The sequence below is a fragment of the Apostichopus japonicus genome, chromosome 23 (assembly GCF_037975245.1).
Source record: "Apostichopus japonicus isolate 1M-3 chromosome 23, ASM3797524v1, whole genome shotgun sequence".
NCBI lineage: Eukaryota > Metazoa > Echinodermata > Holothuroidea > Aspidochirotida > Stichopodidae > Apostichopus > Apostichopus japonicus.
In genome coordinates, this window is record NC_092583.1 from 2,078,671 (window position 1) to 2,316,552 (window position 237,882).

At 38.6% G+C, this 237,882-nt stretch overlaps 11 protein-coding genes across 19 annotated transcripts in view; 7 read left to right on the plus strand and 4 right to left on the minus strand.

Annotated features, from left to right (window-relative positions):
• Nucleotides 1–39,888, plus strand: part of LOC139964561 (metabotropic glycine receptor-like) — a 65,138-nt gene extending 25,250 nt beyond the window's left edge. The window contains exons 2-9 of the mRNA XM_071966238.1: nt 24,718–24,823; nt 25,414–25,758; nt 26,795–26,973; nt 29,357–29,604; nt 30,504–30,642; nt 31,884–31,989; nt 35,486–35,668; nt 37,263–39,888. Coding sequence (XP_071822339.1) covers nt 24,718–24,823; nt 25,414–25,758; nt 26,795–26,973; nt 29,357–29,604; nt 30,504–30,642; nt 31,884–31,989; nt 35,486–35,668; nt 37,263–37,592 — 1,636 coding nt within the window. The 3' untranslated portion in view covers nt 37,593–39,888. The remainder of the gene's footprint in view (nt 1–24,717; nt 24,824–25,413; nt 25,759–26,794; nt 26,974–29,356; nt 29,605–30,503; nt 30,643–31,883; nt 31,990–35,485; nt 35,669–37,262) is intronic.
• A 787-nt stretch (nt 39,889–40,675) lies between these two features.
• LOC139964569 (uncharacterized) lies at nt 40,676–44,413 on the plus strand. Its single transcript, XM_071966256.1, has 3 exons — nt 40,676–40,855; nt 42,402–42,484; nt 43,207–44,413. The coding sequence occupies exons 1-3, from the start codon at nt 40,733–40,735 to the stop codon at nt 43,364–43,366; spliced, it is 366 nt and encodes a 121-aa protein (XP_071822357.1). The 5' UTR covers nt 40,676–40,732; the 3' UTR covers nt 43,367–44,413.
• Nucleotides 44,414–44,910: 497 nt separating this feature from the next.
• LOC139964563 (kinesin-like protein KIF9) lies at nt 44,911–64,258 on the minus strand. 3 transcript variants are annotated; one of them, XM_071966243.1, is made up of 16 exons: nt 64,099–64,258; nt 62,067–62,201; nt 61,612–61,777; nt 60,684–60,790; nt 57,965–58,189; nt 57,320–57,496; nt 56,221–56,368; nt 54,690–54,901; nt 53,864–54,115; nt 52,809–52,969; nt 51,868–52,115; nt 51,335–51,457; nt 50,561–50,740; nt 48,659–48,762; nt 47,726–47,830; nt 44,911–46,560 (listed from the first exon to the last, which is right to left on the minus strand). In XM_071966243.1, exons 2-16 carry the CDS (start codon nt 62,163–62,165, stop codon nt 46,444–46,446), a joined length of 2,424 nt encoding a protein of 807 aa, XP_071822344.1. In that variant the 5' UTR covers nt 62,166–62,201; nt 64,099–64,258; the 3' UTR covers nt 44,911–46,443. The 3 variants fall into 3 exon arrangements, with proteins under 3 accessions (XP_071822344.1, XP_071822345.1, XP_071822343.1); XM_071966244.1 differs by lacking the exon at nt 64,099–64,258 and adding an exon at nt 63,844–63,994; XM_071966242.1 differs by lacking the exon at nt 64,099–64,258 and adding an exon at nt 62,952–63,383.
• A 4,058-nt stretch (nt 64,259–68,316) lies between these two features.
• On the plus strand, nt 68,317–82,322 carry LOC139964565 (uncharacterized). The gene is made up of 2 exons (XM_071966247.1): nt 68,317–68,532; nt 76,790–82,322. The coding sequence occupies exons 1-2, from the start codon at nt 68,414–68,416 to the stop codon at nt 78,900–78,902; spliced, it is 2,232 nt and encodes a 743-aa protein (XP_071822348.1). The 5' UTR covers nt 68,317–68,413; the 3' UTR covers nt 78,903–82,322.
• An 8,278-nt stretch (nt 82,323–90,600) lies between these two features.
• Nucleotides 90,601–100,347, plus strand: LOC139964562 (uncharacterized). 3 transcript variants are annotated; one of them, XR_011792014.1, is made up of 4 exons: nt 90,601–90,811; nt 91,841–94,172; nt 94,951–98,005; nt 98,100–100,347. XR_011792014.1 is itself a non-coding variant. In XM_071966239.1 (3 exons), exons 2-3 carry the CDS (start codon nt 91,865–91,867, stop codon nt 95,244–95,246), a joined length of 2,604 nt encoding a protein of 867 aa, XP_071822340.1. In that variant the 5' UTR covers nt 90,601–90,811; nt 91,841–91,864; the 3' UTR covers nt 95,247–100,347. The 3 variants fall into 3 exon arrangements, 2 of the variants coding, with proteins under 2 accessions (XP_071822340.1, XP_071822341.1); XM_071966239.1 differs by having other exon boundaries at nt 94,951–100,347; XM_071966240.1 differs by lacking the exon at nt 90,601–90,811 and adding an exon at nt 90,827–90,982 and having other exon boundaries at nt 94,951–100,347.
• Nucleotides 100,348–104,345: 3,998 nt separating this feature from the next.
• On the minus strand, nt 104,346–119,567 carry LOC139964564 (uncharacterized). Of its 2 annotated transcripts, none has more exons than XM_071966245.1 (3): nt 119,370–119,567; nt 111,569–113,867; nt 104,346–104,909 (listed from the first exon to the last, which is right to left on the minus strand). In XM_071966245.1, exon 2 carries the CDS (start codon nt 113,814–113,816, stop codon nt 111,570–111,572), a length of 2,247 nt encoding a protein of 748 aa, XP_071822346.1. In that variant the 5' UTR covers nt 113,817–113,867; nt 119,370–119,567; the 3' UTR covers nt 104,346–104,909; nt 111,569. The 2 variants fall into 2 exon arrangements, with proteins under 2 accessions (XP_071822346.1, XP_071822347.1); XM_071966246.1 differs by lacking the exon at nt 119,370–119,567 and adding an exon at nt 119,041–119,313.
• A 5,671-nt stretch (nt 119,568–125,238) lies between these two features.
• Nucleotides 125,239–137,705, plus strand: LOC139964559 (uncharacterized). 4 transcript variants are annotated; one of them, XR_011792013.1, is made up of 6 exons: nt 125,239–125,393; nt 127,934–128,053; nt 129,742–129,924; nt 130,789–131,497; nt 132,688–137,400; nt 137,630–137,705. XR_011792013.1 is itself a non-coding variant. In XM_071966235.1 (5 exons), exons 3-5 carry the CDS (start codon nt 129,752–129,754, stop codon nt 135,454–135,456), a joined length of 3,651 nt encoding a protein of 1,216 aa, XP_071822336.1. In that variant the 5' UTR covers nt 125,239–125,393; nt 127,934–128,053; nt 129,742–129,751; the 3' UTR covers nt 135,457–137,705. The 4 variants fall into 4 exon arrangements, 3 of the variants coding, with proteins under 3 accessions (XP_071822336.1, XP_071822338.1, XP_071822337.1); XM_071966235.1 differs by having other exon boundaries at nt 132,688–137,705; XM_071966237.1 differs by having other exon boundaries at nt 125,300–125,406; nt 132,688–137,705.
• A 7,876-nt stretch (nt 137,706–145,581) lies between these two features.
• LOC139964938 (activin receptor type-1-like) lies at nt 145,582–200,674 on the minus strand. Its single transcript, XM_071967032.1, has 8 exons — nt 200,514–200,674; nt 177,976–178,166; nt 176,899–177,025; nt 174,225–174,439; nt 167,290–167,389; nt 156,588–157,208; nt 150,176–150,306; nt 145,582–148,791 (listed from the first exon to the last, which is right to left on the minus strand). Exons 1-8 carry the CDS (start codon nt 200,572–200,574, stop codon nt 148,633–148,635), a joined length of 1,605 nt encoding a protein of 534 aa, XP_071823133.1. The 5' UTR covers nt 200,575–200,674; the 3' UTR covers nt 145,582–148,632.
• On the plus strand, nt 150,313–156,571 carry LOC139964939 (uncharacterized). Its single transcript, XM_071967033.1, has one exon. It carries the CDS (start codon nt 155,921–155,923, stop codon nt 156,371–156,373), a length of 453 nt encoding a protein of 150 aa, XP_071823134.1. The 5' UTR covers nt 150,313–155,920; the 3' UTR covers nt 156,374–156,571.
• Nucleotides 200,675–201,631: 957 nt separating the features above from the next.
• LOC139964507 (prohibitin 1-like) lies at nt 201,632–213,660 on the minus strand. Its single transcript, XM_071966113.1, has 7 exons — nt 213,502–213,660; nt 212,535–212,668; nt 211,971–212,132; nt 210,059–210,201; nt 209,735–209,851; nt 208,128–208,223; nt 201,632–204,519 (listed from the first exon to the last, which is right to left on the minus strand). Exons 2-7 carry the CDS (start codon nt 212,629–212,631, stop codon nt 204,304–204,306), a joined length of 831 nt encoding a protein of 276 aa, XP_071822214.1. The 5' UTR covers nt 212,632–212,668; nt 213,502–213,660; the 3' UTR covers nt 201,632–204,303.
• Nucleotides 213,661–213,955: 295 nt separating this feature from the next.
• On the plus strand, nt 213,956–230,929 carry LOC139964505 (lupus La protein homolog B-like). The gene is made up of 13 exons (XM_071966112.1): nt 213,956–214,115; nt 215,325–215,451; nt 215,942–216,011; nt 216,582–216,688; nt 217,328–217,429; nt 218,066–218,173; nt 218,713–218,813; nt 219,545–219,616; nt 220,447–220,486; nt 221,865–222,005; nt 223,075–223,264; nt 226,500–226,640; nt 228,229–230,929. The coding sequence occupies exons 2-13, from the start codon at nt 215,386–215,388 to the stop codon at nt 228,297–228,299; spliced, it is 1,209 nt and encodes a 402-aa protein (XP_071822213.1). The 5' UTR covers nt 213,956–214,115; nt 215,325–215,385; the 3' UTR covers nt 228,300–230,929.
• Nucleotides 230,930–237,882: the final 6,953 nt, after the last annotated feature.

Consider the following 237,882-nt stretch of genomic DNA (forward strand, 5'->3'; position numbering starts at 1 on the left):
TATATAATATATTTATATATACACACATACACATACATATACATACATATATATATATATATATATATATATATATATACATATATATATATATACGACTTATCAACCCCCCCCCCCCCGCCCGCCCCGGTTGAAGCACGTAATGGAAGATAAAAACGTCTCTATTACCTGTGTCAAGTTGTGCAGTAATGGGGAAAAATTAATTGAGTATAGTGTAACGGAAGAGAGGGGGTGGTGAGTTAATTGAATTTGTTTGTGCAATATATTTGGGTATATGTAGCACCACTTCTTAAAGTTGTCCATGCGGTAGCAGTCACGTACACTATATCTATGTATGTGTAAGACGTGACCTTGTGAAGATACATGGGATCAGCTTTGCCCAACAATCAGAATATGTGGGAAGACATCTATCTGTAGCGTGTGAAGCTCACAAGAGATGTTCCATATAGTGTGCTGATTTCGGGAGGTAACAGCTCCATAGTGTTTATGTTAACGGGACGAAATGGTTATTTCAACCAACCGCAGTATATTAATTGATAGCATATATACAGAATGAGACTTTCCTTAAATACTTTGGTGAACAAGACCATGTGTGTACATATCGCGTACCCTCACACACACTGCTTAACATCCGGAGACAGTGTCTAGTCGATTAATTAAAGAATAGCTTAAAGGCAGCAATTTTTGTCTTTATATGTTATAATCCAAGTAAAAAAAGGAATATTGTTTAGTGTTATTTGCAGTGGCGTCGCCAAGGGGGGGCCAGGGGGGCACGTGCCCCCCCCCTGGAAAACCTAGTGCCCCCCCGGGTAACCCCCCATCTGAGATTTGGGTTGGTAAAAAAATATATATATATTTTGTTATATTCAACTCCCATCATCTGAGTTGGTTTTTCATAAGGACAAAGAAGCACAGTAATTCGTATTTTCTTCAAATGAGCTGCGAAAAAATTAACAAGTTTATCCTTGAACGTCGGGTATCGAAGTCGTAACCCGCGCCATCACAACAGGTGTCGATATTTACATTGAATGTGTCAGTGCTCACGCCATACCAGCGGATATACAAGTCCGCTTCGCGAGCTACATGACTGTGAGAAGGGAGGGTACTGCAATATGTTGACTTGGTCTGAGGTTGACAGGTTAGGAGCTGACGAAATGTGAGAATGTGAGGGTCCGCAGGCACCATACTTGCCTATATTTGTGGACCCATATATTAACCCTGTTGTGTAAGGGGTGCAGAGGTCATTTGAGGTCAGATGCTTGTAGGAACAAATGGCGAATGTTCACACCTGCATACTGAGCCATACTCGATGTGGGATCGAACTTCGGATTGCATGGTGAGATCCCTGATAGGAGCCAATAACGATGCTGGAACCTGTTACATCTTAATAGATAATGGGCGAAAACGGAAAGGACAAGAAAGGAGTCGGGGTCATGCACACATTAATTCAACAAATGTAGCTTCTATTGATAGTGTTAGGCAAAATATCGACAGCATGTGGTTCATATCCTCCGCAAAATTCTGCGCCTTGTTAAAATCATTACCTCAAAAATAGCAATTTCTGGAGATATCTTCAGATCGAATTTAGCATCAAATGTAGCAGCATTTTGCATCTAGCCCATGCGAAAATTTTCCAAAGGGGAGGGGGAGGGGCAGTGGCGGCGGAACCGGGGGGGCTTGGGGCTTGCAATCTGAGAAATTGCAGGCTTGAGACCCATATTTTAGGGCTAGGTATTCGCAGCATAAAACACTCGGGAAGTGCCGTTTCCGGCCATCTGGGGGTTTGAAAAACCCCAAATTTTCTTGTACGCTCCGCGCCAACCGATGGTGGCGCTCCGCTTAGATAGTCTCTACACATTAGTCCCCCCCCCAATAATTTTCCCGTTCCGCCGCGCCTGGAGGGGCACCCCCTCCCCTTAGACCCCTCCCCAGGACATTGATCCGTATCCACCTAAGTGCCCCCCCATCAAATGCTGGTGCCCCCCCTGTGCCCCCAGACTGAAAAGTCTGGTGACGCCACTGGTTATTTGTGCTTCTGTAGCTATTCTCGTTTTCAAGATATTCATCTTTCAAAAATATTCAAAAATAATTCCGGAATGCTCTTTTAAGGTTACATTAATGATGACGTCAGCTCCTCAGTTTCATACCTAAATGTTGAGCCTGGTTGCTTTATATATTCTAACATTAATGAGGCTTTCTTTTAACCCAATGACGACATTCGGCCTCCATTTTACCCTTGATTAATTTTGTAATACAATGTCAACGTATTACTTGCAAGCCCATGCATGAAAGTCGCATTGTATGTTTTCCCATTGGGTTAAGTGTTGCATCTGAGGAACTTGACCTAATGGTCTCTGTGTTAGACTAAGCTGTCCAGCCACTTTGATTGACGAACCTCAGCTGTGTAAGAGGTCATTTCTCAAAACTCAAAAGTGGTATATATATATATATATATATATATATATATATATATATATATATATATATATAAATACAACCCTGGGCTGATATATAGCAGTGGTCTTGACTGGCCTAGAGCAAACGAGAGTTATATACGTTTGTGCCTATAATGTCAACTCTTTAAGAATTCTGTTTTGCATAAACATCGACACAGTATATGCTAAGACCTTTACGTTACTTCTTCTCTTGATATAGCTAGACTGTATATTCAGCTATATGATAATTTACATATAAGATTTGGTTAGCACGTAGGTCGATCGCGTATAACTACTGTTGGAAAACTAACTGAATGACAAGATTTGTGATTAACATTATATATGAAAGCGAGATTCTCGTTGGTGTCACATATGATTCAGTTTTGACTCATTAAACTGCTCTTTGGATCGGCACACTTTTCACAACAAAGCACCATACACCCTGAAGCTATTGAATGGAGAAAAAACCCAACTATTTTAAGGTAAAGAGCACGATTTTTCGATTCGAACATAAATTTAAATCCAATTAAAAACCAAAAAGCCTCCATAGTTCTGCCAGACACAAAAGACCTTGCCTAGTTTTAAAAAAAGTTGGTGGAATATCTCAAGGTTTTTCTCCTGATCAGAAAATAGAATTTTGATTGTCACGCAATTTCCGGATATTCTAAATCATAAATCTGAATAACGGTCTCGACTAAACCTCAATCTTGATCATTGCCAAATAAAATGGCGTAGAATTGACAGGTTTAGGGAAAGTAGACTTGAAGGGTGTAGTTATTTCCTATGGTAGATCGATTATATATATGTATTATATATATATATATATATATATATACACACACATATATATATATATATATATATATATATATATATATATATATATATATACCAATATCATTTTAACCGCGGTCGAAATAGCAATTTCATTAATTAGTCGCCGTTTAACTTTTCATTGGAGTGTAAAATATATACGCATTCATGAACTTGCTTGTAAAAACGTGGGAGTTGGAATTCAGGAATCTATACTGTCGATGAATGTTCAAGCAATTGTCTGTCAGGATCGTGTGTTAATTTTTATTTAATATATATGTATAGCGTTATGTTTATCACGCCTATGTATATAAATATCAACCTCTTTTACATTAATTTCAAATTCATGAAACATAATATAACCATATAAACTAATAACGATACTGTCTATCAGTATAGCACAGCTAACAAATAGAAATTAACCATTGAAAGTCAATAAATATAGAATCGATAAATGGAAGTCTGTAAGAATCCGTGAAAATTGAAATAAACTTGTTATCACTGGCGGCATATACCTGTAAAATTCCCAAGCAAACGATAAATTATAAATCTCCCGTTAAGCTTTGATTCGTGGAGTAATCATCTTAAGATGAATCTTTGACAGTCAACAAGGGACATATCTAACACTGTTTACATATGTTTAGCAAGTTAAGTTGACACCCGCGTTTGGTAACAATATACAAAACTAGTACGTTCATAATGTGACAACCGCCATGTGTATATAGTTGTTAGTGTAAACACGTGCATGTATTGCCCGTGCAAAAGGTTAGCTATTAAAGTTGCTTCGTGCATCCAGAAATTGTGTCTATCGGTAGATTATGGCAGAAATCAAATATTTCTAATTCTTTGCTAATAATCTTTTATTCTGTGAAAACTATAAAGATATGAATATAAACAAACTACAAGTTGGCGTTCCAGAGATATTCCCAATCCAAGATATTGATTATAAAGTGATACAATATATAAGCGCATATACATCATGTATATATATATATATATGAATGGCTATATAGCCTAGGGCATCCCACGATGATATATATTGCAATATTATGAACGGGCCGTGTGTAGTCCATTACATAACATTAGAAGTTACAAAAGAATGGCATTTCTTAAAACTGACCATACACAAACATGAAATGCCGCATAACCTTCAGCATTTCAATAAGGGCGGCATTCACCGTACGAATTTACCATATTAACGAGTCGACGGTGTATCAAATGGAACTTCAGAATGGAATCACATCATAGTAATTGCCGCATATCCTGTACGTATAATTATATCATGTAACAGCCTAAAGCAATATATATATATATATACATATATAGAGTTGTCTGATGATCGCTCAACGCGTGAAACTCTGAGTAACAGCTTCTAGTGTTCCACCAGTCTCAACTAGTCTCAACATATATATACATATATATAGATATATATATATATATATATATATATATATATATATATATATACATATATATATTATTTTATATTATATTATATATATGTATATATGTATATATATATACATATATATTATTTTATATTATATTATATATATATATTTATATATATATATATTATTTTATATTATATACATATAAACTAGAAATTGAGAAATATACTTCTATAAGCTGCACATGAAATGGGACTATACGTATATAGCCTGCAGCATACATGTACAACAGTTATCTTGAAGTTAATACCAATATTCATAGATAACGTCATCGTGACTTCATATCGCCATAATGAAATCCTATCTTCTTTAATAGACAGATATTGTAGTTTATACGTCCATTCTCTCTCCGGTTAATTCAATTTTCTAGAAAGCCCTACGGTGATAGGCAAGCAAGATGTCAAAGTAGAAGGATTCCTCGGTATAATGCACAGTATACGAGCAGTCTATTTTCAGGTGTAAATGGATGGGATACCATATTGGTTCGAATTTCATATAAAAAAGGTAAAACTGAGGGTGCAAATTAGGGTACATGGGAGGGAGGGGGTGGGAACTTTTCTAGTCAATTCCATTGAAATAGTTGTGAAAAAGCTGTGCCTATCACCGGGAGATATAGACACAGTAACAATCCGTTAGACAGGGCCATCTTCGAAATGGACAGACGTATATGGACAGACAGATGGAATTGATGTATAGATAGCTAGACAGATCGCCGAAGAACGCGTGACGTCACTGCCATTTTCTTAGCTCCTTCATCTCATATTTTTAAAAGGAAAAAAAGATTCCATGTTTTTTTTTCATTAAAACAAGTTTTTATTATGTTGGTACTAAGTAGTTGTGACGTCCATCTCCTGGATTTCGACTTTTATTTTTAATATAAATTCAATCGGTTTATCTGTATACCAGTAATAACAATGTACCAAATAAAAAGCCTGAAATAAACTGCTAAGACTCTATGTTTTGTCCGTTATCTGAGGACAAAAGGGCCCTTTGTTTTCCTGTGCAAGCATCGATGTAGCCTATACCGTTCTATATATTAAGCTGATGTCATATAGCAGCTTTTAAAATTGACTAAAAAGCAGCTTTTAAAATTGACTAAAAAGTCATATAATTATTCAGTATTAAAATAGGAAAGTCCGTTATCTTGACCCAACACGTTTGAAGGTGATGTACTGGTATATACGCTTACGCTTGAAAGATCCGTAATAAGGGAAGAAAATAAAATGGAGAAATTTTGAGTACGTTATTTAACTATCCAAGTTGAACACAACAACCTGTAATCCTGGCAAAAAGAAATTTGTCAGTCACTTATGAAATCTTTTTTCTTACTATAGTTAATTGACACTAATTCCTTGAAAGTGATGCAGTATTTCATTTTGCCAAATAAATCCCTTTCGTCATTCCATGAAACGTAAAATCGGCAGTGGATGGTCTTCGTGATGTCTGCATTATACGATCAGGAAATATACCTTTCACCAATATCGTCTTTTTTTTTGGGGGGGGGGGGTTCCTTTGAAATCCGTTTGGTCAGCTTGAAGTATGATGAATTTGCCAAAAGCCTTAATCACCCACAGAAGTGCAAGGCTTCTTCAAGTAGGGCAAATCGTGTAGGAATACTTCATCTGAATTTGCAAGTGACTTTTGAAGCAAACGGTGTGTACACTTTATGACTTTTGACTTTTATGAAAGAAAAAAAGAGGAGTGCATACAATTTTCATAACCATTTGCCAGAATGATGATTCGGTGTAACTATCGTGTTTGTTGCCAGGTGCATTCAGAAAAAAAATTCAGCGAATTTGTAATATTCCATATTTTGCTTATTTTGCAGAATAATGGTAATATCTCCCATGGCCCCTCACCCCCCCCCCCCCCCATTTTGTTCTTAATACACTAAAGAGACGCTTAGCGAATATATAGACCACTAGTACTAAAAGAAAGAACACTGCTGTTAACGACAACTAAAATAGTATAGACAACGCTTTTTCTGTGTTTCACGTTATGTTTTAAAATTAGTAAACGGCCCTTCTCCTTCCCAATCGTCAGGTTTTTATCAATTTTATATTACTTTACTTACTAATTCGTCTCATTGAGATATTGCTTCTGCAGCCATACAGATTGGGTACACGCCCGCTTTCTATACCCTCCCATGCCCCGCCACTCCCCCACCCAACCCCACCCCAGCCCACCCCAAACCTTCCCATCTCCGACTCTTCTCTAACAAGGTTACTCATTTCTTAGATATTGTCTATTTTCAAAGCTTTATACACCCAGAATTCATTTAGTAATTTATTTTGTGGATAATAATAAAAGTTAATATAAATAATCATAATTTTAACCATTTTGCGCACGCAATATAGACTTTTACAAAATATAATATATCCATAGATCAATCAAACCCTGAATAAAGAAAGAAAAAATGTTTTATTCCCATTTTACGTCAAAGTATGTCATTACTATATTCAGAAATCATTATCAAGCTGTCATCCTGATGGTATAATTGAATTGGGTATCGTTCGTAATTGGGTTATGGTATATAAAGGCTGCATGGAAAATTGCCAGTGCCAGTTAAACGATTTGTACCGATATACGGGCAGAGTTTATTACGTATTAATGAACCGAGCGCTGAGAGTAATGAAATTATACCCGTTCTTAATTTTTATGGTCTCTCAAAAATTGGTATATATGATGAAAAGTTGGACAATATAACTGAAACATTTACTTTTAGTTAAAACATGTAGGGCTTGTTTGCAAAGAGGAAGTTGACAAGAGCCGAAAATGATCTCGCTGCTATCTATATAGTATAGTATAGTATAGTATAGTATAGTATAGTATAGTATAGTATAGTATAGTATAGTATAGTATAGTATAGTATAGTATAGTATAGTATAGTATAGTATAGTATAGTATAGTATAGTATAGTATAGTATAGTATAGTATAGTACAGTACAGTACAGTACAGTACAGTACAGTACAGTACAGTACAGTACAGTACAGTACAGTACAGTACAGTACAGTGTAGTGTAGTGTAGTGTAGTGTAGTGTAGTGTAGTGTAGTATAGTATAGTATAGTATAGTATAGTATAGTATAGTATAGTATAGTATAGTATAGTATAGTATAGTATAGTATAGTATAGTATAGTATAGTATAGTATAGTATAGTATAGTATAGTATAGTATAGTATAGTATAGTATAGTGTATACTGCTTCCCTTGAAAAAAAAACGTTTTAAATGAAAGTTTATACGACCAAAAATGTGAATTAAAGATTCCTTTGTGTGATTTTATAAGTTCTATATGTTCTATATACGTGTATACTGCTTCCCTTGAATAAAAAGTTTTAAATGAAAGTTTTATACGACCAAAAATGTGAATTAAAGATTCCTTTGTGTGATTTTATAAGTTCTATATTTGGGGTGTATAAACATATGGAAGGGCACGGGTTATGGTGTTTTTGGAGCAAAGAATTTACTTATTATATATAAGGTCAGACATTGAAGAGGGCGGTGGAGGGGGTAATTATAAGGGACAAACATCTTGACACCCGGGAGTCAAACTATATAATCAACTTGTATTAAGTTAAATAATCAGTAAGGTATAAGATGAATGTGATATGGTATAAGTATGACCTACATTTTGGTGGCTAAAAAACCGCTTAGTATAATACATGTGGAAAACTTCAAGGCTCATATGCTATAAGCTGACTTGTATCTAGCGCTTTAGACCTTCCTTCTTTTTTTTTCTTTTAGAAAAGGGTATGCCCGATAAAAATTTTTAAAAAACCTGTACACGAAAGAAAACACGTTACTTCATCGAAATGATTTGATTTTCCATGTCAGTACACTTCGTCGAGTTCTGTGGGTATGTGATCATGTGATCATGCCGATGTTTCTGTTCGTGTATATAGTTTTCATTTGTATAGACAGAGGGTAACACACAGACATAGTTTCAAGTTTAAACCAGGGAGTTGTTATGGAAAACTCTCTGTTTAAACCAGGTAACACAGGTTTTCCAACACCTTACCATTGTGTTTACTGCTTAAGTTCATAAAAAAAAAATTAAGAATTAAAAAAAGAAGAAGCATGTATACCATACATATAAACATTATCACGCATTATATATATATATATATATATATATATATATATATATACATATATATATATGTATGTATGTATATATATATATATATATATATATATATATATATATATATATATATATATATATATATATATATATATATATATATATATATATATATATATATATATATAACTGACTTTTAGCCTTCACTGTAACGTCAGAAACAACCGAAGCATATAAGTCGAACGTTAAAACTGAAATTATCATTTACTATAGATTTTACGTGGCATAATTTGGTATCCGATTATACCACGCGACTTCATGAATATTCATTTCCAAAACACGATTCAAGCGCAACATGCCCCGTTACGTCGACAAGTCTCCATAATAATTCTTGACATTCTGTCACCATGGTAACCAAATGAACCTTTCTTCTCTAGCCATGGCTAGCCCCTCCAGTCGCTTCATGGGCGTAAATATAGAACAGAGATGATCAAAGATCACTTCTTACATGCACGTTCCCGCATGAAGGTTCAAGCAAGGAGTTGTTCTATAACAACTCCCTGGTTCAAGATAAGATTATAACGGGGGGAAAAAGAAGATCAAATACGCATGGGCGATCGACTTAGGGTAAACCCTGGCTATCATTCTCTTCTTAATTTCTCTTCGATGGCTGATGTTGGAGTTTCCGTCTCAGCCGCCTGTGAATGAGATCATCTGTAAAGCCGAAGAGTAAAATGACCGTGAAGAATTTTCAACTATTATTAAATGAAGAAGCAAAAGAAGAAAGGGGAAAAGAGTTTCATCAAAAGTTTCAAGAAAAAATAATCCTCAAGCGAATTTGCATTATTTAGTGGCCGTTAGATTAAAAGAGGCAAGTGACAGTGTGGGTTAAGTAACAAAGTCAACGGTCTAAGGATGTTATAGAGATGATTAGTGGCCATATGCGAGTACAACGTAAAACAGCATTCAATTCTCATATGCTGTACGTAAATGCACACTAAATTGAACTAGACGGACGAGAAGCACTTAAAATGTCACTTGTCATAATAACAACAAAAATGACAGGCTTGTTGGAATTTGACGGTGTCTATGAAAGTTGTACTTTATGTATATATGTGTGTATAAATGTGTGTATATATGTGTATATATATATATATGTGTGTGCATATGTGTGTATAAATATATATATATATATATATTTATATATATATATATATATATATATATATATATATAGATAGATATATATAGATATATCTGTTTTATATAATGTCAGAAACCGATCGAACTAACTAAACCCAACAAGTCTCAGTTCCCTAAACCTGTGAATTCTACGTCATTTCGTTTGGTTTTACAGGCTTTATTCGGATATTCCACTAATTTATAAAACTAGGCAAGGTCTTTGTTTCCTGACAGAGCGGAGAACCGCTCTTATACTGTCGGTCAAAATGAGAGATCTAGATATATAACGTAAAGTGTACCTTACTATTGAACACGAAGAATCCTTCATAATGGCTGGTGTTCTTTATTCTTTTTATAAAAGCTTTCATCTATCGATCTGCTTACTCTAGGGAATGGACACAACTGCAAATTATTTTCACCTTATCGATTCTCTTCTTTCTTTCTTTCTTTTTATTCAGAATTTTTTTTCTTTCAGTTGAGGCTGAGGCGGAACTCAGTTACTCCTGATATTAGTGCAATGCCTTCACCTTTTTCACGTCCTCTTTTACATGCAATTGATATATAACTTCGTGTACAATTTTTTTTTTGGTTTTGTCCCTAGTTACGTAGTTATGACGTTTCGAGCATAAAATAGGGGCCAAGGTATTTTGGGTTCCGTCGATCGTTACAGAAATTTGACTGTAGAGTTATAGGTTTCAGCCTTCGGCATGCCCATTTCATCATTTCATCAGAGCAGATTATGTGGATTTTGTGTTAGTGTTGTTTGTATATATATATATATATATATATATATATATATATATATATATATATATATATATATATATATATATATATATATATATATGTGTGTGTGTGTGTGTGTGTGTCTGGGTGCGTGTGTGTGTTTGTGTATATCTATATATATATATTTATGTATGTGTGTGTATGATATATATATATATATATATATATATATATATATATATATATATATATAATCATAAACAACACCAACACCTTTTTGTATAGCTCTATTTTTTTCTTCTTTATTTTGGCTGAATGTCAAACATATTTTATATTTAGGCCCTACTACAAGTATCGAGTAAATGACAACTTACGTAAATTTGCTTTTGCTACTACAAATAACCCGGTATAATGTACAACGCAACAACAAGGCGGTCAAATTTCAAGTATGACTATTTTTAGATTCCCCAGTCGACGAGAAATTATTAAGCTGCGTGTTTATATATTTTTTTCTATCTGTAGTGTTCATTTGTACGATAACAAATTAGTCATTTTCTTTTTTTCTATATTTAACTGTTGTGTTTTTTATTCTGTCTGTCTGTCAAGGTATTAACATACACATGTTCCAATGTATACCTATCAGAGCGAGAAAGTCATTGCTTTTAGGATACTAATTGACTTGTATGAAATGTGATAACGTTAGGTGTCGAGACTCGTCTAAAGATGATGGATTCCTCTATGTTTATAATTAACACCGAACTATAAATATCATACCATCTTGATCGGCTCATGAAATAAAATAAAAAATTCTGCCGTTTTGTATATTTTCATTTCGCGAATGATAAAGTGACGTGTCACATACTAGCTACTCGAGGATGCGAGATCTTTGAAAACATAAACATGGCACATCGTATAGAGATTATGCTATTTTGACACAAACTGCTAGGCCTATTATAAATCAAGCGTCCGCTTTAATAAACGACTACTCTACTGATGTCTAATGGAAAAGTGAATAAATCATTTTGTCATGGTTCGCGAAGGATAAATGAACGGGGTATATACATAGGATAAACAGATGGGGACAGATATCGAAAACAAATACAAAAAAAATACAAAAAAAAAGAGAATTTGCATATAGTTTGCATATCATTAATATGAGTTATGCAAGGTAGGAATGTTTTTTTTAAACTCATGGAACACGTTCAATAGGGCTTTGGGTAATCACATATGGATGACGGGAAGTGAAGGAGCAATGTGGGCTAAGTGGGAATGTTTGCAAGGGCGTAGGAACCGGGGGGCTGGGGGGCGCCAGCCCCCCCCCCCCAGTGAAAAATATGGGGGGGCGGAAGTATCGTTCCGCCCCCCGCTCCGCAAGTCAGAAAACCCCTTTTTCATTTCCAAATGAGAAAAAAATCTCATTTGAAGCACCAAATTGCATCTAAGGCCAGGTGAAAATGCAAAATTATTTACAAAATGGAGTGGGTGTTGAAGTGTGCTATATTGCACCAAATTGCATCTGAGGCCACCTGGAAATGCAAAAAAAATCCAAAGGGGAGGGGGACACCCCTTCCCCTTAGACCCCTCCCCCAGGCCGGCCATCAGTCTTCAGCCCCCCACTCAAAAGTACCTTCCTACGCCACTGAATGTTTGTGTATATGAAAGAATGATTTGTTTTCTGGTCATTATATATGTTTACTATACGGAAGCGTAGAAGTGACATCATATTGACAAACGTATATGCACATTGCGATACGGTATAAAAGTCTTTGGAAAATTACCGATTTGGCACACGTACAAAAATTTCTCGTCAAAGCAGTATGGAACCCATTTGATTCCTTACTCCAACAAGAAGGTTCTCCACCAAGAAGCCATTTTGTTTTTTAATCGTTTTTGTTGCTATGCGAGGAGGCTATGCCACTGCATCTTGTTTTGATCTTGCAACAATCTCCAAAAAAAGTCCATCATAAGCTTAAATTTGGTTTTTAATTTCCATTTTACAAATAAAATGAAAGACAGAAAAAGAAAGGGAAACCATCCCCTCGTAGAGATTTCCACAAAGAAAGGGAGGGAGGGGGGTGTGGGGGATGGGGTGGGACTCCAAGCAATTCTACTTGATGACAATTTTTAACGATAAAGTCATCATTTGTTACTTTACATATATTCGATTCCCACGTGACGCGTGTGTATAGGAACACATCCATGCAGTATTTATCAGTGCAAAAAAGGACAAATGGATTTTTCTTCTTCTATTCTTGCAAATTTCCCGAGATAGTTTTAGAAGTCAACTTGAAGCCTCGTGATCAAGTCAATTAACTTTATAGATGGTTGACACGAAGCAAAGGCCTACGTTGGGATAATTGTCTCGCCTTCAAATATAATTATAAGAGGCAATTTTTGCCATATTTAGTGCAACACTTCACAGTCGTTTTTTTCTTCTTTCTTATTTATTTATTAATTTATTATTTTAATGTTCTTTGATAATGTTTTGTGACGGATGACCTTATAGGTACAAAGTTTTTTGTTGATATGTTGTAGACTATTCAAGCATACCATACTATCAGTCAACGTTTGGATTCAATAACACATATATGAAGTTTTTGAGGAAGGACCCTTTAAATATCTGTGGTTCATTGACTGAAGTGACTGGACTTTAAAGTCTAATATACAGACTACATCAGGTCAGTTCCTCGGATGTTGTTGAATATATTTTGGTGAAGTTATCAGAATTAATGAAACAAAGAATTAAACGTTAACATTTAGGCTTGTATACTGATGAATCGACGTCGCATCACCATTTTTAGCCTTAAAGGAGCATTCTGGACATTTTAACATCCTTTTAAACGCGAATATCTTTAAATCCGGAATAACTATAGAAATGTTAAAAACACTCAATATATTTTTCTACTAAAACTATGACATATCAAGACTAAAAATTCTGCCCAAATAATACTTTGATTGGTTTCTATTTATTTTTATTTTATTTTTTGTCATCGATTTATTTTCGTTCGAAGAAAATATCAAAATTTCTCCGTATTTTGTCTTCTATAATTTATTGTACCTTTATAGAATTCATTTCACTATTTTGGCAGACGTTCTATAACGTTTAGCTACTTGTAAACGGCGTGGTCGGTCCCAGTGGGATTGAACGGACCCGTTTCCTGGACAACTCAACATATTCGTCGTCTAAAGAAAATAGCTGAAAATAATGTTTCGTATACCAATAAGTCCACAGAGATCGTGATTGCCACAAAGTGACTTCCAGCCAACCCCCCTCCTCCCCACACCGTTTCTCCCTCCCTCCCACACCCGACCCCACCCCACCCACACCTCGTGTTTTCTTTTACAGACTACCCTTTTGGGTCATACCTCTTGATCCGAGAGAAAGAATGTTCTCATAAATAGTTGTATGCGTTTTAAATTTAGCCACTGGGGGAATTTGCGAACGAAAGTTGACTGATTCTTGGCAGTTTTTCATTCAGTACATAAGCGGTTCGATCTCTTCCAGCTTTCTGTTTTAAATCATATTTTGGGCTCAGATTTGGCCGTTTTTGTTCGCCCCCATTTTACTCTCTCAACCATCTTCTCAAGATACGTACTCCCCTACCGTGCTACAATATTGGTAAATCGCATAGCCTATATACTTATATATAACTGTGTCGGGTTAAGTTATAATCACCATTTTGTCATCATTGTACATATACACGTCGCAGATTACAGCCTTATAGTCAAAGGAGAATGCCGATGACATTTGTCATCAATTCATAAAGTTAGAAGGATATCATTTTTCAGTAATTTGTTGAGTAGCAAACTGCTTTTAAGCTGTTACGCTACCTATTCCATTTCGTGACGTCACTGCCATATCTAGTATGGCCTAATATTACGTTTCTCATACCAAGGATAACGTGTTTTCGCGTAATGCACTTACATGTTGATTTGCAGCAACAAACTGCTATATTCTTTATATAGAAGTGTTAAGTGCGTGGGTTTCCTTATACTGACATCCGGTTATCCCTTTATCAACTAATGATTGGAATGGTGTCATGGTTTCAATTTTTTTGAAAAAAAGTTCACTGCCTCTAATTTATCTCATAGCTTTTTTTTACAATAACATGATTTTTTTGATTAATTTTTTTAATGTTAATTTGTCACCAGAGAATATGTCCAGCTTTACGGCAATTTCAAACATGTTAAAGAAATCGGCCTGATATAGAGAGTAAATATAAGGTCGACATAGGGATTGTGGCGTTGAGAAACAAAACAACACCTTCTCCCTCCTTCTCACATGCATTTGCAGCTTGTTACTCATATAGGGGTTAGATTTGACAAGAAAATGCTGCAGTTAAAAATTTAAAAAAATTACACGAAAAGTGAATTTTTCATTCAAGTAGATTTGATTATCCTATATGGATATTGACCAAAGATGTTTTGTAGTCTTTTCATTGTCTGATGCACCAAATTTTGTAGTAAAAAATGAAACAATATTTGAAAATTTAATTGAATATTAAAAGAATGCCGTAATATCCCCTATACGTTAGGAAGATTTCCTTTCACTGCGAATGGCAGAAATAATTTCAGCTCGAACAGGTTCTTGACGGTAAATCAAAGAATCGAAAGATTCTCTTATTACAAGAAAAATGAATCGCAAAGATATACTTATCTTCTGTAGATGATTATAACTCGCAAGTATATGTTGGCTATGACCTAACTAGACATCTATACTTGAGCTATAGCATTGACACATGATATGAAACCCTTAAAAGAATGGTATATTTGCTATATATGACTCTGGACCCGCTTCAAGGGTGTTGGCCCTTGAAGCAAATAAGCATCTGACGTATCCGACATTTGCTATCACGCAGCTGTTCACTATGTCCCATTCTACGTAACTGCATGCACCCCATGTGTGTAACCTCTAACCAAGGGCGGCGGAAGCACTTTTAATCTGGGGGGGCACCAACGTCGAAGGGCACTTTGCAGAAATTCGATTGGACTGATGCAGCCTGATATTTAGTACCCTTTATAACTGTTATTGTATTATCTTATTTGCGTATACACATCATTCCATCAACGCCACCCCCCCCCCCCCCTCAAGGAAACAATGCATACTAGCACTGCAATATCTAATGTGCAAATTGGGAAACAAGGAAAAAGACAAAATGAGGTGAAATCATTATAAAGTCCAAGTCCCTGCACACTCCATCGATACGTGCATGAAAGAAAGCAAATGAAATATGTCAAAATACTTAAAGAAATATAATTTTCTATGTGTTTTTCAATGGTTAAACTGATATTATTATGATCATTATTATTGTAACGACTTTGCCAATAATTCTAACCAATTTGGAAGGGTTATAACACGGCAAATGATTGTATGTTATCGGTATGCAATGTAATAACCAACGCATGCCTATATAATATGCACATTAACATGTTTAACGCGCGCGTAGCGCGCGAAAAATTTTGGTGATACTTTTCGGGCAAGTCGTTACAGCCCCCCCCCCCCCCCAAATCAAATTGGGCTCCTACGCCTGTGGTAGTAAACATTTAAAACTTCCCGAAATATTTCATTCGACGTGGGTTTCGCTTTGTAAACTCTTTTTTTATTTAGAAATTTTTATGTAGAAAAAGGGCACATTTTTAACCTGAGGAAAAGTGGGGGGGCACGTGCCCCCTGTGCCCCCCCGGTTCCGCCGCCCTTGCCTCTAACCCTCATACATAACCCCCTAACTTGCTACCTACCCCATGATGATATCAATTAATAAAAAGTTCCAAGTTCTTTATAATTATAAAACATGTTAAGAAATGTCTGAAATATGTAACCAAAAACTTCAAACATTATAAACAAAACACAACAGGCATCGAGACATTTGTTTGAATTTTGGTTAAATTAACGTTTATTTTGATGTTCATACTGATTCGACCTCTGTGTTACATGACGCACACCCCTCCCCTCCCCTCCCCCTCTTTTCTTGGAACCACATGAAACTGCACGCGTGGTAATATAAAACAAATTTATTTATAACTAAAATTCATGAAATTCAAATATTTAACATTGATCAACTGACGTCACTATAGCATGCCTTATAACAGTTAAGACCGCTGATGTTGCATCGCCTGTTAATAAAAAAAACCCCGTATAAACGACAAGACCAAACCCGCGTTTCATAAAAGGGATATATACATATATATATATATATAGAATACATGTCCGTTGAAGAAATCCTACTTACTGCAGTATATACTATATGTATGTACACATAACTACTCCAGTGTTTCGGTTTGTACAGCTGTAGTGCAGACGAGCACACATAATGAGCTCTTGAAACCAAGCAGCTTATAGAACAGCTCTAGATATCGGTTATACGACAGATTTCAAGCATTCTTCAAAAAAAAAAAAAAATATCGTCAAGAGAGTGACGTCACGAATGATGCGTAGCGAAATGGGATTGGGGGGAGGAACAGCAATTGTGACGACGGTTTTATACAGGTTCCAGATTTTGGGTTACTTTTTAAACTCTGCAATCGACATTTTCACAATCTTTCGTGGCTGTCATGGCCTCAACTTGCATGTCAAAGAATCAAATTGTGGCCATGCACTCGGGGTGTATAGAATGGGTTTAAATTACTATGTAGAGTATCGTGAGATAAGTCAATGTTAAAGGTGTACATTACTCTTGACATGTAAAACTAATAATTGTATGACGTCATCAGAAGGGTGCTTATTCTTAGTATTACTCTCCTTACTCGTATACACCAATGTCTCTAGACGTTATAAGCCTTTGTATAGCTTTTGAGAGTGAAAACTTTGTTTGGAGGATTTTCAAGTGGGTATACTTAGAATTGGAGATATATAAAAAATAACTCCCCCCCCCCCAACAGAATCCCCTCTATGTTGACAGCCTGTTAGAGAGAACAACTATATAGCCAAGGTTCCTTATGGCTACAGAGGAAGTTACTGTATTATCAAGCTTCTGGTTGCAGATAGCGATCAAGGCTGTTATGCATTGAGGCGCTATATGGCGACGGCTATACAGGTACGGTGACGAATTTTAGCTAGGGATATTAACCCCACGAATATATTTCAAGAGGTGTTAGCCTAAGCCAACGCCACTCACTGGAAATCTCGCAAGGACCTATAACCGTGTTTGTTGAATTTCAATGCTTCTAATCTGCGGTACGTGGTTATATGGAGGCACTGGTTAAAGCTGTAGCAATCGTATGCACCGGTTAAACGATGTGAAGAGTACTAGTTAAAAGCTGTACTAAATGCTAGTACTGCTTAAAGCTATAGTACTAAATGCAGGCACTGATTACTCTATGGGAGTACTGGTTAAAGATACTAACTGGAGGTAATGGTTAATTTATGGGAGTGCTACTTTAAGCTGTACTTAGTGCAGGCACTAGTTGAAGATACTAACTGAATGTACTGGTTAATTTATGGGAGTACTGGTTAAAGAAATAGCAACTGGATGCACTGTTAATGCTGTACAGAATACTGGTACTGGTTAATTTATGGGAGTACTACTACTGGTTAAAGAAATACTAAGCGGTTGTACTGGTAAATGCTGTACAGAATACAGGTACTGGTTAATTTATGGGAGTACTGGTTAAAGAAATACCAACCGGATGTACTGGTTAATGCTGCACAGAATACAGGTACTGGTTAATTTATGGGAGTACTACTACTGGTTAAAGAAATGCTAACCGGTTGTACTGGTAAATGCTGTACCGAAAACAGGTACTGGTTATGGGAGTACTACTACTGGTTAAAAGAAATACTAACCGGATGTACTGGTAAATGCTGTACAGAATACAGGTACTGGTTAATTTATGGGAGTACTACTACTGGTTAAAGAAATACTAATCGGATGTACTGATTAATGCTGTACAGAATACAGGTACTGGTTAATTTATGGGAGTACTACTACTGGTTAAATAAATACTAACCGGATGTACTGATTAATGCTGTACAGAAGAAAGGCACTGGTTAATTTATAGGAGTACTTCTACCGGTTAAAGAAATACTAACCGGATGTACTGGTTAATGCTGTACAGAATACAGGTACTGGTTAATTTATGGTAGTACTACTACTGGTTAAAGAAATACTAAGCGGATGTACTGGTTAATGCTGTACAGAATACAGGTACTAGTTAATTTATGGGAGTACTACTACCGGTTAAAGAAATACTAACCGGATGTACTGGTTAATGCTGTACAGAATACAGGTACTAGTTAATTTATGGGAGTACTACTACCGGTTAAAGAAATACTAACCGGATGTACTGGTTAATGCTGTACAGAGTACAGGTACTGGTTAATTTATGGGAGTAATACTACTGGTTAAAGAAATACTAACCGGGTGTACTGGTAAATGCTGTACTAAATGCAGGTACTGGTTAATTTATGGGAGTACTACTACTGGTTAAAGAAATACTAGCCGGTTGTACTGGTTAATGCTGTACTAAATGCAGGTACTGGTTAATTTATGGGAGTACTACTACTGGTTAAAGAAATACTTACCGGATGTACTGGTTAATGCTGTACTAAATGCAGGTACTGGTTAATTTATGGGAGTACTACTACTGGTTAAAGAAATACTTACCGGATGTACTGGTTAATGCTGTACAGAATACAGGTACTGGTTAATTTATGGGAGTACTACTACTGGTTAAAGAAATACTAACCGGTTGTACTGGTAAATGCTGTACAGAATACAGGTACTGGTTAATTTATGGGAGTACTACTACTAGTTAAAGAAATACTAACCGGATGTACTGGTTAATGCTGTACAGAATACAGGTACTGGTTAATTTATGGGAGTACTACTACTGGTTAAAAGAAATACTAACCGGTTGTACTGGTTAATGCTGTACAGAATACAGGTACTGGTTAATTTATGGGAGTACTACTACTGGTTAAAGAAATACTAACCGGATGTACTGGTTAATGCTGTACAGAATACAGGTACTGGTTAATTTATGGGAGTACTACTACTGGTTAAAGAAATACTAACCGGATCTACTGGTTAATGCTGTACAGAATACAGGTACTGGTTAATTTATGGTAGTACTACTACTGGTTAAAGAAATACTAACCGGTTGTACTGGTAAATGCTGTTCTAAATGCAGGTACTGGTTAATTTATGGGAGTACTACTACTGGTTAAAGAAATACTAACCGATTGTACTGGTTAATGCTGTACAGAATACAGGTACTGGTTAATTTATGGGAGTACTACTACTGGTTAAAGAAATACTAACCGGGTGTACTGGTTAATGCTGTAGAGAATACAGGTACTGGTTAATTTATGGGAGTACTACTACTGGTTTTAAAAAAATACTAACCGGTTGTACTGGTTAATGCTGTACGGAATACAGATACTGGTTAATTTATGGGAGTACTACTACTGGTTAAAGAAATACTAAGCGATTGTACTGGTTAATGCTGTACGGAATACAGGTACTGGTTAATTTATGGGAGTACTACTACTGGTTAAAGAAATACTAAGCGATTGTACTGGTTAATGCTGTACGGAATACAGGTACTGGTTAATTTATGGGAGTACTACTACTGGTTAAAGAAATACTAACCGGTTGTACTGGTAAATGCTGTACAGAATACAGGTACTGGTTAATTTATGGGAGTACTACTACTGGTTAAAGAAATACTAACCGGGTGTACTGGTTAATGCTGTAGAGAATACAGGTACTGGTTAATTTATGGGAGTACTACTACTGGTTTTAAAAAAATACTAACCGGTTGTACTGGTTAATGCTGTACGGAATACAGATACTGGTTAATTTATGGGAGTACTACTACTGGTTAAAGAAATACTAGCCGGTTTTACTGGTTAATGCTGTACTAAATGCAGGTACTGGTTAAAGATACTAACTGGAGGTAATGGTTAATTTATGGGAGTGCTGCTTTAAGCTGTCCTAAGTGCAGGCACTGGTTAAAGCGCTACTGATTAGGGTATACTGATAAAGGATCATACTGACTGGATGTGCTGGTAAGAGCTATACTAATTGGAAGTAGTGTTTAACGCAACACTAACCGGATGTATAGCCCACTAGTCAAGCATACTGGCTATTTAGCATCCCTCAAAGCTAGCGAAAATACGTTGGCTATAAGCTCAAGTTCTGGCTAGAAGGTCAAAGGTCATAATTGAAGTTTTTAATGTTTAGGTTAAACGACCAAATATTACATGGTTAAAGCCAGAATAACGGAACACGGTAGTAGCTAGAGGATTTATAGATAGACAAATATCCTATAGTCGACATACTACTCATGGTTACTGACCAGAATGAAATCATCGGTGGAACAAAAAAATACCTCCACTCCATTCTCCCCTTCTCACCACCTCCCGCTTTTTGAAGGAAATTCATTTCATTTGAGAGATATCCTGGGCTTAAAGTCATGGCAGGAATTTTTTATTTGTGATGCAGCAGTCTATATGCATAATACTCAAAGCTAAAACTTGGGTGATTGAAACAACGATTTCCAAGTTATATTCTTCAAGGGAGACATATTTACACCAGTATTTCTTGTTAATCGTAGTTTACATATTTGTAGATTAGTTTGCAAGATATGATGACATAATGACGAAGGTATATAGTCACTTCACATGAAGATGACTTGAAAACAGACGGAAACAAACGGACTGTAGTTATTGTGTACAGTATAAATGATCTGTGCATGGGTGTATAGTGTTACGTACGGATTGCCCACCGAAGCGTGAAATGAACAGACACTCGAAATGAGATGCCAGATTTAATGAACTTAATTAAAGATCATTTCGATTTAAGCTCACACACACACACACACAGAGATTCACACATGAGACGAAAGGGATAGTCAGTCATTATGTCGTTTGCTTGTACCTAAGTGAAAGGTAATTTCCACCTCGAAATTTACTGACGTCAATTTTATTTTGAGTGTTAAGTAAAGACTGTGCATAACCATGGTCTGTTTTTTACCTCCATGGATATAACATCGCCAACCCGCGAGTGAGCTGTGGCAATCTGTAAAGTCCTATCGTAGCCCGGGGCTTATTAACCAACCAACACTACTATGCAGATGTTCTTACTGGTGTTTTGATAATTATTTATGCACTCAAGTGGTTTATTTACCTCAGAAAACTTTATCGTATGCATAAAAAGCGGCTTGCCTATGAACAGTGTAGGGTACGTAAAAAATGGCTGGTTTTCTTTTCAAAACGTGTTGTTGTTTTTATTGTCGCATACAAGATTGCAGACTAAAACTCCCTTTACACAAGTGGTCTATATTTCTCGCTTTGTACTTCATGTATATGGGGAGGGGGTGGGCAGGGGGATTGGGAGGGGGAGGGGGCTTGTCTGTCGTGTGTTTAAAGGTATCATTAATGTAAGTTTACCGAGGAGAACAATTTTGTTAAGAGGCGGCGGGAACATCGTTTATAGTACGTTGTTGAATTTGCAGTTTATTGATGTTATGACCATGAATAAAAGTATCTACTATCCTTCTTGTAGAATGCTAGCCATTTTGTTGCAAATTTGTCGCCATTGAGACGTCACAGAATTTCGCAGAATTCTCTTGGGAATCATTATCGCCTGCCCCCTCAGAAGAAGGCGTAGTGAGCCAATTCGGAACAGTGGGCACATTTTGCAGTTGCAGTATAGTACGCTAGCGTTCAGTATTATCTTCAGAATTAGGCATCTACAAAAGGCACTAGGCAGTTTTGTAGAGAAAAATTATGGATGACTCGGTGTGGCGGCAGGGGGAGGGGGAGGGGAGGTAAGGAATAAGGGAAGGGAACTGGGAGAGGTACCTAATAAATCACGCCCATGAAGAGAAGTTGGAGTGGTTTCGCGACACGGGGTACATAAATATCAAAATTTCATTAAAATGCAACTATTTCGTTAAAAGATACGATGTTACGATACATAGTCATATATAGGTAGCTGAATGCATCGACAAAACCATGTTTCATGCACCGTTGTTAATTAAGATATACCGTAAACATAGTGATAACTTGCATCTCTGACATCGTTGTATATATGGTACCGTTTATATCACGGTATCGTATACCGTACATCGTTGTAAGATACCGTACAAGTACGATAAGCGATATCGTAACATCTATGATCGGGTGGCGTAGGCCTATGTATATAAAGCACAGTAAACACCGTTGGGTAATAACATTATACAAACATTCGATAGCAAGAAACACACAATCGATAAACTGCGAAAACGAGCAAACTACAGATAAACAATATGGCTACCATTGTATGAGACTCGAACAGTTCATCGTTGGGTGCTATAAGTTCCCGCTACAACAATAATATAAGGCTTTTCCAAACTTCACTATTCAAGTTTAAAGTTTTTATATATACATATTTATAAACATAAACATATGTAACCCATCAGCCACTGTTAACCGTAGTCCTCGACTTTAAAACATACGCACCTTTGATATTCTAGTCCATGCATACAGTAAGCTTTCTACGGTACGGAGTAGTCATGGTTTACCCTAAGTTTACGTACATGCGCCATTGATTTCTAGCTTCATGTACGTTCGTCATAGCGTTATTCGTTCAGTTCCTCTTCAAGGAAGTGAACGATCCACGAACCAGGAATGCAAAGCTCAAAACGACCTTTTTTATACATCCCTCTACCTGCGGCCATTTATCAACACGTGTTGGCCTCCTGATTTTCTTGGAACGGAGAACTGGGATTTGAAACGGTCAAGTCCCTGACGTATAGAGAGGTGCATGAAAAGCAAAAAAAAAAAGGAAATGCGCATGTTTGAAAGCTTCGGGGAAACTCTGACTAGGTAACCATAACAACGCTCTACATTGGGATACATTATGTTATTATGGCGACACAGAGGCAAGGGCAGAATTCTGCAACCAACTGGAATTTTGGGATTATCGAGCAGGCGATGTTGTTTCTCATTCCTTTTGTTTTATGGGTCGTCATCTGTAAAGCATTGCGGCCATTTTTAGTCAATTGAACAAATTTTGAGTCATTAATACAATAGGAGCAAACAAAGTTCAAACTGCGGTATTTTTCGGCTTGTGTGTGTAATTGGACTTATTTAGCAAGGTGTTAAAAAAAAGTTGATCACTTTGATTGTTAAAACGAGTACCAACTAATGTCTCAAAGTATGAAGTTCAACCCTGTCGCTAAAAGTGTTGAATTGTGAACTCTTGGATGTTCGAGTGAAATGCATAGCAGCTATCAACGTTCATCCCATATATATAAGAACGGAATTTGGATGTTTACAACCCGAAAAGTTGAACCGATGTAAAGTCGGCAAATCACACCCTAAAATCACTGAGCGTCTTCATCACTTCGGTCTTTCTGCATTGAAATAGCAGCCTATCGTATTTGGTAGCGAGGGTCATACAAACCCGGTTAAACATTTACAGATTGGATCAAACTTGAGACAGTATGTATGTATGTATGTATGTATGTATTTTAGAACCCCCCTGCAATCAGGAACTCGCGAAGAAGCCTCACTGGCTTATCAAAGCCGCAAGCTGACCGAAGTCAGTCTCTTAGATTCATATTTAACGTCCATGATTATGAATTGTCAACAATTCTGTAACTGGACGACATACATTAATCTGGGAGTGACTCGAACCAGGGACCTTATGATTGAAAGGCACCGGCGTTAACCACTGAGCTAACACTCCTTAAAGGAGAGGTGGATGTAACAGAGGGTTGTATTACAGGTGGCTGGAACAGGGGGTTGGGTGGATCAGGGGGAGGGGTGGAGGGAGAGGAAGGCTAATGGGAAGCAAAATGAGAGGATAGCCGGTTGGGATGTCCTTAGAGATTTCCTCCAACAATCTACTATCCAGCACACAAAGATAGCAAGGAAATTAACGTTTGTCCTGATTAATAATCAGGATTAATGAAGTTTTCACATACAACACCTTACATATGTGTCACGTGATTGATTACGATCTTACAATCAATTAAGTACGTATACTTTTCGATGCTGTTAAAAAATTCTTTCAATTCTTTTCGTTTGTTTTTCAGGGGTGTGGTAACCATCGACGTTGCTTTGCGGTCCATTGACGTCAACCAATGTGATGGCGGTACAGGCATCTTTGCCGGCAGTAACAAATGTAACAATTCGACATTTGTAAGTTTGACCTTATCGGACTTTCTTCATTCTCTGATTGTATTTAGATATCCCCTTTTTTTAAATATCAGCAAGTGATGTATCAAGTTAATATATTATATGAAGTTGAATTGAACTTTAAGCAAGGGATCATCAATACTAACAGAAACAGCCCACTATTCTATTATCATACAGTCCCATTTCGACTTTAATAGACGCAGACGATAAGTATGTATACAATAGAATCGGCTACCAGCCGTTTCTCTAAGATGTTTCTGAATATATTTCTCATTATCTCCCGTCACCTTTTCTCTTATTTCGTATAAGTAATCAAGTATTTAAAGTAGTTCCCCCCCCCCCCCCCGAAGACAAATAAATTCACCTCATCTGGATTATTTTGCCGTAAATATATGCCAATGAGGCTGTAATAACAAAAGGTAACTCATCGATACAGACTGTAAGAAAACACACACACAAAAATAATAAAACACCGCCTGGCGATGATCAAAACTGATCACGTGAGCTCGACCTAGAAACTGACAATTCTTAACGATCGAATTTTCGTATCTTGTGACAAAGTTAATGTAATTTCGGGGGTTTTACTCCTGCAGTGTGATTTCACCCCTGGGAAGGGCTTCGTTGTCGGCGCATATTCTTGTAAATGCCGTGAGGGGTATTACCTGTCCAACGAAACAGACGACAGAGTGAAAAAGGCGGGATTTGATGGCGAAGAAGTAGAACGACAGTATCGGAAGCACATCAGCGGTGTAGCAAACGATTACCATGATTTGTCCTGTCTACCGTGTGCAGAAGGATGCGAGAACTGTATCGATAACTCACCTTGCCTGATAGAGGGCGACATGCTTCTACGTACAGTAATCTTGGGTATTCAGTCGTTTTGTATGGTGTTGACAATATTGCTAATTGGAATGGTCTTAAAATACCGAACGCTGAAGGTAAATAGTTCATTTAATTGTCTCCCTTGTGTTTGTTAGTATTGTCTTTATTGTTATTGTTGCTGTTGTTGTTTTCTTGTGTTATTGTTTTTCTAATTATATCATAGAACAAATTGTGATTAAATTGTTGATATATTTCCATTAATTAACACTGCTTCACTGGGTTTCTTTGAAAATAGGTGGGGTTTAAAAATGTTGGTTATCAAAATGGTCAGGTTTGTTATATATCATTTGGTTTGAAAGCCGATTGGTTTTCTTTCACAATGATAAAACAAAAGAAAAATGTAAAAATCAAATGCCTAAGAAAAAATTGAACGATTTTACCTTTTGCTTATTCTATGACATAATATGCAACAGTCAAAGTGGCAGCCCACCGACATAGCCTTTAATAGCAAATCGAATATAAGACCTTTGATGAGGTATATGAAGCGAAAAATTTATCATTTTGATTGCAAGTCACTCCTATATAAATACAAAGGAATCCAATTCAATGGTGAAGCACTGCCGTGGATTGCATCCCTCAGTTGAGAACATGAGGAGCAGCAACACCCCCATCCCCCACCCACCTCAACCCGTCTATGAAGCGGCACGGAATCCGTTTCGCGAAATACGACCCGCAAATCAAAAACGTGGTATACGGATTCTCGATGCCTTAAAGGTAGTCAGTATAGGTCCCAAATTATAGCAAGTTATAAATTGATAGAAGTTTTCAAAAAGTACTTTTCCTCGAGGTCTTTACTCTCCAAATTGTTCTCAGACATTTTTTAGGAAACACACAATATGAATGAATGTCCCAGTGATGAAAGTTTCCTCAAAGTTGGTAATAACTTAACAGTTTAGGAATGTTGACCAAAGGTGACCATATTTGAATATCTAGCATATTTGGGGGCAATACAGCATACATTTAAGCACGATCACCGTAACTACCTACACTGCACATTTCTCAATCATTGTATCACCTTGGCCCTTTTACACACAAAAAAAAAATGTTTTTGTATTTTTCTCCACTGTTTAATAATATTCTTCCCCTTTTCAGGTAATAGCATGCGATAGCCCATGGATGTTAATCGTAATACTTCTCGGAGCATTTTTACTCTATGCAGTCATCATTGCCGCATTTGTGACGCCATCAGTGACGTCATGCTTTATGAGACGGTGGCTTCGTGGGTGGGGCTTTGCGATCGCGTATGGAATGCTGGTTTTAAAAATTTACAGGTAATGACATACGGAAAAAAAAGTGGATTAATATTTGTCTTGAACCATTTTAAGAATGGCGTAATAAGCCACAAGTTATGTTGTCGAGAGGGACCGGATGGGGGGGGGGGGGGGCTGGGAGTGGTGTGGATGGGGGTGCGGCAATTTTTCGTCCATCGATGGGTTATAACTACAATGTAAAAGCAACTTTGCTTCAATTTGGTGGCCAAAATTGACCAATCCTTCTGAGTATTATAGTCAAATTAATTAAATAGGTTCGCAATATATAGAGAAAACTACCGGTAAGTCAAGAGTAGAGGGAGGGGGGGGGTCTACAGGTCTTGTGACGTTCAAACATTTCAATATTAAGAAAAATACAAACGTTGTTTCCTCCATTATACACGAGACCATTTCGGAAGTCTGATGTAATCATTTTCAACGCAAAAAGTTATTGAAGGCCCCATATAAGCTCCAAATGAGCTGCAAATCCAAAATCTTCTTCAAACAGGGATAGAGGGTGGGACACGGTGTCCCACTTTCAACCAAAGAAATATAGTAACCCTATATTCTAACCCTGAAGGTATTTGGGAGTTTCTTGTCTCTGAGCCTGCGTACTTTGATTTACATATTAGCGTATCTTTAGCTCCATGCTTTAAGCAAACAGACTTGTTGTAGCAGCCATCCATTTCTCCTATTTTCTATAAAGGCAGATAATCAAAGATTACTCCAGCATTATCTAAAGAAATTAAACCATTTCTCGATCATAAACAAACAGGAGTTGCTAAGAAACTCCATCTTCACATTTCTATTAATATTTGAACATTCCTTGCCAAATATGAAGTGCGTCTTACTTGAATAATTATTTTGACAACATTACCAAGCCTCAAGCGAAGAGAAGATTTAATACTACCCTTCGATTCTTCTTCCCCGTTGCTACAATTGTTTTCTAACAAAGAGAAAATCTGTTTTGGAGAACTTTAGCAATAGCCATTAGCTTTCCCCCTTTCCTTCATCTATCCATTTCCCTTACGACATTAAGACGAGCTGGTATTAAACTCAATCAAAGGAACAAATATAAGTGCTGCTCTGTCGACAAGGTTGTTTTAGCCTAGAGCGATATAAACATTTATATGGAAGACATTTTTTGTGAGTTGTTTCTATCCATGAATGTTTCAATATATGAACCTTATGGTGCATGGGCAAATATGAGTCAAGGTACTCTCATTGACACGAATGCGATATGTATATAGATGTTCGTGTGATAATTAATATGCAGCGAACTTATCAACAGGAGTTAATGGCCTAACATATTTCTGAAATAAACTGAAAAGAAACTTCGAGTTTGGGGGTTATAGCTAATGGAAGTGATACATTAGAATGAGAGTTAAGTCTCGCTTTATATAGTTCCAACTCAACAAACAGAAGCAACATTTACTGTTCAGTCCACAAGCAAGGAATTTACCGAAACGCCTGGATATGATTTGATGGGTTTTTTCTTTGTCTCCAGATTTGATGTCTAGGATAAACAAATTAAAGTTTGACCAAACACATAAATGTCTGTAAAGGATTAATCTGAGCAGATTGAGGGTTCGCTCTTACAACTTATAATATATAAGGTTAAGTGTTACATATATATATTAATATACGCACTGCAGTCTATGGTGAGTCTAGTGTAGGTGTAATATCGATTTCGTCCAATCAGAGCACAAGAAAACGACATGTAACACTGGTCGTCCAATGAGAGCACGAGAAACCCACATAAGTCAATTTAATTCGACATATATCTCTTTTTCATGACTTATGGCACACTAGGTGTCTATTTTCATCCAATCAGAGCACAAGAAACTAACATATGTCAAGTTAATTCGACATATGTAGATTTCAGGACTTATGGCACACTTGGCGTACCATAACAGCCATTGCTGCAGTCAGCTGGGAATATAACAAAATCAGTTGAAAATTCAACAAATGGATTTTTACCTCCCTCGTTCGTAGCATTATTTTGCTACGGTGCGATATTATAATGAACGTAAGAATTTGCCAGCTCTGAAGGGGAAAAAAATCCTATTTGTCTAAAAAGGAGGTCGATGCTTAGATACAAAATGGTGGTATATTTTACAAAATTTTGAAAACAATGTTGAATAATTTTCAACTGTTTAAATTGTACAGCACAAATATATGGTATACTCATATATTGTAAACTAGGATTTTGTTGTTGTAATATTGTCGACTTGGGGGAGGGGAGCTTATCTTCTTTTCGATTTTACTCTGAGATACAGTGCCCCCCCCCCTCCCTCAAGTTCCTCAACCATCATATGTCTTTAGTGACACTAAAACATAGCTAAGGAATATTAATCTACAACAATATAACTCTCTCTCTCATCTTTTTTTTCGGTTTCTCCAGAAAACTTGCGATATTTCAAACACGCTCGGCTACAAGGGTCCTCGTCCGAGACCGCGATGTTCTTAAATGGTTATTGTTAATTCTGACGGTGTTGTCTGGTTACTTGGTGGCTTGGACGGTCTTTTCTGTTCAAGCGATGCACAAGTGTGGGGAGAGTATCGTCGAATTGAAGAGTGCAGACGAGAGTGTAGATAATATGAGATTCTTCGTGTGCGGCTTTAAGTGGTGGGATTACGTGATCGATGCTAGTAAGTAAAATACTGAATTTATAATTCAAAATCCTCCAAAATATCTTTTTTAATTCTTCAATTATCATACTGTACTGATTGATACTGACGTGAGCCCCAAATATTGGGAGATGGGAAAAGTTCGTTCGCTTATATAGTTAAATTACAGCGAAAATGATACATTGTCCTTACATGGAACGCCATCGTGTGTGTATTTGATTCCTGCGGGTATGGAAATAATCCCACATTGCTCTCATATCAAATGATTACATGTTTCCCCCCATCCCATCCGCTGCATGTATACCGACAATTTTGTTACCGGTTCCAAACCGAAAACGATAAAATTTTAAGCCCTTGACTTTTTTCTAAGTCAGAGATCTTTTGATGGTAAAACACGAGTTTAGATTTGCACTCGGGCTGAGGACATGCCCCTTCTTCTTTACTGGGTAACACTTATGGAAATCGTCCACCTTTATCCCCCCCTCTCTTATCCCCTTTGAGGAAAGTCACTAATAAATATCATTTTCTTCAGAAACCTGCGTCCCCACACAAATAATTGATACGTGCCCACCCAGCGGGCTTAAAACTGCTTTTCAATATGCATTAAATCAGCTTTGAAAAGCCTTTTGGCGGGGCGTAGAAAGCTTTCCTGTTGACAACGTCTCCCCCACCATATGATAAAGATGCATGACCCTCAGTTAAACTGCATATTAATTACCATGTTCTCCTCCCCTTACCTCCCCCCCCCCCCAAGGCAAACACACTTTAAGAAGAAAAACCGCCCATCATAAGCAAGTGTGGTAAAATACGATGTTTCATAATCTGCTCCGAACTTTCTTTATTTCTCTGTAACGTCCCATTCATTTCTTCATTAAATTAACCTTTCTTTCTTCTCTCTTTTGTTTTCCCTTTTGTTTCAGTCGAGTTCCTATTTCTTTTATTTGCAATTTATCTGTGCTACTCAGTCCGGGCCGCTCCATCGGAGTTCCACGAAACCAGGTTTATAACAATAGCAGTTTACAATGAGATCATAATGACCTCAATATTTCATGTATTAAGGTAAGTCATTTACATATTCAGGTGTGAGAGAAGGTCGGAGTATAGGGGGAGGGGGGTTGAGGAAGGAGGAGGGGTTGAGGAAGGGGGTAGGTGGGTTGAGTAAGGGAGTATGGGGGTTGAGGAAGGGGAGGAGGGGAGAGAGGAGCGGGAGGAAGGGCATGTTCCCCTACAGTTCCTCGATCCGATGGTTCAGCGTCCTGTCGCATTATGGATGTCGACTAAATAACGAATATTTCGAGAAGGATATTCGAGATGAAACGTTACCTTAGACTGACGAAAGATGATCATATCCTATAAGCAACTTGGTGGAATTTGCATTCAGCTCCTACCGTGCTTAACCATTAGTACGAGATGACAACATCTGAAGTTGTTACATTTTGTAGTAACAGTGAACTTGAAGCAAACAGATATGATGTCATAGCCGAACAATGGTCATATTTGGTTTATGGTTTATATACTTCAAAATTTACATCCAATGTTCTACTGGCATGATGGGAATGCAGTAAACAATATTAACATATACAACAGTCATTTTTCGAAAATTGTTAATGTATATCTCTTTAGATGTATATCATTGCATAACTATATATTCAGTACAGATATCTATCCGATCCAAGGTCAATAAAATAAAAGGAAAACACTGAAGCAAAACAACAACTAATTTTATGACATCATATGTTTGCTTCAAGTTCACCTCTATGATATAAATAATACAAAGCTTTTAATAGTATATAAATATCTCGAAAACGCTATATAAAGATTTGTATGCAAATTTCACCTGGTTGCTGGGCAACACCTGCTCCTATTTTATCAGTCGAAAATACAGTTTTCCCTGGACCATCGTATATAGGTATAGTGTTGCTTGACTCCAGCATTTCAATATTTTGTAAAACCACATTCTATGAGAACTATATTCACACGTAGTTTGAATGCGGGATAATATATGTCAAGTATTTACATTAACTTATATACATGTTGTCAAATGACTGTGTACTATTTTAGAATTATATGACATTTCTGTGTTTCATATTTCTTCACTTACAAATGGTACAACATGTTAACCTTCAGAAACACAGAAAACATCACTAACTTTACACCCCACCCACTCCCCCCCCTCCCCCTCGGAGATCAATACGTCATCCGTTGGCCTTTTTATCATATACAACTGTAAGCGCTTTGTTCAATATATATATATTTTCAATTTTTTTCTCTATCTTTTTTTTTTGCCCCCCCCCCCCCAGTCACTTACTTTGGCAGACCACGCCTCCAGACTTGATGTTTATTATTTCATTTGTCCATTCACAACTAACAACCACGATCATGGTCGCTCTCATTTTTATTCCAAAGGTAAGTGAAAAAACTTTCTCCATCCCTTCTACTATACGACTCTGTAGTTTGCCCCTATTAATTGAAGAGACATCGTTTCGAACTTTTCGCGTGCCCTTCAAATATAAGCATAAGTAATTTACCCTTTCCATACATCTGTGAGGAACTTTTTCAGTTTTTTTTTTGTTGCTTAATCAATTATAGACAATGTATCATGGCTTCTTGACCATAAAAACAAAACATGGTGTTCTGGTGTTATCGCAAAGTATCGAGAATGTTGTAAGGCCTTCGTTACTCTGTATACACACTCGAAGTTCCCGTTTTAAGTAAGAATTCACTTTTTGAGAGTGCTCATGGAATAATCACTCTTTAGTAAAGCGAATTCCATTCTCTTCCAAGAGTGTAAAACAATTCAAATTTAGCTGAAATGTACGGTAAACTTATAGTCACACATATTAGAGTTCGCTTTGCGTGAAGCCATTCGTTACAGTATATATATGAGTAAAATGTACTTCTTATATATATATAGAGTTAATTTTAATCACTCTCAAAAACAGAATTCTCCCAGTTTGGAATCAAGGTGTATAGCGCATAATTAATATACTCTACCATATAATATAATATAATATATATTTTCAGATTTATCGAGACGTCTAAATCATTTTCACCCATTTTTGTAGTCCCTAGTTACACATTATTTTGGTCACTATTTCGAAGTATAGTTCTCGCCAATAATTTCTCAGCTTTTCAAAACTGAATGGATTTAATTTGCCAAATAAGTTTAATAACTGAAAACAACATATTTGGCATTTTGAACGCACAATATCAGTCATACGAGTTTTGACAAAATGTATAAAACCTTAAATTATTTTCCAAATTTGATATACCCTTGTACTTAACTAATTATTGCTACTTTTTTATTCTTTGGGAATGCATAGAGTAGGCGGACCATTTTGTATGTCTATACTACAGAGGAGTAAAGGTGACAATTGGATTCGGTTACGTTCCAAAAAATACAGTCGCCTTCCATGCATGATAAAAAATGTTATGATCAAATCAAATGTTAATAAGTCAAAAATTATATTAAAAAATATCATTCCTCGTAAGGTAGCAGTTCAAGTTATGGAATAATACAAAACCACTGACAAAGATGACAGAATAATGTAAACAAAAATCACAACACCTAGGAAACTATAGTACAAAAGACCGTTTGTGGCCATAATAGTGAAATATGAACGAAAAAAAGAGTAATATAATTCGATATTCTATAACATCAAACCTTAATAGTTTTGTTTTATATATTTACCATTCCTCCATTTATTAAACATAAAAACGAACAGCCCATAAAAAAAAAACTTAATTTGATTTTCAGTCGCGTAAACTACACCTATAGCAATAATGCAGACAAAATTAATATGTCTTTTGTGGACGATAAAAAGAAATTATGTTAATAAAAAAAAGCAAATTAAATTGAAACCTATTAGCATGTTTCGAACGTTGCCATACAAACATAATTTTTACTTCAACCAGCAAAAAATAAGAGCCTTTTATATTAAACGTTGTGCGAAAATTGGTAACAGCTTTCTGAATACTATACTGAAGGACAAACATACTGAAATAAACCTAATTTGTAAATACCGGAGAAAACTCACAATAAGGCAAATATAAAGCAATTTTACTTAATATATTATTCTTTTTCTTTTTTCCTTTTATTGTCGATCTCTATCTATCTATCTATCTATATTTGTTCCATAATATGGAATATTGCTGTGTTTGGTGAAACATTTCCACGAGCACTTTAATTCACCTTTTATCAGTTATTAGATTTAGTATTTTTTTTTTCCTGTGCGTCCTTGGAAAACATTTTAAGGGCTGGTCTTTTGACGCTATGGTTATTATCAGAAAAGCATTAAAACGAGCCATTTACAGTCCTAATCGATTTCCTTGTATAAATATATATATATATATAAATATATATATATATATATATATATATATATATATATATCAGGGTTCGCAGGTTTCTTCCGGGGGTGGAAAAAAACCGCGGACTAAACCGCGGTTTATTCCACTCGGAAGAAATAGGTTTCTTCCAGTTTCTTCCGGACAAAATGGAAGAAACTCATTTTTTGGGGAAAAACTGTTGATAAAGTTTCATAACAACCTGCAATGATTTCTAACTATGTAATAAATGGACAAGAAGCACTATAGTGTCATCTAGGTAGTCTATATCTAGGTTTGAAGCACATGACCTGCTTCCAGCATATACTGTACACAATATAGTACTAGGCCACTAGCATCGGACAATTCAGGGAACAACTATGGGCAAGCAATATTTTGCAGACCAAGATGGTCCTGATTATAGCCCAGTTCTTAGTTAAAAACTAGTTTCTGAGTGGAGGGGCAAGTGCTCTCTGGAAATTAGTGTAGGCCTACTACAATGCACACTCATTACTACGATTACATTGACCACTATGACCATATTTTGTGGAGATTGAACTCAAGACATGAGGGTTACAGATTTGACTGGAAGTTGTAGTGTGAAATGAGGGCTGGCTCGTGGCCAGCTGTGTTTAATTGTGGATGTTTGTTCTTTTTGCTGTTGGGATTACAAGTCCTCCTGTTAACTACAAGTTGTAATTTAGGGAGTTGCAGAAATTAAACTGTTGCCTAAATCTAACAGATATTGTTCGGCTATTTTCTTGGTGTTAATTGTATTAAATCCTCAGTGCATGGGCCAATCCAGGTTAATCATTCATACAGTATGGCCAGTTATGCAATTCTGGTTGATGGGGGGGGGGGGGGGGGGGATCGTGAGATGATAAGTAGTCCTTCAATGTTGTGATATAAAGCAAACATCTTTTGGTGTAGAAAACAACCCAAAATTATAATCAAAACAAATATATCATATTTTGATGGTTTCAATGGTATGCATTTCAGTCAGATGGTGGTAAACTATTTGTCTCTTTATCATGTATGTGGGTTGTGCTGCCTATATGCCAATTTTCACAGTTTCTTCCAGTTTCTTCCGGTTTCTTCCAGTTTCTTCCGGAAGAGAAGAAACAGGTTTCTTCCAGTTTCTTCCACGTCCCCGGAAGAAATAGGTTTCTTCCGGAAGAAACCGAACCCTGATATATATATATATATATATATATATATATATATATATATATATATATATATATATATATATATATATATATATATATATATATATATATATAACTGTATAGCTGTTACTTTGTTTCGTTGATTCTCGTAATGTAATTAGGACATGGTAAACGGGAGGGAGGGAAGGGAAGGGGGAGGGAAAGATAGTGGGAAATGGATGAATTTATTCCGATAGTTTCAGACAGCATCAGTCAAAATCAGAAATATACTGCTTTGTATGTCAGCCTATCGACAAAAAGTACATGAAAGATTTTATAGGCCTACAAGGCCGACAAGGGGGGATACAATTTCTTTTCTTTTCTTTTGTTATTTCAAATGAACTTTTATTTTTCTGTTTCTTTGTTAGCTGGTGATCATCCATAGAATTATGCACGATGCGGAATTCCGGGAGCGAGTCAACTCAAAAGTAACTTACGATAGTAGTGACAGTGGTGGTCCGGGGAAATGGAAAAATTCTACGTTTTTGAACAAAAACAGTAGCGCTCTGGTTACCACCGACACACAAAACCTAAGCCCGGATGAGATTAGGGTACGTAAAGGCAAATCTGATTTCTTTTCCTCATTTTCTCTCCCTCCCTTGTTTCTTTCTTCTTCCTTCTTTTTTTTCCCTTTCCTTTAATATCATCATAGGAAAGTGAAGCTTTTGAAGATACAGTGTCGTGATAACATTACAGAGCACCTATATACTGTGGTACAGTACATGTACTGCAGTATAATGTTAGATTTTTGTCCAGTCATAATAGGGTACATTCAATCAACCATATATCGAGTTATGTCCAAGACTATTGAGATGGGCTTCTCAACTAACAGCGTGTGATCATTTTCCTATCCATATAAGTGTTTCACTGTCTGCCATCGGGATATCCCTTTAATGGAATCCGATTATGTTATTTAACGACCATCTTATTATTTCCCCAAATTGAAGAGAGCCTAACCAACTGCCTTCTATGAGAATAATATTCTACTGGCATCTGTGAAATAACTAGTCAGTGTCCCTGAGTTTCCAATTATTTATATCGATGTGCGCACTATGTAAGCGTCCATATTGTTATTTTACATAAAGAGGGCGCTTCAAAAGTGACGTAGCCGACCCACATTCACAACAAACTGCTAAATTTTACAAAACAAAGGCTTACCTGTTCGTCTTGTTCGTCGCAGCAGTTTGATCTTCTTCCTTAAACCTCAAAAACTCCACGAACCTCTAAACAATCGTCGTGGTCGAATTCTGCTTGCTGGAAAGTCAGCCGTCAAAGTCGTCCGAACAATCCATAACAGCAAAATCTTGTCGCTGTCATCGTTGCAAATATGTGGCTTCATCAGTCGCGGAACTGATACTACTGGTGTAAGCAGTATATACCATGATAGGCACTGAAAGAAACGGGGTTCGTTCGGTGAACGTTACCTTTTGTTCCGTCTATTATTTTCTTTTGATAATTCTGGCTCCAAATGATACGATTCTGAGTCCATCGGCATCAATTTCTTTATTTCCAAAATAATCCGTAGAAATGAGAGGGTTTCGAACCTTAAAATTTGTGTTCGACCAACGCGGTGAGTAACTGAGATCACTGCTACGGTAACATGCAGTGGTAATAATAGGTCTTAACAGCAAAAGAACAATATATTCGTCGTCCAATCATTTAAATTGCAATATTTTGTCACATTCCTCTAATCTCCATGGACGATTATTTTTCGAAGTATTCAACCTTTTTAACACATTTTCAACTTACAATAAACATTTGATATTATTGTGTTGAGCATTTCCTATTTTCACAAGTGCAATATAATTTTGTTTCGGATTGGCAACATCTTTTTCTTGAAACAAATGTGGCTCGGTACGTCACTTTTCAAGCGCCCTCGTTATTGACACACTACACTGCGGATGCTTACATAGAACACTTACAATTTAAAAAAAAGAAGGCCCGGACAATACAGGGAAACGAGTTGGCACCGACAATTCAAGTAGGTGTCACAGAGGAGGGGGATGGGCGCAGTATCCGGGGAAGGAGAGGAGGAGAGAGGAGCATGTCGACTGTGACCCCGGTTTGGCTACCGACCTGTATACCGGGTATAGCAGTATAAAGTGATTTTAAAGTGACTTTCTTTCTTTCTTTCCTTCCTTCTAGGAGGAACTACGACGTCTTTACACTCAACTCGAGATTTACAAAACCAAATCACTACGAATCGACAATCCACATCTGCCTTCGAAGAAAAAAGGCGGCGTCTCAAAATGGCGGGCACCGAGGCGGTTTTCCCGGGGTCACAGTTTACGAACGCACAGTGGACATTCCGAGAGCGAAAGATCGTCTGAAGTAGCTAGAAGTAACGAAAGCTTAACAAAGGCGGTGGAAATGAACGATTATCGCAGTAACCACCGAGTCGACGGTTTCGATCACGCGATAACCGGTAATACGGTAACAGAGGGCGTTGTTACACCGAGCCAGAAATGGCCTTGAGATTATTTTATATGGGGAAAATTTCAAACTCGAAAAATGATGCTAAAAGTAAAAGAAAACTAATAACGCTAGAATTAAAACGTAGAAACAAGTAATGAAGGATTTCATTGAAAATTTGACAGACACTGGGATTCAGATCTCTACTGTATTATCAACCTTTTCTAAAGGAAAAAGTGGTAAATTTTGGAGAAAGAAGAAGTTGTTTCATCTTAAAGCCAACATATTTTAGCATATAACAACATCGCTAATACAAACGATCTACACCGCTGAATATACACGGCAAGGTTGTTTGTATCTACGTAGAATGCAACGCTGTGACGTCATATTGGAATTATTTTATTTTATTTTATTTTGTTTTATTTTGTAGCCTATTTCCATGATTATCATTTTCCAACAATATTTTGATGGTTGTCTTAATTATTAAATGATACTTTATTTTAAGAAATATCCCAGTTTATGTTTAAGCTTATATTAGTACATTTTAATATGGTCGCTAACTAGTCTGTATTTAAAGCAGGCAATAGAATTCATTACAATGGCATATCTAGTCACATTTCAAACAGTGGCGAAACCATCTTAACTTGCAAGGCTGTGCCCCGAATAAAATCAGCCCCTTCCCTACCCCTCTCTCCACTGACAGAGAGAATATTTCAAATACAAGTCTATAGTGTACAATACATACATGCGTGAAAGTACTGAATAACCTAAATAGTCGGAAATTCTTCAACACTGCTTCAAAAGTTGCTTAAAATGTTGCACCATTCTACATCTAAGCAACCTCCATGTGTCGAAGGGGAGGAGCCTACCCTTCCCCCATATACCCCTCCCCTCGGGGTCATAAGAACTTAGCAATCATTTACCTGCCACTCTCATAGTATTTTCTTTTTTTTCTCATTGGTACAGTTTGATTGTCGAATTTAGTACACCTGAATGTTTGATCTTAGTGTATTTATTTTATAAATATAACATATATGTGATATAGCGAACCTCTTCTCCTAAGACAAATTTAAGATTAGCATTTGGACAGATTTACCCTATTTTCATAATTGTATTCTATAAGTATAGTAGAATTTGTTGGAATGTTGTTTGCCAAATTTGAGTAGCAACAGTTTTAGTATGTATAGGGCTAATCGTTCATTAAATTTGCACATCTGCCGAAAGTCAGCATGCATGAGAAATGTACTGCAAGTGTCAATTTCTGTGTCAAGATGATGTCGAAATAGATATAATGAAAGAACCCGATAATAAATGATGAAGGGGAGCAAAAAGAAGAAAAAGAAAGTGACCTCATGACTATGGGGAGGAAGACCATCCAATACAAGTACTTTTGTCTATGTGCACCCTCTCTTAGCAACACTCGTCGAATGTATACGTCGATGTCAACACACAAAGTACAACGACCTTAACATAGAGATTAAGCCCTCAAAGGAGTGATCTAAATGACCTTAAGGGAAAAACCATCAAATGGAAGTATTTAATTCTACGTGCACCCTCTCTTAGCAACGACCTTTAAAAGTTCGGAATTGGAGTTGGCCTAAAGCGGAAATTTAAAAACATAACTATTCTAGGAAACTAGAGAGCTGAGTTTATAAGAATACCTTCTAGTGCTGTTAAATAACATACTTGCTTGACATTCGTGGAAACCATCCATCCATGTATCGGAACCGTCTGATCACCAGAGTGTATAAAGCTATATATCCAATCATGCCCGATATGTAATGACAATTTGTTCATATTCAGGTCTATTTTTCTTTTCCTTTTCTTTTTGCCTTTTATTCTTTGTATTCAAATATCATCAAGTTATGATGATAAAATATGAAATATCACCTTGTCCATTTCTTCTCATTATTTTCATGTAAGGGAGACAACGGGAGAAAGCAAAAAAAAAGAAACTTTTGCAGTTGTTGGTATTTAGCATCAAGCAATAATTCTATGCAACATGAATCCTTTCAACCGTGTACATGTTTCTAATTTTGTCTAAAGTTTCCCATGATTTCCTTATGTACATGCATAGTGTGTTGACTTGTGTATATACTGATTGGGATGTTTTCGTGGTGTACTTTCTATAACGTTGCACATTGGTATGACTCATCAACGTTTTTTTTTTTCGTTTTTTTTTTCTTGCTGATGAGAACCGACTGAAATCAGTATTATTTCATTCTTGTAGTAATCATCACCCATATTAGGCATTGAATAAAGAATGTGACGTCATCATCATCACTATCATTGTCATCTTCATCGGCATCATCATCATCACATGTTCACAGTAAAGAAAATAAAGCACTACAAACATTTACACTGGACTATATAGATTTCTTTCCTTGCAATGTGTTGTCAGCAGCGGGTCCGGAATGGGAAGGGTGTGTATACCCCAGCCCCTCCCGCACCCCCCCCCCCCTACATTTTGACCTCACAAAAAAAATGAAAAACCGAATGATTATCACTACCTTGCGTTAGACATAATAACAGTCATAATTTATAATTTAGTCTAAATATGACTCGAAATGCACCATTCACTTCTAAAAATTGAAGTTTGACCTGCAGGAGGATGTTACCTACATCCCCTGCATAGGAGTCGGCTAAAAATGATTCTGGCCACACCTGCTCCTTTATAAGAAAAATCCTGGGCCATCCACTGATTGTTTCAAAAATGTTTGATAAAATAGTCACGTAAGCTGTTGCCATGTTCGCAAAACTAAAAATTAACACAAGTTATAACGTGTCATTTAAAAATTGTAATTTATATAGCCGTGACATGTATATATACTGAGACCAGTATCAGGTGACATAAATTATACATTTTAGTTTGTTATATCGTCGAAATATAGTATTTTGAAACATATCTTCAGGTGAACAGCGATATAAGCTTGTTCGTGAGAAAAAAGCCTTATGGCAATGTACTTATGACTCATGATAAAAATACTGATGTAATCTTTAGGTGGCGTAACTGAAAAAATGTTGACTAATAACCTGTTAGTTCTTTATTTCACCATAGGAACCAGTGTGTCATGCCACATTAGTTTATACCAAATTAAAGTCCGTTATTGCGTTCCAAAGAAGACTAGTTCTGCCATGATCGATCAGGTTTAATTCTATGCTGAAATATGAAAGTTTCAGACACTGACAGGTAAACATAGAACATGGCGGGCGATCGACGCGTAACCAATGGAAACGGGGTGAATGAGCGTTTTGAAAACAACGATGGTGAACAGAGTGACTCCAATCTAAGAAATTTTATCTCACAAGAATTTCAAAATCAGAGGGTAATACATATAGGGCTGTTCTATTTCAAAGAAGTGTTCTTAAAGTTAGACCTATGACTAGCCTAACGTTAGGAAGCACAACGGCCACTATTAGTAGTAGCATGGTGGGCTCATAATTGACGCACTTGAGGATTTGATCAACGATGTCTATCAAGGAAAACTCCAAATCACTCAACTGTATGTGTTTTTCATATGTGTAGTTCTTCAGAAATGTTATGATCTCAAAAGATTTAATTTTCTGTGCTTATGCACCGTACAATTGAGCAGAATTTGGCCACAAAATGTCTGCTGTGTCAAGGTCTTTCATACCCCTAAATTGACACATTCGTCGATTAACTAACTGTAGTGTAGGCCTAAGTATACATCCATTGACTTTGGATGCTGTTTGCTATGCTCTGAACCTCTAAGCTCAGACAGGTCAGGTCCCAGATAATCCCAGGTAATTTTGGTTATTTTTAGGGAGTAAGATTTCCAAATGTCCAAAAAACGTGCAAAACTGGGGGGAGGGTGTTTAAAGCTTAAAAAATACAACAATTTGTTCAGCAAATAGCTGAAGTTGAATCCAACTCATAAAATATGTAATTCTGCTTGACTGCAAAAAGTTTAGGTGGCCTGCTGTATATTTGCTAGTAATAATTGAAGGTGCGTCAATTACGGGGGTGCGTCAGTTATGAAGCCTTTACTATACTGTAGGCTAGTCTGCTATTACATTAGTATTGGAATGTATTGGAATGTTCTTTAAAAGATAGCGGTGATGACGATTTCGTTTATTTTGCTCAGTGGGTTAGTTCTATCCTTCAGCTGTTCGATTTTATCGATGGTTTGACCGGATTCCGCCAGAATTAATAGAAGAAGTTAATAAACTCAGTTAATTTTGTGTTCCCTAAATTCGTGTACTGTTGTTTTTTCCTGCCAAATCTCAGCAACTTGGGAGTCGAAAGAAACCAGAGATGGGGGAAGGGAGAAGGCCTAAGGGTTATGCAATCCCCACCCCCAACACACACCCAAATTGGCTAAATTAATAAGTCACAAAGAAGGAGAAAGCCAAGGCCTAGTAATGTTACATGTCAATAGGCTGAGGCCTACATGTGATCAGGGCCATAGCTAAGCTTCTGTTTAAAGGGGGCCCAATGCTCTCCTGGGGGGGGGGGGACAGGCATTACCTTTTTTGGAAAAAAAACAACTCCATTTTGGGGCTCACTGACAGATATTTGGGCCTCCTCTAAAAAAAAAAGTATACCTAATATTGCCATTTGACAGGATAAGGTACATCTAAATAAGCATCATGGCCCATGAATTGGGTGAACAATCTCACTTTGGCCCACAAGATGCATTGTGTGCCCACCCAAGATGTAGAGGATGCAAACTTTATATAAGCTTAAATAATCGGTAACTCATGTGCCAATGTCTATATTTATAATTATTTCAACGTATGGTATTCCTACCCACCATATATACCAGAAAGCAATACAATTGTTTTAATATTAGTACAAACTTAAACATGATCTCATTTCTTTCTTTCATGTTAAATTTCTCTCCACTGAAGGTAAGCAGTCAAACTGACAGCAATAATGTCAGTGATGACAGAGCGACCCAGTTTTTACAGAGAGCAATCAATGAAAGCCAGAGGTATGTTAATATGTCATAATATATATATATCTTTGCGGAACAAATCAGGTCATTAAATTTGTCAAAGGGAAAAAGTAGGTCGTGGTTGGACCACCAAGTGTTACATAAATCCCAATGAAAATAAATAAATTCTGACACAGGTTGGAGATTGAGTGGGGCTATGAATGGGATCGTAGCCGTTGAAATTCCCACCTGTGGCGGAACAATGCCTACAAGGAAATCAAATAGCTGTGATAATTTGTTGGAGGGTGCATGATCACTGTCCCATCCCCTTCCTGAGCATTGAGCATTGGTTGAAAATCGCCAGATGAAACATCTTTCCTTCAATTCTGGAAATAACTCCTGCATTTGCTGAGAATAACTCAGTGGGTCAGAATGTCCAATAAAAAGCTTTAGAATAAACTTGAGCATTTTTTTAATATCCTACGAGTGGGGGCCTTTACTAGCCACGTCAAATGCATCCTAACAGACTAGTAGACTTGATATTGGATGAGGGCATTTATATATTTTTGTACGCTTTAATATTTTGTAGGTACATTTTATATTTTGCTCATCTTTATATTTTATAGGAACGTTTTCATATCTATGTATATTATTATACGTCTTATATGTTGTTTACAATTTTTATGTATTGAGCTCTTGTTATCAACCAATTTCCATTGTATTTTTATATGATTGGCTGAATAAATATCTATCTAATTATCTAACATTGTTCTTTTAAGGATGGCCGCGGAGACGTCACGATCGCAGAGGAGGCGACAACAGCTTTACGAAGAGCTCGGGAAAGAACGATTCGAACAATGGACAAGAGAACATTTGGAGGAAACTATTAGAGATGCGGTACGGAAGGCTGACGAAGACGCCATGTCAGTGGAGAGATGAAACCAAATGACAGAATGAATATAAAATATATAGAAGCGTATTGTTTTTATATAAACAAAATATGGGAAATACATTGGTAGTTTCTTATATGAGAAGCAATCATTGAACATTGTTGAGAATTGAAAGAAAAGGTTGTTATTTATGAAGCTGAATGTTATAGGTTTTCAGTATTATCAGAAAGAACAGTCAATTCATATACCATTACAGGTACTCTAAAACAGGAGATAGGTAGGACAGAGGCATAGCAATGGGAGTTTCATTGAACCTAGGCCCCAATGTCCAGGGGGCCTGCAAGGGTTGAAATTTGGAACAACAGAGTCACAACTACCAGTTTATGTTTTTGCATTGAATAAATTGAATGTGTACTCATATGCCAATTACACTATTTTCTTTAATTCGCTTACAACTGGTCTTTCCGGTTGAAAGATTAACAGCAAAGGTTTTAATACCAGATCTATCAGGGTGCCATTTCTCTAATGTTACATAAGTTATGACTTTGACTCAAGTGCAATTTACATGAAGTAAGAGGGTGGATGGTGGCAGCTCTCACTTTTGAACAGGGACCCCTGAAAACCCTACCTGTGGTTACTGGTAGGACCATTGTATGCATTTTAGATCCTCCTGCAAGCAGGAACTTGCGAAGAAGCCATCATTGGCTTATCAAAGCCGCAAGCTGACCGAAGTCAGTCTCTTAGATTCATATTTAAAGTCCATGATTTTGGAATGTCAATTGTCAACAACTCTGTAACATCATTGGCTTATCAAAGCTGCAAGCTAACCGAAGTCGGTCTCTTAGATTCATATTTAAGGTCCATGATTATGGATTGTCAATTGTCAACAGCTCTGTAACTGGACGACATACATTAATCTTGGAGTGACTCGAACTCGGGACCTTATGATTGAAAGGCACCGGTGTTTAACCACTGAGCTGACACTCCGTATATTGTGCATCTAGAGCACTTACACCTTAGCATCTCTTTGTTCTGACAGGGTGTAATTATGGCTCCACTCTGTACATCACTGATTTGCAGTAAGCAATTAAGTAAGTCTGTATCACAATTGTAAAATCTGTGTAAGAGTAAATTTGTTGCCTTGTCCGGGATGAACATGCTAGGATAAACAGAAAATTGAGTGACCTACTCAAACAGTTTCGAGTCATTTTGGAATAGGTTCCACAGATTATAAGGTTTGAGGTGGTGTAGTTTAATTCAAAACCAATGCAACTTTAATAATTTAGTTTCTCTGTTGATGCACTACCCAACCATGTGCTCTCCACTTTTGTATTCACCCAAGGGACATTGAAAGTCTACCCTTGAACCCAGCCCTACAAACAGTTAATACCGGGAGCTGTAACAGTAGCAGTATATGATAATGGGTCATCCAAATGTTATTACTTTTTCTACTTGCTAGTTGTTATATTGTGGAAAATGTTACCTGTTATAATGGTGTACATCAGTGTTCACCATAGTACAGGTTACAGTTTGTAAGAGAATTTTGCATATAATTTATAACATATAAATAAATAAAAAGATAAAAACAACTGCTCTTATTGTATTACTGACTTTTATTTTTATACAAAAAAAATTCTCCAAATTTTACAAGATGTTGAATAACATGACATATTAATTTAACATTTTAGTTTTTAATCAATTTGAGGACCTAAAATATTATCAAAAATAACAATACATTTTAATATGAATACCACGGGAGAAGCACCCAATTTACTCCCTATTCAACTCATTCCCCATATAAAGAAATAGCTGTAAACTGTGTTTGACTTTAGCCACAAGTAAATACGCAATGATTTCTAAACTCTATATTAAGAATGGAAAAAAAAATAGTTTCATAAAAACAAACTTTGCACGCACTTTTAAGGAAATAACATCTTTAGAGATGCTCGGATGGACGGAATCAAAACGAAGATCTTGGAGATGGAAGAATGATGGAAGATTTTCAAGACAGGTTCTTTAACTCTCCACTCTAACCTCACTGAAGTTAGCAGGTCATGTTTACATGGTAATTCATTATGCCATTCAACTTTGCATAAGAACAACACATGTTTAATATTTGTAGAAATATTGTTTGTTCAAAACTAAATGTCAGCATTAAATTTTGGCCTGCAACACATTCATAGCAGATGCAGAGAGAGACCTAGCCTCCTTCACATACACAATTCTGGGCAGAAGAATGTAGAGATAGGGAATAAAGCATGTAGGCCAACAGTTTGTGCATACTTTCTTCCCAAATCTGCCCGCAACTCTCGACTGGAGTTAAAAGGAAGGCAAGTGGAAATCGTCTGAACAGTGTTTTAACGAGTTCGTACAATAGAAAGGGGGGGGGGGGGAATGCCCATGCAACAGATTTTGTACTTTAAATAGCACACTCTTGCTAACTGTGAAAAAATAATTTTTGGGAAAAATATAAATTTTGATATCTCCAAAATCCAATTTGGAAAAGATTTTTTATTCAAGCTTTTGAAAAAGATCTGCCATTATGACATCACAGATACACCTGTTTTGATCAGCTTCCTGAACTAAGAAGTTTAGCTAGTCAAAAACAGGTTACAATCTCAACTTGGGGTGCAAGATATTATTGAGATGCGGTTTTTCACATATAAATGTGAAATACCTTTCTCTTCGAAGGTGAAGAGCAGCATTGTTTGCCACTGGACTGGATTTAACAATGCGATATGCAGCTTAACTCCAAATCTTCCCGAGCCATGGAAAGAATCTAGAAGTTTGTACAAAAAACAAAATTGAATGTTTGGAAGCCTTAAGGTGAAAATACGACCAGAATACTGAAAAGTATTTAAGTCTTGTCAAAAGCACAGGAAAAATAGACTTAAAAAAAAAAATCAAAAAGTACTTTTTTTCAGATTGGGACGGAATTTTTTGTTGTTGCAATTTGCACCATGAAATATATATTTTACATTAATTATTACATTAGTCCATAATACTTTTGTAGAAATCAAAACTTTTCAATCCAAAATTACAGATTTGACTTCAAACCATGCAGTCACAAATATTGTCTCAAAATATTATTTACTATCAAATTCCAGACGGTTTTTTTAACATATCTTATGTTTGGACGGTCATCAGGGATGGTGGTTTGTTACGAATTGTAATCGTTGGTGTCGAGGCGTCCCTCTTGGGAGGATCGGGCTGCGCTTGTTCTAACGCAGACTCCAGTGTTTGCTGGAAACAAAATCGAGAGAAATAAAACATCGGCTTTGTTAGTTTGAAGAGTTATAGTCCCTGATGGGATATTCTTAAGAATAAAATTTGTTGTTGTAACCAATTTTTAATGCCATCACTTAATAACAGGTTGATAGTAATTGATAAAGAACAATAGTCTATTGTAGAAAATGATTCTGGTCTTTTGTGAATTGTGAATGATATGGAGAATCTCATTTTGGGTGGTGTGGTGTGCGGAGTTCTTTCTAAACAGCATTTTTGCATTAAATCTGGTAAATTTTCTATACTTTCGAATACTAACATTCCATTGTAATACATATCGTTTAGCCAGATAAGTCAAATTTCAAATGATAAGAAGTGAGTCTAAAATGTTTAAAAAAATTGAGTTAATATGCTCTTTGCTTGTGAAGAATAAATACTGTGAGAAAGTATCTGGTTGAACACTCCTATAAGATTCAATGAAATCCCCAATAACCATCCCTCATCTGTAGAAAATATGCTTTATTGATCATTTTATCCTGCTAAGTTCAGTAATGGTTGGTAGGTTTGGTCAACCTTGTGATGGATATCGGATTACATCTGGTCACCTTACATTAAAGGGTGTGAAGACTCGCTCAAAAAGAGACGTCTAATTCCGGTAATTTGACCTAGTTTCGAATGAGGTGTAACAGAAGTGTTAAACACCACCATCAATCCCAGAAAATACACACACAGCTTGCTACCATTGGTAATTAGACACTAGTGTACAGTCACTCCATACAGCTGCGGTTAATACCCACAGCACAGTAAACAATCGATACAGCGATGGACATCTCAGGTCCAGCTAAAGATAACAAGGTATCACATTTCATTACTGTCTGCATTTTGTAGCGACAGGTACCAAACGGCACTTGCAAGCAACAGAAAGTTAACTTTTTCAGATGGCCGCACACGGTTTTGGGCGAGTCTTCAATGCCTTTAAACTACACTCACCCACCTATAGTCTGGTTACTGTGATATATCGACACAGGACTCAAAGAAACACACAGGACAAGATGGTGGCCAGTTTCCATGTTGGCCACGAGAACGTAGTATGTTTTGTGAGGTCGCGCACTCGAGGGTGCACTACATTATGATAGCTACTGTATTACAATATAACAGTTTACCTTAGCTTAACAACACTCACCCGTCTGTCGGTTCTTATCCTAGCTTTGTAAAATGCTGCCGAGTCGGGGTTTTCCAATAATAATTCCGACTGTAGCCTCTCAAATTTTTCTCCTTCATCCTCCGGCTAAAAACGCAGACGAGAAGAAAAGAAATGGAAAAACCTAGAAAACATGTATCATTATTGGCTTATATGTCAAGGGTACAAATAAAGAAAATTTTCCATGCGATATGTCAAACAAAGTAAAAATTGCTAAAAATCCTGGGTTGCTAACGATGCTTGTTCTGTCCTGAATTGACTAAGGATAGAAGAGATTGCGGAGAGAGAAGTTTTTGAGTTGATGTGCATACTCTATTAGGCCAACTTTACTATCTCATTTTTCCAGCACTCACATGCACACATCTGGATATTCATTACATATCACATGGACTGTACCATTACAGTATAGGTAATAATTATGCATATTAAGGATACAACAATGGTGGCATCATGTAAAAGGAGGTAAGATAAAACACCATACTACTGCTTTGACTCACACAAATGCAGAACTAGCCAGTTTTACAAGGGATTCCATGGGGAAATGCGGGAGGGGGGGGGGAGGAAGGGAGGGAGGATGTAAGGAAATGGAGAATGGAAAGTTTTAAGCATGGTAAGCTTGGTATTAGGCTCAATTTCCCATTGCTGACAAAACTAGTGTCATGAGGCATAGTATGGTTTCTTCAGGCAAGTATGCTTAAGTGCTTACTTAGTTTTCAAAAATTAATTTTCCCAGGCGCTCAGACCCTTAAAAATTATTTCCAAACAATGAAGAGTGTTCACTGTTTAACAATTGCATTTTTCAATGTAAGAAACTAAATTTGTACAGTGGCAGTACGATATTTGTAAGAAAGTGGGGGATCGTATACCCTCACGGCCCCTCTCCCCCTCCTGCCTTGCTTACTACTGTTTACTTACCACGTTATCATACAGGGTACCTGGTCTGGCTCCCACCCCATCTTGAGCACTGGTGGTATCCTCACCAGACTGCAAGAAACATTCTGAATACCAGTTATCAAACTCTGTTTAGGAATAAAAGTGAAAGAAAGATGAAATATGAAACCCTATCAATCACAATATATAATGTATCATATGCTCTTTTTAATCTACTTAAAGACTCTTGTGATCCCATACATACCAACTCTCAGGGTCTTGGTATTATGTATTGTCTCACAATGGGATCTCTGAATATCTTAAACCGGTAATGTAAACAGGTAATGCAAACCGGTAATGTAAACCGGGGATGTAAACTGGTAATGTAAACCGGTAATGCAAACAGATCATGCAAACCAGTAATGCAAACTGGTAATGCAAACCGGTCATGAAAACCGGTAATGCAAATCGGTGTCAGAAATTTTGAAAAAGGTTAAAGAAAGCTGATAAGGAACACATTGCTGAACACAACTAACTTAAGGTGTTAAAGAGAGGTTTATTACATTTTCTTTCCCTTTGAGGAAGGGGGGGGAGGAGGATCTATCCAGGTTTACTAGTTTCTGACAGTACTTGATCTAACAATAGCCCTGTTACTATGGATACCATTACTTGATAAGAACAGCTGTCTTAGCTGGTTTACTAGTTTCTGAGAGAGCCATACCATGTAGCAATAACCAAGTAACCATGGATACCCTTAGCTGATGTGAGTCACCATCTGCAAAGATTTACTAGTTTCTAAAAGTGTCGATATAAAGATAACCCTGTTACCGTGGATACCCTTACCTGATATGAGTCGCTGACTTCATTGGTCTACTAGTTTCTGACAGCACTGATATTACAATAACCTTGTTACCATGGATACCCTTACCTGATATGAGTTGTTGTCTGTATTGGTCTACTAGTTTCTGACAGCACTGATATTACAATAACCTTGTTACCGTGGATACCCTTACCTAATATGAGCCGCTGTCTGTATTGGTCTACTAGTTTCTGACAGCACTGATATTACAATAACCAAGTAACCATGGATACCCTTAGCTGATGTGAGCCACCATCTGCAAAGATTTACTAGTTTCTAAAAGTGTCGATATAAAGATAACCCTGTTACCGTGGATACCCTTACCTGATATGAGTCGCTCACTTCATTGGTCTACTAGTTTCTGACAGCACTGATATTACAATAACCTTGTTACCGTGGATACCCTTACCTGATATGAGCCGCTGTCTGTATTGGTCTACTAGTTTCTGACAGCACTGATATTACAATAACCAAGTAACCATGGATACCCTTAGCTGATGTGAGCCACCATCTGCAAAGATTTACTAGTTTTAAAAGTGTCGATATAAAGATAACCCTGTTACCGTGGATACCCTTACCTGATATGAGTCGCTGACTTCATTGGTCTACTAGTTTCTGACAGCACTGATATTACAATAACCTTGTTACCGTGGATACCCTTACCTGATATGAGCTGCTGTCTGCATTGGTCTACTAGTTTCTGACAGTACTGATATTACAATAACCCTGTTACCGTGGATCCCCCTACCTGATATGAGTCGCTCACTTCATTGGTCTACTAGTTTCTGACAGCACTGATATTACAATAACCTTGTTACCGTGGATACCCTTACCTGATATGAGCCGCTGTCTGTATTGGTCTACTAGTTTCTGACAGCACTGATATTACAATAACCTTGTTACCGTGGATACCCTTACCTGATATGAGTCGCTGTCTGCATTGGTCTACTAGTTTCTGACAGTACTGATATTACACTAACCTTGTTACCGTGGATACCCTTACCTGATATGAGCCGCTGTCTGCATTGGTCTACTAGTTTCTGACAGCACTGATGTTACACTAACCTTGTTACCGTGGATACCCTTACCTGATATGAGTCGCTGTCTGCATTGGTCTACTAGTTTCTGACAGTACTGTATCTCAGAGTTCACCTGCCTCATCTCCTGGTAGTCTGTCCGATAAGATGCTTTTAACTCTTTCAGATTCTTGATCATCTGAAACTCCTCTTCAGAAATCACCATCTCACCATTCTCTTCTGAATATTCTCCTACAGAAATAAAAGACCAAAATTCTTGAAATGGAAAATTTTTGTTAATACTTAAATACAGGCATAGGCATATTTCTCGATACCATTGTCATCTATTCACAAATTTCAAGGAATTGCAGATATAAAATATCGTTGAAAATACCTCAACATGACATCCAAGATAGATATCTCTCCGATAAAGCAAACTGGTCAAAAGCTATCAACCCATCAAAACTTGGATTGATTATTAAAGGATGCATGAAGTGCCCACAATTTTTCAAGGGTACAAATAGCACGTTAAGGTGAAAAGTCCCAAAAGCTATAACTCAGCTAAAAGTAGGCTTCATACAAAGGAGTGCTGTGCACTAGTGGTTGTCTTCTGTTAGTCATTAGTTTAAAATTCACTGTCGTTTTAGGAGCAACGTAAAAAGTACTAATTAGTACATACTAATTGGAAATTGACAACGGTGTGGTTCATCCTGTCAAAACTCATAGCTTTGGCTTAGAAACTTTGGTGGTGGGGTAACACTTTTGTGTGGAAGGGTCAAAGGTCGGTAATAGTCCCGGAGGGGGTCACTGACGATATTTCTGCTGCATGTGAATCGATATTCGTACCTTGTTCCTGTCTGTCTTGCCTCTTCTGTTCGATGCTGAGTCTCTTTTCGTCGATTTCTTGTTTTGTCAGGTTTATGGTCTTCGTCAGATCTCTTCTTTGTGTTTTCTTCGAGGCCAGTATTTCTGCGTAAGAAGGAAAGAGAAGCATATTTATTATAATTTAAAACAATACTGACAACTAGCACACTTGTGTGTGAATTTACTTAACAATGTCACCACCTAGTGCCACTATGACATCACACATTGACAAAATGGCCGCCAACTGTATTGAAACACTGATATATGCCAAAAAGAACAAGATTTTTCTGATTATTTATTTTAAGTTATTTGGGGCAGTTGTCATGGCAATGATGAACCCTGTCATATGCACCTAGAGATGGTTAACTTTGCTTCAGTAGACACTGTCATACCCAAACATTACAACATCACCCTCACAGAAGATTCTCCCACCCCCCCCAGCACCAACCCCATAATAACCAGTACTACCCTGACTCCTCACCCAGTAAAAGACTTCAAAGGCAGCTATAACCTACCTTTATTTTCCATTAATATTCGATTGATTTCACTTCCCCTTTCCTTCTTAAACTCTTCAAATGCTACCGTTCTCAAGGGAGGTGTGTCTGCTCTCTGAGAGTCTTTGCCCAGAGAACCTGTGGTGGAGCCAGCCTCCATCCTTGCGTTCGAATCCACAGCTTGGGCTCCTACCCGCATCGGAGAGGACTGTTCGGTAGGTTGAGAACTGGGGACAGGACTAGCAGCGTTACCACCCTTGGGTTGCGGACTGTAGACAAAATAAACCAAACCGTTTCGTAAAATGATATTCATTTTAACGTCAAAGTACTTTGGCGGTTTTCATGTCAAGAGAACTTTCTTCTACCATCATACAACAAATTTGAGTAGAATCCAAACAATGACAGATTAAAATCAGGCCATCATTGGAGTTTGTGCTAGTGATTTTGAAGACAGAAGTTTTCTCCCATATTTAATGAGATTGTTAAAGCCCAAAATGACCTTTTCTCTTAACGTTTTGGGTCAAATTAAAGGCCATATTCTGGGGGCATTACAGTCATATGACAAGATTTCAAATCTGCCTAGATGATCATCGACAAAGATTCTCCTTAAATTATGTTTATAACTTAAGAAAGAGTTCTCTATGTTAATATCATGATAAATTGATGATAATTAAATCGATCAATCAATCGATACAATTTAAGCTGCTTCTAGCTTTTTTCACTTAACAATTGTTGAAGAAGAAGAAGAAGAAGAAGAAGAAGAAGAAGAAGCCCCCAACAATACTTAAAGAAGAAACATCAGTAGCTCCATTCATATATTTTCGAACAAATTTGCAAACGACTGGTTTTCTCATGTTGCTGAAACGTTTTCCTTAAAGTGCTTCAATTCTGTAAATATAATTCTGTGCAGATTCAACAATAAATATTGGAATTTAATATCTCTTGATAAGTCGCGGCCAAACCTGTTTCTCTCTTTCCCTTTCCTGCTCTTGGCTTTCTTTGCAGAGACTACGGCAGAATGAACCGGTTTGGCGCTGGTGGGAGCAGAACCAAGTCCGAAGCCTTGACCGTCTACCTCTCCCACATACTGAGCACCACCGTCTTCGTCGAAAATAACTCCAGCCTGGCGAGAGGATGATCGGGAAGAATCAATTAAAATTGATCGCCAAATTCCGATAAGTTTACCAAAGTTAAAAAGCGTCACTCAAAACCAGAGATGAAATAAAAATTTACACCTAATTGTTTGCCTCAAATGAACAATATATGTCACTTAAATATCAACTTTCCCAATCCTTCTTACCTGGGTAGTTTTGTCAGATGCTTAAAGTAAATTCGGAAGTTCAAGACGCATTCAGTTCTCACTTCATCTTTACGACTAGTCAGGCTAATAAACTATGATGTCATGATATTTTTAGGACATGAAGAGTTTCAAGAACATTACTTCTCGAAAGCATTTGTTTTAATTTCATCACTAAACTAACATAACTGTATCTTATTGTATTATAAGTTTCATAATTTAGGTAAATAGTGTAAGCTTACGTTCCATCTTTTCTTTCACAACCCCATTCCTCATCCTCCCAACCCCCCCCCCCCCCCCGAACATGCACACTGTTATAAATATTCAAAAACTACCCACTGGATCAAAGGATGATTGTAAACACAAAATAACTTTTGATTCTGTCATTTATATGAAATTACAAAAACATCGTTCTGTCGTGTTATCAGAAATTGTCAAATTGTGGGTTAACATTAATATTTCAGCCTGCAGTGAGAAGCCCACACTTTCATCAATTTAGCCTTAAAGGAGCTTTCCAGACTCTTACTACAGCTGAATATCTTAAAAACATTTTGCTGAAGAATATCTTTAAAAACATAGTTAAAGAAACCTCATTAGCACCCAGTTTTGTTCCTTTCTGCTTAAATCATGACAAATACAAAAAATATAAAAAAAAGCCTACCGAAAGTCTCATCTTTGAATATATTTGTAAATTGATGGACATTTTACTTAAGGTCTTACCTTTTGTGCTGTCGCCACGGCACCCGGGTCGCTATGGTCAATCAGGGTATATTTCGTGCGGAGCCTGTTCTCTACATCGTTCTCCATTTGTACGACGATGTTTTTGAACGTGTCGAATACAGCCTGGACTTGTCTAACATTGACCACATCGATATCTTCTAAAGACCCTTCCATGTAACGCCGGACTTGATTTTCGATCTCCATCAGCTGGGTATCGGATAAGGCCTCGTAGCTCACCTGACTTCTATTAGCCTAAAGAGAGACGCACAAATCATGGGGAAAATTTCAGAATAAAAACATAAGGAGGATTACAACAATAGTGAATTGATAATTGAAGTTTGACAATTAGCGATCATTATTTGGTCTTTCTAGAATATTTAGGGGAAACAAACAGATCGATGTCTTTTTTGTCTGAAATTTTCACTACAAGCTCTTGAGAGCGTGGTGGTCAATTGGATAAGCCGTTTGGACTCGCCATTCAAGGATTGCTGGTTCGATTCCTGCCTAGTTCATTACGTTGTGTCCTTGGGCAAGATGCTTTATCTCACTTGCCTCTCTCCACCCAGGGGTTAAATGGGTAACTGTGAGGTAACTTGTCATTGGGTGCAGTATATAACTGCTGCCGACTGGAGGGATTGTCTCTGGGACGTGTTATCATTGACCAGGGTTAATATATAACGTCTGTAAAACGCTTTGAGACCTATCGCTGGTGTAAAGCGCTATATAAATATCAAATATTAAATATTATTATTTACGTGGACCTGCATACCTAATTACGAATAAAATGTTTTTCTTGTAAATACAAACTGTAAGGAAACAGTCTCACCAATGTATCATGCATGCCAAGTTCATGTTTCAAGTGTTTGATTTCTTTCTCCAGTTTCTTGACCAGCAGTGCAGGGTCGTAGTACTCATTAACGCCAGGATTAATCGAGATACACATCATGCGCGTCGCAAACCGTAGAGTCGATATCGTCTCCTCTATCTGGCCTGCCTCTCCCCATATATTAGCGATCATGATCGTCTCGCAGTTACCACCTTGTTGAGGAAAATCATTACAGAACAGAAACAAAAAAATAAACTTATTAAGAATATAACATAGAAATGAATGTAATGATTTAATTAATCTAATAAGATGGGACCCCAACTTCGGGAAGGGGGGGGAGGGGTGGGACATCCTGACATGACATTCCTCAAACTATTGGATAACACATGAGAAACCAATTTACAAGTTATTCACAATATATATGCACTTGCAATATTTATAGTCATCTACAACTTTTCAGACTTTTTTTTCCCCTTAAAATGCAGAATTTATGTTGTAAAACCAACAACTTCAGCCTATTCCTATATTGCAAAAAATCAGTGACCGATCAACGATTTCTCGGTTGAATGTAGGATGAATGTATTGGTAGAGACCAATTTCCCTACCAAAATAGAATTAAGTAATAAGAAAGTATACTGTAAAGAATGCCCATGTACTATATATCTTACATTGTTCAAAATCACGTTTACTGCCAAGTTTTAAACTTTCAGGCAATTTCAGACCTCAGGCCCTATCCCTGAAAATATGTATATATTTGCTACCACTGTTGAGTTGGTACTCTCTAGTACATATCAAAGCAAAGCACAATACTTTGATGTTAACATCAAACTTTGACCAGCAAATTAAATTTGAATGAATGTACCTGTTACAGTATTCCTGACATGTATGAATGCAGGAACGAAATCTATCACATCATGTCCCCAGTATTGTAATTATCCCTTGTGTGCCCCCCCCACCCTTTCCCCTCTATAAAACATAAACGGTCAAGAAATACATATTCATAAGAAATGGGCAAATAATCATGATACATTTCCATTCTCTTCAGATCCTAATTTCAGACAAATATATATGATAATTTCAAATCTGGCATTGCAATGAAGTTTAGACCAAATCAGTTTGTGTTGATTACTCTTAAGTGGTGTGAAGTCTAGTGCAAAAAGAAACGTCTAATGCCGGTAATCTGACCTAGTTTCGAATGAGGTGTAACAGAAGTGTTAAACACCACCATCAATCCCAGAAAATACACACATAGCTTGCTACCGTCGGTAATTAGACACTAGTGTACAGTCAGTACATACAGCTGCGGTCAATACCCACAGCACAGTATACAAACGATACAGCGATGGACATCTCAGGTCCAGATAAAGATAACAAGGTATCACGTTTCATTACTGTACTGTCTGCATTTTGTAGCGACACAAACAAACGGAAAGTTAACTTTTTCAGATGGCTACACACAGTTTGGGGCGAGTCTTCAATGCCTTTAAGAATTCTTCTGATTACTTTTAGACACAACATATCATATACCTACCTAGGGAGTCCTTAAGAGCGTGTGTCAGTTTGGTCTGCCTATAAGGGATGTGTTCCCGTCTCCTGTCAGCGAGTGCGACGATGGTCTGCTCTAGAAAGGTTAACGATTTATTGATATACATAGCCTCTTGCTGAGTCTTGCCCTCGGACTGGTAAAACAGAAAAGAGAGGAAGATTAGAGATGAATGGGCGTTGTGGTCAAGTGGTTAAGGCAGTGGACTTGTGATCTAAGGATTACAGGTTGGAGTTCTGGCCAGATCATTGCGTTGTGTCCTTGGGCAAGGCGCTTTATCTCCATTGCCTCTCTCCACCCAGGTGTATAAATGGGGACTTGCGAGGTAACTTATAAATGTAGTTGCGTGTGCCGGTTTGTGGCTGCAGGGGACAAGTGGTGGCCCGAGGGGACACATGGTTGTGGTGCACTGTGGTGCCCTAGGAGAGATTGATTGAATTGCGTACACTTTGGTGTGTAGGTGTGACAAGTTACCAATGACCAGGGTTAAGTAGTAAAGTTGTGTGAGAGGGCCTTGGCCCTGAACAAGACTGTAAACCTAAATATAAATAAAATGATTGAAATAAACAGATGAATCTATACAACAGTTGTAAGGTTTCACATGCTGTTGGTAGCTGAAATATCCCCTTGGGGTTGGGTGAGGGGTTAGGTGAGGGGTTGGGAGGGTGAGGGGAGGGGTTAAAGCAATTTCACAGTACCAATTTGAAATAACATGGCAACACTTTTTCTACAATATTTTGTACCATAGAATGTAAGAAACAAAGTGAGTTTTAATTTTAATTTTGTATTTCTTTATTCATTTTACTTTTTGAAAAAGCAAATCTTCCACACAGCACGACTTCACAGATGAAATGTGAAATAATATATTATCCAGCGAGTGCCTTTGCCACTTGAGGATTTATATTACCCCACATTTGAACATTTCTGATTTTTTACTTCTCATATAATCTAATATTTTCCATTTCATCACCGGTGTAAGTACAAATTTAGTCATTGTGGCCGCAGATTGAGCTCAAAATTTCGCTGCGGCCAGCAAGACCTGCCTACCCCTCATATATATCCACTTTAGAACATCAGTTATATTTACCCCAGTTTTACTGAGCCTCTCAGATCCAGCCAGATCAACCAGGTTGAGCTTACTCCTGATGTACTTGGCGTTCGAGTCGGTCCGAGAACGAGATTCAATGTGAATGGTGAAGATACAGTGGGACCGGGACGACACTTTGTTCAGAGAATGGGTCGCGATGGCTCTGTTGGTCTCACCCTGAAAGAAAATCGCATAGCATGCAATAGATTAAATTGAAATTTGTTGTTTTTAGTCAAAAATGACCTTCAAAAGTTCTGAAGAGGAGGGCATAACTTATCCAGTATCACATCGCAAATATGCTATGCGAAATGGTCAAATTGCTACACAAGTTACAAGATATTATAGCAGCTATTTACGCAGCAGGAATTCATAGTATATGATGAGAGATTAACTGTTATGCAAAATTTGAACATTAAACTACTCCCTGTGAGAGACATCTGATGTAAATTTTCCGGGACATGGTCAGACCAATTGGAAGAGAGTGATTATCTTGATAATTTAAAAACGATAGTAAGCTGAACATATTACCTTCGAAGAAAACCCATAACTGCAGTGAAGCACAAGAAAGGATAGGAGAGGGGAAAGTTACAGGAGTGGGTGAAAGGGGCTGGAGGGGGGAGGGGGGCAAAAAGGGATGTTTCTTACCTCAAAAAGAATGTTAAGTGCTTCCTCTTCGTTGTTACTCATGTGCAACGCGAGACCCTTAATGCTGACACCATATTCATCTTCTATGATCGTCATCTGCTGGGTACCCACGAACGCTTCGGGTAACGTCGAAAGAAGGTCAAACATGTTCTCGTTGTAAATCTCCAAGTACGATATCCTGATGGAGACGGATTGCTCGACACGTTTCTCAATCTGTTGATAAACCTGTTACGAAAGAGAGGAAGAATGTCACGTAATGTATTTATGACGATAACGTAACATGTATTTGCAAATATTTCGGATAGAGGAGGAGAATGCTGCATAAGAAATTGTCGGATTGCTGGCTAAATATTCTTCAAGACAACCAATCTGCCATATGTGACAAACTTATATCATGAATGTGTAAAATATAAATTCAATACAGGTAGGTTATAGAATAATTATAGGTTATAAAATAACTTATTGTTAATGTGCGCGGTTATTCAGTAAATAAATACGATTATAGTATCACTAGAAACAGCTGAAAAATTTATCATATTTATTTTCATATATATATATATATACACTGGCGGATCCAAGGGGGGGCCAAGGGGGGCCATGGCCCCCCCAAAGGTGAGCCCAAAAGTGTTTCCGAACATCTGCTAAATCATATGATTGGAAATTAAAAAATCGAGAGGAATAGCAGTGGTAGACTAGTCTAAACCTTTTCCTTTTCTGGTTTAAAATTAAATGCAGAGCTCCCAACTGACCCGCAATTCGCGGGAATTAGACCCGCATTCTAACACCCAAACCCGCTGACCCGCACAAGCGTCCAAAAAAACCGCATTGTAATTGTCAAGTCTACATAAAAAAAATGGCATCAAATTTTGACTTAGCAGCCCTCAATTCTTTAGCATTGAGCATAATAGAGTATAAAACCTCCTTTACAGCATCATTTGAACCTCAAATTAGCCTATATTTCTTTTCATTGGGGCGAGCAGCGAACATTTTCATGCCACGGGAAAGAATGAATTATCACCTACTATTCAATTTATTGATGTTACACACAAAAAAATGCATATTTCTCAGAAAATGTTGGGTGACAAAAGCCTTTCTTAGTGCCACCATTTTACATGTACAGTAGGCATCACCAGGATTCCAAAAAAATTCAAAAGGGGAGGGGGACACCCCTCCCCTTATACCCCTCCCACAGGACGGCAATTTGTGGCATGGACCAGCATTTGCCTTCTCAAGAGTTGGGAGCTATGTAAATGTATGAGCATGAGGATTTACAGTTTAACACCATTTTGCAGTTACAGGCTGGTTGTAAGAAATTCATAACCTATGAGAAATCAAATTTCTTGAGAAAGATGATCCCAACTTTGTTTTATAAATATTTTAGAAAATTACACCTGGGAAACATTTTTTTAGATGTAAATTAACATCACCAGTGCTGCCAAGTCACCCGCTTTGGGCGGGTGTCACCCGCAATTTCGGGTCGTCTCCCGCTAACCCGCCCACCTGTCCGAATCTCCCGCATTTTCCAAAAAACTCCCGCATTTTTTAAGAATCTCCCGCATTGTAGGCCCACAGAGTTTTTCCTGTGAAAGTGTATCATTGCTAGCGTGAAATTCATTTCATCACACCAAAATGCGAATTATCTCAGAACCGCCAGGATCGGAAATTACTCAAAGCCGATCGTGCTAAATATGCCCCGCTGAAGGCAACGTTATATATACGATTCGTGAAAAATAATACTGTTACGGCACACGTGAACGCTACAGCGTCCGCAAAATTTCAGAGATTTTTTTTATTTCAGGATACTTTTTCCTCTGGAATGAAAAAAAAATAGACACAATACAAATATGGAGACAGTATAGATTCAGCTTAGATGACCCGGGAAGTGATGTTTCCGGCCATCTGAGGGGCCGTAAGATCCCAAAATTTTCTTGTACGCTTCGCGCCAACTCATGGTGGCGCTCCGCTTAGATGGTGTACGTAACCAACAGCACCAGACAATTTTCACCCGCCTAAAAAACATCTGACCTTGGCATCTCTGCATCACCATTGTACACTTTTGTCGCACCAAATTGCATCTGAGGGCATTCAGCAATAGAAAATTTTCAAAAGGGGAGGGAGCACCCCCTCCCCTTAGACCCCTCCACCATATCACTCTAATGCCACTTTGGCCCCTCCCAAACAAAGGCCCTGGATCCGCCAGTGTATATATATATATATATATATATATATATGTATATATATATATATATATACTGTATATATATATATATAGAGAGAGAGAGATATATATAATTTATATTATAACCCAATATGGTATACCATCAAATATAATATAAATTCATATAGAAGCAGTCATATGACACAAAAAAAAAATATAAAGATTGCAGGGAAACTTTAAATGCTATTATACCTTAGCCCCCTCTGTTAGTTTATAAGTGAAATAACCTTTTAAAGCCCATTTCCATTCAGCAAATTAAGACTAAGATAAAAACAACTTTGATTAAAGAGAAGAAAGCAAAATGGAATCAAGAATGGATTTTGGGCAACCGATCTCTCAAATTACCAACAAATTTGTGAAAAAACTATCAACAAACACTTAACTAAATGTACCATCATGAAGGTATCTGTAATTAAACATCACATTACATTTATAAATGTTATTTATGCCTCAGAAGGATTTTAAATTGTTTACACTGGACAATCCAGTCTTGGTACTTACTGCCGATATTACTCTGGGAATCAATCCACGCTGTTGGTAATTCTCGGTAGCACCTGTCATTGTGAAGGTTTTACCAGCTCCGGTTTGACCATAGCACATAATGGTAGCTAAAAGACAATAGAATTTATAGAAATATGTATTTGCCAATAATAACATTAATAAACAGAAAACTGACTGTCAATTAATACAATAATCAAGTGTGCTCATGGTTTGTTTAGCAATTTTGAGGTTTAAAAATTATGCTTATTATGTAAGAGACCTTAAAAAAAACTTAGGCTCTGTAGTACAAGAGCTGCTGGGTTTTTATCACAATTGTGTAGTAATCTGACCAATTTGCAGAGCATCTTGCTATGCAACACCAGATATTTATTGAAGATATTAATTCATCTACAAAGAGAAATTCATTACAAAAAAAAACGATAAAAAAAAATGATATGATAGACACTAACAGTGATTTTTCTTAACGATTTACAAAACGATGTTAAGTTTTTTCCACTAAGGTCATCCTACATAAAAATTTCAGACAGAAACTCTTCGAAAATTACCATTGTACCCAAATGTCACATACATACGCACCCACACTCACACACACGTACACACACAGTTGTGTTTTACATTCAGACAGAGGACCCCATTGTTTTTTTTCCATTGTTCAAATCCACGTACCCTAACCTTAACAATACCCCATAACAATAGAATTCTTTCGAGGACGTGGTGAATCTTTAGAAATCGCATCCGAGGACCTGAAATTCTTTTGTCCAAGTCCTCGGTCAGAATACAAAACACACACACCATCACCATTGGTCAATAACCATTGCATAAATTCCTTCTGCCTCCAGCAAGGAATCAATAACTATATAAAAATATTATTCAAAAAGTATTCCCCCATCCTGAATAATTTTCACACAGACACACTTTGGAAACTTACCATTGTACCCATCTAGTGCACGGTTGACAACATCAGCACCGACTGTTTCAAAGACCTGTTCCTGACTGGCATTGTGAAGTATCCCATCCATCTTAAACGTCCAATCCAGAAGCTGGTTATTGACCACGCCCCTCTTCTCATTTTTCTTTGCATGGATGTTGATATTCTACGTACAAAGGAAATTGTATACAAAGAAGTTGCAAGTTTTAATGTTGACATAAATAGTATATTTCTATAAAGTTTAAAGATAGAGGGAAATATGACCTTCATACTCTGTAATTTCACAAGTGTTTATACACTCAGATCATATATAAAACGTCTGTGAAAGAAACCAGATAATATATAGATTCTATATAATGATGTCAATATGATCAATTCCCATCAGCAAAAAGAAATCAATGACACTGAAATGCTATCAGAGTTGCAAAAGTTCTACAAATGATAATAAAACTCACGTTTGAGTCTGGTATAAATTCTATCATATCTTGCGCAAAGTTGGAGGTCGGTCTCGTCCGCAGAAAGACCCGGATTTTGCTGCTCTGTTTGGCAGACATGTCAAATGACGTTGTTCTTCCTAGTCTTGTGTCAGGCTGAACGGGGGGGAAAAAGAAGAATTTTAAATTAATGAAAGACTTGAAATATGTATAACATGACTGGGATAAATCTTCACCTTAAGTTGTTAATTCACCAGGGTGCCCAAATGAAGAATTCTGATGTGGGTAGGGACGGTGGGGGGAAAGGGAAAATGGGTGTCAAACCAAGTTTCAGAAGTGTTGAAATGGATAATTAAGCAGAACATAACACAAACTGAAATCATATGACTCGTATGCTCCTAATAATAACATAGCATGCTTGACCATATAATTAAGCAAAAACATATTCCATATTTTCAATAATGGAAGTTTGCAAATTAAGTAAACCTCGAAAGAAACATTTAGGTGAAGTATAATTATACAATACACTATTGTTATGTTAATTCCTACTTGTCTGGATAACAAGAGATATATAAATATCATATCTGCATTTTTTCACAAATACTGTAGTACTACTCAGATAAGACTAAAGACACCTAGGCCTAATGGTGTTGTTTAACTATCTGCTAGCTGATTACAGAAAAATTTAGGAAAAAAAAAAAGAATATTTCTTCTAACTGATCATTCAAATTTGGATTAGTCACATCCTGAATTCTGCCTTGACAGAATTTACTGGGTTTTTTTTCCACTGTTACATAACTACAGTTGAAATGAAACCTTAAGTCAACAGTAAAATTTGTTAGACTTATTTAGCCTAGGTCTAACATTAGTTTACAATTATTTAATCCTGATTGGGTCAAATTCCACCTTTTCAAACTGTGGTGTTGGTGTCTCCACTAAGTAGCTGTAATCTTCTTCCACTTGAAATTCATCTCCATTCGCTCCTTCACCTGAGCTAGACTTTGCGTCAACTCGTTTGGGCGGAATCTTTTTCATTTTTAAGTCCGAATTCTTTCCCTTTCAGAAATTTACAATCCTCCTCAAAAGATGTAGGTCTGGTTCGATCCAATCCAAGTTTAAGTGGATACACAAAATGACTAGTCTATACACTTCATTATTTGGCTATGGTACCCAGATAAGTTACTGTTTTCAGCCTAGCAAATGTGGTATGTTTGTGAGCAGAAGGCTTGCCAGATCAACTCTGTTTACATAATAATGTACTGAGGTGATTGTCATGTTTACAGAATCAGGGAATGGAACTGGCGACATGCCTACTGTGAAGTAACAATGGAAACACCCGACACTAACGTAAATGAACTCCAAACTGATTGGTTACATTTCGATTGGAACTTTTACAGATCACATTCCTATTACTATTATGAGGTCACAATATGTTCAAATTAACATACAAACTGCATCACATGAGAAGTATATTGTTAGTGTAACTGTAACTGGGCTACTGTAATTGAAGCGTCAAAGATTTCACATAGTTTGTCACTTAGAGTTGATCGTACGCGCAAATCGAAGTCAAATGACGCCAAGTGTTTCTGTAATGAAACCCCATCGATGGACTCTCACAATACATACGCGCTATAGAACAAGCTTAGGCCTAACGTTTGGCTTATGTTTCTAACACGCGTCACAATGCGACAAAGCCAACAAAAAATGTTAACACATAACTTACGCTACGAGGCCTGACAAGTGTATTGAAACGACAACTTGTGTTTTGTAACCATACAGATATAAAATTAAGTCTTACTAGTTATATTACACAGCAACTTCAAAATATCGAAATTCTGGAACACATTGGTGCAATGGATACACCCACACCAGTCTACGCGGAAAGGGTAACATAAACAAACGTGAAGAAGTTACAAAAAGCCTTCCCCACAAATTCTTGAAAAGCTTCAATCCCAGTCTTACTACTGTAGGCCTAGGCCGACTCTGGGGTTAGTATGGCATGGGGAGTAAATTAACTTAGTATTTCACAATAAATTCGTGATATATACCTTACCTTGACAAAATTCAAACAAGCTCAAAGGCACAATCCGTTGAGTAAAGCTGTATCAATTAAACGTGTTTTTCCTACTATGTAAAGGTCCAAATTTCCAGTGCAATGAACCGTAAAATCAAAGCTTCTTGTTACCAAGGCATGATTGTGTTCGTCACTACGACCAAAGCGCAGGCGCCATTACCGTATTACGTAATGATATCATAGCGGTACTTTCCCTCCATCTTGTTAACGCTCTTTTGTTAGTGATTTTAATCGAAAAAAAAACGTGCTACGTATCATACGAGGATCTACCAAGTGAGGGGGGTAGGTGCCCCCCCCCCTGTAATATATTTTGGCTTAGATATGGAAGCTGTTTAGATGAAATAATGACCCCTACGTTAAGCAGCTTTTGAAAACAAGTATAGGATTTCCTACCTTTTAGCTAGGTTATATCACATGTACATGTTATCTATTTATGTACAATACACCATAGGGGTTTTGTCTGGCGGGGCTGATCCCTCCCCTAAACCATGATGGGGGGGGGGTATCTCCTTCCCCATAAGTATAAATTGGACTGACAATACGGACATTTTCATTGTCTTTATTAAGTAATCCCTTTAATTAATTAGCCGTATGCTCCCTTAGACCTCCTTGCCTCAACCAGTTTACAGCAGATATAAGCACTGACGGTGATTTTACCGAGAACCTCGCAGGGGGGGGGGGGGGAGTGGTATTGTCTATTTATTGTCTATCTTGTCACCATATTATTACTATAAATATAGTAGTTTAGAACCGTTGCCGTAAGGGCAAATGTCCTACCCCACACTTTTAAAACTGGATGAAGGAGTAGGCTGTTTCCGCATACATCCCCCATCAAATTCCGAAAACATTTATTTGTTTTGTGGATATTTTGACATAACTTGAACATTTTCGATAAAAGCCGATTAAGAAAAAGTCGAGCATTTGAGAAAAATATCATCATATAATAGTCGAATAAACTTTCCAGATGGAAAACGAAATGTCGACTTTTTCGCGAAAATTTTGCTCAAGAGTTCGATTAAAACAAAAGATCAAAATAAAACACTTGAAAACTGTAAGCAAACTGCTCAATATCCACTAAAAAGCCTGTGTTAGAGAAATTGTAAAAGAAGGTGGTCCTGACGTTTCGATCCTAGGAGGATCTTCTTCAGCCTCCGAAGAAGATCCTGCTAGGATCGAAACTCCAGGCCCACTTACGTTTACGCAACAAAAGATGAAATTTTGAAATGATTTGGTACAAATTGTTTAGCCGGTATCTTGATTAAAACGTGCACAATAAGAAATTTCGAGATTTGTCCCATCTGGGCCACCTTCTAGAGATAAATCCAACACCGACGGTATCAGTACCTCCCCCACCACCCCACCCCTCCATCATTTTCTCCCTATACTCCAGTGAGAATAAAAGGTAAGATTGTTTAGTGATCGGGATATCGTATTGTAAATGGCAGGTTCCTGGCAACATTTTGTATAAATTTAGCATAGAAAATTTAGACACTGAACGACACATTTGCGTTCAAAAAGCCTGCAGGTAAAGTTCAGGTATGTGTCGCGTACACTTGTGAAAGCGAAGCAAAACAGATCGACTTTCTCTTCTGGTTGCTTTATACTACATCTGGAATCCATTTCATCCAGCTATAATTGATGATACAGTAGTTCGTGGTCTCCGTCGGTCCTTGACATAAAACACGAAAAAAAAAGAAAAAAAAAATCAAAAGACATTAAAGACCCTGCAAAATCGTTAACCTTTTTTTCTTAACACAAGCTGATTTTATTTGAACTCCAGTTTGGGCCTATATTTCTTTCCTGTATGCGTTTTATTTTTCATTTTTTGAACGGAAGTAATATTAATACTGGTGCGTGTTTGTGTCTGTATTCTGTACTATAGGAATATGCCAGTGATTGTCAGCCTTCCACTAGCCATAAAGCCAATATACCTTCTCTACGCAATTCCTCGCATTGCAATAAATAACAATATTTCGGTAAAATTCTTACTTATCAGCTGGAAGAGTCTGGGAGAGTACACGCATGACGTACTCAGCGGCTGATTTGCCACTAACTCCTGTCTCCTAGAAGATTGCGCAGCATTCTGCATCGTTAGAATTATGGTCATTCAGATTCGCTTCCGTAGCTGTCTGGAGTTAAGGTCACTGGGTCAGGTCACCAATATGGTGGCCTTGCTCGCCACCCTGACCTTTACTGAACACAGCACAATAAAGGTCAACGTTTACTGTACTAGGAACACAGCAGAATAACAACGATAAGAACAGGTTGGGGTTGTAGAGAATGAGTAATGACGTAGAGATTTGACATGCGACGATAGGTCTCAGTCTAAAGATTTTATTACAAACGTTGCCTAAAACGCAGAGTTAGTCTTACCGATGATCTTCGTGAATGTTTAACCTCTCGCAAACGGTAAGTCATATGCTAACTCAAAGGCTTTGGTTAACGTTGTTCGTTAACTTGTGTGTTAGAACGAGATCGACAAAGTAGAGTTGCTGTAACTTAGGCTAGGCTAACAACCGGCCTATGTGAACAAATCAAGAATGAAGGCATAGACTGTTAATGTTATTTTTTGTAGTTAGGGTAGACCCTATACTTGCCAAACTTGGTATTTTTTTGCTATAAGGAATGCTTTACTCAGTTTAAACTATTCATTAACTAAGGCTAGTTACTATTGCTTTATGTTAAGTATGACTGTGAGTCCGACTATAGCCCTAAGCATTAACTTAGTTAACTAGCTTAGGCCTATGCCTAACGTTGCAACTTGTCCCCTTGAAAGGCCTTATATTGTATGTACTATCATATTCATAGGGTACAGTACAACTAAGTTGTTCAAGTTGGCCATGCTCGCCTATGTTACCAAATGTAAACAAGTAAGAAATTGAGCTTTACCTGCATGCCTGGTAATTGTTGTTAATGTACATACAAAGTGAGAATAAAAAGCCTTAGCCTAGTTAGAGTAGACTACACTATACTGCCAGTTAAACTGCATCATATATGTTTCTGCCAAAACTTTGTTTTTAGGCCTACATTCTGACATCAACCTATACTCTAAAAGGCCTAGGCAACACACATATCCTCGACTAAGGGAGGGGCCGGCTTTCTGCTTCCCTAATGTGTGGAAGTAAAATCAAATAATTCAGTAGCCTATGATTATGAACTCTTTTACTGCACATAAACAAGAAAACTTAACAAACTTAAATAAATTAACACACTAGCTAATTAGAATCCTAGGCCTTAATAAATAAATATATACTGTACAAATAATAAAGCACCCACTTCACAGTAAAACTTTCTGATTCAATCAGATTATATCTTAATGCAATATGATTAAAACAGCAGTATGAAGAAGAAGAAGAAAAAGGACCCTGCCTTTCTTGCTTAATAACTCCACTTGCCCATTGAGCTACATAGCCTAGGAATGACAGAGCTTTACTATGATGAACTGAATGTGATCTGTCCTTTCTTAATATTCCTATTCAGTTTGTGTGCTTTTTCCAAGAAATGTACAAATATATTCCATATCTCACAAAACTGGTAGTTACACCAGAAAAAAAGGTGCTTTGCACTTTGCTGGAAATGCACATTTTCTTTGTCAGAAATGACCTCATTTCTGTGGCTAAATCCTAACTGAATAAATGGACCACACTAAGTGCTGCCATCGTATGGTACAGTAGGCTACAGTATGCATACAAGCTAGCCGTATTAAGTTAGAGACCAAAAGTTACTCATCTTGAAGAGCATCTTCATTTGTCTGTACCTAGATGTGATTGTATACATTGTTGTACAGTATTGTCAGAACTCTTAAATTTCAAATGAAAAAAATAAAGTAAATAAAAAAAAATGTCTGTTTGTTGCTGACACGAGTCAGAGTCAGCTTGCATGGAGGTTTTGCTCAGGGGTCTACTGTAGCCAAGATGCAAAAACTTGAATTCTAATGGATTTTCTAAGGGATATTGCATATAAAAGTGCTATACAAAATTGGCGACTTGCTATACAAGTGTAAAAGCCGTCTTATGTATGTTACCAGGAACCATGTATCATATAAGAGAAAAGAGCCATCCAAATTGCTACACAAAATTTTAACACTAACTTATATGCCGTTGGGAATATGGGAATATATGGGATGGGGGATCCAGTTAAGAAAATGTACAGTACTGTTTGTCACGCCAGGGATTGTATCACCTCAGTGAAGTAACTTTAATTTCTCTCTTTTAGCCCCGATACATACCTGTTGCTGCGTACCATCCTCCGTCTTTCCGACAATGGCGTGATGACACTGTATATCTAAAGGACCATGGAAGATCATCCCATACTCCTCAAAGAGCCGGTCTTTGAAACGTGGACGAGTCTCAAAGAATTCTTACGATTCTCAAATTCATCTGACTTTGCTGCGCATCTCCTTCAGAGTTACAAGTAAGTACAGTTTTTTTGTAAAGTTGTTTTAAATGTTTTTGTTTTGAGTCAAGTTCAAGTGTCCTCTGGACTGTTTGCCACATATCCAGTAATACAGAACTTTTGCTAATTTAACAATGCCCCTATAACCCCTACCCCCCCCCACACCACCCCCAGCCCTGCCACACACGCACACTCATTGTCATACTGTAAAAAGGATTAATACTAGTAATGAGGTGTAGAAGGGAAGGTCAACTTTCAACATTTTCCATTCTGTAAAGAAAAAAATTGGGTAGCCTCATTTAAAGATTTGTCAGAAAGATGGTCGTTCATTGTGTGTTTTTCAAGTGTTTTGCAGAAAATGCTTATTTTAAAGGCATTGAAGACTCGCCCCAAACCGTATGCGGCCATCTGAAAAAGTTAACTTTCCGTTGCTTGCAAGTGACGTTTTGTTTGTGTCTCTACAAAATGCAGACAGTAATGAAACGTGGTACCTCGTTATATTTAGCTGGACCTGATATCAGGGAAATGTTATGGAAACTCCCTCTGAGATGGTCCTTTGCTGCATCGTTTGTACACTGTGTGCTATGGGTATTGACCGCAGCTGTATGTACTGACTGTACACTAGTGTCTAATTACCGAAGGTAGCAAGCTGTGTGTGTGTATTTTCTGGGATCGATGGTGGTGTCTAACACTTCTGTTACACCTCATTGGAAACTAGGTCAGATTACCGGCATTAGACCTTTCTTTTTGGGCGAGCCTTCACACCCTTTAAGGTATAAACCACATCTTCAATATCTGGGGAAATGTTCTTCTTCTCAGTCTCCTTTCTCTACTCACTTGTCATAATTATAATATATAAACATAGTATTTACATGCATATTTACATATTTATTTGCATATTTACATGCATATTTACATGCATATTTACATGATAATAACACCTATACCTTAAATAAATGATTCCTTACCTGACCCACCACCACCATCACCTCTTTTACATTACCCCACCCTGGCACTTAATTGTTAATCCTGATCCCTCTTCCTGGAAACCCCCACAAGCACAGGTTCAAACAGTTTCGTGACACCATGTTCAGCAAGCACACACTACACATTGGGTCTGGAATTCTAAAGAATTGTTCATTGTGGTTTTGTGGGATTTCCAATTCACTAAAAAAGAGCATTGAAATGATTTAGTGTTTAAATTTGTATTTAGCAGTTTTATACGCCCTTAAAAATGTGTCCCTTTATATAATATCCTATGATTCCTGTGTACATAGCATGTCACACATGTTTGCACATGTATGTATCCCGATTTGCCCTTTTGGCAAAGCGTTTTGCTATGCGACACTGTATAAGTTGACCCCTAAAAGTAGAGTACCGATAAGTACAGAAACATAGTAAATAAGACCATTGGTTGGCTTCTAAGCAGATTCATTACACGGATCGTATTTTGTGATACTCCTGGAAGTTGATGATTTACAAGCACTGTATAGACTTGAATGAGTTTTCTGACCAGCATGAAGCAACAGTTTTGGAGACTACAAAACCTTTAAGTTTATTCTAGTTTGTTACTGAAATGACAGTTTTTTAATTAATTAGATGGTGACTAGAAGAATCAACAACTAGTGACTAATATTACAAACTCTCATAAAGTTCAGAAATTTCTAGAACTGTGCTTCCCTATCCTTTTGATTCCGATATTTAGCCAAGGCAATGATCACACGACCAACCATTGATTCAAACAATGTAAATCTATCTAGGTTGAAATGCTAAGGTGCCCTTCAAAATGATAAGATATCTTCTTGCAAATTTACTGCAAAAAGGTTGAAACGATGACTTTCCGATGCAAACCTAATTATCCATTTTGTTGTGTTATGTTGCATTGATGAAAAGGGATCAGTTTATCATTTTGCTACAAATTGTTGAAAGATGATTTTCTGAGTGAAGTGCACCATCTTCTCATAAAGCATTGAATTGCTGATACATAGTAAAAAAGAATTTATTAGTTTTGCTGCAAATTGTTAAATTAATGACAGTTGACATAAATATTAAAAAAAAAACATTTTGCAGCATTCTATTGAATTCCTCACTTATTAGATCATAAGGAATTTGTCATTTTGTTGCAAATTTTGTTATAACATATTAATTAACTGAAACAGTTAATCACTTGAACATCGAAAAAGTGCTACTACTGTATCTGTACAGAAATACTATTTAACATTTCGAGAAGGACGACACCTTGACGTTTCCCTCATACAGTACTAGGAATCATATGCTGGTTCTTCTCTTTGCTATCTTCAACAAGTAACAATTTGATTGACAGTTTGCGTATTGTAGTACTGTCTATAGGACTCACACTGCAGTTCTTCGCTACACAAAATACCATACAGTACACCTCTGAAGGGGTGTTTACATGAACGGCACTGTAACTCTGCCTGTGGTGCATTCTTGTTACCAAGTAAAGTCAGATGACCTTAAGGTCAAGCACTCACAGGAGGGTCAAAAGGTCAACCTTGTGAAGGTTACTGGTGTCAACCATTCTCTTTAGCAAGGTTTACATTCTTTTCTCTAGTTTGTGAGTAAGAATCTATCAAAATGATGTTTATGAACAGAGACTCGAAACCTTTTGATGACCTCAGACGGTATTCAAAACTGGCCCTGAAGACGAAATCCAAATACTCCAGGGGTTTTAACATATATAGACTAGGAACCTCTTCTTCTGTGTGTTTACATCTAGAGCATTTTCACACTTAGGAAGGGCTATGCAACAGATTAATACAGAGCTATATATGTTTTGTGATCACTTCAATTATTGATCTGGTAGTTTTTCATTATCCACCATTAATGGGAAAGATGACAATTTAACCTGAAAATATGTATTCTACTTCTGCTTGAGGGAGACACAAAGCCAATCTTCATCTTTAGCTCATTGACAGAAGTGATTGCGACGAATAGCTGCCCAAAAATAAGCTGTCGAGAGAGATTTTTCGCCGCCCGGCTTGGGAGATATCTTAGAACTTTAACAATGTTTGTGTCTGGGGAACTGTCATTTTTGTAAATCATCTCTGATGTCTTTGTGTCACTAGGAAGGAATGGAAATTTATCTTGCAACTCTCTTCCTCCTTTTGCTGTTTAACACTTTCAAGTTAAAACTTGTTGAATAGTGTTAACACTGAATCCAATTGATGCGAACATTAGGTCATGTGAAGAGAGCTTCATACAGTTCACAATTCAGCATGCATGTACGCAAAACCCATTCCCACTGCAGAAAATAAACATTGTTATTATAAGTTAAGAAAACAAAAAACAAAAAAATGAAAGTAAAATGACATTCAAGGATGTTATATATTTAGACTCAGGTGACTCAGGTCTTGATTGAAAGTTTTCAGCCTTGTGTGTGAAGGAAGTTAGGAACATTAAAAATCTGAGATATATCTGCTAAATGGAACAAAATTTCTCTTTATAGCAGTTTGAGGCAGTTGCTCGTGGCAGTTATCTCTCGTATCACACATAGACCAATGGCTCGTGTCTCCTGTGTGGGGTGAGGTGGGAAGGGATATGGGGGGTGGGGGGTTGTTTGTGACATTTCTCTGTATCACATAGACCAATGATGATGGTTGGATTTGTGTCTCCTTCTTGAGGTGGGGTGAAAAGAGGATGAGGGGGGGGGAAGGAAATTGTTTGTGACAGTTCTCTCTAACACTCTGTAAGTTGGCTTTAATTATAGGGGTGGTCAATTATACATACAGTACATACGTATACGTACATGACATACACGCACACCCTTACACACATACATACACACATACATACATATACACGCAGACATACGTATATTATGTGCTGTAGATATACAATAAATAGCTTGACTGGAATAATGTCAATTTAACAAGCGTGTAGAGCTGCATGACATTTACAGTACCTGCCTCTGACGAAAAATTATTAGAGCTCTGTAAATTATAACCTTGGGTCCCTAAATTTTTCAAAGTTGCTCTTAAAGCAAGATTTTGCATTCTGTCACATTTCCATAAAAACTCATTGATTCTGTAATGATTGTTGAAAGTACTTAAATATTGTAACTTATACTTTTAGATTTCACTTAAAATTTTGTCCAAATTGGCCACAGTAATTAGCATGTCATTGACAATTCTGTATGATCATTCTGTTCAACTTTTCATATTTAAACACCTTTTCTTTTATTTTTTGGCATTAAGGGTTTATACAAAAATATTTGCAATAGTTGAACCGTTAACAATTGGATAATTTTGGCAAAAGTACCAACATTGTTACAAAATTTTGGCTTTCAAAGTATAATTATATACAGCTTTAGTATTCATTCAAATTGGATGCAAGTTTGCTTGCTTCATAAATACTCTCTTATTGATAACCCAGTGATAAAGTAAAGGTTGTGAACTGTCAGCAGAACTTACAGAAGGATTTTTACAGTCTCTATGTTTAAGATGTAAGGCAAGGGTGTTTGGGGGGGGGGGGGGAGTTGGACTTGTTTAAATCTTTGCCTACATTGAACATTTTTAGGAAGCAGTTTTTCCTCTCTTTTTTTTTGACAACCAAAATTTATTGTTTGGACAGCCCAAACGTAAGACCTGGTTGTCAGATGGACAACCCAAAGGAAACAAAATTGCCCTGAGTTGTCTTTGATTATTGGTTGTTGTTTTTTGTTGCTACTGTAGCTGTCTGTAAAAGGTTGAACTTGTTTAAAAAAGGCTGGCTTTAATTTTACAGTGTGTCTCTCAGACCTGACCTTTTGATCTCTCAGCAAGCAGGTTGTCTGGATTCTAGAACTACCTTATACAGCACAAGAAACCAAAAATAATTCTTTACACTTAAAAAAAGGATAAAGACTTTTAGCTGGGTTCACAACACTTCCGAGACCATAGATGTTTCAAAGGTACAAAGGACATGAAAACCTTGACTCTTTTTGTTACCGGTTAAACTGTTCTGTTCAGTTTGAAGAGTAACGCAGTTTCACTATAGCTGCTGTAGTGGTTCTGTTTGGTTGAACTTTGTGTCGAATCATTAGCTCTTTGTTAAAATCAAAGGTCAAAATTCGTACAGCTTTTTTCAGACAGGTTCCAACTGATCACAAAGGTTGCAGACTGTGGATTGTGTGGTAGGCTATAGCATGTATTTGTGGTGTGTATATGGTATATTTGTGGTATACATATATACTACTGTACATCCTGTGACCTTTGTCCTTTGGAAAGCCATTCAGCCTTAAGTGGTATAATAGTGTTTCAGCTTGGCTTGAAAGATCACAAAATGATAGATATAAAGGGGCACACACAAGTTACACAACATTGACTAATACCATAACAAACAGGATCAGACCATACCATAAATACAAGGAGTACATGTATGCTAAGACATACTATTTATATATATATATATATATATATGTATTTGTATATGATATATGTTTATATATTCACACACATATACTCGATTGTACCAAAGTGAAGAGGAAGTCTTTGTATGCTAAGACATACTATTAATTTTTATATATACAAATGCCTACAGTGGAATTACGACCTTCCTTACGGGTTCTGGACATACAATCAGCGTCCATAGCCTAGTGGTTGGGGTGTCCGCATATAAAGCGGTGGGCCCAGGTTCGAATCCCAGTGGAGGCTGGAAATTTTTTCACTGTTCTGGATTTTACAACTCACTACGATTTCAATACATATCTATATATATATATATTTTATATGTTTATATATTAATATATACATATATACACACATATACTCGATTGTACCATTCTATTTATATTCTCTTAACTATCAGAGTGAAGAGGAATTCGTAACACAGAGCTGGACAGGTTTTCTTGGAAAGTCTCCAAATTCAATTGTACTAAACATGAGCAAGGTTATTTTATCTTGTAACATTATACAGTCATATAAAAACAATAAAAATTGGAGAGAAATATAATATACACAGATGATTGTGTTGCATGCGCAGCTTTCGTGTGTAAGACAATCTCTTGATATCTAAACTGCTAGCTGTTTGTTGGTGGTGGTGGACATAGGAGAAGGAGTGGGATTCAGCTAAATAAGAATATTCAAACTTTGATAAATTGTTATTGGATCTGTTTCATGCCCCACCAATATCAAACTTACCAAATGACCTGTCCATAATGAGTTCCCCTCCTCCCCCCCCCCTCCCGCTCCCTATCTTAAGATTCACAGCTTGGAGAAGGCTATAGCTTATAGCTTGGCATTATGACATGTTGAAATTACAATGTTCATCTTAAATGTGGAGGTGAAAGGTCATTTGAGGTCAAAAAGGAGTCGACACCTTGAAAACTTTGATATCTCAAGAAGGGACATGTTGAGAAGTGTCATTCATGGCATATATATAGCTTTTAAAGCAGCATTTTGCGTTGGGTCGCTTTTTTCCACCTTTTTAACATGTGCAACGATTTTTTTACATGTATCAATCATAAAACAGCAAACTAAGATACCATCCAAGTTTCACCCTGCCAAGAGCGTTAATTAGCGAATAATTAACGATTTATATCGATAATGAGTAAAAGTGTCCTCGACAAAGTTTTCATATCTCCAAATCCACTAGTTTGAATTCCACCAATCAGTGAATAGTATGTTTATTCATGAGCATTTTGCGTTTGGTCGCCGTTTTCTACTTTTTGGACATGTCCATCGAGTTTTTTACATACATCAAATCACAAAACAGCAAATTAAGATATTAGCCAAGTTTTTCCCTGCCAAAAACGTTAATTGGCGAGTATTCCACATACAAAATTAAATCTCATTCAGTTCCCAAACCCACTAGTTTGAATTCAACCAATCAGAGATGCAGGTTTAGTTATGAGCCGTTGCTAAAAATAGATTCAAGACTTTGCGTTGGGAGTTGTTATGCAACTCCCTGGTACAACTGCCATATAGACTGTACACAAATCAAGCGTGGTGTTATATTACGTATCTGTCAATGACGTTCGTAGTGTTTAAATATTCATATTATGGGCGAGGTTTATTGGGTTCCCAACGGAAAATATCTTGGAGAACAACAAAGTTGAAAGTTGCAATTTTTTCGACTTTTATGCCACCATTTTAAGTAAAATATAAATAGATAAGCTAGTTATGTATGTCGTTATGGCATAGTGGAGTCAGTGAGGTTGAGAAATATCATAGTCGAGGACGCAAAATGCTGCTTTAACTGGCATATTATATACTCATGGCATTATTGTCAATGTTGTTTTATTGGGGTCAAACTTCAAAGGTCAGCCAGGTCAAAATTGTAAAACTCTTGAAAGCGTTATGACTCAAGAATCATCAATCTGGTGTAAAAGTGTGTACTTCCATGAGGGCATTGGTATTGATGTGGAGCTAATGACAAGTCCTGATAAACTGCATTGTAATGGAATTTTAGAAACCAAGTCCTGTTAACACTTTTGCCACGATCAATGCATTCAGAAATTAGAAGCTTCTGCAGAGATATCATCTGTGCATGCAACGTTCCTGTTTGTGACTTTCCTGTAATAGGTCAATCGGATTCGGTAACCACTCAGTTGTAAATGTTATATCACAGCACAATATTTCCAACATCGTAAGACAACAAGGATATCTACAGTATTTTCAGCCAAACGGTTTCTATTTATTCTGAAAACGAAAACACCTCCACACAGGTATTGGCAAATATACGATCCTTCTGCCCCAAGTATTACCTATTTACTACCTAACAACTGCAAGTCTTGAAAGAAATTTATGCTGCCAATTGCAAGTGGTACATGTAATGTGTACAACTACTGTTGTGTCGTGGAACATATATGTAGTCTGTCAAATAGGCTGTGAAATTTTACTGTAGATTTTGCAAAATAGTAATTTGACTGACACATTCTGATTATTAGTTTTCTATTGATAGTTCTTCGGTTCTTCTTCTTCTTCGGTGAATTTCCAATTTTTGAGTGATCAGAATTTAAGTATGATGTATGTATCAGGTTGTGATAGATTTACTTAGTATGTGTTCCCTAACAAGTCAGTGTGCATACAGTACATCACAATATAGGGTTTATGATCAGGTATTAACTGTGTATGAATGAAATTTGTGTACTGTAACCGATTGACCTTTAGACCTGTTGTGCAATGTTCTCCATGATGTAACTCCAAAGTACAGTAGCTTATAATATACTCAGCTCTGAGAGGATTATGTCTCTGTGTTCATTGTCTTTAACGGTCGTACACACGGACTAATTATAACTTTTACTTAATTTTGTCTCCTCTGTATTTTTTTCTTCCAGGGATCTCCATAACATCACACATCACGACATCCTCTCCAAGAGATCTGGCGGCAGAGGTGAAGACGACTCGTTCCTCATCGGCGTCAAAATCAAGAAAGAATTCATCGATGGAGAGTACGACTCGACGGAGACGGCTTCGTGTACAGGTTCCCCGGATCCAGGGCACCACCACGGCAGAAGAGAATCCGTCAGTCGACCCAGGAAGAAGCAGAACCGGTCGTCGTGGGGTCTGGAGTCGGTGGTTCAGAGGTTGCACCAGGCGAAGGTGGAGAGCAGAGACGACGACGGATGGATCCAGGAGGGGGGCGGAGAGCCCTCCTCCCTCTCGTATCAAGATGGCGGCGGTAGGAGACTGCCGTTCCTGGACCGAGTGAAACAGGAGCAGCTCTCGGAGGGCGAGGAGGACGGTTACAGCTCGCCCAAGATAATACCGGACTCCGCCAGGTCCATAGCCAGCCAGAACATGGTCGACGTCGGTCGATACAACCCAGAGGTGGACTCGACCTACACCTTACGGAAACTGCTGGAGAAGCCCCCTGTGAACGCCTCGGCCGAGTTGAGGTTGAACGCAGCTGAACTGAAAGAGAGGGGTGTGGTGATCAACCCGGCCATCTCGTTTGAAGTTGAGAGAAATCTGCACGTGCATCTGCCATCCAGGGATTCCCCGGCGGCTAAAGCCAAAGAACAGCGAAGGAAGACGGATCAGCCGCCGTCATCTTTTGCGTTGGAGTCTCTGATACGGATGGCTCTCTTAGCCAAGGAAGACGAGGAGGTCTCCAGGGAGACGATCGGCGGTCAGAGCAGATCGGAGAAAGAACTTTTAGAGAATCAAGGAATTAGTATGGGGTCTTTCCAGAGATCTCTCTTTCAAATACCTCAAGCTTTCAGGAACGGCAATACCTCCTCTGTAGAACGGAGTGGAAGCACCGCGAGTAGCATGACTGATGCTCCGTCTCTCAAGAGCATCTTAAGAGGAAGGGACGCAGTGAATCAGAGGTCAGAACAGGAAGAGAAGGATGTTTCGGTGTCGATAAAAATGGAAGATGAGCCTCACGAGAACTCGTTCGGTATGGCCAGTGCGGCCTACGCTCTCCAACATTTAGCCCAGATGCAAGATCCACAACAGACATACAGTGGACTGAAAGCGGGTGGAGCTCAAAGAATGCCAAAGGCGGTGTATCAAAAACGGCACAAGCACGACAAGCAGAGACGGCGCCACAGGTCGGGCTCGAGGAAGAAATGTGACAACAACCCCCTCCCTACGGTGAAGTACCTCCTGGAGAAGAAGCGAGAAGGCTTGCCCCTATCGAAGTACCGGGTCAGGTTAAAAAGCCGGAAAGACGCCGATCTGAGAGGCAAGTCGCATCACTATGGAGGCGGAGATCATCACGGGCACAAAGGGAGACGGAACAGAGGACTCCAGGACTCCCCGATCAAACGGAACAGTCGGAAGAGAAGCAAGGTCACCAGGAAACAGCCGTCCAAACAGATTGCCAAACCGACTGTCCCTTCGAGTCCTCCCCCTTCCGCGATAGATATCAGCACTTCCGCCTCACAGATGATGAAGTTGATCGCGGAGCAAGAGAACACCCCCTCCATGTACTCGTCCGCTCCCGTCGTGAGGTCTCACTCCAAGAGCGGCGACGGCGCCTCCCCGGCGTCGGGTTTCAAGAACAACGGCACCTCCCCGTCTCCTCGCCCGAAGAGCGGCGGCGGCTCCCCGTCTCTCAACAACTCCGCATCGGAGGTGATGAAACTTCTGGCCAGCAAGAACCAAGAGAGGAACAACCTGATACTGGACTCTCTGCCGACTGTACCTCTCAAGCCGGTATCGCCCCCTCCTCCTCCTCCATCGAGCCGGTTGTCAGACATGTCCCCGCCCGCTCCCGCCTCACAACACCCCCCTCAACGTCCCCCTCCGACCTCCGATGAGTTTGGTAAATCGATGATAGGTGCGGCGGATATCATGAAACAGTTGGCATCTAGTTATTCTCAGAACTCTCCTCATAGATTGCAATATCCTCTCAGTCTCATGTTCGTCAATCCTCCCGCAGCGGATAGTTCGTCCGCATTTTCTCTCATGAAAGAACTGATCACCAAAGGTTCCTCGTAAACGAGATCTTATCTCCGTCTAATGAATATAGTACGAGCGATCGAAACTTGGCAAAATAGCGGCGATTGCCCGAATGCTCGGCACCTTTCACTTCCGGATGATGGCACTGCAACATTCCAAGGTTTTCATGTTGTAGGTGTAATGAAAAGTAATATAATCCTTTGGTACCATTATTGACTACATGGAATGTTTATAGTATTTAACTAAAATGTCGAAAAGTTGGGAGAATTTTCCATCTAATTCTGTAATGCGACCCTTCAAAGGTACTTTCATTTGCCAGGTTTCAGAACACTTTGAGTGATAGTCCAAACGGTACCAAACCTAAATCTAATAAAATCGGGATATTCGTTCATACGAAAGTACCGTAAATATTAAAATAAAGTTTCCCATATCAGTGACTGCAAAAACGGCTGATTGGATGAAGTGTTCAAATCCTTAAACTTGTACAAAGGTCAAAATGAAATTAAACCCGAATGATAAATCTTCTCGACTCTACCCCCGGATTTGAACAAATCGTGTGTCTTTTTTGTGTCGAGGTGCACTACTAATGATTAGGCCTACTGTTTACCATATAGGACTGCTGGATAACTTGGCCCAGTGAGTTGCATTCCAAGAATCGTCAATAGAACATGCATAGCTATTAAAAGTTAGCAAAAGGTTTGTTTCATTTTTGGATAAATTGTTCCCCCGGTCTTCCTTCTGGTGGAACAATTCCAGCTCAAAATATAGACTTTGGTATTTGGTTTGAATATTGAAAAGGATTGCAGAGTCATCTGTGTAAACATTAAATCTGCAATTTTAAGAGAATATCTTTTGACAGGCTTGTAAGGTTCTTCTGGGACGTAGCACAAAGATCAATATTTATGTCACAATTGGTTAAATCAGTCCGTGTATGTACGTTCATGAAACAGAAGGTAATTTTCTATAGTTTTAAGTTATTCCTATGGACTCCAAGGGTTAGGAAGCTAACTATGCACGTAATTTGAAGCCCTCTAACTTAGGATGACATTTGATGAACACTAGCTACTGTTAAACTTTCACTTTTTAAGAGTACTATATACAATGAATAATGAAAGCAGGTGTGTTTGTGTTTGCACTTCTGCTCTTTAAACCACTGATAATTCCTTGCCGATCACAATCATCTCTGTCAACTGGGCTAAATGTGATGGTGATGGCCGTGATGATGATTGTGAGGATGATGATGATCGTAATGATGATCATGATGATGATGATCTTCATTATCATGATCATGATAGTCGTTAATCTCCTTTAACATAATATCTAACTTTTCTTAAACAATTAATTTGTTAAATCAAGCATTCGAGGACAGTTTTCCTGTTTTTACACCCACTTTTTTTTCTTTTCTTTTTCTATTAATTTCATTTTTGGGTTTTTTTAAATTTGGAACATTTTTTAAGACAATAATGCCAAAAAATGTTAATCTGAAATGGTGGTCGTCTTTTAAGTGGTTTTAGTATAGGCTTTACCATGCAAATTGATATAGCAGTTTTAGAATCACAGAAATGGTCTCACTAAATATGGGAAATGTATGATCTTTATACACAGCAGTTCAAGAGTATCCATAGTCAAGAATCAAAAGGTGGGATGGATAAACAAGGATTTGGGGCTCGACAATTTTTTTTTTTTTTTTTTTTTTTTTTTTTAAACCGCAATTTTTTCAAAGGAAACATTTGATGGCTATATCTGTGGGCGCTTCATAGAATTGGGGAACCAGAAGGGACATCATCCTATGTAAGCACTGCTACTAAGATGACTGAATGGCAGGAAAATTATTTGTGATGTTATTGGGTATTTGTCATGTACTGAAAAGAGAATATTGCGGTTGAATTTATTGTTGGTTTTCCATCATGGACCGAGACAAACGTATGTATACAGCCCGACAGATGTGGTATTCCTCCAACCAACCCCATCCCCCTACCACAAACAAACAAAATCCTCACTAGCAAAATAACTCTGACCTAACAAAACAGGTCATGACTCTGGTCACAAATTAAGTTAAACAATACAAATTAAACGTCTAAATGTATCTTCCTCCACATCAATAAAGTTCCCCTAGAAAATTCCATTATTCAACAGCTTGGATTGTTTACCAAAACGGTAGTGCATGATAGGTCCATTCAACTCCCCCCTCCCCCACTCTTCTTTGCCTTCTGCTATGAAAACTCAAATGTTGACTCGTTGTAGTTGTGTATATGGGGATCCATTGTTCTCTAATTTTATGAGGTCTAGAGGGGAACATGGACAGTTACCCTCCACCCGCCCCCACCCCTTCCCCTGCCCACTTCTGTCTTCCATGGAACTCTTTGTCATTTGTACTTCTGCCAATTACTTGCTTTCAACGTTTACATTGCAATGTGTTTGCTATGAAGATATTCTTCGCATATCGCACTAGTTTCGGAGATCTGTATCACTTACCTGTCAACAGAGAAAGGTTGTAAAACTGATAAAAGTCTGTATCTTACAATTCAAAGTGAATGTTAGAAAATACTTGGCTTTATACTTTCGGATTTAATTTTTTGATGTCAAACGCTACCCAAGCATTATTAAACAGCAATGAAAGTCTCCTCGGACAGTTCATTAAACGTCACAAGAAAATTTTCACATCACGTTCGAGATTTGACAGTCCATTCAGTTAAATGGGGCAGAAAGAGTTTTGCAATAACTTTGCCAAAAAGAGACTAACGCTTTGGGTTGTCTTCAGTTCTGGCACCAAAATTCTTTTGGGGGGTGGGATGGGGGGTTGTGGGGCAGGTGGTGGGTTTGGTGAGGAAGACAGATATATCATTGGAAGATTTTTGCTGTTGGTTCAACTCATCATCATCATCATCATAATTGCACTAAAATAGACTAAATTTTCCTGTTTTACATTAGTACAGCTAGTAAAGGTGCCAATCATCTGATCTCTCGTTTGAGACTTAGTTAAATCATCATTTTAAATAGATATGCCCTTTGGTTAAGTTAATTTATTAACACTTGATTTATTTCAAATTGCAAGATTTTCAATAATCTTTTTTTATTTTGTCTGTATGTATGTATGTATGTATGTATGTATGTATGTATGTATGTATGTATGTATGTATGTATGTATGTATGTAGTTTTATGATATCTTCCCCTCTTGAGTCCTATTTTCGTTCAACTTTGTCACTGTTAGTATCATTAGATACTCGAGTAAAGGTATCAAGTTACATACCGGCCATTGTTGCCAACAGTTACACATTGTTTACGTTTAGATGTAACTCGGTCTATTAGCTTATTCAACTTTATATGTGGAGGAAACAAGTGATTGATTGATTGAGAAAAAAAATTGATATGTGTAAAATTTATTAATTTATTACTCAGCTGTAGATATGTTTGTCTATAGAACAATAGATGTTTATAACACAACTAACAACAATTTTTGAAGTGCTATTATTGTCTTATTTAATGATATCAATTATGTTATTAATGCTGTCAGTACCTCTCCAGTTGAGATCAGCGGCCAATCTATTTCCCTGATTCCAAGCTTTTCATTTAAGAGATTCAGAACAGATTGAGCAAAATCAGGGCCTATCAGAATGACTGATGTCCCCCCTCCCCCAAATAATATTCACAGCAATGTTAGTCATTAAACATTGGTTGGATGCCTATATCCTCCTGCTTCCCCCCCCCCATCTTCCTCCACCACCCTCCTGCCCCATGTCAAACCTGTGTACCTGGAAAATGCTTAATGATATTCAGTTCAAGACCCACCCATTTTATGCAATATTACAAACTGTTCTTGAGAGACAAAAAACAAGTCAAATAACTCCCTGTCAAGGGCGTAGGAACCAGGGGCGCTGGGGGGCGCCAGCCCCCCAGTGAAAAATATGGGGGGCGGAAGTATCGTTCCGCCCCCCCCCCCCGCTCCGCGGAAAACCCCTTTTTCATTTCCAAATGAGAAAAAAATCTCATTTGAAGCACCAAATTGCATCTAAGGCCAGGTGAAAATGCAAAATTCTTTACAAAATGGAGTGGGTGTTGAAGTGTGCTATATTGCACCAAATTGCATCTGAGGCCACCTGGAAATGCAAAAAAATTCCAAAGGGGAGGGGGACACCCCCTCCCCCAGGTCGGCCATCAGTCTTCAGCCCCCCCACTCAAAAGTACCTTCCTACGCCACTGCTCCCTGTTGATAGCTTTAATGGATGACAATGGTTTACAAGAAAGCAAATGAAACCAGCCATATCTCACAGTTGGAAAACAAGACTAACAATTGTCTTTTAGGGAGGCACCCTTACAGTAGTAGAAACAGGCAACCACCTAGCCTCTATTGGGTTAATGGGGGGGGGGGAGGGAGCCAAAATTTTGTTCCCATTTTTGGAGAGGTCTGAGAAATTTAAGTTGAATTATTTCTTACACTGATATGACTTTTCATGAATCCAATTGGGCTTTACCCTCTGCTAAGATGCAAATTTTGAGGAGGGGTAACAAAAGTTGACTGAAGTTCATTTTGCCATGAAGAGGGGTTTCAAGGGGGAGGGGAGATCCCACCTTGAACTAATTATGCATTTTGGTTAGATGGATTTAGAGCGGATTGAACTTGACTTTAGCCTGTCTGTTTTAGTCATGGTCTCTGGGCCCACTTTTGGATGTCATTTCAGGATTCTTTGGGGCTAGTTATTTAGGCGCAGTAAATATTGAACCTGGATGGATGGATGGATGGATGGATGGATGGATGCATGGATGCATGGATGGATGCATGGATGGATGGATACATGGATGGATGGATGCATGGATGGATGGATGCATGGATGGATGCATGGATGGATGCATGGATGGATGCATGGATGCATGGGCCTGGTGGGTTGGGGAAGGATAAGGGTAAAGGGTGTATATGTTTCTACATGCACAAGAATTAAAGGGTATTTTCATATAGTAATCGATCGAATGGTCAAGCCTTGGCATTTCCACTAAATGATATCGGACACAGCCTACAAGTATAACAACTACACTAGTCCTGACCCGTTGGGGGAGGGAGGAGGGAGGGGAGGGGGATCTGATTGACAATATTAACAATTTTAGTTGCCTGCATCTTTCATGGGCGTCAACAGGTGGGGGACGGGGGGGACATGTCCCCCCACTTTCAAAAGTGGAGGGGATATCATATCATTTGTCCCCCCCACTTTTCAGAGCAGTTATTAAAAAAATCACATGCATATGCGCGATTTTCTATCACAATTGCTGAGCTGATTCAAGTAGAATCTAACTTAAGAATCATTATCAATAAATTGCACTGGAAATTAGAACAGTGCTTGGCCCTTTATCCCCCTTCCTCCGATATTCACCCTCCCCGCTTCGTCCGAGACCTCTGATAAAAGTTTGTGCGATGTTTGAACGATGTTTTAGAGTGTTTTGTGGAAGCACCCCTTCTCGCCAGAAATGGAATTCCCCTTGCCCTACACTGTGAATCAGAGAAAACGACGCATTTCAACTTGAAAACAAGTCGAAGACCCCACCAGGAAGGTAATATCATATATTTTAGGCCCTACAGACAGTATTCTGCCTGTATGCAGGGTATTATATGATACCAAACTACCGAAAATATTTCGTTTGAGATGGACGCTGTGTAATTCGTCTCCCTTGGTGTCAGAACGGCATCTTTCTACCAGTACTTTCTGTCGGAATTTAGTTTTGTGAGACAAAATTTCTCCTCACAGATCTGGTTCTGATGTAACTAAAAACGACTCAGGAAGGCCGTCTCCTGCGATCTAGGGGGTCTTATGTACCCAAAATTTTCTGGTACGCTACGCGCCAACCAATGGTGGCGCTCCGCTTAGATAGTATAGTGTCCCCCTCACTTTCTGAAACCTGCTGACGCCCATGGCATCTTTTAGAACTACAGTATTCCAAATTAGTCATTTAATGCTATTAACAAGTGCCAAGCAAAATGTTTTCATGAAAACTGTAACTGTATATAAATTGTCATTCAGAAATGAGATAACATGTATATGAAGAGATGCTTCAACAGCTTGACGATACCATGTTGCAACTGAGAGGATTTAACAACAGCCTGGCCTATATTCCCCCTTTCCCTCACACCGCAACCTTACACCTTGCCTTTACACCCCTTCCCCTTACACCTCCCCCTCAGTCTTCCTTTCAATTTCCCTCACAACCCCCACCACCCTCCCTAAGGATTACCTGCAGTCTGGTCTATTTCCCCCTCCCCTCACAACCACCCCTTACATCTTCCCTCACACCTTCCGCCGTCACACTACCCCTCATCCCCCCCCCCCCTCATCCCTTCCTTTCTAAAAACGTGCCGCTCACACCACCCCCACATATCGAAACTCCAAGAACTGATCTTTCGCCTATTCTAAGAGTTAAACACGGCTGCGCGTTTTATCGCCGCCTGGATATATTATCTAATGCATACACATGTACAGAGACGTCTTTCGCCTATGCGTGGCCATGATTCAAGGGCGGTTAAATATACTCTGAGAAAACAGACGGCTGGTACTAAGTTACGTTACCTTTCTATGATATGACCTACTCAACCTGATCATAATGCGGGGTCACCAGCCTATAATTGGCTCGGCATGGGAGGGGAAGGAAGGTCATTGGGGGTCAAAAGCTGTAAGGTCACCATTATCATATCCGCAGTGCTGTTATTATAGTAAACAACTAAAGGACTGACTGTGATTGCGTTCAGGCATAGAAGTGTCAGGGTATAAATAATACTCACATAGTTCAGTATGGTCATATGTGGTATCTCGTACAAATATTGAAACACCATACAAACGTACAAAGAAAGTAACCACGTCAAAACGATTGGCCACATTGGACAACATTTCGGAATTGAGGGGGAGGGGTGTGTGAGGCGTTTTAGTATGATTGATTCGATTAACGTTAGGGATACATTCCACTTAATGTACTAAAATCTCAGTCTATGACATATGTAGGCACATGGATGTCTAAATTGGAATATTTGTAATATATTATGCAAATAGATTGGCCTATATACTACTATCACTTCGGATAGATTAGGGCAGTCATAGAATTCGAATACAATTATTTCGATATGAAATGTTGTCCTCTGTGGCCGATTAATACGGCCAGACGCGAAAATCCGGGAGTCTGGGCACATATTACATTCATATTCTTGTGTGTCGGAAGTGTGATATTGAGTCGAATACTTTCCTTTTGAATGATAACCATATTTTTTTTTACTCGATAACTTCATGCGTGTCACTTTTCGTTCCAATTTATGTATTGTTTTGACTCCTGCTGCTAGCGTTTTTTTTTTTCCCAGGACGAACGTGGGTTTCAGGTTTTTCAGGAATTTACAAATTCGTTTGAAATCAGAGTTAGGGTTTAGAAAGTGGGTAAAGTAGACATTTTCTAAGAAATTGCAGGATTGTCGTTCATAATCTGGGGTCAAAACTAGGAAAAAAGATTCAGAACATGTTTTTTGAAAAAGCGTCACATGTTTGGAATCCAGGGATTTGATTGGCCCATGCCCACGTTCGTCCTGGGAAAAAAATACGCCGCCTGCTATAGTCCTGGTGCCACCATACTTTTATCGTTCCCAATCGGTCGGCAGATCGAGCGCATGCTGGATTATAATGTCTAACGTATACGTTACTCCTCGCGCCGCTCCACAGTTTAGGCTAACATCATCACCATGCAGGGGCAAACTCGAGTCTAACTGATGAAGCAAGACCTAAACGAATCTACCTGACCAATAAGTGACCCTTATCTATGAAATGTAAGAGTATAATGATGCGGGAATAAACAAGAAACAAAGGGGTATCACAATAGGACCTCGTTCATACATTATCCTTCCATCACTCTTACGCGGTTCATTGGTGTAAAATCATGCTGATTTCCTGATGTTTTCGCTTCCGTTCAATGAAAAGCAGAATGAATACTTTTAGAAAGAATACAAAGGAACTAGCGAGCGAAATTACCCGTAAAGAACAATTGAGGTCAATATCATTATGACCCCGTCCAACACAAATAATGATGTAATCACAATGACAATAACTAATGTAACCAAAAACAAGCCATGTGTTAGATTCTTTTACGTTTTATTCTTTCTTTCTTTTTCTGACAGATGTTAACCTTTAGAGAGGATGTATAGGCGTAGATTACTGTAATGGTGGTATATTAACGCCTTGTTGCCATCAAAACCGCGCCCAAATACTATAGTTGTACGTGATCGATGCCAGGACTGAACGTGTGGGTTGGCGTATTTAAATTATTGTTCACTTTCGTCAAGACACATATAAATAGTGGCGTATAGTCGGAGCGATATTATTTTTTATCGAAGTGGTCAGGCTATCCGTGGGATACAGTTCTTAGTACATGCGTAGGAGCCCAATTTGATTTTTTTTTTATTGGGGGGGGGGGGGCTGTAACGACTTGCCCGAAAAATATAACCAAAACTAGTCGGGCAAGCTTAGAACTTTATTTTGATTTTTAAAGGAATTTTTTACTTTTAAACTATTGATTTCCTTTAGCTACATCATTACAATTTCTTTTCTTTCTGTAGGTGCCCGAATAATTCTCAGCATATTGGCCGAATTTTCACAAAAATATTTGGTTGGGGGCTGTTGCCCCCCCCCCCGCCTCCTACGCCTATGGTTCTTAGAGCGGTGTCGAAAATGCTTTAGATTGCCAACATCTTCTCGAGAATATTTACGCTGAGGAACGAGGGGGGAGGGGTGGGGGAGCCTGCGAGCGTGCCTGCTAATATGTGGTTTGTATATCATTTGGACGTGTGGATGGTTCGGATGAACGGGAGAAGCGGGGTTGCTTGTTGCCTAGGTTTTCTTTTACTGTGGGAAATCTGTTTTGAATTTGTCGGTTTGGCATTGACATTTTGGTTCCAAGCCTGGCTGGTCGGGTCACCTTCGGTCATGATTATAATTTGGCCATATTAGTCCTTCAAGCCTTTAGAATTACGCTACATGTATCACTAGAAAATAACTATTTATTACATACGTTCCTATAATTATTGTTTAATCTCTTCTCAATAAACTTTCTAATCATTCGCACATATTAAAAAGTGCGTCAAAACAAACCGTGATTTTCGTTTCATCATACAGTGATGCTGTCCGGCTCATTTTTTTCGTATTATATTTACATACATGCGTGAATAGGGTACAACGTATCTTCTTGCGATCGGCTTAATAAGCGGTAGACTTAACTTCATTTCTATATGCTATGTGTTTTGTATTTGTGATTGAACAACAACCACTATACAGTTTGAGAGATATCGGAACCGTATCCTATTATCACAGTGACGTCGTATTTGCGAAACTTAAACAAAAGAGGGCGCGCTCTTAGTTCAATTCGCCAAATACGAACAGCTTTGTTCAGATCGCTGCGGTAGCAAAGTTTTCATGTACGCGATGAAAATGTTGGAATTAAATGTTTTCAATATTTGGGCGCAACCCTCTGCCACTCACACGCGCCCAAACAATCATAATACTAGGCAAGCTGGTCGTAATTATACGTGCTTCTTTTTGTCGTAATTCAAAGAGCATGCAAAGCCTCCGATGTCGTTCTATTTCTTTGTGGAACAATCTTCCGATCAACTTGAAATATTTTCCTTCCGTGGCTTCGTTCAGGCGACAACTGAAAAATCACTATGAAAGCCTTTATTGATTGTATCCGTTGTAAGGGGTGGGAGTTGGTGGTGGTGGGGAGGGGGGTAGTGTTATAGGTCTTATATGTTAAGGTTATCTATTTTTTGTGGGGGGGGGGGGGTAGTTCTTTATAGGTGTTAGTGTTATCTATTTTTTTGATGGGAGAACTCTATTCGATTAAGCCCAAAGGGTTTCTTAGTTTACTTCCTTTCACATTTTTTACTTATTTGCAGTTATATTGTCTAGTTTACCTTGTTATACTATGTGATAAAACAAATAATGATAATAATGCTGGAAGGCTCAAACACTGGTCAGTGACGATCACGGTACGTTCCAGCCACCCTCATCCGCCATCCTACACGGGTCAGGTCCCTAGGGCGTGTTAGATCTGGATGACTTTGAGCAGAACGTTCACATTGATGTTGAAATTACATAAACAGATAAAGTGCTAGTATTACGTTTCTATAGCTATTTCGGTTTTCAAGACTATTGGATTTAAAAATATGCCAAATTTCTCGAATACTGCTTCAAAGGTCTCGCACCACAATTAATTGTTCCATTGACTTACACACTAAACTCGTCACGTTCAAGACCTTGCAAAGCATAGATAAAGGTTTTCAACTGGTATATCCTACCCACCACATGATAGCTGAGATCTTGGCCTATCATGCATGGCACTAGCAAACTTCCATATCATGACCGTTTAGATTTTGAGCTAGAAGAGGAGAAAAATTAGCATACTGAACCCCCACCCTTCCATCTGCTCGCTCGGAGTACTAATATCAACATTTAACCAAAGATTTTCTATCACCTTTGATCCTCCCTAATTTCATCTGTACTTAAAATTATGCTTTTTCATATAAAGGCAGAACAAACGATGACAGTAACTGATAACATGCTTAAACAAGCTCTACCTTAGGTACTTCAACATCTTTTCTCCGACAATGGTTAACCTTTTGAGCGGTTGAACACTACTCTACCTTCAAGGCTTACTTGATGATGATGTCAGCCCCCCCCCCCCACACTCCCAGTGAAGACTTAACTGTTGATGCATTATCCATTGTTTATATAATTTTATCACTCAGCCAGATATGCCTTTGGTATCAGTGGCGTAGGAAGGTACTTTTGAGTGGGGGGGGGCTGAAGACTGATGGCCGGCCTGGGGGAGGGGTCTAAGGGGAGGGGGTGTCTCCCTCCCCTTTGGATTTTTTTGCATTTCCAGGTAGCCTCAGATGCAATTTGGTGCAATATAGCACACTTCAACACCCACTCCATTTTGAAAACTTAATTTTGTATTTTCACCAGGCCTTAGATGCAATTTGGTACTCCAAATGAGATTTTTTTCTCATTTGGAAATGAAAAAGGGGTTTTCTGACTTGCGAAGCGGGGGGGGCGGAATGATACTTCCGCCCCTCCACATTTTTCACTGGGGGCTGGCGCCCCCCAGCCCCCCTCGGTTCCTACGCCCTTGTTTGGTATGTTATTTTCATGTACGGACGTCAGAGCACACTTCATGGCATTCACCACCCGTTTTCCTTAAAATTGCAATATGTACATTGATGATGGTAGACATTATTTGTGGCCTTATATTTTCTTATATTTTCCCTATTGAGTTTTGTGTTGTATCTGAGAAACTGAGTTAATGGTCTGCGTTTGAGATCTAAGTAGTCCACCCACTTTAATTGACGAGCCAAAGATGTTTCGAGGGTCATTTCTGACAAAAAGTCGGTCAGTATGAATAGCAATGACATCAAATGTTCCTCAAACTTTATACGTTGTATCATTATTCAATAGACCAAGTAAACTTAAAACGGTACTTTTTATGGTCTGAATTGGTGGTAGTATGGCAAGCCGTTTTTACTGTTTAATCTTGAATTTAAGACATCTATGAATGTTTAAAAGATTTCTGTAATCCTCTGATATATTTTTTATATCGATAATATCCCCATATTTCTTTAAATTATTTTAAATAAGCAGGTACAGATACCTTAAAACATTTACAGACATCTCTATTGTGTTCAACAACAATAAAACGGCTTGCCATAAGGCAGCGCCTGAACATTATGTAATGGTCTGCCAATGGAACCCGTTGCTGTGCAACAACCCAAGCTATAGGATGTGGAAAGTTCTCCTGTCATGCGCCTAGATAGTGTAGACTGTTATTAACGTTACATGACCGCGGCGGTGCTCATGTACAAAGCAAAGCTATAGTTTCTTGAACTCATTGCATGATGTGATGTTGGTGGAGCTACAAACTGACAACTTCAACTTGTGTCGTAAGTCAGAACATCTAGGCTAAGTTAGGCCCTAGGCTAGCCTATGTTAACTTAGTTAGAAGTACGTAACTGAGGAAGTTAGGGCCTGACGGCTGTCTTATAAATATAAGACACCGAGCCCTATGTACCGATGGTCACGTAGAATAAACTACAGGCGTTTTGAATGAGGTGGTAAGTTTTGTTTAAAAATAAACTTTCCACTTCCAGCTACTGTGCGCTCTCCCAACTAAGCTCTTGTTTTTGTGTTGAATGTGATAATGCAAAGCTCTAATGCTGTGCTAAAGCCAACACTAATAAGATTAAGAATGCTCACTATTTTAATTTGTCCCGGCCTAGGCTAGGCCTAAGTTCACTTAGGGCCTTACAAATAATGTGTCACTTTGACTGTAGGTCGTTAATATAGGCTAGGCCTATATCCATGAAGTCAGTTTAAATTTCAACGACTTAATCAGACAAAACATGGAAACCACATAACACTACAGGCCGCATGCCAACACATGCTGCAATGATCAAGGATTCATATGACATATAAATAAAAGGACATATCCCACGCTTTCACCTGAAAACTAGATCAGTGACCTTGTTTTAGAATTTACACTTTACGCAGTAAGTTGTTAAACAGTGTTTGTGTTGTTTCTTGGCTTCAATAAAAGAAAAAGTTGAGCTAAAAACATTTTAAAATGTCATTAGCATTTTTTTCTAGCTAAGCATCTTTAAGTCAGTCAAATCTTTCACAAAGGTCACCACTTTGATCGAATAATACTTTAATGATAGCTTTTAAAACTCTTTTGATCTTCTAAAACCTTTTGCTCAAAGTAGATCTATGCTCTTGTAATTATTATCCACTCTACAGTACTTAACATTCAAAGACACATATAGAGTAAAGTGAGAGTGCCTGTTAAACCAGGTTCAGATTTCCACACAAAAAAAAACTGAGATGGATTAATCTAAATAAATTCTGTAGAGAGCTGATAATTGTTGTACTCTTACGTAGAGTCTTTATGTTTGACATTTTTTTTTCTTCACTAGGGATTGTAGTCTAAATATCTCGTAATGGATCGTGTAGGAGACGATGGAGAAACAGATGCTCCCTCCAGCGCGATTAAAGGGATTACTAACCAAATAGATCCCCTCGTTGGAACTCGAGAGAGAGATTTGAATTACAATAGCGATGTTGACGACGTCCTACCTGTGATTAAAATAGAAGAAGAAGAAGAAACAGCTGAGGACAGTAGAGTTACATCTGCTGATTCAACGACGATGAGAAATGAAGAGATGTTACAGGAAGAAGATAAAGTAGTTCAAGTGGAAACGAAGCAAGGCGTAAGTGTTCCAGATAATGGCAAATCCATGCATGGGGACAATTCAGTAATTAGCTCTGCCAATGACCTCCTCATCAGAGGTGGCGCAGAAACCCCCGGAGAGGAGAATAATGAAGCGAGAGGCAGGTCAGAGTTGGCAAGAGTTACGAATCCTCATTTAGAAAGAATGGTCGATACAGATCCATTTGGGAAACTGTCCCTCAGTTTGCGAGGAGATGATTTCGTTAACGTAACTGACTACGTCTACGATTACGATAAATTGAATGGTCTAATGATAGTCGGGGGCGACATTGATCAATTACCGTTGGGGATATCTAAACTTTCTAATTTAGAAACCTTATCCCTTCAGTGGTGTAACTTAGCTACATTTCCACGTGAAATGTTGTACCTGCGAGAGCTAAGATACCTGGACCTTAGTGGTAACAACATCACAAGATGGCCCAAAACCATCAGCCAACTGGCGAAACTTCAGCATTTGATTTTCACGGACAATATGTTGACGGAAATCCCAGAAAAGTTTTGCGACATGCTTAGTATCAGAGAAATTATTCTGTCGCAGAATAGGCTGACAACAGTGCCTTCAAATTTTTCAAAGCTCAAGTATGTCACAGTCTTAGAACTAGCAAACAATTGTTTTGAGTGGATACCGAAGTCGGTCTTTGCACTCGACCAACTGGTGAAGCTCGATCTCGGGGGAAACAAATTGACGTCTCTTCCTGCGGACTTGGAATATCTTTTCAATCTCAGAGAGCTGTACTTATACCGAAACAATTTCAGATATCTTCCCGTACAGGTCTTCTGGCTCCCGGAACTCGAGGAGTTAAACGCCTCAGGGAATTGTCTTCGAGAACTGTCTCCAGAAGTAGGGAAGCTGATTAACCTTCAGATTCTGAATCTAAATTTCAACCGACTGACCCGTCTTCCCGTGGAAGTATGTTCCCTCGTAGATTTGAGGTTTCTAGGTCTGAGCGGCAACCGGCTGACCGCATTACCCAACCGCCTGAGTTATCTGCACAAGTTAGAAGAGTTGTACGTGGCTGAGAACGAATTAACTGAACTGGCCGACGATGTCTGCATGATACCGGAACTCTGTGTACTAGAACTCCATGGGAACAGACTGAAGACGTTACCCGTAGAAGTGGCTAATCTCCGCCTGGTTTCATACCTCAAGCTTGACAAGAATGACTTTACCGATTTCTACACGGGAATCTGTTGCCTTCAAGATTGCGAAGAACTTTCGATGGACGGCAACCGGCTCTGTAACCTCCCTGTAGAAATGGACCACATGATCAGTCTCGTCAACCTCACATTGAGCGGAAACGCTTTCACGGAATTCCCCGATCAGTTGTGCGACCTCAAGACGCTACAGTTCCTGGATCTCAGCCGAAACGGTATTTCGTCTCTGCCTTTCGAGATCCACCGACTCACAAAATTGCGAAGACTTCAGCTAGACGAGAATAAGTTTGAAACATTTCCGGACGCTCTGACCTATCTACCGAAATTGGAGCTACTCTCCTTGTCTAATAACCGGCTGATCGATTTACCAGAGGAAATGAACAAAATGGAATCACTGCGAGAACTGAATCTGTCAAACAATAACTATGCCATGTTTCCAGATGCTGTCTGCAGTCTAGGGTCACTTGTTACCTTCCAATTTTCTCAAGAAAGTGGTTCCAGAGTAAAATTCCTCCCTTTTCTGATTGGCAATCTGAGAAGTGTTCAGGAACTCTATTTAGAACACAACGATATCGAGGAACTCCCCGGCAGTATCGCAGAACTCCAGCAGCTGAGAATTCTATCGTTATTCGATAACAAATTGAGTGCGCTCCCTGCAAGTTTTTGCGACTTGCCAAATTTGGAAGGCCTCTGGTTGCATGGTAACAGGCTGACCAAACTTCCCATTGACTTTGAGAAACTGAGGAAGATATCGGACCTGAGGCTGGAAGATAACCCCCTATCTCACCCACCTCCGGAAGTTTGCTGCGGTGGAGCAGTGGAACCCATCACAAGGTTTCTCATAAGTGCAGAAGAAAGGCTAGGTAAGGAACATTGTACAATCTATGGTAACTCGAAATTTATATTTTATTTCTTCTGATCTTTTAAGCTGATTTTGCAAATATTCGTGAATCAGAACTGTCTAAAAAAAATTTTTCTAAATGTTAGCATCTGACAGTGTTTGGGGAAATGATATTAAATATTGCCTCCGTGTTTGCAGAATTCCAACAAGGCTATACAGTAACTTGCATTTTAAAACAGGGTTTATTATCATGCATGACTGGTGTAAGTTTTTTTTTTTTTTTTACAGTGTTTCACTGTAGCTTACAATTCTTAAAGAATGTCTTGTGTCAGCTACAACTCAAAGAAGGAAAGAATACAGTACAGTCTCAAAGTTTTGTGAACATGATTAGAGTCATTCAAATGAAATCAAAGTGACCTCACAACCCTTTATTTTTATTTTTTCCCATTCTTTTTATATTGTTTAGTTTAGGAAACTATGGAAAGAATAATGGGGTACTTAGTCTGAATGCAAAACACACCTATGTATGTGTTTATATGCAAGCTTGTATGTTTGTTTGTTCTTTCATGGCCACCTGGGTCAGAAAGGATGATTAACGCTGGTCTAGGCCTAACTTTTTGATGCGTGTTTGAAGCTTACCAAAAATTTCTGTTTCAGGTTATCTGGCAGCGAGTGAATTTTAACAACATACATGTGCATGCACTCGGCTGGATCGAGCGTCTTGCAGTCGTAAGACCACTCGCGAAATTCCGTAATTTTTTTGCACTTAAAAATGAACTGTTTCTCTCTCTTGATTAAAGATGTGCTGATGAGAAAGATGTGCGAATGCGTAGCGGCTAACGTCCGTGAACGGGAAGCCCACGATTTGATGAGAGTGTTCCACTTCAGCAAGGAAGAGATGTTGAACCTGGAGAAGGAACACAGGGCCGCCCCACCTGAAGCCCTGACCCAGAAGGTCCTGTCTATCTGGAGGGAGAGACGGACCCACTCGGCGACCCCGACCGAGCTGATCCGGTACTTGAAACTGATAGACATGGAAGCGGTCGCCAGAAAGCTAATAGCTATCAAAGTGTACTCTGAGGTACATCAGATGTGATGAACGAAACGTGAGGCATGAGAGCGGAATTTGTCATCAAAAATCCATTCTAGTCATTCCCACTGTATCATTTAAGCAAGTTTTAGCCCAACTTCTTCATAAGAGAACACAGAAGTGGATGCATTATTTTTGCAATTTTTTTTTTAAATTTTTAATTTAAAAAAAAAATTTAATCAATTTTCTGGCCATGACACATGGTCTAGGATTGAGGTCATATATATTTGCTTTAGACAATTTTGGGACAATATCTCTCACAAGTGTTGCCACTGGCAAACAGGGAGTTGTGTATGTGTACATACATGAGTATACATAGACATGTTACAACATAGGAAGGCACTAACCGTGTCATAGATAATTATTTATATTTAGTTCCGAGAAATGTTTGATACAATGTTATCTGACTTCATATCTTTAGATATATTTTCTGCCTCGTATTTGTGAGCAAAATAAATGGGCTATAAAAGTGGAAATGTGTGCTCTATGAAATCTCTTGCCTTATTTGGAAGTGGGGATTTTCAGTCTATTCATTTCATAACTTGCATAAATTAACATCACTCTGTAAAAAAAAAAATTCCAACTGCTTTCGATGATGATTCAACTACATAGCAAAACCGGTATTGAAAGAAAGGCCCAAAGTCTTAAATGACTAGAAAACAACACAGCTGTTTTTGAGCATGTTCGTGTAATTTTAACAAAATGTCTTCTATTCTGATGTACAAAGCATTTACGCAGAATCAAAAAAAGAAGAGAGAATAAAGAAAACACACAATGATGCAGCACAGCGATATCTTACAAAAACAGAACCCCCACCACCATGGACGGCTGATGACTCGTTCACAAACATCCAATTGGTGATGTATAATATAAAATATTTCATTTGAAGGTGACGTGAAATAAAATGTGACACACTGCTCAGTCGTAAAATAGGTTTGGCTGCAAAGTGACAAATTTGTTTGCTAACAAGCCATTGAGTTGATAAAATAAAATGTTTCTTTTTAAGATCCTTAAAGCATTCTGTTAAACATTTATATTAACTTTCTTCTTTTTTCGCCCCCCTCTCTCCTTCAAATAACTCTTCTGTACAGTTTTTTCTTTTGAAACAAATTTTGAACAAGGAGGAAAAGGAAGAACATACAAATGAAAATATTATAAACAATTTTTTTTCTCAATCTTCCAGACTTCTGAAACGACTAACAAGACAACGACGTTGCTTGCTTGAAGGCGACACCAACCCAATCATCATCGTTGACATATATGATAGAGATTTTTTTGTGAAGGACGACGACAACTCCTCCCCCTCCCCTCCCCTCCCCCCCGTTTCATTTGGGATACATCCCTGTCAGGGAGATACAATTTTGTGGACAATGTGATGTCATGGTGCCAATAGGGTCTTAAACCTGTTTAATTTGCTTTCTGCTTCTTGTCATAGTATCTTCACGGTAGAATGTCAACTGTTGACAATGAAACCAATGTCATCACTAGAAGGTTTCAATGTTTTAGATTCAGCATGGGCAAAACCAATCTCCATGACAAAATATAGAGGTAATTCATAAAGGGGGGGGGGGGGTGGGGGAGATTAAGCACATGTGGCTTGGTGATGCCATATTTAGACTTGACCAAGTCTTCATTCTCATGTGACCACTAAACATGTGACCACTAAGCCTGTGATATCTCCAAAACCCAATAAGATTTTTCTCAGCTGCTTGGGGAAGCTGTTCATAATAGCAAAAAATCTCTATCAGGCATAGACCGACAATGATGATGGAAGGGTTTTGCGTCGCATTCAAAAAGCCTACAAATTCATGACTGTAGCCAAAAGCCAAAGAGGACAATTTACCAACAGTGACTACTTTATCATGACGAGATGAACCCCATGACTCGTCCATAAGCTGTTGGAAACACGATCGAATGTTCAAAGCTCATATAAGATGATATTAAAAAAAATTATCAAAGCACTGGCGCAATTTGTCATCCATTTTATGTTTTCAAATTTTCCCTTCTGAAGATTTCCCTTTTTTTAACTTCTTTTTTGAAAAAGACCTATTGTTAACAGAGACAATAAAGTATTTGACAGGAAGAAACCATCTGCCAAACAAACCATCTGCTAGGGATAAAAAGATATGTCGCGTGAGAGATCTAATTTGCTTACGGCCTCATTTTCTACCCCTACATTTTTATCAGGGTTTGCCCCATTAATTTATAAGCTATTCGTCATATACTCAATACCGTGACAGAAGACACTTAGTCTGTAGCTAAACCTGTAACGACCTATTAAAGGAACGGGTATGTCGAAAACTAAATTCTTTTAGTCGGAAAAAAAAAACTTTATCCTTTCGTACAACATCAAACATTTGCATCTGTATTAAATGAAACCTCTTAATTATTTTACCTGTTTAGAATAACTTCTATTAATCCAGGCTTGAATAATATATAATCACATTGACCCATTTTTAAGGACCATCCAAATCATTTGAAAATGTTGGAAAATTATCACAACACATTTAAAGCTTGGGTCACACTATTTTTTTTTTTTTGTAATTCATGGAATAGAAAATTATTGACCTCTTTTGTTTAATTAAAACTGCCTTTCATTTTATTCATTTGCGTTTCCTTATTTGGGAAAACGATTTTTAATTCTGTTTCTTGTTGATGTTGCTTTTGTTTTACTACTTTCCATTGATACAGTAGTAACACAGAGCTAGTGAATGACCTCCAGAGCATTTATACTAATCAATTTATAAAAGTACTGATAATACAAGGCAGTAATCTTTCTGATGTTTTGGGGGCATAAAATACATTCTCAAGCCCTGTCAACTAAATTTCAGGATGTTACTGCCTTGCCTCACATACAAGTTATCCAAACACATGAATTGACGCAGAGATCCACAGGCGATAACAAGTGGCCTTACTAGGTTTTTTTTATAGGCATCCTATGCCTCAATCCCCCCCCCCCCTCCAACCCCCATTTCTCCCGTTCAAAATTAAACTTTTACCCAAAAGTGTATGCTCTGTTAATAATAAACCTATTCCAAAAGGTAACCAAGTTTTGTCAATACATCCTGTCAATAACAGCCAAATCACAACATATTTGTGTATTACCTGTCATGTCACGCTGTGCCAGGAGACTGTCACAATGAATACGTTGTGGATATCAGCCAATCAGAGTTGAGTATTTGTGTACTTTTCATCACATAAAAATCACATTTATTGTACATAACATTCTAAATGGTCAATGTCATTACTACGTGCTTGTTCTTCTCACAGATAACCCCTTCTCCCCCATCCGACCCCCCCCCCCCCCTTTCCAGCTGATTGGTGGTCATCTTACTCGGTCCTCGACACCCGGCCTTCCTGCCACCGGTGCTTTAAGAGGTCACACCGGCCTAACTTACACCACTTACGTTCAGATACTCAAAAATGTCATTAAAACCTTTAAAACAAACTGTTTTATTAGACTGCAGTAGCACCAATCAATTAACCTGCTTATGTAACTGACTTAAGAAAAATGTGTTATATTTAATACGTGACATTAATTCTACTGAATTAGCAATGTCCAATGATGGCTAAAGGTTGTGAAAGGAAAAATTAATCCATGTCAAGGTAAAAACTACAGAGATAGAGAGAGAGAGCACAAAAAGAGAGGCGAATATTTACAGTTTAGCTGCAGAAAACTATTAAAAACTTCGAAGATGCACAGGAGGTTCATCTAAATTCTAAAAATATTATAATAATAAACGACAATATGATGATGATGATGTCTAATAACACTAATAATAGTAATAATAATACTAATATGATAAGGTGCATAAGAGAAGGTATCTGTTTAATAAGTCCATCTATATATGCAGTTCGCACACATAATCATTCAATGCCCTCGCGGCGGACATACTCTTTGGTTAATTCACACAACATAAATATTTTTTTAAATCAAAAAAGTATGTAAAGCCATAAAAAGTTAGTTATTTCGTCTTTTTTTTTTATCTTTTCCTTTTTAAAGACAAAAAAAAAAAGGTTGATTGTTTTTAAAGCACAAGATTAGACACAAACTCAAGTTGTCAAGTTCTCCAAGAAATAAATGATGTAAGTACTTAATGAGAAAAGGAACTATCGACTATTTAGCACAAAGAACTTTAAAGTGGGTTCTAATAAATACTATAAAAATTTAAGAAACCCTGCCCCCACCCCTCCAAAAAAGAAATACATTTATTATTCAACATCACCACCTGTGCACAAGGTGAAAATTTAACTCATCAAAGGGTCATTTGATATTTTCCCACTTTTCAACAGAAAAGCCAAACACTCTTCCTTTAACAAAGGACATCTTAAATTTTCATTTACACATAGAGCACACTCAATTTGTCAACAATTTGCTTAAACAACTAATCATGCACTGTGTCTGTAAGGTATCAATACAACATGATCACTTGACCACCCCCGGTCCTCTCCCCAACCCCCATCCCTCCCCTCCCCTGGCTCCCTCCCCCACCCCCTGGCTTTCTCCACACCCCTCCCCTCCCTCCCCGACCATTATAATTAATATCTTTGATCTTTCTATACAAACACTTTTAAATTCATCACACGTCAACGTTTCAACAATAATTACGTATTGCTGGTCTTGCCAGATGACAAACGAAAAATATTTTTCTTGAAACCTTAATCTAAGAAATATTCTAAAGGCACGTTCTCAATAGAAATTTCAATCGAAACCCCTCTCCCCCCCCCCCCAGGTGTTTTGTTATCTATCACAATGTTCTGAAAAAAGGTGGGAATTTTTGCCCTTCTCTTCTTTTTCGTCTTATTCATTCTTTTCTTTTTAAGTTGCCTAAATTTTAAAACTAAATTAGTGCTTGTTTTTTTCATTTCTTGTAGGTTTGGTGGGGAAGGACCTCTCATGAAAATAAATCCATACAATCGGTCAACTTCTTTGATGTGTTTTTTTTAGTCCCTTTTTCTTTCCTTTAGATCTGCGATAATGTTAAATTTGTTCTTTAGTGCATCCCTCATTGCTTTGCTTCCTGATCTTGCTCACATAACTTCTACATTGTTACAGATGCTACATATCATCTTACAAACCTTTACTTTTTTATTTTATTTTTTTTTTAATTTTTTTGACCAAACCACAATTACAAAATTAACTCCTTCAAGTCTTTGACAAAAATTAATCAACCTTAAAAAATGACATTCTCCATAATTAATTCAAATGCTAATATCTCAGAAATTAACAAATTGCTTTCAAAAGTCTACAACTTTTCTAAAAAAAGGAAGAAAAAACAAGGTAAGCTAATGATGCATCATGCATTTAGATAGCAATTTACAATTCTACTATTTTGCAGCATAAGCCAATATTTCATGTTTTGAATAGAAGAAAAAAAAAGTAAATATTTGTTTATATCATGATAATCAAGCCAAAATTAAAAGGAACAAAAGAGGGATATTCATGCCCTTGTAATACTTAAAAGACACAAAAGTTTTTCTATTTACAATTTTTTTTTCCTCTTCTAAGAACAACACACATGCAGAGAGTCAAAACTTAATAACGAATAAATGCAACGACTAACTGCATTTATAAATCCAAAAATTTCACCTTCGTTAAATAGTAGCCCGCCGTCTTCTCATCAGCTTTTCGGCACCATTTGAGAAAGATAAATGAATCTATTGTTTTGTGTTAACAATAGTATTATGTACACTTTTCTTGTAATGATATCTAGAATTTACAATGGGTCTGAAAAAATACAGACAAATAGATTAATAATACCAGTAAACTTTCTCTTTTGGACAAAAGTAGCCTAAGGAGGAAACACAACCAAAAAATACAGATGAGAAAGAAATGTCCTGTCAACATTTTTCATTTTTTTTGTTTTTTTTGTGACCATGTTACATCAAGGTTTTGCTATCTATGATCATTTCAGTCTATTAAATAAAGAGTAGGTAACCAAGCTTTCCAAACGTGAAGCAGCTAGGACATAATTACTGCTGAATTTTTGGGGATGATTTGGTCTTGGACAAAACTTCCACAAAGTTTAATTGAAGGACTTTGCCTTCAAACAGCTTTAATAAAAGCATATACATGGCAGAAGATGTCAAGAGAGGGCAATCATGGCTTTCTACATTTCAATAAGTTTGTTTGAAGATGAACAGATTCAATTGGTAATTTGGAATTGTTAAAGTAAACAACTTTTTGCACTTTTTGTCTTGAGAGGGGGGGGGGGGGCAATTGAAACAAATCTTATAGTTATTGATTATAACTTAAAAATATGATCAGTATTGATCAATCACTCTAAGATGCCGTTTTACATTTTTTTGTCCAATAATGACTGATTTGCAACAATGATGAAATTATTTCATACGTTAATATTTCATCAACCTGACGCTATTCTTAGAAATTTTTGTAATAACATGTCAAAGCAAATTGGAAAGTTAGAAAATTATGAATTTCGAACACTGTTTTTTGAAATGAACCTGGAATTGTCAAAGCTAGTGTGTCTTCTGTTTTTTTATGGGATTTTAAGCATAAAAAAAAAAAACCCGAAACGACTCACAGAGTGATTTTGATGTCGCCATCGTAGCGACCGCAATCCACGTTCACTTCAGTAACTTTAAGACGACGAAGATCAGGAGAAATTTTTAAGGATTTTTTTTCTCTTTTTACAAGCATTAAGCATCTCCTTCCTCTCCCATCCAAATTTAGTGAAAACATACTCAACAACATCTGCCCCAATTCTTATACACACATTATGCTACGTTGTAGGTTATGTGTATACACTATGTACTTATGCTATCGACAAGTGTTGAAAGGCCTAAGCCAAGTCTTAACCATAGTACCAGACTCTAAGAGGTTGTTAGCATGTACAGAGCGGTTGCAAGACCATGAGTAAGTTTGTTCTGACCGGATCTGGTTGGTGTTTAATGATTCATTGAGAAACACAACCTTGAATTACTTTGGCATATTAGTTGAATTACTTTGGCATTTTAGTTGATAAAAATGCATATATCTGATAAGTTGTGCAAAAAGCTTTTTTTTATATGCACACAGCAGTATGCTTTGCAATATGAAAGAAAGTGTCACCGACTTCAGTCAATGACAGGCTTCTCTGTAGCAAAACTTTTGAAAGGATGTCGAGCATTCAAAGGAACCTACACATACTATTAAAACTGTTTGGACTGGAGTCTGTTTTTGTGGAGAGATATTTAATGCTAATGAGGTAATTATCTCTCAGGCCTGCCCCGCAACCAATCACCAACCCTCATTTCCCAATCCCTGTACACTAAACAATGTCTTCACCTGGGCCAGATGCTAATGAGGTAATTATCTCTCAGGCCTGCCCCGCAACCGATCACCAACCCCCTCATTTCCCGATCCCTGTGCACTCAACAGTGTCTTCACCTGGGCCAGATGCGATTAGCCAGCTGGTAGTATGAGGCGGATATTTCAATGCAGATTGTGACCTAAATTGTCCACGAATTAGCACATTAATTAGCTTTTTTCCATTCGCAGATCGCCCATTGTTTTTTTCTCAGAGTGTTCGAAATGCCAATGGAATTTTCATTAATTCCTTATACAGGAATCACTATGCATATTAGTTGCATACATTGTTACATGGTGACTACTACCTGCATTTAGTATTAAACAGTCCTATAGAATTAGCACACACAAAAAAAAAAAAAAATATTAAGAGGTATTTTGTGAAGGACAGATAATACCTCTTAGCTACTCTGTCAATTTTCAATGAATACTCAAGTTACAACCATATTCAGAAATATGGCAGGTAAGGAAGAGATTTAATGTCTATAATAAAAACATGTTTTGAATTAATAAATTTGAAAAATTTCACACTTTCCCAAAACATTTTGCTCAATCACAACTTGACATAGTCCACCTCAAAATTTGTTTGAATTTTTTTGATCAGAATTTTAAAATACCCTGTAAGCACAAATGAAATTGAATTTGATATATTAAATGTTGAGGCAAGTTTAAAATTTTCCAGCACATAAAAATGATTTGAACAACGACAATCTCCTCCTCCTCCTCAACGACCTCCTCCTCCTCCAGACTCGCTAGTTTAGTCAATCTCGGGAAATTAAAGAATCAGAGAGGAAACTTCCTAAAGTAACAAATCTAGATTGCTTCGTTTATCTATACTTGATGGAGATCGGCTTAAGTGTTTAAAATTATGGACAATTCAAACACATTTTCATCTACACCGGCCATTTCTCCCACCCCCCCCCAGTTTTCAACGAAATTGATCGAGTTAAAGAAACATTGCAGTACTTAACAAATTTCTCAAAAATTACGATCATCTTGAACGACAAAGTGAAGATGACGTCAGCACGATAATTTACGACACAAAACATTATGTGTATTATTTCTATCATACAAAATTTCTCACAAATAATACTCAACTTCCTTTATGGCATTAACCCCCCCTCCTCCCCCCCCCCTAAAAAAGGCAAGGAAGAGAGAAAATTTTATCTCGCAACTTAGTGATCTCAATGTCGTCTATCAACAGTGAGACGGTTGGGATAATGTGGGATAAAGTGACCTTGGCTGAAACAGAGAACCGGTGGGTCTAAAAGAACCAGGTTATGATTTATAACACAGAAAATGTACACACACACACACATAGAGGTGTGTTTTACATTAAGACCGAGGACCCCATTGTATTTTCCATTGTTCAAATCCACGTACCCTAACCTTAACAATACCCCATAACAATAAAATTCTTTTGAGGACGTGGTGGTTCTTTAGAAATCACATCAAGATTAAAAAACAAGTGCAGATGTACACACACAATTTCTTACAGAACAACAAGACTCAAACCTTGCAAACCATTAATCCGAGGATGGTAATTTATACGAGATGCAAAGGACCGTGACCATCAAACACCATCACAGCATATCATGCTTCAATACTTTTGAATCATTTCTGTATTCTACCCCTTGCTGAAAGATGCAAGAAAACACAACCAAAAAAGGATGTTAGATCCAGTTAAAATACCACGGTTGAAACTGCAATACAAAAAAAAAACACTCAACTGCTCGGATTACAGGTTACTCAGAACACACTGTTTTCACAGGATGAAAGCTTTGAAGTCTTGACGGTAAAATTGAAACGACTCTACCTTTTTTTTGCTCCATCCAACAATCCTCCACTTGAGAGGGAAGCAATGAAAACAACAAGGGATTTACTGCTAAGAGTCCTTCATTTACATAGTCTGTAGATATACGTTATAACCTTCTCCATTAGAATTTCTGATAAAACCAAAAAAAAAACCCTGGATTTCCGTAGGGATTAAAATACTGTTAACAGAACAAAGGGGGAGGAGGAGCAGTGAAAAGAACTTAAAACAAAAAAACAACACAAGATCATAGAAAGGTAGAAGCACCATTGACCATATACTTGGCCTTATGATAAGTCGCTGCGTGCTGTCACCGAGAGATCTCCATCTTGATTCATCATCGCTGGTGAACAGGAGGAGGTATGCCTTGAGTCCAGGAAGCGCGGGCTGTATCTTGGTATCGTCTCTGCTAGAAGGTAAAACGATTCCAGAGCTGGTCTCCGATGTCGATGACCGACCTTTCTCCGTTTGGTTTTTCTTTCTTGGGCGTAGAGTACACGTATAAAATCTTGTTCTCAGGAGGGGGGTGTCTTCTTGTACGACGGTGCTGTTAAAACGGGAAACACATCACTTATAATACGTTTATTCAAGTGTAACTGTTCAACGACAACATGAAGGTCATTCTTTAAGGAAAATACTTTGAGGATTAAAGATGGTAGAATTTTGTATTATACACCAAATAGAAAGAAAAGACCAAACAGATGAATTAAAATCTTAAGTTTAGAAAGCATTTGAGATGTCATTTAACAACTGGTAAGAATTTATACAGTACATTGCAATCCACAATGTTTGCCTTACCCCTTTATTTACAATGCAAGATGCACTGGGATGTACCTGTACTGTATATATTTTTCAAGTCAAAGACATTGTTTTAAATTGGCCTGATAAGTCTGCAAGCTCTTTCTACATGTCTGCAGGCTCTCTCCAGAACTTTGTTTTTTGCACATTTTTACGGAGATCGTTTGTAACCACGCAAGAATTCGGATCTGCACACGTACAGCACTACAGACAGTATATATGTACAGCACTTGAGCCACCTGTAGTTTACATCTAGAGGGTTTTTAAATTGTGGAGACCTACTGTAAGTCCTAAGACTGAGTGCCAAATTTGAAGTACAAATTGTACACACATATGATAATAAAGTGAACTTGAGAGATCTCCAAAGCTATTAAACCATCAAGAAATGTGTGAAATTCTTTCTTCTTTAAAAAAGGTCAAAAGGTCACTCCGACGTATATAGTGGGATGTACAGTAACACGGTATATAGCAGAGCACAACTAACACTTGGTATGTGCAAACAAACAAACAACTGAAGGCTATGAGTTTACAAACAATAACACGACAATAGAATGTACTGTACGGAAAACACATAGAGTATATACAGTATATAACATACTGTATGGTAATCATGGATTCAGCTCTAAAAACACAGTCAATTCTGGACATGAAAATCCAATACTTATTTTAAACGATTCCTAGAAATTTATTTTAAAACGGGGAATGGAATCGAACACATTTTAAGCCATTAGGAGATGCCTGACATGAGGAGCTGCCTGTATCATCATCCACTGTAAGGCTGTTAGGGAGCAGAATTTCAAAAATTTATAGCAATTTATAGAGAAATCACAGTCATGGTACTTGAATATCGTACAGGGACCCCCCCCCCCCCATATGATGCCATTTTTGACACAACCAGGTCACATTTGACACAACAGTGCGTTTAAATAAACACTCATCAGGGGTTGTTAACGATGATTAAACAGAATGCAGCCTGCTAAAGGCATTGTATAAAACTAAAGCACCAATGGTGTAGTAGCTCATACCAGATGGATCATTTGGACGTAAGTTTTTCTTAATAAATGAGCCTATTAGATTTAAACCTTTTAGCATCCATAGCTGAAGTACAGTAGGTTGCTACAGTATTTTGACATAAAATGACCCCTAGTGATTTTTGTTATCATAAATACTTCAAAAGAAACAAAAGGCCTACTAAGACAAAGATTAATCAATATCCACCAGTGGGAGTTAAGAATTGCAAAGTTGCAGCAATTTGAAGTTTTTGACACTTTGACCCCATAACATAATTAATTAACACATCACTACAATGTACCAACTATATATACCAATAACAACATGCCAGGTTTGAACATAATCCTTACTATGGTTGCAGAGTTACAGCAATTTCAAGAATTTAACCTATGTTGATCTATTTGCTTGACACATGTACATCAATTAGTACTATCAACTAACAACTGTATATACCATGTTTCATTAACAATGTGACTTATAATTGCAGTTACATTTGAAGCAATTTGAAGATTTTGCCCTTTGACATCTTAACCTGATTATAGACATCAATATGTACCAACCATTTAAAACATATTTTTGAAAGATTGGCCCTTAAAGGCCAATACTGACCCCTTGATGGCCTTTGATCTAAAAATCGCACACACCCAAAAGGTACCACCAGTCATAGATGATTATGACTAACTTTCATTAATATCCATGGCTATCTGTAGGAGAAGAAGCATTTTGCAGATTTTCACAAATTGACCCCTATTGACCCCTAGATGACATTTGACCTGAAACTCCCGAACATCAATAATGTCCCCTTACCCAATGATGATTGTGTCCAAGTTTCATATAAATCCAGCGACAGCTGTATGAGAAGAAGCAGTTTAACAAACTGTGTGAACAGACGGATGGACGGACAGATAGACACATAAATAGATAGCTAGCTAGATAGATAGATAGATGGTTAGTTAGATAGTTAGATACATGATAGAAAGCATTATTACAATAGCTCAACCAGCACTACATCATACATGCTGGTATGAGCTAAAACCTCAAATGGTAGCACACTGAATTTGACAGCATACAGGTAGTTCAGACTTTAGACTTGTACATCATTGTATGCTTAAGCCTTATAAGCCTTATACTGTATATATCTGTATTTGCCCATATAAGCTGTACTGAGCGAGCATGTAATCTTAGGGCATTGTTGTGAATTATGGGGGTAAAAACTGTTATCAGATAACATTTATTTACTACGCTGTCATTTTTATCGTTTTGCCATTTTTGTGATCCATCATGCAGTGCAGTACATACGTACACAGAGTTTGAACATGAAAGCAGTCGCAATGCGTTGAGAGTGTGAGACAGAGAGAGGTGGAGAGAGGGAGAGAGAATCATCTGTCATAACGCACAGACTATAAATCACAATGTACAATAGTACTTCAGTAGTTTATTTACTATTCACATGAGTATTCCCACTGCTGCGAAATCTCTACGACAACAAAAACAAAGTCTGATCGTGTAGAGATGTTTAACTACAGATAGCGTAGAATCAAAGAGAAATTTCACACAGTTCAACTTCTGATAAGAATGGTAGATACCGAAGGAGGGGGAGAAAGCGAGCATTGCCCCGGAAGGGATATACAGCTCGGGGTAAGAGGTGCTAGAAACAAACGTTTTCCAGTCACAGAATTTAGGATCTATAGAGATATGTAACTGTAGGCTGGAGACACATATAGTACATTTAATGTTTGACATGTTCACCTGGCGTCACTTGCAGGAACAACATTAGAAATTTTGTGGTTTCAAGATTTCAAGAGGGTAATTACCCACACCCTGCACAATTTTCGAAAGACTGCTGGAAAAGTACGCAAAGAGTTGTGCAATTGATGGAATTAGGGAAGTGAAAAAGTTTCTGCATCTGATTAAATTAAGCATTAAAATTGAGCACTGAGCAGATGGCTAATGTGTAGTCAAAGCCAAATTTTCTGTGCAAAATGAAGGGTCATGATAAAGTGTAAGAAATCAGCCACTGTACAAAAATATTTCAGCAGACAACTACACATCAATTTCAAGATTTATAACCACACATGCATATATGATACCCTATGTGTAACATTACTGTACATTCTTCAATGTTATACACACTATACAAATTTGCTGGGGAAAGAGAAGAGTGGGATGAGGGGGGGGGGTGGAATGATAGGAGGTAGGCGAAGGGAACAGAAGGGGAAGATAGAAGAAGGGGAGGACGATACAGAGGAGAAAGACAAAGCTGGAGAGACAGGCAACAGGATTTTGTCCATACAAGAAAAAAAAAACAATCTGCTTGATTTTTACACAATCCTTGCCCCAAAATCATCCCTCCACTTTCATTTTCTTGTCAACTAACTTCAATTAACCCACTTCTCCTCTCTGTCAATGACAACATTACTGTTTTTACATCTATGTAGGGGTCAATAAATGCTTACTAAGTTTTTTTTTGTCAATATCATGCACTTTATGATGTGCTGTATGGGCTTTGCAAGTAGCCATGGACTACCCCCATTGACCCAACACCTGTTTCTACAATAACAATCACCAGATAGCATCCAATCTTCTCAGTAGCCAACCCTCTCCCCCCCCTCCCCCTTCTCCCAACAACCCTCACTACAAACCTATTAGCAAACTACTGTACACTTTGGCTACATCATGGTTTCTCACTGTATAGCCAGTGGCACCATAGCTACAGTACTGTACCATTCCAAAGCAACAACTGTACTAGTTACTGTACAGTTCATATCCGTTGACCCTCGGAGTAAATATCACACAGTATGACACACATAGATCTAATGACAAGGCAAATGTTGTTACTGTAGTACTTTTTGAAGAAAACACATTCTGAATTCGTAGGTGTTGAAACCAAACTCCACTGCTTCCTTGTACGGTCATTTGAAGTACAGTACAGTATAAAGGAACCGTTGATACCAGCCTTCATAAAGCAGGGTGTAACCAGCACTAGTCATAAAATGCTGAATAATGAAAAGCATTTTCACATATAAAAGTAGTCAGTACCAGCGCCTGACTTAAATGTTTGAGAGAGGGAGGGGGGGCAAGGCAACGTTTGTACACTGGCTTGGCAAGTTATAAAATTTGCTTGGATTTTCATTGAAATGGCAGGGCACCACAGTAACTATCAGCTCTTTGCAAAAGGGCACAAAGGCAATATTTAAAGAAAAACGACAGGACAGGAATACGTGAGACTGGCTAACATGTAAACAAAACGACTGAAAACAGGAACGAATCACAAGATCGTTCGTAATACCATAAATATATATCCAGCAGCTGCTTGATAGCTGTTTGCTGGTACTGGACAAGACTAAAGCACTGTTTTAGCTTGAAAACAATGGGAGTACCTACTGTATGGCAACTCATATAAAGGGGCATGGCAGACGTTGCCACCGGAAATGGATGGTTTTAAGGGCAAATATAGCATCGGTGCCATCAGTTTATTTGAACCCTGGTTACCGCTGTGCATAGACTGTCCACTAGGGTTTTTACCCTGTTCAATTCAAAAATCCCATTTGCATTTATTTGTTAAATATAATATGTTTCAGTTACTTCCAAACAGTGATTCCTGACAGTTTTTACTTTCCCAACTTTTACATGTTAGATTAAAGTTTGATTTGAGGCTTCATGTTAACATGTTAGGTTAATGTTAAATTGAGGCTACTGTTACATGTTTACATGTTAGGTTCATGTTGAATTGAGGCTACATGTTAACATGTTAGGTTCATGTTAAATTGAGGCTACTGTTACATGTTTACATGTTAGGTTCATGTTGAATTGAGGCTACATGTTAACATGTTAGGTTAATGTTAAATTGAGGCTACTGTTACATGTTTACATGTTAGGTTCATGTTGAATTGAGGCTACATGTTAACATGTTAGGTTAATGTTAAATTGAGGCTACTGTTACATGTTTACATGTTAGGTTCATGTTGAATTGAGGCTACATGTTAACATGTTAGGTTAATGTTAAATTGAGGCTACTGTTACATGTTTACATGTTAGGTTAATGTTGAATTGAGGCTACATGTTAACATGTTAGGTTCATGTTAAATTGAGGCTACTGTTACATGTTTACATGTTAGGTTCATGTTGAATTGAGGCTACATGTTAACATGTTAGGTTAATGTTAAATTGAGGCTACTGTTACATGTTTACATGTTAGGTTCATGTTGAATTGAGGCTACATGTTAACATGTTAGGTTAATGTTAAATTGAGGCTACTGTTACATGTTTACATGTTAGGTTCATGTTGAATTGAGGCTACATGTTAACATGTTAGGTTAATGTTGAATTGAGGCTACATGTTACATATAGTTTACATATTAGGTTAATGTTGAATTGAGGCTACATGTTAACATGTCAGGTTAATGTTGAATTGAGGCTAACAGTACATGTCTGTATTTAACACCCAATATTTATAGTTGAGTGCAGCTGTTGAACATTCAGGAGTTAGATAGTTGTATGATCCCGCTGATGGGATCAGCATAAGAAACAGTACTTAGATGTCCTATCTCCATTGTACTCAGCTATTGTACTTGCATCGAGCTGTTTGTACATGGTAGCTGTGTTACTGTTCCTTACAGTAGCATGTAAAATTTCAAAATGTATTTTGTATTTTTTTTTTTTTGATTTTTCTGTCATAAATTGCTGGTTAAACATTCAGTGTACACAGACTTATCACTAAACCTAACGTACTGCACTGTGAATACAGTACAAAAAACCATCGATACTTGAGAAACAATAGACAACTAATGTCGGCTTATATGGTAGATTCTTCTCCGTTTAAATTTCTACATAGATTATATTTTATATCTTGAAATACTTTTTTGTTCCAGGTTAAGCCACTTTTATTCCAGAAACTTCGGCAACCCTCCAAAACAATGCAATCTGAGTTTGATGCAAACATTAAGTCAGCCGCTGTAAGACCTCTTCAGCTGATTTTTGGTCGTCCTAACAGAAATTTGGTCATCTCAGACAACCATTAAAAACTGACTATGACATACTGAGCACTATGAGATTCAGTACAGATCTAATTTAGAGCTAATGTAGAGTAGACAACATTTTAGTCCTCTACTATAAACAACTGATTTTTTAATTCAAAACTAAAGATTCCCTTGTTCATCAAGAGGGATGTATTGAAAATCATATGTAATGGGTTTGTAGATATCCAAGACAGGGTTCTCCTACTTACCTAGTGGTGACCAGCAAACATAGTACAACGTTAAGGCAATCTTGCACTATTTAAAATATATGTCTACAACCCAAGGCATCATCACATACACAGACAGACCATGATGATAACACATTCACGTTCTTAGTATTCAGGGTTTAAACGGCAAAGTATCATAGTATTTCACATACCTCATGAGATAACGCAAACCCCTTGTCCATCTGGGTCTCTCTTCAAAGGTATGTCTCCTTCATTCCGGTACATGACCCGGGGCCTTTTGACCCTCTCCTCCGAGTCTGAGTCCTGATGGTCCTCACTGTTGGATGGCTCAACTCTGCCTCTCTTCTTCTCCATCCTCTCTTCATCCAGTAATGAGCGGATGGATGATTTGGTGCTCTCTTCCCCCGGTGAGCCCTCCGGATGCCCAACCTTTCTGGAATGACTTTTACAACTACAGCTCCTCTCGACATTTTGGAGGAGGCGTGACTTTTTCGAGTATACATGTCCAGCAGACCGACTGCTGCAGTCCGAGCTACAAGATGTGGAGCGGTGTGATGCAGTCTGGGATGAGGGACTATCCCTCTGAGCAGGAGGCGGGCTGGCAGTCGTTAAAGAGGATTTAACTAAACCTGACGCCATACCAGGGATTGACCCACTGTGACCCCCCAGCTCACCGGACAGGGGACTGGGAGGGGTGATGCCACGGTTCTTTAACTTCCACTCGCTGTAGACATTCATGAGGAGAGCCACGCTAGGCCAATCAGCATCTGTGCTTCCGCTCGCATTAGCTAGACTCCTCTGGTATTCATCCTCTGTGATGGCGAGGTACCCAATGGGTGCTTGGGGGTTAATATGTCCGCTACCTTTTGACGACATGCTGCCCTCGTACACAGTACTACCCATTCCATTTTCACTTTCGCTACCACCTTCAGCGCCGCCACCACTATGCTTGCTAAACTGTCCATGGTGGATGCCGCGCCTACGTCGATAAGGCCTACGCTTCACCTTAAATGGTTCTTTGTTCTTTATTTCCCTAGGAGGGAGATCTAATAAGTCTGAAAATGTCTGCATGAAAGGGTTATGTTTCTGTTTTGGCTTCGGATCGGGTCTCGCAAGGATCCTCTCCAGGGAAAAGTCGGATGTCGAAGGTCGTTTCCTTCTCTCTGCCTCTGGCTCTTTCCCCTTCTGTGAACTGCAAGAGAGGTCCAACACCCCTTCACCGACCTCTCCCCCCTCCTGATACGCCCCACCCTCCGACTTGGAGGACGACGGTGGGAAACTAGACTGCGTGGAGGAAGGCCGATCGCTGCACGATTCGTCGGTGCTATTGCTTCCGCTGTCCCCGTCGCAGTACCCGTACGGCGGTTCCTCTATGCCGAAGACGTCATCCGAACTCGAGGGCATCGCGGACTGGCTATCTGGGGTGGTGCTCTCGACCGCAGGGGAGAAGAACAGTGTGTCGATGCTCCTGGTCACACTCTGGGAGTCCTGCTTGATCTGTTGGTCGTAGTTTAGCAATGTCCTTCTCAATTTCTCCCTCAGCACGTCCAACAGAGATATCTTACCATTTTTGGCGACGCTGCTGCTCTCCGCCATCGTATGAGGAGAGATACTCTGGTGTTCACCATCCAGCGCAGGGTACGGACCCTGCGGGAAATTAGATCTCACGCTGCTCTCACTTAAGACTTTCTTGTCTGCCTGTTTCTCTCCGCCGCCTCTGGACTCATCCAAGAGTCTCTCCTGGAAAGCTTCGCTGCTCATCTTGAGCTGCCACTCTTTCACTACGTCTGCGTCGTTGGACTTGAGGCTCCGGTAGATGGAGTCCTCCACGAAGCTGGCCAACCTGCGGCCCTGTTCGGTCCACTGCTGGCTGTTCGGTTGGTTCTTCAACAGTCTGGACGGGATCGGTTCAAACAGTTCCAGAGTGGACCGCTTGAAGCTCTCCGCTCCCTGTTCTTCGCTCGTACCACTCTCCTCCAACAGAGAATTCACAGAGGATACAAACTGGGAACTCCTGCTAAAGGAGCTTGGTTTACTACTGTCTGACGAGGACATTTTCGAATCTTTCTGACTCGAGTTGCCTTTCTCGTTAGGTATCTCTTTCAAGTATTTCTCCTGACCATCACACACAAGCTGGCAGGTGACAGTCCTTCCATCATTCATCTTCAAGACAAGTGTTTCCTCGCCTTTCTTCTTAAACGGTTTACCACCCCTGTTGATTCTTTCTTGATTCAGAGCAGCAGATGATGATGATGACGACGACAATAACTCATTGTCTTTCTCGCTACTATTGTTGTCTGTTGTGTTGGCCTCGGTGACCTTTGACGAGGAGCAAAGCGGATTGCAAGTTCTCACTGCTGAGCCTACAGGATGGTGGGGGGAAGGAGAATCGTTCCCAGTTAGTTTTGTCTCCCTCTGTACTTCAGGTTCCATTCTCATCCATCAATCGTAGGTTTGGTTCTCAGTGCTCCAAGGCAAGAGTCCTGACAGCTGTGAAAATAATGGAAAATCCAACTTAACGGTAAGAAGCTACGCAGTCTTTCAACCCTGACCTTAAATACTGTCATGTCAATTGTGCATCAAAGAATGAGAGTACAGTGCCTACGAACGTATTACTTGGTACAATCAATTAGTGTTCAACCGATTATGCATAACAGAAGATACCGATTACCGATTATTTTTTTCATAATCGTACCGGTTCCGATTCCGATTATTTGAAAATGAGAAAATATCCCGTAGACCTATATACGAAATCGGCAATAAACTTTGACAGAAACAATTATTGTTGTGATTTTCCTGTTTCCTTTTGCTTCGTTGTTATACAAGGCTCTAAGGTATCATTTTGTATGTACCAAATTACCTCTGGAGTTTCTCGGAAAGAAATTTTTTTTTTTTTTAATTTAATTTAATTTTTAATTTAATTTATTTATATATAATACGGAAATATGACATCCTACCTAGTCAGCACTGTGCTAAGCGAATGGCCTAACCACCTCGACGTAAATGTCACCTGTTAATGGCTTGAAATGGGCTAAGAATAGTTACTCAAAATATCCATCTCAAAAAGTATCTCAGACAAACCATCCATCTTCAATCTTTACCAAAGTGTAAATTTTAATGACATATTGCCTTCATTCCGACATTATTTTGTACTTATTTTCAGTATTATACCGTTTATGAACGAATAGAAATGTTACGAACTTGAAGTTTAACATACCTATTCCTTACCTATTTAACTCCATTCAGGTTCAATCAGAAAATATAAGCTTAGGCCAATCAAACTGAAAAGCAAATTGTACCATCGTAACTTGTTTAAAATTACTCTAAAATGTAATACCAGATTGATGTAAAGAAATAATAACAACTAGAAACTACTCCAATATAAAATATAACATTCCCTCTACAAGACATATCACTTACAGTACCTTCCAAACAAATGCCTATTTCCAGCAAACTGAAAGTTGTAAAGTAAGCTATGCATTTTTTTTTTTGCAAACCGATGGTTAGGCTACATTTCCCATTGACTTAGTGTGGTTGTTAGACTAACATGTGGTCGAAGATTGCAGTTTCCGTGGATATTTTTATTTTTTATTTGCGACACAACTAGAGCGAATAAACAGATGGCAAGGTTAGATTTCCATGCAGTTGACTTAGTGTGAAGTAAGGCTACCATGTGGTCGGAGATTTGTGATGATTTTAGGTTATTTTCGCTGGTACTGAAATTGCTTCGTGCAGGCCGTAATTTGCCACGGGGAATTCCCGGTGATTGTGCGCCACCCTCTCGCACTGCTTGAAATGTGATGCGGGATGTGAAAACTGTTTGCGCGATTCGCGCTGCAACTGCAATTCCTAGCTAAAGCAAACGCATGTCACAATTAATTTTACACAGACACCTGATATAACGAGGGCGATTTTCTTATATTTCTTTTTCGCACTCGTAATTGTGCTTTAGGAGGGCTTTTTAGCACTTGCGAGGGCGAATCGCCCATCACCCCCGCTTATTTTCGACCCTGTCAAGTTCATTCGTTAATTCGCGAAATTGGTATTGCTGCTATGCTTACTGTGCCAAGAAATTTGAAGTCACTAACCACGAGGGAAGCAAAATCGGCGACACTGGCAGCGTCTTATTTTAATATTTCGTATTAAAAGAACAAACCTAATACATCAGTTGATATTTTCAACTTCCATATTTTTTTGAATAATGATATTTTCACCTTCCATATGTTTTTGAATAATCGGTATGACATAACTGGTATTCCACGTAATTTTTACCGATTCCGATTATGTTACGATTATACAATATTCGTACCGATTCCGATTAGGTTAATCGTTTGAACACTACAATACATTATGATTCACTACAAGGGTAAAACCATTCCAGCATCTTGGTTGGAAAACAATTAAATTTAAGGGACAATTTTGAAGGACCATTTTCCTGGTGGACAACTGCATCTTGAGTTTTGGTTTTCAGAACAGTAACTTAAATATCAAATTCTAAAAGTATGTAACCAAAACATAGAAAGAGCCAAATTTTTACCCTGTGGAAGAGATGTGTAGGTTTGGTGCATGGAACAGCCACTGTTAACGAACTGGTATAACTCCCCTTCAGTTGGATTTAATAAACCCTACCACGATTGTTATGTCATATAATTCAGTGCCTGGAAAGTGATGGAGGAGGGGGGCAATTAACCCTGTTACTGTACCTATTTTGCGGGTATTTAGTTACAAGATAATCTGAATTTGATGTTAACAGTTAGCTATCTGCCAGAAAATCTTTTAAAGGCATTGAAGACTCCCCCCAAACCGTGTGCGGCAATCTGAAAAAGTTAACTTTCCGTTGCTTGCAAGTGACGTTTTGTTTGTGTCGCTACAAAATGCAGACAGTAATGAAACGTGATACCTTGATATCTTTAGCTGGACCTGAGATGTCCATCACCGTATTGTTTGTACACTGTGCTGTGGGTATTGACTGCAGCTGTATGTACTGACTATACACTAGTGTCTAATTACCAATGTATGCAAGCTGTGTGTGTGTGTGTTTTCTGCGATCGATGGTGGTGTGTAACACTTCTGTTACACCTCATTCGAAACTAGGTCAGATTACCAGCATTAGACGTTTCTTTTTGCGGGAGTCTTCACACCCTTTAACGGTGATTTTGGTGTTCCGAACAGAAATTTGGTCATCTCAGACAATCGGACGACCATTAAAAGTTTGCCCTGAATTGTGTCGTTACAGTAGCGGGGAGAGATTAGAAAAGTTAGATACACATCATCATTTTACATTGTCTGCCTAGCACAATTGAGTGTGTTAAGAGATTAGCATATATTCAGAGAGTGTCTCTGTTTCTCTTTAAGTTGTATGTATTCAAAGTTCTTCTTTTAAAATTGGGATACATATATGAATACACCACAGTCCCTGGGTTATTGTTAACTTCACATCACCTGAGGCAATTTTGAAACCTCCCCCTGTTCGATCCAAAATCGAAACAATAAAAGTGAAAAGAATAAAGAACAAAACATTTTGCTGTCAGTGTCAATGACATCACACCTGTTTGCTTCAAGTTCACTGAATGGGACAGCATGAGACAAACTGAACTATCAATCTCGAAACTGCAATGACGAACTGCATGCAAATTTCAATGATGCATGTACAATCCACAAACTTAGTTTAAGACTATAAACCACAACTACCAGATCTTACTCTAAACCTTCAATGTATATCTCCTATGCCACACTAAAATTTTAAAATGCCTTGATAAAAGGTATATTTTTTCAGCAGCAAAGAAACTACTTGCACTCATACATACTCATCTTACAAAGTGAATTACTAGAACCCATTATGAAATTACCCTCATTGGAAAACGGGGTGGGGGGGGGGTGGAGGGTGCACATACAGATGGCCTTGGGAATTAAGAGGAAATGATATCAAGATGCAATATTGAAAAATTAATCGCCATCTTGCCATTAGAAGTAAAATTTGGCTTTGGCGACTCAAAAATACAAATTTTGGCAAGAGACCCAAGGTCTGGCAATAAGTTGTTTAAATAGTCACTTACACAGTAATATGATATCTATAGTTGGAAACCTAACTCTGTGAATTAGATTCTGTTCACCTTTACAGATGTGATGTTAAAACGAAAGCAATCCATTTCTCTAAATTAGTGACATGGTAACTAAACACTAAGGTTTTGACAAAGTGCATAGATCTACACAATGATCCTCCCGCTTTTGAGCAAATGAAATTGCAGAATCTTTCAATCTGACCAAAACAAGTCTTCCATTAACTATGGAGCCTACACATTAATGGTCACCAAATGCTAGGCTACTGTCATTTACTTTATCTAGCCTAACAATTGTAACTCTTGTCATTTATGTATGTTCAGTTTGGCAAGGGGACATTCAAAATAGCTACGAACCCAAACATGACATGTGCTTTGGCCATAACTTTTCACCACAGTTCAATTTTTGCTATTTAGTCTTTCTATCTTCTCCACAACTTGTTCGCTGAAGTCATATCATAAAGCCCAAAGAGTTCAAAATGAGAATGTTACTTCACTTTTCAAAACTAAACTTCATAATTTAAGGACATGTTTGCATGTCTGAATGTACATGGTACTAGAGGTGGTCAAATATTTCATAAACGGTTATGCTGGGGCACATTTTACATGAATTAAAATTAATTATACATCTCTCAATGTGTCTACTTCAAGGAGTCTTGCAATCCGACAATTAGCCTACTATTTTAAATATTGTAATTGAATATTGTATATGGGCAACAGTTGCTTTGGCAAATTGAAATGAATTCTTGAAAGATCAGTTTGATCTCAAAATAGCTGTAGCAGCAATAGTAATGGATGTTTTGTTAGAAAATCCAGAGTCGCAAATCCCAAATTAGTCACTACACAAGCCTGGATTCCTAAGCAGTGTCACAACTCCGACATGCTGTACATAGACTTAACTTACTTGTGTTAACTTTCTTCATTTTCTTGATAGCTATTTGAGGAAAATGTTAATGTTGGGAGAGAGAAACTGTCACTCAGTAGTCAGGCTTGTGATACAACTAACGTAAGTTAGGGAAAGTAGCATTCATATAAGACTGCAAAGCAACATTGCCTACTGATGGCATAACACTCCAGAATATGGCTTGCAACAAGTTACGCCTAACTAGCCTAGGCTGAAAGTTAGGCTTATATAAATTTGGCAAGGACATACAACTATTTTAGCACTTGAGTCTCAGTACTCCTACTCCAAGGCTATGTTAAGTTAGATCTATGCTACTTTTCTACCAATAATCCTATTACTGTCAATAAAAAAGCCTGAAGATATGTAGACTTATTACGTTTACTATGGTATAACAAATAAAAACCGTTTTACTCAGTACAATCTATGAGTCTAGCCGTGTTATGCTTACCTAATACGTTGGTTTGGTAATACATAGCATTGACCTTGTTCAGGATCAAGAAGCTGTAGTACATTCATGTTAACATTGTGTTGCAGCTAGGCTAAATAGGCCTATAGTACTACTCTAGGCCTATTATAAATGTTAGTCCTTAAATCCTGTATTCTAAATCAGTTTTTACATATCAATCAACGAAGAAAACATTTTGCAAACAACTCTGAAATGTTATCATATTTCTTAAGCTTTAACCTTCGGTACACTCACCATTATGGTACTACGACCTGACGGTATTAATGGTAGAAATAAACCATAGCCTCATAGAGACGATATCAACACTCGTATCGCCATGATTGCAGAGTACTGCACAGTTAGGTGCCTACAGTCTGCTCCTACACATTGCATAGTACACACAAGACTCCTATTGTCTGACACATTTAACATACGGTCACTGACCGCAAAAAGATCATGACTTTCACAACTCTTTCGGTCCGATATTCTACCCTAAATATAGAGTTCTTACGCCAAAGAAGTATTTCGCTGCAATTATGAACTACCAAAGGATTGGGTGCTATATTCATTGGATGATTACATACCGTAGTAATGACAAATCTTCCAGTTTCCTAGGCCATGATTTTGGGCAGTCAAGGCCGTGCTTTCTTCCGAAATGACCTTTCTTGAACTTGCAAGCGAGTACGGTGTATTCTGGGTAATTTATTCACCACATCCATCAGATAACTGTGTCCTACTCATCGTCTGAGACTGACCACCAAACCCTTACTAAATTTCCTCAAACTATCTTCTGCCCTTTATGAGTGGTTAAAAAAATACCCGGAATTTACGTGTCTTGATATTGTGCTCTTTGGTTCTTGAGAGTTGACCACGTTGAATGTATAGTTGCGGGTAGTATAATTTGTGTGGCTCGATTGTTAGAAGACGTGTCGGATGCTATGCACGGAAGATCTCCAGAAGGTCAAGACTTCAAGTGGTCGATCATCCGGTCCAAAACTCCCCGTAATGACTGGGGCTGAACATCAGTGGCGGAGCGTCCATATAGTCAGGGGGGCGGATCCCCCCTGACGGACTCAAATGGACTGCTGGCGCCCTTTTCAGCTTTTACCAGTTGTTACTTATTCGCGATTATTGACTTTTTTATTGCGCTCTCATCTACCTATTGACATTTGTCACATTTTGTTGGCGATGACACTTTATTTATACTTCGTTTATCTGCAAATGAGCATGGCCAGGAAAGGGTCATTTCCGGCGATCTAGGGTGTATCTTTACTCAAAAAATTTCTGTACGCTCCGCGCCAACCTGTGGTGGCGCTGCGCTTAGATAGTGTCGAAAGCGCCCCTACAGACCATTCTCGCCCCCCTTGACCAATACCCCTAGCTCCGCCACTGCTGAACATATCACTATTATTTCTCCCTCTCTTCACGAACTTTTTTGAGAAATTCTATGTCAGCGTTTCTATGTTGCCCCGTAGTACATGCTGACATTTCTTAGGCTAGATAGTATGGGCAGATGAGTAGGGAATGGAAAGTTCAAGTGACTACGTGCGTATACCGATAAGGGGGAGGGGGCTGGGGTAATGTTTGATGTCATGTTTTTCTATACCGGTAAGGGGGGGGGGGGGGTAATGTTTGATGTCATGTTTTTCTTTATGTTTCAATGTACCACCAGTGTTGTTCATGGATGAAATATAAAAGTGATAGCTGTTAAACTAACGGAAACGGCCAACAAACGGTAACATATTGACAGCATTTTTTTTTGAAGAAAAAAACACTCATTCTCATTATAAGAGCTAGTCCACGCCTAGATGTGAGTTGAGTAGGCCTAATCAAGGGCGTAGGAACCGGGGGGCTGGGGGAGCCAGCCCCCCAGTGAAAAATATGGGGGGCGGAAGTATCATTCCGCCCCCCCCCCCGCTCCGCAAGTCAGAAAACCCCTTTTTCATTTCCAAATGAGAAAAAAATCTCATTTGGAGCACCAAATTGCATCTAAGGCCAGGTGAAAATACAAAATTAAGTTTACAAAATGGAGTGGGAGTTGAAGTGTGCTATATTGCACCAAATTGCATCTGAGGCCACCTGGAAATGCAAAAAAAAGACCCCTCCCCCAGGCCGGCCATCAGTCTTCAGCCCCCCCCCCCACTCAAAAGTACCTTCCTACGCCACTGGGCCTAATGAATATGCTTACTTGTCGTCGGACCTAACAGGCGAGATTACTGCTGAATTGAATATACAATAAAGATGGTCACTCAGTGTTCCTTCGATCAGCTTCGTCGAACGTCAGTTAGAACTTGAGCTAACTGTTACTGTTAGTAGGCGTACCAGCACTATATGAGCTAAGGTATTTGAGAGCAGCTCCTTAGATGTCAAAACTCATTGTGAAACATAAGATCTGAATTTATGGCATCGAATGCCATGTTTACAATGTATTGAAGGACAAACGTATACGGTGTTGAATGCCGTTCAAATGTGCTCTGTTGTTTACATGAAGTTAAGAGAACGTGTTTTGGTTGTGTAATGAGTAATTATACAACATTAACATTCAGACTTGCATTGAAGAACCGTTGTCATCACCAATAATGTAGCCTTAAAGGAGCATTCTAGGAATCCCTCTTAGTATACGTTTATCGTTCAATATATTGTTATATGGAATTGTTGACGTGAAGAGCCAAAATTTGCACAGTTAGACAAAAAAAGAAAAATATCGCAGAGGGGGAAAGGAACTTCTGGTGAGCGTCACACCCCCCCCCCCCCCAACAGCCCACAGCCTACAGCCCATTCAAGGAGGCCTTGGATAGACGGATATAACAGAAAGCGGCTGGGGTGTAACTCTAAAGACATTGACAATGTGCATCGACATTGCGCAATATAATTCAATCCAGTGCCACAATAAAACTATACACTGTGCGGTAACTGCCAAGTTAAATGCCTGGCTATAACATGCAGAATCGAATTAGATAATATTAAGTCAACTAGTACTCTGCCAATGATTTCGATCATTTTGTTATAGTCCACAGTGGTTATCGTGAAATTCATAACATGCGTGACGAAGTTATATTACAACATCCTAACTATCGTGGATCATCATTACCGACATCCACCTTAGTTATCGTGAGGTGACCACAACGAGGATCGCTAACTCCAAATTTAGGGCGCACTTACGAAATACTGCACAGAGCCGTATATACGGCTCTGATACTGCACCGGTCCGTTTGTAAAGATACAAAGCTCTGATACGATTCACACCGACAAGACGACATTTATCATTTAAAACGGTCAAACAAATTGACACCATCACGTTGGTTTTATACCTTGAAATAAATTGACACCACAATATGTAAAATGTCCGCCAAATAAATTTCACAGGCACGGAATAAATAGCACTTAAGTTTGCTTGATTAGATGATGTAAATATCACCGCCCCATAATTCCACACAGCAATAAATTGGTGCAAAATGCCTGCCATATGAAAACTGCACTGTGCGGATGTGTATCAGTGTTAGAGGTCAGTGATGTGTATGTTGGAGATCAGGCGCGTAGCCAAGGGGGGGGGGGCGAAGGGGGCAGCCGCCCCCCCCTTGAGCATTTTTTAAAAAAAAAATATTTTTTTTATGATATCGCTAGTAATTTCAAAAGAGAAAATGCTTAGATGCAACTCACAAGGCCTGGGAAGTGCCATTTCCAGCGATCTGGGAGGCATTTTCAGCCAAAATTTTCTTGTACGCTTCGCGCCATCTCATGGTGGCGCTACGCTTAGATAATTTGCAATGCCGAATCTACGGCTCTGATAATTTGCCAACAGTTTCGCCCCTCCCTTGGCAAATTGCTGGCTACGCGCCTGTTGGAGATCCAGTTCGAGCAAGTTTGGGTATACTAAAGCGTGCTTTGATACACTTGGTGCTATATATTGAGAACTGTGACGTAAAAAATGTTTGAAGAATTTACGGTGTCACCGTGTTCAGATTAAAGTCTGCTGTATATACCCCAACTATATCAAGCTATCATAGAAAAGTTTCTTGAGATTACGTAATCGACCTGCCTTGGTCGTAAAATGACCTCTTTTTACCAATTACTCTGCAACGCCTGCCACATAATATTATTCATAGTCATTAGTATGAGGGTCTTTGTGTGAACGCTGTTTGAGCAACTACACTGAAGACATGAACATATTTCCATACAGTGTTTACACAAAGTGCCTATAATGGTGTTAAGGAGCTATGCGGGCTAATTGTAGAGCCTGAGGTCGATATTCGACCGTGGCAGGTCGATTACGTAATCACAAAAGTGTCCTAGCTATAGCGGGCTACAATATTGGTTTGGCATCATGAAAGACGTAGCCAGAAATTTGAATGGGGGAGGGGGTGGCAGAATTTTAAAAGGTGAACAGGGGAGCATTTTTACACTTAGCGGAGCGCCATAATGTACAAAGGAAAGTTTGCCAATAATGACCCCCATGTTTGTAGGAAATAAACAATTATAAGAGTATTGTATTACTCCTATAGCAGACGAACGTTTTAGGGGAAAGGTTGAGAAGGGTCGCTAAGCTTCCTTCAACCTGAAAAGAGGGATATTTCCTGCTTTTATTTTCGGGGTACTGAAAGCCTGGGAGGATGGGGGGGGGGGGGAGCGATCGCTTCCATTGCTCCCCGGCTACGTCCAGCTGGGCATCATTGTGCACTACCGTGTGCCCCACCCATGGGCGGGATTACGAGGGGGGCAAGAGGGGGCATTTCCCCCCCACTTTTTCCCAGACCTTAGCTCACTTTTTTTGTCTCTTTTGCAGACAAATGTGCACAACCCTAATCGAAATTATTCCCCCACAACAGCTCTATCAAATAGGCCTATTTGTTTCGAATCTAAGTCGAATTTGTGTTTAACATCGTAACATGTAGCATGCAGAATAACAGGAGCTGGAGCTAGCACATGGTTCGCAGCACAGGCTACAAATCCTGGAGCTCACACACTAGCGATTCAATTCTGCATGTGATGGATGAATCCGCGGCATGTGCTACAGTGCTAGCTTCAGGAATTGATTTTCAACGTTGCTGTAAGTAACATTCAAGTATTTATTATGCATTTCTATTTTGCCTGGTAATCTGGCAATAGTTCAAACATAATGCTGGTACTGCCAGGTAATAATTTCATTTTCAAAATCTCAGCCAGTACTATGAAATGACCCGCAAATATTGCTCCATGTTGCACCTAGTCGCATTGTAAAATCCAAAAAGTCACCCGCCTCGACTTCAGTGGCGACGGAACCGGTGGACTTAAGGGGCTTATCCCCCATGAAAAAATGTGGAGGGAAAATGTATGTTCAGCTCCCAATATTTGCCAAGTAACATATTCTTGATCGGTCCAATGCACAATATACTAATAATTTTAGGGGGAAAGAACTGTCTAGATGCGATTTATTGTTACCAGAGGTGTCATTTTTGCTGATCTAAGGATTAACTTTTTGCTTAAATTTCGACGCGCCGCGCCAACTGATGGTGGTGCACCGCCTAAATAGTGATGTATAAGCTTCAGTTGTACATCACCATATAAGTTCTTCTATCCGTCCTCCCTAAATTAACAGACGTTCATTAATTGTTTAGATGCAATTTAAAGCCTATACGGGTGTTAATTTTACCGATCTAAGGCAACCTTTCATCGAAAATTTCGACGCTCCTTGCCAACCGATGATGGCGCTTCGCTTAGATAGTGACGTATAACAAAAGTTGTACATCACCATCTGACCATATGTTCTACTATCAGTCCTCTTCAAATTATTAAACGATAATTAACTATCTAGATAAAATTGCAGACATGAGATCCATATTTCAAGGATGGGTACATGCAGCTTAGAGCACTCGGGAAGTGCCGTTTCCGGCCATCTGGAGGGTTTGTAAAGCCAAAAAATTTCTTGTACGCTCCGCTCCAACCGATGGTGGTGCTCCGCTTAGATAGCCTTGCTGGCAGGTTCCCCCCCCCCACTTTAACAACTCGAATCCCGCCCTGGCCCCACCCTTAGTTCCGTATTTGCTAAGATAAGAATGTCCGACCGGACTAAATATACATGAAAATTTGAATTTAAAAATCTTTAATTTTAGACTTGAAACAGTTTTGCAACCTGTGGCATATTTAGGCTTTTAATTTAAAGGTCTATAATTATAGGTATTCATGCAACTTTGGTTATATTTTACCCGGGGAGGTTAAAGGGGCAGGCGGGCGGGCTGGTGTACTCCCCACACCACCTGGAATTGAAAATTGCTTGGAGCAGTGTGGGGTGAAACCAAAAGCGAGGGGACAAACTCTTTGCTTCCATAAAGGGCACATGGCAAGTGTTTCTCGTTATCTGGGTGGGATTTTCCTTCATAAATGACTGATTTGGAATTTTGGTTCTAACGTGGAGGTCTGTTTTACCTCCATGGTTCTAATGCCTTCAACTATTGCGCAATTGTCCCACGGATGCTGCCTACGCCGGTGCTATAAATCCCGTGACGTACAAAATTAAAGCCGTTCAACGAAATCAACTCACAGGCTGTCGCCAACACCCAACAAGAAAAGACAGGAAAGCCATTTTTGTTTGCTGTATTTTCTCCTTGAGTGCTGCTGGAGATGATTAATAGGTTGGTGTTCCACGTTAGTTGTGTTATTTTTGTTTTTTCATCCTCTTATGATAGAAGTGAATCATTTAAATGTCGCTTCTGATTCCCCGTTCTTTTTATTTGGCCATAGTGGAAGTCCGTGTACAGTAGTCCTAACGTTAGTCTTGCCGTTACAATACACACATTTGTTATTGTAGACTTTGGGGTTGCGTTACTTAGGCTTAGATAGCTTAGGTCTAGCAGTACTCAGTAATTCATTGTAGATGGTCGCGGTTCGCCTACGCCTAAATGTGTGACAGTTTTCGTACGCCTAGGCATTTATACTTGATGATTTACTCGCCTTTATTTGACAACGTACGTATCGCTGTGCAATTTAACTGTTGATGAACAATTAATGTGTCTTGACTTCTTGAACTTTGAAGATGTTACTACTAGGGCCTACATTATCAACACCAACCCTATTTTACTGTAGGTCAGTAAAGTTGCACCAGGCGTATAGTATAGCCAAGCCAATGTAAGGATTCTAACGTCGTGCTGTTGCGGATCAAGCCCCACTTGTAACATCAAAATATTTTAAATACACAGAAATTGATTAATGGTGATTAAACCTGGTTACACTGAATGTGGTGCAAATTTTTGGTCTAGGGTGTTTGCAAATTAGCCAGGTCAGTGCCAGAACTTGGGAAAGGAACTTGGTGTTGATATTACATGCAACACTTAATTGAATATTAATTTCTCAATGCTTTGTCCATGGAGTGGTTTAACTGCATGTTGTGTTGTGTGGGAAATATTTGTCCAACTAGCCTTATAAGTGTTGCAATGTTCTTAGCTTTCTTACAAGTATTTACTTTTATTTGAATCTTTTTGATGCATTGAGGATCTACTTGATTTTTGCATGATGATCTCCAAGAAAGAAAAGTCCTCTTTAAACCCTCCCAACTTCAGCACAAAACAGATACAACAGTTCACAAACAACAGTAATAAACTAATAGCACTGCACACAACCCTTTTTAATTCCCCAGTGAATGAGGTCACCAGGAGGAAAATCCTGTGGCGACTAGATCTTTATTTTTCCCTTATTCTGGTCGCCCAGAATGAAAATGTGATCGCCACTTTGATATGCTAAATATTAGTACAAAAAACACTAGGCCAAGGCTCAACATCGAGTAGCACTACTGTCAGTACTGATTACACTAACGTTGAACTATAGTATAATTAAGTTCTAATTCCTGCGCATTGATAGTCGTGGACACATAAGGCCTGTGTGTACACACATGTACGGGACAATACCGTAACGTAAACGATAGCTACAGTACCGCTCACTTGTAGCTGGACATGTATACGCACACAGAATCGTATAAACACGTACAAAAATTTAAGAAATGCTTACCGTTAAATACTGTCGTTAAACAATACATTTTGTATTTATTCCAATAAAGATCCACAAAGGATAAAATGCTAAGTAGAGCCTACTTAAAGAGAAATAGAAACTGCATGTACATGGTCATTTTAAGTATCCAAATACTATACAAAGAGATTCAGTTCACCAAAACACCCCTCTTCCTTACCACCTGAAGAAAACCGTCATTTATAAATTATAGTTCCTTACAGTACTTTACATTTGATACAAAAGTTACTTCTACAACAGCTTCCCAAAATTTTTGTGTGTCGCAATAGGTTAAGTTTTAACCGCACAGTACAATAATTTGCATATTACACCAAAATTTACACTCGGTGTCCAGATGGCGGGAAAATGTTCAATGTGTTGTTGTGTCGTTCGGTCGTTCCCATGGTGTGATGAACTTGGGCAAGTTCGAATGTCGATGACCTACTTATGTTCCGTGACCAATGTCAATGGGAATTAGATGCATGTTACAACGGTATGGTATGTAGACCACTACGACATGTGTGAACAGCGGTCTTAGGAAATTATTGCTGCTTTGAACTTTTTTGAAAATTTGGAACAGGAAATCCATTCAATATTAATTGATAGCAACGTGCGTTTAGTCAGTAAGTACATATCAGTTTTTTGTAAAGCATTGGTGAAATTTTCAGTTGCAAAAACTGATCGCCACAGTATTATAGGGTTGGCGACTAGCATTAATTTTTCCAGAAATTCTCATCGCCAGCCGAGAATTGTGGTCGCCAATTCGACCATGGCGACCGTAATTAAAAAGGGTGGACTGCAAACTAATGACTGTACTTCGTAAGATGGAAGGCATTTCCCCTACCTCCTTCCCCAACTGCATAAATTTTATGTTATTCGACCTTTGCTTTAGATAATTAGGTTAATCAAAGCATCAGATAAGCTTATCATTACCATTAGTTCGGAATGTGACTCCATGTGGCATTTGAAAAAAAGGAGATTGAAAAAAGAAAGAAAAAGAAACTCTGGAATGAAGACAGCTCTTAATGCAAAGTAGATGCACTTTCTTGAGGTGTTAAACATCTTTTATGATATTAATGTTTCAAAATAACATATTTACTGTTAATATGTTTGCCATGTGTATGCATACACAAGCTACTCTAAGTTATTTTTTTTCATTAATTTTTGCACACAGATTTTGGGTTATTCACAGAGAGGAAACTTGAGACAACTTTTGTCTGATCTTCGTCCAGATGAGAAACACATGCCGACTGCTGTGGCTGTCTTTCCTTTCAGCCGACGAACAAAGTTGATGGTAAACAACATATTTATGCAGAGGAAAAAAATTCTTAGTGTTCAGGCCTACATGTATATGGTGGTTATATCCAAAGAATAAAGTTTGAAGAAATAAATCAAGTGTGTTTCTACTGGAGAGAGACCTTCTTCTTTTAAGCAGTTTCAAGGAACATCTTGAAATGCAGCAAAAATATGCTGTTAAATTTGATACCCATGTTAGAAAATGTCATATTTGCCACAGTTTTGGAAAAGAGGAAAAACTTGTATACACGGACAGCATCTTGAGATGACAGAATAGGTTGAGAGCGCCCTCATGTAATACCCTTCTCTTACTACATCACAGACGAAAAGCTCTCTGCATAAATGTTGCATCATTTGAGGATGCTGCAACACACTGGTTTAAATGTGTGGCAGGATTAATGGTAAAATTGGTTGTAAGAGATCTGCACATGAATAGAAAAGGTGATTTTTCATAAATGTGAGTAAAATTAAATCAATCTTGCAGTAACACATGCATGTTTATGATATCTTGGCTGCACATTCCTAAACATGCGACATTCTGGTCGTTAGTTCCGACAATTTTGGCTCAATGTGCGTTATATAGCTTTCTAGTGAAATATTATTAGTATTATCGAGAGGTATTATGGTGATCTCTTCCTGGAAATTGTGACTTTAACTACCTGTATGTATTCATGCAGCCTCCCTGCCGTGACATATGGCCATAGATGAGTGCAAACAGCTGGTAGGGAAGAACTAGTGTAATGTACTTAGCAATTTATGTACAAATTTTTGCATGTTTAGCTTGTATTATAAACCTGTGTTCTGCCTGTACAATGTCCTTCACCAAAAGGTGATAAATTTGTATCTTGTGCCATGTGGTTTGCCATACATAGATGTAATAATATTTGAAATATATAGCCATTTTAGAAAGTCTGTTGTGGTGACTGTAGGTGTTTCTTCAAAGAAAGGAATTTTACGCGTTAATATGAGTCACATCCAGCATTGTGTAAACAATATTTACAACTATAGCGCAAACAAGATGGTTAACAGAAGGTGGAATTTATTTCTCTGGTGTAGTAAAAGTAAAGACTTAATACATAAAGATATTACCTGTGTAGATAGTCGGTTAACTTAAAGGTAGTCTGTACAGGCCCCAAAATTATAGCATGCTCTAAATTGCTAGAAGTTTTCAAAAAGTACTTTCCTCAAGGTCTTTACTCTCCAAATAGTTCTCAGATATTCTACGTGAACACACAAGATGTTTGAATGTCCCAGTGAGGTAACATTCCTCCAGGGTGATAGCAAAAAAAATAGTTTAAAAATTAGTTTTAAAACCAAACTTGCCCATATTTGTAAAATCTGGCATATTTTGAGGCCAATATGGCGTCTCTTTAATGTTATGGTGAAACAATTCTAAGCAATTTTCTACAAATTTATTTCAGAGAAGGCTTTCACTGTGAATGATGTAAACGTGAAGTACACACTGACTTTTAGAATCAAGTGACAAGTAGGAAGCAAATTCACCCTTTGAGAAATCCTTGATCCGCCAATGTAATGCGTATATTGCTAGAGTATTAACTGCATAATGTAATTTACATATCCACTATTGTTTCTGTTAAAGCTTCAATGTTAAAGTATCTTACAACAAGTCACCCATGTTTATGATAGTCTAAGAATCATACGTTTTTCCTCTCTGTTGCCATGCAGTTATGACGCCATGTGGCCCGAGTACAAATCCATGAGCGATCATGTGACCAAGGCCAACCAGATCAGGGTCCGGGTCCGTACCAACGATATCCCAAGATGGAATCGTGTCCTCTTGAAATCTCAGAAGAAGAGTAATAGCGCCCTCTTGGAATGGATGCTTCAACTGGCGGAAGCAAAATTAGAGTAAGCTTGAGAAAAAGCCGATTCATCTGTTTCACAAAATGTCATGCGTGCCCCCTTGTTTGGTCCTGTAGGATTACGAGACAGACTCTAACAGCGAGAGCTTGAATTTTTGGGGGAGTCACAAACGATGTCCTTTCTTACTACATTTGTGTAGAACAAGTTCCCATGTTTAGCCTTCTGTTATTTAAATTGAGCCATTTTGGAAGACAGTCTGAACAGTTTTGTGGTTGTATAATTACGTAAGAGTAGTTTTATTACGTTAGTATGAGGTTTGTCAATGAACATGCCATTCTTTGTGTCATTAGACTCATTATGTTAGGGGCTGATGTCATTATCTGATTGATAATGTCATTATCTCATATGGTTGTGTCGTTACATGTGTCACTATGCGAGAATATTGTTATTACATGGTGGGATGTGTCATTCAACATATCATTGTTTTGTGTCATTTTGTTAAAGGCCTTGCTATGATGTTATTGGTTTTGTCATAATCAGGCATAATAAAAAATAAAAAATAAAAATAATCAGGCATGAGCTTTTTCTGCGAATTCGCGGAATATCCGTGGCTTCTTTTCTACCTTGGGACAAAAACTATTATCCTAACACACTGTAGCATTATCAAACTGCAGCCTATACCGCAATTTTTTGCAAAGTTCTGTGATTTTTTTCTTACCCCAGGCTCATCCCTGCATAATCTTATGGTTGTGTCGTTACATTACTGTTTGTGCTATTATGTAAGAGTAGTGTTATTACATGGTTGGGTGTGTCATTGACAAGTCATTGTTTATGGCATTCTGTTAGGAAGCTAGGCCATTTTTTAGTTAGATGTGTCCCTTCTCATTTAGTTCTCTTTTTTTCTTGCAGTCTCGATCCAGAAGAGAGTAGACAGGAGTGGGAGGAAGCTCTGCAAAAGAAGACGGATTGCTTTGAAGCCGAAGAAGATAAGGATGAGGAGAGTGATAACGACGAGAGCAAGCGGTCAAAGAGGAGGAGTAGTGGCGGTGACAGAGATGCAGGAAATGGGAATATTCCCGACTCTACGGAAAGCAACAACTCTGAGAATGAGAGGTTGAGCAACGGTCCTGATAATCATATACACGAGACTCTGAACACTAGTAAGAATCTTTGGATCTTTGAAACATCCACCGAGCAGCAGGATGATCCCTGCGGTCCTGTCCAAGAGACGGGAGCAGCTAATTCTTCATGCCGAGATTCCGAGAGAGGAAAAAACAGGGCCGCAGAGGAGCAGATTTCTACTGAGAGGTTGTCTTCGATTCCTAGAATGGTAGAGGAGCAGATAACGGTAGAGAAGAAGGGTTCGAATGCACCGATCAGGAAACGTTTCAGACTGCGTGTGTCATCATCGACCACCAGTCCCAGCGAAGTCGTCAGTGAGGGCACTCCACTGGTGTTCCGAGAACCACCGAAGTTTAGGAGGAAGCTGGAAAAGACGGTGAGCAGAGTGTCATCTCCATCGCAACCGATGAATCTCAGGTCTCGTGAGAGAAACACCACCAGCACCACCACGACAACCCCTGTACCAGGAAGCCAGAAACCGAGGAGGAATAACAAGGTGTGAATAAAACCAGTCGCTTATGGTCTCTCTATATAAAGTCAAGCAGTATTTAAGATTTGGTGGAATTTTTATGAATGCTCTAGGATATTGTCATAGTATTTGACCTGAAAATGGGTTCGTACTTTCTTTTTACGATATCATTATCCGTAGAAGAAGAATAATCTTTCTACCAAAAAAAGTATATAATTTTTGATATATATAATTCCATCAAATATGAATATTTGATGGAATTGTAACTATGTACAGAGCAGCAAGAATATATCATTAAAGTCAAACTTTTGGAAGAGCATTTGCCAAGACGATATCACAGACCACCGACTGTGATATATTTCCTTCAAGTCAGAGTCAAAGAGGGTTTAGGCAATCAAAATAGGTTTGATTCTATCAACCATATCATAAGTTAGGGAAGAGATGTTGAGATGGAGCTTTCAAATTGCCGATTTGAAATATTGTTTCTATCTTACTAAAATATCATTTATCCTACTCCACCTTCGGCCATTTTTGACTTAAGTGAGTAGTACAAATTGCTGATTCTCGTGCCTGGTGAGAGGTCTTTCTACAACATAAAATGTATCTAGCTGCAGTAATTCTGAAGTCCACTCAGGAAACTGTGGAACCAGATGTGTTTAACTCCCACTAGCCATGACCTTGATTATTTGGATACAAACAAAGTCGCATTTTGGCCACTTTTTCCAGACGATGGGTCTCGGCCAGGCCCAAAAATGGCTCCCCAGGCTTTCATAGTGGGTTGCAAAACAGGTAGCAGGGAGGAAAATATGATCTGTAAACAATCTTTCCAATGGAGACTCCCTGTCACACAGTGAACTCTGCATGTGCTGTTTCTTCCAAACTTTTAAGTCACTGTGCAATCAATCAGTCGATATGTAGCTTTATCATTGACAACCAGGGAGTCAGTAACCAGTGATTTTAAGGCCCTAGAAATTTACCGGCCACGGCTAGGTGAGGGAGGTGTTGTTCTAAAGATGACTTTTAGGCCTCAAATTAATTGTGGTATGTGGTAGACCATTAAGTTTATACCAACAGCATTGACTCAAATGAAATTGGTTTCTATTCCATATTCTACACTTTATACATGTATGTTCCCAGAGCAAGCCTGGCCCTGGGACCCCTGTGTCCATTTGTAATTGGCCCTTTCCTCATTCCCCTTTCATTTTGGTCTTTTACAGAGCAAAGTCAGTACAATCACTCCAGTTGAGAACAGACCAAAAGAGAAAACTGTCGAAGCGCAACAAAATAGGGATGAAAACCCAACAGGTCCCGCTACGGACGAACCTGCGAGGCTGACCAAGAGAACGGCGAGGAAGAGAGAGGTCAAGGGTCAGAAGAGTGGTCCGTTCGTGTGCTCTCACTGCCCCCGCGTGTTCAACAATGCCACCTCGCACGGCAGGCACGAGAAAGCCCACACCAAGCAGACGGAATATATCTGCAGCTACTGCGACAAGAAATTCAGCACGGGGGGTTCGCTGTGGCACCACAAGAAATCCCAGCACGAAGAGAAACACTTGAAATGTTCCCACTGCGACGAGAGATTTGCAGTGGAGAGATTCCTGAAGCTGCACATGAGGCGGCATACCGGGGAGAAGCCGTACAAATGCAAGACGTGCGACGCCCAGTTTGCCCTGGCCTCCACCCTGCGAAACCACCAGGCTACCCACTCAGCTCTCAAGCCGTTCCTCTGCGACACGTGTGGAGTGTCCTTCAGGAGAAAGGACAACTTAGAGCATCATATCGAGAGACGTCACAAACGCTCCAGAGACTATTCATGCAATCTATGTCATAAATCGTTTTCAGTACAGTCTACTCTGGATAACCATAAAATCCATCACGAGAATAAGGAACACGGCTTGAAACCGTACAAGTGCGATCTATGCGCAAAACACTTCACAACGCCGAACGGGCTTAAAAGTCACATGAGTCTGCACAAAATGAAGAAAGATCACGTCTGCGAGACTTGCGGGAAAGTGTTCAAAATGAGGTATTATCTCACGAAGCATCAGGCGATACATTTAAAAGTCAAGCCGTTCCTGTGCAACGTATGCGATCGCCGTTTTGCGCAGAAATCAAACTTGGATATTCACATGAGGACCCACACCGGCGTTAAGCCATACGCCTGTAACCTCTGCGGCAAAAGTTTTTCACATAACGTCAGCCTCAAGGGACACACTTCAACCTGTCATGCTGAACCCGGCTCGAGTGCAGCTACGACGAAGACAAAGTCCACAAAGACTGGCAATGAGAGCAACCCCTCATATTTTGGGAAAGAACCGTCCAGAAAGAAACCCAAGAAGAATAAAGCGATAACCCAGGAACCAGGGAATCAAGTCCCTCTGGTCGAGGTGACTAACCAGAACTTTAATAACGAGCAACTCAATCTTCACGCAAACACCGAGATTGCAAATCAGCCAGCTAATCGGGAGGGGGAAGAAGACATGATTGAGACTGATCCATTAGCGGGTAGAGGACCTCTCGGAGAGACCCCGGGGGAAGTAGCCAAAGAAGCTATCCATGATGCACTGAAGGATAACTTGGTGATCGATGAGCAGCCAGCACCGCATTACAGCCACGCGGAGAATCAGTCCTTACCGCCGGGGTTCCATAACGTGATGTCGGGGAGCTGCCCCGTCTCCAACCTCCGTAGCTCTGTCATAGGCATCGAGCAGGAAGTCCCTTATAACATCCAGGCCATGATGACCGGTAGTCACATCTCAGAGAAGGGCCAATACGTGGTTTTGCCGTCTCCTTCGATGGGCAGAGATACTCCTCAACCACTTGCCAGACCTGAACACTCCATGAGTCATATGAATAACGTGGAAACGCCATCTTCGCCTCCCATTCATCTGGGACATCCAATGCAATCCGATTTGCGCCCGGGTTATCCTGGCGTGCCACACCAAGTACTTCACCCGGGTAACATCGGAGCCTACACCCGCCACGTACATCCGTTAGTCCCCCCATCACCGCTGACCCAACAGACCGGCAACGTCTCGCCGATAATACACCAGGATGATAATCTCACGCAGAGGACGGTGGAGGTCCATCCTTCGGTCGACCAGCCGAGGCTCAGCCAATCCTTGGCTAATCCATCGCCCAGTGGGAACCTTTCACCCCAGTCGATAGTCCCACAGCCGGATCCGGTGTCTCCACTCCCGTCTAACCTGCAAGTTGAAAACGTCTTTCATCAAACACAACCCAGCTATTCGCAGAACATTAACTTCATTCCTACTTTCCACCCTCAGCCCCAACCTCTGACGATATCTGCTCAGACGGCCTCCCTGCTTCCGAACGTGATTCGCAAGGAGCAGCCCCTCTTGGTCGAGAACTTGGCCATGATACCGTTTCGTGCCATAGCCCCAGAGACGGCGGCCCAGATGGTCCAGGACTCTCGTTTCAATCCACAGAACAGCAACCTGACCAGTAATCAGCCCGTCCACTTGCCGCTCCGCTACATCGAATACTCACAGACCCCGGTGCAGACCTCTCAGTCGGCTCGTCCCGAGAGCCAACCGCCATCGGCCGCGACGGCTCATTTCAGTAAAGCGCAGTCCAACCTCCCTAGTCGTATGACCTCGGCCCTCCAGCAGAGCTTTGCCTACACCACGAGCTTCGCATCCGTGGGGAACCTAGAGCAAGTTCGCAGCGCCTCGTCGTACAGCAGTGCACAAGGTCAGAGGTCGCCGGGCTTTGTCAACGTTACCCAGATAGACAACGTCAAGGACGTGAGCGACGAGGTCTTGGGGGTGGAGGGAGGATGGAAGCAGCCGGAGACAAGATGGGATTCGTCTCATCTACATCAGATACCCGGAACAGCGCAGGGGAACATCTCTCAACAAATCCACCGGCAACTCATGTCGGAGTTTTCCCGAAAGATGATCCCGCTTCATTCGACTGCGTCCTCCGGATCAGAGCAACCGGTTTGGAATTCACCAAACAGCTGAATTATTTTACCACCATCGAGAGATAGTGACAGACCCTTTTTTACGTTAAGCGATCCTCATTTTGGATATCGACATGGTGAATTGGGTTGGTACTCCACTCCAAACAAGCATCCTAAAAGATTGCTGCTAAATTATTGAAGGTGCAGTCATCTTTTTATAGTTGCAAATGGAAAACATCGAAGTACATTCAAGTGTTTTGACTAAAAGTAGAAGTAGAACCAATTCAATGAATGTGAATTTGAATTTGGAAATTGAATTGAATTTGTGATATTGATCTTTAAGTGAAATAACTCTTTTTTATAGAAACTTTTGTCTATTATTTGTAATATACAGCTTTGCCTGCATCCCAATTGTAGTTTTCTTAACATTGATATCTAAGAATACAATTTTCAAGATGATACTTATATATACTTTTTTGTCTAAAGTAGCAGAATAATATGTATCATCTATGAATGCATTGAGAGTTTATACACATAACATAAGTTTGCTGGTCACAGTATCTTATCATTAATGTGTATTTAATGTTAATAAAAATAAAATAATAATACCATATATTAAAGTGCTGTTATCATGAAATAAAACATGCTCGATAGCACTGTACAAAAGAACCAATACCTGGAATATAAAATTACCAAACTTAAGTAAACCTAAAAGTAATAACAATGTTACAAGCAATAATAACAAAATGCTGGAGGGAGGGTGCCAGAGTGGGGCGGGGGAGGAGTCAGACCAGTGTTCCGGGCAAATTTTTAAGGATTTTCTTCTGCTTGTTCCTCAGACAAAGTTGAGACCATTTCAATCCTTTCTCTGTTCAATAGTGTAATACTGCCCTCTGTTTAATCATTGTTCCACCCCAGCTTTGAGCTACGGTTCTGCTGTGAAGGCCAAGAACTGTGATATCATTGTGTCAAAAATATGAAATATATTAAACTTAACTGGTATTATTTTACATATTTTATTATATCAGCTGTGTTTGTATGTATGTATGTATGTATGTATGTATGTATGTATGTATGTATGTATGTATGTATGTATGTATGTATGTGTGTGTGTATGTATGTATGTATGTATGTATGTATGTATGTATGTATGTATGTATGTATGTATGTATATTAGATCCTCCTGCAAGCAGGAACTCGCGAAGAAGCCACATTGGCCTATCAAAGCGGCAAGCTGACCGAAGTCAGTCTGTTACATTCATATTTAACGTCCATGATTATGAATTGTCAATTGTCAATAACTCTGAAACTGGACGACATACATTAATCTGGGAGTGACTCGAACCGGGGACCTTATGATTGAAAGGCACCGGCGTTAACCACTGAGCTAACACTCCTATGGTTCCCCTTGAAAATTATTCCAGGTTGAACGTCAACCTTTACTTTGCTGCAATAATGTTACCAACCAAGTGAGAGGAGAAGATATAGTTGGAGTGGGGGAGGGGAGGGGGAGGGGTCAGATGGGCTACTTCAAGTTTGAACTTAAAAATACACCGTTATCCTTAGATGTAGGAGTTTGACTAGTACACTCAGAATATAACTATTATTAAGACTTTCATTTCCTTCAGTAAACTTGTGGTAACACCACTGCAATATTACCTTATTATGTATATATAATGATAGCTGCCCTGTCTTTTGGAAGCTTACAATAAAGGAGAGAATTGCTCAATTATATAATATGTGTCTTATGTAATGTATAAATATGAATAACAAACCCTTGCCAACCAACCCAGCTGTGGAGAACACATTGTTTCAGTTGCAAAGTGTGAAGTGACGAAATAGCTTAAAGGATTGGTTCAGTTGTCATACATGTTTATGTAATATGAAAGAGGACAATAAAAGAAACACAATGGTGAAGAAAACTGTTCAAATATCATTTTCGATTAAAGAGATATTCAAGTGTAAAGTTTTATCAGATTGTGTAGAAACTGCTGAAATCTGACTAGCTGTGATGTCACATCCTCACATTCCTGAAAAGTCTTAATTTTTTTCTCTAAATATGTTATGAGATATCATGACTTTCAAACAAAAGATATGTCAGGAGATCTCATATTTGTCAAAGGAAGTATTTGAGATAAAGCATCTGAAGAATTTTTGATTACATTATTTTCAAATGTGTTAAAGCATGTAAATAATTTTTAAAGAAATATATTCACAAATGTTAAGGAAGTGAGGATGTGATGTCACACCCTCACAGTAAGTCTTTCTACACCAGTCGTTTTCAAAGAAATTTTGGTATCTTCAAAGTGTCATATCTCCTTAACAGAGCATGCTATCATGGTAGTTTCTTCACTGTTCTTTTTGTCTTTTTGTGCTCTTTCATACAAAATAGACATGTCAAACAGGTCATGACACCTGAACCAATCCTTTAGTTATGCAGTGTTTTCAGCCAGATATGCTAGATGTTCACTGATAATGGTCGTCCATGCTCAAATTTCTACATGCATTTTACTGAAATTCTAAAGGTAATTAATACTCACACAGAAATGTGATTTGTTTATTTTAATAATCCCTCGTTGGTTAGGAGTACTTTGGAGGATCAGTGCAGCCTCTAAGAGGGTTCAGGTTGAAGTAAAAACTGTTGTTAATTTAGCTGAAAAAGCCCAAACAGTATTTGCTACATTAAATAATTGTGAACTTAGTCGAGTCCATATTTCGGCTTATACAACATTTGCAAGCACTAGTATAGTGTAACAGCACGGTAGGCTGTAAGCCTAAACCCATACCAAATAAAGAGTAGTAGTGGTATAGATCACCATAATGTCTCTGTCTTCTCAATCATGTCATAATATTTATTCATTGGGAATCATGTTGCATTGCAGGTAGATTGGAACTGATCCTTAATCATGCATATCTTGTCAATCACAATATGACTGACAACTAGGCTTCGCTGAACAAAGAAACCAAACGCTGCAAAATCCTTCATAATGTTTATAGATCTGAAGATTTTGTCTCCTTTAAAACAAAGGGGGAGAATACAAATTTGTGTCTGTGCAATTTTTACTGTAGCCAGTAGGCGTACAGTTGAAGATAATAATATAATTATAATAATAATATAATAAGTATATAAGTATATTTTTATGGGACTGGTTGGCGCGGGCACAGACACTAGCCGAGAGCGTTAAACACTTAAAACTTTACACATAGTTGGTTTTACGATTTGTTGTTGTGTCTCTATACACGCCCAACCATACAAAATTAGGAAGTCATTTCAAAGTGTTAATGTCAGTGGTTATGCAAGATTCATAGCTACGGATTAGACTTTTAGGTTTCTTCTTGTCTGCAAACAACTGTCTATGTTATACATGTCTCTTAGTAGTTCAAACCTGAAAGCGGGCAGGCCGCTGTAGGGGCCTGCATATTTTTAGGCCCACGACCCAGAACCTTCTATTAGGTGACCGAGTCATGGTCCACCAGACCCTACCCGGCCCCACTGAATCCACGCTGGGAATATATGAAAGCTAGCTTGAACTAAGAACATGATGTTCAAATATATTAGGGTGTCCGCATATACAGCGGGAGGCCCCGGGTTCGAACCCCAGTGAAGGCTGGAAGTTATATATATATATATATATATATATATATATATATATATATATATATATATATATATATATGTATATGTATATATATATATATATATGTATATATATATATATATATGTATATGTATATATATATATATATATATATGTATATATATATATATATATATGTATATATATATGTATATATATGTATATTTATGTATATATATACATATATACATATGCATGCATATATATATATACAAATATATACATACATATATATATATATATATATATACATATATATACATGTATATATATATATATATAGTAGAAAAATAGTAAAGTTTGCTAGTGCTAATGATAAAGAAGCACTGATATCGATCGTCTTAAATCCGAAAATAGACTAATTTTCCGGCTTTAGGAATCACAAATGATTTTCGAGTTGGATAGCATCATGTTTGATCTCTAGAGTAGGGCAAAATATGTCACCAAAAACAGAACTAGTATTGTTCGATATAGGTGACAAACGCCTACAGTGGAATTACGATCTTCCTTACCGGTTTCGAACCTCTGGACATACAATCAGCGTCCATAGCCTAGTGGTTAGGGTGTCCGCGTACAGAGCGGGAGGCCCGTGGTTCGAATCCCGGTGGAGGCTGAAAGTTTTTCACTGTTCTTGATTTTCCAACTCATTACGATTTTCATTTATATATATTCATTTGCCTTTGTCGTTTACCTCCATTGCATTAACATAAAGTCTGTTCAAAGTATCTCTTTCGAGATCCGGCTTTAGGAATCACAAATGATTTTCGAGTTGGATAGCATCATGTTTGATCTCTAGAGTAGGGCAAAATATGTCACCAAAAACAGAACTAGTATTGTTCGATATAGGTGACAAACGCCTACAGTGGAATTACGATCTTCCTTACCGGTTTCGAACCTCTGGACATACAATCAGCGTCCATAGCCTAGTGGTTAGGGTGTCCGCGTACAGAGCGGGAGGCCCGTGGTTCGAATCCCGGTGGAGGCTGAAAGTTTTTTCACTGTTCTTGATTTTCCAACTCATTACGATTTTCATTTATATATATTCATTTGCCTTTGTCGCTTACCTCCATTGCATTAACATAAAGTCTGTTCAAAGTATCTCTTTCGAGATCCGGCTTTAGGAATCACAAATGATTTTCGAGTTGGATAGCATCATGTTTGATCTCTAGAGTAGTGCAAAATATGTCACCAAAAACAGAACTAGTATTGTTCGATATAGGTGACAAACGCCTACAGTGGAATTACGATCTTCCTTACCGGTTTCGAACCTCTGGACATACAATCAGCGTCCATAGCCTAGTGGTTAGGGTGTCCGCGTACAGAGCGGGAGGCCCGTGGTTCGAATCCCGGTGGAGGCTGAAAGTTTTTTCACTGTTCTTGATTTTCCAACTCATTACGATTTTCATTTATATATATTCATTTGCCTTTGTCGTTTACCTCCATTGCATTAACATAAAGTCTGTTCAAAGTATCTCTTTCGAGATCCGGCTTTAGGAATCACAAATGATTTTCGAGTTGGATAGCATCATGTTTGATCTCTAGAGTAGGGCAAAATATGTCACCAAAAACAGAACTAGTATTGTTCGATATAGGTGACAAACGCCTACAGTGGAATTACGATCTTCCTTACCGGTTTCGAACCTCTGGACATACAATCAGCGTCCATAGCCTAGTGGTTAGGGTGTCCGCGTACAGAGCGGGAGGCCCGTGGTTCGAATCCCGGTGGAGGCTGAAAGTTTTTTCACTGTTCTTGATTTTCCAACTCATTACGATTTTCATTTATATATATTCATTTGCCTTTGTCGTTTACCTCCATTGCATTAACATAAAGTCTGTTCAAAGTATCTCTTTCGAGATCCGGCTTTAGGAATCACAAATGATTTTCGAGTTGGATAGCATCATGTTTGATCTCTAGAGTAGGGCAAAATATGTCACCAAAAACAGAACTAGTATTGTTCGATATAGGTGACAAACGCCTACAGTGGAATTACGATCTTCCTTACCGGTTTCGAACCTCTGGACATACAATCAGCGTCCATAGCCTAGTGGTTAGGGTGTCCGCGTACAGAGCGGGAGGCCCGTGGTTCGAATCCCGGTGGAGGCTGAAAGTTTTTTCACTGTTCTTGATTTTCCAACTCATTACGATTTTCATTTATATATATTCATTTGCCTTTGTCGCTTACCTCCATTGCATTAACATAAAGTCTGTTCAAAGTATCTCTTTCGAGATCCGGCTTTAGGAATCACAAATGATTTTCGAGTTGGATAGCATCATGTTTGATCTCTAGAGTAGGGCAAAATATGTCACCAAAAACAGAACTAGTATTGTTCGATATAGGTGACAAACGCCTACAGTGGAATTACGATCTTCCTTACCGGTTTCGAACCTCTGGACATACAATCAGCGTCCATAGCCTAGTGGTTAGGGTGTCCGCGTACAGAGCGGGAGGCCCGTGGTTCGAATCCCGGTGGAGGCTGAAAGTTTTTCACTGTTCTTGATTTTCCAACTCATTACGATTTTCATTTATATATATTCATTTGCCTTTGTCGTTTACCTCCATTGCATTAACATAAAGTCTGTTCAAAGTATCTCTTTCGAGATCCGGCTTTAGGAATCACAAATGATTTTCGAGTTGGATAGCATCATGTTTGATCTCTAGAGTAGGGCAAAATATGTCACCAAAAACAGAACTAGTATTGTTCGATATAGGTGACAAACGCCTACAGTGGAATTACGATCTTCCTTACCGGTTTCGAACCTCTGGACATACAATCAGCGTCCATAGCCTAGTGGTTAGGGTGTCCGCGTACAGAGCGGGAGGCCCGTGGTTCGAATCCCGGTGGAGGCTGAAGGTTTTTTCACTGTTCTTGATTTTCCAACTCATAACGATTTTCATATATATATATATATATATATATATATATATATATATATATATATATAACTACTAAGATATATATATATATATATATAACTACTAATATATATATTTATATATATATATACAATTTCACATACCATCTGTTGATCTCAGTCATCCACCTAGTAGGAGCAAAGTTATGTCAACAAATCCCGCATGCCTGCTTGATATTGGTGTGTTTGCCTGTACCAGCCAACCAGATAGTTATAGCTGCTAACATCCGGACAAACCTGGTTACTGTCATTCTTATGGGGCTTGTTGCTTGGTTACAAAAGCAACCTTATCTACTGATAGACAAGAAATTCACAACAACAATGAAACTTTCTTTCTTAATTGTTTATTTGATTACAAATGTTTTACTGGTAGCTGCCTGGCTAGTCAGGTACAGTGTACATACCCAAACAAATGATATACCCACATATTTACAACAAAGGGTTTAAGATACAATTTTGACGTTTATAAACAAAGGTGGTCTAATTAACTCATTATTAAACATTTGCTATTTTGTTTTGTAGCATCAAGAAGATTATCTTTCTTTGGAACAGTAACATAATATTTAAGCACTCTGCAAGGGAGGGGCGAACATGCAGGCAAAATATCAGAGCCGTAGATACGGCATTGCAAACTATCTAAGCGTAGCGCCACCATAATGGGCGCGAAGCGTACAAGTGAATTTTGGCTGAAAATGCCTCCCAGATCGCTGGAAATGGCACTTCCCAGGCTTTGTAAGTTACATCTTAGCATTTTCTCGTTTGAAATTACTAGCGATATCATAAATTTTTTTTAAAATAAATAAAAATATGCTCAAGGGGGGGGGGGCTGCCCCTTCGCCCCCTTGGCTACGAGCCTGGCACTCTGCAAAGGAAGCCAACTCTGAAGTCGTTCAAGCGTAATAAACAGTGGTCTTGGAGTGATATACTCTACATCTGGAGGTGTGAACTCCATTATTTAAGCTTTCTGCTGAAAACCCGACCTGTGGCCCATATATCGGAAATTCAAGAAGGGTACGTTCAGTTCTGTAAGGGGCACTTTCACATCATATAGATTTTGTAAAAATGACGGAATTGCAGATGGTTGGGGGGGGGGGGAGGGCACAGTAGTCTGTACATGGGGAAGGGGTGGAGGGGAACACGTCCCCTGTGCTCCGACCAAGCCACGGTCCTGCATCAGTTTGTGACAACCTCGACACAATGTCAGCTTTGAAATTTTGCATTCGCTGTGCATACACCAGAGCTAGGACTGGTTCGGAACCCGATAAAACTCTAAGACAAAGGGAATTTTCTCTGTTAGATGTTGCGCATTACTTCAATTGAGATCACAATGCCTTGCTTCCTCCCATTAACAGTTTGACCTAGATTAACGTTCTTCTATAGTTCCCAGTTGGAAAACTTAACGCCTAAATAAGTACTTCCTCAAAAACATATCATCCAGTCCTATCGACATCAAAGCCAAGCTTGGTAGCTTGAACTGACCACCGGATATCGCCGAGCAGAAACTAACGAAGGAGCCCTGGCAAATTAATGGAATTCATTAATTGTTAATGAAGTGATTGCTTATATTAGTCACGTAAAGCCGTTAGCGTGCTCGGGTTAGATGGTTATACACGTTTTCACTTTGTCAATGAAGATTAACAAAGTGAAAAACTGTTTCTAGCAAACATTAATAATGATATAACAAACACAAAAATACTGACGAGAAAATTTCTTAAATGTTCACATCTCTTTCAGAGATACAGTAAAGGAGTGATGCGTTTTTTAATGTTTTTTCACAGGTGTTGCTTTTGGAAGAAGTGAACGAGCAAATGGTCAGAGAATGTCTTGCAGATGGTATAAATACAAGTTGCTTGCACCCTTGTTCTGACCGTGACCTATTGGGAGTGAGGTCATGTTTATAACCTTTTTTTTTCATTTTTACAAGTTCCTTCCTGCAACGGTTAACATCTGACCGATACACGAAAAAAAACGGGTGACCGTTTAAGGCCGTTGTCTGGGTACGTGGTAGATGCGGCATAGACTATACAATGAACAAAATAGAAAACGCCGTGCTGAATCAACTAGAAAATGTTCACTATATGGCCTCCGTAGGCTAACATCACAATGTCCTACTCGCAAGTGAAATTACTTGGAAACAAATTCTTTTTCATCATGGCAGTGGAAGTAATCTGCTTACATAATAAAAGAAAAGAAATATAATGTTGATTGGCAGGATCCAGTCTGCGTCAAATTCAAACCATTTGCAATAACAAAGGACTGGATATCCTATTTAGACACATTCCACATGAGTGGCTAGCACTTGATCAAGAAAACGTTGGTTGATTTCATTCCTAGATCTTTGTAAAAAAAAGTCTTTAATTCCATTAATAACAACGAAAATTCAGTCATAAATAAAAATAAAAAAATCCACGTAGTCATTATTCTTGTACAAAAAGAGAGGCAACTATAGTTGTACATTAACTGCCTTAGTACGGAAGAACCTACCCACTGAATGCCTAACGAAGCCTACCCACACATTTTTACAGAAAAAAACGCGCAAGAAACCAAACACTTAGTGAACAAGAAACCAAACACTTGAAACAAGTACAGTATCTTCCTGATAAGAGATGTTCTTCTGTGCCAGAAGGAAATCTTAAAGGGGCAAATCATACAATAACGTTTCACATGATGAATGTATTTGCCACTTGAGTTGCCAGCGTAGTGAATTTAATGGTGGGGTCTTGGATCAGCATTTAATATACATCAACAAAAGTAATGAGTAATGAGATGTAATGAATGAGAAAAGGGGGGCAGGGGGAGGGTGTGCCCCTGATGCTGTTGAAGCTGCCTCCAATATATTGGAGGGTGTGGGGGTACGGGGGATGGCCCTCCAGACAAAGTTGAACATTAATATATGAAGTGGTGCACATTCTGAGATATATTTAGGCTATTAATAATGTCGTGCTAATAACAGTTATTTTTTTTCCGTGTGAGATTGAAAAGAGGGGGAGGGGGTATCCTTCCCCCACACTACCCCCCTGGATCCACCCATTGCTATCAAACGAATTTCCTTCTATGTTGTAACGACTATTTCTCAGGATTTATAGATTTGTGATTTGATGATCATTTCCAGTCGTGCAAATATAGACCATTGTGGAGAGGACTGGTTGTTGTCAACTGATCAGTCAATAATTGCCAGGTAGGGAGAGATAACGACAAATTAAAAAGGTACCAGCTTTATTTATCTTGGCTTGGCAACTATCTGGAAAATCCAAAGCTGTACCAGAATATCTAAACAATGAGGGAAACGAAAGGGAAACGAAGCGAACGTAATACAAAATACGATATTATGATCATCATCAGGTAGCCGTGTGTTAGAGCATTAACAATGGCACACAGTAAGATGTTATATCTATTCCATGACTTGATATGGATACGATAAAAGTGAATATTAGAAGGCAGATACGATGAAGGGCATGGAGGGGGTTGAGGAAAAGGGGTGTTGACCACGGGGGGGGGGGGGGGGGAGGGTGGAGGGGACGTAACTTCAGATACAGAGTAATATCCAGGTAGCAGCACCACCACAAGAAGTCACATGTGTGGGGCTATTACAGTAAGTGAAAGAAACTGAAAATGGTGCGCAACTTTAAAGTAGTTCAATCTTTTCTTCTGACAGGTCTTTGTTTGATACTTTTAGACTATTATCGAAGCAACTTTAATTTTTGATTCTTTATAATCAGTCTTTATCAGCCGAGCTTAACTTGTAGTCCTCGACTCCTCGTTTTATATATCTGGCAAAATTTGACAATTTTACCTGTTGGTAAAGGGTCTCCATTATTTGACAAATGTTACTTCCAACAGCGACCATGTTGGGAACGATATTTTGACAGACACACTAGGTTATGTAGATAGAGTTCCCAATGAGGATTTAAATTCACAGGGTATTCGTTGAATCCTCAAGGATGGGGGTTACAAACGTTAAAATGCAATAGATTGCAAGCCAACAATTTTTCACCAAATATGCAACCAAGAATACGCATTGCTGATACAACTGCAATCAATACAAGGGTTGTATATATAGGTACTTGTTGGTGTTGTGACATGACACCACACTTGTTGGTGTCATGAAATGTCAGTTTAGATTATTTCAGGTACGGTGGGCGAGACATTACTTAGATCGCTCCTTAAAGTTGAACACCCACAAACACTTTCGGAAACTTATAAAAATAACAGTGAATAACAACTCGTAAGTAATATTATCAAATGAAAAAATCTGACTTTTTTTCTTTTTGCATTAAAAGAACAAAAAATAATACAGTTTGTCTAATAATAGCACCTTACAAGAATTGAAAATAATATTGACAACAGTAGTAGTAATATTTTTGTAATGATAACAACAATAATAATAATTATTATGATATAATAACATTATTAACAATAAAACTAATAATAATTATAATAATGATAACAACAATAACAATAATACTAAAGCAATGGCAGCGAAACTCTACAGTTTATCTGTCACTGTTATTATTTATATGGATTTTTTTCATTTTATTTTTATGAATTATGAAGTGACTAAATATCCTCTATTACAAAAATTAAGGTCAGCACATGTATATACAGTCAATCTCATCGAGAGAAAAAAAAAAAAAAAAAAAAAAAAAAAAAAAATTGTCCAAAGATAATGAATATTTCACACTGTGTACTACTGAATATTCACAGTGTGAAGGAGCAGAAAGATATTCACAACAGATTTTCTTTAAAAAATTAATAATAATAATAATAATAATAAAAACAAAAAAATGTAAAGTTTGGGAGTTGTGAAGATAAGTTTATGGAGGTAGATATTGCTAGATCTATGTGTGTTCTTAGCGTGTTCTGTCATCTTTTTCACATACATGTTAGAAATAACCCTTTTGACAGTTCCTTCCCTGAACTATCATCCCTTTTGCCCTTTCCAACCAATTCTGAGTCCCCCTCGGGGAATAATGCCAAATAGAATGGTTTTCAAGAAATGACAATTATGTCCACAAAGATGTAGTGTCTCTCACAAATTGGTTCCTTTTTACCAACACAGTATTGGAAACACAATCTTTCTTAGTACTGAACTGGTTTGACCAACAACTAAATATTCAAAAAACCACTTCTTGAATTCCTCCTCACTTGTTTTTCAAAAAAGATTTGTTTCAAAACACTCCTTAAAAAGCAACTACCCCACATTTATGAATTAAGTTTAATGACCGGTATATCGAAGGTGTCTTGTTCCCTCTTTTGCTATCATAAAAATCTACTCCTGAGACGATTCAAAAAGGGCTTAATACTTTCCAAAATGATTCCATGACGAATAATATTTCTGGGTATCTGAGAATTTAAAGAAAAACAATTGTTTTTACTTCTTGCCTGTCTTTTCATTGTTTCGTTTCATTGTTTCTTTTCATTGTTTCTTTTCATTGTTTCGTTTCATTGTTTCGTTTCATTGTTTCTTTTCATGGTTTCTTTTCATTGTTTGGGAGATGGATGATGTATCAAACTTAATTCACCATTCTCCGATGACGGACGGTTTATATGTATGTCCGGTAGAAAACCCAGAAATACCTCTTCTTCGGTCAGCCAAAAGATCTTTTTCAGTAAATAATAGGTAGCATAGTGTACTGTATTATTATAAACACAAATTAAATTCTACCTATCCAGCAGGCTTTTAAACATCTCTTTCAGTAAATGATAGGGTAACCATTATGTATTGTATGATAAGGACAAATTGATATTTTTCCAAAACAGATTAAGACATCTGTTTTTCAGTAAATAATAGGTAACATTATGCACTCTATTATAAAGCATAAAATAGATACTTCTAGCTTGAATTCTTCTGTTTTCTTTTTCCGCTTCTCAGAGAATGAGCACAGTGAAAAAACACGGACCGAAACCAGTCTGTTGCTATCTTTTGCTTATAAAGAAGCAAACTGTACCCCTCTGCCCCCCCCCCCCAAAAAAACCAAGCTTAAATATGACTAAATAGAGAGATTCAGGAGAAAACCAGTTCTTCATTGTAATGTTCTGATGACAGTGGAGTATGTAACTACCAGTACTGAGATAACAATGGCTTTACCAAAACTGAGATTGGGGGGTATCCATTTGACCTGGTTTTGAAAAGGGAAGTGTTTTATCCAAATTGAAATGGCCAGGGCTTTTCAAGGCCCAGTTAAATGTAATTGCCTAGGCACTCAATCCCAGCAAGGGACGTGACCAGACTGTGGTTATCCTATTTTGCCAAAAATCTCTGCTGCATTGGGAACCATTGTCTCAATGTGTGTTGACGATTAAAGCTAGTTTACAGTGGCAGTGACTCCTTCCCCCCACTGGCAGCTTTTAGAGGGACGTGCACAGTTCCACAGAGGGGACTGTCCACAGAGGGAACGTCCACAGAGGGCCTTGTAGAGTCCACACCCTGTTCCTAAGGCGATCACAAATGAGTATCATTGGGCCACACAAAAACAACTGCAGGCTTAGAATCTGTCATGGTCGTCGTCTCGGTGACAGCATCCAAGGAAAAGTCTGTGTCCCACGGAACTCCGCCCGGAAGGTCCCGAGTATTTGGCAACTATGTGCGTCGAAGGCCTCTGGTCGGACGACCTTGGAACGAACCACCCGACGGATATATATCACTTTCTACGCGAGAGTTTTGTTTCTCTAAGACATTTCTTCCTCAGACGATGATGCGATCGTTCTCCATGTCCATCTTGGAAAACGTCTGGCAGCACTGTGAAATCTTGATGAGTGTCTTCTTGACCCGTAAGGAGGTGTGTCTGGAGGAGGCGGCCTGGCACCAACACTCCCTCATGAGTTTAGCTAGAGTAGTCAACGTCTGCAAAAAAAACAGATAAGCGAGCGGCTCTGGTTTAGTGATGGCAACGACAGATCGCAACAATGTTCGTACCTTACAATTAAGTCTTAAAGGAGACGTATATAATAAAATTATAAATAAGTTCTTAATATAGTGCCAAACACCAAAAGGCCTCTAGACGCTTTACAAAACCTTAAAAAAAAATAAAAAAATAAAAAAATGATTCATGATTAACAGAGGTGGACCTCGTAGGCACAGAATTCGACTTTGATACATTTGCGGACAGTTGGAGACATAAAAAAAAAAAAATGGTTTTCTAACCAGGTTGCATTTCAATGAAGCTATTACTTCTTGAGAAAATGACCGTGAGGCTCGACAATGAAAGGGGCTGGACTGCTAAGTCTATTCTATTAAAAAAACCTCTAAGCTTAGTTAGAGTTCCACGGATGCAACATACCAAAACAGACTACTTTTTGTTAAGGCCTCATCTATAACCCAATTTTATTGACAAATTTGCCAAGAACAAAATGGTGATGAATGTAATCCAAGCTTGTTCGGTGTTGTTGATATGAAGTTTAATAAAGAACATGTTTCAATTGAGTTATCAGAATTTCTAGAACAATAGATTTACATTCACATTTAGTACTGCACCGAGGAGACCGGATTCTTCGTCAATATAGTGCAATCCAGAGATTCAGCATAGTTTTGAAACAGAAATATCTTCAGAACCTGAACTGGCATTGAAAGATTTCTTAAACTTTGGCAAATCAGGCATACAAACATTTCTGACTATCTAAAAGTTATCTTTCCATTGTCACATCATAGACTGCAATGCTTCACTTTATCAAGAATCCTGTGCAAACCCAGAAGCAGTTTGTTGAACCCCCCTGACAACTGTGAACAGGAGCGCCCCCCCAAACTTGGCTGCACTTTTATGCCAGACTCATTTGTTTCTCGCTGAAGCTAAAGTCCGTGTTTTCACCATTCTCCAATTTTGTAATGGCAGCTGCGATGTTAAATTCAGCAAAGAGAGATGTACATTGAAAGATTAGATGAGTTACGCTACATTGAAGCAAACTCTTGCAAGCTTGGTCGCTTCATTTTTTTACATTTTTTGTATCCAAACTACCTTGGATCACTCATGTTTAGTTAGCAATTAATCATACTGAGATAGATCGCCTCGAGTAGCTTTCACCAAATGAAGGTTAATTAGTCTGGATGCCTGGATGCCCTTAATATCTAGTATAATATAAAGCAAATCTAAAGAGCAAAATTTCAACAACAACAAAACAATCACTCTTTACTCCTTTTGGCAAATGCTTATAATGCTATAAAAATTCACCTTTCCTATCCGAGCAATCGGTGGGGCGGGTGGGGGGGGGAGTTGGGGGGGTCTTGAACTTACTTGGTCAGTTGACCATCTGTTAGGTAGAGTGGGCCTGCACTGGTCCACACACACTACCTTCCGCATATCTTCAAAACTAGGATCGCTTGGCACTTTGTCATGGAACGGTGGATTGTAATCTTCGACCATACCTGACGGGAAAAAAAAAAAAAAATAACAATGAAACGAGCAGCCGCGTTAGGAATGAAATCCAAAAGCATACTTTCATAAATTTTTTACAAAATTTCATGCCTCCTTAGGATTACATTTAATAGTATGTATCAAAGTCACATGACATGGTCGAGGTACGTGTCTTTCATGTCAAAAAGTCTTCTTCCTTTTTTTAATTTTCTTTCTCCGAGAATAAAACTACAAATGTTTTATATATTGAAATGTCTCGCATTTTCACCTTTCCCAAAATTCATCTGCAAAACACACTGTGTTTTACTTTTTTGATTGCTGTTCTTTGAGCATCACCCCGCTCATTGTCACCGAACCATTCTAAGCACAAAAACATAACAAATAACATAATAAAATATATAGATGAATCCCGAAAGAAGATGTAAACTTGTAAGTTATCTTTGAGAACATGTAAAACATGCCACTGAGGTCTCATTGCGTTTTAAATACATGAAAATGACAACTAAGACATACAGTATTCTAAAGTGTAAAATCCAACCAGAAACTGATTTCGTCCCCAAACCCCCCCCCCCCCCCAAAAAATCAAAACCAAAACAAAAAACAGGGTATGTGCAATGCTCTTAGGGACATCTTGGGAGTGATAACACACATCTTGGGAGTGACTACACACATCTTGGGAGTGATTACACACATCTTGAGCCTGATTACACACATCTTGAGCCTGATTACACACATCTTGAGCCTGAATATACACATCTTGGGAGGGATTACACCCATCTTGGGAGGGATTACACCCATCTTGGGAGTGATTACACAAATCTCGGGAGTGACTACACACATCTTGGGAGTGATGACACACATCTTGGGAGTGATTACACCCATCTTGGGAGGGATTACACCCATCTCGGGAGTGATTACACACATCTCGGGAGTGATTACACACATCTTGGGAGTGACTACACAAATCTTGGGAGTGATTACACCCATCTTGGGAGTGATTACACCCATTTTGGGAGGGATTACACCCATCTTGGGAGGGATTACACCCATCTTGGGAGGGATTATTCACATCTTGGGAGGGATTATAAACTCGCCAAGACAGTTTACCGTATGGAACACTTTCAAAGAGCTGGTTAAGCTGAATTTGTCAACAGACTCACTTAACCCAACAAGTGTGCAGTTAAATGCAGCAAGAGTACACAACAATTAAGATGTTTGAAACTCATTAACAACTCACTTCAATGGCCAACTGTTGTGTAGACATGGCCATATGTACACCATAGCGTACTGGCTGACTCATGCAACTAATGAATATACATAAGATAAATAGCTAACCTACTAAATGAAGCTCACCGTAGATGCTGCACTACCAGTCTATCCTTAATCAAGGTCAGTCGGCTCGTTTAGATAAAAAGTACACGACTGGCTTGAACTTACGCAATTCATGATTCATGAATATTCATTTCCACAACTAGCTATAAACCCATTTCTCGAATGCGTACCGTAGGTACCGAGCACTGTTAATACATGGCTGGTGAACTGAATTGCAATTCATGTCATATCCAATACATAACTGCAACAGTATTATCTGACCCATTTCTCCAAGCTACCATAGAAACTGAGCTAGATGATTGGCCTACTGATGCAGGTCATGAATATGCATAATTACATTCTAATAAAGTAGCTAACCTGTTTGATGAAGCCGACATACTGATTTGAAAAGTACAAACACTACCTGCATTCTGGGTTGCTTTGCTTTTCACGTAGCGGACAGTTACTTAGAGATACCTGCTTATCTAGTTTGAATGAGCAAAACTTGCAGGAGGGTTCAAGAAAGACATAAAAAAAAGTTACTAATAATAATAATAAAACCTGAAATTCACTGGGTAGTTCTTTCGTCAATGTAACAACTTTGGTAAGTTCCCTCTCGTTTTACAGAACAGAGGACTAAAGTTGGTGGCTGTGAGAGCTGTATTCCCTAAATTACAATCAGGGACACCCCCCCCCCCCCATCTCATTACTAACAAGAAAGACTCATCTGTTACTCTTGCCTTATGATTCTTTCCGACAAAACGATCTGATGAAAACACTCATGTTGTCCAACTTTGCAGTGCAACAAAGAAGTACATTTTACTGGAAACTTTGGGACTGCCCTTTGTCCTCAAATTGAATTTTCTCGGTTTCTAAAGTTCACCGTTTCTATTCTGACAAAATTTAATTTTGTCTTCTCTGTTTCGTAATTCATCTCCTATAAAAGCCCACTAACTATACGGTACCATGAGCAAACTGTAAGCGTTTCATAAAATGTATAAAAAAAATGATAAAAATTGGGGAAACTTTCTAAAGTCAAATTAAGACATTTGGTTCACAAATGACATCTGGAGACTAACACAGACCACATCTTTTTACCATGAATTTCCAATCACCCGACGAAACGCCGTACGTGTGTATCCATCCTAGGGAAGTTTATAACAGACCAAACCTGCTTCGAACGGCATCGGTTTGATGACACCTTTACACACGGAGGCGTTGAAGTCACGGACTTTAATAACTTGAAGCAGTATTATTTATGAGCACGGAAGGGCGTCCGGTACACGAGAATCACAAGTGTTAGAATTTTCACAATCGATGGTGTTACCGGCAATAAACGGTTTCGGAGCGGTCCAATCCAATTGGGTGGATGAATAAATTCATGAGACTCCTTTTTCACAAACACCCAGGAGGTCAAGTACTGAAAGGTTATTATTTATTTTATTTTTTGCCAAGGTAGTACAGTATATATATTAAAATGTGAAACTAATTTTCATCTCCCAAATTCCGTTGCTCAACGGATCGACGGTTTTACCTTTTGGTGATTAGCCAACCCTAGATTTACAGAAGTACCATCCTGATAAAATATGCAAAATCATTTCAAATCCCCAGAAAAAAAAATTTGGGCTGGTTTAGAAATAAAATTATCGACAAAAGATGAACTTGAGTCCGCCCCTTCTCTAATCTAACCAAGTTTAATAAATAAAAAAAAAATAATGAAAAAAAGTGGTGGGATTTTTAAACATTATTAGATAATAAACTGAGCTTGTAAATGGTTGAAATAGTGATTTTAATCTATTTTAACCAAGATACCGAGTAGAGAGTTTGAGAAAACACTTCTTCAGTACTCAAGAGATAGAAAGAGATATTGATATTTTATACACAAACTCAGTATTTTCAATATGTCTTGATATGTTTTGTTAACATTCAACCTTCAACGATCACCAGCAAAAAGGTCTATGTAAATTTAATCCCAATGACATAAATATCTTTTGTGATAACACAAACATTCGGATGTTTCACTTACTCTTAAAGGAAGATCGGTCAGTAATGATGCATTGACATGTTTTCAGTCAATATTTTATGATACGTTACTAACTTAACCTTGAACAAGATGTACAGACCCCCCGACAAGCAACCCTCCTGCTTACAAGGAGAGACACATTCAGTGATCCCATGCCAACAGCCATCAAAAAATGTGAAAAAAGGTTTGATCTGCCTTCAACCCCTCCACAAAATCAGTCACAGGGAAATTTGGCCCCCTTCCCCCCAGTCTGCCCCCCTTCCCTGAAATCCTGTGCATGTCACTGACCCAATCACTCCCCCTGCCAAAGCATTTCATATCTCTGAGACACTGACTTAAATGGCATTTAACTCTCCTCCATTTTGAGAATAATTCCATTGATCTAGAATTTCAACAAAAAAAACTTTGACAGTTTTCCTAAAATTTTGGGCAATTTCCAATGATCTTCCTCCCAATATAACTAACGATCGGCCGGACTATGTCGGATCTGGAATTCCACGGACCCCAGCTTCAAGGAAAATTCAGCTGGTTCATTTCTGTCAAGTTATTTTCACCATGTCCACGAGGAAACAGTTGTTCATATTTTCCTCCACAATTCATGGACAAAGACAAATTGCAGGAATTCTTTGTATACATATTTAATGTATCAGATATAAATAATATAGTAGGATATGAATTATTTGTCACACCTTTCAGCGAACAGGGACGGACGAAAAAATTTGTCACTCCGAACGAATTTGGAAACGGAGAAACTGGCGGAGAGGCTCCAGGTGATTTGTGATAAATTATGGAAGTCTTGTCGAATGTCTTAAGTAAGACATAAGAGGCCTCTATAACAAAAGTTCACATAAATCTTTAGAACAGACCTCATAATGGTTAACAATTCAGATTTGAAAATAAGAACTAAAGGATAGATTTATCGTATCTCTTGGGGTTTCATGTTTTGTGGGTGGAGGGGGAGGGGAGGGAGGTCCCGAGGGTTGGGGAAGCAGCTGCTAAACCATCCATTTCTCAATAACAAATGTTCATTTGTTTTATGGAAAATATGTTGCAGGATAACAATGTGGAGTCATCAAATCTATTTTTTTTTGTTTGTTAAATCCTTGAGGTATTAAAATATGAACTACTGAGGTTCTGTTTTTAATAAAAAAAATTCTCATAAAACTGCTTGTTATTCATGTACTGTAGGTATGCTTTACATTCTAACACTGTAATATCATAATGTCAGGATTCGTGCATCCTTCACTTTCCCCAAGAAATTCTAACTTCATTTTAATATTAATGGCAATGGGATGGGGATTAAGGGAAGAGGGAGAAGAAAGGAGGGGGGAGGGGGAGGAGGGAGGTATACCAGAGGTGAAATCCTTACAAACTTAATCTTTAATTTTTATCATCACACGCTCCTATTGATCTTTTTATGTTTTATTTTGGGGAAAAAGAATGCACTTAGAAATCTTACACAAAAGTGAACCAGGCTCTGGTGGTACAGTACAGCATGCATGGGTCGCTATTCCAATACATGTATCATGCATTGATAAACTTACTGTAGCCTATTAAAGAAAACAAAGAGGGGGGAGGGGAGGGGGGCAAGAAAAGTTATGAAAAACTTTGTCGTAACACCAAAAATCCAAAAATCCAAAATTTCATATTTCACTGTGCATTTTGCATACCACACCATACCGTACACGTCGTACCATCGGGTTCACTGGTACTTTTCTGTTGTCGGGCATGCACAAAGTCCTTTTTTTCTTCCATCGCTACGTGACCCTGTGGGAGTAGGTGCTTGACCTCGCATGCGACACTCACGATTAGCCGAGAAATATATATAGAGGTACTAGGCTAATGTACTATCGCTGCAACAAGTACAGGTGGTATTAATCGCTCTGATACATGCGTCGACAACCTCGCCACAAATTTTTTTTAATAAAGGCTGTCAACGGACCACAACGTGTTTTTTTATTATTATTTTTTAAACTTCATCTCTAGCGTCGTACAATTCGTAGTTTTGTTAATTCAGATGTGAGGAAATGTTGGTCTGCATCTTGAGTAAAGAGCAAATGTACCAAAATGTTTTTTTTTTGGCCTTCTTTTTAAAAAAAAAATTTAGTCCTTTTTATTGTTTGTTTGTTTGTTGTTGAAAGTACCAAATTCCGCCAGTAAAGCAATCAGAGATGTTACAAATTTGTCAAAGTTGTATTTTATAGTTATATGAGTGATGGTGATGATCCGTAAGTTTCAAATAATGCACATTTTTAGGAGAAACTATTGTCAGATGTGTACAAGATGGTACGATGAGAAAGAGAGGAGATAGGAAGAGAGAGGATGGGGAGAAGAGAAGGGATGGGGTGAAGAGAGGGGATGGGGAGAAGAGAGGGGATGGGGTGAAGAGAGGGGATGGGGAGAAGAGAGGGGATGGAGTGAAGAGAGGGGATGGGGAGAAGAGAGGGGATGGGGTGAAGAGAGGGGATGGGGAGAAGAGAAGGGATGGGGTGAAGAGAGGGGATGGGGAGAAGAGAGGGGATGGGGTGAAGAGAGGGGATGGGGAGAAGAGAGGGGATGGGGTGAAGAGAAGGGATGGGGTGAAGAGAGGGGATGGGGAGAAGAGAGGGGATGGGGAGAAGAAAGGGGATGGGGTGAAGAGAGGGGATGGGGAGAAGAGAGGGTATGGGGTGAAGAGAGGGGATGGGGTGAAGAGAGGAGATGGGGAGAAGAGGTCACTAGAGAAGAAAGGTGGTACTTGCTAGAGAGTTTACTCAGACCTGGAAAAAACAATTCTTCTTATCATGTTTACTTACGTATTTCATTTACCATTTACCCAAATGCCTATGGTTATTTTGAACAGCTTTAAAATGAGTAAATTTGATCGCCCCCCACTCACCCCCTGCCCTCCCCATCTTTCCCATACCCATAGGAAAGAGAAGAAAAAAAAAAGAACGTTTGAAATCGTCATAAACTTACCACCGACTTGACACCTAGTTGCAATCTCCCAGAGAACTAAACCAAAGGCATAGATGTCCACCCTCTTGAAGGACTCAAAGCACATAGTGTTCATACTCTCGTCCAAGAGTTCGGGCGCCATGTACCGTTTGGTACCCACTCTATTGTTCACCCCCATATTGATGCAGCCGTCCTCCTGCGTGTGGAGCACGGCCAGACCCAAGTCCGCGATGCAGCACCTCAGGTCCCGCTTCACTAAAATGTTCTTGCTCTTGATGTCCCGGTGGGCGATGGCCGGCTTGCTGTTGTTGCAGCTGATCTCCGTGTGCAGGTGGACCAGCCCGCTCGCGGCCGAGAACGCCAGCCGGCACGCCAGAGGGGCGTCGATGACGTTCCGGTTCAGGTAGTCGTACAGGGAGCCGAGCTCATGGTAGTGCGTGATCAACCACAGTTGCGTACAAGAGTTCCGGGACGTCATGTCCGACGCGATGAAACCGAGGATGTTGTCGTGTCGTAGCATGACCGTGTTGTAGATCTCCGACTCCCGGAACCAGGATTTTTCGTCTATCGAGCTAAAGATTTTCACCGCAACGTTTTCGCCGAGCCAGTGCCCTCTCCAGACTTCGCCGTAACGTCCTTTCCCTGAAAGCGACAATACAAGACATAGGATATATACGTGATACTGAACGAGAATTCAAAAATGCATTGTCGTTTCGATGACGTAACATGAGCAGTTTTCTTCATGAATCTGACGTAATGTATAGTGAGGGTGTACATGTTAACAAGGTTTAATATTTGACCTCTGATGACCCAAATGACCTCCACCAAAAACCATAGGCTTCTTTAACTCATTGTGGTACTTCTACACACTGAATTAGATGTCCGCCCAAAATGTCACTAAATTACTCTCTGTTAATATCAGTTATATATTGGTGTGTTCTATGCTGGGGAAGGTTAAGAATGTTCACAAACTTTTTAAACCATTTTCAAATTTGTAACACCATTTCTGACACAAAGTGGAGGATGGGAGTGGGCGAGGAGGGGGGGGGGATGGAGGGAGGGGGAGCTGGTATTGAATAATTGTAGATACTGAATACAAGATTAACCTTCTTTGCTATCTAAGAGAGCTCTAAGTTTAGCTATGTACAGTAACCCACAAGGTTATTCCAAAACTTACTGGTTTGGATATTTACGAGTGACGAGCTTACCTGTCTCCTCACAACCTTAGCACCTCATTCTACCGTGCCTATAAAGTCCTGGTAAAATAATAACACTGTGCGCCCTCTATGACCGAACCCCCCCCTCGGTCACTCCTCACTACTCATGAGACCACTCCTTAAAAGTGGCCTCACGGTCACCGAAATAGGGGTGGCCAGAATCCTCTGGCCACCCCCAAGGACTCCCGTCGACTAAACTTCTCAAAGGTGAGCCCTTAACAAAAGGCACTGATGCCTTCCTAGCAGGGAGAGTGTAATCCTCCCCGCCGCAGCGGGTAAGGGGGGGGGACACTCTCCTGAGCCCTGCAGGCAAAACTACCCCTTTTTCCTAACAAGGAGCCTCATCCTGTAAAGGCCCAACACTTGCTAACCCTAAGACAACTTAGGTGAGTACGCATATGAAAAACACAGGGTGCAAAGTTACCCTCACCGATAGACCTGGCCGGTGACTCTTAGTAGTTGTTGGCTCTGTCTATCTGGTGTTGTGCTTGGAGTCGTGAGCCTAGTCGAACGACTGCTCCCCCGTCCGGCTGTGTCCCACCCCCTCGGGGGAGGGAGGCGGGAATGGAGACAGGTAAGCTTGTCACTCGTAAATATCCAAACCAGTAAGTTTTGGAATATTTACTTCGCTCCTCGCTTACCTGTCTCCTCACAACCTTAGCACCGAGTGGCACTGCCTGATGGTGGGAGGCCCGAGGGGTGGGACCAAGTACCAACCGGACCTCGCATCGCCGAGCTACCAAAAGCTGCCTCGGCGTGTAGAGTGTCAGGTAAGTAACAGGCGACGAACGTAGTTGGTGTTTTCCACGCTGCCACCTTGAGGATGTCCTGTATCGGGATACCGGCAGAGAGAGCTGTGGAAGCTGAGGCCCCACTGATGTTGTGATCTCTTGGCCGGGTATCCCCCCATCGTGAACGGGTGGATCATCTCTACTAGCCATCGGGATAGGGTATCCTTGGCGGCTGCTGTTTAAGGTGGTCGTGGCAGGATGAAAAGGGAGGTTGTTTGTCTCAACTTCTCTGTCCTGTTTAAGTACCACTTCTGTGCCCTGACTGGGCACCATCGCTTGTCCTCAGCCACTGATGAAAGGGTTTTGATTTCCGGAAAGAAAATGTCCCCGGGCAAGAAAGTCAAGGCCCGGTTCTTGGCAATAAGGGACGGGTCTGGAACCGTCCTCGCCCCATGGCCCTCGAATCTGATGTGGTTCTGTTTGGTTGTTAGGGCTTGGAGGTAACTCCTTCACGCTGACGCTACCGCAATGACGAAGGGTGTTTTCTTTGTAAGAGCAGCCAGGGAAGCGTTCCCCGTTGATTCGTACAGCGGCCCTGCCAGGGCATGCAGCACTGCTGAGAGCCCCGCAGAGGGGGCTAACTGTCTGACTCGTGGACGGCGATTAGCCATGCCTTTGGTGAGCTGGTCAATGTCTGGGCTAATGCCCAGCGTGGAGCCGTCTGGAAAACCAGACGTCCCCGTCTGGGGCCTGCGTGTGGGACCTGCGGCCTGGGACCCGGGGTCCGGAGGGAGCCACTAGGATGAATTTACCCTTGGAGCTGCGAATCTTCCTCAGTATCTGGCTGATCATGCCAAAGGGGGGGAAGAATTTAAACCTCTGGTCCGTCTCAAGGCAGGGACCTGGCGCTATGTGGAAGGCTGCAGGTGGGACCGCCTGTTACAAAAGATGGGCGGCCCATTGTTGCCCTTTGTCGTAAGCAGGTCTATCAGAGGTATGCCGAACATGTGGAAAAACCTACCGCATATTCCTTGCGAAGGGTTCACTCGTCGGGGTCGAGTTGTCCCCTGGGCAGAGCATCGGCCCTCACACTCTCCTTTCTGGCTATATGGGAGACCCATAGGGCCGTGCCAGATTCTGCAGCTGTGGTGAGGGTCTCCCATGCCAGACGGCACAGTCCCTCTGCCCTGGTGCCACCCTGTCTATTGATGTAGCTACTGTACAGTATGCCACCACCATCGTGTTGTCTGAGAGGATGGTGATCAAAGTGCCCTGTACTTGGGCTTGGGAGGACTCCAGAGAGCCCCAACCCCACAGTCCTGAGAGCGAGGCGGAAGTACATGAAACCTGGTTATCTTTGCAAATAGGGTGTTGGGGCCGATCCTTTGCCCTGCTGACGCCACTGTGGTGCAGGAAAGTGGTTTCTCTGTATATGCTGCTAAAGAAGTCAAGGACAGTGGCCTGTATGATGACCTTGTTAGCACCTGCAATACAGCAGCACTCGCAGTACTGCTTGCAGTACCACAGTACCGCTGATGACCCCTTTAGTTATCAACCAGTTGCAATCAGAAAACCTCTGAAGAAAAGTACTGCCTTGATGATGTAGACCTAAGCTGTACCCTGTAGGGAGGTTTCATGGAGGTTCTTTCCATGAAAAATAATATTAATAATAATATTGAGGGTTGAACTGCGCCGGCCTATCTATCGATAACGAAGTCAGAGGCGCTAGCAATATTACCCTTCTCAAAAATAACCTGTTAAACAGAGAGAAATCCCTCCTGGATGGAAAGACGCAATGGAGATAAAGTGCCTTGCCCAAGGAAACAACAGAATGATCTGGCCAGGACTAAAACCTGCAAGCCTTAGATCACCAGTACACTGCCTACACCGCTTGACCACAGTTCTCTCCAAAAATTGAGTACTGAATGGATAGTTTGCTTCATGAGAGTCTTAATCAATGCTACAGCTGCTATGTGGCTTTTACAACTACAGTATATGTATGTATTTGTGTATGTAATTTAGATCATCCTGCAAGTAGGAACTTGTGAAGAAGCCTCATTGGCTTATCAAAGCCGCAAGCTGACCAAAGTCAGTCTCGTACATTCATATTTAATGTCCATGACTATGAATTGTCAACAGCTCTGTAACTGGACAACATACATTAATCTTGGGGTGACATGAACCGGGGACCTTTTGATTGGAAGGCACCGGGTTTAACCACTGAGCTAACTAAGCTACAGCCCTACTCACCAGGAACAAACTCCCAACAGGGGATGTGTAGGGTGGGTTTGTAGAAATTCCACCTCATAAATCCTGGCTGTTTAACGGAGTCCAGGGAGTTACTCAGCAACACAAAGGCGTTACTAAATGTTTAGTCTTTTGCTATGATAGCGTTATTAGAGGTGTAAGAAATATGTTACCGAAACCCTTTAGGGGCTATTATTTCAAAACAATTTCCGTTAAGACATTAATATAACATTAATATAACGTAATATCTCATAGACATCTTATGTCAACGTTTTATCAACACCACATTTAACGTAATAAACACGTATTGAATGTTATGATAACGTACCCGTTACTTCTCAAATCTCTTCCTGTCGAGATGTGTCCATTTCGTAGTGCAGTAAAGGTTTCCAGCTTCCTATTGAAACCACCTAGCGCCTAGGCTAGTCAAGACTAGGCCATCAGGTGCTACGAAATGCAACTCTGCTTAAGATGTCGGAACATCGAACATTGCTCATGAAGCGCATGCTGTATGTTCGGAGCGTGTTAGCGCTTGTAACTTGCTGGGGTTGTATCCTACCCCTTTTTCAACTTACTAACGCGTTTGTCTTGGTAATTCACCAAAGAAATAGGAAGAAAGGCTTATTCCATATGATCGCTCACGTAGTCGATAGCGCGTTGCGGTAAAAGTTGAGCTTACACGTGTCACGCCAGGTGGCTGCTTGGCCCCCCCCTCCTCTCTTAACAAATGTGCCACGTTGTACCTTTTTTTTCTTTTCTTTTTTTCTGGCAGTTTGCCAAGGATCTATGAGCGATATGTTTCCTGGCACTTTGCCAAGTCTCGAGAAAGTTCTCTTCCTAGCAGTTACGGAATACTGTACGTCATGAGAACCGATTTGAAACCCCTCAGTCTTACGCATTTTAACATGTTCTGGAAGTGGGTTCACCAGTGTTTTAAACGACAGTGTTTTTAAACACCAGTAAGATTTTAACCTAGGCAAATGGCGATGAATTATGATTAGAGAGGAGTATAATTAGCGAGGAGAATATGACCCCTGAGTGTCTGCAGGTACTCGATAAATAAACACACATTTGGGATGTGTAGTGGTAGCGGTGTTTTCCCGCAAATGATTCGAACCTGTCGTCGCCGCTCAAGCTGCTAGTTCCGGGGGGGGGGGGACACTCCCCCTATTCTGGGAAGCGGGAGTAACCGTCCTCTGTAACCCCGAAATCTAGGGGTCGACCTCGTCGTCTAGGCCGGACAGGTTGCCCGACGCTCTGCAAACCAGGTCGTGGGAACCTGGCTCGGGGCTGGTTCTCTTTTCGGATTGGGCGCTTGCCCCTGCTACCCCGTTCTGGGGGCCCGGCATTGGTAATCTCATCGGTTCCCGGCCTCAGGACCGGCCGCGGCTCCGGTTAGGGGGTCTGCGGGCCGGGCTTCTGCACCTGCTACCCCGTTCTGGGGGCCTAGCAGTTGTTAATCTCGTTGTAAATGTTGTTGTAGTTGTAAATGTTATTGTAAATGTCGCAGTTGTAAATGTTGTTACTCTCGTAGGCTCCCGACTTCGGGACCAGTTTTGGATCCCGTTTGGAGATCTGTGGACCGGGCTTCTGCCCCTGCGCCCCCGTTCTCGTCGGGCCCGGGCCCTCCGGAGCCAATCTCTGAGGACCCAGCAGTCGATTGTATAGCTCTGGTTCCCGGCTCCGGGGGCGGTCTCGGATCTGGAGTGAAACCTCGGTTCTGCCTTCCCTTCGAGTCTCGCCGTACTCGGGGTCTCGCCGGACCCGGGGCCTCGCCGGACCCAGGCTCCCGTCTCTGTGTGCGTACCACGCCGGGTACCACCACGCCAGTACTCCCCGACCCGGACATTCTGTCCTTTCCGGTGGGATTTTTTTTTTTTTTTTTTTTTTTTTTAATATTTTTTTCTCGCCGGACCCGGGCTCCCGGAGCCTGCTATGGGACCGGCTCCGTTTCAGCGACCCCTCGGTCGTACTCTCTCTCTCGGACCCGAGCTCTCCGTGGCCTGTAGCCCGCGCTCTATGGGTCTCTCTTGCTGCGACCCGGACTGAGACGTTGCCTCTAGCCCGGCCGAGCCGTGCCTCTTCTCAAGAGGTCTTTTCTTGGCGGGAGCCTTGCTCCTGCCCTTCCCTCTGGCCGTAATCAACCGGACGTCGCCGGGACCATTAGGGGTACTCTTTGCTGCGACCCGGACTGAGACGTTGCCTCTAGCCCGGCCGAGCCGTGCCTCTTCTCAAGAGGTCTTTTCTTGGCAGGAGCCTTGCTCCTGCCCTTCCCTCTGGCCGTAATCAACCGGACGTCGCCGGGACCGTTAGGGGTACTCTTTCTCTCTCTCTCCACCTCTCCTTCGGCCCTCTCCTGGCCACTTTCCTCCACCTCTCTCACCACTTCTCCCTCCTCCTCTCTCTCTCTCTCTCCTGTCTCTCCTATATCTTTTTCTGGGCACCGATGGCCTAAGGAATCAAGTCCAGCCTGCCCTAAAGCTTGCTTCTTAGACTCGTAAGCCACTGGTCTATCTAGTGCCACTGGGCTGGCGAAAAATTTATGCAGACCAGGCGTGGGTCCCGTCTGGTGTAGGTTCTACACTTAGGACACAAATCGTGTTCGAACCAGGTTCTGCTTGGCCGAAACATCGAGTAGTTAAAAAGCTTTAGCTGGTTACGAGACAAACTAAAACGCTCGAATTAAGGAAAGACTAACTCTTAAGCTTACGGAAAAATGCAAACTAACAAGAGAACGGGAGAGAACGGGAGGTACATAACGGTGAGTAGAGGTACGTAGCGTAACCTAGCAACGGCAAAATACGAAAAACGCTACGAAGTGGCCTAACAAAATCAACACAAGCTGAAAAGGAACATGAGAGAGCGAAATATAGAAGAAGAAATCGTGAATAGAAATACAATGTAGACATGCTATGAACATGAAAATACAACGACACGCCTATAGCGTGGGGAAGGGAAAATGGCGGGAAACCTAGGCAGTTCGCGGAACTGCTACCCCCGCAAAAAACCTAAGGGCGGAAACGCACTAGGAATAAAAACAGTCCCCAAAACCCTCCCTTTCAACAAAAAAGGATACTTATCGGGCTGGAAAGGACTGCAATACTCCTAAGAATCCGAGGAAAGAAACTTCCAAAGATCGCTAAAGAAAACCAAGACGAAATCCAAGGGAAATATATCCACAAGAAATTCACGTGAAGACACTTTTAATGGTAGAATGAGTAGTGAGGAGTGACCGAGGGGGGGGTTCGGTCATAGAGGGCGCACAGTGTTATTATTTTACCAGGACTTTATAGGCACGGTAGAATGAGGTGCTAAGGTTGTGAGGAGACAGGTAAGCGAGGAGCGAAGTAAATACCTAAATTTAGTATCGGCAACATTTCTGTTTTGAAAAAATTAGTTTATGAGATGAGATGACATAATACAAAACACATCCACAGTTTCCAAATACTAAGCTTGTCTTTGTTACTTACACATTGTACACATACAGACCCCTGACTTCATAATAAAAGTCAAACCATCCATGTTTTCTTTTCCCAATTTACTGTTGTTGTTGTTGCACAACGATAAAAGACGGAGCGACATTCTTTCGGTCCAACAAACCAGTTTCCCCTTTTAAGGGAGAGTGAGAGGTCGGCTGTACTTTTACAAACTTTACATAACGACTTACTACAAGGTTATCACGCAAAGGAAGTCCGTGATGCATATTACTTACACGTCAATAGGCACCGATGGAAACTAACTAAATCTATTGTTCCTGCCGATCTGAAGGATGTCCTTAACGGAGACGATATCTGTAACTAACATTTATTGTTCCCCCCTTAACATGAATTCTCTTTTTTCTCTCCGCTTCAGTATGTCGTGCACATGGTAAGAAGATCATGATATTTCCGATGTTAACATTAGGGGCTGTCATTCTTAGGAAGCGGCTATTTTTTTTCAACCACCGCAATTTACTACCAAAGACAAACAGATTGATTACCTCGTTAAGTTTCACGGATCCTAATGATAATTGTTTTAGAGGCATTTAGACTGTAGGCAATCGGGTGCACTACAGACAAAGCTTAGAGGAATAACTAAGCAGTAAGGGGTTCTGCAGTAGGACAGTAAGTTTAGTTACTGTGAAATTTATGAATTTCTTTTGATATTACTGTATCACTTATTGACAATAATAAGGGTACTGTGTACAAATTGGACAAAATTGGATATGCTAATAGTAAACTTTACAGGGTTAATGAAGCAGTAAGGGACTCTAGGACAGTAACTATGAAATTTATGAATTTATTTTGATATTATCACTTAAATCATGATTGACAATAATAAGGCACTGTGTACAAATTGGATATTGACAGACCCCCCCCCCCCAAGAAAAAAATTATTGTTGAGATTTGAAAATATAAGTGTAGCATATTAATATGCTTTACAAGAAGAACTACACCGCAGGGGGGGGGGGGATAATTTGTCAGGTACATTACATTACAAACTGCTATATGGACAATGAGCAACTTTGCTGTACAGGTACTATAAGATGTAAAGGCAGTTTTTGTTCTATATACAGGAAACCATACTATTTCATAGGAGTCAAAACTCTTGAAAACACTAATTAATTAATTCCCTGCACCCTACTTTATCCATATATATGCTATCTCTAATTTACATCTAACACTACCATCACTACGACTTTGCCGCACGAGTGAGTCCTGCCTACGCTCTTCGCTCTTACCGATAAAAATGTGTGACTTTGGTGTATTAAACTGCTGTTACAGTATGTTAAAAGTCATTGGTCTTTTAATGAGAGATTGTTATGTTTTTCGTGGATGGGGTTTCCCCCAAACCTTTCAGTTAATTGATTACGTTTGGATGAGAGAGTACTTTATTAAAATTGGTATAAACCCCGACGCGACTTTTTTTCCACCGAATCCTATTGCGACGACAAAACCCAGAGGAAACGAGAAATACGATGTGGGGATTAATTCAGCCGAATTCTGTATTCCTTTATAAATTGCAAATTCTGACAGACTGTGTTAATATTTATCCGTGAGCCTGTATTCCATGTTTGGTTGACCTTGTATTCAACACATTTACTCACTCATTTTGTGCCAGGGGGCTTATTCGTGTGTGGAGGCGGCAAAGAGGTAACTTTATCAAAATAATTTAAAAAATTTTTATAAAAAATTTAGTAGAGAATCTGTCAAAATTCAGAGAGAATAACAAACATTTTTAAAATGCTATTTACTATGACTGTGTGACTAAGGAGAAAAACTTCACACCTATCGCCTCCTCCATGAAAATATATTTCATTAACTTGACCAATTTATAAGCTACTTAAGCAAATTATGCAACTTGTAAAAACAGAGAAAAATTCTGTTTTTTTACATGTGACCAGAGCTAATATGAAAAGTATCTGTGGGAGTTATTTTTAGAAGAAAACCAAATGTCACCTCTTCGTCGGTTCGTTCGTTCGTTCTTTCGTTCGTGAGTATTACAAACTTGAGACATTGTCGCAATTTATTTACACCCCACCCTCCCCCAAAAGCGATAAATCTTTCTGCAGATTGTTCAAGTTTCTGTGGCATGTACGGACAAAATAATTTCCATATCTACGTAATGTTGTACATCCATCAACCACCGGGAAGCTTTTGGCAAAATTGCAACAAAGCAACGACCAGATACTAGTGTATTGTTGGTAGTATTGTAGTAATATTGTTAGGTTCGTCGACAGGTTAGGTTCGACGGTAGCTAGGCCTAGTAAAACGAGTCAAAATCAAGTTTGTCGTCGTGTGACAATTTCTTGGATGATTCCACCATCCGTTTAGCAAAACTATAGATTAAAAAACTTCAGTTACGCATGTTCTAAGTATGGGGAAATTTATCCTTTTACAATCTATAATTCTTCTATATTATCAGGTGGAATCGGGTCGAAAACTTATCCATTAAATCACATAGCTGAAGGATAGAACGACTAAAACCACCGAGCAAAATCAGGAAGATCGTCATCACTAAGTACTGTCCCTTTAAAGGGCAGTATTAATGCCATTACTATTAACCCAATTTACCAACATACCAGCATACTCGGTTGGTATTCTACAAGATCCTTAAACTAGACTTCACGTAAGACTTGACTTATTTTACTGAGCAATTCAGAATTTTGATTCAGAATCAGAAAAGATGATGAATGACACTGAAAATTTATTAATTAATTAATTATTAAAATTAATTATGAAAAAGTCGTCACCTGATACCGTTACCCCCCCCCCCCCCCCCTTCAAAGTGACCATGAATATGTACCATCACATTGGACATACTGTATTTGCCGAGATCTTGATTAGGTTACGATACTAATATAATAATCATATTTGCTTTTTATATAGCGCTTTATACCAGCGATAGGTCTCAAAGCGCTTTACAGACGTTATATTACCCCTGGTCAATGATAACCTGTCCAAGAGATAATCCCACCAGTTGGCAGTGCTCAGTTATATACTGCGCCCAATGACAAGTTACCTCACAGGTACCCATTTAATCACTCACCGACTTGTTGCACCAGTACAATCTGTCTTGCGAGGGTCCGCTGTACGAGATAGGGCAGACCAGAGCCGCTGCCCGAAGTATTGGAATGATCAAACAAATCCTGGGAAGACAAAACAAGCGCAAATAAACTATCGGCTGCAATCAAAACTATACGCACATCGTGATTACAATACATCTGGTACATACACAGTAATCGCTTCTATCCACTGCAAGGACATTTAGAATCTAGAGTTAACACTCATCATTACAATATACTTCTTCCCATATTGTATGTAAACACTCACATACACGCACAAAATGACAATTATAAGGTTACTATATACCAAGAAATCCAACAAGTTTGGTTGATTCCTTCGCCAATTTTTATAAGACATTTAAAATGAAACGTTGCACAAAAGGTCTAAAAGTTACGACCATCGTCGACATTGAGTGACAAGGGTTCTCGCACTCATGTGGGCCTACAGTCAGGCGCGGCGGAACGGAAAAATTATTGGGGGGGCTAATGTGTGGAGACTATCTAAGCGGAGCGCCACCATTGGTTGGCGTGGAGCGTACAAGAAAATTTTGGGTTTTTTCAAACCCCCAGATGGCCGGAAACGGCACTTCCCGAGTGTTTAATGCTGCGAATACCTAGCCCTAAAATATGGGTCTCAAGCCTGCAATTTCTCAGATTGCACCTAAAAGTCTGTAAAAACATTGTAATTTGTATGTTCGATGGTGTTTTAAGAGAGTAGCTATTCCTCGTAGTGTACTCGCAAAGACGTTTTTGAGTGTAGTAAGGGCAGTGGCCGAGCTAGGGGTATTGGTCGGGGGGGGCAAGAATGGTCTGTAGGGGCGCTTTCGACACTATCTAAGCGGAGCGCCACCACAAGCTGGCGCGGAGCGTACAGAAAATTTTTGAGAAAAGATACTCCCTAGATTGCAGGAAATGACTCTTTCCGGGCCTTGCTAATTTGCAGATTAACGGAGAATAAAAAGGTGTCGTCGCCATTTTGTCGAAAAATTACACCAACAGAATATGACAAATGTCAATAGGTATATGAGAGCGCAATAAAATAGTCAATAATCGCGAATAAGTAAAAATTAGTGAAAAGCTGAAAAGGGCGCCAGCAGTCCATTTGAGTCCGTCAGGGGGGGGGGGCATCCGCCCCCTGACTGTATATATGGACGCTCCGCCACTAAGTAAGGGGATGTTGGAGAACTGGCTGAAATGAGGCAAGTCATTGGCCTAAGACGAAGTTGTGTTACGCTTACCGGTACTCACACTCACTGCTTCCACTTTTCACGTGGCGTGAAGACGCGGTTGGGGTGACAATGTGGTCTATAGCCAGGGGACGGGACGAGGGTCCCCCAGCAATTACTAAAATTATTACACCTATATATATAGTATACGTGTGCATCGGACAGATCGACAAGTATGCATTGAAATATGGGCAGATGCACGTTTCGGAGCCTTGGTAAATATTGGGGGGGGGGGGGCTTATCATGCATTTGCCCCCTCAACTTTTTCATTGGGGGTGCTGAGAGGCCGTTCATTTCAAACCATTCGACAAGTATGCATTGAAAAATGGGCAGATGCACGTTTCGGAGCCTTGGTAAATATTGGGGGGGCTTATCATGCATTTGCCCCCTCAACTTTTTCATTGGGGGGCTGAGCCCCCCAAGCCCCCCCGGTTCCGCCGCCACTGCCTACAGTACATCGCCAGTCTGAGTTCTTCTAACTATTACTTTCGAAAAATATCACGTATACAATGATTTCAGACTTTGACCTCCGTTAACCTGAAATATCCTTTAACCTTCACAGAAATCAAAATGTCAGGGTTGTTGTAACCACATACCTTAGTGTAAGAGTTAATCCAAGCCTCAAATTTATATCACAAACTAAATGTTTTCAAATTTTGATCTAGATCTGTTAAACCTCAAATGACCTCTGACCTCAACAAACAACTCAAGAGTTCTACTCGATAATGTCATTAACACACTAAGTATGAGGGTCATCTAAGCTTTTTGGAAATATGTTCGTGTTTTTGAGGTTTTCATAAATTGACCTCTGGTGACCTCAAATGATCTTTGGTTTTTTTTACAAAAAGAATAGGGTGCTTGCAATCAGTAAGTTGAGGTGGATCAACTAGTTTCATTTTCGCTTTGGTATGGAATAAACCAAGCGATTTATGCGAAACGTCAACGAATATTCGTATAAATATTATGTTTTCAATTTCTTAAGTGATATTTGTTTTCAGTCAAATTCGTGTGCGTCTTCAGACCTATGACTTCACGCTTGTTTGCTTCAAGTTCAAACTTTTACAACTTCAAAACAGATCTATCAAAGAGATGGGTTGTCTTGAAAGCTGCATGTTCACAAAATGAATCATGGGCATACTGTACTTCAAGGCGGATGTTGGATGGTGGTTGGATGGTGGTTGGATGGTGGATATTGGCGGTGGATGTTGCCATTACACATTCCTCATTATACACAAAAAAAGTAAATTCTCCTCTGAATTTATCCATTAATAAAAGCCACCAACAAGCTTGGGGAACGTTCAGAACTTGTTATAACTTCATTTAGTATATAAGTGTGATGCTCGCACAAGTAATAGCTCATAAATAATTCATAACTACCACTACAGGAAATACGATGTGTAGTTAAGTTCCGAACCATTCTCCTTTAGAGACCTGTGACCTTGTATAATTTATCATTATACGATTGAATAGCAATATCTATGTACAGTAAGTGCGATGCTGGCCTGAGTGATAGCATAGATAATTCATAACTACTAATACAGGAAATATGTTGTGTAGTTAAATTCCGCACCAGGCAGCTTTAGAGATCTTGACCTCGTATAATTTATCGTTATACAATTCTGGGTCAGAAGCAAAAAAGAAAATGAATGCAGAAAAATACCCCAGAAATCCCAGCTAACTTTGTGATTCCTTGCAATATAATTTGCTCAAAATTCCAAATAACTACTGTATCTGACTGGTGTAGAACCAGTGAGTTTAATTTGTCTAAGAATTATGTTACAACTTGAAAAGATCACAGCTTTTCAGGACTTTCTTACTGTATATGTTGCACTCCCTTATGGGTGGGCATCAACCATTTAAATCGAGGATTTTTTTCAGTATAAAATTTCTATTGCAAAATTGTTCCAATATCCAGAAAGAACAGTCTTTCTATGTAAAATATAGACACATTGATGTACGAATACAAAAACATTTTCCTTTATACCAACTTTGAGCTAGCAAACCAGCTCTACCACCAATCAGAGATCTACATGACATTTGTTTACAGTGGTGGAGCGTCCATAAAGTCAGGGGCGGGGCGATGCCCCCCTGACGGACTCAAATGGACTGCTGGCACCCTTTTCAGTTTTTTACCACTTTTTACTTATTCGCGATTATTGACTTTTTTATTGCGCTCTCATGTACTGTACCTATTGACATTTTTCACATTTTGTTGGTGTAATTTTCTGATAAAAATGCTCTAACGGCGGAACACCCATATAAACTTCCGATGACACCTATTTATTCTTCGTTTATCTGCAAATTAGAAAGGCATGGAAAGGGTCATTTCCGGCGATCTAGGGAGTATCTTTACTCAAAAAGTTTTGGTATGCTCCGCGCCAACCTGTGGTGGCGCTCCGCTTAGATAGTGTCAAAGCGCCCCTACAGACCATTCTCGCACCCCTTGACCAATACCTCTAGCTCCACCACTGTTTGCTTATACAATGTGAAATAATCTGACAACTTACTGACCAAGCTTAAAGTCATCTAGTATAAATCACAAAGAAAATGGCCAATTTTTGTTTAGATCATTTGCAATGTCCTGTTGACCCCTTAAAGGGCAGAGGGTGAAAACTGACAGGGACCCACTTAACTTTGTTGAATGTAAATTGTAAACTATCAATTTTTCAAGCAGATTTCATTTCCTGGATGTCTGTATGTCTTGTTGAAGACTTATCAGAGCCCCTTCACAAAACTGAACTGAATTTGACCAAACTATGTTCACCAAAAAGGAAATCATAGCATTGAAGAATTACCAGATTAATTGTAGCTTTAATTTAGAGTTATCATGTGTAAAAGGTTTTCAGACTTTGACCTCAGTTGATCTCATTTGACCTCTACCATTTTCAATTGGGTTCTTGCATTCAGCAAGCTGGAGCTACATGTATACTATTACTAAGTATGAAGTTCAACAAAGATGTAGTTTTCTGAGTTATTGTGTTGAAACAGTTTGCAGACTTTGACCTTTGTTGACCCTGAATGACATTTGAACTTTGCAAAAAACAATAGAGTTCTTGTAATCAAATAAGAGGGATCCACATACTGTACCAGTATGAAGTTAATCCACCATAAAATTTTTGAGTTACGGTGTTCACAAGCAAGTGTAATACACACACACACACGCCATCACCATCGCATAGAATCAAAAAATGTGGGGGGGGGCATAAAAAAATGACTAAACAAAGTTATATGAAATGTGCATTTTGTATAAAATGTACCCATAAAAAAAATAAATAAATAAATAAAAAGCTAGAAAGAATTAATCGAATGGAAGAATTCCTTTGCCAGTTAATTAACTCACTCCTGAAATCCTTTGTGTGAACTTAATTATTTCAGCATCAGTAAGCTAAAAGTATCAAATAGCTGCTGCTCTGTACACTGAGAGCAAGGCTATGATATATATTTATGTACATCGCCAACATTTGTGTGTGTGTGTAGTTTCATTGAAGAGACGACGGCGAGAAAATTGCAGTCGGCCGTTCGTGAGAGGCACCGTTTACGATTGTTTCGAAAAAACAGCCGAGACAATTTGGCAAACTGCCAGAGGATTGATGGATCGGGCAAACTGCCAGACGATTGATGGATCGACATCCTGGACGTTTTTATAAGAACGCCCAGCCTCGATATTGATGACGGTAGCAAATATTCCACTCGAGTTTCAATATCATCATCACCGACAAAGTGCGACATTATTCAGAAACAGTGAAGAGGCCTTAATTTAGCATGCTTGATGTCAAAAGGTACAAAGGGTTTTCGTGTAAAGGGTTTTGTTTATTAAATACGTGGCTGCGATTTGCACTTTTCTATGTGATGGCAACGTCTTATAATGAGTATTACAGATCGACATTTTGAAATGTTCTTTGTTTGAATGTCATCGTGATTGCTATGGAAGTCAATCACACCAGGCCAATGTGCGCGGTGGGGACAAGCGGGGGGGGGGGGGGGTTGGGTGGATGCACATTTTTTTGGGCAAATTACCACCACACCTGTTCACCAGTGTAAGACATTTACCATTGAAGGTTTTAAACCTATACTGTGATGAAATTCAATCGCAGTTTGGTTTTGAAAGGATACTGAATATATGAGTGAACATTCTATGCATGTTTTTTTGTAAATTTCAAATAAGAATGTATTTTCTTGCAAAAGGGGGGGGGGGGGGGGGAATACAACATACAATTTAACAACTATGTAATTTACAAATATTTTTTCCAAGGAGCCATTCAATCACAAGTTTTACTCATTCTTTGTGAAAAACATATCTTCAGGGTCAGTTTTTTTTAGTGGAAAATTATGAGCCCCCTGGTTTTTTTAAATTTTGCTAGATGGAAGTGCTTACGTTGATTAATGGCTTTAGTTTGGCTTCTAACGTATATTGTGCGCTCCACGTACAATGGTGGGGCATGAACAAGGCTGGTCAGATGATTTGAGTCAAGTCGAGTTTAGGAAGCTTACACTGTTTGTCTGAAGAACCACTCGTTACACTCACTATCATTTCACACACTGTCCTTACATCAGGCTTCCACAGAGGGGCTCTTCTAAAACCCAAAAGTCTTACCAAAGCTCTCAAGATGACCCGTATTTTTCCATAATGGTATACTTCTGCACTCATAGAGTATAATTACTGTATATATAAATGTAAGGAGCATGTTAAGTGATATTTCATAATCTTGACTGAGCCAAATCTAAGGGAAAACATGATGGAAAATTTCCCCCACAATATTACCAAAGAATTGTTAAGCGTGGGGCGGGCAGGGGAGGAGGGTGGGAATGTCTAAATTTACAAGAGGCTGATACTGACCCCCCCGCCCCCACAAAAAAATAAACAAGAGTTTTAATGTGTGTTAACTTGGATATAAGTCCCCAACAATTTTAAAGATGCAAGGAAGAAATTTAAACTCCCCCCAACCACCTCCCTCCCCCATCAAAACAAACATAAACAAGCACAATATGATAAATGACAAAACCAAACAAACAAAGGAAAAGGACCTACTAAAAAGAGTTTTGTTGTGTGTTAACAACTACAACACATTTGTTGGTCCAATGAACATGTTTAATTTCTAATGTAGCAATGATGACATTGATCCTGTATAAATATGTATATTTATATACACACACTTCATAATAACATACATTGTTCAATTACTCACATTCACTTTTTAATACATCAAATGGTTTTCATGAACCAAAACCCCCCCCCCCCTTTTTTTTCCACTTTTTTTAGTCTCTAACATTTAAGCATACAGCTCGACACAACTTATGATGGTAGGCATACCTAAGAAATCATGAAAATATGGACAAAATAAGTCTAAGATGAAGTGAAACTAGAAACAACAGTGAGCAAGTTGCTAACTCTGAAAACGATCCAGCTTGGATCGAAACATCAATCCCTCTAACTTTTACTATGCAACAGAGGTTGTAAGGTAATGAAATGGTTACCAGTTCACTCTAGACATGGTAAAGCGAGAGTGCATATATTGCGGGAAGACAGGTAAGTGATTAAGCAACAGAAAAAAATTAAAATGACCCAAATATAAACCATTCGATTGATCAAATGAGACCACAATATGCTTATGGAAAACTTGGTTGCAAAGCAATTACCAAATAACCCGTAGAGCTACTCGTTGATATTTGTGAAAGTTTGTGGATGAACTTACTTTGAGAGTACTGTCACCGGCTGGAACTGCTCGGATGTCAGAGGTGCAGGTAGGGCCATAATCTGCTCCCAGGGGTGTCATACAGGCCCTCTCCTGTTTGCTTTGCATTCTCTGATAGAGGCAGATTGATATTACGATGGATCCAAAGAAGAGTATGAAACAAACGATGACTGCCAGGACCATGTAGAGGACGTTGAAGTAGTCTGGATCATGTCCTAAGAGAAAAAGACAACAATTTAAGTATCCATAATGCTGCTGCTCAGTGAGTATTCATTACGTATCCGTAATGCTGCTGCTCAGTGAGTATTCATTACGTAGCGGTAATGCTGCTGCTCAGTGAGTACTTATCATGTATCCATAATGCTGCTGCTCAGTGAGTATTTATCATGTATCCATAATGCTGCTGCTCAGTGAGTATTCTTTACGTATCCGTACTGCTGCTGCTCAGGGAGCATTCATTATGTATCCATAATGCTGCTGCTCAGTGAGTATTCATTACGTATCCATAATGTTGCTGCTCAGTGAGTATTCTTTACGTATCCGTAATGCTGCTGCTCAGGGAGCATTCATTATGTATCCATAATGCTGCTGCTCAGTGAGTATTCATTACGTATCCGTAATGCTGCGACTCAGTGAGTATTCATTACGTATCAGTAATGCTGCTGCTCAGTGAGTATTCATTACGTATCAGTAATACTGCTGCTCAGTGAGTATTCATAATGTATCAGTAATGCTGCTGCTCAGTGAGTAGAAACATACTGTGAGATGACATATCCTTTTCAGTATCAAAGATGTTAGCTTTCCACAAAATTTATAGACTGTCTGCACTCAACCTTTTCTGATCAAAACAATGATTCAAATATTAGGTGATAGTCTCAGAAACAATTCAAGTGCATCTTCATACCAGGAGTGATTGTTGTCAAAATGTACCTAACTGTATGTGACAACAACCTGGCCTAATGTTATGATATTTGAGTGCACACATATGATAGCCTATACCACAAACTTCCTTATATGTCTACACAGGGGAAAGTAAAGTTGCAAATAATTGTTGTTAAACAGCATACTTTGTGTTCATTGATCACTACAGATGCAAGAATGTCCAAAGACAATGGGTTAGGGTCTATTAGCCAATCAAATCATGGGAATTTTGGAATTTGCATCATTGTCTAATTTTAGCATGAAAATCTCCTCATGGAGCGTTGTTAACAATGTACCTTGCTGTTGATTGTTATGATATATTTATTTTCAAACAAATTCAATGATCTGTAGGAGTGGGAGAAATTTTGGTTCTCATCTAAAGAAGTTGTGGTTATAAGAAAATAAAGAATGAAAGATGGTCATTCAAAAATGTGTTCCCTTATGTCTTCAATTGACCTAGTTGTGAGTCTGTGTACTTGGGGTTATTTTCTCGGGCCGATGCAAGCGATTTGAAGATTTGGCATCCCTGGCCAAACATTGCGTCCCAGAATCAGAATCCTGCGTTCGTAACAATGCTGGGAAGGGAAGGCTGGTTACTTCGCTGCTCACCGAGCAACATACCTGCAGATGTCAAGGTGTTAAGGGGGCGCCATTTATGTCGTACATTCGTTTTGAATGATCAAACCATTCCGTTAACACATGGAAGGGAATGCTGGTTAATTCCCTACCCATTGAGCAACATAAAGGTCTGCAATAGCTAATACCGTACATCTGTCAAAAACGGCAAAACCTGTTTAACAAATAAAACAAGACACGGCTCCGATAATTGAGCTGCCATGTAGATAAGGCAGACGTTGTCAGCTGAAGTACATCAAGCAACTAACACAGCTCTGTTAATGTCGACAGATTCCTGTACCAGCAGTGCCGTTCACGCCTGGCAAAGTGGCTCAGATATAAAAAGGAGGACACTTTTTTCCTCGGGTGCGGACTTCCTATCCTCGCTGCCACGCGCGAATCAATCTTGCCGTCGTTTTCACAATTAGCAGTTATCCGCACGCATTTTCTCAGTTTTATAATTACAATCCTTGCCCTGACAACGTTAACGGCAACCAAGCCTTACCTTCATGCATGATAAGTTATGCATGAGAAGTCTCAAATTAAAACAAGACGAAAATATACTTCATTACTAACGATGCTTTCCTTTGTCCATTCAAGGTTACAACCTTTTTGCTTTTTTTTATATTAACTCTTACGAGTAACAAAGACCGTCCATTTGCATCTGTCAGGGACTTGAATGGATCTGTTTTTTTTACCATTCTATGAGCAAATAATTTGTCATCTTTCGGTAGCATTTATTGCTCCAAATCATGGCTTACAGGTCAAACAGAGGAAGAAGAGGGTTAACTGTGACTTTTACTTATCAGGGTTTTCAGGTTCAAGATGGGAATTTCTCTGCTACTGCTGAATACAGTATGTAATAATTGAAACAGGGACTAGAATGAAACTGTTTTTTACCATTCTATGAGCCAAAAACTTGGTCCTCTTTAGGCAATTCCTCTTTTGTCCTCTTTGGCAATTTCAAAGCAGCTGCCCTCCTCGAGAAATTTATGTGAAATTCAGGAAATAACATAGTTAGCTTGGAACACTTGGACCCTACAAGACATTTTTTTTAATGATATCAAAAACTGGGGGTCAAAAATACCGACCACCCCCTTTAAAATTAGAAATTTCTCTAAGGCTAACAACTACTTACTAAGTTCAGGAGGAGCTGCTGTGGTAGGTAATAACAGAGTGATGTTGTTGTTGCAGAGCTCGTGGTCGCAGCATTGTACGTCATTCCGACATATCATGACCACTTGGTCGCTGTCTGTCAGGCAGCCCTGGAAATAAAATGAGAAAAATAATAAATAATAAGACCAATTTTTTTGGTTTTAAATCTTCATTTATTCACACACATCGAGTACATTTTGTCTTCATGCTTCTCTCACCTAGGTGTCTCCAATCGAATAAAGCCCCTCTTTGCCGACGCTCTGAAAAGAACAGCACTTGGTAACCTTCTGTGCCCTGCCATCCCACTGACCCACTTCAGGATCAACACCCCATATTTCCCTTTCTTCAAAAGCTTACCAGTTTGGATATTTTTTACGAACGTCACTCCTATATGTTTATATATGTTTAAATATAAATATATATATATATATATATGTGTATATATATATATATATATATATACATATATATATATACGCACGCAGATCTACCCTAACCTAAAACCCGGTTTACATTCTTGCAGTGAGCCACCAATGGCCAACCCTACCTCTAAGCATCTATATGTAGGGTCGATTGGAAACAAAAGTTTCTTAATAACAACGGCCATAATAACACATGAATGTGTAACCTCTATGAGAAGACAGGGGGCTTTCTACAACTTTAACCCATAATATTTGTTGTCATAAATGGCTTCCCAAAGGTAATGTAATAAGGTTCAATTTCCTGGGTACTAGGATAAAAATGATTAACTCTCTGATACATATCTCATACATGAAGAAAAGATCAGGTAATTGACTCGTACTTCATGTGAGGTCACCAACAGATGTTATATGACTGCAAATGACAGGGCATTGACATTGAGCCCATTGAATTTTATCGCAAATAGCCTCCCAAGGAGATGTACTGTATGTACTTTAAAACTTCAAATTACCGGGAACTTGGATACATATATTATTATATATGCTCTTTGATATTATACGACAAAGATCAGCAGCTTATTGACTCATACATATCTCATGAGAGGTCACCAACAGATGACTATGGAGTCACATCTCCTTACCTTTCTAAATATAGGGTATCCGTATTCGTCCCTCTCGCGGGCCAGATAAATAAAACATTTGCGATTGGTCCTGCATGTATCCTCATCGTTGCAGCTGATCGCGTCGCATCCGCAGAGGAACGTATCGTTCACATGGGAAGCCGTCACCTTCGGAAATGAAATATCCCCGTCCAGCTCATCTTGGGAGAATGCTGGAAATAGGGCAAAAGAAATAAAAAAGATTAAAAAATTGAATAAACTGACATGTACGCAACTCTCTACATTTTTTTCACAAGTATCTTGCTCCTCAAAATGTTATCACCCAAGGATACAAATATTGAGCTAATAGTTTTTTTACAAAAAACCATATTTGAATATCTGACCTTGCTCTAGCTTAGAATTATTTCACTTGTCCAAACTTTACTCAGGAATTAAGTGGGTTGAAAGGTAAACAGTGACCTTGGTGCTGAAGAGTGCTTTGTCGGTGGCAGTAAAATGATGAGTCATAATTTTGGTACATTGTGTGACCATATTTGCAGTATTATTTGGTCATCTAGCATATTTTGGAGGTAATCCTGATGATTCATATTCAAGAGCATCATGTTGTAATATAGTAATTGTTTGCTATGTACAGTAAAGTAATTGTAGGGTGGGTGGGGGTGGGGGTGGGGGTGGGGGAGGATGAATTTTAAACAACATCCCAACCAACCCATCCTTTCCACCATTCCATACACACACACATACATACACACACATACACACATGTTGGTTTTACATTCCAACCGAGGACCCCATTGTATTTTCCATTGTTCAAATCCACGTACCCTAACCTTAACAATACCCCATACAATAGAAATTCTTCCGAGGACGTGATGATTCTTTAGAAATTACAACCGAGGACCTGGAATTCTTTTGTTCATGTCCTCGGTCAGATAGAAAAACAAACGCATACATACATACACACATACACCCATACATGAGCACACACACACAATTACACTAATGGAATCATTCTTTGACAAAGTATGGACAGTATGTCGACCCAGCAGGAAATTGACTTTTGACAAAGGGTTGCCACAATCATTAAATAATCACAGTCTAAGCTATCCGGTAATTAAAGACAGAAATGATGTAAGGAAGTGGCAATGCAACACGTACCGACCCAGAGCCATTAATGATTTTTCAGGGGTACCTCAAGAATAAACATGATAATGTTATAACAGACGGATCGTTTACTGTTCACCTTCCCTTTCGAAAAGTGCAGCAAGTCGGGGGCAGGAACGTAACATGTAAGTCGATTAAAAAACTCCTAGGTCGACATTTTCTTACTTTCGACAAAGAGGATGTCTACACTAAACATCCTCCAATGATTATTTCCTCACAAGAAGTGATCACCTCAATCCAAATATGCAAACGAAAGGTTCAAAGTCATCTTTCTCTAGTCATGTTCTCGTACTAACAAAGTCACATATGGAGATTGTTCGTTCAGTGCAGCAGGTCCTAAATTCTCTTCCACATGATCACTTGAGAAATATCACATCCATTGACACTTTTAAGAAGCATTCGAACACTTATCTTTTTAGGCTTGAGTATGGGCATTAATCTTATTCATTGTTTTATTCACATTACTGTGCCCATTTTTATATTCATTATTGTGGTTTATAACCCTGTCTTATATCATTTTTTACTTTTATTGCTGTTGTTATTACTTTTAGGTTTTCGTAAGTTTGGTAATTTTATTTTCCAGGTATTGGTTCTTTTGTACAGTGCTCTTGAGCATGTTCTATTTCATGATAACAACACTTTAATATATGGTATTTATTATTTTTTATTTATCATGTACTAATAATGTTGCTCTACACACAATGTGCACTCATCCTTGAGACTGCAGTATCAGACCTTTTGGGGGGGGGGGGCACATACTGCACCTTTGGGGGGGAGGAGGGGAGCACATGTACTACATTCACTGTGCATAGTCTCTTAAATACTGCGGTTACGTACTGTAGACGATACCACCCTTACACAGTTAACAGACAGGCACAATCGTTTTGTTATTAATCGAGGCACAATCATTTTGTTATTAAGTACAATACATCCTTGTCAGTTGTTTTACAAGCTGAGGTACAATGGTGCTTTATTATGTGTGATATTCTACTCATCGCTACTCTTTGGCCAAACTATTACTATACACTAATTTGCAAAGATGTAAAAACCATCTAAAAATAAATAAAAAATATATATATTTTTGTCTGTTTTTTGTGTGTGCAGAGACCTCGCACAAGTTTTGAAAACTTTGTATTAAACCTGGCCCCCCCCCCCCCCCTTGCGCCAGTGCTTGAGCCAGTGAGCTTGTAGCAATTTATGCCTTGGTCCTGCTGCCATGTTGGCTATATACTTTAGCAAAGGATCCATTGGAGTTACAGTAAGAATAATCATAATAATAAATGATACTAATATAAGCGCCAAATCAGTAGACAAAAGTCACTGCTCAAGGCGTTTTTCAAAGAAAGCAGATTAATTTACAAAAGAACAAGTGAAAAGATGGGTCTTATGTAGACTTTTGAAGGTAGAAAGTTTAGAGCATGTTCGAATGTGATCTGGTAACTTGTTCCAGAGATAAGAGCCAGAGTATTTGAAGCTACTGTAACCATACAGTAGGTCTTCAAGCGTGGTTTACACTGTACTCGCACTGTAATCTATTGACATGGTGCATTATCAAGCATCACATCCCCTGAAGACACCATCTATTTTCAATCATTCTTCAGGTCCTGTTTTCCCCTTTTCTGTGAAACACTTCAAATAAAAGTCAAGTGTAAAAAAGTGACATATAAATCCAATCTTCAAATATTTGAAACTGATAAGAAAGGTTTTATAGACCGTAGGGTTAGGTTTAAAAAGAAAAAGAAATTTAAGCGGTTTTGATTTAAAGGTCAGGTTAGGGTTTACCTGGAGCATGATTCATTTGTATTATACACACATATCCAAAGTTAACCTGAAAACAAGATTTGTTTGTACAATATGAAATTGAGACCGATAGGACCTGAGTCACTATAAGTAGGAGTCTTTGAAACACTAGATGTACTCATTCGGTAAACACAGATAAAAAACTGCCTGCTTCCAAAGAGACTATCACAGAGGTCATAAGGTCTAAATACCTTCAAGTATGACAATTTAAACAATTGTAGGAAAACACATTTTTTTTTTAACATTTATTTTCATGTGACTACATTTATACAGTTCTGATCTATATTATGGCATTATCTCTTTCCTGTACAGCACGTGCTTAAGGACATCCGTTGTAGGCCCGGAAACTTTTTGGCAGGCTGAAAAATTGCTCAAAGTTTTTCAAAAGTCATTTCCTGGCAGTTTCATTCCTTCACATTATAGTCACCAGATATTAGACAATAAATGACCTCAGTGAGACAAAAAAAAACTTTACCTTTGATGATGCCCAGTAAAGTCATTGTTGAAGTTTATAAAAAGCGACCATTATTTGACTTTCTATCATATTTTTGGACAAAACCCATTGATCCAATTAATTAGCTTGATAAACTTTAGTTGACATAACCTTTGAAAGTAGTAGTTTGAGGTTTTGGTCAACCAAATTTGTGGCAATTTTTCCCAAATTTAATTCAAAGGAAGATAGATTCAACGAAGTAACAGTAATACTAATGAATGATTAACGACTGTTTCCATTCAAAACTGAAAATTTTGTCGTTCAGACAATTCTTTTCAGATTAGTACATGCTTCAAATTACATAAAACAATTGAAAACTGGTGATTTTTTTTGCTCCATTTAACTTTAGGCATAAAAGTTGACTAGATATATACAGTCAAGCTTAAAACCTGCACACAACTGTTGTAGGAATTTACATATTAACATTTGTACTAATTGTGTATAACAACAACATTTTGAAAGTGTTAAAAAATAACAAAATGCTTCATTTTTTTCTTCAAATTAAGCGTTTAGAAGATAGATTTGAAACTTTGTTCCAGCTGTGGATTGTGTGTGACATTTCAAACGAGGGGGGGGGGGGGGTGCGGGAGAGAGCAGGGAGTGCAAATCCAGCTGGTTGGTACAGCTGGGAAGGCTTATTACATACATGTACTCTGGTCACGAGAGTCTCTCAAGTACCGAGACTCTGAGAGAAGCCTCAAAGAATCGTAAAGATCACGTATCTCTCCTAGAAATGTTCAAACAAGTTACATCTGTTCCTCCCTGTCTAAGGTAAGAATCCATAACCTCCCTCCTCCTTTATTGACCTCTCCTTGGCAAAGATCAATAAATACCCTGACTGCAAGGATACAGGGCATGCATGTGTATGTCTGTATATTCTTCAATCACTGAGAAATCCTTTTCTGCTCAAGGTGTCTGAAAGGTTTTGTTTGAAGTGGTAAAGCTATTCATCACCAACACAAAACTTGTTTTCAAGAGAGCATTCATGGGGGGAGGGATTCATCTAACTCCCCCCTTTATGATCTAAACAAAAGGTGAGCTATGTTTCACTGGGTTAAGTAGCTTAAGGAGAGGTGAGAAGAGGGCTCTTCAAGAACTGTCTGCAGGTAACAAGTCTCACCTGTAGTAACTGGTTAACACAAAGAACTCACACTCACTCCAGTACTCCTGAGCATTTGAAAAATACAATGTGCAAGCAATTTTTTTTTTGGAATAGTTTTTTGGTCTGTGTGCAATATCTAAGTATATGTAATATTAAACTGTTGTCTGTATATATATATATATATATATATATATATATATATATATATGAAGCTGCTGTTATGTTACCCTTGTATAGCAATTTCTGCAAATTATGTATCTCCCTGGAATGCAAAACCTATGAAATGCCCCCATCTGAAGAATTCCTGTAAACATTGTTAATCACAAACCTATTAAATCTCTCCTCTTTTTATCTTGCGATCATTTTGAACCAATCTGTGACATATTGTCAGAGGATATTAGAGCCTTTTTCAAATCATTTCTGTTGCATTTATCGTATAGAAAGGAGATAGGCTTTAATATCAACCTTTTCATCGAAGAAAGCAAGTATTGGATTTACCTGGGTGAGAAAACTTCCATGTCTCTTTGATCTGTCACAAACATAGTTCTATTTTTAGCCTTTCATGAAACTTAAAATAATTTTTTTTCCTCGAATATCAACCATTTTATAAGTATCAACTAATCTGTTTATGGGACTTTCTAGAGCAACAAGACATGTCTTTGTGAGACTTGAGAGATGTCAGGGAACTAACAAAAGTGTATTCAGGGACACCAAGATGTCAAACATTTGACCTCTATGGAGTTATGGAAATGATACCCACCACTTGAAGTTTTATCTCTTGAGTAAACTGTATACTTGCGTGCACCTGCCATAGCATAAGAGCTTAACATTGTTGAGTTACATTTGGCATTTAAGTCCGCAGCATACATTGAAATACCAAAAGCAAACTTAACAGACAGGCATGTCTATGTTGGTGTTAAAACAGATTTACCCACAACAAAAGATGTTAAGGTTATACCCTTGCAGGGCTTTCCAGGGTGAAAAAACATGGAGAAAATGATCTTGCCCAAATATCAGTGATTTTTTTCCCCAAGGACAAAGGGAAACCATAGTAAGAAAAAAAAACAACAAGTTTGAATGAAAATCCACACTGTTTACGCCTGAACTGTAAATATATATGTTTTTTCTAAATTTGAGGAGGTGCGAAAAGTATTGCATCAAGCACCATTTCTTCCACTATTTCAATGTCAACACCCTATTAATCTGTCTTGACCAAGAGATGTTGAGGATATAGCGTAAAACTAGACATTTTACTGACATAGTATTTTGACCTTGGCCACAGATGGCTAGAAAACTGATCCAGGATTAGAGAGAAAGGAAAAGGATAGGAAAAGAGGGGGTGGGCATGGGGTGGGGAGGGGGAAGGCAAAACGGGAAGGGAAAGGCTTAGTGCCTTTCGGCATCGTAATCAAATAATGAGACCGGTTTTCCGCAGGTAAACTAGAGCTCCTTATAGGTCGTGAAGACTCGGGCACAAAGAAACATCTCATGCCGGTAATCTGAACTAGTTTCGAATGAGGTGTAACAGAAGTGTTAGACACCACCATCTATCCCAGAAAATAAACACACAGCTTGCTACCGTCGGTAATTAGACACTTAGTATACAGTCAATACATACAGCTACCGTCTATACCCACAACACAGTGTACATAGCAGCGAAGGACATCTCAGGTCTAGAGATAAAAGATAACAAGGTACCACGTTTCATTACTGTCTGCATTTGGTAGCGACAAGAAGAAAACTTCACTTGCAAGCAACGGAAAGTTAACTTTTTCAGAGCGCGGCACGCGGTTTGGAGCGAGTCTTCAATGCCTTTATATACTTGGTCAACCTGCAGGTAGCAGCTTCCTTGCGCTACTGTGCTTCCTACTTTTCGGGTACAGACCCCGTAACGTTGTCTGACCGCTTGAATATTGTATTTCTTTCCTATGGGGATTAATCACAAACCATTTGTTTCCTGTATGGTCACACCAAAAACAAAAGAAGAAGGTAATTCCCATTAAAGATCCAGAAAGCCACAGGATGTCGACAAGACAAAGCTGCACAGCAATTCTGGTTGGAGTGGTTTATTGCTACAAGCTTTTAAAACTCTGGGTGTTACATCGAATGATGAAGGGAGGTCTTTGGACCGGCGGGGTCTGGTCATAGAGGGCGCGCGCAGTGTTAAAATGGTTACCGGTTAACTTGAGACACGGTAGACATGAGGTTGTGAAGAAACAGGTAAGCGAGGAGCGAAGGAAATTAAGTAATGTCACTTATTGCTTGCAAACTCTAATGACAATTATGGAATACAAAAATATATATATTCCTTTTTTGATATCATCATGTCTGTGCACGAGCCTAGAGTAACCCGAGGGTGATTCTTGTCGAAAACTCACTGACGGCGGCAGGGTGGCTACGTATGCACCGTGAAACAGTTTGAAATAAAAAGAAAAAACATCACAGGTAACTGCACCCATCTACTGACAAGAATTTAATTCACTGACTGGTCAAAGCTAGTTATATTATGTACCTGTAGGTCAGTGAATAACTAGCCTGTCACATACATTCAGAATAATAAATATGGAAAAACAAACACACACACACACATATACACACATACACAATAAGAAAAGAAACAACACACACATAATCTCTCCAGAGAACAAACACAAAGTCTGTTATAAACATCACAGAGTAAAGGCTCCACTGAGAGCTGTGTGCAATATTTCTTGTCGGGAATAATGATCCCGACAATTCAGCTTATTATAGGAGTCCATACGTCCATCTTGTGTAATTTCATCATTGTCTGAATATATGAACATGTATGCAACATGTACATACGTACGTACGTGTGCGTGTATGTATGAATCTATGTATCTATATATGTATGTATGTTGATCAAACTGATTTAAAGACACCTACCCACCGTCCTACATCATAAATTCTCTTTGTTTCTACCTATGAAGTGTATTGAGTGGTTAATACTTATATAATTAATTATACAGAACTTGATTTGATCCCCAAAATTTCATCACCGTGATTCAGACACTTTTTGCCAGAGATGCAAAGTGAGAAGATTTCCTTTGTTTACTTTCATTTCGATGTAAAATGGATATATAAAATGGGAATCAATTTAATATTATGGAAATTGATATAATATGAAAATAAACTTGGGTTCTAAGATCAAACACTAAAACAAAATGTTTTGATGGGATGTTCGTCATATGGGATTTTAGTCACATGGGATATATAGCACTGAAAACTCAAGGAGCTGCTGACTTAGATGTTAATAATATTTGCATTGCTGACCTCATAAAAAAAATGGTTTTGGATTTGTCAGGGCTAAAGTGATTCCTCTACATTTTCAAAACAGCCAGTATGAAAGAAAAAAAATAAAATAATATATGTAGGCTAAGAACAAAAGTCTGCTGTTCCGTATGTTCGAGACTTCAGGCAAAATATATATATATACCATGAACTGTACATTGTGAATAGATATATACATGTTTACTGTAGTATTTGATAGAATAAAAGACTGGTGGTATGACAAAATAAGATCATTAAATGACGAAATCCAGGTTAGTTCATGTCGCCATCTGGTGATGATCGTCACGGCCTGCCATAGTTGTGAACCAACCGGATCAGACTGACCATGTTTCCATGAACAACAACCGCAACCTTTTGGCTCCAGGATGTAGTATTGCTACTGGGAATGATAGAGAGATCTGTGTACATTTACCTACTGTACAGTACAGTTACACAAATCCTTCAGCTGAATATATATATATATATATATATATATATATAGGCAGAACCAAACAACCTCAATTCGTGGCTGTAGACTCGATCGAGTCAGGGGGGGGGGGTGGGAACGATACCGCATAGGTGAATTGGCAGGAAACCAACTACCAACGTACATAACCGAATAAAGTGACCCAATGGAATCAATCACAGGAAACGAACACCCAGTGACCTTGCAAGGCAAACAGCACTTGAGTAATTAAACAGAAACAACGACTGTCAGATCGGAAGTCGAGATTCATGTCTTCGACAGCCTGGTTTTTGATCAATTTTGATTTCTTGATGACAGTAGTATAGCCCACTGTACTGTACCACGTCCATTTGGCTAGTGACTTATATACTGTATATCCCGATATATGATAGACTAATGTTCTTGGATAGTCATCGTATAGTACAGGGGAATGTTTCCTGAGAGCGCTCCTAGCAAACAAACAAAAACGATTCTGATTAAAGTTTTTTACTTCAGCAATACGTAGGAGATAAAAACCCAACAAGGACGCCATTCGAGATGTCGTACGGATACAAAAATGTTTGTCCGTGACAAACATGTGCACTATCTACATCTGCAAATTGAGACTAATCAGAAACCGTTAATTATGGAAGCAAATCAAGAAGAGACAAAACCCCTTTGTTCTATAAAACAAAACACTGATTACGGTTTGACTCGACTAAAAGCAGACACTGGCAAACACTTAATCCCTCAAGTTCATGATGCAGTACAGTATAGTGTATATCAAGTAGTCCTGCTCTGCCTCCTCTCATTCTCTCCTTACCCCTTTCTCCCTCCCAACCCCCCCACCCACCCCCTCCCCTCTTTCCCACCCATTCCTATGCCCGCTTCATTGCCATACTCTACCAAGTAGTACTTACAATAAAACACCATCTCACAGAACATAATATTAACAACTACTGTATATACAGTAGCAGCAGGTAATAAATCCCAATAAATATGCGCACCTATTCTATCTAGCACATTTTCTAGCTATAAGCACACCATCCAGTCTGATCAGTACAAGCTACGCACTTGCTTTACAATACTGTGCACATTAATACACTCTTTATTACATATCCTCTCTTTGTACCATTCAATGAAGGTTGGTTTTTCTAGGCATTTTTTTTTTTTTTATATTGCTGCCTTGTTTTGCATTAACATGTTCTAGCATACATACATACTAACACATCATCTATGTCAATACGACCAATACAGGGCCTCCTCCCAATTTCTATTAATCGCAGCTCTAGCAAGCCTGTGCTTTCCCCTCTCATCATATCAGCAGACCGGTCCCAAAACACCCACCCACCCAACCCCCCAAATGTAGTTTGAGACAGCGGCTATGATACTTGGACATTTTACAGGCACTTACAAAATAGATCTATAAATCTGATAATCCTCTCCAGATGGAAGGTCTCTCTCTCTCTAAGCAGAGAGCAGTTTTTTTTTTTGCTTAAATCTGCAGGCAAAGTGAGTGGAAAGAGTCAAGCCCATAAATCAATATTGCTTCTCTCAGCACTCAAGCCAATTATGATAGCAGTTTCTGAGTAAAATGAAAGCAGGCAGGCAGGCAAGGTAGTTCCTACTACTACTACTAATGGACCTGATTATTATGTAGTCAGGCCTGTGAAGTTTCAACCCCTCGATGGATGTCAGTACCGACTTCAAACAGAGTGTTGAATGGGAACGGCTACCGAGCTAACACAAAATCAATACAATCTATGCATCGCCCAATCGATAATTGAACAATGCTGTCTAAATTAGGGATGTAATTAGTAACATAGACTAAACAAGGTGACAAGATTAATGAACGGCATCGGTGCAAGTATTAAAACTGTAATTGCATTAATGTTACGACTGGAAAGTCTTAAGACTTTACAGGCGAATGACAGACTTAATCGTACAGAAATGTCTTTCAAAAAATAAGAAAGGAGAGGGCTTGGAACAGCTTACAGTAACTTTAAAGAATAAAATGAAAACTGGCAGGGAAAAAATATTAAAAAAACATAAACATATAAACAAACAAAAACCAAAATCATAAACCCATGATGCTATTATTTATTGGCCAACACAAGTCACTTTTCACATTTTTTATGTAAAAATTGAAATATTATAATCGGTGATTATATGTGTGTTATTCAGAACTTCAGATGAAGACAACCTTAGTGACAAGGGGAGGGGTGGGGGGGTCGGGCTAACATATATCTATTTTATGAGACATTGTTACTGAATGCGTTGATTCTGGTAATTCAGCCAAAACTTGCCTTTTAACAATTATGGCATGGTTTGCGTGCAGAGGTGAGGGGTAGGATAGGGGAGGGATAGGTACAGTAAAGGGGGCCTGGCTTGTGCCATGCAAGGTTCAATATGATTGAAATTACCTATATGGTATATCGGTGCAAGAACCGGAATGGGTACAAAATTGAACAGGATGTCTGACACAGTGCATCAAAATCATCCAAATGTGACAATTGCCCAGACGTGTCACATTAAATACTTTAAAAAGGCAAATAATAGATCAGAAAGTTCTCCATGTACACTGTATTGTAGGCTGTTATGTTGAATTACATAAGATCACACGTGTGGACCCTAAAACACAAACTATCCCAAAGCAAACATCAATTTCATGTTTGTCCCCCCTTTGATATTAGGTTCCCCTCTGTTACAAAATAAGCCCTTCGTTGCAGGATCGACACAATCAGCTTTGCTTGCCGACGTTGCCGTACATTAAATGCCCTAGAAAGATGAGGCATTAGTGATGGAATTCCTTTAAAATGAGGACAGCTTTGATATCCACCAAGCAAACTTAAAACAGTCCATAAAAAGTCCATACAAATATACTAATATATACTAATATACTTTGTTCCTCGTATAATTTCATGTACTCAGACCCATGGTTTGTTTTGTGCTCACACTACAAGCCCGCCATTTTGCACCAGCGAAAGGCTTACGACCAAAAGATACCAGCAAAAGTTTCCCTCCTGATGTACTTGAACTCTTGCATTCAGAGACACACAGTTTTTCACTCCAACCAACACACAGCTAGGCCAATTAATTCAAATTAGTTCAGAAACTCATCACTGGGGAGTATTCTGTCTGCTTTACCTGTGGCAGGTTTATAATTAAACTAGAAAGAACAGCATCCCAAAATGTGATGCAAAATGGTGAAAATTGCTGTAAAAAGTGGAAAGATGAATACAGTACTTAGCAGTTATTTTTCTATTTTTTTTTTCCCCTCTTTTACGCAGGAACCCTGTACAGTCATATTTTTTATAAGAGACCAAAATTCAGACACTTCAAATACTGCCAAGTTATGAACGCTATAAATAATTCCCTGCGTATTTAAAAACGCACAGAGATTCCAGATACACACAGCCAAACTGGCCCTGCTACACAAACTACTGTAATGATCATGCACTATGACGCTGTAGGAAGTTTTTTGTTCTTTGTTGATAAAGCGAAGTGCTTGCCGTCCGAAATAATACCAGGTCAATAAAGTCATGTGACAGTTCTCATGCTTTCTACTGTTTGAACCTTTTTTGATTTAACCAAAACCCCTCCCTAAGTTGTTATAACTTTTACCCTCTGTTCACAAATTTAGAAAATCAAACTGTTTGTTACGTTTTAAGTATTGCCACATCTACCTACGATAGAAGTATGGCGAGGCTTAGATTTTAAACACAATTAAATGACTATAATGAGTGAAACCTGCTTCCCCACTTGGAACAATCTCTGGGTTGACAAGAGGTGTCACCTCCCCCCCCCCCAAATAACGTGAGAACGGCTTTACAAGACGAGCCCCGAGCAAGACGGAAGATTTAAACAAAGGCCGTAAAGACAGTGTTATGTCGCAATGCAGGGTCCTTATGTATTTCTGTAAATGATACCAGCTTGTCTTTAAGTGACTGTTCCTCTCTCTCCTTGGGGAGAAGGGAGAAAACAATAGTTTAACCACCTGAAATCGGCAAACACAATGAACCGGTCACCTCACTAGGTCCCCGCATAATCCTTTGTTGTCATCATATCCGTCCAATGCTGTAGCCTTGTCAGTTGTTACTGTGTGTAATGGACAGAACATTGGGTTTCTATAATATCTCATGGACCTAAAATAATCTATAATCCCATTTCATCAAGGTTTCTTTTTTTTCTCTCCCCTTTTAATACCTTCTCCATGACCAAACTCACACCCCCCTTGTAATAAGGCTAATCCTATTCTTCCCGATTATGAATCTGGCCTGGCCAGTGAGTGTCAGTGACCTTCGGCTGTCATTTCCACTTTTGGTACATTAAACCCTCGATCATTGTCTTCCTGTCTGTATCAGAAATTTATTCTCCCCTCCCTTCCATTATCGCAATTAAAAGGGAGGTGAAGGCGACAAAGGAAGAGATCTCTTTTTGTGCCAGTATGCCATGGGATCCTTCGAATCGCATCGTTGGAACAATTAAATGGAAAAAAAATTATAGATATAACATAGGTAAGTTTCTTTGTGCCTATTTAAAACCACAAGGCATTCAATAATAATTGTAACAGTATGTAGTGTGGCTACATGGGACGTGGGAACACAGTTCACCCTACTGTGACCGTATGGCCTAGTACACATGTAAAACCTTGCACAGAACTCGCCCCCCTCACACCCCCCCCCACAGTTACCGATTAAAAGTAGATAGGCTTGAGACGAAGAAATAGTAGAGAAACTCACGCCATCTAAAAATCTGCAAGTTGTGAGAGTAACAATTTAATCAAATAAGTACAACATTGACTCAACATTGAGTACAAACAAGCAGAGTACTGTTCTTATATTCTAGAGTCCTGTTTACCGCGTATGCGCACTAAATTCACAATATATATATATACGTCTGATACCGATTTATTTGTGCTTTTTACTGATATTTCTTCTGCCGTTATCTTTTTTATAAGTATACGATTAAAATGAAAAACCAGAGTGGTGGCAAAAAGTAAATATCAAAAAATTAATATTGCAAAGCTGCTTGATTTTAAGTTTGAAATGGAGAATTTGTTGCAACATGCCTCTAATACTGTGCCCATGGATATGCTACAATACCTGTGGACTGTTGATGATGAAAAAAGGTTGGGGGGAAGGTGAATTGATATTGCTCTTTGCTTGCTAACTTACAATTTTCTATGTAAAGAAAAGAAAAAATACTTCTCTTCCCACCCTCCCAACCCTCCCCCCCCCCCAACAGTAACCAATCCATGTTTCCTGTTTCTTATCTCTTAATTAAAAACTGTTCTCAACATTTTTTGTTTTTGTGAATAAGACTTCAAATTTAATATCAAGAACATGAAGTGTTTTTAAGCCATTTTTCCCCACTTTAATAATTGAAAGTTGAAAGTCCTATTCCGTTATATATATCTATATATCTATATCTATATATATATAAATATATATGGCCTTATTGCTGGAACCACTTAAGATGGAAAATGACTCACAGTGACTCATCATTGTACCCAAACATGTTTATGTTGTTGTATTACCAGGAATACATTAGGAGCAGTTTCAGTTCTCATGACCACACACTTTGGAAAATTGAAATTGAAAAAATTGTAAAATGTTGAAAAATTGATGATTTGTCGGGGATTACAGTGTTTGATCTCATCTCGGTGCATTTTCAATCTGGTTTGTGAGTTACTTTTATTTGGATGACTGACCAAATTGGAAAGAATAAAATTAAGTAACCGTTATTAATTCGACTTACTGTTAAGGTTGGCAAACATTTGACCATGGAGCTATAAACGATCTCGTTTATAGCTCCATGATTTGACTGAGCCCACTGCTACTTCACGAAATAATAACTGTCTTACTGTCTAATGCAATTTACATAACATTATGTGTCACAAATTTCATGTTTTACATATTTAATCCCCCACCCCCCTCCCCATATTTTGGGACATTCAACCTAAAATACTGTATATTGCATACGCAGGTGATAAACAGATAACAAAAGTAAAAAGTACAACACTGAGAAAGAAACTTGTACAAAATTTTGTCAGAATTAACATGTTAACTGGAAGAAAAGGGAGGGGGGTGGGGGAAAGGGTTACAGCCTTGTGAGACACCACAGGGTCTTATTCTTGCAACAAAAATCTCGGACACAATGGTTGCTAAAAATAGATATTGGAGCAGTAAGATGGAGCCTTATTTATATATTCATTATTTTCAGTTCAGATGAAACACCTGAGGAGACATGGCATGCTCGAGGCAGTAGAACAGTCAGACCCACAGACAGACAGTTGGATTATCTAGGGTACAAAGCTCTTATAACAAACTCATTGTGAATAAAAGTACTAAGAAAGTCCCAACCGGTTTTCATTTCTTGAACACCGAGATGTCTTTCACAAGTTCAGATATTGTACATGTACGTATGCAAAGTAGGGCAGGTGTTTACTGGTGAGATGGTGTGACAAAACAACTTCCCTCATGGGTAGGTGGGTGCATGTCATTTACTGTTGAGAGGAACAGAGAGGTGCATCAGTGGTGTAGAGCTTGGTGGTTTTGAAAATCTCTCTTGGACAAAAGAAACGAAACTGAGGGATAAATTTTGTTTTAATCCGAGGGCTTCAGGCAAGGACTGTGGTGTAGGTTGTTGTCTGAACATGGTCGACCCACTATTTACAGAGTGGTCTTTGTTGGTTACCACCACTGTTTACCAACTGTTTGATACCTTGAACAAATGTTTACATCAGGTTTCAAACTTGTGGGGGTCCATTTGTTGGAGGAAGTACTCAGACTTTTGCAAAGAAATTGGTTTTGGTAAATATTTTATTGCCATCTGTCATGTCTGATGAATGCTGTCTGTTATAACTGTAAGCTTTTTATTCTTGCTTCCGGTAATGATGGAAAACTCCAAAGTTTTGACAATTTCCGATTTGCCAAAATGTCATCATAATTGGCAAAATGATCTGGAAAATGAATTTTTAAAACTTGTTCGTAATCAATGCATTGATTGCATGCTTAGACTTCACATTCAGAATATACGGCGAGGGATGCCGTGTAACACAATTCGACTAGCAGGGGCAATTGGTTGCAATTTTCTGCAAACTACGAATGGCCAATAGAGGAAGGGGGGAAATCAGGGCCTGGATGGAGGATGGTAGCCCCACCCCATGTTTAAAGGCTTGGCCCTGTTTGATGGTAGCCTACCCCCTGTTTAAAGGCTTTGAGTATAATATAAGAGGACAATGCATATGTATGTATGTATGTATATGGGGTAACTAAGTTGCCTGTTATAAATTAACAAATTTAACAATCAAAGGAAACACTTGATTCAACGCAGCAGAGTTTATAGATTCAGTACTAAACCGAAGTTAATAATATTATATGACTTTTCATTCTTCATTTTTCTTCATAAACTACCTTCCCAATTATTGAAAACTTATGCCACATACTACTGTATGTGAAGAGTATCACAGTGTACACTGCCACTCAGCGTAGACAGTGTAGTCTTATTAGTGTGGAATCTGTGGATGGCCAGAGAGAGCTGTAACTTCCATTATCATCATATCCATCCATTGTATGGACGGTACTGGTTTCCTATCGGACTGGGCATTTCCTGCAAAATTTCCATCCACTAGATGCGTGTTCTACGAATAATTCATCAAAATTTCTACCAGTGACAACTCTCCATGAATATGTCACGTTTCCTATTCAGAGAGCCTGTAGAACCCGACAGGAATAATCATCCGTATCGTCCAGTCTGATAACCACTGCCCTGCACCAGTACATATGGCTATCTACTTATTAACAATGGCAAAAAAAAATAGTGATGATGATAATAATAAATATATAGGAAAAAATACGGGAGATCTGCTCGCCATCTGACGAGATCATGAGGAATAAATATTACTTCCTCTGACGATGGAGAAATGGCAGAATCCGGCACAGTTCGAGATGTCAAAGACAAAGACGATTGCCGTGTACCGTGACAAGTACTGTAGTACTAGCAATGTTAGTTGTTATCAGGCATAGTGTCATAACCTGCTGTGTACAGTAGTGTTAGATCTGTGCAAAGTGGTTGAGGGTCTGCTGGACTGTACAATCGCTGAGGCAATCGTGTGTGCTTATCACACGTAGTTAACTTGTATGTATGTCAGGTTTTATATCGGTTTGTAATATTGATTGTACAGTGAACTTGATACTGAAGTTATATATATTCATCTGTGGTTGGGGAAGACCACAGTGTATATACATCTAACACAGTAACTAAATGCAGTAGAGTTTCCACCAAAAATAAATTTGAAAAAAACAAAATCAAATTTGTACTAATACTTTTTGCGATTGCACCGACCAAGGATGAAGGCAATCGTTATTATTGTGAGGAAAGGAACTCTGGATTGGAAAAATTTGCAAAAAGAGGCAAAATTTGTCTTTGTAAATTATGGTTTAAAACGTAAATTATCAGAGATTCTGGGCAATCCTGTTTTGGAATTTTATTTGTGAAGAAACAGGATATACTCGTCAAGTGCATGCACTAGAAATGTGAACTAATTGCACAGCTATTAAGCTGCCATATTTATCATTACTTAAAACATATATCTATATATAGATATGTATATATATATATATATATATATATATATATATATATATATATATATATATATATATATATATATATTATCTATATGAATGAAAACAAACATCTTTGAACATGGTTCCACCAAAGGGCAACTTTATTCTCTACATGCAGTAACATGTAGGATATACTGTAGCCCTAACACTTTGTTTTGCCAATTAAGGTACTACAATAATTAAGCCCTCAAGAATTTGACACAATATGGTCAAATCATCAAATATGTACAACATTTTATGAGAGGAAATATCAAAACCAAATTTCCGCACAAAGAGAAAACAGGTACCTTTCAATTCTTACTTTTATTATTATTTTTTTGTGGGTGTACAGTAGTGTTAACAGTATCCATCAATCTTATCTGTCACAAGGGGTGACGGTAATAATACCCAACCTATTCAGTGTATAGGAAGAAGATAAATGTAGCTAAAATATATACATATTACACACAGAAATCTGCTACAACGAAGGTGATAACAACAGCCGGTTTACTTATAAGAACTTAATTAGTTAACTGTAGAAATATTTAAACAACGAGGAAAACTTTCACAAATGACATTTCGGTACAACCTCGACCATACAGTACTTATTCTGTGTGCAAGGAGGGTGATAACAACAGCCAGTCTACCGATAAGAACTTAATTAGTTAACCGTAAAAATATTTTAAAAACGAGCAAAATCTTTCACGATGACATACTGTACGGTACTCATTCTGTGCAAGAAGGGTTTTGGTTTCTAGGGTGTCCGAAGAATTTTTGTCTCTCGTGTGAAACCGCTTTCCAACAGCTCTTCAAATGACAAACCATGAAAGAAACTAACCCTTTGAACGATGCAGACTGCACGCACCGTACACATACGGTAAATAAGCGACGTGAAGTAAGTTCATCGTCGGTGAGAGTAGCAAGAAGATAGGGCAAATTACAACGTAATACACCTCCAGCTTACTTTTAACCTTCAGCTTGAAACCAGGTCTCGTGCATGGCATGCCCACCCACTCAAGAGTTAAGGTCTACAGTCCATGATTAATACTGAAAATCCCCAGCAAGTTCCAATTGAACCATACGAAGGATGCGAAGATGAAAAGTTACTGGTAACATCAACTGTAGAGCAATTGAGAGTCTATTAGATCTAATATTAAGTCAGTGGTAGGCATCCTGCTTGTTTTTAAGTAAAATATATACAAATTTCTGTCTTTAGTGAAAGAAAGAAAAGTCCTTCCCCAGGACAAGGTACAGTAAGGCCTTACTGATCGATCAATTGAGATAAATGGAATGAAATGGAACGACCTGCTTATTGAAGATTACTAAGTTTTGTTCTATTTCTTGAGACAATGTGTGCAAAATGCCCTGCCTGCCATATAATATATATCAATATATGCTTTGCTTAATTTGTGTAGAATATGGACCAACTTTGCATGTTGTAAAGGTCAGGTATATATGTAATAGTATAAATTGTAGAACCCAAGTAAGTGTAAAACTCAATATGACGATGTTCCAATCAAATATATACTAAGTTTAAAAAACTGCACACCAAAGGCTCATTATTCCCTTTGACAAACCTTGCAAGTGGTCTGACCCTCTCAGCAGGGAGGTGCAGAAAACCACACTTCACTTGGTATGTCAGCAATCTGCTACACAAGAAAAGGCCCAGGTTGCTACAAAGACAGTGTACAATCACGTATTAAAGGTATGTATGTATGCATGTATGTAATATGTATACATGGTCTAGACATCAAATTAGGATGAGAAATGGCCAATCACATACCTTGCATATATGATAAACTACTTCGACCTTCGACCTGGTACATGATCAATTGCAACGAAAGCACTTTAGTGGCATAGAGAACCAGAAGTCAATTTCAAGCTTTGTGATTCTTTGCCATACAATCTGCTCAAAATTCTTCCAGATACCTATCTGACTAATGTATCTGAGCAAGTGAGTTAGATTTTTCCAAAAATTAAATGAGAAACCTGAAAAGATCAGAGATTTTCAGCTCTTTATTTGTAATCCACTGGCAAGGATTTTGCAGTACTATAGAATTTTCCAAAAATGTTTTATATTCCAGAAAGAATGTCTTCCAATGTGAAATACAGATACTCTAGATGTGTACATGAGAGGACATTTTAAGTTAGCAATTTGGAGCTAGCAAGTCAGTTGCAACCATGGATCTCTTTTGTCATTGATGACCGAGAGCTCTACATGACATTGTTTATACACTGTGAAATATTTGCATAACTTAAATGCCAAAGCAACAGGCATTTAGTATATAAATCATATGTAGAGAAAATGGCCAATTTCGAGTCCATTTGAGATAACCTAGATATCCCTTGAGCCAATTTTGAGGCCACTTGAGATAACCTGTTGACCACTCGAAGCTCAGAGGGTGAAAACTGATAAGGGCCCCTAAGTGTGTTAAAGCGAGACTTCATTTCCTGGATGACTGTACGATTTGTTGAAGACCTATAGTGCTCCTTCACAAAACTTAACAACTGAATTTGACCAAAAGAAACTCAAAGCATTGGAGAAATTGCAGATTAATTTTAGCTTTAGTTTTGGAGTTATCTTGCTAAAAAGGGTTCAGATTTTGACCCAGGGCTGTTGACCTCTACCAATTTCAATAGGTTTCTTGCATTCACCAAGCTGGATCTAAATACAATGTACAGTACAAAGTTCAAGAAAGATGTACTTACTACTTCTTGATCATGTTCACAAGATTTTCAGCCATTTGATTTAAATGGAGATGGCTAATGACCTTTGACCTCCACCAATTTCAAAAGGGGTCTTGTACTCACCAAGCTACAGTAGATCTGCAAACTATATATGAATTTTAACAATGATGTAGTCTTTGAGTTAACAGCCAAAAGTACAGTATTTCGGGCATGTGGTAGCAGGCCATGATCCAGTATTCAAATTTGGTTTCACTCTTATTTAAATGACTATGGTTCCTTGTGTAAGAAACAGCATACATGTGCAACTGTGCATTGGTATTGCCTTTTTGCGATGCGATAGACCTGTTAAATGATTAAATTATTAAAATGAAGGCTACAGTAAAATAAGTGAATCTCCTGATTACATGAAGACCTTTGACAAAACTGTGTGGCGTCTGTTTTCAATTGCCGTACTATCCAGGACAGGTACGTGTATACACAACTTTTGCACCAAATTAATGAGACTTAAAAAAATCACAAGACTGCTTTAACGTGCCAAGTGACAGCCAAACAATCAAGCCTACCCTGTGTGACAGCAATTTGAACACTTTGTTTTACGATCAACGCTTAATTTCAGACCAGTAACATTTAAACTTTCCTATGTATAAACCATGAACACACGTTCAAACCTCCCTAGCATGGTTTGTGCGAGATTATGCAATGTCAAAGCACGCCCACCTTCTACGGTATGTGTTTTGAAAGGGTCTAAAAGTTAATTGAGGCGTTGCCTGAATCCAACCAGTGTCCGAGGAAACCTGTTTGTTCAACATACAGTACATGAGACTTCTACAGTACATTGAGCTATAATTACACCTGTCACCTGCTGAACTAATAGTTTCAAAGAAAATGTCGGGAAAAACAGCAGGAGCGCAAGTTAATAAGTCTGACTTGGACTTTCAATCCTTTGTTAAAGGTTTTCAGGTAACAATCTTGCAACATTCATATTGCAAACTTGGTGGAAATTTTTGAGAAATACAGTTGGCACATGATATCTCTAAATCTGAATAAATAAATAAATGGGATCCATCTTTTTCCCTCTTCTTCTTCTTCTTCTGATAAATATGTTGACAAAATAATATACTGTATGTTCACAATGATAACACTGAGATGGCAATACCAGATTAGTACTGTAAGTTTACACAAAATTAATTTTAAAACATTTATACTGTAAAATTTTTTTACAAAGCAAGTCTTGCTACTGTTCAAAGATCACTCATGGCTCTGATTATGGTTCTACTGTATGAACCGCTTTGGCATATTAAGAAAATCGCTCATTCAATATTATCCCTGTAGGCACATCCATCAAATTGGCTGAACTACCTAGTCTAGCACATCAAGACTCTCTCAAACAGAGGTTCTTGGAAGTTATTTAAATTATTGTCTTATACTACAGTATATAGTGTATCTCATCTGTGTTGGGGAGGGTTAGGTTAGTCGGAACAATTTTTTAAAGTGTATATTAACAGATTCCATTCAGATGGGTTTCACATTGGAAAGCCTACAGTATTTGTGTGTGTGTCGTAAAAGGTGTGACACCAAATAAACACTTGATAATATTATCCACCTCGCACTAGTGTTGCCAGTTTCGTTCACTAAACAGTTAACGACCGTTGTTCCGAATCGTTTACCATTTGAACTGTAGTATCCAACACGGTCCATTACCAGGGAGGTGCTTTCTGATTGGGAAGCCTAACCACACGTAAGTACATAATGAATTGTACAGTATGGCTGTTATTGTAGTCTGAACTATGGTTGTGGTAATTAACAAAACAAGTTATGGGTGTCAATCCAGTAAGTGATTACTTCAAAGAGATTGCATAAATGTTTATTTCTTTCCCCAATGGCAAAAGAAGAGAGATCACAGATAAAGGTGCAGACATAACAAGGGTCCAGATATATTTACAAAAAAAGTATCATAATAACAATTGATAATTAATACTATTTAGTAACTGGTTCAACAAGTTCCTTGTTTAGCCTGTACAACACATTCAGTAATGTGAGATATTAATACTTTGTTCTTAATCATAGATCTACCTAGCTCCAGTCTGCAAACTATAGGCCACAAACCCACAACTTTTCAGTGGGACGCAGGATTTTTCTAAACATCAGAAAAGGTTTTTTGGAGCTTGCCAATGGAGATCGATTATAAAAGTGCATTTTTGTCAGCCAGGTTTAATGTATGCTGAGCATTGATTCTGAGGGATGGACCTTTAAGTTTGAGAACTGCTGAACTAGGGTATGGTGAGCTCAAAGATTGTGAATAAAAAGTACTCTTTAAGCTCAAAGCAACACTACTATGGTGAACTTAAATGCAAATCCAGGCAAACCTCTACATGTGTTGCCTTTTACTGAACATTTGGCTGTCGTAAGGACTCACAGGCACAGCCTATGTTCTACTGAGTTGGAATTTCAGTGTAAATCTACACTACAATTGTAGAGTACACTTATATTAAAGGAAGTTGTCAATATAGCCTTAGTTATAGGCCTAAGTATCTGATGTCTGTTGGTCAACAAACAATTTCATAAGGTGGAAACCGATATGATTTTGGCTAAGTGACATTAGGAGCACTGAAGTGGTTAGTGATGCAGCTTCATGTCTGTTTAGAGAATTTAGTACTGTAAGAAATCCTAAGTTAGGCTAAGTATATACTATAGTACCAGTCTATGAAGGACGACTCGTGGAAAATAGGTTAAATTAATCTTCTCAGTAGCCTAACGAGGTGGGCCTTGGACGTTAGTAACTGTGAACGCGTAACTAGCCTATAGTAGGCATCGAAGTTAGTGTACACAATTATCCCAACATTGCACAACACAACCTGATGTCAGACTCATCGATGAAAATACCCGATTTATGAAGAATTAATCCAAAAAAAAGTACAGATCTTACGGCATGTAATAACTAAGATTTCAATAAGATGTTTCACTTACCACAATTAATAGTAAACAGTATAAACGTTGAGAATATCGTACGTCGCCAGTCTGTCGCCATAGCGGAATGCGTGCTTGCAACAGCGGCGCCGTGTTGAGTATGAACCTGTTTTTCCCTACAAGTTACACATATGTATTTACACAAACGTATACGGGATGAATGGAGACTATACACACTTAACAATGTATGAAAACAACTTGTCTGCCATGTAGTCTTTGCAAGCCAGTCGTTTTTATGACAGGTGGTAATCGGAAGGTTACAAAAGTAAAGGCGGCGGTGTTTTAGTATATTCTACCTAAGTTGTCATTCTACGAAAGCCCTATTAGGGCTATAGAATTCACATTAGTTGTTTATAAAAATGATTTATTTGTTATAACAAAAAACAAAACAAAAATTTGTGTGAAAGTAAGTTGGCCTGACGTTTCGATCCTAGCAGGATCTTCTCCAAAGGCTAAATGACAAGTGCCTTTTGAAGTGCTAAATGACAAGTGTCTTCAAAGACTGAATGACAAGTGCACAAATTATAAATTTATGATAACAAATTATAAATTTGTTATTACAAATTTATGATTGTAATATTTCACTTTGACATTTTATCATCACATACATGTTCATCTTGTCCCGAAATTCAAATAATTTATAGCAAACCTTTGACATTTCAATCTTGAAAATGATTTATCTTGGGAGTATTGACAATCTATTTCAACATTTGTATCTTATTTCGTGATCAAAATTTGACTTAATTGTTCAATTAGAACATAACTTAAAGTTCACAATATTAATGGACGTTCTACCATCCTACAGGTGTGGTCCTTGGCAAGGAGTTCATTGTAGGTTGATATAGCTTTTGGTTTTGAAGGCGTAGAGAAAAGTTGGAGATGGAGGCAGGGGCGGCAAAGTAGAGGGCGTACTAACAGCTTCAGTTTGGATTTATATTCAAGCCACGAAAAACCATTGTTAAGCATAAAAATTTAAATTTCTGTATAGACTTATAAAATAATTAGAAAAACTACATCATCATAAATAATTTTACACATTTTCTTGCAATATAAGATTCCAAAGAATCTGCTTATAGGAAAGACAACAGGGATAAATCATCAAAAAACAAAAAGACATATTTCCATTTCATTTCCAGCTTTAATGATCTCACTTTTTCACAATAGATAGTTTTTTCTTGGTTTCTCAAAATGTCACCGATTGAAGGGATGATAGAATGAACTTTGTGAGATATTTCTATGGGAGTTCTATATCAAAAGACTGCGTAAAATTTCTTATCATAAAATGTGTGGAATCATCACTGAATCAAAACTCTACAGGAGATTTTGATTACTGCTTTTTCCAAGTGCGATCTTTGAGGGATATCAAACAATACTGAACGTAAACGAAAAATAAACAGTACAGCATCGAAACAAATTTTTAGCACCTAACTTAACATTTCTGAGAAATAAAAAAGTATAACAAAGAGGGGGATTGTCATGATTAAAGACTGATTTCATGCATTTCCCTGCAGAAGTTGGTTCTGTACATGACATATTTTGGTATCACTATACCCCTGTAAGTTTGAATATTCTTCTTACAAGAAGAACAAGAGGTTAACCGGGGTATTTGAAACTCTGCGATTGTCATCTTGCTATAAAACAATTTTGTATCCATTATACTGTGCGAACTACAAATTGTTTCCCTAAGCCCCATATATTGAAAAAACACAAAATTTGCCAAAATTTGCGACCAGGGATGCTTTTTCTACCTTGTATGAAATGATTAGGCCCTAAAAATCTTACCACAAATGTGGAAATGTCAAGTTTTTTAAACAGCAAACAGGTTTTTTTGCTTCAGTTGGCTGGAATGGTATTTGGATACAAGATACACAAATGTACACAGACAGATCTTTTTTTGGTGTTCCGAGTTTAAAACCTTGTGAAAGGTCGGTCTGCTTCAATTTGAGTCAGAAAATCATTCAATAAATGGTATCGAAAACTCCAAATATTGTTACTTTATACCCAACATGCCCGTACTAAAAAAAAACATGCAGTTTGACAGAAATGGTCAGAATTACTCATCACTTAGACCAAATGTATATATATATGTCACAAATAAAATATAGACACCAATATGGTGTTCCAATATGATGGTGTATACCACACCAGTACACCTATCATAACTATGAAATTGAAATCCCCCTGAAATGGAAATATCGGCATTTTACTGGAGAACGTAACCACTCTTTAAAATTTAACATTACTGTACTGGGTATTTTACACCATTTTGAACACCATTCTTGTTCTGTGTTTATTTTCTAGAACTACGGCACCAATGCAAAGTAGAAAGCTGAGGGGGTATGCAGCATACCTGCAGCCAGGCTGCATAGGAGTAGGACACAAACTTTTGTGCTCAAGAGTTACACACAATATGCACGTTTGGTCGGCTGAGATAATCTCTATTTAAAATTGAATCAACTTTACTCTTGCAGTGGTGGTGGTGGTGGTGGGGGGGGGAGGGGTAGATTTTGCATTTCTCAGCAAGTGCAAATTGTTGGAGGGTGGCAGTATAACATGTCAGACATCCAAAATTTTCGCACATATTTTTCTGTGTAAAAGTAAGTTGGCCTGATGTTTCGATCCTAGCAGGATCTTCTTCAGAGGCTAATTGACAAGTAACAGAAGGGAAAAAAACATGCACAGAATACAGACAGGTTAATGAGCATGGTGAACACAAAGAGATAGATGTAAGGGGATTAGTAGACAAGGATTGGGGAGAAGAAAGCAACAGGGGAAGATATTTTTTGCTATCAAACTTGATAACCTACAACATTGTGTAACTTACTTTCTCACATTTTTTATTTGCCTTTTCTTGTCATACCTAGTTCTCTTCGCTGTCTCGATAGAAGACACTAACCCCAAATCATCTTTCTTTGTCTATGTGATAGAGATACAACTGTGATCAACAAATGTCCCCAAAAAACAGCCAAGGAAAACCCTATTCAATTTATTCAAGCTTTTATAGGTTTGATGGTCCTTTATACACCAGGCTGAAAGACTTGAACAAGTTTTAAATATCATATCATCTTGTGGGCTTAACGTCTGTCCTTAATTTCTTTTTTATTCAATTTATTTAATTTCCTGTTTGATTTGATTTTTATTTCCTGTAATGAAGATGGGTTTTCTTAATGCTAGATCTAAAAAAATATCAAAGCCCTTAACATGACCCAATGATTGGTATTGGTTTTCAGTATCAACACTGTTAACATTCTACCTTGAAAATATGACGTCACAGATTTACACACACAATGACATAACCCAGACCGAAATGACATCTTAAATAGGATATCTCGCAAATTGGGCCCGATTTTGTATTGTCTTAGCTGCTGGAGAAGTCTGTCAATCACAGACTTCTCTATTCAATTGGGTTTTGTTTTCCCTTTAACATGATGTATGTCATAGCTACACACTGGTAAGAACCGCTGACTTAAACAATCTAAATCCCTTCTTCTGATGAAAAAAAGTCAACGTGATCATGAATTTTAATACAGGATGGATTTGATATAACGATTATGATTCTGGTTTTAGAAACATTATACAAAACAAGAGTGTGTACAAATAGGGAAAGTAAAACAGATGAGAACTCCTTTCAAAGCCAAGACTTAACCGAAAAACCCTTCACATTCGATACATTTTTTATTCCCTCCTGAGTCCTGGTACGACTGAATTACCCGCTGGAAACTTTCTGCGGCTTTCCGTGCGCGACGACGCACGCCGCATAAACGTTCTGCATCTCCTCCTCCTGTGCCTTTTAGTTCATTGGTAAGCTGAGCAGCGTTTGCTGGCCGGGAGGTAGATACGACACGTTTCGGGAGCGAGACATCTGGAAGGCGATGTCTTCCGCGGCTTCCAGCTTTCGTAATTCGATCAGACCGTCTCCCGCTTTCTGGAAGGCCGAGGCTAGAAGCTTCGCCGCTTGAGCGTCGCCCTCGGCTGTCGTCACGGCAGCGGTTTTGTGATATTCTGCCTGTGTATCGACAAAACACAGAGAGAGAAAGCAAAGAGAGAGAATAAAAACTCAGCCTGCCAGCACCCGTTTGATTGCAAACACACAAATCTTACATATAGTACCTCCCAATTATTACAACGATAAATTTGGATAAACGGATTGACTTCACTGAGACATTCTGTAGAGTAGTAAAAAAGGTATGTCAAATGTTTTGGAGTGATAAATGCCCTCAAAGTGCTTTTGAGGTACTTAACAAACTCAGATGCAATCAATGGATTACATTCAATCACAGTATATATTCTCAAAAACAACAGATTTTTTTTTTTTTTAAATCAAAAGTGCTGGTGGCATTATACCAATGGATGTGGTAAAGATGTTAAATCTCCTTGAGTTGAGAGGTTTTCCCAAGTTATTGCAATTTATTTTCTTTTTTTATTTTGAGTTATCAAACTTAAAGCCAAACTGAAAGTCCTTCAAGCAACTGTTGAGGCATTAACACAAACAAACCACTTCATATTTTCCATTTGACCCTACTGAACTTACAGCATTTGTGCTGTCGCAATATGTTTCTTAACGTAGAATGATTTAAGCAAAATATAGGTCAATGTGCTCCCACAAGGAATCAAAAATAGCTCTGGGCATATTTTCTAAGTTATAACTTGGTAACATTTTGGGTAGAATTTTAGTCTTGATAATTTTAATGGTCCAAAGAAATAAGGCAATTTTTTTTTTAATATTAGTAATATTTGTACAGCTGTTCTGGTTTTCAAGATATTCAAATTTTAAGAATGTATAAATCTCTAGGAATGCTCCTTTTAAGGCTAAATTGATGTTCTGTACAGACCTCAAAGATAAGGTTTATCCATTTATTTAATGTTAATTAATTAATTAATGTTTATTAAGTCTAATAACTAAACCAAAACAGATTATTTTAACTTCATACAGTAAAACCAACAGAGAACCTTGTGTAATGGGGTGGGCCTAAGCTGTATATAATTAACACTAGACTCTGGCTAGGTTTACGTTAACTTGTGCGTATTGATTGCTCTCTCGCCCGCAGACAAACGCGCGTTGCTTAATTTTAGAGTTGGACCAATCTGGGCCGGGGGTTATTGGGGGTGGGGGAAAGCCCATAGATTGAGTAGCTTTAGGTAGCTTTCGGGACGGCATGTTCTTTAGCTTTTATTTGAATAGGGAGAATCAGTTAGGACTTGTGCTGGGGAAGATGTGTTCTGGGGCAATTGCATTTAAAAGAATAGTCCAGGTCTAAATATCTCAAAAATGGTACATAGGAATTGAATGCAAAATTTCACCAGAATGCTTAGCTTATGTTACTCTTTTAACATATCAAAACGAAATTTTGACCTGGACTATTCTTTTAAGAATACAAGAAGGTTTACCAGGCTGGTCGATGGTTATATCGAGGTTGTACCATTTTATTGTTTTGTTATTTTTTAGCATTAAATGCAATTATAATTTGATTTATTTACAATATTTTATCGGTTTTTATTTACCCCTTATCCAACGGCATGGCTGGCACGACCCTTGACCCTTGCCCAGCCGCGCTACATTTGCATGACATTCAACTTGAACCTTCTTGTATTATTTCATAAACATGTCATCATTTTGGGCCATGAAAAGCCTTTTATGTTGTCCTATTTAATGTTGTGTTGCATCTGAGGAGCTGCCCTAATGGTCTGTGTGTTAGACTACAGGGGCGTATCCATGATTTTCCAATAGGGGGGGGCGCCAGGCATGAATGATCGCCGTCCTGGGGGATGGGTCTAAGGGGAGGGGTGTACAATTTTTGCTTTCAAAGAAGGGCTGAAATGCAAAATGGTGTCATATGCATGGGTGGCAATCTGTACTTCCGAGTGGGGGGGAGGGAATATGACCTTGTTGACTATCTAAGCGTAGCGCCACCATGAGTTGGCGCGAAGCGTACAAGAAAATTTTGGGATTAACAAACCCTCTAGATGGCCGGAAACGGCACTTCCCGAGGTTTCCAAGCGGCATATACCCAACTTTAAAATAGGGATGTCATGTCCGAAATATCTCATAATCAGGATCCAAAATACTTTTTTTTTTTAATTTCGGGTGTTATTTTGGGAAAATTGCCCCTGTCAATCTTGTTTCAGGCGCAACGTTAGAATGTTCGAGAGCTCTGTTTTATTATTCGATGAAGAAAATGGCCTCATGCAAGCTATTATAGGCCTATACACATGCAATACACAATTACACATAGTTACATTCCTAGGTACCGATTGCTAGGGCATCCAGGTGAAACGTGTATTAAGCATTACCCTGGTTACATGAGATTCTCAGCTGTTCGAGGGAACATGTACGTGTATAGGCCTACTATAGGACCTATATGAATACTATGAGGGTGCATATATGTACTATATCAATACCGTGGGCGCAATAATACATTTTGTTGTTATAGGGCCAATGAAGCCTACAGTCAACTATTTTTGCTTTATAAAGACGCTTTATTTGAAAAGATCGCACTGCGTTTATGGTAGGCGAGAAATGAAGCTAAAAAAGAGCCGTACATTAACGAAGATGCATAAATGTAGGCATGAAAATATTCTTATCCCTGGCATTTGGTGGGGGGGGGAATATGGTGCATTACATCCCCTCCACCCATTTCCATGGGGGGATATATCCCCCCTCCACCCAGGATCGCCGCCCATGGCCATATGTGATCCAATTTTCGACCTTAATAATAAGCAACATTTCCAGTAAATATGGACACAAAATGCACAATTTAGTATGGCTGGCATGTCATTTAGTGTTTATAGTGATAATACACACACAATTACCATCTATGTTTCTAAAACTATTATGCCGCCGAACTTCGCCAGAACCTTTTTTTGGCAAACAAAAAATAAAGCATACGGGAGGGGGGGGGGGTTGAGCGATCACCGACATCTCACATAAAGGTCGTCATCAATTTTTTTTTTTTTTTTGCTAAACTTTTTTTTTTTTGGTGACGGCCAATAGGGGGGGCGCGTGCCTGTTGCACCCCCCCTGGATACGCCCCTGGACTATGTACAGGGATGAGCCTGGGGTAAAAAAAATTACAGAATTTTGCAAAACTTGCGGTATAGGCTCCAATTTGCGTATGCTACAGTGAGTTAGGATAATAGTTTTTGTAAAAAGCTCATGCCTGTATGCAGGTCAGTCACTGTTAGTTGATGAAGCTCAGATGTCAAAAATTGAGACTTTTACATAAGCACAATCTAGACTGATAGCAGTGGCTTATAATGGTCTGCAAAACACATTAAATTTCATCCCGTTTTGTTGCGCTTTGTTATATCAAGACGCAAAGCCAAAATTCGTCCTAAAACTCATCAAAACTAATCATTGCACCACAGGTTTCAAAACTATTTAAATCAGATATTCTTGGCTCATGTGACAATGTTGACACAAAAAGATTTGACCCTTAAAAAATTTCAAAGTAAACTTTGGTTCCCAACAAGGGCCCGATTGAACCCAAACAGGCCTTAAATATTTCTTTGGCATGGTAACCAAAAAAGGAGACATGTAATAACACTTTAAGCAAACCGATTTAAAATTTCAAAGATTGTTTAATAACAGTCAAAAGCACCTCTCAATTTTCTTACCTTTTCTACCAAATATCTGGCTCTTTCTGCATCTTGCTGGGCGACCTGTTTGGCCTCAACTGCTTCTGTGAATTCTTTTCCAAATGTTAAATGAGTCTGAAACATGGACAAGAAGTGAGATGAGTGTTCAACCCTGAAGCTCTCAAAACCAGTTATTTACATGAAAGCAAAGGGGGAAAAAAGGAAAAGGTACATCAACTGCATACATGTTAAAAGCCATATCGATAATATGGTACCACCAATGTGTTCTTTCAGAGTACATGAAATACTGTACTAAAATAATTATAATACCAATAAGAAAAAAATAATTATAATAATAATACCAATCATAACAATACCAATAATAACAATACCAATAATAATCATACCTATAATACTAATACAAATAATAACAATATCAATAATAACCATACCAATAATAATAATAATACCAATAATAATAATAACAATACCAATTGATCATAACAACACCAATTATAACAAAACCATAATAATAATAATTATACCAATCATAATTATAATACCAATAACACCAATAATAATACCAATAATGATACCAATAATAACAATACCAATAATAATAATAATAATACCAAAAATAACAATACCAATTATAATAAAACCAAATTTATATAGCACTCTAATCAGTCCAGACGTGCTCCAAAGCGCTTCACAACGAGAACAAATCACCAAACGAAACAAGACTTGATAGGCTATCTGAAATAAATACGATTTAACTCTACCACGAAAATTAGCTAAACAGTTCGGGTTTCTAATGTTTCGTGGATACAGAGTTCCACAGTTTGGCAGCTGCCTCACTGAAACCCTGGTCGCCGTGATACATTGTCCGACTTACAGACCTGTACATCATCAATCAGCCATTAGCTGGAGGATCTAAGATTGAGTTTAGGACATTGCTTCTTTAATAATCATATCAATTATGTACTTCGGAGTCATATAATGAAATGTCATGTATGTTAAGGACCATAATTTTGAATTGGATACTTAACAGGAAGCCAATGAAGATGCTTAAGAATCCATACATTCATACATTTGTAATTTGTAATATGGAAAACCACTTCTTACAGGTTCATGTAATTCTGATGAAATTATGGCATTTTAACCATATAGGTTCATGTACAGTAATTCTGATGAAATAATGGCATTTTAAGGCATTTGTTGATGTCTTTCATTTAGGAGGGTGAGAGGGCTCTATGTGAGAGTAGAAATTCCTGCTTGGGTAGAAAATTCACCGGACCCCCCCACCCATTCCCCACCCTCCTTTAACCTCACACGGACATTCAACAGTAGTAATTATAGTTATTACCTTCCTTTACACCAAGACCTAACTATGGATCTAATTAACAATCCAAATAAGCCTCAGACAAACACCATCTTGAGGGAGTACCCCCTTACCTGCACCCCCCCCCGGCATGGCAGTCACCTGCAAAGACCTCATGGCCACACCCCCTCATTCATAGAATCCTGGATCAGCCCCCCCTCCCCCCGATATCGTTGCTATGGTAATATTGCAACGTAAACAAGTTGATATATTCAATAAACGGTTTGTTTTAAGATTCTGCTTCAACAGAAATGTTAACACATACCAGAGAGATATCATCCAGTATAAGTCCAAACTGACCAGCTCTTTCGGTCAGTTCCTCGTTGACCCGCTGCGAAACGATCTCTCTCTGGGTGATGAGTTCCCCGGCATCAAACTGGGCCTGTGCCAAGAAAGAAAGATGATAGTTAAATATCTTTAAAAAAATTCAAATACAATTCTGAGTGACTTCGATTTTATCTCTGCACAAAGGAGTATCGATGCTGATTTCTTTGAGATTCCGCCGAGGGGGCTGCACGAGAAACTCGGTTGGAATTTGGAATGCGGTTGAATGGAACCCAAAGAAAAACCCTTTAAATTTTATGCTTACCACCACAGCCTTAAGGACTTCGTTAGTGATGGATGGAAGAACCCTTTCGTCATAATCTTCTCCTAAGTTGACATAGATTTTTGGAAGTTCTTTCGGGACTGGTCTGAACAGCACTCTGAGAGTGATGCTCACATTCTGTAAATCTATCGACAGGAAGAGAGAGAGAAAAAATGTTAGTGAGGAACAAATGTTGTTGAAATGATACCCTTTCTTAACGACAGCTTAAAGGTTGTGAAGACTCGTGCAAAGAGAAACGTCAAATGCCGGTAATCTGACCTAGTTTTGAATGAGGTGTAACAGAAGTGTTAGACACCACCATCGATCCCAGAAAATACACACACAACTTGCTACCGTCGGTAATTAGACACTAGTGTACAGTCAGTACATACAGCTGCGGTCAATACCCACAGCACAGTGAACAAACGATAGACATCTCAGGTCCAGCTAAAGATAACAAGGTATCACCTTTCATTACTGTTTGCATTTTGTAGCGACACAACTAAAATGTCACTTGCAAGCAACGAAAAGTTAACTTTTTCAGATGGTCTCACATGGTTTGGGGCGAGTCTTCAATGCCTTTAACGAACACACGTTTTATGCATCAGGATAGGTTGAATGGACTAGTCAACAGTGATATTTTGATATTATACTTGTACTTTTGGACAAAATATGAGAACTGAAAATTTTAAGTAGAAACAGTCTGTTCTGTTAAACATGAACATGATTTTTCCCTCGTTTGAGGCAAAGCCTAAACATGTTTCGCATTCGGTTTAGTTTCAACATGTGTTCTAAAGCCATACAATACATCAATTATAATTTTTGTAATGAGTGTCAATTTGAATGTCATTCATCTTAAAACATCAGAAACTGGAAATTTTCATCATTACAAGAGTTCAAAGATTGAAGATAAAATTAAAAAATTCTGAAATATTTTGTGAGTGGTGCAAATTCTTCAAGAAATTTAACACAGTTTATGCTCTCTTGAAAAGCAACTTTCTGAGTTTTGATGTTATTGGATGCTTGAGAGCTCATAACAATGTAGGACATTAGCCCAATGAGGCAAGTTTACTTTAAAACCTGGAACGACTAAAGTTTCAAAATCTTCCAATTTGCGATTTACACATATTACTACTACTTACATTCAAAATAGGGTCTTAGCCACAAACCAATGCAAACAAATTGGAATGGGGATTGAAAGTAGTCAGGCATTCTGGCACTTTTGTCCGCCACACCCCCACACTCCCCCCCCCCCCCACAAATGTTTAACTATGCATGGAAATGTTTAAATCAGGCTGGTGCCAAAACTAGCTATTTCCAGTAACAATGTTTTGATTTTCCCTAATATCAATAAAAATGTAAGATTCAGAAAAACATATGCAAAAAAATTTACAACTGAAGGACAGGAAATGTCTGTCCAAAACTCCTCAAATTGGGCACATTGTGCAGAGTATAGCCAATGCCATGTAGAAAATGCCCCGGAATAATCGTTCACAAAGCTACCTGCTTTAAAATGTTTTAATACAGAACAATAGGGCATTTTATCATTTTGAGCTGTAACAAAAGAGCTTTCTGTATAGGTGATTAATATGATGAAACGTTTGACAGCTTTGCAGTTAGAAATAGCTTGAGGACTAGTTTGAAATAGCTCCAGGGAAAGTCCAATTGTTTAATTTGTTTTAGTTCTTGGAAACAATATTTAGCTCCAGATGTGGAAACTTTATATCTGAGCCTTACTTTGGGATCAATCGTGTAATATCTATCCCATACATGTTTACGTATGCATTTTAAGATAGCGACACCTTTTGTAACCCAAGATGGCTGCCACCAGTATATATCAGCGATGTAATAGCGATTGTAACAAATTGTATCTTATTTTTGCTGTAGTTTTAGCAAGTTAACAGTACTTACTAACCTTTGCTTCCTGTTATGACCGGGACATTGCGTGCCTTCGACCTGCAGTCATAGATAATAGGTCTTTGTATGACTGGGATCATGAAATGTGTTCCCTCGCCCGATACGAACTCCTTAACTCCAGCGAACCTGTCGAAGATCACGGCCCTGTGACCAGGTTCAACTAAAAATTAATAGAAAAAACAATGACTATGCAATCACATTCTGAACTGGATACTTCAGCTATCTCTTTCTTTCTCTGTTTATTACACAAGAAACTGTTTTGGGAAGCAATATAGTTTTCGCTTCCTTTGGTTTGCGACATGAACAATGTGAGCAAAACCAAACAGTTACCAATTGTAAAGCTAAGTTTGATTATTTTCATTAAGGCTTTAAGAAATTGTCAAATCGGTCGCTGTGAAAAAGTGAAATTTACGAGTTCTGCAAAGTAGGAGAAGTGATATAGCATCGCCACGACTTCCAAAATATTTTTTTTCAACACTTCAAATTCCTTGTCCTAAATTAATAATCATAATATAACTAAAACCTACAAACTTATAAAGGGTGACTTTTTTGATTCCCTTACCATTATAGAGGGCTGAATTGGCCACTCCACCAACTACTGCTAAACCAATGCCGAGTTTACCCAATTGACTGAAGAGGTTGCTAAGCCCTGCTGCCATAATGAAAAGAAGATTCTAGGAAGGAAAGAAAGAAGATCTGCAACCAAAAGAAAAATATATGTACAGTTAAAAGTAACAATAGACAAATTTGAGTTGGTTGAAGATAAAAAAGTGTCGAGGTCAATAAAATTGTAATATAAGATACATGTACTAACTACTAGTATTATAAATTCTAGAATGGCATAGGAATAAGAAGCATGGGCCTACCAACTAAGTTACTGACCAGCTGAGGGCACAATGCTAGCAAATAGACACAACACTTAGAAACTTGATGTAGGCCTAGTTGCAACATACAACATGTTCTTCAGATAACCTTGTTAAGTATCAGTTTTTGTTTTCCATGTCCAATACTTATGTGTACAATAGTGGTTTGTTAGGGCAAATTTAGAAATTCACAACGAAGAAACACTAAACTAAATTAGGCCTAGGCCGTTATCTTGATCGATGTCCACATAAATCACATAAAGGGCTGTTGATGTATGATCCTTCTTTGATGCAGTTAATGATAATATAGTAATGTGTTATAAATTCGTTTAGCCTAGTCTTCATCAGTACTAAAATTCAATTTTACTATTTTTCTAATGATATACCAGACATCCAGTATTGCCAATGGTCTTCAAATGTTACATGATAGTAATAGCTTAGGCCTAATTATTTATTTTTTCCTTGCCAAAGAATGCATTGACCTAGGACTAGGAGCCTAGAAGTAGCACTAAAGCTTTATTAAGATAGTGCAATCTAACGTTAGTTTAGGCCAAGGCTAGGCCTGCATTAGCCCAGGCCTGACTTAGTCAGTGTCAATCTTTATTCCCAAATCCAAACTTTACTGAAATGTTGCTCTTCATTAGCTTTGGAAACCAAGCAAAATACCAGAAAGAGATTGTGGATGATTATGGGCTTAGGGAACCAAGACTGCTGCCACCTTGTCGAAGAATTTACTCAGATTCCGAGACAGTCCATCAGTTGTGCAGTTTTGGTAATGTATGATAAAGGACTTGTTACGTTAGGATAGGCTTGTCAAGCATAGAGCCTAGGCCTGCTACTTATGTAATCTTGTACTTTACGTTGTTGTACGAATTGGTCCAGTTTACAATTACAGAGGTACCCACTTTTGTTGGTACATTCAACCTGTTAAAGAGTAATATGCCCCAAAGAAGTAACGATTTCCATTTAAATTTTTTTTGATATGTCAAAAAATATTTGAAAGTCAAATACTTAACTCTTACGAAATAAGGCCAAATTCTTAAGTATTAATAGCAAAAACGGACGATACCATCACGTGTATATGGAGGACATAGTGTTAACTAGTATAAAGGCCTTGCTGACGAAACACGTGCGTTTTGTGTAGCAATTGATTGCACCATTGAGGCACAAGTTGCACGTTGGAAGGAATTCATGAAGGCAAACATCAAAAGTCCTATGTTGATCTCGCACCAACTCTTATTCTCGACGTACTACTAACCAACACAGTTTCATGTGAACGGGTTAGTTTTTAGCCTGTTCCATTTCAACCTACCTGAAGTTAGAACTTAAGCCGCGATTAGACTAGCCTAAGTTACGAAAGAGTACATAGTTTGAGATAGCGGCATAGGCACCTATGCTAGCATACACTTTCAGTGGCAGTAACGTTAGGCTTACCTTATCATAAATACACGTACGATGAGCATGGTTTATTTCAACTTCATCTCAGTATTATATCTAATACTAGCCTATAATTTATAATACTAGCCTAAATGATAAGTGGTAGCCTAGTCGAAATAACTGTTATTAAAAAGACTTCCCATACAAGCAAACTTTAGCTTTGAATGCAGAAATATAGGCTAAAATCCAAACTTAGGCAGTCATATGCAGTAGGCCTAGGCATAAATGGTTTCAGTTGTTTTCCGCATACGTTACTTTCCGCTGAAAAAATTCTTCTGCGGAAAACACCAATTTTTCACTTACCTGTACACTATATTTTTCCGCAATTTTGAGATACCAAATTCAGGCAGGATGATTAAAATAACATGAGAAAGTATCAAAGAACGTCGATCAAGGATGGTTAGACTGAGTTCATGTCAGAAAAGTTAAGCTGCGTATAAGTTAGAGGAGGCTTGGGTTGTTTGTAATTACGAATTATTAAAGAAGTATGTGGTGGTCGGCCGATAAAAAGGCAAAGGGACACCCGCGTTATGAAGGATTGACTAAAAAATTCGGCCCGCGTAATTATGGTTTAAAAAAAAAGTTGTAAAAGGCGGTATCTTTGATTTTCGCTGGAAATGGCTGTATAAGTAAGGGCTGTTTTAATAGTCGAACACGCATTTTGCACCACCTTTCTTACGAGTTACATCTAAAATCATGGCCGATTTATCCTGTTACAGTTAAATCCTATCTTCTCCACCTTCCTAAATCATTCCATGTGCCTAATCAATTCAGTAAGTTATTCTGTCCCTCCAAAAAAAAAAACGTTACTTTCCGCTGAAAAAACGTTGTTTTCCGCTGACAGATTTGTTTGCGGAAAACACCGTTTTGTTTCAGCGGAAAGTAACGTGTGCGGAAAACAACGGTACCCGGCATAAATTAGCACTGTACTAGTTACAACCAGTTTGACTTGAGGCCTATCCTATTCCTAGTTCCTGTAGTGTTACAGTTACTTACAACATTTTGTTGTGGCACTCGGCTAACCTGTGTCCCTTTTTCTTTCCGATTATCAGCTAAAGCAGCAGAAAGTTGTGAGTCTCATTCACTAACAAATAACAGACACCAATCATCAGAATGGCAGACAACAGCACTGATGCAGAACCAACAGATTTGGAGAAGAAAATCATAAGACAAATTGAGGTATGATGGAGAACCTGGTTGTAGAAATATTAATAGAAAAGGCTAATATTACAGAAATGGTAATATAGTGCAGCACAGTTAATTTTGAAAAAAGTAGAAACACATAATTTTGCTTGTCCGCTGGAAAAACATCACTTCCTGTTTGATTTTGTGATCTTCAAATTTGCTTGTGATAAGTTTATATACAGGAACATGTAAGGTGAGGTAAAATGGAGTAGTTGTCTTCACATGTCAATAAACTGATCAAAAATGTTAAAATATAGTATTATTTGGAAACATGATAACAGAGTGTCTGTTTGATAAACAACTAACTTCCTTTTATGGTTGTGTGAACCTTGATATTAAGAAAACTCTTGAAAAGCAGACCTAGTTAAGTAACTAATTCTTTAGGGACATCACACTATAATCAAAATATAAAGAGTAAATAAAATCCTTCTATTTTTAATGTAGCATTCTCTAAATTTTCATGTTTTATTCTTGTCCCTCACAGTACTATTTTGGCAATTCTAATCTGAGGAGAGATCGTTTCCTACAACTACAGATCAGGGAAGATAATGGCTGTATCCTTTTGCTTTCAAGATTCTTGCAAAGTTTAATAAACAATATTTGGATCTGTTCTTCCCGAGTTTCTTTTTTACAGTCTCGATTACATTCCCTTCTTCCCCTTCTGTATCACATGCTTCCCATGTTCCCTATTCTAGACAAAGTCTGTTACTGTTAGTTTATGTGCTCTAAGCTGACATTTGATTGTTATTCCATCCATAATAATTTGGTTAAGCTGAAGTTGCTGAACAGAATTCATCAAAACCAATTTAAGCCTGTACCTGTAGAAGATGGTCTGAATTTTTCTGCACATGACCTAATCCTGCACTAGGAATGTTAATTAGAATTGCAAACAAGAAGGTACATCTATGTCAGTTGTGACCTATTTTGTGACCAATTTTCAATTTTTTTCAACAAGCAGGAAACGACCATATTTCTTGCCTTTTAGCAAAATGTGCCTTCCATTTTAATTGAAATTGGTAATGTTTGCAACATTAGCATATCGTTTTGAGTCTGGTAGAAGTTTTGATTACGCAACCAAATAAGTTACCATGTAGTCAGTTAACCTTGACATGTCTGACCATCAGGGATCCCCATGGAAACGATGCTCAAGTTTAACCGCCTCTCACAGCTGTCCAAAGATGCAGATGTCATTGTTAACTCCCTGAAGAAGTCAAAGAGTGGACTTATGGAGGTTTGTGCTTTGGTTTTGATGCCCAGATTAGATATGCATACAGCACTGGTGTGTATGGTGTGTAACTATTCTGTGTGCTGTCAGTTTAAAAGTATGCCTTCAGGACACATGAACGTGTAAAGCATTTCTTCACAGTTGAGGTGTAGCTTGCACTTTTGTTTCCCACAGCACAACTGACTGAGTGTCAAGGGTTACCCCTGACCAGACGCATCTATTTTTCAAGCTTGAAACACTTTTTGGTTTTGATGATAATCGTAACCTTTGCATTCATGATGGCGTATGTGTGTGTGTGAGTGCGTTTGTGACGCCCAGATTGTAAACCTCAAAATCAAGATATCTCAATACTGGAAGCTTAGGCCAACCTCTAATTAAGTGTATAGAAGTACCACATTGAGTTAAAGAAGTCTGTTTTTGGTGGACGTCAAAGGTCATTTGGGGTCATCAGAGGTCAAATCATGAAACCCCTGTAAACATGTACACCCTCACTATCCATAACGTCAGATTCATGAAGAAAACCGCTCATGCTAATTCATCAAAACCACAATATGCATTTTTGCATTCTGGTTCTTACAAAATGCTTTACTTTATGTGATTGTGCTGGACTTGAAAGCAATTACGATCTTACTTCCTCTTATTCAGGTCAGTGAAGATAAGCAGAAAATCAGAAGGTCACCAGACAATCCATTGCCAGAAGAGAATGCTTCCAATATGCTAGAACTGAAGGCTAGGACAGTTTATTGTGTGAGTAAAAGATTCATTTATGTACCCGTTTGTATCGTGTCAGTAAAAAATAACGTATTGTGTAAGTAACAAGGTAGTTTTTCTTTAATATGTAAGTAGCCATCCAAGGGTAGTATGTTATGTAAGTTACGTTTCATAGGGTTGTGTATTGCGTAGGTTACAGTAACCATTCATTGTATTGTGTGTATATTGATCGATAGTTGGTGAGCAACAAGTCTCATTGCTCTGTGTCAAGTAAAGTTTTATCGTTACCAGATCGCTCAACCTAAGCGATCTCTGACCCAGGTCATCGTAGATGGAAAGTTGATGACATTTACAAGATAATGTATAATTAATCTACTTTTAACGTTGTTGTAATTAAACTGTTTTTTTGAAAGTCAGGGTCAAAAGTCAGATTTAGTTACTTACTGGACAAGATGATCAAAAGAACAAGCTGACAGAAAATATTAGAATATTTGTGTATTTTGGTATAAAGCCGATGTTCAGCATAGTCTCCCAACTTCTGTGCAAAGTGGGATTTCTTTCTGCTTGGAAGGAAGAGAAAATATCCCAACAAACATTCTGTGACAAAGTAAATGCTGTCAAGATAAAGAAGATGTTGTCTTGATGTGGTCTTATTTTTAAAAATTCTAACAGAAAGGATTTCCCTTGGACGCTACCATCGACAAAATTCAAACATTCTTCGATCAGTACGGAGACACAGAAGCCATCTTTATGAGGAGAGACAAGGAGAGGAATTTCAAGGTAAGATTTATCTGTTATCCTGTACACTCTTCCATAAAAAGTCCCATCTGAGTTGCAAACCAACTGGGGGGGGGGGGCGGCCGTAAGTATTGCAGGAACTAGAAGTAAAATTTTACACTTATCTTGCCTTTATTCCTTGTTGCCGCAGCAAATTACATTATGTCACCATGGCACTTGAGCTGAAAATGTGTTTTTGTTTCCTGACAAATGGGAGGACAAATGTCACTGTGTTTATGATTAGATAGTTGGGGGTCAGAGGTCACAGTGATGAATATTAGAGCCAATCCACTGAATGAATTATGTGGAATTCTATTTCTCTGAGTGACCTTTGACCACTCTGAGTTCCAAGGTGTCAACAAGATATCTCAAAATTGGCTCAAGGGTGTCAACCAATTACCTTGCTCTAAATAAGTCAGAATATGTGGAAATAAGTTGTAGCTGTGTGGGAATATATTTCTCTTTTATTAGTGTTACATTGTCTGACATTAAACTAAATTTTATCTTATAGTTTTGAAATAATTTATCATTTTCATCTACAGGGCTCTGTGTTTGCAACCTACAAAACAAAGGCTGATGCACAAAAGTTTATGGCCGTGGAATCGATGAAGTATGAAGACAAAGAAATGGTTTGTTACTTCAAGTAAGTAGTCTATTCATTAATGAAACCTTTCCTTAAAGCCCCATAATGCAGTCAAATCTTGACAGTCAAGACAACCTTTTTGTGTAAAGCGTTGTGCGGTATTGCAAATTCACACAACCGGTAGTGTTGCAACATGAATCCGGGTATCGTAACTACAACCAGGATTTTCCTCAACTTTCATCTACGGTTCAAAGCACTTAGTTACAAGACTGTCAATGTCATACATTCAATATCGATAGCCTAGGCAATGTACATACTCTTACACGCAAGGTTATAAAAAAAAACCAAAAATAATAAAAACACGCTATATTAGGGCCTTTGTTGTTTAAAATACACTTTCAAAAAGAAAAGCACAAACCTTGAAAAGAAGCAACCCACATCATCCTTCATTCATACTCGAGGTGCGATATTATACCAAAACGAATGTAAGAATCGGTTGTTTTCCGACTACCGGTAGTATTTACACATTGCTTTGTGATCGGGATTAGTCAATATCGGGATACCGAGATTCAACGACTACCGGGATCCCGCACAACACTACTTGTGTAGTAAATAATCACACAATCACAATGAAGTTCTGTTTTTTTTTGGCCAAACTTTTGGCCTATTAGCAGATATGGAGCGAATTCAAGAATTCAAACCAAAACAAAGGTGTCCCTTTGCTATTGTTTTTTTGGGTCAAAATTAGAACATTAATCGGACGCATGCTTTCCTTTCCTTCTAAATTTCAGGTCAGATTATTACAAAATGAAATCAGAAGAGAGAAAGACACAGAAAGAACAAAGCAAGAAAGATAAGAAAGAGTGAGTAATATTTAAAAGCATCCCTCCCCTGCCCCTCCCCCACCCACATCTCCACCACACCGTTCCATGCCCCAGCTATATGAGCCTGCATGTTTGTCATGTTGAAGGTAATTTGATCTCCATGGTATTCACCTTCCCCTCACCACCACGACACTCCCCAACCCAGTTATGGGCCTGTATTGTTTTCATGTTTATGTACTTTTACCTGCTGGGGGTATCCTCATCCTCTCCCTTTAACCACCACAACCCCCCATCCCAGCTTGCATTTTTATCATGTTTGAAGTGGTTTCATCTCAGGGCTGGGCTTTGCAGAAGACTTCAAATGAATATGTTATGCCCGACGGCCTATCAGAGTCTGTTAACTTGGTATATTCTCTGCCTTGTCAGAATCGGAAATAAGCTTGTGCTTCCTCCATTGTTAGAAGTTAGGTCTTGATGTTAAAGGTCACAATGATGAAGAATTAGAGCCAATCCACTGAATGAATTGTGTGGATTTCTTGTATGTTTCTGAGTGACCTTTGACCTTCCCCTGTCCTGCCATTGTCCGAGATGGCGATAGGAAAGATTGGTGGATGAATGGTCGGGCAGTCGGCAAAACAGACGTCTTGTGTTTTTATTTTTGTTTTTGACTTGTTTGTCATGAAAATGACAATTCCAACCAACTACTAAACATTCTTGGTCAAATATTGAATCGGTGTCTTGCGACTAGGAAGTCGTCTTTTGTTATACTCCTTAACAAGCAAGCAACCGGTTGTCACAAATGCAGGAAATCTTTATTTTTAATTCTCTTAAGTATTTCTTACTTTTTTTTATTTCCATTTTTTTTATAGGAAGAAACAACAAATAGAGGACGAAGCAGTTGAAGCGAACGTAAGTTATCAAATAAGTACTAACTATAAGACCGGGCTGATCTCTGGGAATTTGTGCAATTCATCAAACCTATAACAAACAGCCTTGCAGAGTATTAAGTTGATTTTATTTGGTGTAGAGGGGGGTAGGTGTGAAGGGAGGAGGGGGTTGTGGGAGTGAAGGGAGGAGGGGGTTGTGGGAGCTCTGAATGAATAGTGAAAAATTGAGTCACGTCACTGTAGATAATCTTTTCGTCTTTAAAGTATAACTGCATGTGTTTACTTTTGATTATCCAATAATATATTGATTTTTTTGTTACTTGTTTGTCAAAGATGACAATTCGAACCAACTATTAAACATTCTTGCCTTTATGTTAACTAATGTGTGTAAGGAAGGAAAATGTCATGGGGAACTTGATATCACCCCAGTAGATGTTTCAACACTTGCTTTCTTAAGCTAGTGACTAAATCTTTTAACTTCTAGGCTTGCAGTTAGTCAAGCTGCTACCCAACAATAAAACTGTGCAGCATCTATTGACATAGTGGGTTTGAAAAATGGTTAGATGAAGCATGAGCCTTGATTTATTCTCAGAATATCGTGATTGATCCTCCATTGTTAGCAGTCCGGTCTTGGGGTTTAAGGTCACAATGATGAAGAATTGGAGCCAATCCACTGAATAAATAGTGTGGATTTCTTGTATGTTTCTGAGTGACCTTTGACCTTATTCTGTCCTGCCATAGTCCGAGATGGCAGTAGGAAAGATGGGTGAATGAATGGTCGGGCAGTCGGCAAAACAGACATCTTGTGTTTACTTTTAATTATCCGATCAGATATTGATATGTTTTTGACTTGTTTGTCATGAAGTTGACAATTTGAACCAACTGTTAAAATTTCTTGGTGAAACATTGAATCGGTGTCTTGTGTCTAGTAAGTTGTCTTTGTTATACTCCTTAACAAGCAACCAGTTGTCTCTCACACAGTCCTTCTACCTTTTGTTATTCTGTTGTCATTGTCATGAATGTAAATGCCAGTTACCTTTTGTTGTACTTGACAAGATTGTCATTTATATTCCACTGAGGCTACTGATTGTGTCTTGAGCCTGCCAAGTATCCCCTGGTTTATCTGTTTGTCTTTTATTTTGTCATAGGCACTCAAGGTACCTATTGTCCGTCTTGTAATGTAAGACCTAGTTGTGCTGTTGTTTGAATAGACAATGTCATCTTTGAGTAAATGTTACTGTTTCATCTCTCTTCAGCTGGCAATATTAAGGGGTACCCTTTTTTTTTGGGACAGTAGATGATAATGTCATCCGGCTTTTTTTTTATTCCAGTAGAAGCTCTACCCCTTTATCCTTACAGGAAACTCAAAAGTTTTTATCCTCGTCTGATCCTCTTTACAGACGGAATATCAAGAATTTGAGCGTGGTCTGGTGATGTATTTCACCGGTGCCTGCGACCAGACCAGCCGTGAAGACTTGAAGGAAGTACTCGGCGATTATGGGGTGATCAGCTGGATCGAGTTCAATAAAGGCGAGACGGAGGTGAGCTGCTCTTTCAGGTGTAAAACAAAAATGTTAAAAACACTTAAAGGAAGTTACAAAACTATCTGAAATTTACATTAATAGCCTCTACTTAACTCGAATCTGATGTTTACAGATTAGAGACTGGACAATCTTGTTTGGTTTTAGAGAGTTGACATTTTTTCATGTTTTTTTTTTTTTTTTGAATAATGGTGATGAGGAGAAGGAGGCGGGAAGGTTAGGTCTGTTAATATTTATGAGGATAATACACAAGTTCAGGCCTCCAAATTCAGGGTTTCTTACTGGCTAAGGTGACTTTTCTTTTTGCCATTAGAAAGGGCAATGGTAGTTCTTTCTGCCAATAGACATCAAGAACAGAAACACATAGTCGGGTAACAATTGTTAGTTAGAAAATCGGTATGAGTTCTGTTTTCTGCTTGCTATCAGAATATATTATTTGGCTGCTCCCATGAGCTGCTCCCATGAGCTGCTCCCATGAGCTGCTCCCATGAGCTGCTCCCATGAGGCTTGACGGTAACTAATATGTGTAAGGAAGGAAAATGTCAAGGGGAAATTGATATCAGCCAGTAGATTTTTAAATGCTTCCTTTCTTTTAGCTCGTCGCTAAATCTTTAAAATACTTGGCTTGAAGTTCGTCAAGTTGCTATCCAGCTAAATGCACAGCAGTTATAGACCAGTAAGTCAGGGTCCTTAGTGGGTTTGAAAGACCGTTAGAAGAAGCGTGGGATTTGATTTATTCTCCGAATATCGTGATTCATCCTCCATTGTTAGAAGTTGGGGTCTTGGGGTTAAAGGTCACAATGATGAAGAATTGGAGCCAATCCACTGAATAAAAAGTGTGGATTTCTTGTATGTTTCTGAGTGACCTTTGACCTCAGTCTGTCCTGCCATAGTCCGAGATGGCAATGGGAAAGATTGGTGGATGAATGGTCAGGCAGTCGGCAAAACGGACATCTTACATCGGAGATTATTTACCGTTCTGTTTTTTCGATTTTTTTTAATATTTATCAAAAAGAAGGATTATGTTAATCATGTACACTTTAATTAAATATTCTTCTTCTTCCAACAGGGAAGCATAAGATTTGAGAGTGGTACCAATGTCAAAGAGATCATAGAGAAAGTCCTAGGTGATCACAATGATAAATTAGAGATCAGAGGTAGCGCTCTCACCATGAGGGTACTAGAGGGGGAAGAAGAGGACCAGCATTGGAAGCAGGTGTTTGAGAACAGGACAAGAGGAAGGATGAAGAAGCAACAAGGTGAGAGCAACGGTTTTCTCTTTTTGTGGTCTGCCTATTCCCCCTGTCACCTTTCAGATGAAAAGGCTCTGTTTGTTTGTCGATTCACAGAATATGAAAATGGTTTTGTTCTGCGCACATTTCAAATGGGAGGATAAATGTCATTGTGTTCGTTGTAGATAGTTGTGTTTTTGTTTCCTTGTCTGATAGTATTGAAAGTCTGACAAATGGGAGGACAAATGTCACTGTGTTCATGAGTAGATAGTTGGGGGTCAGAGGTCACAGTGATGAATATTAGAGCCAATCCACTGAATGAATAATGTGGATTTCTATTTTACTGAGTGACCTTTGACCACTCTGAGCTCCAAAGGGGTCAACAAGTTATCTCAAAATTGGCTCAAGGGTGTCAACCACGTACCTTGCTCTACATCAGTCAGATATGTAGAAATCTGGAGCCAGTTATTTGGCAGAGAATCACAAAGCCAACTGGCTTCTGGTTATCTGGCTTTCGTAAGGAAATTTATTGAGAATCCCTGGAATGTTTCCTGAAGAGACCTTTCATGATGAACATTTCATTAGATAGCAAAATGCTGTAAAAGATAAGAGATATTCTACCAAAATGCAAAATTGTATAGTACTTAGCTCTCAGATATGGATGTGAAACATATCAATATTTTATGATAAACAAAATAACTCTTGAAAAATATAAAAATGAAAATATCCCCTGATCTTAATGAAAATTATTAACATACTTTGTAAAGTAAACTTACTCTCCGTGGAACAAAACCTCTACAACTGAAAAAAAAGTCGGGAAAAGAAACACTGAATAGAAACCCAATTAACGAAAAGCAGGTAAGTTCTATGCCAGCAAACACTTCACCTGCGTCCTCTTGGCTGCTAGGCGAATATCAGGTCTTAAACTACGATTTAAGAAATGGCTGTTTCAAACATCTCACTAATTCATTTAGCACAGATGCATTTCCTGCGTATAAACTCGTACATGGATTATACGAGGTGTCTACGCGGCAATTTGTTTGTCAACGAGTTTATACGCGTTTGTACTTGTTTATACGTCTTTATACGATTCTGTGCGCGTACACATGTCCAGTTATACGTGAGCGGTACTGTAGCAAACATGTTGTAAATGACGGGTTTGTTACGAAGTTCAAAAGTCAGTAAATGAAGTTGATCAACTCTATTTCTTTTCAACTTTCTTAACCATGGAATGCTAGAATAACATTTACACATAAAACGGAGAAAGGATGATCGCATATTTTCCCATATTTAATTTAAATTTCTTTCACAAGAAATTATCGTCACTTGTTCAGTCCTCAAAAAATGTTGTCGCGATAACAATAATTTTCGATATATCGCCCAACCCTAATATTTTGTAAAAGTTAGTGGATGAAGTACAGAGCCAATACACTGACATTTTCATGTGGAATGTAATCCCTGAGTGAACATTAACAGTGTGAACCCAAAGACGTATCATTATTTCAATATTAAAATTAAAACCTTTTCCTGGTGTAACATGGAATGTACACCGATTATTATTATTATACAAATAAAATAAATTGATCAACCTAAGATTCCTTCAGCTCCTTATAAACCTCACTTAATGAGCACTTAATGAATCCTTATTTCGTTCTAAAAATTTACCTACTCTCCCCCAACCCCCCACCCCTGGCCCCTGTGAATATTAACATTCTACAACAGTTCAAACTTACCTATTGCATAAAATGCTAAATTTTTGGGGAATAAAGTTTAACACTTACCTCTAAGGTTACTTTGACAAACCAGCAGATAAAATGAACACCGGGAAAAAGTGTTAAATTTAATATCGAAATCCCTATAATGTTCACATGAATGCTACCAGGAGGTTTTTTTGCATTGAGTGATGCACAAAATTAAAACAGGAAATGATTGGCACAATCATCTCCCTCCTCCCCCCTCATCCTCTTCCCCCCCCCAAAAAAAAAGGAAAAAAAAGTCAGGACTCAGGAACATTTGATTAATATTTGGACAGTCTCTTAAACTAATTTCACTAACTTTCATAATGTTTTTAATGTTTGATGATAAAACTCTATTGCAGTTCAGCTCATTGAGCTTGACTGGTAAAGTTTTCAGTCTGAAAAGAGTGACGGATAAAAATTTCAATTAGTCATTTCATCTCTAATATGAAAAATTGTCTGGAAGACGAAACGTTGAGAATCGAATAGAATTATCAAGCAGTAGTACTTGTTAAATCTCCATTTGGCACAGAACATCAAGATAGGTGTCTCATCCATCCATGGAAATATTATGTTATGTCATACTTGAACTTGTTGCCCAGATGCAACAACTTGCCGCTTTCGACAAAAAGAAAAAAAGAAAGCTGCATACGGTTTTAAATTTGGATCATGAAATCAATCAATGACGGAAGGAATGTGGGAAGTCACCGGCAAGAAAGGTAGTTTCGGTTTCAACCGTTGCTTTGATGTCTTCTGTAATGACTCGATCATCTCGGCCATCTCGGCGGCTGATCTAAATCCAGCACCCGAGGCTGTGATTTAATTATCTCTGCTCGACTCGCACCAATTTACATGTGAATTACTTTTAACTGGACACAGATACAACATGTATGAGCTGTACATACCCGAGACTAACTGTAAATCGTCTTCAGTCACCAGAAGAAAAAAATGCGTTCATTTGTTAAAGGTCAACTCTGAATCCAGGTTATTACGCAAAAGAGATTTTGAAGGACAGGCGACAAAAGCGAGCGATGTGATTAGTCACGATTGATAGTGATCAATCGTGAACAGACATTGGTTCAGTGCGTTGTATGCTGCACATGCTTAAAATTCAAAAATATCTGTGTCATTAGGTTGAAGGGTATTAACCACCACCAGGAAGTTTATGATGTGAAAGAGGGAGGGATGGTTGGGGGAGGGTGGAATGGTATAATTGCCAAGATGTGTATGCCCGGGTGCCGATGTGATCCCACAAGGGTGTGTAGGGGGTGAATGTACAGTATACAGCATCTTTATAGAAGGAGATGGGAGAGGGTTGTTTTTCTTGGTGCATGCTTTTGTTTTTTGGTTTCGATGGTTATTGATCGTATCAACTTAAGGTTGCTTTGGTTTCTGGATCAAATCCAAACCAAGTCAACAGATATCTGCAGACGGCGCTAATTGACAGTCGTCAATATTTAATGGTGTGTTTTTTTTATCATTGTGATTATTATTATAATTTTTGATTTAATTTTGTTCGTTAACAGGGAGGAGGAAAAAGAAAGACAGACGCCCTAACAAATTTACAAAATACGAAGGACAGAGGAAAAAGTTCAAGGACAGCGACGATGAAGGAGATGCGGGAGGAGGAGGTGATGGAAAAACGGAAGAAGAAAAACCCAAAGCAGGTAAAAAAAAAACGATGATTGATTCAAAGAACTACAAAAACAGAAGAAAGATACAAACCAAAACTCATCAATTGGTCTTATTTGAGTGTTTACTTAAGTACCATCTGTTTAAATAATCATTTTAGGGCCAAAAACCCCCAATCTACACCACAATTCAGTGAAAACGTAAAGCACCAAATTTGCCTGTTTTTTGCCTCCGAGTGGCTTATTCTGTTCAAAAGTTACACCTTCGTTCAGGTTTGATCGCACATTGATTATGAATTACCCAAAGCAGGTAAACGATGATGATTGATTAAAAGAACTCCAAAAACAGAAGAAAGATACCAAACATAAACTCCTCAATTGGTCTTATTTGAGTGTTTCACTTGTACCATCTGTCTTAATAATAAATTTAGGCCCCAAAATCACCAATCTTCACCACAATTCATTTAAAACGTAAAGCATCTACGATGCTACCAAGAATTGCCTGCGTTTTGGCCTCTTAGTGGCTATTCTGTTATAAACGTTGCACCTTTGTTCAGGTTTGATCGCACATTGATTGTGATTTAAACGGCCGTCTTAGGCAAAAATTGACCCGTTTCTGCGGCTTCAGTGCACTTGTACTAAATGGCAAGCATTTTGGCCAGAGGGGTACCTGTTAATCTTGCACGAGTGTGCCGATTAAATTATCATTCTGGCAGGTGGGCTACAATATTTTTGCCTCTTGTCAAGACGTTTATTAAATGCAGCAAAATTGCTGCACGAGTGCAAAGATGTTACAGCGAGCTTTTCGGACGTGTACATGAAACACTGTAACATTTCACGACAAGACAAAAGCTCAGATCCTCGAAAGCTGCTACACGAAATTTTAAACACTTTAAATTATTCCCCTGGTGGAGTGGTAGTTCAGTGTTAGATTGTTTGGGAGTCTCTTCCAGTTGAGTAAGCCCTTCTTCTGTCACCCCCTCACCCCTACCCCTGCCATCACTTTACCTTATAATTGTAGACAATTCTGTGACAAATCAGTGGCTGTTTGATAGGTTTGATTCTTTTGGTTTTGTCCTGCGCACATTTAAAAATGAGAGGATAAATGTCACTGTGTTCATGAGTAGATAGTTGGGGGGTCAGAGGTCACAGTGATGAATATTAGAGCCAATCCACTGAATGAATAATGTGGAATTCTATTTTTCTGAGTGACCTTTGACCATTAATCACGTTTACTAGAGTTTGTTGGACAACCTTCGAGTAGAATCAATGAACAGGGTACAGATTGTACCAAAGCGTTGGACAACAAGACAAGTGTGAGTTCGTCCATTTCAATTCAGATTTTGGATAGTGAATCTTCAACAGAAACAACTCATTTTCTAATGTGTTCAAATAATTGTTATCTTGCAACAAAACCTGCTTCTTCCCTCCGTCCCCTCTCCCTCCCCCACCTGATCTCCCTTCACCCCCCCCGTCTGATCTGTCACAGTATCAACTTCTTCAACAATTTCCGAAATTATAATGAAACTTTTGTTCTGTGAATTTCTTTAGTAAAATTTCCTCCCCCCCCCATTTCTTTAAATGTATTTTCACCATGCTCCCTTTCTATTATGTCCACCTATAGAAGGAAAGCGCCCTCTAGCGGATACGGAAGCAGGTGAGGAGCGATCAGCCAAGCAGATCAAAGCAGAATGATGATGTGTAAGGCAATGCATATTTAAAACACCTGCCATCACCAGTGCCTGGAAATGTCGCTCTTGCAGCGTCCGGCTCACCTTATCCAGGAAGATGTCCACACTAATAGTAGCACCTTAGCTGTATGTGAAAGATTTTGGTTGGACGATTCATTTAAGGGGAAAGAAAATCATTTCTCCCCCCTCCCCCCCCAGAACCCTCCCCCCTCTCCGATGGTACTCCCCTTTAATGGGTCAACTTCCTGGTAAGAGTGACTGTAACCTTTATGTGAAAGATGATGATGATGATCACAGTAACATAGTTAAAGATAACAAATATAGACACAAAAAGTCTTGATTCTTTTTGGTTGGCCATTTGTTTTAATTAAAATGATAATTAAAATTTTTCATTTGTAAAAAAAGAAGGTATAATTTGATTTTTCTAATGCATTTGGCAGGAGGGAAGGATGCACTCTAATTGTTAAGGATGACTTCAGGTTTGGAAAGAGTAGCACGTCTCTTCAATGTCCAGTTTAAATGTGACTTTTCTTGACATTTTTGAACAACATTTTTAAAGTGTACTACAGAAACCTTGGTTGGCCGAAAGAAATTTAAGAAAGTGTCCAAATTAAGTTTTTATGTGATGTAGATAGATAAGTTGATGAGAATCACCTTATTCCTTTTAGCTACGGTTCCGGTTAAAATCTTAGCTACGATTTCAATTTGCAAATGTTGAGTTGGCATGATGAATCGGTTAATTCCTTTGCATATAACATCGACTGTCACATCTGATTTATATGGTATCCTTTGGAAATGACCCACCCTTCTTTCTTCATGAATTGTCCACGACCCTTGCTTGCTTATATCAATCTGTTAAATCTATCTGCTGGCTGGATGCAGCACCTCGGGAGAGGTAAACGACATCAACAGGCACAGTGGCTCCATCTTTGAAATCGATAGATTGTCGTTATAATCCTAGGAAGGCTGCAACCATCGCAAACTTAAATTTGATTTGAACGATTAAAAGTCTCAACAACATTAAACTAACATCCCCTCCAGCAGCTCAATGGGTAAGGGATGAAGGCATGTTATGAGTAATGTGCTTAGAATTAGGGAGTCAGTTTTTCTATCTCGGTTTCAGCCATCAGTAATTTTACAGATGGTATTTGGTTTCGAAGATGTGCAGGAGACTTCTTCATGTCTGAAGTTTTGTCATTATTTCTGCGAAAAGTCGCTCAAAAGTTCCTGCTATGCAATATCTTGTTAGCTTTTTAGTTTTACTCTGCTGTAAAGTTACATGAGCAATATCAACCAATCAGAAGGCTGCTCATTAGCATAATTCGTTGCAACTTTTGTGTATATCGTGCATAAAAGAGTAACATATCATACACAGCAAGGAGTATTTAAAACTCTGTGTCTCATAACTCTGTTAATTATTAAAGGAAAATCTTGAGAAGGGAGTAAATGAAGAAAGGAAAAGGAGTGGGGGGGGGGGGGAAAGGTTGTAATTACTTGACAAAAATATTAAGTTACTCTTTGAATCCAAGGTAATTTCATGATCATTATACTGTGATAGTTTCTTCACGAATGTGTGCATAATCAACAGTTACATGAGTAACATGAACCAATAAGAAGGTTGCTCATTTGCATAAATTACCATCTTTTCTGATATGTGTTTCGTAGGCCAACATATTATCCTCAGTTTCTTCTTTAGACTGACATTGTCTCATAGGAATAAAAAAGAAAAAATGAAAAAGATAAAAGGGGAAAGTGAAAACGAAAGGAAGAAAAATACTGTAGACAAAATATTGATTTGTTCCATGTGCATAATTAACAATTACTAGAACAGTTGGCATCCAATCTTTTGGCTAAGATCATGTGTATTATATGTTCTGTTCAGTTCAATGTACATACAATACAGTGAAGATCGCTCTTTGACCCTGATCATTATGTGTAGTATCTATTCCCTTTCGGAGGTGATTTGTGATTACTCACGTGACGTCAATATCATGGTTTACAGTCTCCATGTAAGGGGACTGGGGTTGAAGAGTGGATGAAGTTGTTTTTTTTTGGGGGGGGGGGGTCATTTTCGTTTGTATCATGAGTTACAAAGAGACTTTGAACCAATCAGGAGGAAAGAGAGAAACAGAAGCTAAAGTGATTTACTTTAACGTAAAAAAAAAATGTTATGTCAAGGTATTTTGAGAACGTTTTTTGTGTGATGGAGCTGGCCTCTTCCTAAACTCTGGTTGGTATCATGAGGAGATTAACTTTTGTTATAACATGTTCTTTTAGCCTTAATTTCAGACAAAATGCTGCTTCCTTTGTCGATATAAATATGATTGTGGTGCAGAGGAACAAAATGTAGGATGGCTAACAAAATGTCACTCCTTCTGTGATGACGTGCGTGTTACCCCATATTGTAACCCCACCCCCTTTCTGTTCACCTCCATAGTCAGTGCCTTCTCTCATTTTATGCCCCAAAAATAGTTTTTGTTGTCATGTGGGATTTTTTTTTAAATTCTTTTAAAAAAAAAATTATATTGTCAACTCTTCATTCCAAAGTACATTTTTCTTTCTTTGTCAGAAATAAAAGGACCTCCTCTCTGTAAATAAAGTCAGAATAAAGCAAAGAGTCACATTAAAACATCACATATATTTTTGTTCTGTTATTTGGTGTACATTATGTCAATACTTATTGTATTAGTTAAACTTTTTATTTACTAGAGTTATTTAACGACTTTGCAATTGAACTTTAGTGGACTCTCTGTCTCCCTTTGATGCTAAGATGTGATATGGATGTAAGGGGAAAATGGCCTGCCTTGAGCGTAGAGAGAGATCTTATCTAACTGTTCAATGAGTAGATCGTATCTGCTTTACTGTGATATGCAAATTCACACGGTCATTACGCCTCATGCATTGACGTGTCATTATCTTGCTTTTTCCCTTGACTCGTTCTGGTTATATACCGTATGAGATAAACGTCCTTAAGTTGCACAACATATTTCGTTAGCTTGCTTCCTTAAAGAGTCACTACATTAAAGGGTGTGAAGACTCGCTCAAAAAGGAAAGGTCTAATGCCGGTAATTTGACCTAGTTTCGAATGAGGTGTAACAGTAGTGTTCATCACCACCATCGATCCCAGAAAATACACACAGCTCGCTACCGTCGGCAATTAGACACTAGTGTACAGTCAGTACATACAGCTGCGGTCAATACCCAAAGCACAGTATACAAACGATACAGCGATGGACATCTCAGGTCCAGCTAAAGATAACAGTTAAGGTATCACGTTTCATTACTGTCTGTATTTTGTAGCGACACGAACAAAACGTCACTTGCAAGCAACAGAAAGTGGTAACTTTTTCAGATGGCCGCAGGTGGTTTGGGGCGAGTCTTCAATGCCTTAAAATGAGTCACTACATTAAAACTATCGAGAAAAATATTTCCTAACCAAATATCTTGTATTTGCTAGTCAGCTTTCAATAGTTTGGCTAAGTTAGTCTGCGGATAACAAGGGGGAGGGGGTGGGGGTGAGGGAGGAAAAATATACAACGGAGCTTATGATACGAGTGGTTTTATATAATTGTTTTTGGCCGGAAGGGTGCAACTCACGTCTTAATAGCTCGTTCCGTCGGTGAGATAAAAAAAAAATTGTTCATTTCATTTGGCAAAAAGTTTATATTGTGCAAGAATCTTTAATATCACAAACCATACTTTAAAGGTATGCTGTACTGTCCCCAAATATGCTAGATATTCAAATATGGTCAAAATTCTTAAACTGTTTTTATTACAACCTTCGAGGAAATTTTCCTCACTGGCACATTCAGTCATCTTGTGTGTTCCCTTGAAATATCTAAAAACAATTTGGAGAGTAACGACCTCCAGGAAAGTACTATTTGAAAACTTCTAGCAATTATGCTATAATTTGGGGCCTATACTGACTACCTTTAAGTCACTGTTTAATTGTGATGAAATTACATGTGTTACCAGCATAAAATATGACATCCCATTGTAAATAGCAATAGTTAATGACGTTGTGTCTAGTCTGCAAACTGGGAAATCGGGGTCACACTCTTCTAATTAATTAATTAGTTATTTCTACGGCGGCCCAGGTTGTTCCCTTTTCAAACTGCGTGTTTCTAGTAATGCTGCTCATGAGATGTTACAAACTTAGTTGGATATTCCGGTACCTGAAATGAAGTGCCCATTTAAACTAGATGGAATGTTATTGCATACGTAATTTTAAACCACAATCTTACAGCATCTTGTATGGATACGCTAAGGTTTTATGAGGGAGGGGGAGGGGATTTTATGGGGGAGGGGGTGGAGTTAACTAGCTGAATGGATGGCAATCGTTCAATTGAGCTGAAAATGTCTAGTTTATCTTTGAATATTTTAGTCCATTATCTACATAATAAACGAATAAATCTACCAAACAAAACGGTATTTTGAGATCAAAGAAATATACAGAGAACTAGATAAACATTCTTAACATTCTGCCTTAAATAATTCTTTAAAAACTACTCAAACTTGTTTATATGCAAATTAATTACCCATAATTTGAGTTGCGGACAAGATATTGAAATTGGTGGTTTCAAGTAACAGTAGTGGAATACGTTTCTCTCCAATAAAAGTGTTACATTGCCTGTCACAGGAATGACCCTTTAAACATAAGCTTGAATATAATTTCCGTTTTAAAAGTGTGTCCATTGTCGACCGTGTCACGTATAACTTCCAAACCTTATGCGACTGAAATAATCAAGTTTGTTATTTTCATGCGTGACTTATCTAGTTTTAACGAAAACCCTTAAATTAGCGCTATTCTTTTTCATATTTCCATGTCACTAATCAAAATTTCTCGGAATTTTTCTAAGTGACCAAAATTAAATTAAATTTTAATAGAGTAAACACAAGCGATAGCTATTCTGTCATTTTTACGTTAATCAAACGACTTTATTTGTCTTGGGATGCCGTTTGTAAATTTATGCGTGCAGTAAGTATGTAATAGTTCTTAAAGGACAACTAACAGAAATTGGCTCAAGCAGTGACGTCAACGGGAACTTTTGAACTGGTGGGAGTGGGTGGAAGTGGGTGGGTGGGATTGGGTGAATGCCAAATATTCATGTATGGACGGAAGTGACAGTTTATTGGTGGATTATGCAGAAGTAGCTTAAAGAGACATTCCAACGGTCATACAATTTATGTCAAGTGAAAATATTCCACACTGTTACTAGCAGGGGCAGCTCAATCACACTTGTCGCGCCCCCACCTAAGCCCCTGTCACAGACTGTTAGTTGTAATACCCATCTCGATATATTGTCCCTAACTCCAGACAGGGTTGTTTGCATGTATAACCCCGTTATTCCAGAACGTGGATAACAGTTTAGGTATTTGATGAGTAATCACGATAGATGTTCTTCAATAGCTTCACTTTCCTAAAATATAAGATCTTCTTGTTCAAAATGAGCTTTTAAATGTGGTACCATTGTAATGTTTGATTAGTTTTCAACAATGTTTGCTGTATTTACAATTTCCTCTAAACGTAATTGTTTAAGCGTAGAAATATTGTATAAATCTTTGGGGGGGGGGTGGGGAAGGGCTCCCCATGCTCCCTCGTGACTACGACCCTGCTCACTCCCATAATAATTCATCCAAATCGTGAAAAAGAATTCAAAATTTGAGAATGATTAAAAAGTTAATACAGTTCAGTAAAGACATGTGAACACAAACAAAGAAAGGTGTGTATTACATTCCGACTGAGGACACTATTGTTTTTTTCTTGTGTGCGTTCCTGTTTTTTGTTTTTGTTTTTTTGCATTGTTTGTTTGCATTGTTCAGACCCTGGTACCCTTACCTGAACAATACACCTTAACAAGAGAGTATGCGATGAAATTGTACCGGTGCTGTGGCCGAGTGGATAAAGGAGGTGGCATTTGAAGCAATGGGGCTTAGCAATCGGGAGGTTCCTGGTTCGATACCTGGCCGGGTCATAGTAAGGTGGGGTTTTCATCAAGAGCAATCTACGGTTTTCCAATCTCAAATGACTTTCTAAATTGAAAAAGATTCCAAATTTGAGTTTTAAAATGTTGAATTGGAAGCCACCCGATGTGTAAGTTGTAATCCATAAGCCATTGCGGGTTTATCCCACATTTGTGGTCGCTGAAGCATCGTAAAAATAACTGCCGATATCTTCAATCTTCTTCTTATTATTATTATTCTTAATAAGAAACTACAGCGGTTCCTTGCAAAGACAACACGACACAACGATGAACGACATCAACAACGTCAAAAAACAACAACAACAACATCAACCTGTTAGCAGATTTTAAGTTACAACAGAATACCCTGTTTGTTGTTGCTCTACTCTAAACACGGTTAGATTAACATGTCCAGAATTCTCCAATGTCCATACTTCAAGTTTTAATTACATTTTCGTGTTTACAGCCATCAAATAGAAAATAGCGGCCATTTTGATGTATTATCGTTCTCCTTCTGTGGTTAATTTATTCAAAACGACAGGTGTGCATGTCCGTTATTCAGTTATTGGTAAGTTCCTCGTATTCGGTACAATTATTGACAACACATTAGAACTTGATAGAGACTGGTTTGACATTCAGACCTTGGACATTGTGGTTTGTGAAGAGAGACAAAGAAACATAGAAAGAGAGATGGATAAAGAGAGAGGTGGAGAGAGCCTTCTCTGATGTTAATCACCTTTAGTTTGAGGATAGACATGTGAACAAAATAGGTGGGAAAATAAGGTGGATAAACTCGTGCCGTGCGCGATTTTTTTTTCTTCTTTTTCTTCTGCAGTCAAGAAGAGTTCTGTTACCCAATTTTAAGCGGGAATTTTCATTGGGCGTTAATGTATTGCACGTTTAGGCTTATGGCGTTTACTATCGTAGTACTTCCGTGTCAAGTTGTAGGCCTAACCCAAGATTCATTGCAAAGTATAGGACTACACCATCATGAAAATACGTCTGTGTTGCGTTCTTTCATAACCCAAAATCCCGACCGAATAGTGCGGTATTCACGTCAAATGGATTTGCTTCGTTTAGTTTTAGCCAACTTAGTTCTCGAATCAAACCACATACATCATGTACCTTGTTCACACACTGCTGGATGTTAATGCAGCATATTTACACTATCTCTGTTTACTTGCTATAAGTGAAATACGTGACGTCACAGAAAATCTTGGCCTAATCATATTTCGTCTTGTTAACAAATCTTATTAAGTCACCATTAAACAGATTTCGTACGCAACACTTCGAAGGCCTATACTGTTGACTAAAATTGCCTCAAAATCTCACCAAATGTACCCTTCCATTTGTGCAAATTGACATCCAAGTCACAAAAAAGCAAATTCAGTTTGCTAGTTTTTTTTTTGTTTTTGTTTTTTTAAAGTCTCAATTTTCTTTTCTTGAAGAACATTTATTTGGCGGATTGCTATATGCAAATTCTATATGCAGTATGTCCCATTAATAGACATTCATCCGATATATATAGTTTTTCAGTGGCTTTTGATAAAATCCTCACGCGATCAAAGCTACATCAAAGAAAAAAAATAAGAAACACAAGAATCTCTCCAACTTTGTACTTATTTCGGAAACTATTCTGCAAATCTGATTCGATTTGGAAGTAAATCAGGTTACCATCAATTAAAATTGATCGTAAAGAAAACATATATCGATTTAGGTCAATTGATTTAAATCTTTGAGCGAAGACGAGTTGGCTCTTATTTTTCTTTTCTTATCGAGCCACTGTTACGATCACTGAAGTGTAAGGTATTTATAAGATGAATTCGCGATTTGCTCAAGAATGTATAGTGTATAGTTCCATGTATGGGTTTGTGTAATACTGAACACGTAAACCACCGTTGACACATTTTAGTCTCATTTTCCCCATAGTCGATCAAACAGCTTGGGGAAGACTTGTACAACCCCCCCCCCCCCCACGGTCTTTCTTTTCAGAGAGCTTATTCATGGAACGCCAAAAGGACCAGCCAAGTAACGATCAGGTAAACATTTATGGTAATGTACTATAAGAACACCATGACGTACTTAATACTAATGATGAAGGTGTTATTTTTACACATCATGTTATGTCAATTGTAAGGTAAAGAATCATTGCATGGTCATCGTGTATGTTTATATATACATCGTAAGAATTTAGAATATTTACATAAATTTACATAAATTTACATAAACATCGTGTATTTGATTTTTTTAATTTTTTTTTACTACATAATCATGTGTGTTAAGTACATGACTATGTATACTTACATCATCATCATTATGTGTATTCAGTACATTATCGTGTACTTTTACAGTAAGCTACATCATCAAAAAGTTTACATGATCATCAACATGTGGTGGCCTCTTTGGCGTTCCATAGCCTACAAGTCTATATTCTGTCATAAAGTCTTTATTTCTTTCCCACCCAATTGGGACGATATTTTTTATTATAAATTGTAAATTATTTCATGTCATGCTGCCAAAGCACTTGTACTGACAGTATGAGCAGTTCCTTTTCAGAATAAAGATTGGGAACTGTTTATACGGTCAGTACGAGTGCTACGAAGCATGAATTGGGAGGACAGTATAGAGTGGTATTAGCATTGCAAACGTGTTTCCGACTGTTTTTTTTTTAAATATATTTCTGGGACAGAGGTCTATTTATTTACTTTTTTTACTTTCTTTTCGGGGACAGGATGATAATTTTAATAAAAAGCAATAACTACAACAAGAAGCGCAAGGAAAACGGGAAAAAATCGAGACTTGACTTTCATCGTATGACATTAACGCAATGCTTGCATTTTACTTATGCTACACATATGCCACACAATTGAACAATTGCGAACTGTGGGGCACAACGAAGGATCTTGATCGCAAAATTGACACTTTTCAAAGGAGACTACTTCGTAATATTCTCAACATTAGATGGACCAATAATAATTGGTTAGCAAACGATGAGCTCTACAATGAAACCAACCAAAGAACTTGGTCATCCATATAGTCGCAAATAGACGATTGAGATTTTTCGGTCATGTAGCAAGACTTCAGGAGGGCGCTCCAGCAAAGGTTGCTTTAAGAGAAGCACTGAGACATACTGCCAAACCAGTAGGAAGGCCCGTGACTACCTTGCTTGGAAAAATAAAGTCGCAATTTAAGGACGTTAACATTGAACAATTTCGAGGAAGCAATAAACCTTGCACAAGATCGTGATACGTGGCGGAGGTTAATCACCGAGCATGTCGGATAGACGAGACTCAACTTACTACTACACATTGGCCGTTTTACCCGTATTGCCGAGCGTTGGCCATGTACTAGTTTTTGGCCGACAATAGGATAACGACTCGGGAAGGTCGGATGCACTGTTTAGCCTAATTCTGTCGGGCAAGGACCTGTCAATCCATGCGCTTTTTCTCATGTTCAGTGTTTGGTGATGTAGCCTACATGTACGCACTTTATACTATATACCGGCATATATAGAAAGTAGAGTTTCGTGCAGAGTGTTAGCTGCTACAATCTTGCCAAATGTTTGGCAATATAGAGAAACAAGTAATACTAATTTACCATGACGTTCCTTGTTGCTTGTGTGTT

Bases quoted from the DNA above. Each gene is read 5' to 3' on its own strand.
- LOC139964569 (XM_071966256.1), top strand. From the start codon at position 40,733: ATGGCGGGCGATCGACGCGTAACCAATGGAAACGGGGTGAATGAGCGT. The intron at 40,856-42,401 runs GTAATACATATA...TCTCCACTGAAG, and splicing joins AAGAATTTCAAAATCAGAGG to GTAAGCAGTCAAACTGACAG. The intron at 42,485-43,206 runs GTATGTTAATAT...TGTTCTTTTAAG, and splicing joins GCAATCAATGAAAGCCAGAG to GATGGCCGCGGAGACGTCAC.
- LOC139964563 (XM_071966242.1), bottom strand. From the start codon at position 63,080: ATGAAAAAGATTCCGCCCAAACGAGTTGACGCAAAGTCTAGCTCAGGT. The intron at 61,778-62,066 runs GTGAGTTTTATT...CTTTGTACGTAG, and splicing joins AATTTATACCAGACTCAAAC to AATATCAACATCCATGCAAA. The intron at 51,458-51,867 runs GTAGGTTATAGC...CTTCTTACGCAG, and splicing joins AATATTAATGGAAAATAAAG to AAATACTGGCCTCGAAGAAA.
- LOC139964565 (XM_071966247.1), top strand. From the start codon at position 68,414: ATGGAAGATCATCCCATACTCCTCAAAGAGCCGGTCTTTGAAACGTGG. The intron at 68,533-76,789 runs GTAAGTACAGTT...TTTTTCTTCCAG, and splicing joins CATCTCCTTCAGAGTTACAA to GGATCTCCATAACATCACAC.
- LOC139964562 (XM_071966239.1), top strand. From the start codon at position 91,865: ATGGATCGTGTAGGAGACGATGGAGAAACAGATGCTCCCTCCAGCGCG. The intron at 94,173-94,950 runs GTAAGGAACATT...TCTTGATTAAAG, and splicing joins AAGTGCAGAAGAAAGGCTAG to ATGTGCTGATGAGAAAGATG.
- LOC139964564 (XM_071966245.1), bottom strand. From the start codon at position 113,816: ATGAGAATGGAACCTGAAGTACAGAGGGAGACAAAACTAACTGGGAAC.
- LOC139964559 (XM_071966235.1), top strand. From the start codon at position 129,752: ATGTGGCCCGAGTACAAATCCATGAGCGATCATGTGACCAAGGCCAAC. The intron at 129,925-130,788 runs GTAAGCTTGAGA...TTTTTCTTGCAG, and splicing joins CTGGCGGAAGCAAAATTAGA to TCTCGATCCAGAAGAGAGTA. The intron at 131,498-132,687 runs GTGTGAATAAAA...GGTCTTTTACAG, and splicing joins AACCGAGGAGGAATAACAAG to AGCAAAGTCAGTACAATCAC.
- LOC139964939 (XM_071967033.1), top strand. From the start codon at position 155,921: ATGAGAAAGAGAGGAGATAGGAAGAGAGAGGATGGGGAGAAGAGAAGG.
- LOC139964938 (XM_071967032.1), bottom strand. From the start codon at position 200,574: ATGGCGACAGACTGGCGACGTACGATATTCTCAACGTTTATACTGTTT. The intron at 178,167-200,513 runs GTAAGTGAAACA...CCCTATTTCCAG, and splicing joins ACTGTTTACTATTAATTGTG to CATTCTCCCAAGATGAGCTG. The intron at 177,026-177,975 runs GTAAGGAGATGT...TTTTATTTCCAG, and splicing joins GATACCCTATATTTAGAAAG to GGCTGCCTGACAGACAGCGA.
- LOC139964507 (XM_071966113.1), bottom strand. From the start codon at position 212,631: ATGGCAGCAGGGCTTAGCAACCTCTTCAGTCAATTGGGTAAACTCGGC. The intron at 208,224-209,734 runs GTATGTGTTAAC...TCCATGTTTCAG, and splicing joins TACTGGATGATATCTCTCTG to ACTCATTTAACATTTGGAAA. The intron at 204,520-208,127 runs GTAAGAAAATTG...GTCGATACACAG, and splicing joins CCAGATATTTGGTAGAAAAG to GCAGAATATCACAAAACCGC.
- LOC139964505 (XM_071966112.1), top strand. From the start codon at position 215,386: ATGGCAGACAACAGCACTGATGCAGAACCAACAGATTTGGAGAAGAAA. The intron at 215,452-215,941 runs GTATGATGGAGA...TGTCCCTCACAG, and splicing joins AAATCATAAGACAAATTGAG to TACTATTTTGGCAATTCTAA. The intron at 216,689-217,327 runs GTTTGTGCTTTG...CCTCTTATTCAG, and splicing joins CAAAGAGTGGACTTATGGAG to GTCAGTGAAGATAAGCAGAA.